The 288,358-nt window shown below is 41.0% G+C and overlaps 3 protein-coding genes across 10 annotated transcripts; 2 read left to right on the forward strand and 1 right to left on the reverse strand.

Moving 5' to 3' along the window:
* The first annotated feature begins 2,931 nt into the window (after nt 1-2,931).
* HIPK3 (homeodomain interacting protein kinase 3) lies at nt 2,932-72,245 on the forward strand. 4 transcript variants are annotated; one of them, XM_077179541.1, is made up of 16 exons: nt 2,932-3,068; nt 18,259-19,345; nt 49,799-49,922; nt 52,884-53,003; nt 54,767-54,853; nt 55,723-55,907; nt 56,674-56,833; nt 57,237-57,360; nt 59,713-59,834; nt 59,966-60,093; nt 60,193-60,354; nt 61,844-62,122; nt 64,323-64,463; nt 65,911-66,146; nt 66,415-66,542; nt 68,190-72,245. In XM_077179541.1, the coding sequence occupies exons 2-16, from the start codon at nt 18,261-18,263 to the stop codon at nt 68,661-68,663; spliced, it is 3,555 nt and encodes a 1,184-aa protein (XP_077035656.1). In that variant the 5' UTR covers nt 2,932-3,068; nt 18,259-18,260; the 3' UTR covers nt 68,664-72,245. The 4 variants fall into 4 exon arrangements, with proteins under 4 accessions (XP_077035656.1, XP_077035657.1, XP_054491039.2 ...); XM_077179542.1 differs by having other exon boundaries at nt 59,969-60,093; XM_054635064.2 differs by lacking the exon at nt 2,932-3,068 and adding an exon at nt 3,143-3,687.
* Nucleotides 72,246-75,663: 3,418 nt separating this feature from the next.
* KIAA1549L (KIAA1549 like) lies at nt 75,664-207,331 on the forward strand. Of its 5 annotated transcripts, none has more exons than XM_077179547.1 (21): nt 75,664-76,612; nt 134,507-134,854; nt 138,147-138,293; nt 139,593-139,705; nt 142,373-142,592; nt 143,971-144,104; nt 146,330-146,492; nt 149,392-149,451; nt 150,927-151,078; nt 152,479-152,650; nt 155,874-156,037; nt 162,039-162,229; nt 165,925-166,061; nt 175,018-175,196; nt 177,117-177,334; nt 181,879-182,008; nt 187,969-188,316; nt 195,189-195,286; nt 196,102-196,247; nt 200,007-200,155; nt 203,670-207,331. In XM_077179547.1, exons 1-21 carry the CDS (start codon nt 76,453-76,455, stop codon nt 203,949-203,951), a joined length of 3,711 nt encoding a protein of 1,236 aa, XP_077035662.1. In that variant the 5' UTR covers nt 75,664-76,452; the 3' UTR covers nt 203,952-207,331. The 5 variants fall into 5 exon arrangements, with proteins under 5 accessions (XP_077035662.1, XP_077035659.1, XP_077035660.1 ...); XM_077179544.1 differs by having other exon boundaries at nt 134,507-134,839; nt 137,679-138,293; XM_077179545.1 differs by having other exon boundaries at nt 134,507-134,839; nt 137,679-138,293; nt 165,925-166,052.
* Nucleotides 207,332-214,307: 6,976 nt separating this feature from the next.
* On the reverse strand, nt 214,308-216,895 carry C6H11orf91 (chromosome 6 C11orf91 homolog). Its single transcript, XM_054634059.2, has 2 exons — nt 216,541-216,895; nt 214,308-214,567 (listed from the first exon to the last, which is right to left on the reverse strand). The coding sequence occupies exons 1-2, from the start codon at nt 216,893-216,895 to the stop codon at nt 214,500-214,502; spliced, it is 423 nt and encodes a 140-aa protein (XP_054490034.1). The 3' UTR covers nt 214,308-214,499.
* Nucleotides 216,896-288,358: the final 71,463 nt, after the last annotated feature.

The following is a 288,358-nucleotide window of genomic DNA, read 5'->3' on the forward strand; positions in this document are numbered from 1 at the left end:
ACCAAAAAATAGTCATGTGAGGGCATCTCAGACACAGTCACAGATTTAACCTCTGATAGAAATGGTGATCAGAGCGTTTAAAGCTTGCTGATACATCTAATGTTGTTTTATTGTGCTTTGTGGGCACTTCAAAACTTTTGTGGCCAAAGTCATCCCCAGGAGTCACTGACAGAGGAGGTTCATCACTCCAGCTCACACTGGCTCTGGCCAGCCCTCAGCCCCAAGGCTGGGGAAAGCTTTAATTGAAACAGCTGCCAAAGAAGGCAGCTCCTTGAGGGGGCTTGAAAGGAAATAAGGACAAACAATGGATCTGCAGAGGGGTGCTGTGCTCCACAAAAGCAACTGAAGCAGTTTCAACGAGATTTGGGAGTTTGATTACACGCTGGTGATACTCCTGTTGCAAGGTGAGTGGGAGTCTAGCTTGATCTAATTAGCAAAAACTGGAACATGAGGAGAGAACTGACAGTGCTGGGATGTTTCAGGAGCTGCTGTCATTTAGCAAACGTGACCCACCCAAAACTCCAGTGAGAGAACAGCATGATAAGAGAGGTTAATGAGCCCAAAGTCACCCCTTCTTTTCTAAATCTAAATTCAAATCTGTTTCTCAAAGTTGGTTAAAATTGTGCAGATGTATCCGTGGAGCACTGGATTCATCATTTTGCCTGTTAGTAGAGGATTGGTAACATTCAAATTTACAACTGTATTTGGATTGTTTTGGTTATCAAATTGTAGAGAAGGTGCATGGTGAAACGTGAGAAATTTGCTAGAAATAGATCCTAAAAAACAGCTGGAAAAATTATGTTGAGATTCACAATTTGGGGTGATATACAATTTATACAATTGGAGTGATACACCAATTTAAGTTTGCAGATCAAGTATGGATTGAATCAGCATATATTTAATGTGCTTTTTGTTTTTGTTAAGCCATTTTAGAGTTTGTATGGTTAAGTAATCAACAAGAATGTTTATCAACATTTACTGTCTATTTATATGTTAATAAAATGTGTAGAAATAACTCTGTAGGATGTTATTTTTTAGGAGCTTGATTAATATTTCTAAAATTAGTAAGCAATAGATGTTATGAGCAGCTCTTGAGTGCTATAATTTACTACCATTGACACCCACCTATTTCTTCCCCAGCCCTAAATTATATGGCTCATTACTTACAAGACTGAAAATTGGTGGTGTTGTGGTAGTAAAACCAATGTTAGGTTTTAGCACTTCCGTACAATAAGTCTGGCTTCTCCAATTAATTAATTCAAATTCTGACTTCACATCCTAACAATCTTTATTACAAGGATTGGTGCTAAATAAAGGTTAAAATCAAGCAGACACGTGTTGAAAATACTGGAACAAGTAGTGAGAAAAAATAGCAGAGTACGTGTAGTTGTGCAAGTAAATAAAGAAATTCTTTGTTATTTTTGGCAAGAGGTGGAGAAGCATGTGATGTCCAGTTGTAGCTGTAGCCAAGGATTTATCTTGGGGCTAAATACTTTATAGGCAAACAGTAATTCCTTTTTTGCCCCACATCAGCTGAACACTATTTCGGGTCAAGAATGCTGTTTGCAGAAGCTGACCAGTCGTACAAACCACTAATATTTAAGTGATGTATAATATTAGGGACATGTTGTTACTGGGGGTGTATCCTGTTATTTTGTGAAGAGTTGAGCAAGGCAAAATGCTGTACTGTAATGCAGGATGCAAACTGGTCAATACATTTGCTCTGCCCTGCTACCTCTAAAGCTGGTGGTGTGCCTGATGGGCTCGGGCTAGCGTGGCAAGGACTGCGAGCCAGGGAAGGATGTCAGACCAGATCTGGAAGGTTGGTGCTTCACAGTTGCTTTCAGGTCTGGCTAGGGAAATCTCTTTGTCTTACGAGGCCAGAGCACTCATTTAAATGAGTTAGGAGTTGGTACGTTTATTCTCACCTTGTCATCTTCTAAGCGCCAGGTCCTGAGACTCAGGCCTTTGTCCTGGCAGCAGTTTGCTCATCGTTATGCACGTTGTGTGTGTGTGTGTGAAGGAGTGTTATGGGAGTTGGCAGCTAATTGAGAGCTGGGAGGGAGAGCTCACCGATTCGGGGTGTGGTGATTGGGATGACCAGCACCGGAGGATTATTGGGGGTTTTACAGGTACTCCTGGCAGAGCCCCCACAAAGCACCAGGTTGCCAGGTAGTGACAGACCGGGGCGGGCACAGAGACGAATTCGCGGTAGGAGCATCTCGAGTTGTCCTCCCAGGGGTGACTTCCCGGAGGGAGTTCGGGGTAGGAGCATCTCGAGTTGTCCTCCCAGGGGTGACCTCCCAGGGGGACCGTCACGGGAGTTCGCGATAGGAGCATCTCAAGTTGTCCTCGCAGGGGGGACTTCCCGGGAGGACCGTCAGCTGGCGCTGAGGAGGCTCCGCCGCCGAGTTGCTGCCAGGGGCGGTGATGGCCGCACAGCAGCCTCGGCCGGTCGGTGCGGGAGGGCGGGAGAAGCGAGCGCGGAGCGGGGCCGGGCGCGGATGGCGCTACGAGCGCCGCGGGCGGGCCGGGGCGGCGGCGGTGGCTGCGTTGCGCGGCGGGGCCGGGCGGGGGCGCTGCCGGCGGGCCAGGCCGGGCCGGGCGGAGCGGGCGGGCGGCGGGAGCGCCCCGCAGGCTGCGCCCCGCGGGCTGGGCGGGGGCCGGGGAGCGCCGGAGCGGGGTTGGCCGGCGCCCCCTCCGCAGCGCTCGGCGGGGCCGCGGCCCGCCGCTCCGGGGCGATGGGCGGCGGCGGGCGCCGCTAGGCCGCCGCGGGCAGGGCGGAGGCGGGAGGAGGCGGAGGCGGAGGAGGCGGCGGCCGGGGGCGGGTTGGGTCCCTCCCCGGGAAGATGAGGCGGAGGCCCGGTCTGTCGAGCGGGCTGAGCCGGGGCTCTTCCCTCGCAGCCGCCAGGACAAGATGGCAGCGGCCGAGGCGGCGGCGGCAGCAGCAGCGGCGGGGCTGAGCGGCTGAGCCCGGCCGGAGCGGCGCTTCCCGGAGCGCTCCCGGACATGCCCAGGGCGGCGGCGGCAGCTCCAGCGCGGACGCCAGCGCGGCCCGACCCGTGAAGGTGAGCGGCCGGCGGCGAGCGGGGCCGGCCCCGCGGGCGGAGAGAGGCGCTGCCTCTGCCTCCGCCGGTGGCGATCGCGCTCTGCCCGCGGGGTGCTCCGCCGCACACCCGACCCCCCTGCCCGGGGCAGCGCTGCCGGCCTGGCCGAGCGCGGCGGCGGCGAGCGGGCAGCGCCGCTTCCCCTTCCCGCTGCCCTCGACGGCGCTCGCCCCGCTGCGTCCCTGAAGTTTCCCGTTCCGCGGCGCGGCCCGGCGCCCTCCCGGAGCCGCCCCGGGTGCCGAGCGAGGCCGCCGCCGCCCGGCGGGGAGGTGTGGCCGCCCCTCGCCCGCTCCCGGCGCTGCCCCGCTCCCCTCCGGGCGCGCCGCCTCCCCCCGTGCCTTGTATGGAGCGCCGGGGGCGGCCGGGCTGCGGGGGGTCCCGGGGCGCGGCCGCGGCTCCTCCCGCTCCGGGTGCTGCTCGGCCGCCGGCGCGGCCGCTCCTGGCAGTCCCGGCGGGACGCGACCCTCGGCCCTGAGCCCCGAGGAGAGACCCGCGCTGGGGGGAAGCTGGGGCGGCAAATGGTGCCTGGGGCCGGGATCACTAACAGCAACTGGAAAGGAAGTGGACGCTTTAAAATTTGGTCAGTTCCCAAGAACGAGCTCTGTAAAAACAGAGGGGTTTGTGTGCCGGAGGCTTTGCCGTAATGGTTGCGGCAGGGATTGTGCGGGGTTTGTTCTGGATTCGTCGTGGTATCAATTGTAAAGCTGGCAGGTGCGTTTGCATGTGTTTAGCGCTGTAGGAAATTGTGATGAGTGTGTAAAAATTATTTTTATTTAGATCGAGCCCTCGATCGTCAATGCTATGTGCTTACACGTATATAATAAAGAGCTTTCTTTTGAGGCTATACTTTTGTTACTAACTGTTGCATCTGACTTAAAATGTCAGAAACTGCGATTGTTTGTTTCTTTGTTAACTTAGTTTTTGGCACTCCAGGGCTTGACTTGCCAGAAATTATGTGGCGCTCTGATGTTTTTGCATCTTCCTGCTTGTGTATTTCGCATCTCCCTACTTGTGTATTGCCTTGTTTATTTCAGTGTCTTGAAATTGTGGGGAAAGTATGTTACTGTGAGCGACGATTACATTAGGTGAAGCTGTAGCTGTCGATAACAATGCATGTTTGTGTGATTATTCATTTTCTACCCAGTATTACCTCCCCGTGACATCGCTTGCAAAAAGTTTAGGCTCTGATGATGTCGCACCGAGTAGGAAAGCTGGGATGGACTGCGAGGACTGACATAATAATTCCGTAACAGACTTAATTTGCTAGAGCTTTCTATAAACTAAAGTTTAAAATACACACCAGTAACTGCCTAACAAGCGTGGCAGCCAGCAGAGAGATTAATTAAGCACCTGGAAAATAGGTCAATACTGTATTACGAAGCGGCATGGTGAGATGGCAAATAAATAGAGCAAAGTGTTAACGCGGACTTACCGGGGGAAAACTGATCCCGCTGGAGCCGTGGGGCGGCTTTATCTGCGGACCTTTTATGGTAGCACATGCTGAGAGCCCTCGGACTTTTCACTCCCTCCACTTCTTCCTGGGGGCTTCTCTGCTCGGAGCTCACTCAGGGTGTGGCACCGCTCGTGCTTGTTAATTAATTAATTTTTTTTATAGATAAATTTGGCTGGGTGTTCCAGTTCCGACTGCGGTGGTGGTGCGTGGTTCTCCGGGCTCGGGGGCGGTGTGGAATTGGATGGGTTCCATGAGCTGGAATAAAGTTTCATTGAAAAATTGCTCGGGAAGCTGCCCCTGCCCTGGGGTCTCTGCGGCGCTTGTGATTTTTCTTTGTTTCGGGTTTTTTTTTGTTGTGTTTGCGCGTTTCCTCCCTCGTCTCTTTCAAACAACTACCTATGGAAACAGGGAAATGAGACAGGCTCCTGCATAACAAGATAGCAGAGACAAAGACAGGGTGTGGGGAGGGAGACTGAGCTTGCAACTCATCTTTCAGAACTAACTGATAAAAACCCACTAGAATTTATTTGCATGTGCTGCTTTTCTCCTTGTGTCCTCCAGTTTGCAGCAGTTGCTTCAAAACAAATCGGTGATTTTTTTTCCAAAAGCATCTGTGGGATTGATGGCATCTGTGCAAGGGGATGGGAGGCTGAGCAGCACTTTCAGAGGCAAAGGGTTGGTTAGCTCACCAGCCCCTGGGTGGAACAGAATTCACTGTACTAAATTCCTGTGGAAACACCAATCCAGAGGTGTAGCAACGTCAGGCTGTGTTTTCCCAAGCTCACGTGTTTAGGTGTGTGTAGCCCTCTCTGAAGGGATTGCACACTTCCTGTTTTTAGAGCAGTTTTCTTTTTACCTCTCTATAGGATCTCTTTCTTGTATTTTCCCTTTTGCAGTGTGCTGATCACTGCAACAAAGGCCCTTTTGACGAAGCGGTGCCTTTTGGAACGGGAATTTTGTGGTTGCCTTTCTTCTGTGTGAGGGGGGAGAAAAGCAGCGTTGGTAATGGGAACAGCACTGTCATTTGAGGCTGGACATGTATTTTGGAGGAATGTTAAATACAGAAGGACAAACTGCTTTTAGTGGAGCTAAATTTCGCTGTTGCAGTGTGGGGTGTCGTGGCACTTACAGAGCAGTTCCTGCAGACAGTGCTGCTTTCTGCACAGAACTTTGGGGAGTAAAGCAGAGGACAGAGAGGCCTTCCTACATTTTTCTTTATTAGATCAGCCTTGACTTTTCTGAATATATGAAATGATTTTATCTGATCTGATTCGCTAGGAGGCAGAAGGCTTATCCTTCTGTGAGAGAGAATGGATTTCTAGTGCACTGATATTTACCTGTAGGAAATACTGCTTCTCTATATCCTTAGAAAGCTGAAAGAAGGGGTAAACACCTTTTCCCTCTATTTTTTTTTTTTTTTACTGTGCTGCTTTCTGCACAGAACTTTGGGGAGTAAAGCAGAGGACAGAGAGGCCTTCCTACATTTTTTTATTAGATCAGCCTTGACTTTTCTGAATATATGAAATAATTTCATCTGATCTGTAGAAGCATTAGAGCCGAATTAAACTGCTCTGACTGACAGAAGTACAGGTTGGGTAGAGCAGGCCTGATAATCACCTGGTGATCCTTGGTTGAGGGAAGAAGAAATGTGGAAGTGTCATGATGGTGCTACCAACATTCCTCTGTCATGAGTTTGCTGTTGAATTTTGTGAAATAGCATCCACATTTCAGACTTCAGAAAAGCTTGTTTGTACCATTTTGTGTTTTCCAAGTTCCTAAGTCATTGAAATATTCTATTTCTTGAGATCCCTTCACTGACAATCAGAGGTGGAGTGGAAAATAATGAATTACTTTTAATAGATCTTGAAAGAAAAGGTCTCCTCTTTCCTTTTAATACCAACTTATTTTGTAATTTGCAGAATTAGTTGGTATTTACAAGATCTTGGAAAACAATGGATTACTTTTAATAGGTCTTGAAAGAAAATAATGAATTACTTTTAATAGATCTTGAGTATAGGATGGGACTTCAGGTGTCTGAAACTGTGCTTCAGAACCGTGGCTGGGCTGAGCACAACGTCAGACATGGGGAAAGGAGCCAGGATGAGCACTGAGCATGTTCCAGACCATGCTGTGAGTGCAGTGCACCTGAAATGACCATGTAACTCCATTTAAAGCAGCCTAAAATAACTGATGCTATGATATGGGTTAGTAATGGGTTACCTTTTCTGACTTCTACAGGCACTGAGCACCCTCTGTTTAACCTGAAATAACCTATAATGAAGGATAAAGCCTGGAAAATCCTGTTACCTGGTCTTGGCTTCCCCCACCCCCCCTTTAGACAGTTTTAATTTAGAGCCTCTACCTCTTCTACAGAATTTTAGAGAAATTGTAGCTTTTTCTTCAGAGTTACTGTGCTTTGAGTGACAGGTGAGCAGGGGAACAACATGTAACTGTGAAAGTGGATTTTAGTTGGTGACTTTATTTGATAATGTATTTCCTACAGGCTAGGTTCTTCCCCCCAGCTCTTCAGTTGTCTTATTTCAATATAGTGAATATTGAAAAAGATGGCAGGAGTTGGTGTGAGTCTTGGTTCCCCCCAGTTCTTCAGTTGTTTTATTTCAATATAGTGAATATTGAAAAAGATGACAGGAGTTGATGTGAGTCTTGGTTTTCGATGCAGTTTGGGGATAATCTTTGTAAAGCTTTGTAGTATTTTTTTCATTGTATATCACTTTTTTTTCCATATAGCATTTTAATACTGCCTTTTGGTTAGTGGGTAACTTTCTAACAATCTCTGGTTTAGCAATTGGGCTTGGAAAAGAAAGAAGAGCCAAATAACAACTGTTTTTTAAACAAGTAGACTCAAGTAGTTTAGTTCTGTTTTTTTTTCCTTATGCTGAGACTTGGAGTCAGTGTAATTTCAAAATACCTCTCTGAATATTAACTGTACATATTTATTAATTCCAGCATTATGTAAACCTTTTTGTTTAGTATGTTGTACAGTATTTTATGTTTTTAGAAAAAGATTAGGAAATTATTCCTTTTTGTAAGTAAGGAATATAATCCTTTTTTCCCCTTTTATCCAGCTCTCTTATGCTCTACAGTATTTGGGTATAACAGGAAAATGCAAAGTTCAAGTTCCAAAACAGAGCAATAAAAGAAGATGCAGTCAAACAGCCAAAGAGAAAATAGACATAAGAAATATTTTCCTATCTTTTAGGATGATCAAAGCTACAGCAACTCCCAACATTAAAAAGGTAATTGGATTCTTACATGCAGAGAACTCTTTTTGCATGTTAGGAGGGGCACTCCCATCAAAAAAGCTATCTTTAACATCAGTAATCTTAAACTCATGCTTTCCATTCTTGCTGAAATAATGTAACAGCTCTAGAAGACTTTTTAGTGCTTTTTAAAGCACATTACAAATGAAGTACCCATAAGGTTTTTAATGTAAAAAGTCAGCTTTTATTTGTATGATCACTTGCTGGATACATGTGGTGGTCCCATAAACACCCTGAAAAGAGGAGGTTTTGGAGATGATTGGAGATGCCCATGGCCACTTCTCCAGGCCTGTTGGATTTCATAATCCATTGGTCTGTGTGTGTCTTGTGCTCTCCTGTGTTCTGGAGGCTGCTCTGGGTCACCACACTCCACTGTCCTGCAGCTGTTCTTTGTGTCACCAGGACACCAAACCTCCAAGGAACTTAAATTACTGGGTGAGGCAAGATTTTTATCACCAAGCTTGGCTTGGCTGTTCGCTTGCCTTGGGGCAAGCAGCCACCAGTACCTGAGAAAACCTGCTTTGGGTTATTTTAGGGGTTTTCTCTAGTTTTACTTGGCTCTGAACTGTGAGATGGAAGTGGATCTCTTTGCCTTGTGCTGACCTCATCTTGAGATGGCAAAACTGGTCCCTGGGCAGGAGAAGGTGCCAGGAGAGCAACTTCAGCTGGGGCTGCAGTGAGTGGTGCAGCTGTGCTTTGTGTGGGGCTGGAGTGTCCTCATTGCAGAGATGTTTGCTGCTTTTATTAGCGTGACCAGATCCCTGCAGGCCTGCTCCCTGCCTCTCTGGCTGTCAGCTGACACCTGAACCTCTCCCTGCTCCTGCTGGAATAGACTGAAACAATCTGATGCCTGCCTGCATCAGATGGGACCCCTAATGCATGCCCCCCTCAAGGGCTGCATGAGGAAGCTCACCTGTCAAGGCAAAATGCAGAGAGAAAAGGACCTCAATACCAATAATCATTAGAAAGTTTTATAAGGGAGGAAAAAAAGTTTTTCTTACTGGTGATCTAAGCTCCCTTTGGAAGACATGAGTAACCACTAGTATCAGGTATCCATAAAAAGTGTTTATATACACGTTTTTTCCTAAAGCTTTATTAATTCACTTTTGCAAAAGTAATTTACTTTTTCATATGTAGATTGAATAAATGTTTCTTCTCTTGTGTTTCCACAGTCTCAACATGTTTACTGCTTTGTTTTGGTCCTTTGTCAGCATTAAAAAAAAAAAAGCTATGTTAACTTTTACCAAATTCCACTAGTTTGAATAAAATATATTAATTTTTCCCCTCTTTCCTATGGTGCAGGTTTTCTTCTGTGTTGGCACAATTGGTGGAACTTACACAATTTCCAGGAGGATTTGTAGTTGTTTCTTGTAAGATGCCTTTCTGCCTTTTTGACTGAAGCTGTTGATGTCCATCATTGTCTTATCAACATCTTCCTTCTTGAGTTTTTCTTAGAAACTTTGGTCATCTGATACTTCTTACCCCTTTCCTTTCAATTCTTCTCTTTTTTTTCTTTTTAACTGTTAGACTTGGTTGCTTGTCTGTAGTCTGTATGTTCCAGTTGAGAAGTTTTTTCCACAGCTTCTCTTTGAATATTATTAGGGATTGTATGTGGGTAGAAGAGGCATTCAGATAATCTTTATTTTTCAGCATTTCAATCTGTTAGCTATGGGAATTTTGGTGTGTGAGATCTTGTGAAGCCCTTCAGAAGGAACCAGATTTGTTCCTAAGAGGAGACCAAGAGCTTTTTTCCTTTTCATACCAACTTATTTTGTGATTTGCAGAGTTAGTTGGTATTCAGCCTAATAGGAGCAGATTACTTTCATGAGATTGCTTTTCATAAAGATTGCTTTTCTCTATGGTTTTTGTAATGATGCTGTGGGCTGGCTTCTTCCTTTGCACTGTGTCAGCTCTGAGCCCAGCAAGAGGCCATGGTGGGAAGTGTTCCCAAGAAATGCTCTGGGAGCTCTTTGTGACAAATGCTGCTTGAGACTACATGTGTTTTTAAAACTCTGTCACAGAGGTGTCTAAACATTCTTGTGAAGATTAAAACAAGAGTGGCTGTTAAAGGTTTATTTATGCTACAAGTGGAAAGATTATTAAACATGGAAGGGAATACAACAGAGAAAAAAATGTATGCACATTTAGCAGTATTATTATGTCCCCAGGTAGTGGGTTGTATGCTGCATATAATATTTCTTTTCACATGGTTTCTGTGTAGTGAAATCAGGAAGTTTCTTTGTACAGGGGAGGGGGAGACATTTCTTGCCCTGGTGGCTTTGGGAAGCATTATAATATGTGTTATAACAGTTACTGATTCATTAGGAGGCAGAAGGCCGATCCTTCTGTGAGAGAGAATGGATTTCTAGTGCACTGATATTTACCTGTAGGAAATACTGCTTCTCTACGTCCTTAGAAAGCTGAAAGAAGGTATAAACACATTTTCCCTCTCTTCTCTTTTTTTTTTTTACTGTTCGACAGTAGATGCCATGTCCACTTTATACAGCTATTTTCTGCAAGCAACCAGTGCTATTTTCATGATGGTGTTGCTTACAAGGAAAGAAAAACACCTGTTATATAAAAGCAGAATATTCAAACCACTTTTAAATAACAACTTTTTTATTATGGGAAGAATACTGGGACTTCACAGAGGTTTTTATTTTGTTTGTGTGTGTATAAAAATACCTTCCTGCTTAATGTGTGTGTCTGTATATGTTTGAGAGTTGTTACTAGATGTAGCTGGGGCAACTGACCTGAAAAATAATCAAGGCATCTAATCCCACACACTTATCTTGATTGATCTTTTTCTGCTGCAGTTAAGTCAGTTTTAAAACAAATAAATGCTAACGTTCTATTTACTCTGACATTTTTGTTGCAGAGGAAGCTGAATGTGCTCTAGGTGTGTTTGGTTTCACAACTCAGTAACCACTTGATAGTGACATTCTTGTTGGTCTTCTTGGAAGAGGGACTGATTTTTCCATGTATTTGGGCAAAGTTGTAACTCAAATATTGCTTACTACCAGGTGGTTCTCAATGTGTAGGAAAGTTTTATTCACCCCCTTGGTACAGGAGAGCCTGATTTGCACATTTTTGCATTGCATGTCATACTCAATGAGCTCGACAGGTTTTTTTTGTGTGTGCTGCTCTAGACTTAATGTGCAGGTCCTGTGGGGAGAACAGGAATTTTGTGTTGTTGTTGTTTGGGCTTTTTTGTTTGCTTTGGTTTTTGTTGCTTGTTTGTTTTTGACCAGGTGAAAATCTTTTTTCCTGAGAGGGAGAAAGGTAATTTTGGATGAGTTTCCTCCTCATTGAGTAGTTGAGAGGACTTGATGAACTCTATGTAAGTAGGACCCCTTCCTGGGCATGCAGATGTGGTGCCTTACTTTCTGTGAAGTGGCAACAAACATTTAAATGAATATTCTTAGAGGAGCTGTTTTTGGTATTGTCTAGAGCTATTTTAAAATGAAATTTCAAAATCAATTGCTTAAATGGGTTGATCCATTTCTAGTTCTAGCAAACACCCAGCATTCTAAAAAATGCAAAAATTGAGCAATTGCACAAAAATAAAATGACTGAAAATAAGAAAGGACTAAGAAGGAAATTTTTTTTAAGTACAGTGGCATTTGAACATGTGATATACCAACATGCAGTTTGGGCTAATCCTCTCTATCAAATTTTATTTCTGCTTTAGGCAAGGTGGCAAAATCTTTTGGAAATACTGAGGGCAATGGAAGAAGTGCCCTGCCTCTCTGCTTGCCTTGGCCCTCCTGCTGCATCGAACAGTGGCAGACAGTGGTGGTTGGGATGGATCCTCCAGCACTTCTGTCCTGCAGAAAGTGTGGGCTCTCCTAATCCCCACTGCTAGAGACTTTTATTTGAGTGTGCCTGCTGTTTCCAGGTTCAAAAAGAATTAGTCTTCTAAAAGAAGAGATTAGGCTGGTGAAGCCCTGGCTGGTTGAAATGTGCTGTTTATGTTGATGGTGGCACATTCTGATTTGGAGGGCATGTTCTCCCTGGGGCCGGTGGCCAAGGCACTGCTTGTGCCTGCTTTCCAGCTTGCCCAGGAGAAAAAGAAATGCTTCCACTACTGTTTCATTTATCTTTTTAGCTATGATTGCAGTCATATTGGTATCACAAGATTTAGCTTTTGATATTGGTGGAAAATATGAATAAAGCAATTGTGTTCTTGAGTGCTGGTGCTATGGCAGCGTTGAGTCACAGCAGTTCACTCTGATATTTTATGTAAAATATGTTTGTGCTCAGTGTATGGTGTTAGTTCTGTTTCCAAGGATGGAGACAATGCTGCAATTGAGACTGGTTTCTATCACACTTAAACCAACTGATATTTTCAATTTCTGCTATCAGTTGAACATTGGTGGTGTCTGATTAAAAATATCTCTGCTGTTGCACAGACAGCCTGTACCATTTTTTTTGAGTGGTTAGTAACTAAGTTCTACAAGGGCAGAATTGGATCATTGTATCCTTTGCTTCCCACTAAAACTTGGAGCCAACCTTTGGCCTTTCAGCCTGGACCTGTGCAGGACTGAGGTTTCATGTGGGGCAAAGGCTGTGTTGGCTCAGCTGAATGCTCCTGGTGAATGATGGGCCAACATCCCTGAGCTTTGGAATACATTTTTTAGTCAAGAATGGTAATGATTTCTTTTGTCATGAAATTGCATCTCTGGTTGCTGCCCCAGAGCTGGGTGTTGGTTTCTTTGGTGAGATATCATCATCAGCTGCTCCTGCATCTCCTGGTTCTCTGTAGGGCAGTGTGTGTGCCTGTGCAGTTTGTGTCCAGAATTGCCTCTGTCATTGAGGAAACCATTTATAGGGCACAAGTTACCTGGAACACCTCAGTGCTTTCTGCTTTGCTCTGCTCTCCCTTCTGTGGGTCACAGAGCTGGTTTTGAGGTGGCTGGAGGGTTGGGACTCCCTGGGCTTGTATTTCTGGACACTTTGCACTCTCTGTGGATATGTTTTCCTTTATAAATTACATGAAACCTCAATTGCCAGTGCTTTGTTATTAATTGTCCAGCTGGAGTGAGGGAATTCCTCAGGGTGAACAGGTCATGGGGTATGAAAGAACTTGCATCAGTACAGCTTGTTCAGCTACATATCCAAAATAAACAATAACGTAGAGGTGCTGCTACTACTGGTAATGAACTTTCATCTGTGCTGAAAGAGAGGGCAACTATTTCAGCTTTGTACTTGCTGAATAACTTGAGAATTTGGGTGGCACCTAATATGAAAAGAACAATTGTTTTACCTGGAAAAAATGACAGTTAGTATCCTTCCAGTGTTTCCAAAGTGATGCATGATGTAAACAAAACATTTCGTAAGTGCCACTGCTCCAATTGTGCATTTGCTGGAAGATACTGAGTGTTTAGAAAGCCTCCCTCGATGCCCAGCTGCACTGTGAAGAGGATGTGAGAGTTTTGGAGCTGCTTTTTGCCCATGGAGGCCTGAAAGAAGTTGGAAAACAAGTTTTCTTGGGTTACAGTTTAACTCTGTTATTAGGTGGCTGCCTCTGGCTGCTGGGAATTTACTACACCAGGAGCAGCAGGGTGATTGCAGTGCTGGGGGAAGGAGCTGTGCATTTCACAGACAAATGAAGAGAGCACTGTGGCAATTTCTCCCGAGCTCCCCTGCCGTGGCCTTATTAACCAGTTACTTTGCCACACTTCCCCCCAACTCAGCCATGTGGAAATGTCACTGTACAGTTAATTATTAATGGTGCTCAGGCCTGGAACAGCCTGTGCTGCTCCAGGTTGTCACAGTGTGCCAAGTGGGTTGTGCTGCTGAGTTTGCCTAGCCCCAGAAGGCTGCAGATGTAATTTTGAGAAGTAGAGAGCATTGTTACACCTAGGTGAACATTAGCAAGGTGTTAACCAGAGGTGCCTCGTTTTGCTGAGATGCATCTGCCTGGTTCCCTGCTCAGTTTCTGTACAGAGAAGTTTGGTTGTGGGGGGACAAACTCAAGTGCCTCCTGTCCACTGACATTACTTTGTGAAAATACACTTGTTAATTTATTTAAAGGAAAACAATGAATTTACTGAGGTGAAATATGTTTGCTTTGTTACTTTTGTTCATACTTTTTTCAGAAGCCCAGAATTCACAGCCTCAACTCTGGTCAGAAGTCACATGTTTTGTATAGTTTCATGTTTAACAAGCCAAATTTTCCTGGTTCTCTCTGCTTCCAACCAAGAGGACTGGTTCCTTTGAAGGAAGCCTTTCTAGAGGTGCTAGCAGTTGGTAGGCTGTACCAAAACTCCTTTCTTGTGCACATTCCCTGCACTATTCCCCAGCAGTGAGGTGGGATGCAGCAGCCTCCAGCTGGAGAACACAAGCTGCAGAGCTCCAGAGCCAAATTCAGCTTGTGTGTACCACTGCCCCGGGGCAGGCACTGTGCTGAAGTGGTTACACTTGCTTTGCACTCAATGAAGGAGAAGAGGACTTTAAAAATGTGTGGAGCAATGGACTAAAACTGAAAGTCAAGTGGGAGGTTACTCTGAGGCTGCCTGTGGTACTGTCACCTGGAAATTGCACTTTTCAGACCTTTTGATGCTTTGGTTTGCATCCTGGGGGGCTCTTGTAGTGTACAGTTTGGTTTTTATTTTAAATTAAATTTAACTGGAAGATGTGCACCAGCTCCTTATGTGTGTTCAGACTTGAGTAACCTGAAATGAGCACAGATGATTTTTTCTTTCTTTTAGCACTGGTTGTTTGGCTTTACACTCCCCTCTCTTTTTCTCTTTTTCTGCAGCTGGGCTTGTTAATGTAGGTGCAGTCTGACCAACTTCAGTTTGTATGAGGAAGCAGGAACAGTCTTATTAACAAGTATGCAGAAGGATGTATGAGCTCAGTGAAATGTTTTGTGATGGGGGAAAAGAAAGATCCACTCTCTGCTAGGTGAAAATGTGCTGTGTATTTTTTTCTTTTGCTGGGAGTCCTGGTTTAAAAAAAAAAAAAGGCAACAAAAAACCTGCAACACAGTAAGTCTATTCTTACAGGTGTAACTATCCATAGGATTGTATTGTAATCCAAATACCTCAAAATAGTTTAAAAAAAAAGCTTCTGAACCCCACAAACAAATCAACCCAGTAAGAAAAACAGAACCAAAAAACCAAACCATCACCAACCGCAAAAAAAACCCATAACCCCAAACCAACAAAAAACCCCTTAAAACACAGCAGTGGTGTTACAGTAGAGGTGTTGTGGTATTTTCCTTTTCTCTTCAAGGTTTGTTGTGCAGCTTTGCTGTCTGTGGGGGTTTGTTTTCCTCTGGGTGGGGGGAAATCAGTTCTGTTTATCAACTTAGCTTCTCAAAGGCCTCCAACAGCTGCTTGTATTGGATAGGTCCATGCTGTTCTGGTGGGTTTCATTGCATGTAGGTTGGTTAGAGTGTGCTTCTGTCTGAAATGCCTTCTGAACACTGTGAGTGTGTGGCAGAGGTCTTTAAGCAGTCTCAGGTCTAGGATGCTGCAGGGTTTTATGTGCCTGTTTCACAGGATTCGCTGGTTATGTGAAGATACTGTAGCTTCTCCAAATGACATTGGCATCTAGAAGTGTGTTTAGAAAAAGACAAGCATAATTATGGGAGTTGTGAAAGAAGTGTTTAGGGGAAGAAATAAGATGATTGTACAAGTCTGTTTTTATTTGTGTGGAGTAAAATCTTATTTTATTAGTTCAGTCTGTGATGATTGTATCAAAGGCTGTTGCAGTTCAGTCTGTAATGATTGTATCAAAGGCTGTTCCAGGATATGTTATCTGTTCCATTTAATGGTCAATTTTCTTTTTTTTAGTGGGTTTTTTTTTTGAGTTGCTAAAAATGTTCTTGCAATAACTCAGTAAACACTTCTTATCTGTGAACAGAGCTGTTTCTGTGGTTGGAGTTCAGGGTCGTGGAGTTAGTCCTGTAAGAAACACACTAACCCCAAAAGATGATAGTCTAGTTTTTCTTATCCAACTGAAATTAGTATTGAAGAGAAAGCTGGGACTGTGTTCCTCCAGACCTTCTGGACTGGTTTGAACAGCATGAGCTCTAGAAAATTTACACATTTTTAAATGCCAGTGGTGCTCACAGGCTCAGGTGGGGATTTGAGTGAGCCTCTGGTCCCTCTGGTTCTCCTTGTGCTGGACTGTCTTGTCTTCCAAAGCCCTCCTTAATTTCAGTGTAGCTTTTTCAAAGTACTTATAATCATCATCTAGTGCCCTCAGCTTTGGTGACATGCTTACACAGGAAAATACCTTCTCCAGAAGTTCAGTGGAGCAGGATTTTTGCTGTTAGGTAGATCCAGGGCAGACTGACCTTCTGGGACTGCTGCAGCTTGGCCAGATTGTCACCTGTGGGCCAGGTGTCCTCAGTCCCTCCTGCCTGGAGGTGCATGGGACCTGTTCCTGCCCTGGGGCTTCGTGGTGTGGCTGTGCCTGCCCAGCATTTGGGTTTGTCTGTGAGTCAGGAAAGTGATTCTGGTCATCTGAACCCCCCTGTCAGCAAACTGGGATAGCACACTAGTGTGTCCTTGAGAAGTTTCTTTGCTTTGAAGTGTAGATGTTTTTTGAGTTTGAATATCTTACTTGTTTCAAGCACACGTGTGTAAAAAAGTAAGAGGATTGTGATGAACAAGCAAGCAGATAATTTTGTTGTGGGAATCTCTGAAAGGTTTTAAGAAGAAAACCCCCAAGGCTTATTTTGATAATTTAGTGTCTTTGGCAGATGTGATATTTGAGTCATCCCAGAACTGGAGGAGTAGTAAGGTGCTGATAGAAGGTTTGGCTTGGCCTGAGCTGTGCAGGTGCCACTGGAAGCTCCAGAGGGGCCTTGGATGTATGTGTTTTCTGGGGCAGGCACTGAGGCCTGAATTTTGGATATCGAAATAATATGATCAGGGTAAGTGATTTATTTAAATATAATTGTGTTAGAAAAGGCAGTAAGATCTCCTAGTCAACAGTAATGCTTATGCACCTTGTAATGGGGCATGTTATTTAGGAGAGAAGTCAAGAGCTTGAGGAGTTTTTTCCTGTGTTTTGAGGTTAATAGTTAGTGTTAAGTCCTTGGTGTGGAGCAGGAGGCCAGTGGCAGTTTCATCATGTTTGGTGGCAGAAGAGCCCAGCTGTTTCCTGGCTGTCTCCAGCTTTCTACATCATCTGGCTCTGAGAAAACAACTTTGGGAAGGAGAGAGCTTTGAAGTTTTCTTGTGCAGCTGGGACAAAACGCATTAGAGGATTCTAAACTGAGGTGTTGGTATGATTATTTTAATTGCTCTTAAGATATCTAAATGTTCATTTGCATAAATGAAATCACAGCTTCAGAATAATTATGCTGTGCTTTTGGTTAGTTTTCATTTGATCAGAGTCACTGCAGTGTCTAGCTCAAGTTTTATGTGACTCATCTGCAATTTAAATACCTATTACCAGAATTTTCATGTGCTTGGTATGATTAAGTGATCTAATTAAGGTATTATTGTATTGAATTTGTCTCTGGGAGCTGATCAGACTGGTATAAACCATAACTTCCCTGACACCTTGTAGCTCCACTGGGGTCCATCCAGAGCCTTTTTCTTAGTATTTAGCTTAACTACGTGACAGTTCAAGGCTGGTGTTTGACAGGTCTGGAAGGGGACACTGGGTCAGTGCATAGAGGACACCTGGAAGGTAAATCCCTGCCTCTAGCCCCGTGACTCTGTCACTGATACACGAATTTCTGCAGCGGGGTGGAGCAGAGCTCAAGGAAAGCACCTGCCTTTGGTGAATGGATTAGGTTACTGTACATGTAAGTTACTGGAACCTTGTTGTTGTTTATGTGTACATACCCATGCCCCCTGAGTTATTTTGGGCCCCATCACATGGCTTGATCACTTTCATTTTCATCCCAGTGAAATTCTTTGGTCTGTGGCTGTTATGACATTAGCCTGTTGTCAGAAGGTTGCTGGTGTTTACAGTGAATAGGTTGGAATCCTTGTGTAACGGGTAGCATTGACTCACAATTATCAACTCCTGAGTTATTTTTTGTCATCGTTGCTAAATATTTGAATTGGTTTTTCAGTTGTGTTACTGAGCACTGTGCTACTTTTGTGTGTAGAAATGGTGGGAGGTTTTAAATGAAAGTTGAGTTTAACAGCGCAAAGGTAGGACCCTTGTTTGAAAAATGCCATGTGCTGCAGCCTGTCTCAGTCCTGTGCAACCAGCTCAAGCACTTAACTGCAGTAACCTGCTGCTGCTAAAGTCCTTCTGTGGGCACTTGTGAAGCGTGAGGGCCTTGTTCTGCCACAAGAAACTAAATATAAAACAACTTTAGACCTGCTCATTTGGAGAACATAATTGCATCCTGATTTTTCTTTTAGAAGTTGCAGCGGCTGGAAAGCTTGGGAATGCGCACAATTTTCACTTGTTTTTTTCTTTTCCTCTCCCCCTGTAGGTATGGCCTCACAAGTCTTGGTCTATCCACCATATGTTTATCAAACCCAGTCAAGTGCCTTTTGTAGTGTGAAGAAACTCAAACTAGAACCAAGCAGTTGCGTGTACCACGAAAGAACCTACCCGCAAATCTATGTGAATGGTAAAAACTTTGGAATTTCTCCCCACAGGGTTAGTACTTTCTTTCAGACTAAAAACCCATTTGATAGACCTCGAGGACAGAGCTTTTGGTTGCAGTCAAATGCTGTTGCTTTAAAAAATACTGCAGGTGCTACAAAAGCGTTGGCAGCGTGGGCGCAGCAACCTCAGCCGGAGGGGGCCGGGACGCAGGGAAGCCGCTCGGATCTCCTGGAGGGAGCCCAGCGATGTGGATTGAAGCGTAAGAGTGAGGAGCTGGAGAACCAGAGCAGCACGATGCAGATCGTTGACGAGCTGTCCATCCTGCCTGCCATGCTGCAGAGCGGCGTGGCCAACCCGGTGACGGTGGTGGCCACGGCCGCCTCCAAGCAGGGCGGCACCGGCGGGGATGGGGATTACCAGCTGGTGCAGCACGAGGTGCTGTGCTCGGTGAAAAACACCTACGAGGTTCTCGATTTCCTGGGACGAGGGACCTTCGGACAAGTAGTCAAGTGCTGGAAAAGGGGGACGAACGAGATCGTGGCAATCAAAATCTTGAAGAATCATCCTTCGTACGTGCGCCAAGGGCAGATAGAAGTGAGCATCTTAGCGAGGCTGAGCACTGAAAATGCTGATGAATTTAACTTTGTGAGAGCTTACGAATGCTTTCAGCATCGTAACCACACCTGTCTGGTTTTTGAAATGTTGGAACAGAACTTGTATGACTTCCTGAAACAAAACAAATTCAGCCCTCTGCAACTGAAAGTAATAAGGCCTATTCTGCAACAGGTGGCCACTGCACTTAAAAAACTCAAAAGTCTGGGTTTAATCCATGCTGACCTCAAACCAGAGAACATTATGTTGGTGGATCCTGTTCGGCAGCCTTACCGGGTCAAAGTCATAGACTTTGGGTCTGCCAGCCATGTATCAAAGACTATTTGTTCAACTTATTTACAATCTCGGTATTACAGGTAGGTGTCTCCTACTTTGGTTTTTTTACCTGTTATGGAACGAGGTTTTAGCATTTCTTAAAGTTAGTGGCTTAAATAATTGCTCCTCCAGGTAACTAGTAAGAATGATTTGAAACGGTAAAACCATCTAGGAATGTGAGAGTTCTGTAGTTGGTTGCCATGTTGAATGTGAATACTTGCTTTGAATGTTTTGATAGTCTTGTCTTTTTCCTGGAAGTATGTTTTGTGTTGTTCTCTGAAGCCATCACTTACTGCTATTTTGAGACCTCTGAGACTGTTCAAAAGGAAAAGAAAAAAATTATCTTTCACTTGCTTGTTTAGGATGTCTTTCCAGCCTTCCTAACATGGTGGATTTTTTTTCCTGTAAGCAGCTGGACAGTGTCCTAGAAGTGCCATGTTTCTATATCCTGTTGCCAAAGATTATGTAAATGCCTCTGTTTTTCTCTAGCACTTGTAAATATTTTCCCTAGTTCTTAGAAACTCCATTCTGTCTGAGTGCTTTCAGCAGCTGTGGAGTTCAGTAACCTTCTGGAGTTAGGGAGTGATAGGATGCTTAAATGTTGAGGGTGATAGCAAAAGGGTGTTTAAAGTGATTTTGGTATGTGGTTGCATTCTACTTTTGCCTGAAAATGGGTGTATGTTTTCGATAGTTTTGTTTGGTTATTTTTTTAAAGCTTTCTTTGAATAGTTACCCAATCTGCCTGGCATTTAAAAATTATCAATATTTAGTCCTTTTGTTTTCCTTATGAGCTAAACTTGTGTTGATTGAAGATCTTCCAGTTCTGCTTTGCATCACTGGCAGTAGTATGTGCTGTGTATTGCCCATCTGCTGGTTGAGTAAGAAGCTAGTAAACTAGGACAATGAGTACTTGGAAGAAAATTTTAAATATTTTACAGCTATTCATGCTGGAAAGGAAAACTTGTGCACTGCAATTCTAGGCTTGATGAAATTAGTGATTGGAGTTCATGCCAGAGGAATCTATTTTTTCACTGTAGCTTATAAACAAGAACGCTTCATGTACAGCGCTCACATAAAATATTCTAATTCATCACCTGCACTCTCTATTACTTAATTGCAAACTGCAGCAGAGGATTTTAAAACTTCATGAAGTTCATCAACAGAAAACTAAATAGGGAAATGTTATGGATTGATGCATGTTCACATTATACAAAAATATACATGAGAGGGAATAAAAAGTTAAATAACTTGGGAGTTCATTTTGGTGTAAAAGCTGTGATAAATTTTTATGTAAAATCAAAAGATACTGTGGTTTTGGGCCTCTCAGGACAAATCAGGCCAGGTTTGCAAAGATGGCAGGAGTTCTGAGAGGCTCTGGACAAGTGCAAAGGTCTTACCTTGAGCTGGTCTGTGCAGAATCAGAATCCAGCAGATACTCAAGATGCATGGTCTGAGAATGTTTCCCTACCTATTTTGGCTTTTTTATTTATTGAAGCAATTACAGATTATTGTGATCTATTGCCATTTTTCACTCCTTTCTCCCCAAGAACAGAGGGGAGACTGTGGACAGCCAGGCTGGGTGGTCCTATTGGAGTACTTCAGCCTCAACTAACTACTTTCAGCAGTTTTTTTTTTCTGGTTCAGATGGCTCAATAGACAAGACGTTGTTTTTTAGTTGCCTACATAAAAATGCAGTAGCTGTAGTTGTGTTTTACTTGGCTTGATGTTGCTTTGCAGCTCTCAATAGAATTCTGGCACACTTATGGGTTTGGGCAGGTCCATTGCTGGCAGGATCAGTATGCAACTCCTTGGCATGTTGGATGCTTGCATTACACTCAAATGTGACTTAGTGGGGTTCCCTGTGGGTGTTAATTCAAATATATCATCCCCCAAGAATAAGATAAGATTTGTGGGTGCATATACTTGTCTTGCCTCAATGCTGTTGTTGAATGATATGGACTCATATGGTGTGTGCACCTAAAATTTCCTAGTTATTAAGTTATGCTTAAGTGCTTTGTAAATATTCAGGTTTCAGTAGATCATATTCTTTGTTTGTTTTGTATAGTCTTATTACCCTTCTATAAAGTAGCATCTAAGTCAGAAATGTTTGAAAATAAAAAGAAGAAAAAAGGTTAGGGTCCATCTACTTGAATTTTTTTTTAATATCTAAATATTGGTTGAGATAATTTTGAAAAAAAAAACAAACCACCAAACAACTATACTTCAAAATTACTTTCAACAGAAGTTTTTACTTCTGAACAGGTTTTCAACATGCTGGATTTCATCATGGATGTGTAGCTCTCTACCAGTTGTGTGATTCAAACTAACTTTGTGTAGACTGGCAGTTCTTCAAAATTTCTTTTTGTTCTATTGGAAGCACCAGACGAGTGCAAATAATAGCAGAAAATAGGGATTTGATTCAAAAGCTTTAAAAATAGATGATGCTGGGGAAATTTGAAGTGAAAAGTCTTACAGAAGAATGTGAAGGGCCTTCAGAGAATATCTTGTGTTGAGATGGCATTTGTTTTAAGAGAGGTTGTGCTTTTGGTCAATCAAATAAGGAGAAGTTATATATAAAATATAACTGTACTTAAATGCTTTTTGTATTAGAAGAACCTGGGAGTGATAGTGCAGGTTTCACCTGTTTGACTGTGACATGTCAAAACAAGTTTTACAAAACTGAGTAAAGAGAAAAAGTTGTTTGTTGGTGGTGCTTTTTGGTTTTGTTTTGTTGGGTTTTTTTCTCCCTTGGTCTGATCATTGCTTCTGTTTTTTTGTTCCTGGGACCAGAGTGAACTAATGATTGTGAGAATGGAGAATGCTCCAATGTCCAGAATTGAATAAATAATCCTATTTTATTTATATACAGCCTATATAGAGCCTATTTATATACAGCCTATACAGACTGTTTATTTTGAATTCTAGTGTCACAATTTTGCATCTGTAAGAGGAAGTGAGTAATGAGTTGGAAAAATGAGTAATAAGAGGATTAGGACTTAAGGAGGGGAACATTATGTAGCCAGATGAATGGATAATGGGCTGGCTTACCTTGCCTATAGCAGCAGGAGAGGTGACCTAATGATAATTGGAAATATTAGGGTACTTCTGTATGAGAAGAGGTCCTAAACATGTGAGACTAACTGAATTTTAAAAAGGTATAAGCAAACACAAAAATGGAGACAAGACTGCATGGACTGATAATGACTTGATGTTTTCCTGTTTCTGTTTCAGCTTTGACAAGCAAAGAGAAAATAAGAAAATGGTTAAAAGAAGTATGAAAAATAGATTTGAGATTTTGTTACCTTTTGGAAGCTCCTGTTTGTTGTATTGCTAGAAATTGTTGAGTATGGGTATGAATAAGTACTAGATACGATTCGCTGTCTGAAGTCAGAGATGATTTTTTATTTGTTTTAAAGATCTGATGTTATTCTCAATGCTCTTTCCCTGAAAGGCAGTGTCTGTGCTTACATGCTCTTTTTATGCTGGTCTGGATTTTAATAGCTGTGGACTAGAGAGATCTGGTATTTGAAGCCCTTTTCTGCTTCTGGCCTCACACATTAAGACTGCTGACCTTTTATGAGTGATCTAAGGAGGTAAATAACTAAGCAGTGTGTACATTTTCAAAAGAAAATACCCTTACGTACAGCGTAGGTGATCAAGCTTTTGTCATTTATGGAAATGGTATGAGGAGTGTGTTGCTGTCCTTTTGGTCAACTGTGCCCCAAATCATGAGAAGGGGAGTGTTGCATCCCAAATGGAAAGCAGTGCAGGCTGTGGAGGAGGAGAATCAAAGCATCTGTTTCTAAGTCTGGTCTCTTGTGCTCATCTGGCAAGGCAGAAAGTTCTCGCGGGACATGGTGTTTCTCTCTGGAAGTAATTTTCCTTTGTTTTGCCTCTTTCCTGAGGTGAGATGCATTTGGGAAAGCAGGTATGAGAAGAGAGGCTTCAGAATGGCTGTCTGCAATTAGCGGTAGCCTCCAAGAGGAGTGGAGTGAAATGGTCAAGGTGGTGCTGCCCATCTGCTTCAGGGAGCCAGGTTACCTTCCTTTCTGCTGCCATGGGAAGCAGTGGCCCTCTCAGTGTATGGCACTCAGAGGTAGCTCTTCAGGGAATTACTGCTCAGTTTTTTTTTCAAGAGGAATCACCTTCATATTGATTTAATTTGGGTTCCCTTCCTAAGGGGATTTTAAAATTGAGTCTTCAGTAAACCTTACCAAATTCATCATTCATAAAATCCCTGTCACACTGTGGATCTGATAGTAGCCATTGAGTGTGCTACTTCATTGCAGGATCCTGCAGCACAGTCCCCAAAAGGAGTTCAACAGTGGCTCATCACCAGCCCCTGTGGCTGCCTCCATGCTTATTTCACCTCCTGTCTCCAAGGAAAACATCATCACCTTTGTGCTGAGTCAGATCATATTGCTGGTAGAGTGCCGCTGGAAGCTTGACTGAAAATGGGTTTTGAGGATTAATGATGCCTTGTTCAGGCTGCCCTAGAGCAGAGACTGGAGGGAGCTAAAGAATCAAGCAGGGATTGATTCAAAGCATCTCCTCCATGGATCCACCTTGGGCAGCACCAGAGCCCAGCCAGGGCTGCACCCAAGATGAACCAAAATGGCCCCAAAATGCACCAGCGCTCCCGGGCTCTCTCCCTTGGATCAGTTCTGCTCCATTTGCATCTTGCAGTTCATTGTCCCATTCCAGCTTTAGCCCCTGCAGTCCCACCCTGCTTGTTTTTCTCTCTGCAGCCCACGGTGTTTGTGCTCTTGGGGCTGAGATTGGGATCATTTGTCCTTGGTGCCCAGCTGGAGCAGGAATTGTTTTGTCTCCCTGCTCTGTGCACAGAGCTCAGCATCCCCTCATGTGAAGCTCAGACCCACACACTAAAGCAGCACATAATGTGAAAAATATAAAAGCTAAAACCTGAGGGATCATAAGCCCTTGGTTTCCCATCCAAAGGATGTTCCTTTTGGCATCAAGGGATCTGCAGGCAAACTGGTATTGCCAAATTCATTGGGAAAACAAAGTGAGTGGGAAGCAATATAAGTGATCTCCAGATTAAACTGGGCACCAGCTGGACCCCATAGGCTGCTGGGCAGCTGCAGTGGTGTGGCAGAATGGAAGGTGTCTGGTTAGTAAGAGATGCTCATAGCTCAGAAATGTTTCTCTGTTCCACTGGTGACAGCAGTAAAATACGATCCTGGGTATTCAGCTGTGCACTCATAAGGAAAAGCAAGTGATGTGAGTAGATGCACTCAGTGCAGTCACCCCATTCCAGAGCTGGACAGTGATATTCTCCCTCCAGCCTTCCAACTAAGGGTAGTGCCTAATCAACAGACTCGTTCCAGACAAAATGCCAAATGTCAATAGTGTTGCAACGGAGCTCAGAGAGATGGAAAAATCACTGTTGGATGTGTTCCTGGTGGCTGAGAGCAGGCTTTTCCCCCTCTCCTCTTGCCCTCCTCTCCCATGAAGATCAGAGAGGACAGAGGAAAAGTGATAATAATTGTGTTCTGTGGTCACGACACTGTTTTCACTTGCCCAGTCAGTTCTGCTGCAGCTCAAAGAGTGATTTGGTCTGATATGGGCCCTTCTGTTTTAAAGAGTTTTGGAAGGAGAAGAAAGTAGTTGAGCTGTGGAGTTTAATTACTACCCCTGAGCTGGGCTCAGTGAGGGTTCTGTGCGTGCTCTGAGGCCGTTGCAGCAGGACAGCTTTTTATTTATGACTTTTGCAGCTTCATGCTAAGTTTCAGAATAAACCACCCTCAGCTTAGGCTGGTTTTTTCTTCCCTCAACTTTATGTAATATACTTGACTTCTTGTTCTCCTTTCTTACATGCATTCCTTCAAAATTAGAAAAAAATATTCTCATGGCCATAAATTCCCAGAGAGGCTTATTTTCTCCCTGGCCTTTGTAACTTGGTCCTTGTCACTCCAGGGACTCCTGAGAACACAGAGTGACAGTGACTCTCCCTTGAGTGGGATTTGGAAATGGAATGTTTTCTTTCTGTAGGTTGGGCTTGTCAGCAGGATGGGTTGTTATGGCTCAGTGACACAACTGTTACATCCCTGCAGACGATTATCTTCCCCTAATGTCAGATCAGCATGCAACTTCTCTATGTTTCAAATAGCAGTTAAAAACCTATATACAAATAAACATATCTCTTAATACAGCTTTTCTTTAAAGCAGTGAGCAAGGGGAGAAGCTGTGCAAAACTGACATCTTGGGAAGCAACTGCCTTTTCAAGTTCACCCATTGCTGTTGCATACTTGAAGCTTTTAAATGAGCTTTTTCTAGAGTGGGGTGTCTGAGGGTTTTTTTCTCCTTTTACAATGCCTAAAATTCTTGCTCAGTGTTTATTAAATTTTGGGGTTGATATGTTTAAATTAGAAGCAAAGCTCTGTTAATCAATTGATTTTTCTGTCAGTTTGGGAAGCGCAGTGCGAGAACAAGCTAAAAATGCCTCTGTAAACAACTTCCACCTCAACATGCTAGCAGATGTTATTCTATCACTTTGAACTGTGCATCACTGAAGTGTATTGGGATATCTTAAAATAGTCAGGGGTGGTGGCCAGGAACGGTAGACTTCTATAGATGGTGAGGCTGTTTCGCTGCTGCAGTGAAATAAGCCAGAAGTACATGCTGCTGAGGTCGTTGGCTTGCTCAAGGTCAGCCTGTTCAAAGTCAGCTGCTCTGCTGTGAGCATGCTTTCAGGCAGGGGTATATATAAGAGAGTCCTGATAATGTAAGGAATTGCTGTTACAAGTGAATTGGGACACTTCACAGTTTTTTATCCCCCCTCTTTAAAGTCGCAGAGCTGCGGCTGCTGGTTTCTTTCCTTATCGGAGCAAACGGAACTTAATGTCAAGATAAACCTTTGTGGCTTGTGTCTGTGAACAAATTGTTTTATTGATTTGGCAAGACTTTGTTTGTACTTTTTGCATACTGTTCATTAATTGTTTTATTGAATTCCCCTTTTAAACTTCATGATTAATAGGGCCGAACAAAAACCATTAAGAGTATCATCCAGGAGTGGCAATCTTAGCTCATCATGACTTCATGTTTATGTAGCTATTTGATAACAAATGTATTTTCAATTCTCTCATTATTTTCTAGTCAACATAACGTGCTCTCTAATACCTTATTATTCTCTGTTCATAGACGCAGAAAACAAAAGTAGATTTTTTTTGTAATGGTGTGGTTCTTTGGTTTTATGTTTGGGATTTTTTTTTTTTTAATTCTGTAGAAATGAGTGTCAGGGTTACTGTTATTTTGCAAGTTTTTTTTTTAATCCTCTCTGAAGATCCATAGGAGACTCATGAGGATGGGAGTGGATGAAATGCCATCCAGCCTTCATGTTGGGTTTTTTCCTGAGCAAGAGATTCTCTGAGTAACATAACCTGGGATAACACATGGAGCATTTGAATGTACCATGTACCTGTTGGAGATTCTAGTAATGTCAGCCCAGATTTCAAGTTAATCATGATGGCTGGAGCAGCAATGTGAATCAGAGTTCAGATGAGGGTTCTCTTAGTCCATAGGTTGCTTCAGTTTAACAGAATGGAAATTCTTTCATGGTTTTCAAGGCAGAAGAGCTCTTGGTTCTTGCTATATTTAATTTTTGCTGAGCTTGAATGATAGACCTGTTTGCCCTGGCTAAAGTTTTGGGAAGCAGCTTTTATTTTTCACATATGAAAATAGATCTACTGAAATGTGATCCTTTTTTTTTTTCACTGCACTGATATTTAAGTCCCAAAGATCTGTTCCTCGTATGTGAGCATGGCTATATCAGATATCTCACTTGCAGAAAATATCGGTGGTAGCTGCAGTGCTACCATTTGTAAATGCTAATATTTGTAAATATTGTGACAAATTGGTCCCACTGTGGGGCTCCTGTGAGAATATGGCTTTCCTGGTGTAGCAGCAGGTAGTACTAGATGTGAATCAAGGTGGTGGAAAGCCAAGCCTCTGCTCCAGCCCATCTTCTCCACCTGACATCCTTGGCTTCAGGGGAGAGGTGTCCTGTGGGTGGAGGCTCCTTCTGCATCCATGGCTTCCTCCAGGAGTGAAGAGGATGGAGCAGATGTGTTGGAAGTCTGTTGACTGGAAAATCAAGCAGCTTGAGCAAGTGCAGATGGATATGTGAGCATGTTTTACGCTCACGTGGAGTCAGACCAAAACCAGCAATAAAATACCAGGGAATTAAAAACCAAAACACTGACAAGAGAAGAAACCTCTTGTGAATTCAGGCACTGATTGGAAAGTAGTATTGGTGTCTGGGATAAAAAGAATTGTTTGGGATGTTATTAAGTAGAATTCAAGTTTGTATGAATATAAATGGCCTGAAATGTCTGGACTGTTAAATTTTACACTGTATATTTGAAAATTCTTGGTCCTACAGTGCTAGGTAATGTTTTCAAGGGTTTTTTTTTCTTTTTGTTAGAAGCTGTTAAAACAGCTTCTGTCAACTGAAATGGGATTAGAGGGCTGGGAGAAACAAGCCAAAAGCATTTCACAGATAAGATTTTCAAGCAGTTGCATTTTGAGACTATGATGTTACCTTAAGAACATTTCCCCCTTTGTAAATACCAAGGATGTTTCAGTTGTCCCAGGACAGTGCAGCAGTTTCTCACAAAATATCATCTCTTTATGTGATTATTACCTTTTTTCAGAATTGCACTGTTGAATTTTCATTAGTATTTGAATGCTTTCTTGGAAGTTTTTGAGAATGATAGGGCCTTACCCTTGTAGTGAATCTTTGGTATTCAAAATGTTAAAACCACCTAATACTTCACAATGAAATCTTTCACAAGAGTACACTTTGTTTTGAGTGTAGTGCGCAAAACCTTTTTAAATGTTGAAGATTCAAAATTCATGTGAATTTCAAATGTATTTTAATTGTCCCATATTGATTCCAGGAATTGAAGTGAAACAGATTTTACCATTATTTTTGTTACTTTCTCTCAATAAAACTTAATTCTCTGATAACTTTCAAACATGCGCATTTCATGGCTTCTTTGAAAAACTGCAGGCACCACCTCACTTATGTAGAAGGCTTTTGTTTAAATATAACACTATATGAAGCTTTTAAACTGCATATTACTGTTGTTTTATCAACTGAAAAACTGTTAGGGTGTGCTGTAGGTCATAGATCAGTACTGGCACTTGATACTTGCTAAAAAGATATGCTGGCAAAACCCAGCAAATTTACACTAATAGTATTTGGATGTTGTTCTTTGTGCCTTTTTTTGAACCCCAGTTAATGTTTAAATTTTTGAGCTGCTGATTTTCTCACTCTTTCACTGCTTGCCATCCAGCCAAGATCTAGTTGTTTTTTAAAATATAAATTATGCTTTATTTACACATATTTTGTTGAAATATCTCGAAGTATTCTTCAAGAATACAAAGAATACAATGCTTCCCCTGCACTCTTCTCCAGACTAAACATCCCCAGCTCTCTCAGCTGCTCCTCATAGGACTTATGTTCCAGGTCCTTCACCAGCTTTGTTGCTTTTCTCTGGACCAGCACTGTGTGGAGATGCAGCTGATTTTGGACATTTCACCTCCCCGGGAAAGTAGCTAGGAGTAGAGCAAAGGGCCTCAGCATTTTTGGTAACAAGAGCTGTAAAGCAGAACAGGAGGATGTAATTTGTAAATTATATGGTATGGCTGCTGACTGCTTTGGTTTTCATATAGCCTTGAATTATTTCAACAATTTCCAGTAAGAAAGTATTGTTAAATGGAAAGCTTTCCTGTGCACACAGAGGAGCTGGGACAGCTCTAGAGTTGATGTCTGACTATGCTGGGAGAGACACTAAAAAACGTGGAGTGCTGCACTGGTTCTCAGCTTTATTTCTGCTGGTTTTTAACTGATCTCTTGGCCCTGCCATGAACTGGGAATCTTCTCTCACTGAGTTGACAGTGACCTGTTTTTTTCTGACCAACACCATTCACATCCCTAGTGTTTTCTTGCTTTATGTAATTTTCCTATTTGATGTAGTGTTTAATATAGACAGCAGTTGTTAAGCTGCTAAAAGCCTACCAAAAAAAAAAATAAGGTTAGGAAACTAACTGATATTTAACAAGGGAAAAACCCTGCAACCCTGCAGGGTATTACATAGCAGGATAATTAGGAATTAGCTTGTGTCATTAGTGCCCCAGTACTCCACCCTGTCTGCAGAATGACTGTCTCACAGGGCTGGTTGCTTGTGGAATGCTGCCATGTGTCATTTGGGATATTCAATTTGTAGCCATGTAGTTGCCTTCCTGAAAGAACAACTTCAGGATTGCCAAAGACAAATTAGCACTAATTTTGTTCCACTTAATCTCTCTACACACCACTTCTTCTCAGGTTATGGTTATTAAGTATCTAGATATATATAAATATATATTTTTTTATATATCTAGATATATAAAAACATCTATATCTAGATATTTTCTTCATGTGTCTGTCCCTAGAATCATTAGACTGTGTACAAAAATCATCAAATGACTCTCCACTGACTCTGGTCTAACATAGAGCTATCTGATATAAAATTAAAAGAGAAATATTGGAACCTGAAATACAAGGAATTCTTAGAACTCTGGGCTTGTAAGCCAAAGCTTAGAATTAAACACAGGATTTGATTTGAGATCTTGGAAAAGGCTTCCAAACTTAGGTGTTAGAAGTGAGAATGTGAATATATAGTTTGAAGTAGAGATATATTAAGTGGAGGAAAGTTTAGAGTTTTCGAGTTTAAAATAAAAGTAGTTACAGAGGTGAACAAGGTGTTTAAAATGCAGCACTGTAGGTTTGTGTGTCATAACATGATTGGTTAAGAAATCTTACGCTGTAGTATGGGTCTGTAAGATGAAATATTGAAGGATTGGGTCAAAACCATAAATATCCTTGTTGGCAGTGTTTTATTGGTCCATAACTCCTTAAATGTCTTGTAACTGAGGGTCTTGTGACCTTCTGAGCCATGCAGTGAAGATGTGAGCTGAACTCACCCTTCCTGCCTATGCAGAAGATAAGAAAATAAACTTCATCATCAAAAACTCAAAAGTCCTGTTTCTAACTCATTCAAAACTCCTTCAAAAATCCCCATAGAGAAAGCCCCAAACTTAGTGTAATATTTAATTTACTAAATTGGGTGGAGATCATGCCCATACGTGGTTTCCTGTTCTGCTGGTATTTTTTAACACTTCAGCATTTTCATTCTCTGTGTATCCAGAGGATTGAGGTTATGTGAGACCTCTCCTGCAGGCCTGTATGAAATAATGCCAGTGAAATACCCCTTCTATCAGTTGTTAACCAATGTACATAGGTCACGTTTCCCCAAGATACAGAATCTGCATCAATGTCACCATTTCAAAGAAGGTGGTGTCATATGGATGTGGAATGTCAAATTCATAACAGCAACCTCAGCCCTTCCCTCTCCTTTACTGACACAACAAAAAGTCTAATAGAAGCTAATCACTTTATAATTAGTGCTGTTCTCTCTCCAGACACAGGAGAGCTGCAATTTCCTAGTTTTGGCATGGCCTTTGTTTTGGGTTTCCATGTGTGTCTGATGGTGGGGGCCAGGCTGAGGGTGCTGAGGGGAGTCAGAGACTGTGTGACAAAATGTGCACCTCTTGGAAAGCTGCTGTGTTCATTGGTGGTTGCTGAAGTGTGGCAGAAAGCTGCTTTACATGGTGGTGAGTTTATTTGTACATCCCACTGCTGAGTATTGCACACATGCATGCTCTCAGTCCTTCTTGGTCATGAGTTGCGTGGCTTTTGTATTTTAAATATGTATGAAATTGGATGTAACAACTCCTTTCTCCGTGCTGTTGTGCTTTGATTTTAGCTTTGCTTTCTAAGGTTAGAAAGATATTTTCAAATATTTTTCCCTTTTTTTTTCCTTGTGGCTGTGCCTTAAGCTCTTCCCTTTCTGAGACAAACCTAACATTTTGCCAAGCATGTGATTTACATGCTTTGAGGTGAAGGGCAGTACACAGGTCAGTGTGTTTTAGCAAATCAAAAAGTATGAGTGATTTAATGGCAGTCATTGGAGTGGATTCATTCTGCAGTTTTTAAGTTACAGTGATGTAGGTGAATTTTTCTTCTGCGTGAGACAATGTCCATTTAGCTCCTCTTAAAGATTCTTCAAATGTTTTGAGTTTTTCATGAGAGAATAGTTACAGATAAATTTCTGAAATGTCTCTGTTTATGTTGCACCTCTAACTTTCTAGTGGTTGAGCTGTGAAGACAAGCAAGGGCCCCTTTTGTGAAAATAGACTGTGATCAGCTTGTTGGAGGTGGCACTTGGTGCCCTGCACTTGCCCTTCTGAAATGGGTACTACAAGAAACTCCTGCAGTAAGAAATACTGTGTTTTCTGGGTGGGTGTAATCTAGTGGGGATTTTTGGAAAAACTTGAGAGCTGACCTCTGAGCTTTTTTTGTCTGATTAATGTGCATAAAGTGTGCCTTTGTCCCAGTACCACTGAACCTTTGAGTACTTCAACCCAAATCTGACAGGAGATGAAAATCCCCAAGGTGCCAGTGCCAGAGGTACAAACAGCAGCTGCAGAGTAGAGAGAGGATTCAAAGTGACTCCTGCAGGGTGAAAAGGAAGAAGTTGGTAGTTGTCCTTGCTGTTTTGCAGTAGCTATTTGGCAGGTCACTGTGTGCATAGCTCTGGACTAACTCAGTAACACGTGTGGTGCCTTTGTGTGCTATAGAAAACAAAACAGAGATTGAGGGTTGGTTGTTCATTGCTGTCTGGGGAGAGCAGTAGTGCAAATTTGAAGAAACAGCAACAGAGAAGTATAATTAAGTGCAGTGGTTGTTGATAGGTTTGTTTACATTTGTGTGGCATGACAGCAGATTCTCTTCTTCAGCAGAATGCGGCACAAGTGCGAGAGGCTTCCTGACTTCTGAAGTGGAAATAGTTTCCTGATGTTGACTAAGAGCCTGGGTTCTTAGTTCTCTCTCCAGCTCATTGCTCAACTCCTGCTTCTCATGGCACTGCCACTGCAAGAGGAACAAAAACTCTGCAGATAGAGCAGGAAACTTTATTTTAAAAAACAAAAAAATACAAGATAAAGCAGCCATACCCCCATACATACAAACAAAAAACCCTCCACCCAGCAACCAAACCAACCAAACAAAAAGCCACAAACCCCCAAAAGCAAAGGACATCCCCACCCAAAAAATGTATTGGGGAATGGGAAGGGGAGTGCATGCTCAGAGATAACTGTAGTGTATGCACCTGTACTTCAAGGATTGCCTCCTCAGAGCAGTGTACTGCTGTATCTAATTTTTCTTCCCTTAGGTCCTTTGGTTGGGTTTTTAACCATCCTGTGAAGAAACAAATACTTTATAATGTCTTTCTTGCTTGAACTAGTATGTAGTATCTTGTGCCAAACTTCTGTAGGTCTGAGCCTCTGAGTGAATAGCTGAAAAATTAAAATTAGCCCAGATTGTTCTAAAATACACTTCGATTCTTGACATCTGAAATATTGTAATGTGGAATTCCTCACATATTTCTCCTAAGCACTGTCCTGTAACTCTGCAGCAGCTTGAGCAGGAAGGAAAAGTACTTTGTGCCTGTAAATTACCTTCAGTGGGAGTCACATTGACCTTGTTGATAGAGCACAATTAGTTCTGTGCTTGGGGAATTCTTCCATCACTTGGAATGGTGTGGGTCTAGCAGAAGTGGAGGCCAGTCCTGTTCTGCCTCCTGTTAAACGCCCAGGGGTCAGCATCTCCCAGCTCAGTCCCTGGGCACAGAATGCACCTGGAGAGGCTGTGCAGGAGCAGCTCCCTGCTGCTCCAGGTCGGCAGCACTGTGCCTGGCTAATCTGTGTAATTATTTAGAGTATTTAAGTATCTGCAGTTAAGCAGGCAGGCTTTGCTGCCTTAATAACATCTTACGCAATGGGACCCTTCCCACGCTCCTGGCGGCTCCAGGCTGGAATTTCAGAGTGCACCAGGGCTGGGAGTCACTGGAAATGGACTGTGTGCAATTAACAATATTTTCTTTTGCAAGTCAAAATATCTTTTTTTTTTCTCTAAAATCTCTTGTAAACAGTTATTCAATTTTTTTTTTTTTACATTGAATGAACTGTTACATTTTACTAGAGAACTGGTAGCTGAAAGGGATTAATACCCTAGGTGTTAATTTATGATGTGGTTTAATTTAACACAGCCTTTTTTATTTTTTGTCAAACTTAGCTTTTAATTTAAACTGGATTTTAAAGACAATATTTCAATTTTTGTGCTTTCCATTTATAATCAGACTAAGTTTCCTATTTTTCTTTTTCATTAGCTATGGTTTTTTGCTTTATTGGACTCAGGTGTGGCTTGTCTAAGAAAAATTCAAAACACTTGTTGTGCTTTGAAACCTGATTTGTATAATTTGCATAATTGACAACTGCATGCTTAGGGGTAATGTTTTTGATATATTTTAAAATAATAAAAATAAGTACTTGACACATGTCTGGGATCAACAAATGTATCTCAAGTAGACCTGTATGTCATTACAATATAATTTCCCCTGTAAAGGGGGAATCTTCCTATGCTCAGTCTCATTATTTTTCCTGTGTCAAACACAGCTCATTCTGTAAAAGATGGGATGAGGCAGAGGGCTGTCTCTAATAACTTAGTGAAGAATGTAAACTCAAAGATGCAATCAGTGTCCAGCCTCTGTAGCACATTAAAGGTAGATTTTGCTGCTTCTTTTATCTTCTTTTTTTTTTTTTTAATTAATTAATGACATACTACACTTCTGGCCAATCCAGTTCTGTTTTATGAAATAGGTTCTGTATTTGTTGTGTGAAAAGGTCCTGATGAGGAGCTGCTGTGTGGTGCAACAGGCAATTTTATTGCATGAGTGACCAGTGCTTTGAAGTGTGATCAGTGGCTGCTGATGTTGCTGAGCCAGACAAGAGCCCAGGAAAACAGGGAGAATTGTGCTGGAAGGATGGGTGACATTTTCCAAGCAGCCCTGTGTCAGTACTGTGGGGTAGCACTTTTTGCCAGTGCAGAATGAGGAAACTGTAACTTGCTTTCCCAGGCCTTTGTGCAGCCAGCACATCGGCCTGTCCATGTAACAAACATGTTTTCTTTGGATTGTGTTCCCTGTGCACTTTAACCTTTTTGGTTATTCCCCTTTGGCCCTTCTGGGGGGTTTTGGGACCCTTCATTAGGAAGGCCTGTGCTCTGTCTCCCACCCAGCGTTATCAACATCAGGAAACACAGAGTGGTGTTGGGGGATGAGGAAGGAAGGAAGTTAGACTTCAAAATTCCCCAGTTTGGAACCAGTTAGGTTTTTTTATTGTTTTTGTTCCTGTTGCTGAGCCTAACAACTTTAAAATAAATTCCCTTTATTTGAAGTACAGTAGTAACAAATGATGACACCACTTGGAGGGTTTTTTTTTTCAGTTTCTTTCTGATTTTAGTTAGATGCTGCAAATGGAAATGAGATCTGAAAAAATGAGGGTTCTGCTTGTATTGACATTGTTGTTGATGATTCCATGAAAGCAGAGAGGTCAGAAGTTCCTTTTCCTTGTTTACCTCTGTGTTAGCATCCCACAGAAATGTGAGGGTGAGGGCTCTGCAGAGGTGAATGGAAAATGTTCCCCATTCTGTGCCAGTGGCATTACCCTGAATGCAACTTCATGCAGGAAAAGTTATCTTGGAGAAGGTTATTTCTGTTCTTTCCTATCTCACATCTCTGTGTAAAACCTGTGTATTGTGTGTGCTAAGAAATGGGTGGAGAAGTGAGTGTACATATCTGTGGGTTGCTTTTGATAAGGAAAAAAATGTAAACATTTTCATGAGAAGTATTTGCTGAGAATGCAGAGCTGGATTTGCTTTCCCTTGAAAACATCTGAGAGTTGATTTTCAGGCAGTAGTCAATTTTCACAGCATCAAAATTGAATCATCTTTAAACTAAAAAAAAAATCACCAATGTTAAAATTCAGATGTTAGGTCTTTGGTTGGCTGCTAAATGTATTTAGCCTTCCAACCTGTGACTGATGTATGGTCTAATTTCATTAGAACAGGTAATCCTGTGTCATGCATCTCTTGAATGTTCTTTGCAGCAGTTTTTTTTAGAGCACTTTGGGAACAAATTCATGATGAGCTTGGTGTAATAGTTGCACACAGGATAAAGAAAATAGCTTATAGGTTTGTTCTGGAAATGATGACTTGACAGTAGCCTCTGGCAGTGGAATTTAGCTATCAATAGTGTGTTAATCCAGTTAAGTAGAGAGCCTTTCATAGGGAAATAAGAGTCATGTGTTCTAGCTAAATAATTACCTTTAAAGTAATCATGCAACTTGTAAACATTGCCTCGATATTTTTATGATTTCTTTTTTTGACACAGTTATGACACAGCAATAACTTCTTATTGAAGCAGTTGCACATGCAGAAGCTTTGGATGCTATTTATTTCAGAACATTCTTATCTAAAGCTGTGTTGATACGTGTAGGCACTGACTTCATCAGCTAGCTTTTGCCTGTTCCTGTTTACTGTTTAGAAAATACCAAATGTATGACAATTGTAATGACAACAGCTCTAAATCATAGCAAGCTTGTATTGAGACACACTGCTGATTTGGAGTTTATGAAGCCTGCTTTGTCTGGTTAGTAGGTGTTCCCAGGGGTCAGTTTTCACCCCAGAGATCCCCCTGGATCCTCTTCCCCCTCTGGAGGTTGGGTGATGAAATCCCCTAGGAGGAAGAAGAGCCAGTTAAATGCATGATGGGTTCCTGCAGTTAACCCCTGCAGTGGAATTTTAATCACTCAATTAGTAGATTTTTAACATAGTTTTGTTTTCTGTGCTGAACAGTGAAACAAAAACCACTATGATTTCACTTGTCTCTCATTTCAGTGGGTATAACTGGCACCAGTGGGGCATAAGAAATACACAACACAGTGAGGTATGTGCTTATTCTCTAGAACAAAGCCTATTTTTGGTAGTCCGCTTCAATTTGGTAGGCTTGATTTTTTTTTTTTTTTTCTTTTCTGCTGATGAAACTATAATCACTGAAAATTGAACACCCTCTCCCCCTGACCTTGGCAGATAAAGTCTGATGATGCTTGTTAGGTTGGTTTGTTGGTGTTCCTGGTAGTTCCATGCTGCTTTAAGGTTGAAAAGTTGATGGAATCTAGTGAGTGGAAGCCTGTCATCTGCATCCTGTCATCCACAGTTCGTATGAACGTAAAATGATATCAGGGATATGCATTTGAGTCTGTTTTTGTCAGGTTTAAAATCATAAAATTGATTTAGGAACAGGTCTGGCATCTTTGAGAAACCTTCACACCTGTAGATTTATAAATCAGTTGACCTGTTTACATCAGGTTTAACTGCTGCAGCTCCATAAATATGTTGTGTAGTTACACTTTTAAATTGCAAAAATGATCACTTCTTACTCTACGGAGCTGTAACCACCTTGGGGAAAGCACTTAGTAATCATAATGCACTCTATTGCTACATGATAGTTAATAAGCCTTGAAGTGGATGCTGTAACATTCCATTGGCCATCCTTAGAGGACCTGAAAAGGCAGCAGAATGTAATGTTCTCTGTTTTGTAACAAGGCCATCTTGCCTTTTATTTCCAGGGACACTTGGTTGAGGTCACTGAGGTAAAGGCCTGTTTCCTTGCTACCTCACCAAAGCAGCTTTCTGTCTTTAGGTACTTACAGTACCCTACAAGGCTTGATAAGTCAGTGACATACTTTTTGTAAACTCCAGTGATTTTCACCTTCAGATGAAAATTTATTTCAAAAATGCATCTTTGGGGATTTTTTTTGGATGTCTGACGCATTTCATGTCTTTCTCAGTTGGTTATTTCTGTTTATGTTTGTAAAAATATGTAATCTTAAATCATAGCATAAGCTGATTTGCCCTAAGGCCATTTCCAGTGTCAGAGACAGAAAATAATAATAAGAATACAGAGTTTGTCTAGTTCTGAAATGACTAATGAAAATACCTGATTATCATTATGCTCTAATGGACTCTTCCTCATAAGGTTATGTTACCAGGCTCTAATTCTCTTCTATTTTGATTTTGATGTAGATCTGATACTGTTCTTGTTTCCAGCTATTTATTCTCAAGGGTCTATTTCTGTAGAAGGCTTCAAGTATTCCAGCTTCTCAGCAATTGTCTGATAATGGATAATTTTGCTGCTCCTTTCCCAGCAGCATCATTAATGTATATGTTGTTTACAGAGCCATGACTAGGCTGGTTGACAGCACCTCTTCCTGGGTAATTGTAAACAAATTTGTAAGCCTGTCTTGGCAGTGGGATTACTGCCAAGGATTTATTTAGTATATTGGCCTGCTTGTGGTGGTTTATGCTACCCTATTCATGGATAATATAAATTCTTATTCTTGTATAGTCAATACTGTTTACTGATGTCATTTTTAAAATTGCCATTTTGTGAGGAATTTGCCATTTTCCATTCAGGAAAACTGATTATGGGGAAAATTATGTTACATAGGAGTCCCACTGAGCTGATGATTTCACCTATAAACTTTGTAAGTGTCAGGGACCCAAAAGAACTATAGCACCTTGATGAATCTAGAAGAAAATCACCAAGATTTCCCCCACTAATTGAGGTGTGTGTGTGTGTGTAGGGACTGCTCAGCCTGCAGGCAGCAAAGTAGGACATTGCTGAAATGGAGCTGGGGGTGGCTGCTTTTGGGAGGTGTTTTTTTCTTTCAATAAGACTTTTTTTCCCCAACCCTCCCAATTTTAGCATATGCAGGTTACACTTATTTTTGTAGCTTGACTTCTTCCTAAAAGTGAAAAGCCCAATGTAAAACTGCCAGAAAACGAAATGAGCTTGACTCAAAAGGAAATATTAACTCTGTTAGCAAAGACACAGCAAGGCCAGTGCTAGGAGCTTTACTAAAAAGCAATGACATAATGCAGGGCTGGCCTTTGAAAGTTTGTCCTATCAATTTGTGGTGTGACAACATAACCTAAAAATAGTTCCTGGCACTAAGAAAAGGTAGTGCTTTGATTTGAGGATTTGTTTTTTCCCCCCATGGAAAATTCATATATGCTGGAAACAAACCAATGTGGAATTATACAGATATCCAAGGAAATCACAGATACCTTTTTAGTAGAGATTTGTCAACTGGACTTCAGTTTTCACCTTTTCAAGGAGCAGGAGCTCCTGGTAAATACTCCCACTGTGCAGACTCTCATAGTCCCATAGCCTTTAAGGCAGTGTTCAAGGTTTGGCTATCACGCACAAAATAATCCAACTTCACAATTATTTTATTATTGCAATTTTTGTTAGTTGTTGATGCTTTGAATAAATTTTTAGGTGGCATTGTCTTGGTTTTGTGTTTTGTCAAAGTCATTTGAAAGCTGAACCCAGAATATCTCCCTGGCCTAGTATGGGACTTAAATGGATTGTGGGCTTTATGTAGTGTATATTTCTATTCTCTGTTGAGGACATATTTGAGATATATGGCATAGTGATTTTATATTAATGCATGTTTAATAGTTCAAATGAAATGACAGTTGTGTTCTTGAAATAACTATTGCTGTTATTTTTTAAAGTCCAGGAAATGTTTATTGCCCCTCACATTTTTCCAGCAGAACCTTGTGGGGGCCTTGTGAAATTCTGTGTAATTCTTTCTCAGCACTCTGAGAAGAGCAGGCAGTGAAGAAAACTTCCCTTTCATTTTCCTCTCGGAGACAAAAGTTCTTCAGCCCCAGCTCAGGGCACTGAGCAGTCCTTGTGCTTCAGCCCAATTTGAGCAGTAGCTCCTCTGTAAATGAGGGGAATGTTCCTTGTCTGTTTGATCCTTGTTGCTTCTGTTATTATTGTCAACAAGTGTGCCTTTTCCTAACATGAGTGTCTGCTATATTGGGAACAGAATGAAGTTTTTAGCCATAACTAATGAGCTACTTGTAATTATTAGTGTCCTGGACCAGACTCAAAGGGTTCACTCAGATGAAAGGCTCCCATTATTATCCATTTATTATCTAGATCTCAATTTTATCTTTTTTTTTTCTTTAAACTGCATTACCTGTTTTTAACTTCCATTTGCTCACAGCAACATTTTAACATTCAGCACGATTAAAAAGAATTCTCAGTATAATCTGGTTACCCTGATTTCTTCCTCTAGTGTGGTGGTAGAGGGTCTGGGGTTTAATATTAGATATCAGGCAAGAACTGCTTTAAAAATATCACGTTTATGAGAAGAAGAAATGGAAAAAAATCCCTACCCAATGTTTTGATGTTTGGGTAGATCCATTTTTGAATGTAAATTTATTTCAAAAATCTTTGCAAAGCAGGGCTTGCAGGAATGCTGGGGCCCTTTGCTGTGGTCACATTCCTGTTGTAGCACGCTGGCAGGTCTGATGTGACATCAATTCTGAATGTAATAGATACATAGTTAAGCAGTTTATTTTGGGATCCAAAACTCTTCTAAGAATAGCCAGGCTCTCCTTTCAACGGGAAAGGACAAATAAACTAAAATGGAATAATAGGGAAGGAAAAATAGGGGAAACAAGCATTTAGGAGAACAATTAAAGAGGGTTTTTATAGGGTTCAAGGCTGGGGTGAAACATTTGGAGGGACCATTGCAGCTGAATTCTTTCAGCAGGCTGTGGAGTAATGGGATGGGCTGGAAGGCTGAACAGTCTAGCCTACCAAAATAGACTTGTGTAGTTTTCCTATTAGCACTCCATAGGTTAAATTCATCAGGGAGGGGAAAAAATAACATCTACAGGATTTTTTTAGCTCTGTCAGGACATTACCAGGTGATTTTTTGTCGTGCCCCAAAGCTGAGTTGCTGCTGTGTTTCCCCATGGATGTGTCAGTGGGATTGCTAAGCCATGGGTAGGGATGAGACTTGTTCTGATGGTGTCATGTTTACACCACAGGTCTAATCATAGAAATTTGTATGGGAAAAACTCAGCCAGTCAGCCACTGAGTTCACTTGCCAGAGCATAAATAACTGCAGCAGAATTCCAATTAAAATTAAGGTTGTTAAGTGCTGGTGTGTACTGTGTGTTGGGTGTGCTTTTCTGCAGTGTTCTGTGGAAGTTACAGATTCCCACAGGACATTGAGCCAGACATGTATGGGTATTAATACAACAGAACATTTAGTGACTAGAAACATTTAAAAATATTTTTATTCACCAAAAGGTCTCTACCAGTGTAACCTTGAGAAAACAGATTTAATTTCACGTGTGTGTTAATTCATCTGCCCCAGTTGTTGCTCTGTAGGTTTTCTGTAATAACTTTATTTTTTCTTACTATTCTTTTTAATTTTTTGTGTTTCATTTTGCAGCTGGCATAGGTACTAAGTGTCTAGATAACATTTTATATAGGGGAGTATCCACAGGGAAATGGATTCTGGTGTTCCATTTATGTAGTGAACAGGACATGAACTTCCAATGTGAAGCTGTGGCATCAATACATGACATTTTGCAAGACACTACTGATTAAATTGTATGTACTTAGAATATTTGAATTCTAAATGATCACATTGCTTTTAATTGTTAATAGATATTTTTTAACAAATGCTAGCTTCTCCTACAAGTCTGTTGCTTGTCTTTCAAAATTAAACAGTTTTAACAAGCCTACCATATCTGTTTATTCTGATGTCATGTTGTCAGTGTTGAATCTTGATTTGACAATGTATTTATAATCTAGTGTCACTACATAAATTATCTGTAATGAAAATATAGATTTTTTTCTAAGATGACAATTTTTTTAAAACTTTTTTTCACTTTTTTGGTAAGCTTTCTATAACTTAAAATTTGAAGTCAGAATTTATCAGTCTGAGTTGCAAAATTTCACCAGAACACAACTTTGCATCACCAAGATGGGCAGGTATCAGCAGTTTAAAAAATCCTTTTCACAATGGACAAGGATGTGGGCAGATTTTCTTAACTCTCTGCAGTATTTTTGGGATGTGTTCATCTCCAGTGCAGAATTGCTGTGCAACAGCTTTGTGCTGGAAAATGATTTCAAATAGTTCAGTGGTTTCATGGAGAGTTCATGGTTTCATTTCAAGCTCAGAGCCCATGAGCTCTTGGGCTGAGCTTGTTGCCCTGTGTTGGAGAGCAAATTCTGTTACAAGGTTTGCTCAAGAATCAAAGAAATTTTCCTTTGTGTTTTCAGGTTAGACTTTTCTTTTTCTTTGGTGTTGGGGATATTTTTGTGTGAGTTATTTTGGGGGTTTTTTTTGGGGGGGGGGGGGTGGTTTGGTTGGTTTTTTTATGTTTTATTTTGGCTTTTTGGTTTGTATTTTTAATAGCTGCCTAAAATAAAGTAATATGTTATGATACAGTTGATTTCTTGATACGAGAGCAACATCCTTGTGTTTTTTGTGTTTTCTTTTTTTTTTTTTTTTTTTTTTTTTACATGAACTATGCCAGTAACAGAGATGCTCATGCTAATCAGTCATATTAGAAAATAATTCCTCTTTCTACTGCTGGGTTTTTTTACAGCAGGCTCTGTCTGCTTGCTTCTTTAGCACCACCATACCTTTGTACCCTGAGCCCAGTTGTAGGACTGTTGTCATCAAGGGCTAAAACACAAAAAGCCTTTGCAGAAAACTGATTTACAAGGCCTTGGCATTCTTGACAAGGATGCTTAAAGCAAATATTGCTGTGCTTTTTACTCTTTTATAGGAACTCTCAACCTGTTCTTCAGCTGATGTGTTTGAGCACTGCAAGTCCATAGGGTTAAGAAATTGTAATTCCCACAGAATCAACAATAACAAAGTAAAGTAGGGAGGGAATTAAACTCTGACATGTCTGAGCTATGAGGCCTTGAAACATCCCACGCTGTGCTCTTCTCTTGTCCTCCTCCAGAGCTGGAAATGTGTGTTTGATCCTCTCCTTGGGTGGAGGTCAGCTCCTGGCTGCCAGCAGCCCCACAGCCCCTTGAGCTTGCCTTGACTGCAATCTCTGTTCCAGACAAGATCATTTCAAGTCTGGTTTTCTTCAGAAATAATCTGGACAATTGAGCAGCTCATCTCAGAGCTTTGATTTGTACAAAAGCTCTGTGTGAGATTTTGGGTGTTCTCCTCTTCTGGGCAGAGGCAATGTCTGTGTGACCATCTCAGGGAAGGATAAAGCGCTTGCAGGGTGGTCCCACAGTTAGGAGTAAATCCTCCATCCACACAAACAGTATTGTCCAAATTCAGTTCTTGGTAAGTAACCTCATTTGACACTTAAAATATTGGCACTGCTATCTAAAATGTATTAAATAGCAGGCTTTATTTATCAATAAAGCATCTGAAGAGTTTATATCTACACCATTTTGTTCATTCTGTTGCTGCATCAGTATCTACTTTGCTTAATTTTCATGTAATTCAAAAACTGCTTAACCTATCAAGTGTATAAATAAACCACTCGGTAAGTCTTTTCTAGGAAAATCAAAATCATGAAAAGGCAGAAGCATAAACATCTGGTTTTAATAAAATCAACTCCTCCTTTCACAAGAGATAGTGGATAATTAGAAAAGAGCCTGCTGAAATCACTTGTTTTATTCTTATCTGAATAAATCAGAGGAATAACTAAATTATTATCTTCAGTATTTTTGGTACGTGGTTCGAGAAAGTATATTAGCTTGTGCTTGCTCTTTCAAAACAAAATTTTTTTCAGTATCAGGAAAAAGATCAGGATAATTTATGTTTTTTTTTATTATTTGAGGAAATTTCCTAGGATTTAATTTTTTGTCTCATTTAATTTCTTGATGAATTTTCTTTTCCCTGTTCAGTTATGAGCCTTAAGTTGCCTTAAGGCTCATAACTGAAACTAAAATGAGCCTTAATTCTTAACAAAGATTTTTTTTGCAGCGATTGCTTCTTTTTTTAAGTAGTCACATACATAGGCTGCTTTCTATATAAGAGTTTTAAATCCTTCTCTAGGGCAGATCAGGGTTCAAAGTTAAACTGGCAGCTGCATGTCAGTCTTGTATGTTATATATCTCTCTCTCTATATATATATAGATAGATAGAGATCTCACTGGGAGGCTCTGAGGGGAATTAGGTCTTTTCTAGCTGTTGAGCATGCATAGTCCCATGAAAATGTTTTATTAGGCAAAAATGAGGTTTTTCTGTAGAAAAACTAATCCTGTGGCCATAGGATTTTACGGGAGGTACAGAGACTGATTTGCCTTTGTCTTCACTACCACTTCCCATGCACCAAACCTTTTAAGAGGAGGAATGATTCTAGGAATGAGGGGGTAACTTCCCATATCAGCTTGAACGTAATTATTCTCACTGTATTTTAAAGTATATGCCTTGAATTGCAGAGGGTGGTGGAATTGAGCCTTTGCTGCTACCTCAAAGACAAAGATACCCCTATCCAGCTTAGCTAACATTTCCTGAGTCTGTCTGAGCACTTATAGTTTTGATTTCCAAGTCCTCTTACATTTTTAGAATTTAAAAAATACCCCCCATCAGAGTCTGCTGCTTATGTACTTCCTAATGCCTAATCATGGAAGAGTTAAAAGAAGCCTACAAAATTATAGATTTATATTCACACTACTACAAAAGCCAGGAGTGTGAATATAAATCTATAATTCAGTTTTTGATTTTTGATTTGCAGCAGTTTTCCTTCCAAAGAATGGGGAGGAAGGCTCGTTGTCTGGCATGGTGTACCATACTTGCACTTCTAAGATCAAATATATGTCAGCACATGACACTGCCAATCTGCCTCTGACATCTCAGTGCACTTAAAAGCAAGAGACAATAAATTCAACCATAAAAGTGTTCATAGGAAGTGCAGTTGAGTGGGTTTTTAAAATGTGTAGCACAACTATTTTAAAGACACCTATAAATAATGTTGATAAAATTCTTATTTTAACAAAATGACATTACAAGTAACAATTATTCTGACCCTGAGGAAGATTGTCAAGACTACAAGGTTGTACAGAAGCTTGTAGTTTGTGTCAAGGGATTTGCTTGGATAACTCATATATTTGTGCAAGAATAGTGATTTTAATATGTAGGAAATGTACGTTCTCAGATCAGCAGTCTATGTATCCTAGTCTTTTGTTGCTGCAGAAAATTTACTGTAGCACGAGGTTGCACTTCAGTGTCTTCTGATGCAATTTTCTTACAGCTCTACACAGTTGATGGCTGTTCTTGTTCTATGTGGATTCAACCTTTACTTGTGGATATTTTCCTGTCTATCCATTCTTAAATACTCCTAATATTTTTTATCTCAACAGTGACCTGTGATTTCGAGAGTAATTGCAATTCTGGCTTTAAAAATCCACTTCTATGTTTACATCAGCCTTTGTCTCAGAGTGGGTGGGGGATTCCTTGGTCTTCTAGAGTGAGGCAGGGCATTAGAAACACCTGTCTGCTTCTCTTCCCTTATTTATTATATAATTTGAGTAATGCTACTGATCATTCATTCTTCCTTGAAGCTTTATAGTTCTAACCAGGGTTTCTTCTTGTACCCAAATCTCTTCAAGTCTTTAATTTGTATTGTTCTTTTCTGCGTCTTTTCTATTTGATGTATCCTTTTTCAGATGGGGGTGACCAAAACTGAACCCAGAATTCAAAAGTGAACACACACTATTCAAGGTGAGGGAATATCACTAGTTTTATATAAGGCATAATATTTTTTATATGTCTTTGTCCTTTAAAAATAAATACTGATATCCTGATTATTTTTGCTCCCAATTGTAAAATATTCTTCTTGAGTAATCTGTAAAGTTGTCTAGACTTTTCATTGAGAAATTGGTTAATTTATAACATAATTTCTTCTGGATAATTAGTTAATGAATATGGTACATTAATTTTCACTGTGGTTTACTATACACCATGTATGCTCTACTTCCTGTTGTTGTGTTGATGTAATTGCATATTTGAAATTCCTTCTGAAGACCATCACGAATCCACTGTAGAGCCAACTGATCTTTGTATCCTTCATCATTTCCAGGTTTTGTCATTACATGGTTCCTTCCCATTTCATCCTTCAGATTACTGAACTGTACTTGCCTAGGAGTTTTTTCTGGGTGTTGCCACCTTGATTTTGATCCCTCCAGCCAAGAGTCTTTCCTGTGTTCTTGCAGATCTTGAAGAAAGGTTTGCATTCCTTCATGTACGTGGTAAAGACTGGTAGTTGAAGAGAGTGAATTGTACATAAGAAAACTCATCAGAATGCCCACTGCCATCTCTCATTAACTTACTCACTGCATCTGCTCCTTCTCCTAGGCCTCCTTTCTTTAGGAGAAGAATTGTGCATCTCACAACCCATGTGTGGTTATTCCTTTCAGGAGGGATATGTTTGCGTTGTGCTCACGATGGCAGCAGGGGCAAAGACTGCTTTTACTCAGGCTGGTAATCTGGTTTGACTTTAATTCTTGCAAACTGGATTCATTTACATGAGTGGTCCGTACCAGGGCTTTCAACAGGTCATTAATAAAAAAGAAAATTATAAACATCCCAGCCTTTTGATGGCTTCCTTGTATTACTATTTCTTATCATTGTGTTGTGACCAGAGTAGGTAATTAATAGGCATTGTCAGCACAGTGGTAAATAGAGGTAGTAAAGTTTGGTAGTAAAGTTTGAGGGGAGGAAGGCTATTTCTAAACTGCCCACTCTGGAGAGCAGCAGGTAAATAAGGCAGTGCTGCAATCAACAGTTGATACATTGACCCTCCCACACTGCCAAAGAAATAGAAATAAAAATTACTCAATCTTTAGTCTCACTTCCTTGATCTCTGAGGGGGTATGTGTAGTGTGACTGTGTTATAGGACCTTCAGTGGGAACATAGTTGAGAAATTATTCCTGATTCAACTGAATTTTTCATGAAAGTGAAAAAGGGAAGCTGCTGTTGTTATTGTCTTGTGCTGTTCTTCAGTTGTTACTTTGTACAACGTCTGGTGGGTTTTAGCTTTTCCATGTAACTTCTGTTCTAAATTGGATTTCTAACCAACCACTTCTAGGTGATGATCATCTGAAATGGTTTGACTTCTTACAGATTTTTTTTATGACTTATTGTTGTAGTATGGGTAATTCTTGCTCTTCATTCTTTGTTCCCCCAGTGTAAGGGTTGGAAGAAATTTTTTGTTACTATGCTGCAGTTTTGATTTTTTTAGCAAGTTTTTGCTTGGGGTTTGTTTTTATTTTTAAAAATTTTTTTAATCCTCCATCAAGGAACTATCTCATTTTCCTTCAAATTTGTTCATTTTGTTGCTTTATTCCAAGCTGGCTAACATGCTGAAGCTAAACTATTTTATGAAATATTCTGGTCTTTGAACAAGTTAATGGAACAAATTGTGTGATTTCTTTTCTCATAAGCTTGCAAAAAGTTATAGGATAGTATATGTATTTACGGTCTGTGATGTAATAAATGGAAATGTGACTATCCAAACAAGCAGCTGAAACAGGTATTCATTTGTCTTTCATCTTTTTAGATCTTTCTAATTGTAAAGTCTAAGCTGTGCTGTTTTATGATAACGTTTTAAATTAATGTTTAATTAACACTGGCAAGAAGGAAATAGGTGCTTTCTCTCTAAAATCTTGCTTTTAATTTAAGTACATTTAAGTAAGATTCAGTGTCCTTAAGAAGTTTAGAAAATTCTGGTGTTCTCCTTGATGTCTTGGTATGGGATAACAGGTGCTGTTTGCTCAGGTGGAGACTGTGGTGTCTTCTGGTGCTTTGAACATCTTGTGATCTGCAGTAAAAACCAAGCAGGAGTGTGTGTGTGTGTGTGTGTGGTGCTGTGTTGAGAGAGAGAAATACTCTAGTTACACTGTTTTTTGAGTAACCTGATATTAAAGGGACTGTTGGGACATCTGCAGTTCCTACCACTCTCATATCTATGCTTGTAGTTAGGAAAGGGAGTATCTTCCTTTTCAGGTGCATGGTGAAATATTCCTTATAGGAGAAAACAGCTGTGGGTCATCTTAAAAACAAAAATTGAAGAACAATTCTCTCCACTTTAACACTTTTCTCTCCAGCTCTCCAGACAGATTTTAACAAAAACTTTAAAAGAAGGAGAAACAGAAACTTTAAAAGAAGGAGAAGCAGGTGTTTTTGAGCATGACATTAACAAACTTTTGTTTAACAAAAATATTTGAGCTGGTTAAGACCACTCCAAACATAATCAAACTCAGTTACAGTTTTGCTGCAGCTTAATTTGCTGTGAGAGAGTTGCTCCATTTTAAGGATTAGCATGGTAGGTGCCATTGGCCCTGACAGAGCAGCAGCTCTTGATCTTCCTCTCTTCAAGCTGGCCTGAAAATATTTTTTTGTGGAAGGGTGCAGGTAGCTGTGCTCAGGAGCACATTTATTTCCTCTTCTTTCTGGATGGCAGGTCTGGTGTTGGCAAGTGAGGAGCGCTTCTCCTCTCCTGAAATACCTCCCTTTTCCTTTGACTTACTTATTACTGCTTTTCTTTGTGGAAAAACTACCAGATTACTGTATTTTGAAACACAGCAAGTATTCTGTCTTTTTTTTTTTTTTTTGGCATTGTATCTCCCCTCACAGTATCCCTCCTTTGGGATCCTGTCTCTCCACAGGGACAGCCAGACCGACGGACTGCGGCTATTTTTGCACGGCGCACATATTAACCATTGAGTAAACCTAAGAGGTTTTACAGAGCTTATTTTAGCAGAAGCATTTGTTAAAGCCCCTGTATCCATAGGCTGTGTGTATATTCATTAACTATTCAGGGCTGTAACATAATACAACAAAAGGAAGTGTATTTTAGCAGAGATCTGTAACAACCATAGGCAGCCTGGCACCCAGCCAGGGGGAAAGGCAGACTCTTCTCGCTGCTATTTCTGTCTTGTGGCATCCAGAGATGTTGAATTGATTTCTTGGATAATGAAACTAGCTAAGACTTACTGCAGTGTCAGGATCCTGCATTGCAAAAATACATATGTTTGATCCCCAGAAGTTTATTGTAGTCAAATCTTTGGAGGCTGTGGAAAACTGAGCCTCTCCAGTTTCACTGCCAGCATGACAAGATTTAGCCTTCATATAATCACATCCAAAATGGTTTGTGGCAAGGATAGGGAGAACTGAAGTGCCAGCATGAATGGAAAGTATGTAATTATTTAAAAGAATATCCTGTCCTATAGATTCTCTCATCTAAAAAGTGTTGGATTTTCCCTGTGGCAGAAGCCCAAATGGTTTCACTGGTCAGAGATGGGACAGAGCATTGGGAGTCCTTTCCCTGGTGGTGAACATTCACCCTTGGAGCTTGAAGTATGTATGTGTACAGCTTCTACCAACTACCCCTTGTGAAAGGGGATGGAGATGCTTCAGTTCTTGGTCTGCTCTACAGCTACAAGATAGCTTCTCTGTCCCAACATAGCATAAAACCAGGAATTTGTTCCCAATCCAGTACCTGTCATTGATTTAAAGAATATTTTGATAAAGGTAAATGTCAGAGGAGAATGAGATGTGTAGGTATTTACTATGATCAGAGTCTGTTTTGTATGTAGAATGTCAGTAGACTATGTCAGGATGTGCTGAAGCATAAGATATGTGAGCTTTTCCCCAGGTGAGAAATCCCACATTTCCTGGTCAGTTGGATGCTCCTGTTCTGCCCAGCTGCATTGGGAATTACCCTCTTGGTTTTAACCACCTTCCTGCTCTTCTGTGACATGCTGAGCAAACAACAGCTTGTCTACTTTAAAAGTGGATCCCTTCATAGTGTGATGCTTGAAATAATATTTTACATCTCCAGGCGTCTTTCCATGTTAGAATGCAGATATAAATCCATTCTTTTTCCTTTTGTTAATAGCTTGAATGAGCTGGGAGGGAAGGTTTTAAAAGGACAAATACAATGAAAATGGATATTTGTGAAATACTTGAGTTCCATTCCACATGAACAGAGATGTTAAAAGCCCCTTTAGCAGCTGTGTCAATACCAATTTTTCTGGTTCTTGAGTGGAGACATAAATTCAGATAGTGTTGGTTAAATAATTCACATTTGTTTTAGGTGAAAAATAACACCTGCTCTGTTTAGCAAATGCAGTGCTTTCATTTAAATGATTTAAAAATTGATCACATTCAACTGATTTGAGTTCATTAAGGGATTTGCAGTTAGATAATTGAATTGATATTTTAAATAGCTTCAACTGTACTGTACAGTTGAGAAGTATGCAAGTGGATTTTCAGATAAAACTTCTAGTTGGGTTTTTTTTTGAGATGAAAGACTGATGTGTTTGGAATATAGTTACATATAAGACATTGAGTGGACAACTAATTTGAGACATACTGGAGGAATGGGAAAAGTTCTCAATCAGGGATATTCTGTTTTCTAGGCATATCAGTTATTTTCATGTATATAACAAACTGGTATTTGTAGGGAAAAAAACATCTCAGAGCTGCTAAATACTAGCACAGGTTACTTAGATAAATAAAAACGCAATTTCTGATGCTGTGATTTTACTGAAATAATTATCAAGAAACATTGTTTTCTTTAAATTTTTTTGTTTGTCATGTTGGATGTTGAATGAATTGTTCCTTCCCCAAGGAAAAAGTTTCAGTAACCATGTTTGATTTGCAGAGCACCAGAGATCATACTGGGATTGCCGTTTTGTGAAGCCATAGACATGTGGTCGTTAGGGTGTGTGATTGCAGAGCTCTTTCTTGGATGGCCACTGTACCCAGGAGCACTGGAATATGACCAGGTAGTAGAATAAATTTCACAAGCATATGTGCACTTTCTGCAGCTTAAGACTTTCAGATCATTAAATACAGAATTTTTAATGCTAATATCCCCTATTATGTAGCATTTCTTCTAGTCTGTTCAGTGCTTTTAGTTTAGCCTTATTGATTGTCCTAGAAACATAAATCCTGATTCTGATCCAGACTGTATATTGTGCTGCTTTTTTGAATTAAGTTTCCATTTGTCCTCTCCCCTCCATCTTATGAAATAGATGATGATGGAAACCAAAGTTTGCAGCTACCATCACTGCATTATAATCTCTCTTTCATTTGCCATGAACAGGGTTGACTCTGGAATGTCTATTCAGATGTCAGGATTAATTGTGCTCTGAATACTTTCTGATGCTTTCTGGAAATCCAGCAAAGCTCAAGGATTTGAGAGCCTGTACTTCACGAGGAACAAGAATGAACTGTCACAATCATACTGTATCTAGGCAGGGGTAAAGCTTGGAGCTCTTAAAGCTCTGCCCTTGCTTTGTTGGAGTTTTCAGTACTGACACCATGAGCATTAGTGAGCAAACTTAATAAAACTCCATATTGTTTCTCATGAAAGATGTAGAACATTTTTATTTTAAACACTTAGAAGATTATGTGGAATTTGGGAGGAATGTAATCAGCATCCTGAGCATGCCCACCTGGTTTTGAACTTTGCAAGTGAAGCAATCTCTTGAAAACCCCAGAAGGAGCAGCACTGGCTTCTTGCTAAGTTCTAGTCTTTGATTCAGCATTTAGTTCAGAGGATGTTGTTTAGGTTATTCAAGTCCTGCTCATGGAGTGGGCTTTTGGCTTCCTGATAGATCAGACCTACTTTTCTGAAAATCTGTTGGTTAGAACCATTTTCAGGGGATATATTAATTTTGTGTTGATGTTGGTAATGTTTCTATTTCAGTTTCCTTCATTTACACGAATCTCAGCATTTCACATGGGGAAGTGAGCTATGAATGGAATGTGGGTTGATGCGTTGATGCATTTAGAAGACCTTTTTGTAGACTATTGCTGTTAAAATGGAAAATAAAAGAGGAAACATCTAACAACCCATATAATTCACTGTTCTTTTTAAGGATAAAGTGAAGGCATTTTGTTTTTTGGAAAGAATCTATAACATTCTCTCAAAAATTTCCAAAAACACGGCAAGTTTATTTACCTCTTACATATCATTCAAGTTTGCTGGAAGCCTCATCTAGCAACTTGCCTGATCCTCATGTTGGAGAAGTTGTGGTGGAAAAGGGGCTGCAACCTCCTCTGCACCATCAGGAATTGCCTTGTTGTAACTGTGCTCCAGCAGCCCTGCAAAACTTGCTTGGAGAAAATGGATTCAAGGTTTTTCTCAGTATCCATGAGTACAGCAGGAGCAGGAGATGGCTTCCAAGGGAATTCCTGTCCTCCTGCTACGTGGTGTGTGTCACTGAGTAAACAAACAGGCTTTGTGCTGCATTTCCCCCCAGCCAACACACTGGCCCTTGAAAGGGGGCTCTTAGTTCTTCCATTCATTTGTGGTTAGAAGCAGTAACAGCTGTGTTTCTCAGTGGAAAACAGCCCTGTCTTCTGAGCTTTAATGCTCATTAGAAACAGGCACAGGCCCTTAACTGCTGAATTGTTGGATTAATGCACTGGCTTTTCCCCTCTACTTTTTAAGACTCTTTGTTTTCTGAGGACATTATAAATGATCTAGAAACATCTCTGGTCAGATGTTACTCCTTTCTCCCTGAGGATGGGAATTATGGAGGATACTAAACCCCAGAAGCTGTGTTTAGTTCCTCCCCACTTGGGTGTCTCACTTTTCAGCAGAAGCCTCTCAGGTTCCTTTTACTCTTTACTGCCCATCAGTTTTTTTCTCCTCTCAGGTGCTCCCAGCTCTCAAGTCCTCTCTCTTCCATTGACTTTATCTTCTCATCTCTCAATTTCTGATTTGGTGCATTTGGCCACTCTCTCCTTTTGATTTTTTTTCCCTTTCTTCTCTCTTATTTCCTGGCTGCTGCTCCTTTTCCAGGGCCTGGCTTACCCCAGCAGCCCCTGCCCTTCAGAAATTCAGTACCCTCTCCATCCCGACCTGCAGCAAGCTTGGTTTTCAATTATTGCCAATTCTACTTACAATTCCAAGGTGGTTTTTAATTTTGGAAGCAATGCTGCCTCTGGGATAACTCCCCCCTTGTAGAGTGAGTTAACATTGCATGCACAGTAGTTAAAACAAATCATGTTTCAACAGATTTCTGTTGAAGCCTTGAAACTTAATTTTCTAGGCAATCAAATGATCACCAACTATGATAGATAATGCAAAATGCATAGTAAATAATCTAAAATAAATGCATTTTGATAATTTCAGACCAAGGTTTCTTTCAGGCATAAAGCCAGTCCATTCAGTAGCAGATTTTCTTGGACAACAACACTACCTTTTGCTGCCTGGAGCTTGTACAGACACTCCCTTTCCACATGGAATGTTTCCTTGAAATGCAGGTGTGTCAGATGTGTAAAAGACTGATACACTGGAAACAGCAAATGGGAAGGATTTTTATCTAGTTACATAATGAGAACAGGCCAAAAAAAAAATGGAAATTCTGTAAGCAAACAAAGCACTCCTACTGATTTTCCTGTTTAGAATTAAAAAAATACATTTAAGGATTTGAGTGGGTTGAGGAGGTAATGACAGCCACTCTCCCCAGCTCCTCATTGCTGTGAACCAACCTCAAAAGCTTGCTTATGTAGGTCACCTGAGAGGTTTGTTTGTGTGTGGATTTCTCTAGAGATGGAGAGAGCAGTGCCAAGTGCTCAGGGTTAGGCTTCTCCCCTCTGTAAGATGTAGCTATGGATCTCTGAGCGTGGTTCATTGTCATTTCTCAAATGAAATTACAAGTTTTTAACTGTATGGGGATCACATTTTGAAAACAAGAGGTAAATGCTTTTCCCTGTTCTGTTTTTTTCCTCAGATTCGTTACATTTCACAGACTCAAGGTTTGCCAGGAGAGCAGTTGTTAAGCATGGGAACGAAAACTGCAAGATTTTTCTGTAGAGAAACAGATGCACCATATTCTAGTTGGAGATTAAAGGTAAACAGTGTAATGTAGCAAAAACCAGCACAATATTCTGTGAGAAGAGAAAGGAGAGAAGCCAAGATTCACTACAAGACCATTACATCCCTGGTGCATCTCCTGGGGTTTTTAGTAGCTCCTGCTCTTTATCCCTTCCATTCTTTCTGTCCCCCAAGGTGCAGCTGCCAGGCTGTGCTGTGGCCAGTTGGGGAATTCAAATTAAGCCTTTTATCTCCAGAGGTGCTAAATGAATGGTTTGTTTTCTTCTCTTTTTTGCTCTGTTACTGCTTTTCACTTCATGTAAGGAATTTGTCTCTGAGGCTCGCACTGCTCTCACAACATTTGTCCAGAACTGGCTTCAGGATCAGAAGTTCCTAGGAGAAAAAGGAAATTAAGAAATAACATGGCTGTGTACAGCTCATTTCTTTGAGATCTTCTGCTAAAACAGCCTTTGTTGGCTGAAAGCTGCAATACAGTGAGCACAGACAAAGTTAAAATAAAATGTACTTTTGTGTTCTGCACACCTTGCTTCTCTCTAAGCAACATTATTGCACTGCGGCCATAAGCAGAGCCTTTGCTTCCCACGCAAATAATTTACTTTTGTTAAAACTTGTGTTTCTCCATGGCCCAGCTTCCCTGGGTTTCCAGAGGGCTCAGGCAGCAGTTGGGGCTGACAGGGATCTCTGCAGTAACAAACAGCTGCCAGCTGCCAGCTCCCAGCACCAGTTGCATAAGATCCCCCCAGCAAGTTGGTAAATCCCCAGCAGCTCTGGGGTTATGTAACATTTCTGCAATTACACCCACACCTGGTTAATCCCTCCCTCTGCTTTCTCAAGCACTTGGGCTTTAGGTGACACTTTACATCTGCCTTCTCCATGTCAGAGCAAGTCCTTGGTGCAAACAGCCCTCCCCAGTTCCTGGAGCTCTTTGTTACCTTGCAGAGGTTAGTTAGGGGTTTTGATATGGGCACTTGCTCATTACTTGCAGTTTTTGTCAAAGTTCATTTGGAAGCTTTTCTGTAATCTGTGTGTTAAAAGCTTTTTCCCTGAAGTCCCACCTTGGCTCTAGGAGCACCAGCCTACAGGTGCTGTCTGTGTTGAGGAAGGAAAATTGTAACAGAAGGTACTATACCAACTCAAAAACCACTCATTCTCTAGGGTGTTTTTGTTTCATACTGAAGTATTTAAAGTATTTACACTATTTGTTGTGTATGTGGAGGAAAAAAATAATAAAAATAAATCTAATATAAAAATGAACACAATAATATTAATAATAATATAATAATAAAAATAGGAATAAGTATAATAAAAAAAAAGAAAAGAAGAAACCAAGAAGTTGAATGGATACTGCCTGGTTTTTGGTTTATTTCTTTCACAGTGATGTGATATTGCTGCTGCTCGAGGTTTAAGGTCTGAGTTTGAGAAAATTACAATAATTATAATAATAAATTACAATAATAGAAAAGCTGTGATATATAAAAATACAGGAGTTTCATTAAACTGCTCTATGCTAGGCTTTCAGCACTTCCTGTGTGATTCATAAGCTATCTGTTGTAATCCAGTACTGTGATTTGTCAGATGTAAAACATTGTAGTTATTGTCTTTTGATTTAGAGAATGAAAGTAGCCAGTAAAGCAGCATACAAATATATAACTGATATACTAATAATTTTGGAAAAAATTAGTGGGTTTTAGGTCAATGAGTACATAAAGTCATTTTGTAGTTATAGGTGAACCTTTTTTGACAGTTTCTAAACTAAGCTTTCCTTTTGTTTTTGTTGAGACATTGGAAGAACACGAGGCAGAAACAGGTATGAAGTCTAAAGAGGCCAGAAAGTATATTTTCAACAGTTTGGATGATATAGTGCACGTGAGTATTAAAGCCTCCTTCCTCTGCAGAAGGAATGTGTGGGAATGACTGGTGATTTTAAAGCATTTTACTGGTTTGGAAAGAAATGCCTTTTAGAATATTATTTATTGTGCCTCAGTCATATTCACTCTTCTCTGCTGCTCTGAGAAAAATGTCTGGCTCTGCCAGCCCTTTGAGCTTTTAGTAAAGATCTTCCTTTTCCATTGCTTGTGTTAAACAGTGAAACTTGTCCTTGTGGTGGGGAACCCTTGAATTTTGTGTAAAATGTATACTTTCTCTTCTACCTTATCTGCCACTGTGGCAAAGAATAAACAAAGAATGCATATGGAACCTGCTTTGTTTATTGTTTGATTTCCAGTATAATTCTGTTATCTTAACAATATAATTCTAAGTGTACTTTTTAAAATTTTGTTTTTAAAAACATAACTGTTTCCTCACATTTCTTTAGCTTTATGCCTCTCTAGTCAATAAAACAATTTTTTGTTGTCTTTCACATCTTAAAAAAAGGATCAAATCTTGTTGCAAAGTTGGCATTAATATGTACTTGAAATTGTTTTTTGAAGATCAACTCTGTAGTTCGAGTTAGACCATAAAAAATCTTTATTTGAAATCTTACTTCTTAAATTCCAAGTCCCAGACTGGAATAAAGCCTTCAGCAGTTTTTAACTGGGGAGGTGGCAAGGGGGGAGTAGTGTGCATGCTTAAAAAAAGTCACCAATTCCAAGCCAGCTGTTTTGGGTTAAGACAAATCCACCATACCCCGCGTGATAAAAATGCTCACTTTATCAGTAGTTTATAGCAGAAAACAGTACCAGAAAGAGTTAAATTAATATGCATATCTTCTATCTGACTGTTTTGTTCTGTGCCAGGTGAACATGGTGATGGATTTGGAAGGAAGTGACCTGTTGGCAGAGAAGGCAGATAGGAGGGAATTTGTCAGTCTGTTGAAGAAAATGTTGCTTATCGATGCTGATTTAAGAATCACTCCAGCTGAGACCCTGAACCATTCTTTTGTTACCATGAAGCACCTCCTTGATTTTCCTCATAGCAACCAGTATGTAACGTAAAATCTCTGTTGTTGCAATTCATTTGTATAAAAGTGTTGTTTTTTCTGCTATCAGAGAGAAAAAAACATCTTTCATCATTTCTGCAGTGTCTTAGAAAATTCTTTAAAGTGCTTGCAGTATTAGATACATCTATTGGGTCAAGGAAACTGCTTGAATAACTGTGTTTTCCTCTGAAAGTAACAGTTAGGGCAATAGATTCCTAAGCTGGTTTTAGGTATGGTTGTTAAAACTCCAGCACTGCAGAAACTTGGGTGTGATTTTTGGAAGTATGAGGAGCCCTAATTCCTGTCAGTCATTGAGGGCTAGAGTAGGCATTTCCTCTTGAAGTTAGCATCTCAGATACTTCCTTTCATGTATTGATTAATGTGGAATATATTGAAACTTTTCTTGCAGTTCTGGAGTTGTATATTTCACCGTGGATTTCCTAAAGTTGCAAGCATTTCACTGAAAGAGCAAGCTTTTCCCATCTATTTAATTTCCTATCTTTCCTGTTTGTAAACAGCTGTTAGAAAATGGTGTTAGATGGAAAGAGAAAGAAACAGCAGTATTTTTCTTGAATATGCATCAGAGAGGCTTGATGTGACCATAGTAACAACAGTGTTTCTGGTTTTCTACCTGTGTGGATGATCCCATTCTGTGAAACTGGGAAATGGGGGTTTGAACTAATTTTTTTCCCCTTATTTTGGGGAATTGTTTTTTACCTTCAACGACATGCAATGGTGATTAAAGCAATTTATTTTCTGGTTCTGATAGAGTGAAGTCCTGCTTTCATATCATGGATATTTGCAAATGCCGATCAAACCTGTATGACTTAAGCAATTGCAATAAAACATCACTCATGAGATCAGTTGCCTCAGGCAGTGCAGCCAACCTGACTGCAAGCTTTACCAAGATTGGTCCTGTAAGAAGTCAGGTAAAATCAATGGTTCATGTTTTTCTTGCTTTGGTTTTGTTTTATTTTGATTTGTTTTTATTGTAAGTTCAATTAATGTAGTTTTTCTAATTAATTTAATAATTGAAAAAATTACATCTGTTAGGTGGTAAAATCTTCTGTCTTTTACTGTTTTTTCCCTAATGTTTTTTTAGACAAATAATTTAGAATATGTTCCAAATTAAGTTACAAGCTGGGGTTGCTAGTGCTGTGTTCTGGTGCCCTCCAGTGGCCCAGTGTGATGGCTTCCTGTGAAATGGATTTGAAACGTTCATTTTTATTAGTTTGTTTTAGTTATTTACTGTAAAAAGTAGTGGGACAAGTGTGTGAGAGATGTAGTTTCACAGTTATAATAACCTTGCCTGTGTTGAATCTGTTCCCATAGGCATTAACTGCATCTGCCCACTCAGTTCTGCACCAAGGGATTCCACTGCAGGCAGGAACTGCTCAGTTTGGTTGCAGTGATGTTTTCCAGCAAGCATTGATTATATGTCCTCCAGCTATTCAAGGTATATTTATCTATAATTGTCACAGTTCCTAAAATATGACTGTTACTGCCTGGCTGTCAGCAATATTTGAGTTTTCTGTTATATCCACTTAAGGTTTATATTTAAACCAACTTAATTATGCCATTAAAATCAGTGTGTGTCAGATACAGATTCATTGCACCTTTCTGAAAAAAAACCAGCAAATCAGCACCTGCAAAAAATGATTTAAACAATCCAGAGGCCACCTTCATATACTACACACATGCAGAGATAAATTTATATCTTGGATAAAATAGGAGAAAAAAGTGTGAAAGGGGAAGCAATAAAAGGAGGGTGTTCTGAAGTAAAATTGGAGAGGAAACAGCAAAGATGGAGTGAGTATCAGTGTCTTATCCTAGTAATAGTCATTTATGGAAATGGGAAGGCAGTTTATATTGTTTGCTTATTATAGTTTTTCTTCCAAAGATGTAATTTATTTATCTTGGTGATGTTCAGCATTGTGTTGAGCTCAGGTCTTGAAGTTATGGAATTTATAGGGAGTAGTTTTGTTTTAAGAATGACCTTAGTTTCCCTTCTGCATTTTAAAGCTTCGGAAACCACCCTAGCTGCACTCTGAAATGAAACAAACCAGAAATATTCAACCTAAACTTAAAGCCCAGGAAGTCTTAATCTCTCTATAGATAAAGACAGATGCAGCAGATTTTATCAATAATATTTTTTGTGGCAGCTGCATTTGCCTTGGGTTCCAGAAACTCAAGAAAGGTCTGACTATTCACAGGCTGCTTCACACAGATTTCCTTCTGAGCAGTTAATTGTTTAAATTGTGTATGTTCTTCACACAATGACATACTCCATAATAAAAACAAACCACTATTGTTTTCATTATTCCCAGATGAATAAAGTGATTTATAGAAAAGGAAACAGCACAGGCAGACACTTTATCTGTGATTTGTATACTGTATTCTTAATATGATGATAACTTTCCAAATTTAATTTCTGCTACAGCTGAAGTGGAGGGGATATATTGTTTTCATCACATAGGTGACGAGTTGCTGGCACAGATGAAAAGGGATATTAATGGTATCTGGCACTGCTTCAAAGTTTCCCAGCCTGGCTGCTCTGTGGAGTATCTGAAGTGCTAAAACTCTCTACTTCTGTCAGAGTTAAGATGCTTCTCTTCTAGATGGCTGTGGGGAAAAAAATCAGTCAAGTGCATTTCAAAATGAAAAGCTTTGAAGTGCGTGGTTTTAACCGAGTATTGTGTTATGACATGAGAGAATTACATCAGATGAAAACTTTCTTTCATCCTCTACTGTAAAGTTTAAAAAAAACCCAGCCAAAGCACTTACAAACTTCAGTGTAGTAATTCTTTAGTAGTTACCTGTGAACACCAGTGCTTAATCTTTGAGTAAAGCACAAGGCATGAAGTGCAGTTAGAAGATGAGATCAGGGATATCTTTTCCTATTTCCTAGCCAGTATTTTCTTCAAGCATGGCTGTTCTGTTGCAATGTCTGTTAAGAAAAATTCCTCTTTCATTATAGTTTGGCATTATTGTGTAAAAAAATGTTATTGTAGTAAACATTGCAGCATTGCTATTATTTTAGCATTGTTAGCATTGCTAACACATTACTTGTGTTAGTTTCCTGTAACAATAATGAAATCTATACAAGACATGAGATGCACCTGTTTTGTATTATGCTCTGGTTTGCATATTGTATATTGTATATTATATACAATATTATTATTTATTATATAATATATTATAGTTTACTATAGTTTGCATTATTTTGATGAAGAGAGGAATAGGAGTATGGATTCTACTGCAAATATTTGATGAGGTAGACAGAAGATTTTACATTGTTTCCCACCAAAGAGATGGTAGCAAAGAGGGACATTATACCTGTGACATTGCCAGCTATAAAAGCTGAGAAGAATGTGTTTCAGCCTGCTGGAAATACAGAGCATGAGGTGTGCAGGAGTCCATTCTGAGAAGCTTTGAAATTCAGTTCTGCTTACTTTTGCCTGTTTCCTTTCAAATTCTTTTAATGTAGTTTGTGATAAGGAGTAAATGCTTAGCTCTGCAGAACTTTCTGCCAAAGTCATTCCTCTTTCTAGTAGTCTGTTTCCAACTAGTAGCTATTGGCAGTTTTTTCTGGAAACTACAGCTCAAATATTTGTGCAGATAAGTTATGGCACAAAAATCTTTTAGGTGTTAATTTGTTTGGCTTGGAAGTCTAAATTATGGAATCAGATCATAAACACATTTTAAAAAATGGTAAAAATGTTTAAAATTGTCATCTATGTTTGCTCACAAAATACATGCAAGACTGCTGTTTGCCTAAAGCTTGTGTATGTGTTTTTCTCCCTGCCAGGAATTCCTACAAGCCACAGCAAACCCACCAGTTTCTCCCTGAGGGTGGATAATGCAGTCCCACTGGTGACCCAAGCCCACGCAATTCAGCCACTACAGATTCGAGCAGGAATCCTTTCTCAGGTTGGCCTACTTTAAAGCAAAACTCTTACTTATTGAGTTAGGGAATGTTTTGAACTGGTCTGTGCTGAGCTCCAAGCAGCAAGTGTAGCTTCAGGGAATTACCTGTGCCATAAAAGTTCTGTGCTCCCCAGCAGGCGTGGTCCAACCAGACGCAGCAGATCCTGGTTCCTGCATGGCAGCAGGTAGCACCAGTAGCAGCTCCACCAACATCTCTGCCCTCTGATCCTGTGGCTGGCCCACAGAGGCTTGGAGAATGGGGGTAAGTCCTACTTTTGTGCCAAGTGGCTGGGATTTAAGAAGGAATGGGGGTGCTGGTGAGAAAGACCTGCAGTATAAACCTGCCTTTCCTTTTCCTCAGGAAGATGATTACCCAGGGCACCCACTACAGCTCAATGATACCACAGCCTCTCTTAACACATCAGATAACCTTGTCTGCCCCTCAGCCAATTAGTGTGGGCATTGCACACGTTGTCTGGCCTCAGCCTGCAGCTACCAAGAGGAACAAACTGTGCCAGAACAGGTCAGTAGAATATTTCTAAGACAGAACATTCAAAGACAGTGTATCACCGTCAGGGTTCTGTGTACAAATCACAAACAGGATGGGACTGCTGGGAACGTGCCTTGGGCTGGTTTATTTTCAGCATCAGCCTCATTACATGGTTATGGCAATGGGAAGATGCCAGCAGCTCACATCCCAGGCAGCAGACCAAGAACTTACAAAGTTTAAAAGTTTATAAGTTTTTTGACCAATCACACAAAGCAAAAGCATATTCCCAGTAGTTCCATCCAACCACTGTAAGCAGACGTATCTTTGGTTAAAACAATGCTTGCTTTTTGCAAACACATTACCTGCATGTAAGCCTTGAAACACAATGCACAGAGCTCCATTATTAAGCCTAGAACTTCCTAATATCTCACTAGATAAACTTTTCTGTAGCTTAGGGAGTTATTCTAGACCAGCGTTAATACACAGACCATTGTTCTATTTGTCTTTACTTTTCTACTTCTTACATAATTTTTCTGCTGACCAGTCTTATAGCTACTGCTTAGCTCTAATCACAGTTCTGCTGTCTCTGAGGCCTGCCTTTTGCAGCTTTCCCACACAGGTGGGATTCCCACAGCTGTTATTGCTGTTTTGTGGGCAACGGAACAACTTGTAGAAGTGATATCTTTGTTGGACACAATTCCTCTTAGTCTTTTGGGAAAATGTGTCCTTTCTCTTGAAGTTATTTTGGTGGTAGACTAGATGGAACAATACTTGCAATGCTAATTAGTTTTAATTATTTTTGATTAGTATGTGCCTATCATGGTAGAATGTTGTCTTTGCAGGCTTTGGGAAAGTGTAAGAATGTCCTGAAGTAGCTCTAATGAGATATTCCTAAGTTTACATGAAGGAGGATATATGAGGTTTAGACAACTAAAAATAAAGAGAGGCTGTGTAACAGGGTTGCTGTGTGCCTTGCAGTCACCTTTCACTGATAGCCAAAAATACTTCAGCTGCTTGCTGAAGAAAATATGCCCCAGTGCCATGCAAAAGATGCTCCATAAGGGGGAAAGTGTGTGGGTTATGTGGGCAGTGTCAGCAGTCTTGTATTAAGCAAGGGGTTCATCTGGAGGCTACCAGCTTTTGTTTTCAAGGAGAATCCTTGCAGGAAATCCAGCTGGATTTTATTTGCTTGTTTTTCACCCACATGGGTTTTTCATTTGTTTTTACCTTTATAAGAACGTGGCATTTTCAGTATACTGTATTCAATGTTGATGTCTTTGATATTACATACTTGGTATCTTTTTTGTCTGAAACTGTCCATGCCAAGTATTTTTGTTCTGTGTTTTTCTAAATTGGTGGTTTAGCCTACATTGTCTGCTTTTTTAAAAATTGGTGGCTTAGCCTACGTTGCCTGCTTTTTTTAAAAATAGGTGACTGAGCCTACATTCCCTACTTTGGTTTCATTGAAAACAGCCCAGGCTGAGATTCACTAAATGCCAAATTGTTGTTTTTTCCTCCTCAGGAGCAACATGCTACAAAACACCAATATCCACAACTCAGCCTTTATCTCTCCAAAGATCCTCAACCTGAAGGCTGTCAAGAGGATAAGTTGTATAGAAGCACAGGACAATCTCAACTCGGAGGGGCAGGAGGCCTCTCTCAGGCTGGCCCCCGAGCCCCCTGTCCCCAGCAGCCCCCGCCAGGCGCTGTTCCTGGGCAGCTCCCCCAGCCCCGTCAGCGTCATCACCATCAGCAGTGACACCGACGAGGACGACGTGGCACGGACGCACTCGCTGAGGGAGTGAGCATCTGCCTTGGGTTTTGTTAGGCTTGACTTAGATGCAGCTGTCCCAGCCATTTAGCTTTTCTGTTTTTCACATTCTGTGCTGCTTTAGTGGGTGGGTCTGAGCTTCACATGAGGGGATGCTGAGCTCTGTGCACAGAGCAGGGAGACAAAACAATTCCTGCTCCAGCTGGGCACCAAGGACAAATGATCCCAATCTCAGCCCAAGAGCACAAACCCCGTGGGCTGCAGAGAGAAAAACAAGCAGGGTGGGACTGCAGGGGCTAAAGCTGGAATGGGACAATGAACTGCAAGATGCAAATGGAGCAGAACTGATCCAAGGGAGAGAGCCCGGGAGCGCTGGTGCATTTTGGGGCCATTTTGGTTCATCTTGGGTGCAGGCCTGGCTGGGCTCTGGTGCTGCCCAAGGTGGATCCATGGAGGAGATGCTTTGAATCAATCCCTGCTTGATTCTTTAGCCCTGTCCAGTCTCTGCTCTAGGCCAGCCTTCTCAAGGCATCATTAGCACTGATGCCTTCAGGTTTAGATTTCATATTTTAGATTTTCATTAAATCTAAACCTGAAGGCATCAGTGCTAATGATGCTTTGTATTGCTTTAGTATGTAATTCTGAACTTCAATTCAGATTTTGTATTGCTTTAGTATGTGATTCTGAACTTCATATAAAGTGTTAGCAAGTTCTCTTCACAGTCTAGTTAGACAAAACAATCCTTTTCCAGCCTAAGGACACCATTGCAGCTTCAGGCCCAAAAAGTGTAAAACAGCAGTGAATTGAGGAGGGGAAACTGGGAGGATGGGACTTCGTAACCTGAAGCTGTAATTGGACAATTAACCCCAATATGTAAATGGACCAGAACTTATAAAAAGTGTGAAAACTTGGGGTGACTTGGGGTCCATCTTGGGTGTAGCCCTGGCCAGGCTCTTGTACTTCCCAAGGTGTATCCCTTGAAGGCCTAATAATAAATCCCTGCTTTATTCTTTAACTCTATCTAGCCTCTGTCCCAGGTAGCCTCTCTAGGCATCAGCGCAGCTAATGAATCTGAGTTCAAAAAGGACAAGCATTTTGCTCCTAATCAAGTTTCAGCAGGCACTGTGTGCACTGTAGCACTCTGTTACTGAAGCACTCTGTTACTGAAAGGGAACAACACTGTCAAAAATCTACCACATTAATCTGTGTGTGTTATGCCTTTTCAAACCATAGTTTTTTTAGGCCTTTTTTCGTAATGCCATGCCCTATTTATTTGTTAAAGAACAGTATTCTTGCTGTATATACTCAACATTACCATTCTAGTAGTAGCACCCACTAGATACTATTACATACCTGTGGGTAGAAAGTACTTCTCTAACAGTGTGAAAAGGTGAACCTTTGGGTGCAAAAGCAGGCGCTGGGTATTGTCCTCCAGTGGAGTTTTCTTTCACAGAGCCATCACAGAAGCATGCAAGGCTTAAAAGTCTAATGTTTGTTTGACTTCCTCTTTACTTGTAATAATTCTGAGCTGGAGGAACATGCATTTTAAATCTGAGCTTTGTCAAAAGTTTCAAGGCTCTGAACTCCTGTAGTAGACCATTTTAATCTACTTGTTTTAGTATTGATTCAGTTAAAAAAATTACCCATTTAGTAGGTTTCAAAAAAGAATACTGTAAAGGTTTAAAGCCTGGTTTGGATGTAACAGAAGGAAGGAATTGGATACTAGTTTACATTTAAGGGGTCTTTTGTAATGATGAGCTGTGACGGTGTTCGCAGGGGTCTCTGGTTGAGGAAAGAGACTAGGATCTGACTCTATGTTTCAGAAGGCTTGGTTTATTATTTTATAATATATATTACATTAAAACTATACTAAAAGAATAGAAGAAAAAGTTTCATTAGAAGGCTAGCTAAGCTAAGAACAAAATAAGAAAAAATGATAACAAAGGCAGCTGTCTCGGACTCTCTCTGTCCGAGCCAGCTGTGCTGTGATTGGCCATTAATTACAAACAAGCACATGAGACCAATCACAGATCTACTTGTTGCATTCTACAGCAGCAAATAACCATTGTTTACATTTTGTTCCTGAGGCTTCTCAGCTTCTCAGGAGGAAAAATCCTAAGGAAAGGATTTTTCATAAAAAGATGTCTGCGACAATGGGCCCTTTTTTATTGCACAGTTTTACCTAGGTGAGTGGTGAATGTGTGTTTGCTGACTGTGTTTTTGTGTGCAGGTGTAAGGGGAGCCTGGAGTGTGAAGCCTGCCAGAACACCCTGAACATGGACCGCGTGTGCTCCCTGAGCAGCCCCGACAGCACGCTCAGCACCAGCTCCTCGGAGCACTCCAGCCCCTCTCCTTGCAAGAGATCCAACAGGTGAAAACTCAGCCTCCTTGCAGAAAAAGGAAGATCTTGGTATACAGCAGGCCCAGTTGATACTAAAAAATGCACAGGTTTTGTTATGTTGCCAGCTGGTGAGGGTAAATGATCTGTTTAAAAGTTGATTTGCTGGCCTGCAGTTGCACAGCACAGACTGCTCTGTTCTTGTTCCTAACAGATCTGTCTTGCTGCAGTGGAAGCTTTCAGAATACTGAATGAATGGTGCTCACACAGAAAATATAAACATGTTGCATGCAGCTTCCTTTGGAATAAAAATCTTCTAGAGTTGCAGGATTAAATAAGCCTAAATAGTATGTGACAGATTTGGTCACCATGTATTTTTTAATTTTTGCAGTCTCTGATTTTTCCATTGTGTATCTTGTAATCTTTCATGAAATTGATGCCTTTTTTCTTCTATAAAAGTAAGGCTCACTTAGGGTGAACACTATTGCTGTGAACAGCTTTGAAATGTTTTTATCTTCACTGCCTCATGTCTAGCTTGAGCCTTCAGCAGTTTCATGCTGAAAAATAAATTCTAATTAAGGTCCTAATGATAAAAGTTTGTTTAGAATAATTAAAGCTTCTGTCAGAGCATGTATTGACAAGGAGGTGGAACTCTGAGTCTGCATCAGGTAGTCTTACTGGTTGGTAGTTAACACTGTCAGTCTTTTGATATTCTTTAATATCAAAACATTCAAAAATTCAGCTAAGTTTTTATAAAGACCTACTTGATTTTAGGGTATTTTCTTTGAATTGTAAGGAGCTGACCTGTAATTTACTTCCCCTTGCGAATTCAACTTTGTCAATAGCAGAGGAGTGTGTTGGATTCTGGTTTCAGTAGCATTCTACAAAGTCATGTAATTAACAACTCTAATCAAAAGTTAATGATATAGAAGTACAATTAATTGCTAAGTAGTTGTCACATTATTACTGTTTGTTACATGAAAAAACTACTCAGAATTACCTGATTCTGTTGGTTAAATCTTCAGACTTTTGTGGTGGCCCTCGTAGTGTCAAAGTACTTTTCACAAAAAGTAATTTTCATAAGTGGTTTTATTTGTGATGTCCTATTTTAAACAGCATGCAATAAGGACATGTTGCATGAGCTGTAAAATCACTAAAGGACTTGACCATGCATTTAGGCATTAGTGAATTCACTGCTGTTTCTTGTATGCTTAAAGTTAATAATGTATTCCATCAATTTTTAATATAAAGGAGTTATCTCTTTTCTTTGAGCCTTGCAATATATGGGTAGGATGAGTTTGAATATATGTGCCTGTGTAATTACAATGCATCATTTTTATCCACCTTTGAGCAATTTCTATATATAATTTAACTTTAAATTATAGTAATTTCACTAGAAATTAAATGTGTTAATTTAAGAAAATGTACCTCTATCATGAAAATCTCTCTGCTTCATTGCAATACTTTTATTTTTTGACAGTATGTCAGATGATGAACAGGAGAGTGGATGTGATACAGTGGATGGTTCCCCAAGCTCAGACTCCTCAGGACATGACAGCCCCTTTGTGGAAAATGGCTTTGTAGACAATAACAATAAAAATAAGGAAGCAAGAGCCTCAGTTAACCCTGAAACCAAATCAACTGTTTGCACAGTAGTGGTACCACCCATGAGACTTGAAAACAGGTTACATCTTGAGGAACAGATGGTGAATACAGGTAAGTTAGTTCAGGTGTTTTTATATGCCAGTAGATAAGAATAGATGTTTCAGTATTTATTTATTCAATATACATGAAGATTTTGATCTACTCATACAACTGCTAATCTGTAGTAACCACTCCTAAACAGTGCTAGGGTTTGACAAATAATTGGTGTATTGTATTATTATTTTCCCTGCATGCTTAAGCAAATGAAGCCTTGTCTAACTTTTGCCAGAAGAGAATAGTGACAACAAAAGCATGACATTGTTTATTTCTTCCTTGGAAGACGCTCCGTGCCAGCCACTGAGGAAGGGTCGGTCTGTCCTGGGGAGAATAAACCAGTCTTGTGTGGTGGGGAGCCGTCAGCAGAAACTGACATCAGCATTCCATCAGCACCATGGGAACTTCAGTCAGGTATGTGTGCTCACGCCCAGCAAGCCCCAGACACTCAAGAAGTTGAGCTCCAAACTGAACGCTCACCGTTTCAGTCGCTGTCTGTGGCAGCTGCAGGTTTTCAGCAGCTTGATTAAAGAAGTGTTCAAATCTTGAAAAGTGGATTTCAACTTACTGGGCAAGTCATAAGGATTTTTATTTTGAGTAATTTTCTTAACATAGCTGACTTTATTAAAAATAAAAACAAACCAGAAAAGCCACGCTGGGAAAATTGTCAATGCTTGCACTATATCAAAACACCAGACGAAAATAAAAATATGTTAGCATTTATTTTTCCTACATCCTAAAATACTCATAATGTGCAGTTAAAATCTGCAGCTGTATCTCTGTGTTGTTCTGTCAGTAGTGTGCATGAAAATCTTTTAGTTTGAGTGTCCAGAGGTGAGATATAGCTCAGCAAACCCAACTATTTCTTGCCTTTGCTGCCAGGTAGTGAAGCTGGAGGGGAGATGAGACTCTGATTGTAGTTCCATCCAATGTTAGAAGATACCTAAAGCTAATTTAAAAGTTACTTTTATCATTGCCCAACAACACAGCAAATGTGTCTGCTGTGGCTGGGGACTGAACTTGACACGTGACATCTACCTTAAGCCCCTTTTAATTAATTATCTTGGAGCTGTAGCTGCATTGAGCTTTTGGTTAGATAGCTGGAGGTGCATTAATGTTAGAGCAGTACCTGTTTGTGTAAGTCTTGCAGAGAAACTGTGAATATTGTCAGTTAAATGCTAAATGAAAGCATGCTATGTGTAGATAAGAGGATTTAGCAATAATGAGTTGAATAGTTTAGATTGAAAGAAACATTTGGGTGGGTGACACAGTCTCCCCTTCTGCATGATTATGCAAAAGGATTGGTTTAATTAATTCTAAGCAAACCTTAATATGATCAGCATGGTATTAATTTTTAATCTCTTCAGTGTCTGCAGCTCCTCAGCCTCTTGGCAGAAAGCATAGAACGTTATTTTCATTACAAAAATTTATGCTGATCCTTCCTTCCTTCTTTGGTAGATGCCCTGTGTAGTTTGAAGTCTGCATCATTTAATGGGAGTAATTGATTTTTAGTCTTTTCTCTTTATAACTGTTAATGATTGCCACATCCTCCTGTGATCATAGACCTAGACTTCTGTTTGCCTAGTTGTCTCAGATATTTTTCAATCCGTTTATTATTTTTCCTGCTCTCCTCTAAAATTTCTCTCCTATTTGTCCTCTTTGTGCCTCATTATGGTGCCCAAACTGAATGCAGCACTTCCAATTGATGCCAAGCCAGTGCTGAGTAGAGTGGAATAAGCACCTTGCTCATGTGATACATGGTATTTCTGTTAAAACAGCCCAGCATGGCATTTTATCCTTTTTTTTTTTTCCCTTTGCAAGAGCATTAAAATAACTTGTGTTCCGTTTTCCATCTCTTATTGTCTGTGCTGCTGCCTAAATAGCTAATGTATCTTTTTTTTGTTCTGTCGAAGCATTGATAATCCCCGTCTCTATATTCCTCCTGATTTTAAGTTGACTAGTTTTAGTGCATTCTCCTCCATTTTTCCCCTCTCTGTGCTCTGTGGATCTCTAAGCCCTGCCTGTTTCTCTCTCTCTCTCTGTGTGTGTGTGTGTGGCCAGGTCCAGCACTTCTCCTCGGGGCCGCAGGAGTGGAACAACAGCAACTTTGCCCCGCGCCGCCCGCAGCAGCCCCAGCAGCAGCAGCAGCAGCCTTTCCTGGTGGGCACCGTGGCCAGCCACGCCTTCTCCCTGCCCCAGGGCAGCCCCAGCCACCTGCCAGGCAGCTCCCACCTGGGTGGGCAGCCCACCTTGCTGCCCTACGCCTCTCCAGCCCCCGTGGCGCACCTGCTGGCCTCGCCCTGTGCCTCCCGCGCGCTGCTGCAGCACCCGCCCTACGGGCTGAGCCACCCCGGCAACGGCATCGTGCACCAGGTGCCCGTGGGCATCAACCCCCGCCTGCTGCCCTCCCCCAGCCTGCAGCAGACTCAGTACAAAGCCCTCTTCCCACCCCACTCCTACGTGGCCGCCTCGCCCGCCGCCTACGCCGCCTTCCCGCTGAGCCCCAGCAAGCTCGGCCAGTACCCCTTCATGTGAGAGCTCACCCCGTGCTCAGGAGGGCTGGCTGGAGAAGAAACATGGTGTTTGTTACGTATTTAGCCATGGCACAACAGGAAAATTATTTTTTTGAATCATGTAGACTTGGGTGCAATTTAAACAACTCTGAGCTTTAAAAAAAAAAAAAAAAAAATACAAACTCACTTTTAATGTGTTTTGCACATTTGGTATAACTTGTCTTTGGTCATGTTATCTTCTTATATAGTAACTTTAGACAGGTGACTTATGGGAGCAGAAATCTGGTTTTGCTCCTGCTATTTTTTATAAAATTGCCTTCTAACTAGTGCAAGACACGTCTACATTTGGGAAGCCATTCAGTGTACAGAACTAGAGCAACAGATGCACATGTGTCAGCAGTACAGGTGTAGAAGTAAACTCGTTTGTGTTGCGTATCTTGGTGTTTAAATGTTGAGTCACTTATCTAAAAGTTGAGCTGTTGTTCTTCACATTGCATGTGTCTTTTGCATGGGCAAAGAAAAAGGCCTAAACATTGCTCTTAAATGTTGTTGTCCTAATAATCTCAGCTGCATTGTAAACTGTTCCCACACATAGTGCCTTAAATATTTGAGGTTGTTAATGTTATTACTTATATATAAATGTTGAGGACTGCAGCACTTAAAAATTCAGATCTGCTGATTTTTTGATAGCGTAATGCTCATTTTGGGTTTTGTGTGGTATTATTTTAGTATTGGGTGTATTTTCCTGATTGAGAAGGCAGCATGTTTTGCTGTAGCTGAATTTTGCTGTCTTTTTTTTCCCCCCCAGAATGATCTAGCTTCAAGACAGGACTTTAGTAGTGCTTAAGGAAAGTTGATTCAGTAGCTATTGGGTAGAAACATGCAAGACAGTATTTCATACTGGTAAATGGAACTGCAATACGACCTAAGTAGTTTATTTTAAAAGTATTTGTCTAATTGGATATAATAAAATGTTTAGAGGTGAGGTAGGCATGACTGACTAGCTAATGAAAGGAGAAGCCAAGTGCTCGTTGATCCATGATGTGGTTTCATCTTAGCTTGAGCAAACCATGCAGTATTTAATAACTAGTAGCAGAATATTTACTGTTGAAGCTTGAAAAAGATGTGAGTTCTTTGTGTGCAATCTTTCATTTATGCATGGGAGAGATTTTAGTCTTTTTACATGAATAGTATTTGTTTTAGCCTGTTGTGGGTGTTTGCTTATTTAATACATTCCGTCAGGGACGTAAATTACATGCTTTTTGCATTATTATTATTATTATTATTTTTTTTTCTCTCCTTAGGAAGTGTGTCTTTTTGTTTTTTGTTTTGTTCAAATGAAGTTGCTTTTGCAGCACCAAAGACTTAATCATCCATTTCCTATAAAAGGTAGCTACTTTTTCATAGACCTCAAGTATACTGTAGTGTAGAGATGGGATTTATGGAAGGTATTAAGCTGAGGCTGTGTTTTAGCTTATGGGCAAGTAATAAATTGTATCATTTATCTTGAATGTATCATAGATAAGCTGCTATATAATGATTGCCACTTCAGATAGCTGTGAAATTAGGTGATTAACTAGTTCTTTCTTAGCCTTCTAATTTCTGTACAAGTCTAATTACATGAAATAGAAGCTGGGGTTTGGGTTTGGTTTATTTTATTTTTTTTTTTAATTTTTATTTTGTTTTCATGTTTGAAGTGTCGTAACTACTATACTGTAAATGATGGAAGATGATTGCATATGTTTTTTTGGGGTGTGTTATTTGCATCAGTATTTTATCTCCATTAACTTTGAGCTCATCACTGCATATAAGTGGATGTATTAATGTAACTTAATTTTTTTTATGTTTTCATATTGGCATTGTGTAGACACTTAAGAAGCTGCATCTTGCAGGCTTGACTTAACTTTTTTTAAAACAAAATCTGGAATACAATCCTTGCAATGTTGACTGGAATAAGAGTGCAAAGCATTTGAGTTTAACTCTGTCAATAAGCTAATAACTGGTAATCTTTTTCTTTACTCCACTAACACAAGCAGTGTTTTATTTAATGAATGTCTGAATGAAATAAATGTGCCTACATTTGATTTAGTTTTTAAGTAATTAAAATACAACAGTATTAGAACAAAAAAAAAAAAATAGAGAAAATACCAGCAGTACATTTTTAATCACACTGAAAATTAAGAAATGTAATTTTTCCCAAAACTTTCAATGTTTGTAGTAATCAACTCTATGCATTTTGTACAAGTGTGTGTGTATATAAAGTATACATTAGCAACTAGGAGTATCCTGATGAATTTGAAATCTTACCAACACGTATGTAAAGCCTAAACATGGGGAGTCAAATTGGATGTCCACCTTTACCACTCAAACTTGTGCTGTTTTTCTGTTCACTCCCTTTTTTTGGTGCTCACTCCATTGCAGGCAATGGACACACCAAGAACCACCAATGCAAGCAGAGCACATTGATTTTTGTATCGTGGTAACAAAAAAAAAATCAACAAAGAAACAACAAAAAAAAAACCTGCTTTTTTTTTTTTTTTTTTTTTTCCTGGGGCCACGGGGATCATCATGGGTCTGATGTGATTTCTGTACTTTCTTTTTACCGTGCTTAAGGTTTGGAGCTGATGTGCTTGTTGAATTGACACCGTTCTCTGTGTGTCACCACCACAGTGTCCTGCCCTGTGCAGGGAAGGGTTGCTGGAAACGCTCCCCCAGATTAGATCTGCTGCTCTTTCTTTGTATTATAATCTTAGAAACGTCTGCATTTTAAAGAATGAAATATTTGGGATCCTATCACAAATTCAACACCCCAGGTGACTTTCCCCCCTCCTCCCGCAATGTACTCTGAGAGAACAGACTCTTGTCACTGCAAGTGTCTGGGGCCCATCTGCAGAAAAAAAAAAAGCTTTCAGGGTGAGGGCCTTTTCTGTGAAAAAAGTCATCCTCTGAGAAGCATTTTTACACAATACCGTTTTAATGCCTTTTTTAAATAAAACACTGCATGACTATGGAATTGCATATCTGCATATTACTTTTAATTTGCAAGGTTTTATATGATGAATTTCTTGTGTTCAGTTTTTAACTTCAGGGTGTTTTATTGGTCAAATATGCTACTGTATTAACTCCTCTTTTTTTGTTTTGTTTTAATTTTTAAATTTTCTGTTTTTACTGCTAATTAACGTGGTTTGTGTTAAGTAAAAGTTAAATCACACTGCAAGCTGTAGGAAGACTTGTTCTAGAAACACCCAGTGATAGAGACTTGATTAATGAGGTTGAACTGTTACTGTTTAACAATTTGTAGACTTGTGGCTTTTTTTTTTTTTGCTTTGGATTTCTCTGCTACACTAGTTGGCCATGTAGCAATTGCACTGTGCAATATTACAATATGAGGACTGGGAAAATTTTTTATGGATGTAATGTCTCTTACAGTTTGCGATAGTATTTCTTTCTAGTTCTCAGTGATTTAAATGTGACCAAGCCTTCTGTACTTTGTCACAAAAAGCGGGTTTTCCAGGTGACTATTTTGGTGAGTGTCAAAATAAGAATTTATGGTGTATTACTGTCAAGATTCACTTTGAATTAAAATATATATTGCAGCAGATGACTTCTGGTGGCTTTTATTTTGTTGCTGTATTACATGAAAGCAAATGATGAAAATTCACAGAGAGGGCTCTAAAATTCTGATGTGATCATTCAACTGAACTTCTTTTTGAAGTTTTAAATTTGATTAGCTTGCTTCAGAGGGTCTTGAGAAGCCCTCTTCAGTGCAGCCACACCTCGAAGGCTCTTTGTTCTGGATGTCCCACTTTTACAGCCTCAGTGGAAGGTGATCTGGCCCAGATAGCAGCAGACACCTCAGTGCTGCTGAGCTTTGTGCCAAGCTGGTGGCAGCTGCTGCTGGGCCAGCAGGACGGTGCTCCTGCTGCCACAGATGGCCCCACATGGCCAGTGCCTCCAGATGGCCACCTGCTATGGACCAGACGTCCATGGAAGGCACATTTGGCCGTGCTGTTGTCAGCCAAATGTGCTCACTGTGCCCTGGGGCTGCAGTGCTTCCTAAAGCTGGTGGTTGGGTGGGGGTTTCTGTGCCTAGCACTGTGTTTCAGGGTCAGTCAGAAATGAAATGTAAAAGGCTGAAATGACAGTATAGTGTATTTTTGATGCCAGAATAGTTCAGAGCTGACAGAAAGCTTTAAAGTGCTAAATGCAAGGATCAGGTGAGATCTGGTAAGATCTGATGAGGATCAGATCCTGCTGATGTGGATCTGTCACTGTGCTTCAGTGCAGTTGGTCAGTGTCTGCAAAGCTTTTCCTGCAGCTCTGTGCCTCAGGTGATGTGTAAACACCTCTGTCCAAATTCTGCAGACACCTGTGGCTTCAAAAGCTGCTTCCTTTCCCTTCTTTACAGCCAGCCTTGTGTATTGTTGACTTTTAAATGCATATTGGTGTCTAGATCCCACTTTTCCCATAGCAAACAGGGCCCCTGGCTCAGTGCATTTCACACTCTCACTTCTGGCAACATCTAACAAAGAAGGAAAGGCAGCCTGAGCCTTTCAAAGTGAATTCTCTGCCTGTGAAGTCCTTTCTGTTAGTAATGATGCCCAGTTGTCCCCTGTGTTCTTTCCCATCCTGTGGACAGGCAGTTATGTGTAAGTCATCTTCCTCTTTAACTTTCTTTAGGATGACAAACACTGCTTTAAAATTGGGTATTTTCCCTGTCACTAAATGCAAAGTACACATTTGTACTGCAGTTAAGATGGGAAATTCATTCAAGGAAAACCTTCCAGAGTCAATGGGGCTGTCACATGCAGGACAAAGGGGTTCAGTGAATGAGCCTGGCTTTTCAGCTGGGCAGGTGATCAGTGTCTGGGAGGCAAGAGAGAAGCTCTGTTTGCTACAGCTCACAAAGCAGTGCTGGTGCCTGTGGTGGAGTCACACTCAGCCCTGCAGCTCATGCACACTGTGAAGCTCCTGCAGAGGACTGAGGCAGCACAGGTGGAAGTTTTGGGAGGGCTGTGGGCAGTGCTGCTCCCCACTAGAGAGGGAAAGGTTCAGCAGGTGCTGTCTGAGCAGGGCAGAGCTCTGGGAGCACCAGGGGAAGGCTGCAGCCCCTCCTGCCTCTCCCCACCCTGACTGTGCCTGCCCTGCTGTGCAGGAAGGCTCATTAAGTCATGGGTAAGGTTTGAGGGTGATTAATGTTAATTATATCTTCCTGCCTCCCACCTGTAGGAAGGAAGTTGCATTTTGTCTCTCAGGAGGGGTGGATTTGTGCTCTAAGCAGGTTCAGATAATTCTACCTGCCCTTGTCCTGGGGAACAGCACTGAGTATGCTTTGTTAGAATAATAAAGCTTTATGCTGAGAGGATGAAGTACACATTTGGAAGGATTCTTCTCAGACTCTGAAATGGCAGGTTGGGAGCATCTACAGCCTGTTGGCAGAGGTGTCTGGAGGCTGCACTCCATTCTGTGCTTGTTTTGGGGAGTGAGATTTTCATGAAAATGAAAAATGCCAACGGTTCTGCTGCAAAGAGATACCATGGCCTGCCACCAGCTTCACAGACAAGTCACTGTCTGGCCACAGTCACTTCTCATCCATGAATGAAATCCTCATCTTATGGGTTCCCTCATCAAAAGAAGCAAGACTTGGGATGCTTGCAGTAGGTCTAGTGCAAGCAAGGCAATTTTGGATCTGGAAGAAAAAACCCAACCCAAACAGGATTAGAAAAGTTAAATTTAGGAAGTAGTTAACTACAGTTGTTTGGTAAAACCCCAGAGATTTTTCACTAGCTGTAAAAGATCCATTCATCATTCTGGAAAATACACATTTTTAAAAGCATTTGAAAAAACAAATCAATCTGCTACTTGTATTTTCTACATAATACATGCACACACACACTGTAATGGAAAATTAGGAGAAAACCATAATGCTTGAGAGCTAGACTGAAAAAAGTACTGTGAAAATTAGCTTATTGATGGCTCTATTACAAAGTCGAGTTCTGTCAAAACCTAGAAAAATGGGAAAACGACGAAATGAGGTTTGTGCGGGGCTCCCTGAAGGTGCCAGCAGAGGGCCCCGCACTAAACGTGCTGGCCTGGATTGAGCAGAGTGATGAGCAAGCTCCATTTCACTATAATAATCATAAACTGCCATCTTTGCTCTGGATAATCGCTGGCACTCATCAAGGGGAAGCTAATTTTGCACGGAATGAATTAGTGATTTGGGGGGGGGGGGAAGCAAAGCGGTGGAAATGGGACAGCATAATTGCGTTGGTGACACGGGGAGCGTGCTGAAGCAGTCAGATAAATGTGTAATTATGGGTTGTCAGGGCTTTGGATGCTGCCAGCGGCTGGGTACCGGGGTGTCAAGCCGTGGCTGGCCCATGCTGAGGTTTGCTCCACCTCAAACCTGACTTCTAAGAATTTCTCAGCACGACAGCTTCCAGCAGAGCAGAGTTTCTGGGAGGCTGGGGCAGCTTTCCTGCGTGTAAACAATGCTGCAGCCTTTCAGGACCAGCTCTCAGAGTCCTGGAGCATGTTGTGCCCCAAAGCCACCTTTGCACTGCTCCTCCTCCCACCATCACTGCCTGTTGCCAGCAGGCATGGGCTGGGACTGAAAGAATTCATGGATGCAGTTCAGGGAAAGAGACGATGCCAGGATAAAGATTTCCCGCTGCTTCTGCTGCAAACAGGACTTGGTGAAGACGCTAAATGGACTGCCCAGTACTGAGTGTGACCGTGTCCGAAGCAGCAGCTGGGGCTGACCCCTTTGCTGTCCAGAACACATCCCGTGCGCTTCGTGTTGTACCCTAAAGCAAAACAGAGAGGATCCTCTCTGTCCTGGATCTCCCCTTCGAGTCAGGGTGTCTGAGCCCCATCCCAGTTCGGGAGGGAGTGATGGAGCGAGCACACGAGAGGGGCGACCAGAGAAGACCAGAGAAGCCCTCTCCTGTGTTTTTTGCTCAGCAAAAAACGCCTGAGGACGTAGCTGCCGCTTTGGTCGCCTCCTGCGGTACCCTCGAGCTCCTCTATCCTCAGAGCTGCTTCTGCACTGGCAGAAATGCTGCCAGGGGTGCTCGGGCTGCTTTGCCGGGAGGAGGTACTGGCTGCTGCCTGGGATAACGAGGGACATCTTCGGAGATGTCCCGGCCCGGCCACTCCCAGCTCGGGACATCAGTGAGCAGAGAGGCACTTTCAGCCTGCCCGTGTCGCAGCATCGCTGCGGGCGGGCGCACCTCCGTTCGCACCCAAAGGCGGTGCGGGGCACAATCGCTTCAGCACGCGGGGAGGTGACACATCCCCGGGAGCCGCTGTCGCCGGGCACGGGCAGGGACCCAGTGACACATCGCCGGGACCGAGTGACACATCGCCGGGACCCAGTGACACATCGCCGGGACCCGGTGACCCATCCCCGGGAGCCGCTGTCGCCAGGCACGGGCCAGGACCCAGTGACCCATCCCCGGGACCCGGTGACCCATCCCTGGGAGCCGCTCCCCGTTCCTGGCCCGGGGGGCTGCGGAGGGGTCCCCGTGGCCCCGGCAGCGCCGCCCCCTCTCCCGCCTCCCCGCTCTCGGAGGGCGGGGAGCGGAGCCGGCGCTGGCGGCGCCCAGAGCCCTTTGTGGGTGGGTGCAGCTCGGTTCCGCCGGAGCCCGAGCAGCCGGGCCGGGCGGCGCTCAGCGGGCAGAGCCCCCGGGCGGCATGCGGGGCCCCCGCTCCGCCCCCTCGGCCGCCGCCCGCCTGCGGAGCCGCCGCTCCAGAGCCCGGCCGGCCATGGGCAGCGCTGCCCGCTGAGCGGGGCCGTGCCAGGCGCGGGGATGCGGCGGGCGGCAGCGCCCGGCCCAGCGCCCCCGCGCAGCGCCCGGCCCGCGGGCCGAGGAGGAGGAGGAGGAGGAGGAGGAGGAGGAGCGGGCCCGGCCGTGCTGCTGCTCCTGGCCCTGAGCGCGGCCGGACCGCCGAGCGCCCGCGCCCAGCCCGGTAAGCAGCAGCAGCAGCAGCAGCAGCAGCGCGGGAGATGCGCGGGGCCGCCGAGCAGCATCACCCGCCCCGGTGAGGGATGCGGGAGAAGGCGAAGCGTGCCCGGTGCCCGGCACCGCCGGGAGCAGCGGGGAGCGCCGGGCGCTGCTCTTTGTCTGCCGCATCCCGTTTGTAGCGAGGCTCTCTGTGCGCCGGGGATGCTCGGGGTTTGTGCCTTTCCCCGAGACAGCCAGCGCTGCCTGGCGCATTTCCGATGGGACGGGATCCTCGGGTTAGGGCTCGTTCCTTGAACGGGCAGGGGCTTTTGTTAAATCGATTCTGGTGATTCTCTCTGTTGTGTGTGTGTGGTGCGGAGGAGGGGAAGATAAGGAGGGGTTAGCAGAGGGCAAGCTGTGCTGAGATCTGAGCTAAAATCTAAAATGCAGCTGAAAGAAAGCTCCGACAATTTCTGGGTTATTTTTTTTTTCCCCATTTCCCTGGACTTTTTGAGCCGGGCAGCGTCCTGTGCTCTCCAGACTTCTCACAGCTGTGGAGGTACTCGGTGACCTCAATGCAGAAATGGTTACTGTTGCTGGCAGTTATTGTGTGTGCCAGGTAGAGATGCCAAATATAATTCCGAGGCTATGTAAAAGAGGCTAAAATTGATATAGGGCTCGATTATTTCTATGGATTTAAGAAAGGACTAGGTGTGTGAGTCCACATTTTGAAGCTGTTAACAGGAATGCTCAGTAATTGTATACAATTGGTGTCAGTTTTATAGCCATAACATAATAAGGTTTGTCATCTGCAGGTTGTAGGTTGGTGGAGCAGTACTGCATTACTTGTGCTGGGCATGTAAATGCCACAGTCTGATTTACCTCTGTGACACAATGTCCAGAGGAATGGCTGATTTTTTACCTTTGCTTGTCAAATCAGTCTGGATTTCACAGGATCTCTCGCACCACACCTGAGTTATGAGATGTGCTCCTTCCCTTGGAGGCAGCCAGGCTCTCAGAGCTCAGCTGCCAGAGCTGAGGTATTTCTGACAATGCAACAAGACACATCTCCACGCTCCAGGATGAGATTCAAGAGCAGGATGAAAAGTGTTAATAATATTCTGTTTCTTCCTTTGTGGTGTGCATGTATTTATGGCACAGCCATGATCTCATTTGTAAGTGAAGAAATCCAATAGAGTTGAAAAACTCTGTATTTGTCGGTATCTCATAGCCAACAGCTTGGAAAAGAGAAAAAGGGGTGAGAAGCAACAACAGCACCAAGCCAAAGTGCATCATCACAGTGTACACAGCACACACAGTGGAAAATACTGTCATTGATAGGCTTTACCCGGGAATTTCAGATTATTGGGTAGTTACACTAAGATACTAAACATAATTTGTTGTACTTGATAGCTTTGAGCTGTACAGCTGAAATTGCAAATAAAACTTTACTACTCCTGTGCCGTGTTGATCACTAGATATGATTGCTGAGGTGCATTAATTGGATGTCATTAACCTTGAAAGCTCTGCCTTCCAGAGCACATGCAAGGAGAAAAACGTGGTAGAGCCAAATTTTCAGTCAAGAACATAATTTTTGTCTAAGAATGTTTATAGAGAGCAGCCCGGGCCTGGATTTCTTTTAAGCAAATGTGCTTTTACTCATTTTGGTGATGACTACAGGAATGTGTGTGATTAATAGAGCTGATCTACTGCCATGGAGTCCAAGGGGTGATACAGGATGCAGTAAACACTGGGAGCAGCACTTGTCATGCACCATTTCTACTACAGCTTCCTCCAGTGGGCAATGTTTGCCTCTCTGGGTAAATTCTGTCTGTACAGATGCACACACTCGTGGGTAAATGCTCCAGTCTTCTTTTGGGTTTGTGTGCAGCATTGCAGTGTGTGGAGACAAAGCAGGGAACCAGGAGCATGGAGGGGAAAACCTGTTTCACTCTGGTGCTGCTGCTTCAGAAGACAACTCAACATTTTCCTCATCTCTGAGATCAACCATATTTCCTTAGACTTCAACAAAAATTGAACACAAAGAGAGACCCTGGCAGGATGAGCATTCAGTTTCCAGGTGTTGGGCTCAGAGGGATTGGTTATCTCTGTGTCAGGGGCTCAGTGCTGGTCAGTGCCCTGGGACTCTTTCACCGTGGACTACAGAGTGATTAGGTTTCAAACATCAGATGAGAAGTTTTATTTGTAGTTTTACAGGTATTTTATGCTCCTTTAGCTGGGTGCATGCCATACTGCCCAGTGACATGCAGAGTTAATAATTAATTTCCACAGTGTCACCCCAAGGACCACTGCTTGAGTTCAGGTTGAAAACAAGGTTACATTGCCCACCATAAATCAGGATTACAGAATGGCCAGGGCAAAAATGAGGTCAAACTGAACATAATCTGTCAAGAAAGAAAAAAGTAATGCACCAGAAATGGAAGGAGGGAATCTGAGGGTTCGGGTTGACTCCTACCATGCTCCAACCAGGTAGAACTCCCTCATGACCCAGAAGTGTGAGCTGTGGGCAACCATTTTCCCTGGGAGAAGAAGAAGAAGGACACAGGTTGGAATGGCAGCTGTTGAAAGGTGATCTGGTGTTGCTGGAGCATCTCTCAGCCAGTGCCACCATGGTTTGGGTAAAGCAGAGGGAAAGGCACATTGTTCATGCTTGTGCTGCTCATGAGATTGATCAGCTAATCAGAGGGACTGCAGTGGGGGGCCTGTGGAAATAAAGTTTTTAGAAACAATAAAACAAACCTTTTACATTTTGAATCACCCTTTATGCTTGCTCGTGGAGGCTGTTTGAACGATAAACTTGTCAGGGAAAGGTCCATTTCCCCCTGTGCTGGCTGAGCACCAGCACAGTGAGATCTCACCTTAATTAACAATGATTTCACAAACAATAAGGACACCTCCAGCGCCAGGGCTGCTTCTCCCAGCTGGAGCTTTGATTGAACAACTCACAGAGTGCTCTGTGCCAGCTGCTAAACTGCCAGAGCCACCTCCCACAGGCCACAGCTCCCGATGGATGGCAGCTCCTGAAACTCCCCAAAAAGCACCAGAATTGGTGCATCTGGGAGTGCTGTCCTCACTGCCCAAGGGGCCCAAGGGGTGAGGGCTGTGAGCACATGGGGCACCCGTCCTTCCCTAGATCCAGCACTGTGGAAAGGGATAAGGACACAGGAAAAGGATGAGGACATAGGAGAAGGTTAAGGACGCAGGAAAAGGATAAGGACATAAGAGAAGGATGAGGACATAGGAAAAGGATGAACACATAGGAAAAGGATGAGGACATAGGAAAATGCACCCTCCATCTCCTGTGGTCGCTCTCCACAATTCCCAGTAGTCCAGCATTTTGGAAGGTCAATAGTCTCAGACTGGTCATGTTGCTCTTTCAATGTTCTGATCACCCCAAGAGAGCAAAATGCATGCAGACACCTCGGGTGCCCTGTGAAAGAGCAGTGAAAAGCCCCAGTTCTGCCTCATTTTAATCAAATCATCACTACAGCAAGGGCTGAAAATGGGCTGCCAGGGGCACTCAAGAAGGTGCTGCTTTGGCAGGATTTGAGGTTTTCATGTATGTGCTTGGCACAGACCCTCCAGCCATGAGTTACCCTCTCCCACTGCATTCCTGGATCTAAGCTGATAATAAATAATTAGCTGACAGTAAATAACTCTATCCATATAGCCAGAGAATGCTCTAAATTCATATATACTGCAACCATTCTGATGAAGCTCCATAGATGTTTTCTGATGTTCTCCATAGGTGAAGACAAGCAAGTAGCTCAGAGTAGATGGAGGGGTGTCCATGTTTTTCCTGGGAAATGCTGACTGGCTGTTTATGGTAAAGGGACTTTTAAATCTTATTTTCTGACATGTTCACTCACCCAGGAGTGTATTGCATCCTCCTAGTCTTCACTGGGCTGAACTTTTAAAGTATTTCATACTTGCTTGAGGTCAGGCTGATGAACAAGAGGAAAGGGACTGTAATTTTCTGTTTATGGTATTTTCTTCGTCATGTGGTTGTTTCTGCTGCTGGTAAATACTGGGAATGTTTGCAGATGAATTTCATTCAATGTCCAAACATGTCAACATTTCATTAAAAAAGAAATAAGCATTTTGGTGGCTATCAGAAGAAATACTTTTATGCATTCTGAGAGCAGGAAGAAAGAAGGAAAAATAAAAGAACATTCAAAGAGGAAAACAATAAAACCTCAGACTCATAAGACAGTGCCCTTTCCATGTTTTCTCCACTGTGCATTGCTGTAGAATAAGAAAATATCTACAACACCTTGTCTGTCATTTTATCACCTGTTAGCAACCTTTTTAGGGAACTGCTCCAGCTGATTCCTACTGACCTTGAATGGGAGGAGCAGGTGGGAGAAATGACAGCAAACTCAGTGTAAGGCTGTAAACACCCAGCCTCAGTCTGGGCCTCCAATTTTCAGGTGTTATCATCAGGTTTGGTGCATCAGCAGGGGAGCGGCTGCAGCTCTTCTTCTGAAATTTCTCCTGAATTGCCCTCATATGCCTGCATTTTCCTTGTTATGGCTGGAAAGCCTCTGTGTGGGCTGTGGTTTGCTCTCTGGGAAAGCCTTTGTGCTGAGACACCCACTGGGGTGTGCTTTCCTCAGTGCTCCTGCAGATGGGTAGGGATGAAAACCTTCCTGGAGGGAGCTGCTGTGAGTTGCCATCCATCTGTAATCCCAGGTAATCATAAAAAAAGCAGCAGAAGTATCCTGCACCACTCTGCTGCCCAGGGATGTGCTGATCTCACTGCAGTGTCTTCAGCTGGAAAAATGTGAGGAGGCTTTAAGGAAATTGGTGCCCTGTGTTTGAGAGGTATGGATTCTGTAAATTAAACCTGGTGTCATTCCTAGCTGGGCCAACACAAGATTGGTACATAAATGCACATTATTCACAAGGTTAAGAGACTGATTTTTAAATGTTCCCAAGACAAGAAAAAGGCCAAGCGTTTAAATGCATGGAAATTAAAATGTCAAAAAACCCCAAACCCCAGATTCCAAAGAAATGGGAAACAAAGATGTGTTGGTTTTCTGTGCTGTTTGTTAAACAATGAAATAACTGACACCAGCATGATATTTTGGCAACTGATGTAAAAATGTTAAGAAAAGAGTTGGAATATGGAAGTTTGTCTGAGGAAGCAATTTCTTACCAGATACATGTTCTTTGTTTTGAAAATAATGAAAATGATTTCACTTGTGTGATGTTCTTTGTCACTCAAGTTCTGAAAAACTGATTTAAAAGAAACTGTTACAGACTTGATGAGTTCTTCCTTTGTGTAGCTTTCTTTTAATCTGATGAGTAACTTTGGCAGATGAATGTGTCAGTAGTGAAAAATGGGATTTTTGTAGGGGTCGTGGCTAATCAGGACAGTTTTCTGTCATTGTCTTTGATGAGAAGCCTTGAAGCTGAAATTTTTAGGGGTAGTTTTTCAAAAATTCTTGAAACTGATGTTTTTGGTATTATTTAGCATATTCTGGTTTGGCCTTCCACAATACTGTAACTTTAAAGTACTTCTGTGATCTTGTGGTCTTGGCTGTTTTTAAGACTGCTACAGGTTTGATTGCTGTAGCTGTCCAGTATTCTCTGACAGGTTTGTCTGAATTTCCTGGTGCTCACCAGTTCTGAAAGTCTCAAACCCTGATGTGTGGTTTTCTTTGTTTATTTGGTTGGTTTCATTGGGTTTTTTTTTGTTTGTTTGGTTTTTTTTTTTTTTTTCCTGAGTGTAGCTGCTGAATTAAATACACATAAAATTAGACTTGAAAAACACCTGTGTGCTGTTGGCTGTCAGTCCAGAAACAGACAAGAGCTCTTATAGTGGATACTACAGGGATGTTTTCAAAGCTGCAGCCTCCTGAATTTATCAGTGTGTTTCCCTGTGCAAGATTTGGTATCTAAAATGTGTTTGTTGCTGTTCAAAAACAAATGTTTGACTTTATTGGACTAATAGAGCTTGACCTCTAAATTGTCTACAGGCAGTGATCTCTTGCTAAGTAAATAAGTGTGAGTGTTGATTAGACATTTTATGAGGTGTTCTTTGTGGCTCTCCTGCTGTTAAAAAAAATCCATTATTTTCTATATGCACCTTTCTTTAGGCCATTGAAACACCATAAAAAGATCATGAACTCCTGTCACGTAATTAACATGAAGTTAGTGAGTTATTTTCAAAAGGAATTTCACCAGATTATCACCTACCAAGATCTCTTTGTGTTGTACTGAGGGAAGTAAAACCTTTATGTTTTACTGAGAGTACAAAAATGCTGTTGACCAGCTGGGGTTACTCCTGAGCACACGGAGATTTTCCTCCAGTAATCCCATACCCAAGAGAATAAAGAAGGGCTGGAGAAGGAGTACAGAACACAGGAAAATGTTTTCTGGTGAAACATTCCCAGGCATTTTGGTCACAAAGGAGCCACTGGTGCCAGATTTGCCTTCTGAATAACGTGAGCCACAAGTTTTCTCCTTGTTTTAGTGACTGATGTGGTCAAGCCATGCCTGTTGCTTTGAGCTCCCAGAGGGTTCCATCAAAGGTGTATTTTCCACACCTTTCTTCATCCTGGTGACTCTGAGGTGTTTCCAGCCTGGGGTCCCTCTGGAGCTGCAGCCTCCAAGGTCTGGTGTCCCTGGTCAGGTGTAATGGAAATTTTTGTTGTAGTTCTGATCTCCCCACATATAAAAGTTGAATTAAGGCTACTTCTGTAGTGCTGCCCATTGATCTGATTATTCATCTCTGCTTCCAAGACTTACTTTTTTTTTTTTTTTTTTTTTTTGGAGCAAGCCTACTCTGCAGACTTTGTAATTGAGAGAAGCAAGATAAATGACCCTGCAGCCCGAGGGCTTCTCCTCATGGAGGCTGCTCAGCAGCCACAGCCCTCCATCACTGCTGCCCCCTAGGACTCTCCCACCATGGAAAATTGCTCTCCAGCCCTTATTTCCAGATGTGTGGTCTGGTCCTTGGCTGCATCTGCTGGACCTCATTGTTCCTCACCTCCCCACTTGTCATCTGGGAGCTTTTATCAGATAGTTTTGACTTCCCCCTGACAGGAATGTTGGCTGCAAGGCTGTGAATCAGTCCCCACGTGAGTCTATTAAAAGCACTGCTGCTCAATTTAATCATTTAGAGTCTATTGCATAGACACTGTATCAATTTTATGTTTTATTAATCAAAATGTGAGATATAAAGTCAAATGCTTGCCTGAAATTTAAGAATACTAGATCAAAAATTTAGTCTGATAGAAATGTAAAATGAATTTAAAGTGGCTCATTGTCCATAAAAAATCAATCCTGGGCATTAATTATTCCATCTTCTTTTTGTTCCATCATCAATCAAATCCTTTCTCTGCTAATCCAGTCCATCATTGTCATCAATACCAAAATCTCTGACAGTTTGCATTTACCCTGTTTAAATGTCACAATATTAGAGAACAAAGGTAAATACTGTTCTTTGTTTGCTTTGTCTCCTGGCACTAGCAATAAGGAGACAATCAACAATTGAGGAAAAAACCCAACAAACCCTTTTTCCAAACCAGTCAGTGATGCTTCACTCTCCCTCTGGCTGTAGGACTCTTCCTTTTGTGATAGTTTATTTTTTTTTCTTTTTTTGTGAAAGGTTTTTTCTCTGTTTTGCAGCCTGGGCCTTGGTGCCCTGGGTAGGAGACCAATGGCATCTTGATATTAATCTCCTTTTTGTCCTCCAAAAGGCCCCAGGTCAGCCTCTGCAATTAATGAAAGCCTTGGAATGCTGGAAGGGGAAGCACATTTAATGCTTATCTGAAATTACACTCCAGCCCTCCAACATGCTGCAGAACACTCATCCCTGCTGCATGGGCTCTGTGGGTTCTCTAAAAAAATCAGAATTAAAAGTAATAGATAATGGGAGCAGGACTGAGATAATAGTGTGTGCAGTATTCAAGGTTTATCAGATATTTTAATAGAGCTAATATTTTCAGTTTAATGCAGATAATTAAAGTCACCCCAAAGAGATAGTCTTAGAGGAGCTTCTGTTCTCAGAATTCAGTGTGTTTTCAACAATATTAACTTTAGGCTACAATAATGTAGCACATTTTGCAGAGTGTGTGTAAGGACAGATTTCTGCAGCTATTATTGCAACTGTCCAATCAAAGAAGTCCCTTTGTATAATTCCTACAATTATTTAGCTGCTAATTTGGTTCTAAAATTGTCTTTCTAGGCAATTATTGCTGAAATCAGTGCCATCTACTTGTGCACACAGAGCGAAATTCTTAACACTGTAGCCAGCCTAGATTCCCTGAATTGGTGGTGAATTAAAGTGTTGGGTACTTAATGACGAATTAGGTCTAACCAGGGGTGTCTCTGCTGGCCAGGGAAGGGATGGGAGGAATCCTGGGGACATCAGAGGGTGAGGAACTGAGTCTCTGAGCAGTGGGCTGGGTCTGAATTATGGGCTAAGTTTGTAGGGATCCAGCTAGGAGAGGTTTTCAGAAGGTTTTCAGGATTTTTCTTGTTTGTTCTGCAATAATGACCAAGGAAAAAGGTGAGACTAGTATGGAGAGCATCAAATGTAGAAGATGCTCCCCTGAAGTGCAGGCTTGAACAAATTGAAGTTGCCATTTTAAGGTGCCCAGCAAGTTGTACTGCTCATTTCTCGAGCCCTTCAGTGACTGGCACAATGGAAATAAACACAGTAAAGATTTATCTGGAAGAGGAATAGCTGCGGTGTGGTATTTGAGTTTGTCTGTGCCTTCCTAAAACTGCTTTTCCCCCTCAATAAATGGCAGGTCTTTTCAGCAGATATAATTGTTAGCCAGACAGCAGAGTGTGAAGTAACCTGCATTAGTTAAACTGTAATGCTGAGACATCTGCCTCTGCTCTGTGTGAGCTTTATTTCATTTTCAGGAATGTTGTGAGCTTTATTCCAGTTCAGAGTGGTGCACAGTTGCTGTTGGATACTGTTGATTTCTCTTTCCAGAAAGAAATGCAGTGATATGTGTATAAATCTTCTCACTCATTATTTTTTGTTGTTGTTGTTTTTAAATCCAAATACATTTTGGTTGAGAGTCAAGACAAGTATATTGATTCATCCTTCTCTTTTTCAAAAAAGTTTGGTCCCTCTGTGATCCCTCTTGTTTCCTTTGCTTTTGTAGAAATCTAGTTTGGGAGTAATTAACTTGAAAAGTCCATAGATGTTACCTCACATCACCCACCACTAAGCTACCAGTTAAAGAGCAGGTTAAATTGTGTGCCTGAAAGCTGCTGTGAGCAGCAAATTCCACCTTTTCAGTATCTTTGTGTATATCTGGGTGTTTCAGCACATCTTGATAGAAATAACGTGGTTTTGCCTCTTAAGCACTCAATGTGTGCCTCTGCAAACAAAGATTTGTTAGCTACAGAGCACCTTCCTCTTTTTATGGACTTTTTAATATCAGAATAATGTCATTGTTTCTCTTCAATACTATTTAAACATGGGAAATGTTTAAAAAAAATGATAGCAATTACATAATGAGAAGTGATGTCTTTCATGTCTCTGTGAAGTAAGCCCCATCTGAGTAACACTTAGAATTCTTTTGCTATATCAGTACTTTTCCCTGTGATAATATTGGCATTTGTTCTTGTAAATAACTGAAGGATTGCTATTCTAGCTGATGCCACAGTTTCCTTAGGGAAACAACTTTTGATGGCTATTAACACTGCACCTTTGGTTTTCATGTCTAAAAGGGGAACATAATCTCAATTTGGATCACAAAAAGGCTTTATATTTAATACATGTGGATTCTTATGAATGAGGTGGCAATATGATTTGGGAAACTTTAGAATAAATGGAGTTTTATGCAAGAATTCAGATTTTTATTCCTAAAATGAGTACTGACAGTGTTGATACAGTGGCATTTAGATGAGGTTTCTGGTGTGTATTTTTGCCAGTGAGGTGCCATAGGGATTCTTTTGAAATACTTGCCAACCTGTACAAATCCCATTGTGTGCTAAAAATTGTTCTTAGGACTATTTTTAGGCTCACTGGGTAAGCTGTCTTTGCTGGATGTAGCATTCAAGAGGAGAGAGATAGTGAGATCACTTAAGGAAATGTCTCCTGTGGGTGCCGCAGCATTTGCAAGGAGTTTGTGTTCCTGTTTTGTGTTCCCTCAGCTGGAAAACCAGGGGAAGTTCTTCATCTGCTCAAGGAAACAGAGGGTTCACATCCTGCAGTCACACTGAGCCTGGCCCCAGCAGGGAGGGTGTGGTGCAGGGATCTTTGGGTTCATCTGGAGATTTTCAGCTCTTCTGGGGTTTCCATACTGGAAATTGTGCTGTGTGTGCCGTGCTCTTGTTTCTGTGGGGCTTCTGGTGATGCCCTGTGCAGGCTGCTCTAGAGCAGGGGCTGGACAGAGCTAAAGAATCAAGCAGGGATTGATTCAAAGCATCTCCTCCATGGATCCACCTTGGGCAGCACCAGAGCCCAGCCAGGGCTGCACCCAAGATGAACCAAAATGGCCCCAAAATGCACCAGCGCTCCCGGGCTCTCTCCCTGGGATCAGTTCTGCTCCATTTGCATCTTGCAGTTCATTGTCCCATTCCAGCTTTAGCCCCTGCAGTCCCACCCTGCTTGTTTTTCTCTCTGCAGCCCACGGGGTTTGTGCTCTTGGGGCTGAGATTGGGATCATTTGTCCTTGGTGCCCAGCTGGAGCAGGAATTGTTTTGTCTCCCCGCTCTGTGCACAGAGCTCACCATCCCCTCATAATGTGTGGGTCCCCCCCAGACCCACCCACTAAAGCAGCACAGAATGTGAAAAGCTCAGACCAACACACTAAAACAGCACAGAATGTGCCGAAATATAAAAGTTTATATTTTATAAAAATATAAACCTGAGGCATCACTGGTGGCAGGTGCTTCCTGCATTGGCTCCAAGCTCTCTGTTCCTCAAGTCCAGCATGAGTCAAACCTTTCTGGTCCTCCCTGGGGTGTGCAGGAGTCTGAAAGGCTTTGGTTAAGCTCTGCCTGGGCCTGGCTGCTTGGCTCTTTGTGGCAGAGATGACATTATGCACCCTTGTTCATACCATCAGCTCTGGAGGATTTGTGCACCCTAATGAGTGTCTGTGCTCACCACACCAACAGCAGTATTTACATCCAGTCAGCTCAGGCTTCTGCAATCCACACTATTGCACAGTTTGCTTCCAAAATGTCCCAAATTGCAGGAGCATCACCAATGCAGAGTCAGTAATACACTCAGGTGTGGTATTTTCTGAGACCCCCGTTGTTGGGAGGAAATGATGAATCTGACTCCATGTTCTCAGAAGGCTAATTTATTATTTTATGCTACTGTATTATATTAAAGAATACTATACTAAACTATACTAAAGAATACAGAAAAGATACTGACAGAAGGCTAAGAGATGCTAATGAAAACTCATGACTCTCTTTTCAGAGTCTGACACAGGTTGGCCCCAATTGGCCAATAAGTAAAAAACAATTCACATGTTGGATAAACAATCTCCAAGCACATTCCAAAGCAGCAAAACACAGCAGAAGCAAATGAGATAATATTTTTTTCCTTTTTCTCTGAGGCTTCTCAGCTTCCCAGGAGAGAAATCCTGGGCAAAGGGATTTTTCAGAAAATATGATGGTGACACTCATGGTTCTTGCTGTGTTAACCCCTGTTTCTTTATGTGTTTCTTGGGAAACAGTGGTCATGGCCAATAGTTCCTCTCTCTAAATCCAGAGGAGAGGGGAGGGCCCCAATCCATTTTACTGGGACTTATTTCCTTACCTGTGGTTGGTTTTGCTGAGTTAATCTCGGCATCAAACATCAAATTTTCATCTTCACTTTTTTCTGTTAGCTTGGCTTGACTCAGATCTGACAATCTGCGTGGTCCCAGTGCTACATCCCTGCTCCAAGCTTACAGTGTTTGCCATCCCAGTGTGGCAGCAGTCTTTGGGGAGGATTTTGTTTCTCCCCAGAGCCACCTGCCAGCCCTGATGCTCTCTGGAGGCAGCAGGCCACCAGCCTGGTGGTGTCAAACACCTCCAGAACACCCCGAGAGGCTGCTCCTTTCCTGGCATCACAGGGCTCCATCTTGGCTTTGTGTTTGTTCTTTGACTCAGGCACAAACCTGCTGTGCATTTCTGGATTGATGTTTTTATCTAATTGTTTTTAATAGCTGTTTCTTTCAGGCCAGCTGATTCGTGCACTCTCCCGAGCACTTAATTTGGTTTCTGCATTAATTCCATATCAGGGAGTAATTAGAATAGACAAAGAAAGAATAAGTAGGACTGAAGTTATGAAACAAAACTGCCATGTGAATTTATTGCCCGTGGTTCTTCGGGACCCAGTCATCTGCTACAACTTCTTTTAATAGCTCCTTCTGACTTTAATGTGATCAAAACAAATGTAGCATTTTGTTCTTGAGTTCCATTTGGATTCTGCTGCTTAGTGGTTGGCACAGAACCCTCGGAAAGGGTGGGAGCACTGACCCTGAATCCAGCCTGGAATCCCCAAAGCACAGGGGATGCAGTGCAGAGCTGCCTGGAGCCCTGGGGTGAACACTTCTCTTCCCTCAGGCAGCTCCCTGCCTGATGCTGCTGGCAGAAATCTTTCACAAAAACCTTTCAGACTTCTCTGGGGTTTTGCAAATACGTTGACTTTTGATACAGTTTGATAGTGCAATAAGCAAAAGGTAACATTTAGAAATATTTTGGTTGCTTTCCTAGGGAAACAAAACCAAAGCATGGATTTTGCCTTTCTCTCCCCAGCCCATTTGAAAGACTGACAAAGTACAACCTTTCTCAGGAACTTTTGAATCCTTTGGCCGCTTTCCATCACGTTTGTCAGAGATAGAGCTGTCTGCTGTCTCAATTTCTTCCTGCTTTCACACGATTCAGTGCCTGCAGAGATGGAGGGGAGCTGATAACAAGTGCTGGGCTGTTATCTGCCATTTCCTGATGCTCCCGGGCAGCACAGGCTGTGATGGAGCAGCTGGGAGCCTGGTCTGGGAGCTCTGGGGTGCAGTGGGGGATGCTGGCATGGGGAGGGACAGGCAGGAGGAGGGGAAGGGGCTTTGGAGGGTGTGGGTGAGCTGGATTCCTCTGCTGGGCATGACTTCCCCATCAATCCCTGTTTTATTGTGGCAGAGGGGCACTGCCTGTGCCTGACCCTGGCAGACAAACTTGAATTTGGCCACGATGCTGGGTGCAGGGACAGAGAGGGGTGACAAACATTGAAATGTTACCTTCTCCTTCTTGCACCATCAAATTGCATCAAAAATCAATGTATTTGCAAAGCCCCAGAGAAGTCAGAAACGTTTTTGTGAAATGTTTCTGTGTCCCCAATTCCTAGGAACCAACTAACCACGAGTGCAGCTGCAGACACATTACTGGCACAGTTGTTCCATTCCTTCAGCACACAGCACCAAGAAAATACAAATTATCTCTTAAAAGGTCTGACCTGTTTCCCCAGGCTTTTCTCATTTAAAACAAAACTCTTGTCAGCACTTGGTCTTGTTTACAAACACATGTACACGTGCAATAATCCTCTTTTATTCCATGAGCATCATCCTGCTGAGTGCTCTCTTGCAGCTCTGGGTCCTGCATTTATCACTGGGGCAGAAATTTCAACTTTTCAGCAGTTTTTCATGGTGTAATTGTCAGAAAACCGCCAAAAACCAACCAACCACCCCAAACTCCCTCAGTGCATGTCTCAAAGATACAAAATTATATTTTGTCTTCCAAGATATCTTGCATTTAAGCTATCAAGTGTCAAACACTCAACAACTTTCTCAAAATAGGCTTTTCTTTTTCTCTGAGAGATTATTCAGGCATTGTTAACTAACTGGCATCAAGTTTTTGGGTAATCCCATGAAGAGGTGATGCAAATCACTGGTGCTCAGCCATTTCTGTGGGGAGAGGGAAAAAAAGAGGACACACTGCAGTGGGGAGTTTTCAGATCAGTGATTTACATTATCACAAAGTGTGATTTAAGCTTTTATGGTAAAACAAGATGAAATTAACATAAACTTTGGTGCAAAAATAGCAATATGTTCCAGTTGGAGCTTTCAGAAAATGCTTGGAAGTAAATAGCAAGTTGGGCTCTGGGAAGCTTCTCTTTCCTGCTCATGCCTGGAAGGAAACAAACCTGCTCATCACTCCTGGGTCGCTGGGTCAGGGCTTGTGAAGGTGCTCCCATGGTTACAGGGGTGAAAAGGGAGGATGCCAGCAGGAAGTCATCCCTATTTTGAGTTTGCTGAACTCTGCCCATAGTTGTCTGGATGTGACAACCTAAAGCAGCATCCTGTATGGCTCCTCCCTGGCTCCTGATATTTGGTGTTTTAGCTGCTGGAGTGCTACTCCTCATTAGTGCCTGTAATATCATAGCCAAGATTTTCATCATTTAGTGAGCCACAAGCTGAGATTTTACAATAACCTATTTCTTGTCATTTTTGCCCTTTTGTCAAAGGGAAATAAAAAAACCCCATTCTAAGTACTCAGGTGTTTCTAAAGGCTCAGTTTTAAGCACCATGGGTAGTTCAGGCAGCAGGGCTCAGTGATTTTCAGTGAGTCAGTGGTACCAGAGCTGCTGAGAGTTACAGAGGCGTTTGGGTGCCTGCACTTGCAGATCACTGGAGGAATTGAGGAACTGCACAGGAACTGCACTGCCTCTTCAAGGGGCTGCTGGCTCCTCAAGCGAGTAGGTGTTAGCTGGCAGCTCCTCCAAGTCCTACGAGGCACTTACATGCCTCATTTGTAAATCTACCCCTGAGGCACTTGTGATGAATTGTTCCAAGCTCTGTATTGGTGTTTGTTTTGCCATCCGTGCAGGCTCTGGTTTGTTTGCAAGGTTATGCATTGCAGGTCATTCTCTCAGCAGCTTTCACTCAGCTCCAAGTCTCTTTACTTGCCTTTAGTGTGAAACATGAAACACCAGCCCTTCGTGTTGCTGGTACTTAAGGAATTAAAAATAGCTGGCACACACCAGTGTTAATTTTGCAGTAGTTAAGCAGAGTTGATGCAAGGTGCTCGGGCTGTTCAGCTATCTGTGAGCAAAAACTGCTGCTTATTTCTGACTTATGGCTCTCAAGAGGCACAAATGCCCTTTTAAAGGTGAAAGAATCTTTGTCCTGTGCATGTGTCCATGTGTGTTTCATGCTCTTTTATATGGCAAGGAGTGTTTTGGTAGCTGGCTAGACTGGAATGTATTTTTATGTGAATGTATGGCTTGTATGCAAGTGGATGTGGTGAATCCCTGAATCCCTGCTTTCCCCCCATGTTTCTGTAAGGCCAGCATCTGTTTATCTGAAGGTGATATCTTTAGAGCTGCTGTTTTCATGAATATTTGATCTGATATAGGGTGCCCAGCTCTGTGATTTATGTTAATGAACCAACAATCGCTGCAATTTCAGAATATATGAAAGAAATGGAAACTAATTCTCTCCCTATATTTATTTCCTCAAATTTGTATTCACTCCTGATTTGCATTTGACTCGAGAGCCACCCACACTGCTTCACACAGGTTGGTGTAGCTGGGGAGGCTCTGCAGCAGAGCAGAGCAGTCTCCTCCTCACTTCCCCCTGCACTGGGGGCAAGGCTGCCTGCCCAGCTGGGCCAGGCCATGCCACAAGGGTCACACCCAACAGGCTGCAGGATTTATTCATGATTTCAGGTCATTTAACCTCACACTTTGCAGGCTTTGTCCTCCTTGCAATCTCCCCTTCATCTCCTCCAGGTGCAGCTGCATCAGGCACCTGCCCAGTGAGGAGTGGGCAGGATGCTGGGAATTATCACACCAGAGAGCCCTTTCACAAAATTGGCATTAAAAATGGGGAGAATTGAGCAAGGCTTCCAGTCTCTGCTCCCTGCAGCACACAGAGCTGGTGGAATAAGCAGCAGCGCTGCAGCTGCTGCAGCATTTCCCACCAAAGCACCAAAGCTGTGCCTGGCCACAGGAGGGATGTGCACATTTTCAGGGGGGTTCCTGTGCCTCCTATCACTGCTCTCCCTGGTGCTCAGCAGGGGAATCAGTGTGACAGGAACATGGGAAGGGTGACATGTTTGTTTGAGGAGATGGAAGACCATTTCTGTTTATCCTGTCTGCCCAGCTCTCTGTGTGCCTCCATCACTGCCATCCCTGGCCTGTGCTTCATGAGGATGGAGCAGGTGAAAATGCTTTAGCCTGAAAAAGATGAATGTTAATCTTGAATTACCATTCATGGAGGTGATCAAGGTAGTGAATAGAGACTCACTACTGGCTCTTTTCATTTATTTGTATTTATTTGCTACATATCTCTGTAAACCTGGGCTTCTTACCACTAACTGCTGTACAAAAGCCAGGCTCAAGGGTCACCTTTCCCCAGCAGCTCCTCATGCTTCTGTGTCCTGCTCAGCCCACTGCTGGTGGGCAAAGCCTTCTGTACTGCTCTGCAGTAGTTTTCCTCTTCCATTCAACTTCCCAAATTACTCTGTGTGTGTTTTGTCCCATCCAGGCAACACAGTTCCTAGATCAGGTGCTCAGGAATGAAATGTGAGCATCTTCCAGCACCAAAAAAACTGGATTTTGCTCCCTTTCCCCAGACATGCATTCTTTGCTGATGAAAGCATTTGCAAGTGAGAAAACGTGTCTTCCCCTTTTCCTAGCTGAAAGTACAGCCAATTTACTTCAGGGAGCTACACGGGGCATTTTTTAATTAATCCTTTCCCTAAATGTTGACATTGCATTACATGATTGGGATAATGGGTACTAAACTCAGTGGCTCAGGGTTGTTTTGCAATTATCATTTTGCAAAGATAAAGGTGAGGGAGTGCAGTCAGGTTCTCCAAAAATGCCTTCTCTTATGCCAAGGTAATATTATTCAATCAAACCTCTTCCATAAACTTTCTTCCATTCCCTTATTTTCTGGCCTTTCTAATTTTTTGGGAAACTACTGATTTCTACTGATTTTAATGTAAAATATGACATTAAGGTAGGCTGCTACTTATCCTCAAATCTGCTGGATTAGGGCTTGCAGTGTTGTCAAATGGTATGAACACAGTTTAAATTTTGATAGTGAACAAGGTACCCTGAGCAGAGTCTGTCTGTCTGTCTGTCAGCAGTGAAATGGAGTCAGCATTTTATTACTTAGAGCACTGAAAGCAGTTCAATGAAATTAACAGAAAAACCTAATTATATCAAATTGCTACAGCAGATACTTGGACTGAAATTGCAGTGTAATAAACTCACATTCATATCAAAATGGAAAATCACATGTAGTGTGGGGCTAATCATTAATTTTTTGCATTTTTGATGAGCTTGTTTCTAAATGAACGCTGTGATTTCATGGCAGGGTTGATTTTCCTCACCTGCAGTGCACTCACTGTGTTACTAATGTCATTTATGAGCAGGATTGCACTAATGCCTCAAGGTGTGCATTGGCAGGGCTCCTGTTATTCATGGTTTAGTGCATCAGGAAGTCTGGCATTGATACACACAGGGTAATTTTTTGTCATAACACAGGATATCTGTGTTTGTGCTCTGTTCTTTAAACCTCTCAGCTCGTTTCTTCTCCAAAGAGAGTAGAAGGAGGATGTGGCACCTGAAGCATCTTCCAAGAAACTTCTCTCCAGCCAAAGAGTGCTGCTCATGATGGGGAGTTTCTGCATTGCAAGCAGAATTCATTTGCTATTAAGTTATTGAGAATGGCTGAATATTGCTGATCAGGGTAGGAGAAGCCTCCATGTGGCTGTTTTTGTTGAATTGCTGTTGCCAGCACTCCAGTTAGGTCCTAGCACTCCAGTGGTGCACCATGATTTGCTAACTATTACCTTTACATATTTAATTGCTGCAACAGAGAATTCTGCTAAATAAGTGTACTATTATTGAGCCCCATATGTTGATAATTAAGTGATGAGGTGACTGAATTTCAAGTTGCAAGTGTAACCAGTACAATTACAGCTCACACTAAACCTCTCTAGTTAGATCCAAGGTAAGGAGTTTTTAATAGTTGCTTGGATAAATCATCTTTTTTCTTGCTTTGGCAATATTACCAGACAGCATTTCAGATTGTGGAGTAAAATGATTTCATGACCTGCCCCTTTATGGTGATATACTTGGAAAGGCTCTCACCTTAATGAGCAGTAGCCAGACCTGGGAACCATCTGGGGCTGAGGGGAAGCTGTTGTTGCTGTTGGTTTTTATTGGTGTACAACCAGAGTAAATGCACTGACACAGCAATGATGCTGCAAGGAGTCTGGAAACAGGGAAACCTTGCTTTAGAATACTTACAGAATGGTCTTGAATTTCACAGTCTCTTTTCTTATTTATTTTTTAAGCCCTTGAAAGTTTTTATCTATTTCAGTAAATAATGGATCAAAACCTAGGAGTGAACCAGGGCTGTTATCAGTGACAGCTCTGTCTCAGCTGTAGGATTTGGAAGATGATTTTTGCTGTGGAGAACAAATGCAGAAAGGGAAAGGGCTCTTGGGACAAGGCAGCAGCCATGGGCTTGGTGCTTTTGAATGCAAAGAGTGAGCACAAGAGGGTTTGTTCACAATGCTAATGCAAAATGTTTCAAATCAAATTTGAGTTCACCCTTTCCCTGAGTGTCTAGTTTGAGAAATCTAAGGCATGATTTAGAATGTATGTTGAGAAGAGGGAGTTTTGACAATGCTGCCAAATTCTAACAGGTCTTTAGAATGAGTGAATTGTCATTTTTCAGAGCCTTGTAATGAGTAGATTTGGCTGGATAATCATAGGGACAGTGAATGACACATTTCTGTATTTCACACTCCTGCTCAGAAGAATTTTGTATGCTTGTATTTCTCAAAGAAAGAGCTGCAGGAATTTCTGTGAGGACAGAACAGCAAATTTCATCCTGAATTTTCTTTTCTAAAAAAAAATCAACAAAGTCCCGTAATCCATTTTATTGAAAACCCACATCCCTTTATCTCCAGGTCTGATTTAACCATTATCTCTGTACCAAACCCCCTGTTGAATATTGCAGTTTGGGAAACAGGAGGAGGTGAAAATAGGGCCTTAGGGAGGGATTTCAGCAGGCTGAGCTGCAGGGATGCCTCCCTGTCAGATGGAGAGTGCAACAACTAAAGCTGCAGGTGAGATCTGGGAGCTGAGCTCACACCCACCAGCCCAGCACAGCAGCACTGGGGGATTTCTTGCCTTCCCTTCTTTTGAAGTCTTCAGTAGGGTGTGATTCAAGATGCTTTATGAAGAGGGTTTCACAGCATTAGCTCTGGTTTCAGAGGGAAATGCTCATTCCCCTCTGAAGGAGCTGCCAAGACAGGTACCTGGTGGGATTCAGCCTGGAAATTGTAATAAATATTTACAGCTATTCCTCCAGAGCTCTTTAGTATTGATAAAATGGGCAAGTCTAATTAAGGAGTGTTTGTTGAGGCTGTGGTGACTCAGCCACTGGTGCAATAAGAGGAGGAACAGGCACATTTTCCTTCCCTGCTTGGAAGGTGCTCCTGCTGTGGTTTTGTGGCATGAGTGACTGGAGTTCTCAGTCACTCATAGGCTGCCCCTCACCTATGGACCTCCTGTTGAATCAAAAGCTTTGCTCAGCCCTTTTTGAATGTCCATTAACCTGCAGCCAGGGTAAAGCAGCAATTTCTTTTGTGACTGTTTTGAAAATGTCTCGCTCGTAGTGAACAATTCTCCAGTGGCAGTTTGCTGTGCTCAGATTGGATCATTTTGGTTCATTATTGGAAGAAAAATGAGACTATCACCTGCAGGGCTTGCAGGGGTAGCCCTGGGGCTGATCAAGGCATTCTGTGCAGTCCCAGCCCCTGTTGGTCTGAGTTTTGGAGTGAGTGGTAGCTGAACATTGCTCTTGACCTGGATTTCTGGGATAACAAACCCCAGGAGAACAGGCCTATAGAATTTTGGATGGGTGTAATTGGTAGGTTTTATAGAAATGAGACTTCCTGTAAAAATCTCTACAGCTCAGCAGAGAGCATTCTGTGAATTCCTCTAGGCTCATTCATGAGTTCCACAGAAATTTGTTAAATTTTGTAGTGTTTCACCATAAAAAATAGTTTATAACCTCAGCTTACTCATTGTGCCATTCTCATTGCAGAAAAACCTCTTTTTTACTGTGAGGGTGGATAAATATATACAATATAAATATACACAACAACATAAACATATACAAATATATTACAAACATATACAACAATATAAATATATACAAATGTTTACAACAGTCAAATATATACAACAATATAAATATACACATCAATATAAGCATATACACATATATACAACAATATAAATATAGACAAGTATTTACAACAGTATAAAACTCTGTGCTGCAGCATTGCACAGAGGCCGAGGTGATGGTTTACAAAACCCCTTCAGGAAGGAGACATTTTCTCATGCAGACAGGGGTGGTCTCAGCCATGAACACCCTGCATGGTGCCAGGATCTCAGCCACAGCAATGTGGCTTCTGCTGCCTTGCTTGGAAGAAGGCAATAATGAAGAAACAGCTCCAAAATGATTAAGGAGAGGGAGTGCAGTCAGGTTCTCAAAAAATGCCTTCTGTTATGCCAAGGTAATATTTTCCAATCCAACATCTTCCTTAAACCTTCTTCCATTTTACCTTCTTTTCTGGCATTTCTTGGGAAATGACTGAATGCTACATGGTTATTGTAAAACATGACATTTAGGCAGGCTGCTACTTTTCCTAAGGAAACAACCTCAAATCTGCTGGATTAGGGCTTGCAGGGTTGTCAAACTGTATGAACATAGTTTAAATTTTGATAGTGAACAAGGTACCCTGAGCAGAGTCTGTCTGTCAGCAGGGAAATGGAGTCAGTGTTTTATTACTTAGAGCACTGAAAGCAGTTCAATGAAATTAACAGAAAAACCTAATTATATCAAATTGCTACAGCAGACATTTGGACTGAAAGTGCAGGAAAACAGTAGGGAGCAGAAGGTAGGGGTAGGAGAAGTAGTTAACACATGGATAACACAAGTTTTTGTCTAAAATGGTGTCCTCTACAGAAGATTGCATCTGCCAGCAAGGGAGAATTGAGCTAATTGTTCAGAGACTTGGACCAGCTACTCATTTTTCCTTGCCCTGGCAGGAGATTTTCCTTCTCCATTGTGGACATTGTGCCTTCTCCAGCTGGTGCACTGGCTACCACAGGTGCTGCTCTGCAGCAGAACCAAGTCCACCTTTCTGTGAAGACCTGAGACTACCAAATAGATTTTTTTCCCCCAAAAGCTGGGGGAGAGGCACTAAAGATTTTCCAGGAAGGTACGAGTCAAATACAAAAAGCAAGGTTTCCACTAAATGGATACACCCTTGGGAAATAGGCTTTGAAGGTGTGACCAGATTGTGCAGAATTTTTTATAAACAGCATTATAAATTACAATTTGAGTTTAGATGTCTCTGTTGTAGCTGTGAGAAATCAGGAGTCTTTGGCACAAAAAATCCTGAAGCACTAGATTGTTCCATTAAACTCTATGGGCATCCTAAATTAAGCAGGTCAGCTCATTTCAGACTTAAATTTGTAACAACACACCTGAAAACCTTTGCAGATTTGGAGGTCACCCACAAAACAAAATGACACAGAGTGTGGAACTTAAAAATCACAGAATCAGTACAGGAGCTAAGCTTGAAAACCAGGGTACCATGAAAGGGATTTTGAATGTGGAGCAGGTTGGAGGTGCATTTTTAGAACTGCTAGAGTGAAACAGAGATCTGAAACTGGGCATATCTGATTTTATTATTATGGGCTCAGCTTTTATCTGTGATTAGACCAAAGAAATGTAGAGTTTTATAGTACAGCTCCAAACATGATCAGGGTTTGCACTGAAATTCATCCCTTCAACACCCCTCCTAATGGTTTAATTCAGCTCACCTTGCATCCTGTGCAGTTCCATGGAGGAAAAATTTGGTCTTGCAGCTTCATTTTCACCATCCACACACATATGGGAATTATTCCACAGGGTTTCTAATTTACACTGGAAATATCCCTGTGTGGTTTGGCTGAGACCATTAGAAAGAAAGGTAGTGAAAAATTAAGTCTGAAACGAGCTGACCTGCTTAACTCCAAAGCATTATATTTATAAGCTCTGACAATAGAACAGTTAAATAAGACATAGTTTATTGTGCCAATCATTAATGAACTGTTTCCTAATGATTTCAACATGGGTCATTACATAGAGTGATCCAGTGGCACATGAAAACTATCATCAGCAAAACTGAGCAGGGAGGGAAGTGGATCTCACTGCTGCCTTGCAGCAAAATGCTTTGCAGCACATGGGCTCTGCTCAGCACAGGCATTTTGTGATGCTGCTCGCAGGATTCTGCCCACAGCTCCTTCCAGCCTGCTCTGAAAGGGCTCCAAAGGTTCAGTTGAAGGTCCAGTGCAGAAATGTGACATATTTATTGGCAGATGAAGCACCTGTGTTTAGAGGTTTTTAGTTGTTTTGTGGTTTCCTGAAGTCACTATTTCCAGTGGCAAGCTTGCATGGTTTGTGCCACAGACTCTGTCCTGCTCTGGGTGCTCTCCTCCACACACCAATTTAATCAAAATCTAATCTTTACTTGCTGGAGCCCTGGTTACTGAGAATTTCAGACTTTCTGTGCTGACAGGCACTGACCCCCAAGAGAACACTGCATTTGACCTGAGGCTGTGGAGAAGGATTCCAAAATGGAATGACAGAACTGGGATTGTGGGTGTGGAGTTTGGATAGAAGGGTGTAATATCACAGGGTGGAAAACTTAGAGTTTAAGGGTTTAGAATATAGTAATATATATAAAGCAAGATGGAGGCTTTAGGATGGAGGCTGGTCCTTCTCCTTCACCTTCTTCTCCTTGGGTTTGGGTGGTTTTGTGTAATTGGATAAAAAAAGGCCATGTTGCATCGTTGGTTATTGGGTTAAAAGTAAGAATAATTTAGGTGTCATTTCTTAATTGGACAGTTTATCCTTAAAAGGCCTTGTAGAGAGAGAGATGGGGCTGCATTTTGTAGCTTGGTAAAGTACTGTAGAACTCATAGTTAGTCAGACTGTAACTTAGATAAGAATAAACATCTGAGTCCCAACAAGAAATACCACCTCGCACATTTAATCCTGACCTTGGCAGAAAAGAAGCAAGGAATGGACATTCACTGATCCTGCACACTTGGCCTGGTGGAAGGTTTGCATTTTTATTGTCCTTTTCCATGGCTTCCATTTCTCTTTCTGTCCTGCTGTTGTCCTTTGGACGTCAAGTGGTATCAAGGGTTTTGCAGCCTGCAGGTCTCCCAGCTCCAGGGGCAGAAGGGAGCAGGATACCTCCCTCTGGTATCTTGCTTCCTGGTTTGACTTGCCTCAAGAGCCAAATGCTTTTTGACAAGATAAAATATGTCAGCTGTAATTCTTAAATCAACTGAAACATTGAATCAGTTGGTATTCAGGAGCAAAATTACACCAATGGGCAGAAGAACTCCAGCAGATGACAGGGAAAACATGAGATAATGTTGACCATCACATGCAATCCTGCAGCCTGATCAGGATGCCCTTTTCAAGCTGCACCAAGAACTTATCCAGCTAGACTTATTTTGAAAAGGCCTCATAATTTTGTGGTGGATAAGGCAACATAATACCCAAGATTCATTGGAGTTTTTCCTTGCGTATGTCTGAAAGGTTGCAATTTATTAGAAATAAAATTCAGCTATTTGCCAGTGAGAGGTAATGGCATTATTTCTGGCCAGGACTGCTTACCCTGCAGCCAGTCACAGTGTGGATGTGTTGCCACAGCCTTGTCACTCTCCATCTCTCACAAACACATTCCTCTGCTGCCACAGCCCTGCTGTGAGTGAGACCTGGCTGAGACCATCACCATAACTCTCCTTTCTCCCATTTTCCCCTCCTCAATCTGTCAATAGCTACTGTGCTGCTTCAGTTTCAGTCTGAGCTGGCTGAGTCACACCTGTCACTTGTTATTTACTTGTTCCAAACCCCAGTGCTCTCAGGTGAACTGTGAGCAGCAGGAAAACTCCACTGGCAGGGCTGTGGGAAGGAGCATTGGAACTTTCAGTACACTCAACTAAATGTTCTCTGGGAATACTGGTCTAACTTGTTAACTGTTTCATGCAGCCTAAAATTACATTTTCCCCAGGTGGTTCACATGTTATTTCACAGTATTTGCTGACTTGAGGATGGGGATGAGGGGCAATCAATTTATAGCTTCTGTAGAGCCTGAGAAATCCTTGACTGTACCTGTCTTCACCACAGTTGCATTTGGGTTGATATCTTCTGGGAGGGAATCAGTACAGGACCTCAAATCTCCTTCTCCAAGGTATGTGGAAGTGATGATTGTTTCTCACTTGGTTTTTGTGAAATGGCCTATAGACACTGCAGTCTGATTCAGTCTCAGTTACTCTGAGAGCTTTGCAGAGGATGTAGTAGTTACTCCTTACTGACAAAGGAAATCCTGATTTAATAATTTGATATTACTCATAACATCCCTACCCATTAGTAGATAGGTTTATACATTGATGTCAACTGTTTTTAGATTTTATTATTAGTAAAATAAGTTCCAGGGAAATCTGCTGCATTTAAATGAGAAATGGAAAAATATGGCACATAAATTATAGTGCTGGAAGAGGAAGGATCTCCTAAGAAATTCTGTACTGCAAATGCTTTCTATAAACTTGAAAAAAGCAGTGCTGGAAGTGGAACGGGAAAAATGGATAAAACTTGGGCCTGAAGCTGAGCTGTGCTTAGTAATCCCACAAAACCAGACTGTAAAAACAGTGTGTCATAATCTTAGCTTAGGTTATTGCTTCTATTTAAATACTTGTTGCAGCTGTTATGTTTCCTGGCCTTATTTTGTGTTTTATTTTATACATTTGTTTTCAGTGTGGTCTTGCTGAGTGTGTCCCAGTCCTTGGAGAGACACTCAGTGCATCCATTCAGAGCATTTCCTGAGTCCTAAGCTTTGTCTAGGTAGGAAAAATATTGCTATGTCCTGTCTCCTGCTTTTTTTGGGGGGATTAGCTTTAGTAAAAAATCCTTTGCCATCAGAAGAACCATCTCCAGCACTTGCTGTTCTCATAGCTCATGAGCTGACAGGAGCAGTGCATCTTCTGGAGGTTAACTCAGAAGTTATCAGGAAACAGCATTTGGGATAGGCAAAGCCTGTTAAATCAGCCCTGCAGATACTCCACAGCTTGAAAAAAATTACAAGATAGTGTGTGTGAAGAAAAGAAAAAGAAATAAATTTGAATGTAATAGAGAGGGAGCCAACAGGGCTGCTGTAAGATCTGGGCTGTGAAGAAAACCATGAAGCTGCAGATATGTTTCTGTTTGGATAGCATGACAAATTCACTGGATTCTCTGGACAAAACCCCCAGAGCTTCTCCTGCTGCCAACATATGATGAGAAAGGTGCATTATTATTATTATTATGTCTGAGAGGGTATTGCCTAATGCTGCTTCTGCACTTGTTGCCTGTACTAGTAATTTTGATAATGTAGAGAGGCTGGGAGAATGAATCAGTGTTTGTAACAGAACAAGCATTTTATTTATTGCTCCTGACTCCTGAGCCCTTCCTCAGCTCACTTTCATCTTACAGATGCATCTTCTGTGCTGTGGCTAACAGGTTTCTCCATCCCACTGTGGGTAGGTGCCAGTGCACCACAGAATGCAGATTTCTGACTGGATGGTGATTATGTTCTAGCCTGGGGACACAAGCAGAGCTCCAAGTCCTTTGGGGAAGGCTGACAAAATGTAACCAATATCTAATCTTTGCATTACACAGCTGCTGATGGAGCTCTAGTGGCACATCTACCAGCTCACTTGCTGTTGCCTGCTAGGCAGCTTCCCCCTCACCAGCCACCCTAGCTGTTAATCTGTGCTCCTGGGAAGCACAAAAGTCTCTGTTAGCACAACTTTTTCCCTTCAAAGCCTTCTCTTGCTGCAGATTTTTTTTTTTCCCTGCACTGAATAGATAAATACAAATTTGTTCTACCTATTACCATGGTTTTGTTTAGTGATGTACATACAGTTGGTAATTTTCAGACAATATTTGCCAGTAGGGAGGCTTTATGAGTAGAAGGGCAGCCAAAACCAGCTCAGTGGTGTCATAAAACTTCCATTAATCCATGGACTAGGATTCACTGGCTTTGCTTCCTTACCTACCACATTGAAACAATGCCTGTGTTGTGGCAGAATGGCTGAGAGTACAGGTGAGTTATGGCTCCTTCTCTGTCTGAACAGGAGAATCCTGCTGCACAGCTCATCTTAGGGTTGGTGGGGCCCAGACTCATTTCTTTTCATTGTCATCTGCAAGGCTGGCTTGTGCTGAAAGGGCTGAAAACTCAAAGCTCTTCCCCCAGAATGGCTTACTCTATAAAAATATTTCCTTAGCCATGGGACAAAGGCATGAAACTGCATCTTCTTGACAGGGATGTTGACTCCATCTCTTGGTAGCAGCAATTCAGCAAAATGTAACAATTCAGTAAAAATGACATTACAACAAAGCCCCCAAAATAGCCATTTCAGAGTTGCTTTGGAAATGAAATCTAAAAAGGTTTTATTTTCTTTACTTATTCAGTATTTATTTGTTTAAGGCCATAAAATAAATCATTGCAATGCTGGTTGGATGTGGCATGCTGCAAAATGAATCCTTTTGTGTCTTCCAATACTAAATAATTACTCCCTTTCATCCAGAGCATGGAATATTGTTGCCTCAATCACAGCATCAAGAGTTCAACTAAAAACTGATTTCTAAAATTTCTGTGTTGCAGTTTCTATACCCTTTGGTTAAAAACCAGTGAGGTTCATTATAGGAAGACCACTTCAAAGACCAAATTTACATTTTTTGACGATAGAAATGTTCTGAGCACAGACCTAGGCTGTTAATCCCATCAGGATAGACCTCCTGTAACCTCCTGCAAATTTGAGATGCTTTGGGCAGATTCTTTTTTGGCTGATGGGAGCTTTGACTGTTTGCAGTGGATTTATACCAGCAGCTCTAAAGCTGTGTGTGATGAGAGTGAATTTCCTGTAAGATCTGTTTACTTTGTGCCTTATTCAGCACCATGAGCTGTTTTCCAGGGAGCTGCATGGAGATGTTTGCTGTGCTAACTGATCATCTGGGTCACTCTGCTAAACAGAAACCTTCTGGAATCAACAGATCACTGTCTGAGTTTTGTGCTGCTGAATTTTTATGCATCAGTGTTTCTACAGCAACTTTGAAAACTAATTATTTTACAGATTTAGGATTTTCTTTTTTTTGCCTCTTTTTCTCGTTTGGTGTGTCTCCCTGTCACAGCCCTGGCTGGAGGGGTCTCCAACCCACCAGGCAGTTAGCCTAGCTGGCAGAGCCCTCTCCCAGTAAACCCCAGTCCTCAGAAATACCTCACTCTCCCACCTTAGGTACAATTTACCCTGAGGATGTATGCCAAACCCCTTTATTCAAGAATTTCACTGCACTTCTGTAAATATGAAAATCATTCAAATGAGACCACTGCCTCTCACGTGATCACTCTTTACACCTACTGCAAGTGGGGCACAAAAACATGAGGAGATTAAACACTGTGCAGAGGCTCACACAAGGAATTATTGTCCAAAGCTGAGCCCTGGAGTCCAAAATCCATTTCAGATTTGCAGGAATCTCTCACGCAATTCCCTTGGGTGCTGAGAACACAGGATGCACAAAATGAAAGTACCTTTGATCTCTTGATTCAACTACTACACACTTAATTAAAGCCTGTTTGTATTTCATAGAAAAGGTATCAGAGTTTTGATTTATGAGCCTCAGATTTGTAGGAGCTGATGTAACAGGGCAGGGTTTTATATTTGCAGAGGCTGTTGCAGTACTGAAGCCTTCTGTGACTTTGATGCAGGAAAGTGAATTTCTAAGACAGTTAAAAAACACCTTTTGAAGTGGAATATAATTGCAGCATGTGCACTTTTAGCTGGCAACATGCAGGTGAATATCTGCTTGGTCTGACTAGGAAAATGAAAATGCAAGCCAAGCTGCTGCTCTGAAAATCTTCATCTCACAGCCTGAGAGGAAAATCTGAGTCTCTTCACATTCTGATTTAGCTTGTATTTCTCTAATGAATATTTTAATAGGGTTTTTTTTTGTATTATGTCTGTGCATTTTGTGAAAATGTCTACTTCCCTCTAGAAAGACTTGGAGTTTTTTAAAGGCTTTCTCACGTGCTCTCTCACCTGCTTTTCTAAGGTGCATTCAATTCAATGCTTTCCATTAATAACAAATCCATCACCTGGTGATGAGAGCACTCTAATTGTTTTTCAGCTTGCCAGTTTAAGTCTAAATCTTCCTTCTTTTATCACTGTTGTCCACCCAGTGAGGTTGGTTTTAGGGCTTTAGTGGCATGGTGCATGCAGGAGGGGTTACTCCAGCTTGTGCTCCGAAATGATTTGGATAAAATGTGTGGATGTGTAATTTCTGACCCTACTGCACCAGTTCTTTTTCTCACACTTTCCCTGCCTGCACACAGCACCCATGTGCTCCTTCTGGCCTGCCTGTCCCACCTGCTTTCCCCCTGCCCTGGGTAAAGCCTCCTTCCCTTCCCTGGGAATAGAAGAGGGACCATATTGTTGGCCGGGGGCTATTTACAGATCACAAACAGGACGGGACTGCTGGGAACGTGCCTTGAGCTGTTTGATTTTCCAGCATCAGTCTCAGTCCATGATTATGACAGTGGGAAGATGCCAGCAGCTCACATCCCAGGCAGCAGACCAAGAACTTATGTTACAACTCACGTTATAAGTTTTTTGGCCAATCACACAAAGCAAAAATACATTGACAGTAGTTCTATCCAATTACTGTAAGCACACATACCTTTAGTTAAAAAAAGGCTTGCTTATTTTGAATACAATACCTGCTTGTAAGCCTTAAAGCACAATGCACAGAGCTCCATTATTAAGCTTTAACCTTCCTAATATCTCACTAGATGAACTTTTCTGTAGCTTAGGCAGTTATTCTAGACAAGCGTTAATACACAGACCATTGTTCTATTTGTCCTTGCTTTTCTACAGTTTAAATAATTTTTCTGCTGACCAATCTCATGGCTGCTGCTTAGCTCTAATCACAGTTCTGCTGTCTCTGAGGCCTGTCTTTTGCAGCTTTCCCAAAACCCTCTGATTTTGTGAATTCCCACAGGACCACAACCTCACTGGCCATGGCATCAGTGCTGCTCAAAGTCCTACAGTCAGGACTGGCTCCAAAGGAATCCCTCTTTGCTCTTTTTTAAAACAACTTAAATAAATTCCAAAGAGAAACCACAAATTCTTCTCTTAATATTTTCCAAGCAAGGTGATCACAAGTGACAGCACCATTAAAGTGCTGGATAATTGCAGCAGAACATGATGCCTTTGCTTCCGTGAGGAATATGTACTTCTTTAAGTGATTATGAAACAATATTGAAGGGGAATGGTCTTTTCTTGGCATGCTTTGACCATCAGTGGATTTTGCACTGATTTATGACAGATAAAATCTGTCCAGTGTTACCTAGAGGGAGTGATTAATACAGCAGCACTGATCCTACCTCCCTTGATCTCAGTGTGTGGAGTAGAGGTAGCTCTATATTCAATATAAAAAAAATTAAAACGCATCTGATGGCTTCAAGACAATTATAAACAAATAAAATGAGTACATTGATTAAAATGAAATTAATGGAAATATAAAGTATTAGTAAGTGTGAATAGCTTCTCACATTCTCACATATTCCAAATGTGCTGTTGGAATTTTACTTGTTTACTTCATAAACACTTTGTGGTGATCCTGAAGTGAAAGAATTACTTGCACATGTGAAAGTCTTTTGAAGGGAAGGACAGCAATCACACCTCCTGGTTTAAGGCTGAGTATGGGTATGAAAAATGAAGCACACACATCAAGTCAAACCGCTCCAGGAAAGCACTGATTGCTGTAACTGTGGGCAAGCCAGAAATATGGCTATTCAGAGGCACATCAAAACCCACTCTGGAAATTAATAGCCTTTCCTAAAAATATGCCATTTGTCTCACTTTCTTCTGCAAAGAAATCATCTCTTACCCATGAATATTTCTGCTAAATGAGATATTTGTTGCATTCAACAGGGACAAAGGAAATACAAACACTAATGGTTTTTTAATCACTTAGCTATTTTTAACCCCTTGCAATCAATAGCTGACTTTTCCCTAATTCAGCAGAAATGTTTACAATCTTCCCATGTAGCACCAGCTTCACTGGAAATAGCTGTGCAGCATATTGCTCTCCATATTTACAATTTTAAGCCTTTTTTTTTTCCAAAGGATGCAAATCCTAAGATAATTTTCAATAAGACTTTGGTGTTTTATAATTCACAGACCAAGAGTGAAACATTTTTTCTTTGCTGTCTGTACAGATCTGGATAAGTGGGAGTTTGTAGATCCCTTCCCCATGCCTTTTTCTTATTAGGGTTTAGGGTTTGTACATGTTCTGCTGGTGCTTTTGTCCATAAAATGTATGCAAAAAAATGTATGCAAAGCCTCTGGTGGAGATAAAAGGATGGAGGAAAAAAGATCATCTCACAAACTCTTTTTTTCTATGTCATGACCTTTGTGCTTTTTAAACTCCCCTCGTTGGTGGCACCACTGCAATGAGGCTGGTGTAGGGTTATTGGCAAGACCGATAAAGGTTTATAGATGAGGTGTTTTATTGGGAACAACTTGCAGAGCTGACAGAATTCCTGTTTCAGGTGCACAACCCTTTCTGCATCTTTTAGATGTGAAAGAAGAGCAGCAGCTTGCAAAGCTAAATGCATGAATAGAGGTGCTCAGAGTATAGTTAGACAGGTATGAATTAGAACATCTTTCAGGACTTACAAGAGAGAGAAAGAGGTGGATTGGTCTTTAAGACATGAAAAATGTACAGGGTTTGAGTCCTTTCAGTTTCCTCATACCGTGTACTTAACAGATAAGTCAATTACATTTCTATTTATGTTTTCCTGTCTTGTTTTTATTTAAAAGACAATATAGAGAATGAATATTTAGTATCTGTTTTGGACTCTGACACCCCAAGAGCAATAGACTTGGAAAAATTAGTTTCTTGGGATTCCAACTTTATATCCAAAAGCAGCGAGGAGAGGATTAATTTTGGCATTCATTTTCCTGTGCCTCAGATTCTTGCTGTGAAAACTCCGTTTTTTTTTTTTTTTTCTTTCATTTAGGGAATGGCTGAGACAATTTTGTCAGGGACAGCATCCTCAGTGATAAACAGGAAACAGGAACTCATGACTGAAACATGGTGCAGGCAGCAAATATGGCAAATGTATGGTGTGAAGGGGATGATTAAAAAAAACATGAACTGACATCTTAATTCTTGATTGCTATCCAGTTCCTCTGCTGAATGAGGCAAGGATTTGGAGGAAAGGGTCTGCAATCAAAGGCTGTTGTAAGAGGAACATTTTCTAATTTTGGAACACTTGACTTTCCAATTTGAGTGACATTTATAACATCAGATTTTTGATTAAATGAGATATTCAGCACTGTTGTACAAAATCTTTGTCATGTCAGTAGAAATAGCAGAAAGGGAGAACAAGGCATTGAGCTGCTCAGACCCAGGGCTCTGAGTGAAGCCTCAGCCTTTGGTGTTGTCCTCTGACTTGTTGTGAGAAGTCACCCTGCCAGCTGTATCAGATCTTGCATCACCAAATAACAGAACTTTGTAATGGTAGCTCATACTTGGAAATGTCACCTTATGGAAGGGTCAGCTTGGTGTTGCATATAGAGGAATATGTTACTGGATTAACCTCTGCTTCATTTTGCACACAACATGGTTATTGAGTTCACCACTTCATGATTTTCTTTGTGAATTATCGTTACAGGGTGTGTAAAAAAGAAAGGAACGTCTCTGTATGAAAGAAAGGAACATTTCTGTATGAATTATGGAACCATTTCTATTAGGATGCTGAAGTTTCACTCATTTTTTTACGTACCTTAAATGTCACTGGTTTTGTTGTTTATGAGGATCACAATGTATTTTTGCTGTATTTATCAGTTATTTTTTTTTAATGTTGAAACTGAATCTGTTGCTGCTGTGTTCTAAAGTTGGGATTACAAGTTCAGCGTTTGACTGGAGAGGTTCCTTTGCCATGGAGTGATTTGCTCTCCTTCAGGCTTCCTATATATTAAAATTATGGCCAGATAACATCAGATGTATTGTTGTGAGAAGCTATTCAGACTTACTAATACTTTATATTTCCATTAATTTCATTTTAATCAATGTACCCATTTTATTTGTTTATAATTGTCTTGAAGCCACCAGATGAGATTTCAAATCCAGTTTTTATCAGTGAGGGGAAGGCTGTTGTTAGCAGCCTGCTGTGTTTCAGAGTCTCAGGTTTTCCACAGAAAACCTGTCTTTGTGTGGCCTCTGAGTCTGGCAGACCATTACATAAGTAGTAATCAATGAAAATCCCTAAAGTTCATCTTGTTTTGACCTAATTGGCAGCCCATTTATCAGATAATTGGGGAAGGATGATGTGATAATAAATGACTCACTTGAGTTGCTCATTCACCATCACTCTTCCTTCATGCTGATCTCGCTGACTTTTATAGGTGAGACACTCTGGGTGATGATGAGAGAGAGGGGGAGACTGTGAGATGGCCAAAAGAATCCAAATTTATTGTGGAATACCTGTACTTATAGACTATTTTAGGAAGGCTAGTAATGTTTTACTACAATGATTGGGTTAATCATCACATCAACAAACTTATGCATTATACAACATCTCTTGCTTGCTGAGTTTGATTTCATTTTCTTTTTCTGGTAAATCAGTCTGATTTAATCTTCTTGCAATCTTAATTTAATCCTCAAAGTTCTGGTTGCTCTTGCCAAGGCATCTTGGTTATCAAATCTCTTATGCTAACCAGGTCCAAAGTCCATCATCTGTCTTGTGTGTCCCAATAAAACACCTCCCAGAAAGCTCCCACTTGTTTGGCATTTCCTTCCCTTTTCAGGACTTGTGTTGGAAAAAAGCATCAAGCGAGCTCAAGGGAAATGTGTTAACGAATATTGTGTAATGGATATCACAGTGCAAGCTGTAAATCTGGAGATTTTCCTGGTGCTCTGTTACAGGGAGGGCTGGTGAGGTTGGTGTGAGCATGGGGGTGTCTGGGGGCAGAAGGGATGGCAGAAGAAAGGGGCTGGAATGAAACACATCTCAGGACATGCCAGTGAGGAGGGATTTACCCAGACTGAAACAAAGGACATGCTGCAAACAGGGAGTCACTGAGCTCTTTGTCAAAAGGACTTCATCACACTCCTCTGGGCACATGTGGGTGTTGAGTTTTTTCTCCTTCTTCCGCCTTGGTCAGGGTTGGGATTAAATCACAAGACAATTTTTTGTGTTCAGACTCAGATGTTTATTAGCCCTTATCTATATCACAGTCTCACACACTGTGAGTTCTACAGCATTTCACTCACAAACTACAAAATGGCCCTGTATCTCTCTCTCTACCAGTTCTTTTAAGGATAAATGGTCCAGTTAAGAAATGACACCTAAATTATTTCTACTTTTGACCCAATAACCAACCACCTGTGCCCACAATGGGGACTTTTTATCCAATTACACAAAACCACCAAAACCCAAGGAGAAGAAGGTGAAGAAGAAGGACCAGCCTCCACCCTAAAACCTCCATCTTGCTTTATATATATTACTATATTCTAAACCCTTAAACTCTGTGTGATATTACACACTTCTAACGTATTAGAAACTCTGTGTGATATTACACACACTAAACCTAACTCTGTGATATTACAGACTTCTGTTCAAACTCCACACCCACATTCCCAGCTCTGTCATTCCATTTTGGAAGCCTTCTCCATGGCCTCAGGTCAAATGCAGTGTTCTCTTGGGGGTTGTTCAGAGAAAGTCTGAAATTCTCAGCATCCAGGGTTCCAGCAACACGTGGCAATGTGGGTTGGAGGGTGTGAGGGAGTGAAAGGAGTTTTGGTTTAAGATAAAACCACCTTGCAGTGGGGCTGCGTGCCAGGCTGTGGTGGCTGAGCCTGGTCCCTGAATTTGTGGTGTCCCCAAGGTGCTGGCATGGCACAGCTGGTAGAGCAGAGCATTTGTCACATCTGGGGCTGTGTCCTGGAGAAAGAGTTATTGGGAGTGGGTCAGATGTGTGAGGGAGTGTTCCAAAGGTTTGACAGGGGTTCAGCAGTCGGTGTGAGTCACGTTCCAGTATTTTGTAAGTATTTTTAGCATTTGCTCCTTATCTTCTCTCATTCTACGACAAAGAAATGCACTCAGCACCAGTTGTCCCTTTTGCCTTCTGCAGAGCTGCTGTGGAGAGGTGGGGTCTTGGGAATGGGACCTGTCTGGTCTCTGTGCTTGGGAGAGGAGGGCAGTGACCACTCCCCAGCCCCACAGTCCTTCAGTTCCTTTGTCCTGCTCAGAAAATCCTTTGAGATCTTTCCCACCTCTCTCCAACCATCTCATGGAAACATGAGGTGCAGCTGCTGAAGGACCAAGCTGTAGTTCCTCCAGAATTCCTGGGAGTCAGGCTGGAGGAATGAGCTGAAGTGCCTGAAAAGAGCTGGTGTGGTCCATGTATGGTTCTTTTGAAGGATGGAGAATCAGGGCAAACTCCAGCATCACAGAGATTTAAGAATTTTCATCCTCTCCTCTCTGGAGGTGAGAAGACCTGCTCTGTTGAAGTGCAGCCCAGGAATAAAAGGGTTATAATAATGACCCAGGGTTATCCTGAAGTCAAATCACCATTCCACCTCACCTTACTCCTGAAGTTTTTATATCTTGCTATAACTACAAATTAAAAATGTCAAAAAATAATATTTAAAAGAGTGAGCCACATTTTTGTATATTCAGCTCAATCAAGCATGAAGCAGACCATCCCTGCACCACAAGGTGTGTTTGATGCCATCACTGAGAGACTGCCTGCCTGAAAAGTGGCTGCTACACTTTAAACTCTCAGTGGCATTTGAGCACTTCAGGGGTCATTGGTCTAAGCACAGAAAATAGTTGAATTTCCTATTTTTGTTTGGATTGCTACAGTGAAAACTCTTCCTGGCATTGTAAAGAAGCACCTGTGCCCTGCTGCGGAGTTGCTCTAGAGGCAAAAGGCAGAGGGGCTGCTCTTGAAATGTTGACAGTTCAGATTTTTACAACCCCTTCACCCCAGGGTTTTGTGGGTTAGTTTGGCCTAAAGTTGCTGAGAAAAACGTAAACCATGGCCAAGATGTGTTTCTGCTTCAGAGAGAAATGTTCTTAGGCCTTTGAGTGTGCACAACAGTCACTCACTGTGTCCAAAATTAAACTGCTTCTCTCCAGGAAAGCAGTTTCTGAAGTATTTCCTACATTCTTGTGTTTTGCCAATACAAGTGGCAGGTGATTTTTAAATTGCTTTTAATTTGCTAAGGAATCATGAACATGTATTCATGATGGTAGGAAAACAATCTTACTTCTGCCTCATGAGTTGGTGGGCTTTATGCCTGGTAAACTGAAAAGAAAGAACCAAATTTTAACAGTTTTCTTTTTAATTTTGATATGCTTTACTTATTTTCTTGATTTTTTTTGGAGGAATTTGAGGTGTTTTTCTCAGGATGTGTCAATCTGCAGTTGTCTGTGGATCCACAGTAAGGTGTGCAAGAAATATGTGAATTACATTTGCTTTTGAATAAGTTACAAAAAATTGTATTGCCATTTAGGAGAAAATACAGTATTGTAGTTGGTATCACTTTGCTCTTTGATACTAGCTTTGGATGAGCAAACAAAGAAGGGCAGGTGATAAATATAGGAGTATTTTACCTTCTCAGTACCTAGAGGTTAGACCTGTGAATTTTCTTTGTCTTGAATCAGAGGAAAATTTGGCTTCTGGCTCTTACAGATCCTTTTGATGTCATTTTGGTGTGCTTGTTCTGTGGCACTCTGCTGTGGGGAGCTCTGTAGAACCAGGTGTGTGAGCATAAATGACTCATTTAATGCAGATTTTTATTGTCCTGTGGCTACTTAGGTGGCTTGAAAAATAAAATAATGGTTATTAACTAATTGGAAAAGTGTGTTTTCTCTGTGCCCTGGGACTTTGGATTATAAAGAAAATCCCTCACACAGAAAATCTTTTTAATAATAACCTACTAAACCTATTAGTGAGCTTCATTGAGGCAAGAAGGTGAGTTTCCCCCTGAGGAGGATTCACCTCCAGCTCGTCCTCTCCCATATTTAGCTGCCTTGTTGTAAATGTTTGCCATGGAATTGTTGAGGGCAGGGCTGTAAATCAGGAGAGGCAGGAGCTGGGGCTGCTTTTCCAAGGTGACAGCAGCACTGCTCTGAGCTGCTGGGCTGGGAATGGCTGGGATCAAACTCCTCCCTGGGCCACAGTCTCCTCCCCTCAAATAAATGGCCTGGTTTTAATAAAGGCTGGATTTTCTGCTAGGTTGAAGAGATCAGGTTGTGTGGACCAGAGCTGAAGTAAAGGCAAGGTTTTATTGGTGTGACCTGATTTTCCTGACTGTTTTTTCTCCAGGTTTCTGGCTGATTGACTTCTGCTGGGGGTGTGGGACCCCAGGTTTTGGCCAACCTGACAGCTCACTGGAGGGCTTCTGTGGCTGCTTCAGGAGCATATGTAGCATTTCAGACTGGAAAAGTGCCTGTCCTGGAGGAGAAATTTGTTTTGCAGCATGAATGAGCAGGGGAAAAAAATGGCCATTGCAGGGTGAAGCAGATGCTGTGACAAGGCTGGGCTGCATAGGGGAAAAGAGCTCCAAAGTGTTTCTCTCTAGAGCCATGTGAGTTGTCCAGCTGTGACTTCACTCGGGGCACAGTATTGGTTGTAAAGTTAATCAAAACCTGCACTGGAGAGCAGCCAGAAGAGAGCACAGCACAGCAAAGGAGCAGAAAGCCTCTTAAAGCTGGCAGAACGAGCAGAGCTGATTGCTGCAGGGGTGCAGTGCTCTGTAAAGGTGTGTTTGGGCTCCTGCAGGGAAACACTCCAGAGGGCTGGATCTGCATGCAGGGCTCTCTCCTTGGCAGCTAAAGAACACAATGGTTTTTTTTGCCCCCACGTGGTCCTGGGTAAAATAATTATCTTAAGTTACGAAAAAAAAATCAGTGTTTGGATAGGTAGGCAGGGGAATTGTCCCCCTTCCCCTGCTGAATCCTCAGCAAGCTTGGCCATGGCCACTGAAACCAGCTCAGGACTGGCACAGGCTCCAAATATCAAGGCTGGATCCAAATATCAAGGCTGGATCCAAATTCAAGCCAAGGATCCAGGATGATGCAAGGTCATGTGGGGTCAGCAGAGTGGAAACAAATCCTCTCCTGTTTGCGTTCCAGCTGTAGCTCCATTTTCTCTTGAGTGAGATCCTGAGAGGCATTTCTTCATCTTGCTGGCATTTGAAGAATTTAGGAAAATGTGTATTTTATGCCCTCTCTATTAGTGCTGTGATATTTTAATGAGCAGCCCCTGGGAGTTGGTACTGTGACATTAGTTCTGGGTGAATGCCTGGTAAGATCTTGCCCCTCTGTGTGTGGAAAAGGTTGTTCTTGGTCTCATTGGAAATGCAGCAAATTTGTTACATTACTGACAGAAATAAAAATATTTGTTTTCTCTCAGCTTTTTGAAGAATGATCTGCTTTTATTTCTGGTGTACAAATGCATTTGTTTTCATGGTTTGTGGTTTTTTAGTAAATTGTATCTGGAATGAGCATCCCAGTCAGAGAGTTTAGATATAGAAATAAGTGTTTGCCCTTCTGTGAAGGAAGGAAGGAAGGGTGAAGGGAAGGAGTTTTTTAAAAGATTTTTTTACTTCTCATTATCTTGCTCAGCTTTTGTCAGTAATAAATTCAGTTAATACCTCTAATTGGAGCCTGCTTTGCCTGGGATGATATTTTGGGGCTATCTCCCCCAGACCTTATCTCAACCCTTTATTGGAGTTTCTCTCCCCTGTTCAGCTGTGGAGGGGAGTGGTAGAAAGTTTTCAGTGGGTGCCTGGCCACATTCCTTGGCAGTTCCACAGCGAGAGGGTTGTCACCTCTCTGGGTGACATTCATTATTAACATTAAGATTACTTATTCTATAAGCAGGTCTAAAAAAAGAATGTTTTATTTGAAAATGAAAATTTGAAATACCCTATTTTCAGGAATATTTTTTGTAAGTAGTTTTCTTTATTTTTAATAATTTTTTTTAAGTCAAAACGCTCTAAGGGCTTAGGTAATTTACCTGCCTTTTATTTAATTTTAAATTGTTCCATTAAAAATTCTTTCCTATTTTCTTCATCTGGATTGGAGTAATTCTCTGAGGTTTTTTCCTGCCCTTATTTTAATTCTAGTAGCAAATGCTTGGAAATCAGGTGCATTTATTTCCAAAAAGTGGCACTCAGTGTTAAATTTCACCTTTCTTAAAAATACTCAGTTATCTACCCAAAGTAGTAATGTCTCCAAGACTTTTTTTTAGGTTAAAAACCCCCATAAAATCACCTTGAAAAGAAGAGGTGATTTTAAATCATAAATTTTTATACCTAAAATTTTTATAAAATTTTATACCTAAATTTTTAGGTATATAAATTTTTACACCTAAAATTTATTTTGAATTTACTTTTAATTTTAGAGAGTGCAGATCACAGAGGGCAGATGTCCAGACTCTGCATGAAAATGTTGATTGCTGTGTGCCTGGCAGCTTGTAAATGCCAAGTGCTTATTAGATGTTTATGAAATTATTTTCAGGCACTTCAGCTGATGAGAAGCTTGCAAACTGAGCCTCTTTTTGAGGAAAAAAAAAAGAGTATGTGTGTGTATGTGTCTGTATGTGCATGTACATAAACCCCAAAAAGAACTTCCAAAGTCCCTGTAACTGTGACAGATCTCTGGGGATCCTTCATATTGTGTTAAAGTGTTTATGAATTTCAGAAGACCAAGCTACCATGTAAATCTTTAATGCATAGAATTTTAAATTACTGTTTAGTGAACTCATTGTAGAGGGAGGTGAGAAGAAACCCCACAGGAACGCAATATTGTTAATTTTAGCTTCCTCTCCTTATATTTTCATTTTCTTAGAAGTTAATGTGTCTCTGCTCAGCAGCAAATATACTTTAGGCCAAATAGCTGAAATGCATGCATTTGGGTGTCATGTTTGGGGACAGGAATCACAAATTTAGCTGTCTTTGTAAATGATTCTTGAAATCTTTGGTGCCTGGGTAATGAGCAGATGCGCAGCTCGGGAAAAGAGGTTGCTCTGGAATTTAGTCCACCAAGTTTGCAAATGTTGCTATAAATAAATAAAACTGCAGAAAGAAGGGGCAGGCTTTGGGCAGTTTCCCTCTGACATGTCACACAGCACTGTCACTCTGTGCCCCAGCTTGGTCCCTACAAGCTTTGGGAATATGGAGGGAAGGAAGGGAGGCTGGTTGGGCACAGAATTCAGTGATGCTTCTGTACAACCTCCTCCTTCCCACAGAGAGAATAAATATCTTCATGGAGAGCACTGCACAGACCTACACATCCTTTCTAAGGGAACGTGTCCATGAGTCAGGAATTGTGGGTGAATGTGGAGATGGGATTTGCCCCAGCAGGGAAAGGATTGCAGCAAGAGTGGGTTTGGTACAAGTGTCAAACCACTGCTCCAAACTTGTGCCTTGGTGGGGTTTGTGGTTCAGAGCTGCTTTCCTTGGAGGCCTGGCAGGCAAAGCTGGGTCTGAGACCCTTCCAGAGAGAACAGGGAAGGTAAAAAGGGAAAATCAGAGGCCACAGGAAAATAATGTTTGGGTGCTTATTTAAAGAAGATACTTGATATTTTGGGTAGAAACTTCTTGGTGATTCTTTGACTCACCTGCATGTTGATGAGCTTGCATTGCAGTTTACCTAAGCAACTCTGTCTGTATTATTCAATATATAATAGAAAAATCAAAAGAAATGTTATTAATTATCTACCTAAAACTGCAATGCTGGTTTTTTTTTCTCATTTTTTAAAAAAGAAATGGCTTGTCTGCAGAGAATCCTGCTTGCTAAATTGTGAAGTAGTTTGTAGCCTTGCTGCCAAGCAGCAGGTCATTGATTACTGAACACAGATTCTTCCCCTGCCTGTTTTTCCAAGGGAGTGGTATTATCTTAAGGATATTTGTCTAAATGGTGTGCTTTTGTTTCTGGCATTATTTCTTGCAAGCAGGGAGCAACAATATTCTCAGCATTGGTGCAAACCTCACTGTGATGGTGTTTGCAGGGGTCTTAGGATGAGGGAAGAGGTGAGAATCTGACTCCATGTTTCAGAAGGCTTGATTTATTATTTTATAATATATATTATATTAAAGCTATAGTAAAAGAATAGAAGGAAGGATTTCATCAGAAGGCTAGCTAAGAATAGAAGAATGATAACAAAGGTTTGTGATTGACCAGGGAGTCCGAGACAGCTGGGCTGTGATTGGCTATTAATTAGAAACACCCACATGAGACCAATCACAGATGCACCTGTTGCATTCCACAGCAGCAGATAACCATTGTTTACATGTTGTTCCTGAGGCCTCTCAGCTTCTCAGGAGAAAAAAATCCCAAGGAAAGGATTTTTCAGAAAACATGTCTGTGATACCTTGCCCCATGATTTATCTGTCTGTGCTTAAAGAGACCACATTTTCCTGGAGAAACAGTGGGCCAGCAAGGAGTGATCTTGTAATCAAATCACTGGTGGCTCCTCCTCCAAACCCCTCAGCAAACGTGGCTCAGGTCAGCTCACAGGCTGAATCAGTGCAGAATGCCTGAGCTCTTACAGAAGACTAAATATACCAATATATTTTTAACCTTGGAGCCCTTTGCCACACTCAGGGGAACCACTGGAAGATATTTTTCACCTCCCAAATGTTGTTTTCACTTAGCTGGCTGTGGTAGCTCTTGGATAACTGGAATGCAATACCTCCAGGCACATTGTGTGGTACCAAGTGCAGTGTGACAGTGTGACTAATGTGCATCCACAATTAAATAAAGTTCCTGGAGATTTATTTTTTCATGTGATAGTGCCAAGAGATTTCAAAGACTTTGATGCTGACAGTTGCAGGAATTGTACTGCATCCATTCTGAATTTGCCTCAGCAGAGGTGCAGTCTCCCATTTTAACCTGTTGCCTGTAATCTACTCAATTTTGATCTACTGAGTATCAGATTTAAATTGGAAATTGTTTTTTCTGACTAGATTACTTGCAGGTGTATAATACATTTCATTACTGATTCTTCACCTATCTCATTTCATGCCTACCTGAGAATGAAAGTGATTAACAGAATAGCTTACAAAAAGGCTTGTAAAAAAGTAGGGGAAAAGCTACAGACAGGAATTTAAATGAAAATTAATTTATTTCTCGTTGGAATTCAGAAAGTAAGACTTGCCTGTAGGATTATCAATTTCCTTTGCTTTTGCACCTCTTCTGACTGGGTGTGCTGCTGGGTGATTTCCCAGAAATCTCATTTCTACTTGCCTTTCCTCAACAGCCTTGGGTCCCTTGAAAAGCTGGGGACCAAAACTAAGGAGAAAAAAATGAAAGAAAAAGGGTAAAAATAATAACAAGATAGAAACAATTGCTGATTTCTGGCATATTTTTATGCCAAATTTTCCAGAGCTGTCTGGATCTGAGTGCTGAAGCAGCAGGTGTGATTCATCCCTGCCCTGCTGCTCTTGCAGCTGTTTGCAGCTGTGAATAGCAAGATCAAAATGCTGCCAGATCAACAGATGGGCCTTTATTCTTAGAAGGGATAGCTTTTAAAAACAGGAGCCAAGATATTTTAGCACTTCCAGTCCCTGCCTTGGATGAGATGGGATTAAGTGACTGCAGTTAAGATGAGCTTTACTAAAACTCAAGTGGTTCAGTAGGTTCAGGGAAATGGGGATTAGATTTGCCATGTGTGCAGTAGGTTGGAATGTGTTTATGTAAATAACTAAAAAAAAAAAGAAAAAAAAAGTCGACTGAGGAGAAAGCTGGCTGTATTTCCATTTAAAGAGTTCTCTCCTAAAGAAATGGAACTGATGTTTGTGCAAATGCTGCTGTGCAAGGCGTTGCTGAGAAGATAAGAGAATTGTGCCTTCATGGTAGAACACAACAAGTCACACACAGGGAACCAGAGTTTAATCCCATCCTGGCTCACCCTGCAGTGTGGGCTCCCTTTCTAATCCATTGTTTCTTTGTGATGGGGATAAATGAGTGGCATTAATGTTTTAGCTTCTAGCTAAATTTTGCACTGCCAATGAACCATCTTATTTCATAACAGTGCAGGCTCGTGATAGCTGCCAACTGAGGTCCTGTGATTGATGCTATTAAGTCATGTAAAATACTGCCTTCTGTTGTCAAAATGTATTTTTGTTATTGTCAGCATTTTAATGTTTCTAGGCAGAGTTTTAAATAACTGATGCAATAAAAGAAGCTTTTGGTTGAGAAATATGGTGCCCTGTGGTTGGCAGGAAGGGGATGTGACTGAAACATATTTCTGACTTTGAAATAGCAACTTCTGAGATGACAAATCTTTGTGGGAAATAGCTGTTATTCAGTTTTTTAATTGGAATTCTGGGAACATTCCTTGTACTCTTTTAGGCACCACCTGCTAATGAAAAAGCAGTAGCCAGTGAAGAATGAAATGAATTGTTAGTCTTTTCTTAAGATTCAAATCGCTTTTGGTAAAACCATGAAAAAGAAATTATTGGGAAAGCCAACAAGACAAATCTGTGGACTATGACCAGAATTTACAATCTCATTTCTGCCCTTTCCTGCAAATAAAGGATTTGGCTCCAGTTTAAGGTAATTCAGAATAGCACCTGTCTTTGAGCCCAGATGTTGAGGTAGGGACATGGTGTGTCCCTCTCCTTGTGGGGCCACAGGAGTCTCCAGCAGGGTGAGCTGGAAAAGTGATGTTCACCATGTTACAGAGCTGCAAAGGAGCATTTTGGGCTTTCCTTCTGCTGCTCAGCTCAGATCTGGGCACAGCTAATTGTGAAACCAGAAGCTGTCTTGATTTTTCAGCTTTTTGCCCCCACACCCCTCAGCTAACTTTGCCCCAGGGATCTCCAATTCTTTGTAAACTCCTGCCTGGGACCCTTGGAGAGTGACAGGAGGACAGGAAAGCTGCAATAGGTGTGGTGTGAGAGTTGCTGGGGAGCAGGGCAGGTCCCACAGCTCATGTTCCTCTTGGGGCTTGCAGGGAAGGAGAGGACCCTGGAGGAAAAGGTGACAAAGAAGCACCCTTCATTGGGAGAATTTTGAAAATCATCAGGTAGATGCACCTGAGGCAAATAAATATTTGAAAAAAAAAAAAATTTAGATACTTTTTTTTTCCTGCTGGTGAAATTGTAATGGGCATCTTCTGATCTTTTCATGTCCTGCATCCACACTGTAACTCTTTACTCACAGCTTTAGTTCATGGCTCACCCATGAAGTCACCAGTGTCCTTATTGATGACAGAAAGGCAGCAACCTTTGGATGGAAATTTCTTCCCATGAGTGTGGTGTGTCACCTCTGTGTTTGCACTCACCATTCCTGAGATGTTTTCTGACATCCAGGCCAGTAAATCTTGACAGGGAGGAAGAGCATGTGTTGAAAGACTACCTGAAGTGCCATAAATCTGACTTGAGAAATGTGCTGATGCTCTGCCCTGGTTTGTGCAATATGTCACATGTCAGGAAGGTTGTGGGAAGAAGCTTTCACCTTCACCTTCTGGAGCAAAGCCTTGGATGGTCAGGGTTGCTTTTTTGTAGCATCAGGTACTTGGATCTTAATGCCGATCCTTTGACTGATTAAACTCTTAATTGAGTAAAATGAGTAATAAATGGCTGCATGACCTGAAAGTTTTAGCACCTTCTTCCTTCATGTCTTTTCCCTTCATATGTCTATTTAATTTTTAAGAAATAACCTGTATTCTTTAGTTCCCCTGGTTATCCCTATCTCATTTGAATGAGCTCATTTCAATAACAATACCAGCATAGAGCAGATTAATGGAAAACCATCTCAAATACTATATAGTGCATGTGTTTGACAGTGTAGCAGTAAAGCTCCTAAAATCCTGGTTAGGCTGAGGGCTTTAAAATCCAGATATTCAGTTATACTGACATGAATGCAAAATGTTTCCACAGTGTGTGTACAAAGGAAAAGCCTGTCTGAGTATGGCATCGTCTTTCTCTTTTTGTTAGAAGTGACTGTGCATGTCCCTAAAGATTAACTGAGTGGCTGGGAAGAAATTAGGGTCTGCTTTTGTTGGAGGCTGTTTTTAGAAATAGCTCCCAGAAATTTTTGGAGAACAGAATCTTCTGAAACTTTAGCAGAAAAGAGCAGCAATCAAGTGACAAGAAATATTGTGGCAGTACCCAAAGTGGGTCACAGAGATGGGATTTTTGGGGGTTTAGTTCTGAGTTAAGCTAGAAGTCAAAAAGATGGGGTTCAGCTGGGGATGCAAGGGGAAGATTTTTGATTTCTGCCCTACCAGAGCCATGTTTGCCATTCAGTGTGATGGAGCATGTGAGTTCCATGAGCAAGCACAGCAGAAGGCAGCCAGGAAACTCATATTACTGTGGAGGGAAAAACGCATATTATTTAGTTTTGTTTTGAACTTTTCAGAGGGAATCTTTTACTTACTCTCCATTCAAAAGCCTCAAATCTTTCTCCTGTACCTTGGAGAGTTGAATCAGGAGACCCAGCAACTTGTGCAGTGCTTTTCACCATCTGGAAATGGCATCATCTTTTCTTTCTAATAATGCCCTTTCTTCCAGGCAGTGTCTGATTTTTGAGAAACCAGCTGGATAATGGTTAACCATTTACAATTAAAAGTGACTTCAGCTATTAGTGGACTTTGTTGGCCCTGTAGCAGTGATCCTGCTTTTTTAAATGGTTTTTTTAGGGCTCCTGTCATTTCACAGGGAAGATGTTGTCTAATGATCTGACAGAAAATGCTAATGCCTTTATCTCAGAGAGAAGAATCAACTTCTTCACACCACAACACCCATTAGTTGTGACATTTTTTGTGCTTAGGCAGCCAATGCAAGCACAGAGCTGCGGCCTTTGGGTGCATCCACCTGCTTTATCCCTGTGTTTGGCTCTTACTGAATTTTGGGTTTGCTGCTTGGATACCTGGGAATTAAAATCCCAAATGATTCAGATAGATCCATCATTTTTGCAGGAAATAGGTGAGGAGCAGGTGCAGACACCTTGTCCTGGTGGTGATTTGAGTGTTCATTGCTCCCAGGGGAGCTCCCTGCAGCTGGGCTGGGAGCTAATGTAATTCTGCAGCGATTTTGCGAACCCCAGTTTGCCAAGGTTCCTATTGATTTTTCAGATTCAAAAGCAATTCTCAAATATTTGCATCTGTGTGATGCTTCTTCTGGATTTTGGACTGAAAAGTGAGATTTGACTGGGCAGTTTTTTAACATTTTTGCCATCAGTGACTGGGCTCTCCCTTGCTGCTTTTAGCCTCTTGTCCTCTTTCCATGAGTGTGGCTGACTTTTTTGTTCTGGACAGTAGAGATAAATATTTGCATTTGTTTCCAAGAGGTGATAAAAGAGAATCAGGCAACATATTGTTAGAAACCTGAGCTATTGACACTTTTATGCAGCAAAGACCCTGAAAATAAAGACTAATGGGCTGTGCACAGTGAAAGTCATAGAAAATAGAAATAACTTTTAAACAGCTTCACGATAGTTTCTAGCCTGAGCCAAGTCTTTGTTTACTGTAGAACAGACAAGGAGCTTAAGAATTAATTAGCTAGTTGATATGCACAGTTCATGAATGTGTAAAGGATATTGCACTTTGTGTTGAATACCCATAGCAGGTCATAGCAAAGTTGCAGGCTGATTTGTTGTTCAGGAGAATTTTATTGCTGCCTGTCATCATGACTTGACCTCAGGATGTTCTCTGACTGCTTCCTGGAAGCTGAAAGTTTGCTCCACATGAGAGTGTTTTTCCCTTTTTGAGACTGGGCCTTTGCTACATTTGTAAAAGGTAGGAATCAAATGGCAATATTAAACTAAAAAACAAAAATCAGATTTTTTTTAAAAAAGTGATTGCTTTAAAATGAATAATTTTTGAAAAGTCTATATGTAAGGAAGAACAAGGTGTTGTATTTTTCTTTTGTGTTGTATTATTGACTTTTTCCCAAGTTTCTGTCCTTTTAAAGTGGGGAGAGAGGAAGATCCCAAAGCCTTATAAAGCAGCTTTCAGTGCTGTCCCTTACCTTCAGTGCTGTCTATCCTGCTCCAGAATGGAGTTTTTCTAATCTAAGAAAAAACATGCATTTTATGTCGACTCTTTTCCAGCAAGACCTTAGTTTGTAGTGCCATCCATGGTCATAAGGAGGATTCCCCTCCAAAGAAGAACAGCCCAAAATTTCAAGTCAATATTTGTCTATTGGATCATTCATATATTCAGTATTTTAACCTTTCTCCCTTTTGGGGCTGTGCAATAGACTGCACTTTTTTGGGTTCAGTAATCACATTGTATGCCAGGATGGGTAAACACTGGTTTTTTGGTGCAGATCTTGAAGAGAAAATGGAATTTGGATTTGATTATTTTGTTTCATTTTTTAAAAAATGGTATGTCATTTGCTCTTTTCTCACCCTCTCTTCAGTGTGACCTGAAAGCTTTCTAATCTAAAAATCAATATAATATTTAATATTTTTTTTAAGGGCAGAGACTTCTGTACTTTGAAAGCATTATCAGTGAGGCAGTATTGAACCCTGTGCAGACAGAGAAAGCAGGATACTTCTGTGTGTGACCTACATTTCTTTCCTGGTCTTCACCTCTTTATCCTTCATCACAGGCAGTGGAAAGAGCTGGAAAAGCAGCAAAAGGCATGGTGGGAGCCTGGGTCCTTGTGTTGATGCTGCGAGCTTGGCACCTCTGAGATTGCATCTCTCCTAAGGCAGGAATAACTTCTCTCCTGGTTATCTGCTGGAACAGAGCCCAAACAGGATCTGCCCCCAGGGGAAGCACAGGGCTGCCCAGGGCACAGCCTCCCAGCCTGCCCTCCACATCTCGGCCTGAAATAGGCACTGAAAAGCTCACAGAGCTTGTGTGTGTGTGTATGAGTGTTACCTCCACAAACTGGGACTCCAAAGCTCTGGAATAAGTTGAAATTAATAAGAATGAGGGTGCTAACCCCTGAGCTCAGTTAACAGCAGCAGTGGCTGAAGGTGCTGGTGCTGCCAGCCTGTTTGTCACCTCCTCTCTGCTGAGCTGTGGCCCCTCTGGCACCCCAGGCACGTCAGGAGCCATGTGAATGTATGAATATACCTGCACATCCTTGTTTTGGTGTCCTGGTTTAGCCTCCTGCTGCTGCAGCCCCAGGTTGGGTCTCACTTCTGCGGGGAGGTGTTGGCTGAGCTGCTCCTGGTCCAGAGGGTCTTCTCTGCTCCTGGGCTGTGGCCTCAAATGTTCCCTTGAAGATGTTCCTGGGTTGGTGAGCAGAAAGCTTTTTGGCTCAAGGGGACATTCACAATTGCTCAACAAGCATGTCAGAATATATTGTATTATGTAATTTGGCCCACAGTTCAACCTTTTGGAAGCACTGTCGTTTCTTTAGGAAAGTTCTGCAAACAATAGTTTTATTTTTTTCATTTGGAGAATAATCTAAAGGGCTTTTAGCAGGAGCTCTCTTCTGTCTCCTTTTGTACTGACTTTGGTGGGGAGTTTAAATTCTGAAAGCTTTATTAAAAGTAGCTTCTAGTTAAGAAAATACTTATTTTTGTTGCATATAATAATAAAGCTGTACTACTATTACTATTATTGGCTTCTTTGGCTCTGCCTAACTCCAGAGCCTAAGAAGATCAGAGTTTGCAACCCAAACTCTTCTCATGCTTTTTGAGAATTTGATGCTATCCTTTTAGTCTCTCCTAGCTCTGAAAATTTAAAATAAGTAAATAACTTTAACCAGTCCTGTGAAAATGTCATATGCTTAAAAATCATGTCATTTAAAAACAATTTAGCTTTCTTTTTTCCCCCACAATTTCAAGAATTCAGAATTTCCATGTGAAGAATGAAAAATCAACTACTAATATAGTGTGTTTTACTTAATATTTTTTGGGGTGTGTTTCTTTTGTTTTTCCCATGAAAAGCCTCTCAAATATTGTAAAACTCAAGGTAAAATAGCAGGAGAACTGGTAGCTTTGCTGTTGGTATGCTCCCAGATGACCTTGAATTTTTTTGCTACATTGTTCATTAAGTCATTAATGCTGATGCCAGCAGTGTCTACAGCAACTTTCCTGAATAAACACAATTCCTTTGCAAAGGTTTGTGCAAATGTCTGTTTACAAATAAAGAGGTAAGCAGCATGCTAAAGCAGGCTGTCAGGCTCACAAAGGTATTGATCCTGAAAGTGTTGCTGAAAAAGCACTGAAAATTAATTAAAATAATAACAAATACATGAAATAATAACAAATACATAAATGTATACATAATTTATTCACTTCAATCATTTGAAGATCAGCTCAGGCAGAAATGGTCATGGGGAGGTTCAGCAGGCTCAAGGGCAGAGCCCTCAGAGCAGCTTCTTGCAGGGAATCAGGACTCCTGGACAACTAGCCAATATGATTAAGCAGAAGCCATTTATTGTTTACATGATGCACAATTGATACATTCTAGAACTGCTGCACACGCATTTCCTGATTGGTGCCTCTGTCTTGTCCACAGGTTCTGCATGCACTTCTCAGAGTATGGGACTGGTTACAGTCCAGGTGCTTCACCACCCTCTTTTATCCAGTTCTTGTGGTCTTGGCATTCTGTTTCTCAGCCTTTTCTTTCTTAATTTTGCACAATTTATGTCTTGGTAACCTTGATGCATTGCAGAGGGCTCTGATAGGAATAACTACAAGCAGTTTGGCTGGGGCACAACGTGGCCTGAGTTGTTCAAACACATTGCTGCAGGTTGTGGTTTCTGTGTGATTTTGTGCAGTTATCCCGTGGCATGGTGTGGTGATGAACCCTCCTCCCTTGCACTCTCATTTCCTAAGGATCCAGCTGAGCATCTGCTCTGAATCCAGCGTGCAGATGATTATTGTATTTGGGTTGCTCCCAGATGAAGGAAGGAATGAATCTGACTCCATGTTCTCAGAAGGCTAATTTATTATTTTATTATACTATATTATATTAAAGAGTACTATACTAAACTATACTAAAGAATACAGAAAGGATACTTACAGAAGGCTAAAAGGATAACAATGAAAACTTGTGAATCTTTCTAGAGTCTCGACACTGATTGGCCACTGAGTGAAAACAACTCACAGCAGAATCCAATGAAACAATCTCCAAACACATTCCAAAGCAGCAAAACACAGGAGAAGCAAATCAGATAATTATTTTTTTTCCTTTTTCTCTGAGACTTCTCAGTTTCCCAGGAGAAAAATCCTGGATGAAGGGATTTTTCCAGTAAATGTGAATGCCACAGATGATGCTGCTGGGATCACTGCTGGCAGAGTTGTCCCCACTGCCACCAGAGCATGGTTTTCTCACCCTGGCTGATCCATTGCACTGCTCAAAACCTCCCTCTTGCTGCTGGAGCAGATTAAAGCCTCCCAGCAGAGCCTCCTGGGTGGCAGAGGAGACACTTTGGAGCCCCAGGCCAGGCTGGCACTCGGGACAAGACACAGCCGCCTGTGGCTTCCCAGAGCAGGGCTGGTGACGGTTGTGGAGCTCCCAAATCCCTGCAGCTGACGTTTGGGCTGGGCAAGCCAGCAAGACAGGCCATGCCAAAAGCTTCTTTGGCAAAAAGTGCATTTTCCTTGCAGCCCTGTATTTTAATTGATAGCCAAGAGGTTGTCCCTGATGTGGTGCTGGAGCATTGGGACCCAAAGGGAACTTACACTGTGAGGGCAAGGAAAGTTCACCACCATCTCAAAGAGAAAATTTCTGCTTTGGTTTTCATGTGTAAAAAGACATGGCAGTGCAATTGAAATGACCAAATATTGTGCCCTAATGTTTTTCTATTATTTGTTATGAAGTCCAAACTTTGTTTGTTGAGAAGGAAACCTTGTGCAATGTCTCAATCTCCTCACAGAGATTTTCCCTCACAGTAAAATTGTTTCATTTCAACAGAATTCTGATGGTATCAGGAAAAATATTTTTCCTGATTGTCAAAAATAAATTAATAATAGTTTTCAGTTATAATTGTCTAAGATCACTGGAAAAAGGGCTTTTTTTTTTTTTGATGTAATGGTTCTTTTTTATTGTCTGGCTCTTGTAGACATTGATAAAAACCTCCATTGACCCTAAAACCTCCATCTCAGCTATATATATTACTATATTCTAAAACCTTAAACTCTAAGTTTCCCACCATGTGATATTACACACTTCTATTCAAACTCCACACCCACAATCCCAGTTCTATAATTCCATTTTGGAAGCCTTCTCCACAGCCTCAGGTCAAATGCAGTGTTCTCTTGAGGGTCTGTGCCTTTCAGCACAGAAAGTCTGAAATTCTTAGCATCCAGGGTTCCAGCAGCTAGCATGTAAACAATCTCAGCTGTTGGTAAAATAATCTGGTTTTACATCCATCAGGACAGAATTTTGGGTTTGGAAGGTCAAGATCTAATCTGGGAAAAGTTACAGCTGAAACAAATGTGAGAACGTGTCTGTTGAAACACTTAATTTTTTCTAGAATCTGCCTGAAAAAAATGGATATTATTGAGATACCTGTGAAGAACAGGATTTAGTTTTCTGGTTTCTTAACCTTCCCTCTTTTGCAGTTTTCTCTGGCTCTCCACCATCCTTTCCTGCTGTAGTAGCTGTGGGTTTGGCAGCTGCCAAAACCACCTTTGTTCTCCCTTCCAGTGTGATCCTGGTGGTCCCTCCAGGCAGATTTCCTGGAGGATGAGCACAAAGCACACTGACCAGAGGAGCAGGCGTGCTTGGCCTCTGGGAACCAGGACTCAGGACAGGTGTCTTGTAGGTTGGCTTGTTGTCAGGGCTAGAAAACACTTGTTAATTGTTTTGCAAAACGTGTGCAATTAAGCTGCAAAGGCCTGTGGAATGATGAGATGTACGGGATACATAGGCTGTGATGTAATGATCTCATCAATGTATAATTGGGATAACATATGATGAAGGCATAGTTTTTGCCATTCTGTACAGTGAGCAAGATTTTGATATGCTACATAGCTATTTTTATAAATGCTTTGCTGAGCATTTGTATTTTTGTTCTTAGTGTATTTCACATCCTTTGGCTCATGAAATCTGTATTTTTGTGCCATTTTTCCAATTGTAAATTCTTAATGAAAAATGAAAAAAAATGACAGCATTAGGAAAACTCTGAAGTGGTGCTATCATCATACAGTGTAGGCTTAATGCTCTTCAATGGAAGTAAATTGCAGAACCCTGTGATTAGGGTGTACATTTTTTCACTGGTGTAAAAGAGATTACTGTTAATTTCTGTTAATTCTGTTAATTTTCTTATCGTATCCTCTACCAGTCATATCTGACCTTTGGGCACTCAATCTCTTGTGGTAAAACAATAATAAGTGGGAAGCATTGTACTTTTGAGAAGGAAAAAAAATGCTTTTTTTGGTATGTTAGTGGCATTGTTTTAAAGAAAAAGAGGAGGTGTAGCCCTGGGAGAGCCCTATCTGGTACTGGATAGAGTGGGGTAAAGTGCTGAAGGGTCTCTCAGCAATACTTGTAGGTGGCTTGTTGTTCCTCTTGAATCCTAGAATCATGAAGGTTGGAAAAGACTCCCGAGATCATTGGGTCCAACCTTTGGCCGAACCATCACCATGCCAACTAAACCACAGCACTAAGTGCCTCATCAAGCCATTTCTTAAACACTCCCAGGGATGGGGACTCCACCACCTCCCTGGGCAGCCCCTTCCAATGCTGGACAGTTCTTTCTGTGAAGCAATTCCTGCTGTGTCCAACCTGGACCTCTCCTGGTGCAGCTTGAGGCCATGTCAGTTTAGGAAGGGCCCCTCAGGTTGGGAAGCACTGACAGAACCAGAGGACACAGGCTCCAGCTATGTCAGGGAAGGTATAGGATATTAGGAAAAAAATTTTCACCAAAAGAATCGTAAAGTGCTGGAATGCTCTTCCCAGAGAGGTGGTAGGCCATGTCAGTTTAGGAAGGGCCCCTCAGGTTGGGAAGGATGTTGAGGTGCTCGAGCACATCCAGAGGAGGGCAACGAGGCCGGTGAGGGGCTTGGAACACAGGTTCTATGAGGAATGTTTGAAGGAACTGGGGTTGTTTAGCCTGGAGAAGAGGAGGCTTAGAGGTGACCTCATTGCTCTCTACACCTTCCTGAATGGAGGTTGTAGACAGGTGGGATTGGTTGTGGGATCTCAGCACATCGTTCCCGATGTCCAGAGATGCCAGGAGAACCCTTGGGGGTCTCGAAAATCCTGGAATGTTGCCAAGAGTGTTTGGTGGCTTGATTTTGATCCATCCACAGAAGTAACAAGAGTTTGAGGACAAGAGAATCACTTTAGAGTAAAAGGTGTAAAAGAGACACATTTAGAGGGTGAGATATAGACTTTAAGGTTTTTGGTACAGGGGGGTTATGGAGACAAGATGGAGGGATCAGGGCGTGTCTTGTCCTTCTTCTTTCTTCTTCTTGTCCTCCATCTCCTGTGATGATGTTGGCACTTCGAGATTGGTTTATGGTGAAGGTGCACTTGCTAACATGGGCGAAAAGCATTGGGAAATAAAGGTAAATATTGTATACGTAGGTTTTAGTATAAAAAGACATGACCGCCCCGTGGGTGGTCAGAGAGTGCCTGTGACTGCTTGCAGATCAGACCTCTGTTGGGCAGACAGAAAATTTTGTAGATAAGAAATAATAAACAACCTGAAGACCGAAAAGCTGAAGAGTCCAGACTCGTCCTTTGAATCGCGTGCCACCCAAGAACCACCCTACCCGTGTCGGGGCAGAGACAGACAGCCGGACCAGACAATTGGTCTCTTCCACCAGGCAGCACTGACAGAACCAGAGGACACAGGCTCCAGCTATGTCAGGGAAGGTATAGGATATTAGGAAAAAATTTTTCACCAAAAGAATCATAAAGTGCTGGAATGCTCTTCCCAGAGAGGTGGTAGAATCACCATCTCTGGAAGTGTTTAAAAAAAGATTGGCCATGGCACTTGGTGCTATAGTCTAGTTGAGATGTTAGGGCATAGGTTGGACTCCATGATCTTAGAGGTCTCTTCCAACCTCATCATTCTGTGATTCTGTGTGATTCTATGTCCTCTCATCCTGTCACCGGTTGCCTTGGAGGAGAGGTCGATCCCCACCTGTCTCCACCCTCCTGTCAGGCAGTTGTAGAGAGTGATAAGGTCACCTCAAGCCTCCTTTTCTCCAGGCTGAACACTCTCAGTTTACTCAGCTGCTCCTTCAGACCCTTTACAAGTTTTATTGCCCTTCTCTGGACTCATTCCTGAGGGGCCCAGAACTGGACACAGTGCCCAGTACAGGGGGACAGCCACTGCCCTGCTCCTGCTGGATATTTCTGATCCACACCAGGTGCCATTGGTCTCCTTGCCCACCTGGGCACACCCTGGCTTGTATTCAGCTGCTGTTGACCAGCACCCCCATCTCCTTTTCCCTTTCCAGTCACTCCTCCCCCAGCCTGGATCACTCCATGGGGTTGTTGTGACTCAAGCACAGGACCTCGTACTTCACCTTTCTGAACCTCATCCTGCTGGCCTCATCTCATGCTTCCAGTGTGTCCAGATCCCTCTGCAGGGGCCTCCTACCCTCCAGCAGTTCAACACTCCAGCCCAACTTAATGCTGCCTGTGAACTTCCCAAGGATACCCTTGATCTCCTCACCCAGACCATCAATAAAGATAATAAACAGGTTGGTTTATTATCTTTAAATATTTTTTATTTAAAGATAATAAACACTGATCCCTAATGACTGTCCCCAGCTGGATGTGGCACCATCCCCACCGCTCTCTGGGCCAGTTCTCAACCTTGCACATGTCCAAGGCATGGCCTGCCAGCTTTCCCAGGAGAATGTTTGGGAGACATTCTCAAAGGCTTAGCTGAAGTGTTTGTTTGCAAGTAATTGTATTTCTCACTGTCTGATTTTTTATAGGGTATCTTTGGAGGTACTGTCCCTGAGGGCTGATTGATTTAGGGCTGTATAAAATCCAGATTGTTTATGTTTGGATTTCTGCTGTGCTTTATATGGCTACAACTAGTCTTATATAGGTATTATTTTATTCCTAAAATTTAGCCTTTACAGTACTTAATAGCAGTTGGGGACTTTTTTGTCATTTTTTTGGGTGTTTTTTTCTTTTGGTCTTTTTTTTTTGTCTCAAAAATGAATAATTTAAGCAACTTGATTGGAAAATTGAAATTCTGTCCTCTGTATGCTGAAGGTTATGAAAAGATACATACCTGACATATAATGGGGAAGATGTCTTTGTCAGTCATGCAATAAAATTTCTGAGAGTGCTCTTTATCAGCTTCGCTTTTAAATGTTATCAATCCAGGTGATCTGTAAGTAATGCAACCAAAGTTGAGACAACAACAATCTTCTGTTGTTGAAGATGCCTTTGAGCTGATATTTTGTATTGACTCAGAAGTGGCAGAAGGACATTGTTAGAGTGATGAAGGGTGATGAAGGTGATGAAAGACCTTGAAGGCAAGATGTGAAGGAAGCGACTGAAGTCCCTTGGCTTGCTCAGCCTAGAGAAGAGAAGGTGAGGGGTGCCCTCATGGCATCCTACACCTCCCTCATGGGGACCCTCACTTTATTTAAGGGGAGAGGTGAGGGTCCTTATCACGCCTTTAGGTGTGCACAGAAGTGCTCAGAAATGTAGAAAACATGGTTTTCTCCAAATTGGACTGATTTTTAACTTCCTGCTCTGGCATATTGGAAATGTTCCTCATTATTGTTAATGAAAAGGTGCCTCATCAGTGATGGCTGTTGTAATGAGGTTACTGCTAGATGGATTTTGGGATGGTTGCAGGTGGTGGTTCATCAGTAGGCTGAGATATGAAAGAATAACAGGTAATCTAGAGGCAGGAGGAGCAGCTACTGGTGTGTACCAGCAGTGGCTCAGTGCACAGTGCATGCTGTGGGGAGCTCTCATTGTGGCTTTCCTGTTGATTTGAATTGGTTGTCTCCTCCTTCATCAAGTGTGCTCAGCTGTTGATAGATTTAGAAGTGCAACATTTTCCTGCCTGCCCTTTTTTCCATGATGCAGTCCTGGTTTGCACAGTTTTTGATAGGGAGCTGTAGTGCTTGGGGCTATCCTAACAATTCTCAAGCACAGAGTACATCCTTCAGTTTCAACTCCTTGTGTTGTGTCTGTCTGGTTCCTACCAGGATGCTGAATTTATGGCAGTTTGAAACAGATGCTGGCAATCAATATCTTTCCATAGGCATAGAATGAAAGAAAATCTGCTGCAGTGGAATGCAGCATCACACATAGGTTGCAGCAAATTGTGTAATTTTCTTAATGCTTCAGTAACTCGGGAGCTTGACTTCATTAATGGGCATGAACAGAGAAGCTGGCAGTTGGTAGGGAATGGAGGGAATAAGAACTGAAGGACTGGAATAAAGAAGTGGCTAGAGGATATTTTTATTTGGTGTTTTATCTTCTTTGCAATATTTGAACTTTTCTTCACTTCTTGTCAATATGAGGTAACATCAATGCTTTTTTGAGGTTTATGTTGTCTCTTTGCTTGTAATCATTCTCATTAAACCAATGTGTGAAGAAATGTGTGAAGAATGGTGCAGTCTGTGAGAGGATTGATGCTGACAGGTTTTGCTGTTTTGGAAAAGTAGAAAACATTGACTTGCTCAAGTCCCCTTTAGGACTTGTGCTAGATTAGTTCTAGGACTAAGTGCTAAAAGAAATCCCACATGAAGGCTTTGCAGTCATTTTTCAGTTCTGGTGAAACAAGACAGTCAGAGGTGCAACAGGTTGGGTAATGATGACTTCACCAGCAGAGATATTTAAGCTGCAGGTTGCCTAAATTCTGGTTTTGCAAAGCACATCAGCTACTTCTTAATTTCAGGCACGTGTTTGAATCCAGTCTAGCTGAGCAAAATTCATCTCATCTTCTTTCCTACCTTCTGTTAAAATCTGCCAGACTCACAAGGAAGGAAAAGCCACCAAAACACAGTCTAGAACACAATGTGCCTTCCAACACAGGGTGGAGCATGGAGAGTATCAGAAACCAGGCCACACCAGTCTCCAGTCCCCCTGAGGACACATCAGCACCCAAGGCCCAAGTACAAAAATGTCCCTTCGGTGCTGCAAACCTCTCCTCATGGGTCAAGTTCCCTGGTGGACTCTGCAGCCTCCTGTCCAGCCTGCTGACCTTCTGGAGCAGCTCCATAAAAGTGGATTGGGCTCCCTGTTCCCCTGCTTGTCCCTCCTTGCTATATGTAGCCCTGTGTCTCCCTCCCTTTGCTTTTCTCAAGATCAGCTGTGTACAAGTTAACCTGTGTTAAGTGGAAGGTCTGGGGACTTTGGTTGCTTGGAGGGCAGAGCTCCATCCTGGAGCTGCTTCTCTAAACCAAATTGTTTCTGGAGACTATAAGTATTCTTGCATCTCAGTGAAGGAGATAGTAATGGCTGTTTTTCACCATGGCTTAATAAAATTCTTAAATACAGGGATAAAATGGGAGATCTCGCATTGTTTTGGGTTTTCTTTTTTTTTTTAGAGAGAGAAAATGCTGAACATAATTCCAGCACATTCCTGTGGAATGCACACGGGAACCTGAAGGAGCTCTAATCATCTACTGTGGCCTGTACATATGGAGGATGGTGGTGTAAAAACTTAGGAGGAAAGAAAACTCCAGAAAGAAAGAAACTTAGCTTTAAATATGTGCAGCATGACCCATTCTCCTCCCTTGTGCTATAAGGTCTCTTGCTGCTGGCTCCTGTCCATGTGGGCTAATCCCAGTTGGTGCTGTTGGGTCTGCTGACCCTTGGGTTCGTGGGTGGCTGGAGCCAGTGTCCAGCCCATTTTATGTGTCTCAAGATCTGCTCTGCTTGCTTTTCCACACCATTATGTTGAGTTATTCATGGGGCCGTGGAAGAGGTTGGCATCCCCTGTGTCTGATCCAGATGTGCTGCAGCTGGAGGGAAGGATTTAGCTCCATGTTTTCCCTCTGCTTGGCTATACAAGGGGACACAGATTGGCATGGTACCAAGTGCCAGGACTGAGGTTTGATCTATTGTTTTGATGTGGGGGAAGGGAAAAAGAAACCCCACCACCTTAAATTTTACCCTTGAGTGAATCTTAATCTTTGAATTAGTACAAATGTGAGTGTTCCCATTCTGTGATTTTAGGATAACTGTAATCATTTCAAGAAAACAAAGCCTAGGAACATTATGGTGTGGAATGCTGAGTAAACTGGTACTTGAAATGATATGTTGAGCATCTGCACATGTCAAAAAAAAAAAGTGTTTAATGTCCTATTTTGTTTTGGATCTTGCCCCCCTCTCCTCTTGTTCATCCCTGTTTTATTTTCTTCCTTTTGTGCCTGTAATTGCGCGCGTTATTAGAGCTGGCAGGATGAGCACCTCCAGATGCATCCTGCAGGAACACAGCCAGTGCTGACTCTATTCCCATGTCAGACTGCATGCCAAGGCAGTGAAGCTTGCTTGTCAAAACCCATTCCCTTTCTGCACTGCTTCTAACCTCATCTTCTCACACAGTGTTTTGACACAGGGTGACTCATGATAACCTCAAGAATTGTCCCAAGCTTAAGGATGTGTCTTTTAGTATGTTGAGACATCGCTGGTAAAAGTAGGATTTTGGAATAGCATGGCCAAGGCAGCTTTCCTTATTCTTCTGTCAGATGAAACAAGTTGAGGGGTTTAAAATCTGTTGTGTTGAACCTTTCACTGGGTTTCATGTTTGTGTTGGTTTTTTTTTTTTTTGTAAATCTTCTCTGAACTTTTATGCACTCTGAAAAAAAATAACAAAAAATTCATTTGTTTTACCAAACTTAATGCATTTTGTGTTGGGATTTGTAGCAACAAGATAACAACTCTTCATTTGGGGGAATGCTCATTTTAGTTATTATTTTACAGGTGTCAGGCAACAGCATGTCAATGATGCTCCTTCTGCAGGATCTTTTCCTAACTGGAGATCTATACTATCACCAACACGGCCTTCCACAGAAACCAAGACTCCCTCAGTAGCTGATCTTTCCCTGGGACAGACTTTGGAGAACGCAGACTTGCTTCAGATGATCAGAACAACGCTGACTGGCGCCCGTGCCAGGACTTTGGATCAGATGCACCTGTCACCTTCCCTGTACCAGGGCAGTGGGAGCAGTGCACCCCAGGAACCCGCTGAGGTCTCAGCCGAGTCGCCTCTGAGGCCGTCGTCTCACGATGCAGATGACACAGCTGCTCTAACAGGTTTGCCTCAGCTTGGTATGTTTGCCACACTGCCCACCACACCACCAGTGACACATTTGGGTACAGCTGTGCCATCCCAGCCAGTGCCATTAGAAACCACCTCCATTTCCAGAGAAAGCACATCAGGATCAGACATGCTTGCCGCTGTTCCATCACCATCATTCTCCTCATTGGTAATCCAGTCACCTCATGCCATTAACTTTTCTAAACCAGCTGTACTGCCCATCCAAGTGCCTTTGTCTGCAGATCCTGAAGGTTTCCTCAGCACAGATTCAGCTAGCTCACAGGTTAGTGAAAGCAGGAATAGTGCTCTAAGCATGGTGCATTCCAGTGTGGTGAATCACAGAAGGGTCCCAACTTGTTTATGGGGGCCATGCTTTTCATTGGATCAACAACAGTGCATTTCACAGAGTTAGTGGGAAGGGACCTCTTTGTCATCTGTATATTCTGATACTCCTGGGTAAAAATGCATCAGTCGTCCCTGACAGTAATTTTCAAAAGTTTGTCATGATTCCTTGATGAGAGTATGTAAAATGTCTAATTTCCAAAAGTTTGTCATGGTTCCTTGATGAGAGTATGTAAGATATCTCTTCTACTGGGGCCATTTAGGGCAGCACTGACTGGCAGAATTAGTGGTACCACTCTTCTGTCATCATCAGTTTTTCAGGATAAAGCAGCTGTTCCCACATCAGTCTTCCATGCTGCGGGTACTCCACATCTAACACCGCCAATGAATCACCCTCAGTCTTTCACGGCACTGACTAATTCCACTACAGCCTCTCACCCTGCACCTTTCATGTCAACAGCCTCCAAGAGCTCAGCTGAGGTCTCCAGCTCAGCACAGAGCACAGAGTCCTCCCTTTCGCTGCCAATATCACTTTTTCCAGATGCAAAGCACGCTCGCAGTGCAGTGCTGCCAGTAGGAGAATTTAGAAGCAAAACAGATTTTCTCTTTAGAAATGCAGCACACTCCTCTCCAACAAGCCCAAGGTCTCCCTTGCTAATGGAGACAAACGAGGTGTTTACTGGGGCAGCACGCACAGCCAGTCCCAGGGTGGCAGCAGCCAACCAGGACAGGCTGCAGATCCCTCCCTCTGCTGCCTCTGAATCAGAATTTTGCAGAAATTGGACTGATGGAACTTAACAGGCAAATAGCATGAGACTCCCAGCTGCTTCAGCCCTGATCTCCCAAATCCTGGTGGCTTTCCTGTGGCAAGGACAGCTCAAGAGCCTTTCACAAGAGGAGTGACAGCAAAGGTGTCCGTGAACTTTAATGCTAATAATGTTCTGCATTATGGAACTCAGCTTCACAAAGTTTCTCCAGGTATCCAAACTTGTGCACTCGTCACAGGATCAAGGATACTAGACACTGTTTTGGAGATGGCCATGATGACTCTTGATCTAGCTGCAGTGCCATTAATTACTTCCCCTGTATGCCTTTCCAAACCTGAACCTGCTACCACAAATACTTCTGCCACTACTGCTTTTGTGACTACCCATCTTCCACCTGGAGATGCAGAAAGTTCAGATGTAACTGCAAATGAAGACAGAAGGATGAGAGTACCCACTCATGTGACCCCACGTGCAGAATATTAATCTTCAAGAGCTTTAAATCATTTAACCTCTGGTCAGGCTTTGCATTCAGTTGATAAAAAGCCACTCGCCTCTGTCATGCCTCCAGCGTGGGGTATGCTGCCATCACTTGTTTCCATGACAACAGTGATGGGCAGCCACAGTTCTGGCTCTTCCAGGATTTTGAATGCAGACTCTGAAAGCAATTTAGATCCTGTCAGCCTTCCCAAAGTTGTAACTTCAGTTTCTACGTGGACCAATAAAGCATTGCTGTCTGCAGCTGGCATTAGTATTCCTTCGGTAAAAACTTCAGTCCAAATGGAATAAAGGGAAGTTACTCCAAGTACTTTTCCATTGGAAGATGAGTGCTGTGCACCATACTCAGTAGTGTCAAGTCTGCAAAACAAAATTAATACAAATCACCAGCCTCTCTTCTCCACCTCTTCAGCAAACTATACATATACATCCTATAGTCAAAACATTTCAGATTTACCCTTTCCTGAAAAGAATAACTTTTCAGAATTTGATGTAGATGCTCTTGCACTGAAAACATCTCCCGTTCAGTATTCATCCATTGCTACTGCATTGACAATGCCTGACACTCTGCAAAAAAAAGCAAGGAAACATGGCTGAAAACATTGCTGATTTCTTCTGTGTTGGAGATGTTCCTATCAGTATACCTGAGAAAGTACCTCTCCATTTCCATGTGCCTCCTGTTAATGCTGCAGGTGCTCTCCCTAGCTCTCTAGAATCCCAAACAAGTGATGCTGGAAAGATTACTGATGGAAACATTAGGCACAGCACCGGTGTTGGTTTTTCAGCCCACTGACAGCTTGACTACTTCAGCCCCAAACAGAAGCAGTGTCACCCTCAGCACACTGCCAGCCCAGTCCCCCTTCCCTCTCACCAAGCCTTCTGGTTAAGAAGGCTGAACTCTCTCTCAACTCTCTTGAATGTTTTATCTGAGAAGACACTGGTTCTGGGAATTTTCTAGAATTTGCAGACAACCAGTTGAGTCCCCTGGTTATTTGTTTATGGCTGATAAATATCCAGCCACATTCAGTGAGGAGGAGTGGGACACAAGTGCTACAAGTCATAGTCTAGCTCCCAGTAACATATCTAATAAAGCTACCAAGGGCATCCCATTGCAAACCCCTACCACCAGTGCTCTGCAGTCAAGTCATCATAACTTCTGTCCATGCATCACCAACACAGATAGAGTCTCCTTTTTTGTCAACAACCAACTTTACCCATTCTGTTCTTGCAGTGTTATCTGGAGTATCTTCTGGTGCAATACCTACAGTAGAAACTTCAGAAGCAAAACCACTAACAAGAAAATCATCTCCAGCTTCACCAGTGCCAGCTTCTTCCTTCTTTTCTCTAGGCACTGAAAACACCCCTCTGCCATCCGTGATGGCTTTAAGCACACCGATCCTGACACTAACAAAAAATAACACTGCCACAAAACTGGCACCGGATCTGAGCTCAGTAGGAACACAGGCAGATTTTCCTTTTGCAACAAGAAACGTGACTGCCTCACCTCTGGACACGCCAGCTCTGCTCATAACCCCCAAGAGCAGCACAGCCACAGCTTCCACACTCGCACCCACAGCCCACGTACCAAGGCAGATAGAAACAACAGTAACTGACACCCAGAAGTTCCCGAGCTCAGACATCACCAAAAGGCCAACCCCATCCCCACTGACAATGACGGCAGCTTTGACATCTATTACAGCATCAGCGAAAACAACTAGGCTCCCCCCTCCTGCCGTGGAACTCAGCCCTGCTCCTCCCGGCACCACGGCAGCCGCCGCTTTCGCTAACATGACGGCAGCTCCCTCCCTGGATTGCCGGCTCTCTGCCAACATGATGGTGAAAACAGGTACGTGCAGCCTCTGCTGAAGGGCTCCCCTGTGTCTGTGAGGTGTGAGACACACACCCCAGTGTCCAGGAACGTGGGGCAGTAGTGATTGATCTGCTGTGCTGACGAATCAGATGGGTATGGACAAGGTTGTTAGTTGGAAATGGTGTTGGCTTTGCTTGGGTTTTGACATGAATGTGTCAAATGAAGTGGTGAGATCAGGGGTCACTGCAGGACCACCTGCAGTGGAGGGACAGCCCTGTAAGCTGGGATGGTTTGGTGCCAGCTTCACAGTGAGGAGTCTGTGCTGCTGGAGAGGACAGTGCAGTGACCTGCCTTGGTCCTCAGCCCTGCTTATGCACAAAAATCTAATTCTGTTCCAATATGAACTCCTTATTCTATCAGTACAGATCCATGTGAAATTATGTTTAGCATTTAGAGTTGCACACTTCAAAATGGGAGGATTTTGAGTTTTCCATGGCTCTGGCTTTTTTTCATGGGCAGCTTCTCCTTAGCTGAAAGAACTCTGAACTAAAGGGGCCTGGAGAGGTACCTTGCACAGGCTTCTCATGGACTCCTTGTGGCAGCACAGCACCAGAAGATGTGTGTGTCTGGGAGATCTCAGTAAGGAATAGGTGCAGAAAAGAGTTTGGGACCTTGCATGATGCAGGCTACAGTGAAATAAGCAGCTTTTGGACCTAATGTGTGTTTGTTAGCTGCTAAATATCCCCATTTAGTATGATGAGTACAACAGCTCTTTCTAAAGATAAAGGTAGCTTGTGTACAGTATATGATTGAAAGTACTCAAGCACAGCTAAAAAACTCTTCCTGAAAATGATAAGAGAAAAATAAGATAGTGATAGGTTTATTAAAGAAAGCATAGAGATGCTTTCTAAATAGAAAATAATTGCAGCAGTGGAGCAGCAGATTTCTTTTATGTAACTGTGGCCATGAAGACGTGAAGCCTGCCTGTGCAGCTCTGGCTCAGTCCCCTGGGAATGCTGTGCCAGTCTGTCCTCAGGCAGTGAGTGGCCTCATGCCTCCTTGGAGAGGCAGCATGGCAAAGACTTGTTGTTGCTGCTAATGAAATTGCATTTGTTAGACCTTGCTCTGGAAACGTGGAAACAATGGGCTATTGCCATGGGATGAATAGGGAACTCAGGAGCTGCTGAGCCCCTGCAGTTCTTGTCTTTGGAGCTGCTGCTAATCCCGGCTGCTTTGATGATCCCTGCACAGCCAGCCCAATGAAAAACAATTAAAGAAAGCAAACAAGACTGTGGTGATGTCTCAAACCACCCTGTGGCTTTTGTTGCTCCACAGTTCTGTTTCTGAACACAAGGAGGATGATGATCAGCAATGCCTTCAGGGACAGTGTGAGAAAAGGCCTCAACCAAGTGCTGAGACAAGCTTTTAACCAGAATGTCAGTGCTCAGGTAAGCGTGCTTGGCTTTCCCTGCTTGATTTCACCAAAACAGCTCTCCCACCAAAGAACCACAGCTGCCTGCAGCCCCAGTGGTGTCCCTGGATGCAGGAAGCCTCTTGGAGGGGAGCTCTGATATTTTCCTATGGAGAGCAGGCAGAGGTGGCACCCACTCTGGTCTCTAAAAATATGAGAAATACTCCAAAGCTTTTAGCAGTTTATTTGATGAAGAAGAAGAGAGAAATGCAAACTTCTTTTTAGTGTGCTCTGGGAAATGACTACTGACAGCAGTTTCCTCTTCCCCCTGCAGCTCAGAAGTGACTTCTGCTCAGGGGCAGCCAGGTGCTGCTGTGCTCAGCCTGGATCAATGGCAAGAGCATGGCTGGTAAATGGGATGTCAGTGCTGTCAGTCCACTCCCTGCTCTGCAAACCCAGTACCTGACAGGTGCAATTTCACAGGAAGAAGAATCCCAAGCAGGGAGAAAGCATGTTTTATTGAAAATAAATGGAGGTGATGTGTTCATCACTTTGCAGCTAAATTGCATGAACCTCTGCACTGCTGTGTGTGGGAGCAGCATTGGGTGGGCTGCCAGGGCCCTTTTCCTTGGGACACAGCTTCCTGTGCACTCAGGCTGGGCTTTGTGTGGGGTCCAAGCCTCTGGGAAGGAAAAAAGTAATTTTTCTCAAAACCGAGGTTATCAAGTTGGCTTTGTTCCTCACGCTTTATTGCTGCAAGTGTGGAGGATGTCATTGCTTTGGGCATTGTGGGCTCCTTGGCAGCAGCAATAAACACTGCCAGGTTTAGTCCCCTACCTTTTTACAAGTTGAGAGAAGCTGCCACCTTCTAACAGAGGAAACCATCTAAAACTTAGTGAGGAGGACCAGTTCCAGGGCTAAAGCTTTTTGGAAAATACTGAATTTTGAAGTAAAACTCAGCTCATGTTTTGGGTTTTGACACACAGTGTGTCCATTCTTGTGGTTTGGCATTTCCACTCATATAGGTCTGCTCATAGACTTAACCATCTGGGACAGTACAGGAGAACAGGAGATAAGAGACAACCCAACCAAATATTGGAAACTTTTGTCTTTCAAAAAGTCAGTGAACAGAGTAGGAGCTGAAAGCTCTCTGTGTTTTTCCATGTATATGTAAAATGTCCCTGTATCTGTGCATGGATGAAGGGCCAGCCTAACCTGGAGCTTTGCAGCTGTGGTAGCAGTTCTGCACTCCTTTAATTCGGAGCCCATGCTGCGTGGGCTGAGCCTAAAACTCTCTGAGCAGCTCTGCTATTATTGTGTCTGTCGCTATTGTATTGAGGATGGATGAATAAGGTGACACATGGACTCCAAAATCTCAGAAGGCAAAAAGCTATTTTATTAAAAACCACACACTTTTTGTAGACAGCTACAATACAGGTGGACCTGATTGGTCCTCAATCAATATCCCTCATACCATTGGCTAATGAGGCACACCACCCTCTTGTAAATATCTTACGAGAAAACAACACCAGCTACAAAATTAAGAATTGTTTTAATTCCTTCTCTGGACTTTCCCAAAACTTCAAAGAGCAATTCCTGGGTAAGTTTATCTGACTTTCTTCTCTGACCGGTTCTCAGCATCCATACCGTGTCTGATATGACACTAACTGATCCCACAGGGTTTATAGGGGATTGCAGGATAAAAACTCTGCAAGGGACACATATTCAGGGTGAGAAACCCCATCAAACAGCTGTCACTGTTTAGTAAGAAATGACATAGAGTCATCAGAAAGCTGAGTGGCATAAAGCACTCATCTTTACTTCTTTTATATGCTCTTTTATACACTGTTCTGATACAGGTGGACCTGCTTGGTCATTCAATCAATGCATTTCACTTGATTGGCTAATTAACAAGACACCCATTTATATAGACAATCTTATGAGAATAACAAGAAAACAGACGTTAGGAAAACAACACCTGCAGGTTGTTTTTAATACCTGGATATCATTGTTTATTTTCGACTCCCTAAAGTCTCCCTGGCTGATTCTGGGAAAACTTATCTAGTTTTCTTGCTCTCTACCAGGCTGTCACATCCACAAACACCATCTGAACTGCTGTTGGTTTCTCTGGGTCTGGATTGAAGGCACTTGAGACTATAGTTCATGTTTGGACTCAGGTGTTTATTATTTCTTATCAGTAAAACAGTCTCATTAGAAGGCACAAAATGGGCAACAAACTCTTGTTACAAGGTCTTTTAAGATTAACTATCCAGTTAAGAAAGGACACCTAGATTATTTTCCCTTTTAACCCAATAACTGATCCCAAAGAGATCATGTTCCTGCCCATTTACAGAATGCCACCCAAACCCATGAAGAAGAAGAAGCATGAAGAAGAAACCCAAGATGACACCCTGTGCCCTTCATCTTGCTTCCATCCACAACATACTAAAAATACCAAAACCTAAACTTCTCACCAAGTGATACACCTACACTACTCTCTATAATCTATTTCACACTTTTGTGGATTCCAGTCTATCTTGAAGTCTGGGAAGCTTTCTCCATGAATGAGGGTCAAAGTCAGTGCTGCCCTGGGGGTCAGGCCACCTCAGAAATATTCCTGGTGCCCTGGGTTTCCGCAAACAGCGAGCAAAATAATAATAATAATAAAAAAAATAAAAACAACATGCTGCCCTGTGTGTTTTAGGTTGAAATCCTGGAGCAGTCGAGTAACCTGACCGTGGGTTACTACGTCACGCGGGGCAGGCTGGTTTACACGCCGGCTGCCGTCGCCGAGAAGCTGCTGGCCTACGGCCTGGGCAACGCCACGGCTGACATGAAGCAGCACGTGCCACACCTGCAGGCCCTGGTGGCCCTGGCCCTGCCCTGGCAGCCCCTGCCTGCCTACCACTTCCAGCTGAAGACAGGTGAGTGAGGGAAACCTGCCTGGGCTGGGTGTGTGCCCATGGTGCCCTTTCTGGGCAGTGGGGTGGCAGCAGGACAGGCTCTGCTGTGGGGTCAGGCGTCCTGTGGGCACCCCTGGGCTCGGCTCTGCTGCCAGGGCATTGCTGTGAGGGTGATGCCTTAGGGTAATAGCTTTTTTATATTTTTCATATATGTGTAACCCTGCAATTCATTAGTGTGTAACTCTAAACTCCATATAAAGTGTTAGCTACTATTCTCCCAGTTGGGTCAGGCAGAGCAATTCCTCTCCAGGCCTGGGAATTAAGGATACCCCTGTGGGCACCCCTGTGCTCTGCTGTCAGGGCACTGCTGTGAGGGTGATGCCTTGGGGTTTTAGCTTTTAAATTTTTCATATATTTGTAACCCTACAAGTCTTTAGTGTGTAACTCCAAACTCCATATAGAGTGTTAGCTATTGTTCTCCCAGTTTGGTGAGGCAGATCAATTCCTCTCCAGGCCTGGGAATCAAGGACATCTCACTGTCTCAGACCCCAGGAGTGAGTTGGGGGCAGCAAACTGGGGGGAAATGACTTCATTACCTGAAGCTGTAATTGGAAGATTAACCCCCAATATGCAAATGGACTTATAAAAGTATAAACTTTTATAAGTTTATAAAAGTTTATAAAACTATAAAGCTTATAAAAGTATAAAACCCAAGACCTGTCATCCATTTTTTTGGGTGTAGCCCCTGAGGGGGGCTTTGTCTGCCTGAAATGTACCTGAAGGCCCTTCAATAAATACAACTGCATTTTTTTCTTTAATTTTGTCTGGCCTCTGTTTTTAGGTAGTCCCAAAAAGGCATCAAGGGGATGTGGCAGTGCAGAGTAATTATGGGGCACTGTAAGATTAGAAGAGGGCAGAATGCTCTGAAATGATATATTAAATGATAAAAAAATATTTCCTACATGTGTGCTTACAATGTTTGTATACACATACTTACAGCAGTTACAAGTACATTTTTCCTAGAGTGAAAATAAAACAGAATGAGAATCAATATTATGATTTATTATATTTTGCAGGACCAGATGACCTGCAAGATTTAAGATTATAACTTGTTTTTTAGAATGACTTTGCTTATTGCCTGGCTCTGAGCAAGTATATGCACGGTGAACAGGCCTTACTATCTTCTATATCATTGCAGAAGCAATCTCCATTTGTTTGTGGAGAGTGTCAGCTCTAATAATGCAATTTAATTCTTACATTTTGTCTTAATTAAGGCAAATTTAGTGCAGTTCCTGAAGTGGCATTATCTTCACCTGCTTAATGTGTAAATTAATCATTTTGTTCTTGGTGCTGCAACAAGAATACTTTGTCCACGTGCTAATGCCTTCTTTTTTTCCAGAGCTGCAGTTTGTGGGTCAAACAGACAACATTCAGTCATGCAAATTTGTTCAGACCATGGAACAGCGGCTCCAGAGAGCATTCCAGGATGCTGAAAGAAAGGTCCTAAACACCAGCAACAACTTAACTGTTCAGGTACAGTGTTGTGTACTTTGCCTGTTGCCAATCTCTTCTGGTTATTCTTTGCCAGGTGTATGTTTTTATTCCAGCACAGTGCCTTTGCTAGCCACTGTGGAAGGAAATTTATGTTTTCATCTGCAATAAGATCGTTTATGCATTGCAGGAAAACTTACAAGTGCATGATTTATGGAAGGCTTTTCATGAATTGGAGTTTTACCGCTTGCACTTCAGTCATATAAATGAAATTCCAAGTATAAAAACACAGTCTTCCAAATTTATGTTTTTACTGAACATGTTATTCTGACACATTAGTTGCTTTCAGTGAAGCTATTCAGGTATAAAGGCACAGTTGTTTTTGAGATCTGAAATAATGGAATAGATTTCTTTCTCTTGGTATGCATTTCAGTTTCATACTCACGGAGCACAAATTCACCACAAATTTTTACACACCTTTATATGTATAGTGGGCCAACACTCTTACATTCTATGCCACACTTCAGGACTAAAGAAATTATCTTCTGGGCAATATTATGATATGTTTTTGATTTTTGATAAAACTCTGTGTATGGATTGTGCTCCTCAGAAGGAGAAAATTTTGCCATTAGTGCTCTGCTAATTATTTTGGTGCTGTTTCTTGTGAGCTTGAGCTCAAAGTGGTGGAGCTCAGAGAGGCAGCAAAGCACAGGGCAAGAGAGGGCCTACCACAATAGGTACAGGGATTATCAAGTTTTTCAACAGCTGGACCTGTGGCATTGAGGTGAACTTCATGGTGCTTGATTTGCTTGTGGTGGAAGTGGCAGATCTCACAAAGCACCTTAGCAATTTTGGAGAGTCCTAGGAGAAGGTGGTGGCTGTTTTTGTGGATATTGCCAATTTAAGGAGAGATAGGATGGAGTCCTGGTGGCAACATATAGGCTGGGAAGTAAGAGGCTCGAGGGTGTGAGTGATCTTCATGATAATTTTTTTTTAAAGTTATTCCAGTATCATGCAAAAGACTAAGTCCATGCAACAAAACACTGCATGAGAGTTTTAGATTAATTGAAAACTAGGGAACAGTTCTGGAGCAGACAGAGCCAGTTCAGAAAAGGTATTGCTGCCCTAGGAGAGTAGAGGGAAGGTGGGTAAAAGGCATGAAGCATCTTCCATGCAAGAAGAAATGAAAGTGGCCATGGCTCTCCAGGGAATCAGGAGTTGCCACTTGGAGTTTCCCATAACAGAACTACTCAAATTTAAATAAAAAGAAGCATCCTTTCACACACTGTGTATAAAGATGTCCAGATGTAACTGGAGAAAAAAATATGGAAATTACAAAAACCATTTGGCCAAAGATATAGAATAAAAAGTTATCAACCCTTTTTAAACCCAGGCATATGATTTATGGCTCTGACACAGCTGTGGGACAATCTTACACTGTTGAGAGCCATTTGTTCCTCTTGTCCTGTGCTAATTCTCCAACCCTCTGCTCCAGCCATTTGTAGGTGGACATTGGCTAGGCAGACTTTCGGTCTGACCTTGGACTCTTCTGATGCTTCTTTTTTGTATCATGGTTTTTCTTTTAACTTGGTGATCCAAACCATAAAAATGGGGTATTTAAATAACATTCATGAATGCTGTCAGGCCTACCTATCAGTAGCCAAATAACCCCATCCCTCTTGCCCTTGGGCATAAGTTTTTCAAGAAAAGATGTGGGTTTTGTTCCTGATGTTTGAGAATCTTATCCAGTACTTGCTGAATAGAATTGGTCCTCAAAATGTAGTAATCAGATTTGGGCTCAGCAGGAGACTGGCACTGAGCTAGAGTGGGGAAGAGTACAGAGATTCATATGATATTAGGAACACAAAGACATGGTATCCCTTAATTTCATATGGAAAATGTGTGGGTCTATAAACCAGCAGTAGGAAGGCAGGAAAGACAGCAAGATAAACAGCACAATTTGTCTGCATCAAGCACTGGATGGTTTTTCTGATAAGCATCCTCTCCCTCATCCCACATTCCCTGGTAAAAACACAGGAAAACATTTTCAGTCCTGGTTGCACCTTTTCTGCCTGCTGCTGTCCTCCAGGAACCCTTCAAGTGCTAAAGCAAGGATTAAAGTATCACACAGGTAAAGTTGGATGAGATGTAGCTAATCCATTCTTCAGGTTAACATTTCCCCAGTTTCTTTGCATTGCCTTGGTGGTTTGTTTTTTTTTGTAATGAGCTGAACCACAGCAACACATTATTTTTTGCCTCTGTTTCAGATTTTGAACACCTCCAATGTCTCCCAAGCTGTCACTCTGTTTTATGTAGTGAAAAATCAAAGCACAACTCTAAATGGCACTATTTCCAGCAACCTTCTTAATCAGCTGTCAGCTGAGCTGGTGGGTTTCTACCTCACCTACCCACCTCTCACCATTGCTGAATGTAAGTATGTGCTTCCCACCATCAAGATTAGCCAGCACCAGAATTTGGCCTTGTTGTCAAGCTCAGGGATTGTAGGCAGCTTTCCTGCTAACTTTTTAAACTGTATTTTGTTACAAAAAAAAAGCGGGGGGGGGGGGGGGGGGAAGAATTAGATTTTTTTTTTTCCCCTGGGTTCAGTGTTTATTTTGGCTGCTAGAACACTGGCAAAAAACTAAGGAAAAAACATATATACTCTGTCATTAACAAAACAAATTCCTGTGCGAGGTTACAAACAAAATAAAATTGCAGTTTTGTGAAAAGCAAAGCACAAAAGGTCCCAAAGCCTTCATTTCAGGAGTGCTTAGCACAGCACTGATTGAGATTTTTAGCTTCAGCAAAGTGCTTTGCTTCAGGAGAATCCTCAGCCCTGGTGGTTGCTCCAGGGGCTGGGCTGGGATCTGGCTGGGACTGTCTGTTTTGGTAGTGGGATGAGCTCCACCTGTGCTTCTATTTTAAAAAGCTCTTGGTGCATTTGCTGAGAACTGCATCCTCAGTTTACACGTGGTCTGAGCACTTTGGCATCAATGGTTTTCTTGAGTTCCAGTTGCTATGAAGGCTCTGAGGTACAAAGAGCTGGAGACAATTGTGTGGGCAGCCCGTGTGGTGCATGTGCTCTCTGACTGCCTGCTGATTTCTTTAAAATGATTAAAGGGACAAGACACTTGATTATGGGGATTTCTGTTTAATCTGCTTGTTAATGTGATGTGTGAAATTAACCTTGCTGCAGACTGGAGTTCTCTGTTTGCTGGGAGTGAGAAGAGACATGCTGAGTACATGCAGAAGCAGACTGTTGGAAAGTGAGCACTGAGGAAAACACAAATTACTTTTTCTTTTTTTGTCAGTCCATTTTGTTTGCAAACAGCCCAACAGCTGAGAAATTACATGGTGCAGTTCACCAGTGACTTGCAGGATGAGCTTTCTGTGGGATAAGTGGTTTCTCTCTGCTGTGAGGCAGTGAGGAATCACAGCTAACTTAGGTGGGAAAGGAGGTTTGTATGTCCTTCTTGGGGCATTACCTATCATATTACAATGTTTGCAAACAAATAGGTGAAACTGCCCTATAAGTTCTTACACTGTGTTGGTACACTTTTGAATCTGAGTTTGCATCAGGGGGTAAGAGACACATACCATCTTCTAAAACCTTAAACTCTAAGTTTTTCACCACATGATATTACACGCTTCCAATCAATCTACACACCCATAATCCCAGTTCTGTCATTCCATTTTGGAAGCCTTCTCCACAGCCTCAGGTCAAATACAGTGCTCTCTGAGGGTCAGAGTCTGTCAGCACAGAAAGTCTGAAATTCTCAGCATCCAGTGTTCCAACAGTGGGCTTGTGTTTTCATAAAGCCTTTCCACAGGCAAGGGGAGGCAGAGGGAGGGAGCCTGTTGGTAGAGGGTGTGGTCATGGACCTAGAAGGGATGTCCCCCATTCCTCAATAGACAGGCTCTTTTTTGATGGCTGGTGTTCAGGATGTGTCTTTATGGGCCATCCAGGAGCTCAAGGAGACAGCTGGAGGAAGTTTTGGTGCTGGCTGTGCTCAGTTCAAGTGTTTGGCCTCCAGAATAGGCCTGTTGCATAGGAGGGGGATTGTGGTGCTTCTCACAAAGGCAATACAAGCACATGCTTGGTAGTCCGGAGCTGTGCAAGCCATTCGTCACACAGCAAGTCTTGTGTGGTACTGCAGTTGTCTGCTGATCCCCACACATGATGAACAGACCTGATAAAGTCTTTAGCTAGTGTTTCTTTAACAACTAATGGCTTATATTTCATTTTGGAGTTCTTGGTTTTATTCCCAGTGCAGCAGCTGTACTGCAAACTCATGAACTTAATGCACGTGCAGTGTTTACAGCTCCAGACTGAGAGTGTGTCTGGAAAATGTTTCCTTTGAAGAGTGTTTGATGCTTATTCATGTGGCAGTGTAGTTGTCTCAGTTTATCAAACAAAAATTGAGGTTGTTCTCTGAGCATGTTATTTCCCAGTAGGCTCCAGCGGCTCCTCCAGAGCCTTTGCAGTCTGTCCTGGAAATGCACAGCTCAGGGCATGCTGTGAAATCCTCCTCAAAAGCAGCTACTGTGTGTAATCAAATCCTTTACAATGTTTACTATTCTGAGCCACTTTGGGGTTTAAAAATCAAGGTGACTCAGTAGCAACCTATCAATGTGCAGAGCATGGATGTTTTCTGAATTAAGTTCCTGGTATTCATCAATTGAACAAACGCTGAACTGTGGAATGAATTAGCAGCATATTGAGCTTTACAGCCTAGTGCACTTTGGAGATGGAGGAGCTAACAAAAGGCATCACAACAGCAAATATCAGTTTCTCACAGATGCAGACACATATGGTAGTAATGCCTTAAGTGGTGCACAGTGAGGGAGCACCACACTCCAAGGTGTGCTCACAGTTTTGTTAGTCTTGTTTGCAGTCAGTGTGGAGTCTGATCCTGGTATATTTTCATGTTATTTTAGGCTGAAACTATATTCTGGGCTACATAAGGATTAATCACAGAATCATCATGGAATCTCATCTGGTTTTCTGCAGGGGAGAAAGCAGCAGAGATGAATACAACACCTATTACCTATCCTTCTTGGTTCCTGGGCTTCATCCCAGACTCTGTCCCAGCCAGTATTTTGGCAACAGGAGATATATGTTCTACTTTGTATGGCAGTGCTTCTTCTGTTTACACTTGGTGTTCTTTCTCAGACAGAAAAGAAATTGTAACCCTGAAAATTATGTTCTAGATCTCCTCTTAGGCCATAGTTCAATTTTATTTATTGTTGTCAGGGTAGCCAGTTTTGGGATGCATAATGTGTATGATGTTGGAATATTATGACATAATTTCATCTTCTGTTTTTAAAGCTTTGGAGTATCCAAACCTTGATGTCTCGGAATCAACTAGAGACTACTGGGTGATAACAGGTACTTTCTAATGTCCTTCCCTCCTCCAGGCACTCCAGGTAATAATTTGTAGTGCTCATTTATATCAACACAGAAGTGCAGTAATTTTACACAGAATAAATGGCTGCCCACTGAACCTGCCTTCAGCTGGGCAAATGCACTTACAGTCACTCTGTGGCATAAGTGATAGATCATCTTCGACAGTGACATCTCCAGCAAGCAACACCCACCTCAGGATTTATAGCACTTTGGTTGAAACAATTCTGGGAGCAGCACTATGTTCTGAGAGTTTTGAGACACAAACAGACCATTTATTTATTTATTTATTTATTATACCCTGGGACATGGATTTAAATCTGAAATCAAAAGAGGCACATATTCATAACCTAGCAGCAGAGGTGAGGCTGTAACACCAAGGAACTTTGTTATGATTTGCTGACTATCTGGGTGCAGGGATTTTTTGCATCTTTCACTTGAAGCTCTTAGGCTTCAAAACACTTCTTTTATCAAGTCATTTCACAGGTGCCACCTTCTCACGCACAATCATTTTGACTTCAGAAATGATAATTGGGCAAGAAAGAGACCCTTTCCCTCAGACATCTTTGAGTGATACCAAAGCCTTTCTAGTTGGTGTGTCTGTACCTGGAATTGTTTAAGGCTCAGGAGAGCAAGAGCAAAGGGCTCTGACATGAAATAGACTTGGTACCAGTTCCATCTTTTCATAAATTTGAAATAAAACATAAGTTTATGCAGAGATGATAATCTTCTGAAGGGAGTGGTGCAGCGCTTCCCAGTATGGACCCTGTGAACCTGATACTCCATTTCTTGCCTGTGTACACTTGCTGTGATGGATTATTATTGATATTACAATGGAAACTCTGTTTTCAAAAAGATCCTGTTGGTCTCAGAAGACTTTTTTGAAATAATGCTAAAAACCCCATACATATGTATGAATTGAATCTGCATGTCATATCACTTTTTTTGAACTTTAGAATCCAGTGTCTTTTAAATCTTGCATTGATTTATACTTCAGATGCCCTCATTTATACTTCAGAAATGTTTATTCAGGTTTCAGTGCTCTCAGACAGGATATTTTGTTTGAGACTGTACACAATCCAAACTTCAGACCTCAAATCTTCAGGATAGAAACTGGTTAACAGGAGCATCTGGAAATAAGCATAAACCCAGCAGCTCTCAAATAGGCTTGAACCTAATTTTTACATTGAAGATCACAGAGTAGTAAACTGAAGGCCTAGAAATGGTATTTTGAGATTTTATGAAGCATGACTGATATTCTCTGAGATAAGCTGTGCAGGGACTGAAAAAGAAGTGTGTTATATCCTCACAGGGAATTGCTGAGAGGGGATAACAGTGTCCAGGTGTTTAATTTCCAAGTTAGTCTGCACCTCCCTGTCCCAAACTGTCCCACAAACCATGTGTTACTTCACCTGTGGGTGCATGAAGTGCTGATCTGTGTTTTTTCTATGTTCCCACAGTGATCCAAGGGGTGGATATTGCTTTGCTGGGGCTGAACAACCAGAGCTTTGCCAGGCTGATGGAGCAGCGCTTGGCCCCGCTGTTCATGATGTCCCACCAGCAGGGAAGGCGCTTCAGACGTGCCACCACCGTGGGCAGCTACACTGTGCAGGTGCTCAGTGTGTGAAAAAAAGTCCTTGGCTTGCATCTGTCCTGCTTCAGTTCCTGTAAAAGACATGCCTAGCTGAATTTCTAGGCTGAGATTTCCTGTATTTCTCATGGGTATCAAAGCAGCGAGGGCAGAATGCCTGGCACTGCTGATGGTGCCTTTTTTTGCAGCCAGCCATGTTGGCATGCCTGTCATCCTCGAGAAATCATCATTAGTTAATCAGTGTTCATAAATATTTTCTCTCTGGTTGCTATGAGGATTGGTACAAAGTACATATTTTAGCATATTCAGCATAATGAAGAGTTCCAAATTTTTTCTTCTTGATAAAAGTTTCCTAGGTAACTCAAAGCCAGAACTTCTTTTTTTTCCTCTTTTTGTTGGAAAAAAAAATGTACGAAGCAGCCTTTATTTATACAGGGTTAGTCATCAAATCATGTGGCCCCAGATCATGTTATGAAGACTTGAGACCTGAGTAATTTATTAATCATCTTTCTCTTATTTACAGCATTTTTCATTCAGTATTTTGAACTGATCATGTTTTGTTTTCTCACCAATTAAGCCAAATTATCCTGTGGGCAATTAAAAGATTTCTTCTTCAATCTTCAAAAATTAGTTATTTTAAAAAGTAATTAAATTGTTTTTCAGGAATTGTTTATTGTAAGGTATAAACCTAAGTAATTGCATTTCCCATTTGCTCACACAATTCTTTATATTGTTCCACTGGAAAGATTTAAAAGAAGGAACACATTTTACTTGCCAAAAGTGAGAACCTTTGTAAAATTTTAGTCCATAACATAATGGAGAAGAATCATAAAACTCCTTTTTCTTCTCATCATTAGAAATATTTGACATTTTCTCCACTCTCAGGAAAGGTAGAGATACAATGGAAAAATTCTGCCAGTATTCTACAGAATAAAATGGGAAAAGCATGATTCCTTTGTTATCAACCTGGGACAAAAAAATAATAAGTATGGAAGGAAAATGGGAGGCTGTTTTTCAACTGCAATATGCCAGCAAAGTAGAGTTTTCAGTATTAGAACAGATTATAAGAATTTCCCCTTTACAGAGGACTGTAATATCTAAAAATTTGATCCTTCCTCTTTGCTGCATGCTTTTCTTAGTGTAGGGTTTTACTTTAGGATTATGTTTAATTTTTTTTTCAAGAAGAATTTTAGTTATTTTTCTGATTGACTGATTTAATAGCCTGGGCTCTGAAGGGGAGAAGCTCTGTTTCTATGAGGATATTTGCATGGAGCTTATGCTTGTAGGTGGTCTTGAGGGAGCTCCCTGTGGACACTGCCTCCAAATAGCTCCTGGCAAGTTTTGAAGTGATATTACACAAACACAGTTTATTTCTCTTCCTCTCCTCATTTATTCATTTATTTATTTTGTTTCCCTTAAAGATGGTCAAAATTCAACGTATTCCAGGACCCAAGGAGCCAGCTGAACTGACATATTACACTTTATACAATGGGAAGCCTTTGCTGGGCACTGCAGCTGCCAAAATTCTCAGTACAGTTGACTCGCAGAGGATGGCCTTGACCCTGGGCTATGTCATCCAAGTTCAAGCTGATCGTAAGAGTCCTTTCAAAAATTCCATACTTAACCATTGCTTTATTCCATTATCTGAACACTATGGAAAGTCACAATTAATTCTGATGCTGACAAAACCATGACACCACACACTAATGATGACTGGGGCAAAGTTGTTGTTCATATAACTTGGCCAAAAAACATAAAATGTTGTGGCTGTTAAGATGTCCCTTATTTTTGACTTCATCAAAATAGTATCGATTCTTTCTATCTCAAAGGGATTATTATTTTTTTAAATAACAATTTTCACCAAGAAAACTACATAGTTGTTAAAGATATTATTCAGACACAAATCAGAAAACTGAAGTTGAAAAGAGCTACTTGTGCACATGGGCAGCTTTCAGATTCAAGATATGATAGTATCATTCAGAATAACGTGGCCAAAAATACTCCATTCTTGAAAAGTAAAATATTTTCAAATTTCTCTTTCAAGAGCTTCATCAGTTACTGAGTGATTGTGAACACAGGTTTCTTTAAATGTTTTTTTTTAGATATTCCTATATACTTGGCCCATAGTCATAAACCTATGGTGAAGCCTGGAGTGTTTTTTCATGCAGTTAAGATAATGTATAATTATGCTTCATGCAGTGTACAAACCCATGCCTTTTGCTAACTGGACTTCTCCAACTTGCCAAAGTATTTCTTTAGAAGGAATCAAAGTTATGTAGTGGACTCCTGCACTGGATCTCCTTACTGGTGAAAGAGCACATAAAATTGTCCATGGTGCAATTATATCTGCCTGGAGGAGTGGTGGTACTGAAATAATTACGTAAAATGGTGACAGGAAAAGAAGAGACCACTATAATAAGTAGTTTGTGTATCATCCATAAACATAGGATTGAGTAAGAAGACTGAAATATGATACAATTTCCAGAGAATGCACCATGTACTGTATCTGAGCCTTGATTTGATCATGGTCTGCTTCTGGCTTTAATTCAGCTGAACCCAAGGATCTCCATTCCATAAATTCCAGCATTTAAATTCCAAGTAATTTTGTTTTCCATGAGAATATTTCTTTAATGTATTTTTTTACTATAGAAGATATAGATATAGCAGTTTCCTGGCTCTTTGTGCAATGATGTGATTTATATTTATGTGGGTATTTAGGCAATTATGGAAGCTACTGCTCATCATCTAACTTTGTATTTCCATGGTCTGATGAGGCAGCCTCATTCATCTGTAGATTTTCATACCAGCCACATATGCACAGAACACTGTAAAAATAGAAAAGACAGGAACTGAAATTGTGACCTGAGGTACCTGAGATTCTGAAGGTAGAGTATTTGAAATGTAGGAAGCAATTCCATCTTTATACCTTATTATGGAAAAAAAAACCATTTCTTTCCTTTTGGGCATGGTTATTTGTAGTCTGTATCGCCACAGAAAATACTTTGTGTGGATTTCATTTTTGCTCATTATAATTTCTGTTCTAGCAGAATGAAAATTCTGTCCCAAAATACTGTGAGAAAAGACGTGTACCCTCGGGAGCTCAGAGCTGCGTTAGATGAGACAGACAAATAATAACACAAAAAAATGGATGTTCCTGTGTTATGAGCCAGAGACTGAGTTACAACAGAATGAAAGGCTTGTTTCAAATTCCACTGAAGTCTTACTGAGTTGAATGAACCATGGGTTGACTTTAGGTCACATTGGAGTCTGGTAACTGAATTAAAGATGTAAATTAGGACTCCTAAATGTCTATGCTATTAGCCATAAGGTCATCATTTCCTCTGCATCCCTTAGAAGGCATAAATATAATTTTTCAACCATTGTTTGCTGCTTCCACAGCAGCAGTCTATAATTAAAGTTTCTGTTATTTGTTAAAATTCAGATTCCGTTTCCTTCCCCAAAGCCCTTTCATCCCCAAACTAAATGTCAAAGTCAATAACTAAGAATTCTGCAAGTCTGTTGAAAAGTGAAAGTCTCCAACCTGGCCTTTTTGCAGTCTTATGCTCAAGCTCTGAGCCTAATGGGGTTCCTACATCACCCAACAAACTTCACCAGCTTTGCAAAACGCTGCAAATCTACAAAGAGAACAGGGTCAGGCTCCAGCCAGGCTTTCAGCTGGAGAACTATAAAGTTCCCAATGCCTGCTGCAGAAAAAGCTGGTTTGCATTTATGTCTGATCCTGAGAGATGCTGAGTGCCTCTGACAGCTCATAAGCTCAATGACATTTGAAAGCGCTGGTCCCCCAGGAAAGGGGAACGGCTGCTTTGTGCTGGTGTTCTCACAATTGCCTGCCCACGCCAGCAACCAGTGCCACAGCAAAATAAACAGGGATAGCATGGGGAAGTCCACTAAATATTTCACTACAACTAAGTTCAGCACTATAAAGAGGTTGTCTGATCATTTTTCCAGAAAGAAATGAAATGAGAGAACTGGGAATGTGTCACAGGAGGACCTTGTATGTGTGAACAAGTTGAAGGTTCATAACTAAGAGAGATTATTCTGATGAAATGGAGTATAAAATGTTTTTGCATTGCTGCATTTCTGAAATGTACCCTTTTCCTGGTGCCATCATTAATATATCTGCAAGTAGCTCTTTTCAGCCTCATTATTTCTACTCCTTCAGAAATAATGAATTCTTTTTGACCTTAACTATGATAAATTATCTCTAGAGCACAAGAGAAGCATCTTCTTATTGCCTTATTGATATTGATAGTAACTATTCCAGCTAGTTTCATTGTTTTTTAAAAAGCTCTGCCAGTTTGCTCCTGCTGAGCCAGTCAGTCTTTGACACCATGTATGGACTCCATGTGTGTTCTTTTAACACACATGATATGCTACTTTGCTGTAAGCTGGGCTTGTGTTTGAAAAATAGTTGAGGATGCATTATTTGCACCTTTTATTTGTTTGTTTATTGTGTGAATGAACCATTGGAGTGATATCTCATATGGTATCTCTCCTGACTTTGGAGTGGACGTCTGCTTTTGCATATAACCAGGTAACATAAAACTAAGAAAAGAGAGCCCAGGAGTCTGTGAATTCAACAAATCAAATAAAATTCAAATTCAACAAAAAGTGTTGCTGATTTTCCCCTTTTTATTCCTACTTAAGTAATACAAGAGGTATTCCCTTGTACAGAAAGCTAGATTACTTAACAATACTTTTTATACTAATTTCTACATGGAGGCAATTGAAGGCTGGAAGCAGCAGGAGCCTTGCCCAGTGAAGCTCACCACTGCTGGTTTGCCTTTTTCTGCAGCTGTGGTGAAGAACCCCCCAAACAACCTGTGGATCATTGCAGCCGTGCTGGCTCCCATCGCGGTGGTCACCGTCATCATCATCATCATCACCGCGGTGCTGTGCAGGAAGAACAAGAACGACTTCAAGCCAGACACCATGATGAACCTGCCTCAGAGAGCCAAGGTCAGTGACCCAGCCCCAGATCCAAAGGTCCATTTGCCTGCTGAGGTTGTGGCTCTTGGATAGATGCAGTTGAAGAATGTCTGGAACTGAAAGGATTGGTACTCACAGCTTGGATTGGCACATCTCCTGTAGGACCTCAAACCCCGTGACCTGACCTGTTCCTGCCTGCTGAAGGGAGGAATGTCTGAAGTTTGGTAGTAGTTCAGACCTGGCCCTAACCAAAGTTCTCCTCCCACATTGCTAGAAGGTTCCCTTCCAGAGTACATTTCCCCTTTCCGGTTTATTTTGGGACTCTATAAAATCCAGAATAGACATTCTTTGATTTTTTTTTTTTTTCTCCTACTGCTATTTTTCTTTTAGGTGTTTTGGACTTTATAATATATGTATATTGCTGGTCAGGTTCAAGCAATTATGACTTTCTTAAAGTTACTAATCCATATAAATTACAATATTTTTTTTCCCAAATCAAATGCACTTCCAGTTTGATCCTCTGACAGGAAAAAAAAAGTCACACAATACTGTTTTATCTCCATAGTGAAAAAGTCTGCCCTCTAATGTTGCTATTCAATGGCTCTTGATCAGGTCCACCCAAAGATAGGAGTTTTTAGCCTATGGAGGCTGTATGTAAATCAGGCTGTTCCTTTGCCCTTTTAGCTGGCTTTGTTCTTCTCTGCTGGCATGGGATTGAGATGATGAATTTTTTCCTTGGTTTCTTAATGCTACAGACAGCAGGATTATTGAGATTTCAGCTCTGTTGCTTCTGCTGAAAAATGTAGATTGAAAGAAGAGTTGAAGGAAGGCATGAGGCATTTGACAGCTCTTTTCTCCTTATCTTAGGTTCGTTGCAGATGGGTGCAGCTGGTGCCAGTTGGAAACCAGACATTTGTATCAAAAATGATTCAGAAAAGACATTTCCATTTTGGTTCCAGTGTGCTCATCTATTTATCCACTATTATCCATCCAGTGTTAAGACTAGATCTGCAAAAGTGCAACATACAATATCACAAACACAGACAGGAATTAATATCACTGCAGTGCTATTTGATGCCCCATTGAAGCCCCTAAAAATGCAAATTATGCTTTATTAGGGGTTGTTGCCAATGCTATGCACCATTTGATTGCTTTTATGTGTAATCTTGGTCCCAGCTAAAGGAAAAAAAAATGAGCTAAACCTTGTACATTGTTTTGAACTGCCCATCAGTATGGGATGCTTACCAGCTGAAGAAAGTTGCTATGTAAAAAAAAAATCAAAACAACCTACTGCTGGTTGAAATTATAGCACAGGAAAAACTTGAAAGTATTTTCATATTTTAATCCATTGTTTTCATTCCAAAAAGAAATACAAAATTGGATTTTTACTGTTCCTGAGAAATCAGATTTAATCAGGCTGTAAGATATGCACTCAGGTTAAAGCCTGTTCAGCCAGGTTACATTTGCATCAGCCTTCAATGCATCAGATGGGAGCTGGATCTGCAATTGCTGGAATGAAACAATTGGTGCTGAGCTCCCAGCACCCACACCACAGCCCTTTTTCCTGCAGGTTTGTTTTCCAGCTTTTCCTGCAGGTTTGTTCTCATTGCAGCTGGCATGCAGAAGGTCCCCTTCCAGAGTGCATTTCCCCTTTCCGGTTTATTTTGAGACTCCATAAAATTTAATTTAATTAATTATCTGAAAAGTGGTGCATTTCTAAATGAAAGCTAAATTGCTTTCCATTTAGTTTCACAATGATGGCTCCATCAGAAAGGTTCTGCCAGGTCTAGTTTCAAGTTTATGCTGCTATATGGACTGTGGAAGATAAATCCTGCAGTGGGACTGGGAATGGACTGGTTTGGTCATTCCTGATTTCAGCATCTTTAATTAAAATAAGGCTAAGAAACATATTTTGAGAAGATAAGGAAAGAAGGTAATTTTGAAAAGAAGAGGTTTTTTTCTAATTCCAGTGTTAGGTCTAGTGGTAATTGCTTGAACTGTAATTGCCATATTTCATGCAGTTTGGGAGTACAAATGAGCACATATCCGTGTCACATTTAAAATGAGTCTGTTGTATTTCATGGCTGAGGAAAGTGCCCGAGACTGCTGATTAATGCTGACTCTGCTCGAAGTGGAGTCACAGTGGAGTGATTTGTAGTTTAAGCAGCCGTTTTGGTATTTTGCCTCCGTGCATCCGAGATGGGCTGTAGAATCACCGGAGCACTTTTGTGACCCCTTTTGAGCAGCCAGCAAGCCGCGTAGGGAGCAGAGGAGGATCCGATGTGCCACCTGCCTGCTGGGATGCCAGGTGCGTGTGCTGGCTCCAGCAGCCCTGCTCCAAGGGGACCGGCAGGGCAGAGCTGCTCGGTGCTGCAGTCCTGCGGGAGGGAGGGATGGAGGGAGGGATGGAGGCTGCGGGTCCTGCCGGAGCGCAGCTGCCACATCCCCGCATCCTGCGGCGGGACAGCGCCCAGGGTAACGACACATTTACCGTCAAATACCCGTGTGCGGCAGCGGGAGGGGATCAGGGCACGGAGCAGAGCAGCGGGGCTGCTGCCGGAGCCTGGGAGTGAAGGCGTGACTTCTGTGTTGTGGCAGACTGAAGGGTAAATAAATGAAATTTGCAGAATGACCTCTCGTACGCAGCGTAGTTTGTAGGAGCTCTCCTGGGAATTGTGGTGCTGTTCTGAATTGCCTCAGCAGTCAGGGACATCTGGATGCAGTTGCAGGGAAAAGGAAGATTGAAAAATACCATTTTTTCCAATTTTCTTTCTAGCTGTAAGATGAAAGAAGTATAAATTCAAATTGGTGAAATTCTGATGGGATTTTATTTTAATGTCTTTGTTTCAATGCTGTTTTTATCTTAAGCAACTGTTTTTGCTTTGCGGTTCTGGATGAATGTTAACTTTTGCCTTCCTTGCTTTCTAATTCACAGCATGCTTTTTTAAAGTCTAGAATCTCATTTGTCCCCTCATTTTTTTTTTAGACCATGAAAGAATAAGTTTGCAGGTAAAGTGAGATAAGGTCTGTAGTCTAAGACCCACAAGCACAAGCAAGTGCTGCATGCCGTGGGAAAACAAGCCTTATCAGTTTGATAAAGGGCACAGAAAAAAAAGTCAGTCAGATTGTACCTTGGTATACCAATAGAGGGAAGGGGCTGATTCTCTTCTCCTCTTCTCTTTTCTCTTCTCTCTCTTTCTCTTCTCTTCTCTTCTCTTCTCTTCTCTTCTCTTCTCTTCTCTTCTCTTCTCTTCTCTTCTCTTCTCTTCTCTTCTCTTCTCTTCTCTTCTCTTCTCTTCTCTTCTCTTCTCTTCTCTTCTCTTCTCTTCTCTTCTCTTCTCTTCTCTTCTCTTCTCTTCTCTTCTCTTCTCTTCTCTTCTCTTCTCTTCTCTTCTCTTCTCTTCTCTTCCCTTCCCTTCCCTTCCCTTCCCTTCCCTTCCCTTCCCTTCCCTTCCCTTCCCTTCCCTTCCCTTCCCTTCCCTTCCCTTCCCTTCCCTTCCCTTCCCTTCCCTTCCCTTCCCTTCCCTTCCCTTCCCTTCCCTTCCCTTCCCTTCCCTTCCCTCCTCTCCTTCCTCTCTCTTTCTTTCTTTTCTTTCTCTCTTTCTTCTTTCTCTTCCTTCTTCCGTCCTCCCTCTCTCTCTTTCTCTCTCTTTCTCTCCCTCCCTCACTTCCTTCCTTCCTCCTTTCCTTCCCTTTTTTGACATCCTTCCTTCCTCCTTTCCTTCCCTTTTTTGACATATTTTTTTAAACATCTTTAGTGTCTTTTTCACAATCATTACAAGGAAAAAGAGTCCCAGAAACAACTGTATTCAGTCTGCCCTTTGCCAGGCAGTGTAATCTAGTGGTCTCTCTCTATCCATTTATTATTTCAAAAGCAATATTAGAATCTCAGTCCTTCAGTCCTTGTCAGTACTTTGGATGTATTGGACATCTACATTTGCAGTGCTTCAGCTTTGCCTGGTCGTGATTTAGCCTTGCCAGTTCCCTCCAGGGGTGGCAGAACCATCTGCTCCTGTGGGCTTTTACAGAGCAGGGATCCAAGAACAAATTTTATTTAATGCAATATGTCTGCTGATGAGGATGACTTTCTCAGCTCTCCTTTTATTGCAGTTTGTTACTGGACATGGTGGTAAGTAGAACTCTGATGATTAAAATAATCCTTCATTTTCTTCCTGTGGCAGATCTGAGCTGGGACACTGCAGAATTCTTTAGTAATTCTCATGTCCCACAGTTTCTGGTTTGGTTTGGTTTTTTGTTTGGAGAGGTGGGGTTTTTTGTGTGTTTTTTTTTTTTTTTTTTTTTTTTTTTACTAAGAGATGAAGTTGAAATTATTTGACTCTTTCAATTTTTTTCAGAATATCTAGGGGTGTCTTAACTGGCACTTAATATTTATAATGAGGTTGAAAAGCAATATTTTAATTAACAATATTATTATTATGTAGGATGTTGTGCAGAATTTCTTCCTAACTGTCCTTCACACAGCTTCTGCTTCCCTTCCTTCATTTGCTGGTGGCTGTTTTGTGATACCCTGCTTGCCATGGAGGGGTGATGGTGAATTAGCATTTCTCTGATATATTGCAAGTTCCATGGGGGTGATTTGTGGAGTTGTCTGCTCTCCCTTATCAGCATTAGCCCGCTCCTTAATGCGCTGAAGCTTCTTATCAGAGGAATGCTGAAGGATGGGATCATATTAGGAACCATTACCCTCAGTCTGAGCAGGAGTTTGGGAATGCCATGCAGGTCCACACAAAGACAAAGCATTTTTTATGTTTCAAAAAGTGAAAAACAGCCCCATTCTTTTCAGACTGAGATCACCTGCAAAATGTATCAGAATTTAGAGCTGCAGCCCAGATTTAGTAAGGGACACAACAAGAGAAAATGCTTTTCAGTGCTTGTCCTTTTTCTGTGCCAATAACAATTCTTTTCTCATGCTGATTTTCTTTTGGAACTACAATATTCAATGATGACATGACAGGAACCTGGAGTAATCAGTCATGAACTAATTCCAAAGTGTGTGTGAGGTTTAAAACCTCCACTTTCTCAGCTTTGAAGTGTTTTGTGGTCCTTTCTTAGCATTTTGTCAATACTCTTTTTAATTCAGGAAGACCAACCTTCCCATTTTTGGTAAGTTAGTTTTTATTAGTGTAACAAGAACACATTTTCTAGAGGTGGTCATGAATTTCTTTGAGTGATTTATTTTTCATATTTTTTTTTTCACAACAGATAATGCAGGTTGGTTTAGTTGTTGTTGCTGGGGTTTTTTTCTTTTTCTTTTTTTTTTTTTCCCATTCTCTTTTCCTTCCAACTGAAAATGAAGTTTGGAAAGTCAAGTTTTGTCTAAATGTTTAATTTTTCCATTGAGAGAATCCACCTTTCCTTGGCTGCTTTGCCCAGAAGGCATATGTTAGTTCTGCTGGGCAGGAGCTGCCTTGCTGCAAGGCTCTGGTGAAATGCCACTTCCCAAGAGAAACAAGTGAAGTCAGTAATATCCTTCCCAGTAGGCAACTGGCAAGCCAGGGGAAATCTAATTTCACTGATCTGAAAAAGATTATTTTCTGGAAAATGTTGCCCATGAAACTTTCTGATGTGTGGCTTTTTTACTTTGGCTTGACTGAGAATAAATTACTCCCACCCTCTTTGGAAGCACAAGGGTTTTGTCAAAGAAAGTTTTCTGTAGGTTTTTATTTTTTTTACTCCTAATTTTTTCTTCCACATCCTCGTTCTCCCACTGTCTGTCAAAGTAATTTCTGGGGGTGTTACAGCAGGGTAAGAAAGGTTAGCCAAGGTCAATTTTATACTAACTATTCATGTTTAAAATGTGTGGAATAGAGATCTCATGAAGAAATTGGTTTCCTGTTGGGTATGCACATTGTAATCTATGTATTTTTACCTGTCACTTATGTAATTAAAAAAGTTAAGGAGTAGTAAAAAATTTTACATGGAATTTGAAATAATTTATATTTATAATAAATCTAATACATGCTGGAAATTTCTTTTATTTCCCCTGTTTTTTTTTTTTTTTTTTTTGCAGCCAGTACAAGGCTTTGACTATGCCAAGCAACACTTGGGCCAGCAGGGAGCAGAGGACGAGGTTTTACCTGTGACTCAGGAGACTGTCATCCTTCCACTTCCAGTCAGAGATGCTCCTGCCTCCCAGGAGAGGGAGACGACTCAGGATGGGAGCACCATCAAAACTGCCAAATCCAATGAAACAAGGAAAAGGTATGGGCTGGCAGCTGGTGCCTGTCCACACAGGAGTTAAATAGGATATGTGCTGCTGGTTGCTGAGAGGTTTGGCACTGTGTGTGGCAGGTGGCTCCTCTCCATGACGCATCCTTGGCATGACACTGCTCTGTGCTGGGTGTGTAAGGTTGCTGTAAAATTTGAGATAAAACCAAGTGCACTGTTACCGAGGAGGTGAAAGGGCTTTTGTGTGCATGTAGGTGCTCCACAGAGATGAGCCCAAATGACACATGTAACATGAGCACTGGTAATTTCTCAAGGAACCACAAGACAGGCCCTCAGCCACTGTAAATTGCTGTCACTCCACTGGCAGGCTCTGCCACTTCAAAATTGGACCCAATGCCTTCACCAGCAGAAGGGGAAACCCCAAATGCCCACTAAATTATGGAAGACCTCTAGATCCAAAGCATCTACAGCAGGACAAAACTTCAGAAGTGTAAAAATAGCCTAGATAATGTCAGTGTCTATGGTGAAGTGTCCCAGGTTTGCACTGTCTTCATATGAATTCTCTAGACTTGTAGGATCATGGATTCAAGATTCCCAGGGAGCTATATGGCTCTTCTTCTCTGCTGCAGGGTCCAACACCCCCCAACTCAACTTTATCTACCTTATTTTAAAGTCTTCCACTGGTGGGATGATCACAACCTCCTCCAGCAATCTGTTCTCTCCTGCCTTTCCTGTTAGGAAGTTTTACCTCATGTCTGCCCTCACCCATCAACAGAATAGCTGAATATTCCTTGTCTTGGTCCTTGCAGGCAAGGAAAACAGATTATCCCTTTATCCCAGCTGTTTTGCATGCTTTGAAGCCAGTTTTTCCTTGATCCACTCTCCTTGGCATTAAATGAGACTGGAGCTGGGGATGGATACTGAAGGGAAGAGAGGAAAACAAACCTGTTAGGCAAACAGCCTCAATAGAGGTAACTGTTGTTGTGTGGCTCACAGGCATTCCACGGGCCTGGCCTCTTGAAGGGATTTGATAACATACAAGAAAAGCAACTGACTAATGCAGAGAAATTCTAGAGAAAACCAAGCCTTCCTAGCTGAGTCACCTCATCTTGGCCAATATTTCCCCCTTTGGAATAGTGGGAAAGCTTGGAATACTCAGTGCAGTGTTGCTGCACACTGTGACAGGAACATGCTGAAAGGGGAAGGTGTCAGCCAGCATGGTGTGGGGCTGGGAGATAGCAGGGGTGGGTAGATAATCCCCAGTGGTCATCAGCTGAGGTTTCCCTGCAGAAAAACAGACAGAAGGATCCTGGTTTATCTTGTTCCTTTGGCTGTGCAGTAAATCACCTGGAATTGTGAGAAGGGCTGTCTGTAGGGTGTACCAGCAGAGAGGAGCTAGCCAGCTGCAATTGGATGTAAACTGTTGTTCTGTCATTTAATGCCAGTGAGGTGTTGTTCAGGCTCCAAGTTATTGCAATATGAGGGTTAGGTCTATGTGGACCAAACAGCACCTGCCCTTTTCAAAGCCTTCCATCCTTTGAAGAAATGACAACTGGAAGATGACCGTGACACCCACAGTGGTTGCTGGTGCTGGGCAGGTCAAGTCTTTGCAGGAATTGTGCTTTAAAATGTTTTGAAGCCTCTCCAAAGCCATGTGTAAATTCACACACAAAAAAAAGTAAACTAGCCCTGTTAATTAATCCTCTAACCAAAGTGATTAAACACTTCACTCAGTCCTTTGAGTGAGTGCAGAAATCCCCCACTTAATCTGCACCATTTTAAACAAATGCTGATAAGCAAACTTGATCCAAGAAAGTTATTCTCATTATAAAATGTGCTGAACCTTGGTGCCCTTCTAAGCAAATAACTAAGAGTTAGTTTTCCCTCCTTCAGGGTGATTACTTGAGTAAGTAAGAACATGTAGAATTTCAGTATTTTTGATTCCCAGGAGCTGTATCTGGAAATTGAATTTAATGGTTGTTGAAGATGAAGAAATATTTCTTGCCCTTTATGTATTTGCTCTTTCATTCAGGGTACTTTACAGCCTGGAAAGGTCAATTCAAACCAGACAGCCATGAAGTGGCTGGTAACTGATCAAAGTATCTCTGCTATCACCACTGACAGAAACTTCTCAGTTAATAATCTGAGGACCACTTAAAAAGGATGAATATTTGGATTAGTGTAACCACAGAAATCATTGTGTAAGCTATCCATGCTCACTTTTTTTCTGTGTTCCCAAGTTGAGCAGATTTTCTTCAGGTGTTGGTCTGTCCCTGGATGGATCTTTTTTACTGGGCTGGGATTATCCATTTAGCAGTGACAGACAGGTGTATAGGGAGGAATCCTGCTTCTCAAGAATTTTTATTTTCAATAGAATTTCCAAAGGAAACCCTCAGGCTGGACTGAGTGGGGTTGCATGCTGAATTCTCCTAGAGTCCTGTAGCTGGAAAAAGCCTGTCTCAAATTATACATATTTCCACTTAGGCTATCTTCAAAAGGGAATCCCCAAGAATTGCTTTTTTCATATTTGTCCCTTGCTCTTCTGACCACAGTCAATGCTTTCTACTTACACCAGGCAGGGTGGCCAGACCTGGAGGTAAATGAATGTTTCAAGCTGATGATACAGTATTGGCAATGATTTACAGGATGGTTTTGACATTTGTTTTGTTTTAGTACCGTTTTCTGGTTATAAAACCATTGTGACAGCAATAGAATTTGATTTTATTCTTTTCCTCTGTAAATGGAAGCCTCTGTGCCTAGGCCCATTTTTTTCCTCTAATGTAACCTCTTTACATCACCCTGTCACTGCCCATGACATCTCAGTGGTAGATTGCAGATAGATTTGTGAACAACTACACAGGTCCTGTGGAGAGTTTTCATTCCCTTTGTGGCAGTTGCACATGTGAAATCCAAAGTGACTGTGTCTGGGTGCTGACCAGCACCAAATGTGCTTTTATTTACTGGTGGCCTGCTTTTGCCAACTTGTGCGTTAGGATTTGAGCGACTTGTCCACCCCAAAAAGCAGAGGAGCTGTGATGGGAGCTCACTCCCAGCACAGCCCAGAGCCTGCTGCTCATTTCTGTCTCTGCTCCTCACTGGGACTGAATGCACAGCGGTTCTGCCCTGCCCTCCCTCCTCATCCTGGGCAGGGAGCAGTTTCAGGACAAGGATGTGCAATTGCTGATTAAAACAAGCATTTTCTTAGGGGTTTAAGCCAATGAGGGTGCTGGTTAAACCAGGGTGTGTGCCAAAAGGAGAAAAGGAGAAATTTCTTATCACATTGTGTGTGCCTATGTACAAAGTGAGTGAGTGTACTTTGCATTGTGGCTGACAACAGCTGACTGTAAATGCAGGCTGAATAATAAAGGAATCGATTTAGCCATGCATCCTAAAACAAAGGTCTACTTTATTTTGTCTGGGTTAACGACCCTGAATTGACAACGGGACTTTTTGTCCTCGGTGGTGCCGCTTTTATCATTGTGGGGCTTATGCATGAGGAGCAGTTGCATTCCAAGCCACCAAGATGCCCATCAGCCCTGAACTAATTGGGAAAGTCGTGCTCACCCCTACCTTTACCGTGTTGCTGTGTGCTGTTTCTATTCTGTCTCCTTTTGGTACCAAATCAGAGCTGAAAACTCAGTGATGCAAACCGCGCGAATGAAATAACCTTGAAACGAGGTTGAGGAGGGAGAACTCACGTCCTGCCTTGTTGCTATGGTTACTTGCAGCCGCTCCCCGAGCCAGAACGGCTCCATCCTCAGCAATGGGTCGGGAAAGCCCAGCTCCGGCCGGAGCTCCCTGCAGAAAGTGATGGCACCGCAGAAAGCGGCAAAAGACGAGGGGAGGAAAAGGAACGGTGAGAAGGGTTCGTTGTGCTCACTCCCTCTGCCACACCCACGCAGGCACCACTTGAAACCAGTTTCTTGTACCCTCAGCAGTCCCTGGGCATTCTGTGTGTGGCTCGTTTGTTGGGTTTTCTCCTTTCCCTTCACTGCTTTAACTGTTTCTCCAGATCCCATGAAACATCGTGGTGCTTGCTCTTTGCAAGTTTTCTAGCTTTTTTTTTTATTATTGGAATACCAGTAAGCTAATGAAGACATGATGCTTCCTAGTAGGGTTTACAGATTTTTTTTTTGTAGTTCCCTAAGATATTAATTTTCTCTGCTACTGCTGCTAAGCTGGCCCAGATCTGATGAATTAATTAGATAAAAATTAATTTGAGAAAGTGTGAAACATCCGGAGCTTTGTCTTTCCTCACATCCATGGCACACCTGTTTGTCATTAACATTTACTGTCAGCTTTTCCTGAATGCACCTGGGATGTCACACTGGATGTTTCTTACAAGATCTTAGTTGATGGTGGTGACCTTGTGCCTCCAGATGGATCAGTGATGATCCATGATGGATGAGAGAAGTACCCAATCCCATTTCTTTCTTGCTTTTCTTCTCTTTGCTTATTTTTCTCGAGTTATAGCTTTATTCCCATAGCTATGTTTTCCTTATGAATAGAAAACTGGCTAACAGGTTCTAAGTTTCAAAGGGGTTAATTATTTTGTCACTGTATGAAATGTAGCTCATTTTACAAGACAACAACATTTGTGTTTCCCACAGTTAAAAGCTGTAATTTATGATGTCTTTTTTCTTACCCACCCAGGAAAGCCAATATTCAAACCAATGCTAAGTGCTGTTTACATGGGTAGACAAAATATTTTAGTGTAGGTATTTTGTGTTTTGTTAGGTTTTACATCTTCAAAGAAAATTGGTAAGAACTCAGTTTTGTTTGTTTGTTTGTTTTTAAGAATTGACCAGCACCTAACATACTTTCTTCTGATCTGGGCTGTAGTGCATTTCTAGAACATACACATGCTACCTAAATAAACCTCTGAATGTAATGGAAGGAAATAGTGACCCCTTAAGATTTTAAATCTTAATTTCCTTAAAATTTAGGAGAAACCTGTGCATGAGACACCTCATCTGCCCTCCTGGTAGAGACTTCAGCTCCTTCTGGTAGAACTCTCTTCACTTGACTGCCATGGCACTAAAAAGGGTCACCTGGCAGAGATATGAAAGGGAATAAATACCTTGCTCCCTGGTAAAGAGAGAACTTTTTAGCTATAGGCATATCCTTTAATGTATGTTTAGGAGAGCTTCCTTAACTCTTTCAAAACAGCTTCTGAGAAGGAGGATGTGGTCATGGCAGATGAAATGACCTCCCCTTGTCAGAATTAATGGAGTTTAGTTTGGAGCTGTGTGATCCCAAATGCCTACTGAAATTGAAATTAAAATCCAAAGCCTCAAGGCACCCATTAGTTCTCATCACAGAGCCTGCCCTTGGTTCCCCTGTGCTGTGATTATGAACATCATCGTCAGCTTGGACAGTTTGTGCTTTCTGTGGGGTTTTACCTTGACCCAGAGTGTTTGGCATCCACAGAAGGTGGTGTCTGTTCTTCCTTCCAGTTTCAGAAAGAAGCTGCTTTTCTCCCAGTTGTTTGTCTGAGCCTGCTCCAGCTCTCCAGCCTGGCTGGTGGCTCTCACACAAATGTTGGCACAAGCAGCAGCAGATTTTCTTCTCTGAGAAGCAGCATCTTCAAACTGGAATGAATCCCTTGATGGTCACATGTTGGATTTGGGGACTCCAAGTCAGAATGGCTCATTAGTTGCCATAGTTACAGACCAATTTTAGATTCTATTTCTTGCTGACATTTAGTTGCAGGGAGGAATGACAGCACTGGATGTTACCTCAGTATTTAAATTCTATATGGCTTGTATCAAAATTGACTCCACATGGAGTGTGTCAGAGCTGTGAGTGAACAATGTGAAACCAGCACGGACTGACAGGCTTTGCTTCAGGACTTGATGCTTTGGAGGATCAGGAGAACTCTTCAGCTGAGCATTATTTCTACAGAAAACACAAAATAACTACTTGAATCAAGCAGTGATAAGATTTTGTAAGATAATGGCATGTTTTTTTCTTGAATAACACTTATTATTATATTAATAGGAAGTTTTCTTTCTAAAAGTTAATGAGTTCTACATTCATTTACTTTAGGTAATTAAAAAAAAACCCAAACATTTTTTTAAAGTGCCTAGTTATGTATGTTAGAGGACTGTAATACAGATGAATCAGCCAACAGAGGTACTGGCAGTTTCTGAGGTGGGTTTGTGAGAGAATGTGGAAGAGAAGAACAGGATATTAGCAGTTCTGCCCATCATTTATCAGGCCAAACACCATCCAGGGAGAAGCAAATGGCTGAACCCACTCAGACCTAGAGAGCTAAAGCAGCCCACCTTGCAACCTTTCCTTTCAGCAGCTCCTCACTAAATGAAGCCAATTAAATTGATGTAGGTTGTTTTTCAACCTTTAAGTGCTTGATCTTGCAACCTTCCCATTAACACCTTTGGAAGAGTGTGAGTGTTTGTTTCTTTTTTTAGAGAAAAGCAAAAGTTTTGATTTGCTATCAATTCTTAATGAAGCATGTGACTCCCCAACTTGTGGGGAACTTGTGAAGTTGAGTTAAGAACTTGTGTAGTTGAGCTCAGGTTTATACTTAAACATCACCACCACAGGCATTCCTCAAGAGTCAAACTTCTTTGTGTAAGAAACCTTCCCCAGCTGGACCAATTTCTCATTTTCCAATGATTTGGACAATGTCTTTGAAAACAGAACATTTCAGAAGTCATTCAGTCAAGGGCCTCACTCCTTTTTAAAATATCAGTCTCTAAGACTATAATTCCTTTTGTCAAGGCAAGAGCTGTCTACAGGAGCAAAGTAGCAGGGGGAAAAAAATTGTGTTATTGGTTTAGCTAAAATCAAAGGGATTTTTGGATGTAACTCAGCCAAGCTATGATACATTGCCTCCTTTATTCTACAGAAGCGTAGGCCACTAGTTTTCACTCTGTCTGATGTGGCAGCTCAGCATCAGAGCCTGTTTTTCTGAATTTCTGAGCAGTTGTCTATGGTGATTCAAAATAAAGGGAAATATGGCAACAGCAATGTTGTCTGGTGGCAGCTTGGACACAGAGTTAGCTGGGGGAGCTGGTGGATCCTAACAAACACCCACCACCCTTCTTCTGCCTTTTTTGTGCTGAGTGAAGTACAAATCAGAATGGAAGGGGCTGCTGCCAGAGGGTCATGGCCAACTGGGACAGATCACTGGAGGTAAGATCCAGTCAGAAAGGAGCCCTGCATTGGAGCAGCTGTGCAGATTTGGAGGGAGATGATTCCTCTCCATGATGCCTGTGTCTTTGAAAGGCTGAAAAATCAGAGTGCTGGGAAGAATTTGTGGTGTGGAGAAAGGAACCTACTCTTTTCATCCTACATTCCCCCATCCTGAAGCATTATTTTCATTTGCCCCCAGATGGGTTTTAATTTGGGGATTTCATCCTACTCTTCACCTCCTCACGGGAAACTCCTAGGCTTTTTGGAGTAATTTACTACATTTAACCAGAAAGGGGAAAAAACCTCAAAGAATAAACAAAATCCACCTGTTCAGCTGTAATCCTGTGTGTTGGCACCAGTTGCTATTGAACCTCCCAGAAGCTTTACACATTGATTCCCTTTTCTCCCAAGATTTCAGCTTGTGTGACACAGACTAATTCTTCCCCTTACCATTTCCATTTCTTCCACTGCCCTTGGTTTTGTTGTTTATTTGCTTTAAATAGTGAGAGCACTGTGACTCTGCTAGCATCCTGCTGGTGACTGTCAACCCTTTTTTTTCTTCAGACTTACTCAATGTAATTTCTTTTTTTTTTTTTTTGACCCTTTTTGGTTGCTGTTTTCATGGCAAGAAAATACTGCATGCTGTGTTGCTAAGGTGCCTGTTGCAGCAGATCTCTGAGGGATCTGGGATCTGCAAGTGGTCACACAGTTAAATATTTCTTCATTCACGTTTGCTTTCCCCTCTAGATGACTTTGGCTCTGCCACTAATGGAGTCTGACAGGAGTTTTCGTCCAAGCAGCAGTGTAAAGAGCATGTAGATGCTCATGCCATCAGGCCCACTGGCAGTCTGGATGGCTGGGATTTTTCACTTATATGTCAGCAGTGAAGAAGACAAATGTACAGTTTTATTGTGCAAACAGAAAATTATTGTTGCAAAGGTTTTTAAAACTTCTGCAGCACCATTTCCTTGAAGAAGCTTCTGTTGTAGGCTCTCATGTCTTCCCTGTCCTTGTGTGTTCACCATCCTTGTCAGTTAAATAATTTTCTTTTAATTAGTGAACATACCTACTTATTACAGAAGTGTCAGCCAAGAAAAGGGGCTGGTGGATTCACTGGAAGCATTATGAAATATGTGGTCTTTTTTGGAAAGACTTTGATGTTTAGAAAGATGAGGCAGATGTGGTTGGAGAAGACATAATCAAAGAGAGAGAGAGAGAGATCCCTCCTTATAAGAACAGTAAACCTTCACAAAAAGGGAACCAAACAAGCAGCTAAGGGACAAATACTCACCCTGTGTACACAGTTTCATTGGAAACCTGCAAATACCACTTTGGAGATCTCCAATGACCTGCTCAGGTGCCTCCTGCTTCAGGATCCCAGGCAAAGCCATGACTGCAACACTTCAGGCACATCACCAAGCATTTAGGAGAATTTACACCCAAGGAAATACTGTCCAGGAGGAATCATGAGCTGCTTCCATTAGTCTGTAAGCTGTCTGCTTCTGAAAATACAATATTTGTGCTGTTTCTGGGAGGTTTAGCATTGCAGTGTCTCAGAGCTGGGTGTAATTGTGGAAGGGTGTGTGTGTACACAAGTGTGTTTTCTGTTACACTGATATATCTTACAGATGGGTATTTCTGTCCATATAGGTTCAGATGCTAATGTTGGCAAAGTTGTATTTTACTTATAGGCCTATAAACTCCTTCAGAAACAGATTTTTTTAATTGCTTAAGCTTCTCTTTGTGTCTTTCTGGAGATATTTATCTGACCAATGGAATAACTTGGATGATATAGGAAAAAAGTCTATTTTTTTTCCTTTATATAGAGATTTTCTCTAAAATGAAAACTAGTTCCCCATTATTAAATCATATTCAGGAGTCAGCATTTCTGTTTGAAATACTGATACCTGGGCTTTTTCCTAGGGAGCTTTTTTAGATAGGTGACACTGCTTGCTCTTTGTCAAACTGCAGATAGATACTGTAGTTATGGTTACAATGTTTGCCTTCCCTTCATCTAAAATAAATCTTCAAAAGTACTTCATTGAGTGATGTAAGAAAAGGCAGAGCATGTGCATCTTCTTGCAGGTGTTTCCCAAGTTATGGCTTTATGTGTTTTTCTCTATTGATGTCATTCTTTTTCTGAGGGTTTCCAAAATCTTTCTGAGCAGGACAGCACAAACCTTTGTTTCATGTGTTCGGCTGGAAGGTTACCTGATTCACAGGTAATTTAAATGTCCTTATTTTTATTTATTTTTTTGAAGTGCAAGTATTTCAGTCCTTTTTTTTCTGCATTCCAGCATATTTTGATGAGGGAGAGGGGAGGAAAGATAAGGTAGAGGGAAAGAGAGAGGAGACAAGGAATCTTCCATGGCCTCATTGAAATCTTTGGCTGATGAAAGCATAACTTTCTTTTTTTTTAACTCTAAATTATTAACTAGATAAAACCAGAATACTTCACCTGCCTAATTGTTTTTTAACTGCTCAGAGCTGCAGTCCCAGAGCCCCTTTTCCATGGGACCAGCTGGTCACGAGTGGGCAGCACCACCTGCTGGCACTGCTGGCTGGAATAGCTCCGAGCTGCCTGGAAATGGGAGGACAGCATCCCTGGGGCAGACCTCGTGTTCTGATGGCTGCAGAGGTGTGGAGACAGAGCTTCAGGGATGCTGCTGCTCCTCAGGTGTCACTGTGATATTTTCTGAAAAATCCCTTCACTAGGATTTCTTCTCCTGGGAAGATGAGAAGCTTCAGCTTTTCCATGTTTTGCTGCCCTGGAATGTGGTCTGGAGATTGTTTAGCCAAACATGTGAGTTGTTTTTAATTAATGGCCAATCACAGCCAGCTGTGTTGGACTCTGAGGAGGCAATCATGAGCTTTAATTATCATTCTTTTCTAGCCTTCTGATGTATCCTTTCTCTTTCTTTGGTATAGTTTTAGTATAGCATTTTTTTAATATAATATCATATCATAAAATAATAAATCAGCCTTCTGAGAGCATGGAGTCAAATTCTCATCTCTCGCCTTGTCCTGGGGACCTCACAACCCCACACTCAAGGACCCAGTGCCACCCTGCTCCTCACTGCACCTGGCACTTGACCCTTGACCTGCATCAATGATTGCTCTGGGTAGCATGTGCTTTCAACATGTGCTGCAGCCACAGAAAGATTAGGAGGAGTAATTCCATCTCAGTGGATCATGTGGCATGAGATATCTGGCACGAGGTATTTCAGAGGTGGGAAAGTGCTGTTAAGTAGTGATTAAGTTGGGTTTTACCCTTTTCTGCTGCTGAGCTTCTGAGTCTCTGTGCTCACACAGTGCAGGCAGGAGTAGAACTCCACAGTAGTGCTGGAATGCATCTGTTTGGAAACAGAAATGTAAAAGATCACTCTTAAACCATGTTGCCAGCTATAACAAGCTAGGGTGATTATTGTGAGTGACTATAAAGAATGTGTGGGCAGTTTCCTGAAGTTTCCCGTGCTGGCCACTTGCTCACCCATGGATGGACTGGCCCAGGGCAGGGATACACAGCAAAACCAAACATTCCAGGACTTCCCCAACATTTCTCTGGACTTCCTTTGGTTTGTTTTTCAAAGTTTGGAGGTTGTTATGGTTCAGTCATGTCATAAATGGTTGCTGTAAATTCCTTTCGGAGGATGGATAGGAGCAAAGGATGAATTTCCCAGTGCTTGCTACAGTTCCCTGCCCTGTTACAGCAGTGTGCCAGTGGCTGCAGATCACAGGCTATCTTTATCACCTACCAGTGAAAAAGGGGCAGTGGGGAAAAAACCTGAAAATACTTTTACACTATAAACAAGCAAATGCTAAGGTAGGGTGGAATAAAATTCCAGTCTCTAGCCCCATTTGGCTTTCATTTCCATGCCAGTAAAACTGCAGTAGGTGCAGGAGTTGTGCTTACCTTTGAGAGAGCTGATACTGAGAGTGCTCCCCACCAGAATTTGCTGTCATCTGTGGTTTCTGATTCTTTTCACCCTTAATTTTCCTTTCCTTTAATGAGTCCTAGAGGAATTCTCTTTCATTAAGAAAAACTCTTGGTTTCTGCTCCTGAAACGAGGCCTGAGGGGACACTCCATGCATCTGCAGGTAGCTGAGCTCTCTGTGGCTACCAGGTTTCAAAATGCCCCCAGGGAAGAGCATCCATGCTTCACCTTTATAGTCACTGTAATGTGTAACATGTGGTCAGTGCCAGGAGAGGATCCTCTTGTTCCCTGCTCCTGCTGCTGTGGTGTCCTGGTGGTCCCTTGCAGTCTGGGTCACTGTCACTGAGCTGGGCTTGTGAGCTGCTCATTCCACTGAGCACACACATCTGGAGTGTTTGAGCAACCTCAGGTATAGGGCACACACATCTGGAATGTTTGAGCAACCCCAGGAGGGACAGGGCCATTCAAGACCCTCTGAAGCCTCGATGGTGTTTGGACACTTCTGTGGAGCTGCAGGGACAGTATTTAATGACACAGTGATTTAACCCATCTATTGCTCAAAAGCTCAAGTGGTGCCAACTGCAGTCACACTGAGCACAGACAGAGATAATGAGCTTACTCAGTGGGTTCATGTTTTATGTTACTGCTGTCAAATATTTTCTTACCAAAATCATTGGCTGTCTAAACTGCTGAGTTTATACAAGTCCATTGTAATTCGTGCAGTGATTAAATATTAAACTAGAGTTTATTTTCAGAGGAAATAAATTTAGAGCAGACCACTTTGTTCTTTAGCAGAGGATCTCTGCTTCTGTCAGCTAGGAGATGGAGCAAGCATTCTTCCCTCTAATAGCATAATTATTCAAAAATGTTCGCAAGGATGTCTTTGTAGAATTTGTGCTCATGCTTTACTGTCATTCTTTTATTTCAAAATGTGGGTAAGATTTTTCAGATTCAACAGCTGACAAAGTGATGCAGGTTTGCAAAGAAAATTTGGAGGAGAAAGGGCCCAATTGCATGTGGGAGAGTTATTAATTTATATAGAAATCTAAAACTAAAGATGCTTTGCCATGCCATTTAATTTTAAAGACTTACAGAAGCCTTTTTCTGGTTCTTAAGAAATTGTAACAGTTCAACTTCACAGACACCTGAGGTACTGCTTGCAAAGCAAAAAATTAACATAAGATTAGATACCCTCAGTTTCTTAAGCATTTTTAACACACAGCAGAAAATGCTTTTATTTTAATAAATGGTGGTTTTAGCATTAATAAGTTTTGATAAAGAAACCTATTAATTTTAGCAAATTTTGAGGATGCCCTTGCAGCATAAGACAGAAAAAAAGCTGCACTCTTGGGTTTGATCAGGTGTAGCTACTGATGCCTTGGCACGTGGGCACCTGTGTGTGTATGTTTCCATGTGCAACCTAGAAAAACATCTACCTTAACTTTCACTGTCATTTTCATACCATTTCCTGTGTCGTTCTTCTCCTTTTTCCCATCTTATTAGCACAGATTGAAACCTTCTTTGGGGAAGGGACAGACAATCCTTTGAATCCATTATATTTCCTGTGCTCTAATGGGATGTTTTCCCCTGGTGTAAAGGTCTCCCAGGCCTGCACCTTGAGTGCACTGAGCACATCATTAACCCAAAGCGTGTGCTTGCTGAATTTCCCCTCGAGCAGGCAGCAGAAATGTCTGTGCCTTTGTGCTGAGTGAGTTTGATGTGCTCTAGTGGCCGTGAGTGATGAAGAGGAAGGAGGGATTCTCTTTGATAATGTTGCCAAATCTGCCGTGGACCCCTTTGACACCTCCTCGGGCTCGGTGCAGCTCATCGCCATCAAACCCGTGGCCCTCCCTGCTGTCCATGCTGCTTCAGAGAGGAGCCAGGAGTCTGCCATCACCAATGGGGAGGTAAGGACTGCCTGAGAAGTGTCTCCAGGTGTTTCCTTGGCTACAGCCACAAGTGGAAGGATCTTAAGCCTGTTAGAGTTGAGGGCTGCTAGGAGCTTCTCACCTTTACGCTACATAAAGTTCCATTAGCACTGTGAGTGCACAGACCTGAGAATTTAAGATCTGTTCTTTCACAATGCACCTGTGAATGCCTGCGACCTTGGAAGAGGTGATTTTCTATATTCCTACCCTCCCAGTGTCCCTCTCTCCTATTTAAAAAAATGAGTAATGAAGGCAGCAGAATAACATCTTTTCCTATGTGAATTCTGTAGTTGGGTATGAAAATATGCATAGATCATCTGGGTGCCAGGCTGATCTTTCTGTCTGAGCACTACATCTCAATCAGAGTGAGAAGGGGGGCAGTGGGACCCTCCTTGCTCTGCACTCCAGCCTGTGCACAGAGGGTGCAGTTGTTTGAAGGAAAAAAATGGGATGGCACAACTGTCTGCTCCAGATGCTGGCCAAAAACATGCTTTGACTGCAATACTTATACTCATGTTTTGATGTAGATTTAATCAAGACCAGTCCATTTACAAAGGACTGAGGCTTTTATGAAGTTGTTGAACATGATGGGAACAAGCCACAGAGGCGCCTTGTTTACAAAGTCGCATTGCAACAGCCATTTAAACAGCTAAAAACAGTTTAAAAGCAGCAGGAAGGGCTGCTGCCAGGGACACTGTAAAAGACAGTGGTCCCATGTGGGCCTGGATTATTGCAGCCTGTTGTGCTCTATTTCATACTTGCATTTTAAGTCCTGATGTGCCATGTGGCTTCCAAACTTGGAGAAAGGCTTATTTAGCATTCAGCATCTCTTTTCTGTAAGGCAGCAGGATGACACTGCTGGTGCTGTGTGCCCCCTTACACACACACTTCCTGTAGTTTGAGGAGACTGTGGAATTTGACTCTGGAAGATGAAGTAAATCCCTGATTTCCAAGTAACTTGCAGTTTGAAGCAGGAGGGAAGTTCTTTTGATACTTAAGAGAAACCATGGGACTAAGCTGTACGAGGATGGACCAAACACCCCTTTTTTAAAAGTTCCTCTCTGACACGAGTGTCACAGACGTTTTATGAAAAATCTTTTCTTTAAGATTTTTTCTCTTAAGAAGCTGAGAAGCCTCAAGAACAAAATGCAATAATTATCTGCTGCTGTGGAATACAACAGGTTGATCTGTGATTGGTTTATGTTAGTCGTTTCTAATTAATGGCCAATCACAGTCCAGCTGTCTGGACTGTCTCAGTCAGTCACAAACCTTTGTTATCATTCCTTTTCTATTCTTAGCTAGCCTTCTGATGAAATCCTTTCTTCTATTCTTTTAGTATAGTTTCAATATAATATATATAATAAAATAATAAATCAAGCCTTCTGAAACATGGAGTCAACATTCTCATCTCTTCCCTCATCCTAAGACCCCTGTGAACACCACCACACAGGAGCCTGTCAGAAAGTGTATAAACAAAATAGACATTTGATGACATTTCACTGGAGTCCTTCCCCGGCCATCAGTGGTGACTTATTTCAGGTTTTGTGTAGTCAGGGGGGATGTCTGTACCCCAGCAGAGTTTACACAGGTGAGCTGTGCCCCGAAGCATGTGCAGCGCTGGGTCACGGTGGTTGGCTGACACCACTCGTGTTTTTCCTCAGTGGGTGTCTCTGAGTCACTGTTGTAATGGTACACAGTTTTTTTAGGCTAAAATTATTTAACCATCTGCCAAGCCATAAAAATGCAGCGACTCTGTTCACTTGCAGTTCCTCGCTGCTTGCAGATGGCACGGTGTGCTACAGAGGGATGACACACGCGGCGCATCAAACACGCGCTGACGAGATCCTTTGGAGGTAGCCAGCCCACCAGCAGCCCCTGAAACATCTTCTTGCCTTTTAGGTGAACAAGGCTTTGAAGCAGAAGTCTGATATAGAGCACTACCGCAACAAGCTGCGCCTGAAAGCCAAGAGGAAAGGGTACTATGATTTCCCACAGGTTGATAATAGCAAGGCGCTGACAGACAGAAAAAGGATGTATGAGAAAAACCAGAAAGAACTTGACCACATTTTAGATCCAGATGCAGATGTCTCGTCTCCATTTGCTGAGCCTAAGAACAGGTGAGACTTTTTATTTGCAGTTCTTCATTGGGGAGGAGAGTTGATGTCCTGGGAGTCAAGGGGGCCATTTTAATGAGCCAGGTGTTGTATCTGGTCACTGGCCCCTTCTGCTTTATGAAGAAAATTCATACAGCCCATGGAAAACATGTTCTCTGGTAAAACTGCAGTGTGGATAAAAACAAACGAATGGAAAGAAAAAATAAGGTAAGGGACTGTTGCAAGTTCTTGTGAGTCATTCTCAAAAGTAAACAGAAAAAGTGGTAGTAATGTTATTGGTGGTACTCAGAGCAGACTTTAGGCAGGAAGTTAGCATCTGAATTGGTTCTTTTTCAAAATACAGTGGTGTTACTATTTTGTCATTACTTTAATCTGAATATAACTATTGCAGAGGGCATGAGATAGCTGAACCAGTGCATTGTCCCTGTAAGTCCTGCAGTGATAGTATCTGTGTGCCTGTTATTGGTGATCTTCCTGTGCCTTTAACAGAGAAATTCATAATTTGCTCATCTGTCACGTGAAGCTGGCATGTTGTATAACATTGCCAATGTTTGATTAACACTTGACTGTCTCCTGAGGATGGCATAGCAGTAGCATTCAAAAGCCCATTTTAGAAATGAGGGGGGAGCGCAGGTGCTGCTTGTGCCTGAGCTGCTGCCGTGAGTGGGTGCTCTGTTGCTGGTGCTCTCTGAAACACAAACTGGCACGTTGGAAAGAGGAGATCACACCAGTCCTACCCCAGGAATGGCACAGTGTGCAGATTCCTCTTGCTTTTAAGTTCTGGAGGCGTGAGGGATGGTAAGAAGGTGTGTTTGCCATTACACCTTGCACAGGAGGGCTCTGGCTCTTTCTGTAATCAGGGACTAAGATCAGTTGATCCATGAGAGAAAAAGAGATACTGAAGCACCTTTCCCCTAGAAATGGCCCTCACGCCTGGAGGTGCAATCTTGCATCCCATCTCCTGGAAAGCTCGGACCAGAATTTTCCTATGAGCATGAATGGACTGCAATCAGAGCATTACTGGTGACACAGGCATTGCACACAGTGCAGCTGCAGCAATTACCCTCGAGGCACAGGCATGAAAAAGACTGTAGTGGGAATTACAAAACCACTGTTGCCTCAGATTATGGGCAAAAGCTGAGATCAGATGTGTTTCTGTAGGTCTAGAGTTCAGTGGCTGAGGGATACTGCCCTGGAAGAGCTGTTTGCCAGGGCTGCAGAGGTCACTGAGGAGAAAAGGCTGACTCAGCTGTATGTTATATTGGATGTCCTGGGGCACCATTCCTTGTGCAGCTTTCCAATTTATTGTGCACTGAGAGGGTAAAAAATGGAGCTTGTCCTTACATGGGAGCCCTGCTCTGCACACTCTGTCCAGGAGGTACAGACAGAGCACTGGGAACCTCTGTTGAAGAATGCATTTAGTCCAGGAAGCTGGAAAGTCTCCTCAGCACATTGGTGTAGCTGTGACTGATTGAGGCATTAATTTGGATGCTAATCATGTGTCACATGGCTCACAGGAGTGTTTAGAACTTTAAAGTGAAGCTTTAAAGTTTTTTGTTAAATACACGTGCTTTTTGTTAAATACACTGATGTTTGTTCACGTGCCAGTGTGTGGGAAGATCCCATACATTTTTTCCTGTGTGTTGTGTAAATTTGCCACAGCTTATTTCAGCCAGGGATCCCTGGAATGACAGAAACTGCTGAGAGGGGGTAAACTCCTGTAGAGGAATGATTCCAATGATTCCAGCTACACCATGAAACTGGCTGCTGGACTGGTTAAATATATGACCTGTATCCCCACATGAGGAGAGAGAATCACTTCTGATGCACTTTCTGTGAAGATACAGAACACTTAATGAACTTTACAGATGCTGCAGATGTTTACAAACACACCAGTTCTGAATTCTGTGCTAAAATTTCCACACTAAGACTTGGAACTGAATTTGGTATGAAAATTATTGTCCTTAGTTTTCTAACAAAAATAAGATGGCTAAAATATCACACTGCTGGAGGAAAACCTTGAAAAATACCACAAGGTGGTGTGGGGTTTGGTTATTGATAAATGAATCAATACAATTGCATTTCTGTAATGAGATAAAATTGCTTTAAAAGCAATCTGGGTAAGCATATAATTGAAAAAAATTATTTCTATCCTTTTCTGGTTTGAATCATTGTTACAGCAATTAAAACTTGAAAAAATTGTAATTTTTAAAATGATATCACTAAAAACTAAGGTAAAGATTTCAAAGTTTCTAGGGGAAAGGTCTATTCTACTCTTTTCTGTTTTATATATATTCCTCTAACTTAAGTCACATTGTTACAGCACTTCCAAAACATATCAGAAAATAGGGACACAGTTGATTACTTAAGATTACCTTTATATTTTGAATTAATTTTAAATTGTATTAAAAATTGATTTACAAAGCATTGCTGCTAAATGATTTGATTTTTTTTCCAGAACAGAGCTTTGTGCTCTAGGTACCTTTCAGTCATCAGTACCATAATCCTCATGTTTTAAAACATTCCAGCTGTGTTCCCAGAAGGCACTTCCTAACCCATTTGAATGCCAGTTGTTCCTGTTCATACCTCCTTTCTCATTAGTAAAACTCTCTTAAATGAGATAATTGGCAATCTCAAGGTAATTTTTAAGAGCCTACTGATGAAATGCACTATTCTTGGATTTTTTTTTAATAGTTTGCAATCAGGTCAAGAATCTGCACATTTTACAGAGCTGTATATTTGAATCCCTTAGAAAATATATCACAATTGCCTCAACTAAGTATTTATGGACCTATTGTAAAACATATGAAATTTTGGAGACCTTTGATGTAAGAAGATGGAGATTGTCAGATCTGATTACCCTGTGCATAACCCTGTATTCTGTTAATTCCAATGGTATAGTCAGAGAAAGACTATATAGGAAGAAAGAATTTACTCAATATTATTTTTCTAGGGGAAACCTATTCCAAAAGCTCTGCTTGCCTTCTGCTTTGGCAGTGCATTTTGGACTTTGAAACAGGAGCATGGTGATTTGTGATCAAGGGTCACACAGAAGTTTTGGAAAGTTGTCATAGAACTAAGTACACGCCTGAGTAATTTATTTAATCAGAAGCGTGAAATTGGGTTTTTTTGTCCTACCTTTTATCCTGTCTGATCATGTAAATGTCCTACTTTTTGGATTTCTGCAAACCAGTTTCTGCTGCTCTAATCTGTCAAGGCAAAAAGTGCTGTTAACAAGATCTGGAATAACTGAAGAATTATTTATCAGTGAATTAATTTGGACTGTCTTGTCTGTTCATTTCATTGATGGTTCTTGAGATGTTAAACCATGGAGTGACTTGAAAGTCTGACTTCAGACATAATAGTGCAACTTGTCTTACTTCACTATGAGCATTGGCAGGTCCTCTGTGCGAAATAAGCAGCACAGAAACATGTTAGATGACCTGATCTAATTTTAATATTCTGAATGGAGTAATTGCACAAGGCAGAAAAATAGCATGGCTAGGCAAAGATAACTTTGTATCAGGCTCTAGCAGTGTAATTACTGTGTTAATAAATGAAGCTGGCATGCCATTATTTCATGTGTTACTGATCTACTTCAGGAGCAGTGCTCCTCTGGAGTGTGCAGCAAAATGAGTAATGGCCAGACACAGCATGAGAACAACTCACAAACTTGGCTGGTGTAGAAGTAGCCTTCTTAAAAGATACAGCTTGATGAAGCATAAAGTTCCTGTACCATTTGGCAAACCCTCCTGCAGATATGTACAGATATGCTCTGTATTTCACAGAGGGATGCTGCATTTGTTTTTGTATAACCAGCAACAAGGGCAGAAATGGTTTTGTTGGAGAGATTACTGGGTATTTTGGATATTTAGTTTTATTCTCCCTTTCTATTGCATTTGCTTCCCCTTGGCTTGGAGCACCCAGGAGTGGAAGCTCAGTGCCCAGAGATGAGCAGCATTTTGTCCCAGTGAAGCAGCTGAATGTCAGGAAGGACAGCTCTCTGAGAAAGCTGTGGCCAGTTACCAAACTGGCTATTTAAAACCAGCATCTTGCAACAGTTTCCTCCCACTGCTGTGTCTCTTCCCCTTCCCTGTGCTGGGGGTTTGTTTCAGTGGAGCTTTTTCCTGCTTCTCTCTCAGTGCTCAGGATCAGCAACCAAAATCTCTGCTCCCCATCTGTGTGTGTGGGAGAGCTTGTTATTTTTTAATATGTTTTTTTTTTTTTTAATGAGTTTGAATCTTATCAGCTGAAGTTAAAAGGGTCCTGATATCTTCTTGGGACATATTTCATCTGACAAGCTCCCACATACAATGTCCATGTCTTTAACATAACTTTTATTTTCCTTAAACTGTAAAAAGCAATTAATCATCTCTTAAAAAGGTTACTGATTTCTAGCACTTCATGTATATAGAAAGAATATCCTGTAACAAAGTGATATTTTTATGGACGTCATCATTTTAGAATAAAGGTGAGTATTGTCAATCACTGTCTGTTGTTATTTTTTCTTTTTTCATTTTACCATTTTCTTGTTTGGTGTTTTCTAGGCAGCCCCTGAAGAACTCGGTGTACAGAAGCAGGCAGTCCCTGAACAGTCCCAGCCCAGGGGAAACGGAGATGGATCTGCTGGTGACTCGAGAAAGGCCGAGGCGTGGCATCCGGAACAGTGGATATGATGTAAGTTTATTTGGTATAGGCAGAGAAATCTGCTCAGCAAAGCCTTGACTTGCTCCAGGCAACAAGTGATAAGCCACAAGACAGATCCTCATGAAATATTTAGTGTTACAGGAGTTTATGTGCACTCAGCATCCTGAAGAAAGCTCAGACTCTTTTGTGTACTTTATCACTCTACATCATTTTACAGTTTGAAATGCAAACAAAACCTTTGCCCAAACCCCATTATTTGCCAAAGTATTAAATCTTGAATTTAGATAGTTCTTCTAAGTGTGTGGCTACTTGACAGTGAGCTTTCTTCATTGCAATTAAAATCCTCTGTTTGTTCTGAAGAGCAGCCTGGAGTTGCTCTCTTGGTTCAGAAGAATGAACAGCCATCTTCTGGGATTTTCATCTAAGTCCCAATGGCAGTGTTTGGTGGAAATCCCCTAGGGACAGGGATTGTTCTCTTGCTCCCATCAGAACTGGGAGAGTTTTTTGTAGGTAAACGTCAAACCCAGCTAGAGGTGATGTTGCTTTATGGTCCAAGGAGCTCATGCAGCCAGCACAAGGCAGAGGAGTTGCCTTGTGCAATCTGAACAAAGACTGGGTGCAAGTTGATGCTGTGTGAACCCAGAAGGAGGATTAAAAATATCCCCTACTCTAGGGAAATGTTGAGTTTTTCAATTCTTTGTCACATGTCCAAACTACTGTTGCTCAGCCAGCCCTGAAGATCAGTCCTAGAGAGGGTCTAAACCATTCTGGAAAACTAGGAAGTTCACCTGTGGTTGCTCATCCTCTAAACATTTTCTGTGTGGGGGTGTTTCATTGTCAACCTTTTCTCTGCCAGGAATGTGATTTTAGCAAGGAGAAAGAAAGTACCAAAGTTGGGGGGATGTGTTCAGGAAAGTTTAAACCTTTTAAAAAATTCTTCAGGGCAGGTTGTAGTTGTCAGATTTCTGAAATGATTCCCTGCATTTGGGCACTTCCCATCAGACTGCAGGAGTCATATGGAACTGTGTGAGTGGGCTGACTGGTACACTGCTTTCTGAGGAATTAGGATGCCAATACAATGCTAATAAAAGCTAGCTTTTCACAGGGAAATCAGTGTTGAAAACATTCTGGGAGCAGGCACGGCAGTAGATTTTAAAAATATATTTCAATATATTGTGTATGCTATATATAAACTATCTTTTAAAGAAAATTTATTAAAAACCTTGGAAGTAGATTAATGAGCTTATGCAGATTCTGAAGTGTCCTCAGAGTAATTGTAAGCTATGAGATGTGTGCACATGACAGAAAAAATTGCCTTTGCCTTGCCTTTGGTGCTGCAGTTGGGCAACCTGTCCCTGGCACGGTGCTTCACTGATAAGTTACATAAAATCCCTCAGCTCGATGCACTGCAGATTCACTGCAGTGCACCTCTTCCAGCTCTGAATGCATTTCCCATCTGAAAGCACAGAAATGCTGCTGGGAAATGGGACAGGATATTGAAATTTAGCTGCCAAGCCTGAGCCTGCAGCGTGGGCTGGTCCTCCTCTCCTGTTTGAGGCTCCTCGGAGCTGTGTCTGACAGGCTTCATCTCCCAGGATACCCACTGATGGCTGCATCCATGGAATTCATGGATCTCACCAGCTAAACACCTCTGGAAATCTGACCTCTGAAAATGGGTGAGAAAGGGCTGCTTTGAGTGCTGACTTGTGTGCCCTTTCTGTTTCATACAGCAACACCTGGCACCTATTTTTGACATCCGATTTGTCATATTAAATGTTCCAGCCTTCTCAGAGTGCTGCTAAACTCTTCCTCTCAGCATGTTATTTAGCAGCAGGTCCTGCCAAAGAATAGTGAAATCTGCATTTTATAAGCAGTGCCAAAAAATTTAATTTATGAATCAAATAGTTGGTATTGCCTGAAAAAGTCGGGAGACTTTTTTACAGCATAAAAATTTGTGGAGGGAATTTGAACTGTTACCAGTACACCCAGGTTATGTGTTGAGCATTTTCTTCCCAACAACAATAATGCTTTTATATTTAAAGAAAAGAGATTGAGATCTCCCAGATTCTTTAAGAAAACTGCTTAAGAATTCACCATTCATTGGCACAACCACAAGGTTTCCTTTCAATAACAAATTTCTAAATGGTTTTCTAAAATACTTCATTCATACTTTTCTAGAAATACTTAATTCTCTATAATTAATTTTTGTGATATTTCTCTGAATTGTGGTTCTGTTTCTCAGAGCTAAAAACTGCTGAAGATACGAGGATAAAGATACAATATTTTACATTTGTCCTTATGGAATATGTAGCTTTTAATATTAATTTGGAGTATATGTTCTACTGTTTGATGTTCTCAGTATATTACTTGCCTTCATAGTGTCTTTTATAAATGAATTATTATTGAACAGTATCTAGCTTTCCATTTTAAAGAATCCCAACAGGTTTTACTATCATCACCTTCAATTAGGAATTAGACTCAGAAGACTTTATTAACATGTTTATTATTTTCAACAAGTTCATGAACAACTCTGTGTAGAGTAAATGCCATAACAAAAGACTCTAGAACATCTAAACTGCTCTAATGAGATTGATACCATAGCAGAAAATATTTAGGCTGTTTTTGCTATCAAAGGAAGAAAATTACCTTATTATACATGTCTAAGAGATCAGTATACAAAAGAATTCATGGGCAGAATTTAGTTGATATAGCTAAATTAATGCAATGCATCCCAAAGGTTATAGATTAATGTTCACATAAAGAATTTTACTGATAATGTTGCAGCAGCAGAATTATTCAAGAGGTACAGAAAGTCTGTCTCTCACTGCAGGGTTTTGTTTGCTTTCTTCATGTACCTCTAGTCCCTTCTATTATACAGTACCTGTGTATGATTTTGTGTAATGGTGGCCTCTATTTAGGATAGCTACGTGTTTCAGTTGAAAGGATAACAAACAAAATAACAAATAACACTCAGAAAGTGATAGGATGAATTGAAATAGATTTTAAAATATGAGGAAAAGAAATTATTATTATTTTTCTCCAAAATCTACATGTCAGCTTTTATATTGATGATTCAAAGCTGCCTTAATGTTGGCTGCTAATATGAATCTTGTATACATGTGATTCTGTGGGGGTCTAATGGCTTCAGCAGTGAGTTGTAGTAAAAAAACTGATTTATTTCAGCATTGGGTACTAATAGGTCTGTGTGGGATTCCACTCACATTTTTGCAGGCATGAGCAAATAGAAGAACCATGGCTGTTAATCATCCTGTCAGGATATTATGATTTCAGAGGCTCTCTGGCTGCACTTACACAAACTACATTGCATTTTATAGTCAGCTTTCTAAAATGGGTCTGATTTTTATTTATTGTAGCAACACAAACACCAATGGAATCAAAATGAAGGAATGAAATTAAGGAAGAGTTTTTAGTTGAAGATTTCCTATGAAGTTTTTCCATTTAAGATAATTTGGTGTACTTGCATTCCCCTTCCCCCAATCTGATGTGTGTACCACTTGGGAAGCCTGAATTTGAGTTTGTGGTTTTGAATTTAGATAATATACTGTGTAACCATGACTATGTAAATTATGGTTAAATTCTAATGTGCAAATGTTTAATTTTTATCCTAATTTTTCTTTCTTTTTTACTGCCATACTTTCCTTTGATACAAAACACAGCTATGCTTAAAACAGAGAAAGTAAATTAGTATTTTACTTAGATTTGTTATCAGTTTTCATTACCAGTGTAACTCTTTTATGAGTGGCTGATAACAGAAAAAACACCAGTTTGGTATTTCCCTCTGAAAAGGAATAAATATATTTTATGATTTTCCTACAAGCTTACAAAATCTTGGGGGCACAGTCACTTATCTGTTCAGGTGTAGAAAATCACTATTACAGATATAAAAAAGATATGCCTCACTAGGAGCTACAGAACACTGAAATGATCAGGATAGTGCTGGAATTTTGAACAAGAACATCCTGTTGTATTCTTTTATTTAGGGCTATTTTAAACGCTAGCACAGTTTCTAAGCACATGCTATATATAGGAGGCACAGGTCCTATTGCTCATCCCAGTTATCCTTCACAGTCAATGCATTTTACAGGTATTTAAAGAATTATAAATTATAATTATATATTTATTGTTATATATTTATATATTATATAATTATAGTTGTTGGTTAAAAACATATGTTTTTAAAACTCTGGGCTGTAAAATTGATCTTACAAAATACAGATGAAGTGTGGTATTCCACTTTCAACTTCTTGCAATTTTTTTTGTCACAGAGTTTTCTGTCACAGAGTTACAGGAAAAAAAAAAAAAAAAGGAGGGAGGTAATTTCTGTTTGTACTTATCTGTACAGAAGGAATCACCCTAGGAGTAGCACTTCAAGCTAAGCTGCCCAAGCACTGTCTGCTCGTGGGAGAATGTGCTTCATTCCCTGTACCCAGGTTAACTTTGCATAAATACCTGTGACTCCTGTTTGGGGGCTGGGTTAGACCCTTGAGCTGGGCCATGGTGTTTTCTGCAAGGGCAGGGCTGAATTTGTGGTGTCATTGTGGAAGTTCAGAAAAACTCCTAAACTTTAGCTCTTCAGAAATCTTAATGTGAGAGCCTTAACAAAGGAATTTCAATGTCTCTAGCTGTAATAATCTGTCCCTTGTAAGGGGTCCTTCACAGTAATGGCACTATTTGGGGAACCGTACTCTTCCTGGCACAGTTGCTCTGCCATTGATGCCACAACTAAGACAAGAATTCAAACATTAATTCTAATTGTTTTTAAGCGAGTCATTGACAGTTTAATCTGCTACAGAGTGTCCCTGCTACTTTTCCCAGCAAAGAATGTAGAATATAAAGGGCTTTTATACTCCCCTGCATCGTATAATTTCTTTCCAGTATTTGTTGTGGGTCTATATTATTATTGCTGCTTTAAGTAAAGGGATGGGACCACAGTTGGGCTAAAAAGTATTTATTGCTCAGATAAACATCATTATTAGAGGCTGTGAGATTTAAGAGAGCAAGCAGTTGGCCATAGCACAAAGTAGTCACAGGTTCTTTGTTGCAAGACAATATATAACTTTTTAATCCAATGGACAGTTGCCATAGGGTTTATTTTGCTTTTCTAACCTATCACCTTTACTTCTACTGCTATGCAGATACTTTTATCCAATGGGCTACTATTACACATACACACATATGCTTCTATTAGAACACCTAAACTCTTAGCTTACTCTATACAATTACACTCCTGCATTATAAAGCCTTCACCATCTTATCAATACCATTTTTTACTTACTTAAGGCATATTCTTACTCACAACTACAGAAACATATGTTTATGATTTTTCTGCTTAATGTCTGTGTATTTTATTTTTACATCAACCCAAGCTTCTCCCAAGGCTTCACATCAAACCCTCCTGTGTCTGTGGAAATTTCTATTTTTCCATTTCCCACATGTCTACATTGTTACAATTCCTTATTGTGTGTGCGTTACGCCTGTGTGTGTTATGTCTGTGTTACATCTGTGTGCGTTACGACTGTGTGCGTTACGTCCTGTGCGTTACGACCGTGCGTGTTACGTCTGTGTGCGTTACGACCGTGTGCGTTATGACCATGTGTTAATGTCCGTGTGCGTTACGTCCGTGTGTGTTACATCCGTGTGCGTTACGACTGTGTGCGTTACGACTGTGTGTTAACGTCCATCTGCATTACGACCGTGTGCGTTACGTCCATGTGCGTTACGTCCGTGTGCGTTACGTCCATGTGTTAATGTCCGTGTGCGTTACGACCTTATGTTAATGTCCATGTGTGTTACGTCCGTGTGCGTTACGACCGTGTGTGTTACGACCGTGTGTTAACGTCCATGTGCATTACGACCGTGTGCATTACGTCCGTGTTTGAGCATGTCGAAGTGGCACAAATGCTATTTGTAAATGCTATCAAAGCATAAGTAAGGCCTGTGACATCCACTTTTATTCCCCCCCCCACCAGACCGAGCCTGAAATTATAGAAGAAACCAACATTGACCGCGTCAACGAGCCGCGGAATTACGGCAGGGCCCGTCAGGCCAAGGGCCACTCGGAGACGTCGACACTGAGCTCGCAGCCGTCCATCGATGAGGTGCGGCAGCAGATGCACATGCTGCTGGAGGAGGCCTTCAGCCTGGCCTCTGCTGGCCACGGGGGCCAGCCCCGGCAGGACGCCTACGGCTCAGCCCCACACCTGCCCTACTCCGAGGTGGTGACCAGTGCGCCCGGCACCATGAGCCGGCCACGGGCGGGCGTGCAGTGGGTGCCCACCTACAGGCCGGAAATGTACCAGTACAGCTTGCCAAGGCCCGTAAGTGGAGCTTCTCTTTGCCACACTGTAATGTCAGAAGGGTGCTTCTGTTCTGAGCCACGTTTTTTTTTTTAAAGTAGTCCCATTTAGGTGCTTAAAACCAGAAAATAAGTATGTGTAGGTGATGTGTATATATACATCTACATGTGTGCTTGCCTAGACACCAACCTTTGCAGTTTGGCAACACACACACACATCATGAAAGACTCAGTATCTATTTCAGCAGCAAAGTTGTCTTGTCTAAGTTGTACTAAGATTTAAAAGAATAGGCTGCAAAATAGGCTGAAGATTTAAAATAGGCTGTTCAACAGATCCCAAACTTTAGGAACCCTGGCTGCTGAGAATTTTAGACTTTCTGTGCTGATAGGCACTGATCCCCAAGAGAACACTGTGTTTCACCTGAAGCTGTAGAGAAAGCTTCCAAAATTAAATGATAGCGCTAAGGTTATAAGTGTATTGTTTGAATAGAAGTGTGTAATATCACATAGTAGAAAACTGAGAGTTTTAGAATGTAGAAATGTATTTAAAACAAGATAGATGTTTTAAGGCTAGTCCTTAAGACTAGATAGACATTTAGAAGCTAGTCCTTCTTCTTCACCTTCTTCTTCATGGGTTTATGTAGTATTACGTAATTAGATAAAGAAGTCCACATTATGAACCACAGGTACTTAGTTATAAAGTTAAAAGTAAAAATATTTTAGGTATCATTTCTTAATCAAACAGTTTATCCTTAAAAAGCCCTGTAGAGAGAGAAATATGACTCCATTTTTAGTTGTTAGAGTGAAGTGCTGTACAACTCACTCCAAACTTGTTTGCACATCTCCTTCTGCTCAGGTAATGGATATTAGGAAGCAATGTGGTTTTATGGATTAATTATGGTGACATCTGGGTAGGGAACACCAACTCTTCTGCATCGCTGGAAAGGTTCAGCACTGAAGAGCAACATGAAATGTGGGCTGTAATTAGTAATCTTGCACTTACAGCTATTGGCTTGGGTCTCTAGAGAAGAAATCTAGAGAAGATTTCATTCCACAGGTCTCTTAGCTGACCTTATAACTGACTTTATCCTTTATCCTATTTTCTACCCTCAAGCAGCAGCTAACACGTCCTCACCTTGCAGAAGTAATACATGAATTAGGAACTTAAACCCAAGGGTGGAAGTTGTTAATGGAATTTTGTAGGGGTCTAGACAGCAGTGACACTAGCACTGTGCACACCCTCACGTGAGAAACTGCCCCTGAATTCCCACATATGGTAATGTGAAACTCAACAATACATTTTCTTTTGTGTCAGATACAAATCTAAACCAGAGGTGATTGCTTTCAGATAAGAAATAGCCCATCTAACAATACCAATGTGATAAATTGTTCATTTTAAGGCCTTTTTTTGGTCAGAATATTTTTTTAAAGAATATATTTCAAATTGAGTCCCGAACTCTGGCTAGAATAAGAGGATAATGCAGAAAAATGTCCTCAGTTAAAAATCACCCTTACCATGACTTCCTTGACAATAAAAAATACATTAAGGGATGCTGCTTCTGAACTATTCTGAACACAGCTGAAAGCCAGTGGCATTGCCTGCAAAGGTTCAGGTTGGTGCTATTTAAATCATGCTAAGGTTATTTCTGGCACTTTGAAATTGGTCCGATGAAATTCGTACAGCATATAATAATTTTTTATGGTTAGAATTCAATTGAAAGCTTAAGAGACAGCTAATAGGGAGTCAAATTACCTTGACACTTCAAAGAATCCTTCTAAAATGAAATTAAAAATATTATATGGTGAGAGGTTTTTAAAAAAATATAATAGCCACTCTTCTCATGGTGAACGATTCACTGTTGTCTTTCTAAGACTTATTAATCTCCTAAATCATCTGCATGTTTGGGACCTTTTGCTTATCTTTCTGGCATTCTGAAGACAGAGTTAAATAGCTAAATTCCCTGAAGATAGTTGATTGCCAGAGAGGAGGATAGGCACAGACTGCTGGGCTTTGGATAAGGGCTGGTAATTCATAGTGTTCTGCATATCAGTTTCATGAATATGCACTGTGCTTCAACCACCCCATTTCCTGGTTTGTTCTCATGGGCATGGAGGGCTGGAATTGAAAATATCCCCAGCTTTGGGGATGAGAGGTACCTGTGCACTGGGATGTTTGTTACCTCTGTAAACCAAGAATTAGTCATTTTTTCCCTTTCTTAAAATTCAGTTCTGAGTGGCAATTAGAAGTCAACATCAACAATGCTGTTACAATTGAAAACACTGAGCATTTTGAAAATGAAAATTTCATCTTTGAAAATTCAAGGGCATTTTGTCTGCTTAGATAGAGCAAGTGCAGAGGGGTCCAGAGCCACTCTTTAATTCTGTGTTGCTTCTGGTGTCCTCCAATTTGTGGATCTTTATTTTTTTGTAATCAACTTCTTGGCTAGTCCCACCATCAATCATTTGTGTATCTCTCCAGAGTGTGCACACATTTTTTTTTCCTTTTCCATTTTCTTCTCCCTTTTGAGGCCTTCTGCATGTTTTTTATTTGTTTGCTTAGGTTTTTCTGTACATGCTGCCATTAATACTGAAATTATCTGTAGCTCTTGTGAGGGAATGCCTGTTTGCCAACCTGCCTGTTGAGTGACCTGTGAAAAGAGGATTCCTCCACACGGGGCTCATGCCTTCTCCTGGCAGAGGAAAGCCAGTGGAATACAAACTCTCCCTGTTGTTCTGGAGCTTCCAAAACAACACTTGGCTGAGTCCTTGGCACCCAGCTGGTGTGCTGTGACTGGAGGATGGAGTTAAAGGGTTGAACGTGTGACACCAGCCCAACCGCCAGCTCCGTGCCTTGGTTGATCTTGTTTGGAAATTTGCTTTGGAAATGTGCTCAGCTGAGTCAAGTGAGAGCTAAGAACAGAGAAGAAAGCCTTCTCCCATCACGAGGCTGGAGCAGTTTCCATCTCTCCTCTTTAGTGCTCTGGAAAGAGGAGTGAGAGTCACAGAGCTCTGGGTCCCAAGGTGAGAGCCAGCACCACAAACAGGCACTGATGACCAGCACTTACAGTCTGAGTGACTGGTAAAGCATTCCTGTCCTCAGAGCTCCCCTTCATTTAACAGGGGTAAAGTGGGAGTATTTTACCAAAATTCAGCCACTTTCAATAACAGCTGCTTAGTATGAAACAGGACAGCTATAAAGGCAAAGCCAAATCAATAAATTTGCATTATTCCTGGACTGCAATTTAATAAACAAATAAGTTAAATCATTCCATGAGTTAACAAGGACACTGGCCTTTTAATTCCTATGGTGAGTTGTAAGGAGATGGATATTTCTGTAATTAGAAGGCAACATAGAATACTTTCACCCAGGACCAATCTGTAAGTGGAAGGTGGTAAAAATATTTAAATATTTGAACTAGGGAAATATAGCCTTAAAACTAACTGCAAAGTTTCTGCTTTGGACATTAGTTATTTTGTGCTGGCCTGTGAACACAGGCTTGGATTTGTTCAGCCTGGAGAAGAGACAGCTCGAGGGAAACTTTAGAGCACCTTCCAGTACCTAAAGGAACTGCAAGAGAGCTGGAGAGGGGCTTTTTACAAGGGCAAGTAAAGTGGGAATGCCTTTGAACTGAGAGAGGGCAGGGTTAGATTTGATATGGGCAAGGAATTCTGTACTGTGAGGGTGGTGAGGCACTGGAGTAGGCTGCCCAAAAATTTGTGTATGGCCCATCCATGGCCAGGCAGGATGGGGCTTTGAACAACCTGGTCTAATGGAAGGAGTCTCTGTCTGTTGCAAGAGGCTTGGGCCTAGATAATCTTTAAGGTGCCTTCCAAACCAGTCTGTGATTTACTTTTCTACATCCTGACAGGTGTTACCTTGGGCTCTCGTGGTTTGTCGGAGACAATGGTGTCTGCTGGTGGCTGGACTTTATCCTCCAGAGGATTTATTGCCCTTGGCCCAATGGCTGCTAAACTGCACTTCCTACTTTTAAAAATTATTTATTGGTTTGCTTTTTAAATTGTCAGTGTTCTAGCCCCAGCAGACTCCTTCACTGGCATTTCTTACTGAAAGGGAGGCACGGGGCCTGCTCTCTGCTACCTGTGCAGTCTGTCTTGGGTCTCAAGTGGGATTGCTTCTGCCTGATTTATAGCCTTTGTGTTACAGACTCTCTCATTTTTCATAAAATAGAGTTTGGAACCCATGCAGAATGTTTTCCTTAAGATTTTTATCTTTTGTTCTTTTTTTGGTTTTTGGTTTGTTTTTTTTTTTTGTCCGGTTGGATTTTTCGTTTGCTAAAAACCAAGAGATCATTTAAAAAAGATAAATATTTGAAGAGTAAAATTAGGCAAATCTGTGAAATCAGCTGGGTTATGTTTTCTGTTTGTTGTTTTCCTCTCTGACTCATTTCACAGTGGTGAAGTGACTTTAATTCTACAATCAGGCCCATTGGCCAAGAGCCTAAGGGCTCATAAAAATCTTTAACAGGCATCTGTGGTAAAACTTTGGCTTCATTTACACACTTCTTTCCCATTTATATGTTGCCTGCAGGAAAACACTGATGCCCCAACCCATTAGAGAAACTCTAGAAATTTCACTGGAATTCCCTCCCACAACGAGGTTGGTGTGTGGCAGCTCAGGGCAACAAGGACTGACTCCTGTCCCTGCTGGACAAACAGTTCCTCAGCATGGTGGAGCAGATCTTTTTACAGGATTTTTCACTTTAACAGGATTCTCTCTGCCCAGCCATTAGCAAAATATTGCCACTCACTCAAAATTGCTCATCTCCCGTGTAAGCAGCAAAATAAAGGCTTAGATTTTCTATTTTACTTTTTTCCCCAAAATTTCCAGTGCAAGTCACAGCATATTTGTGAACTGTGATCCCTTAAAATACCTAATACCTCCTTTGATGTCCATATTCCAAAGCACAACACACAAGAGAAACCCCAAATCTACCTCTGAGTCTCTGCCTACCCTGCTAAACCGTGTCTGGAGTCGCTTTCCACTCCCAAACATTATCCCATGTGCTGTTCCTTTAAAACAGGGGGAATAAAAAGGATTTCATGCTTGGCACAAATGCATGCTGAGAGCAAGATGTGGGATGAAAGGCTGGTGGAGCCAGAAGGGAGAGTTCAGGCAGCCTGTGAGGGCACTGCCAGCCTTTGAGATGCAGAAGAGGCACTGCAGACCATTCCACATCCAGCACTATCAGGAGAAATATAATTGAGGTTTTCTTTGATGCAAATAACATTTGTTTTTTCCTTACAGTTCTTTCATTAAAAATCAGAATTTCTGACCCCTGGCTAAGAAATGTAGCAGTGTCTTTTTAGACTTTTTTTTTCCTCCCACTTAAATGTAGAAATGCTTTAAATATCATGGTAGCATGGTGAAAGTAAATATTAGGAGATTTTGTAGGTGGCATGCAAGAAAAAATTATTTTCAAAGACATGCCTTTGAGGGTTTCTAACCTGCTTTAAAAGGGGTAGCAGTGAGAGGACAGAGAAAGATGCTGGGTCTGTACTGCTTTTCCCTTGGAGACACATCAAAAATCAATTTGATAAGTTACCTTTCCTTTTTGTTGACCTAGTTTTGTAGGTATTTGAGAATGAAGGCATTTGGAATACGGTCTAAATGTGTAATTTTACAAGATGATTACAGAAAGACAGCGTTTTCTGATATATAGTGTGGGATTTATATTGCCAAATTCCAATCTAAATGTAGGTGGTAAGTCTGAAATAATCATGTAAATCCTGTAGGCTCTTTCTCTGGGCAGAAGACAGAGTGTGACTCATCCCATGTGTTTTAATTTGCTTTTAACTTTCACTGCTGTTTGGGAAGGAGTTTCTCTGGGTAAACCAGATTCCTCTTGTTTAGAGGACCAAAGTCCCACCACTGGACCCCTTTTTTATTTTTCAAAATGCCAGTGTCTTAACAGTGTTCAGCCTTCCCCAATTTTTTTATTTGTAATTCCTCTGATTTTATCTTTATTCCCATGCATTGCTTTGAAGCATCGTCATGCAAACCACAACTGAAAAAAAGTCACAACTAAATAATAAAACAAAAAGCAATAGGAAAACAAAACCCTCACCCACGATGTAGTGAAGCATCTAGTGAGATATCATTCCTCTATGTGTATTTGAAAAATTATGGCCTCTAATCTATAGCAGTGCAAAGGATTTAGGAGGAAAATTTTGTCCTTCATGTCATTTCTTGGGTGCCCTGAGTTTCATGCGCATAATTACTCCTCCTTCACGTGTATTGGTGATGAAATTCAGAATTACTGCAGGCAAGCTGCTTAATTTTGTGATTTTGTGGGTGGGCCTGTGGTTCCTCTGGATCAGTCTGCCTTTTCAGAACTGTTTGAGGTCCTTGTTGCTGTTTTGGAAAGTTACAGAATTTGGGGGTTTTTGGGGAAAATTTTCTTTTCATCTCTTGAAGGCTGAAAGGAAGAGGTTGAAATATGGGTTGCTCACAGGAGGCTTCACTGCACTGCTCTGAGGGTTCTTTCTGAATTTTTGAAATGCTTTTTTCCTTGAGAAAGTGAAAATACTCAGGTCTTTTCCCCATGATCCAGAGCAGTTGTTGAGTCTCACATAATCACAACAGATCTGCTTTGCCAGCAGGTTACAAATGTCACAGAGACAGTGTTTAATATGTTTTATTTTAATTAGACTTCATCTTGTCTCAGAGCTAATTTTCAGACTTTCTTCCACATTCAAAAATCACCAAAGTACTGTAAATTCCCAAATAAATGCAATTATTGTTGATGCCACAAAAAATTAGCTTCCAGTTGACTGGCATACAGAGCAAGTATTTAATTTCTGATTTTGTTTTGTTTTTCAATTTGACTGAGATCTACTGCTGTTTCAGAAAATATGTATTTTTCTCTGTTACAGGCTTATAGATTTTCTCAGCTTCCTGAGATGGTAATGGGTTCTCCTCCCCCTCCTGTCCCTCCCAGAACAGGTCCTGTGGCTGTTGCCTCTCTCAGGAGGTATTTATCTGTTATTTTATTTTAGGCATGGTCTCTAAAACCCACTGTCATAATAAGAACTGGGGCAAACCCTGAAATGGCACTTAAAAAGATACATTCCTGAAATTAGAAACATGTTGGTTTTGTTTCATTTTAATGCAAAATGAAATAACAATGAGTTTTCTGTTAGCCAGTCTGTGTTAATAAATTTAGGAACTGCAGTCTCTTGTTTGTTTTAAAGCATTCTTTGCCTCAGTTCTCATAATGGTGTGCTGGATTGAGGCAGATAATTCACACCATCATTCTCCTGCTTTCCTGGACTTGCAACATTTCCAAAGACCTCAGCACTTCCCAAGTGCAGTAATGTTATTTACCACAGTGGCCTCCTACTTTATGATACCATGTCATGTACACTGTTGTGACTGTCTGTAGACTGTGGTGGTGAATTAATTATGGTAAAGCTCTGGTGAATTACGGTAAAGCTCTGGTGAATTTATGGTAAATCCCTGGTGAATTTATGGTAAAGCTCTGGTTTTAGTGTTGAGTTTCACAGGCATTTGTTTGAAGCAGCAAGCAGAGGCCCTATACGATGCTTTGGTAAAAAGAGCAACCAGGCTAGAAGACTTGCTAGAAGGGTTGCAAACTTCTCCAGACTTCTCCAAACTTCTGTTGTGCAGTTGTTCTCCAGGCTTCTGTCATGCCAGAGCAAAGTTGGGCAGATTGCTCCTCGCTGGCTTGTCCTGCTGGAGCTGATATAGGTGTGTGTGTGGCTACAAATCACATCTGTAGTTCAGAATGACAAAAATTTGTATTTTTCTTTCTTTCTTAACACACAGGTCTACATCAGATATTGGCAGCAAAGTGAGAATCCCTGAGTCCAGTGGAGCAGATCAAGCCCAGCACCATGATCAGACACCTTTTGCACCGGGTTCGAGAGCTCCCATGTCTGTCGGTCCACTCGATCAATCTGCTTTTCACTCAGGTGGCAAAATTGGGCAGGTTCAACTTTGAGAGCCTTACAAGTTATTTTGGATAGAAATTAAAGTATGGGATATAGCAAATAAGGATGATTATTTGGAGAAAGACTGTATTAGGTGGGGTTTTTCCTGGTGCAGCTGAAGGAGCACCCCAGAGGATGGCCTGTCCCTTTGTAAGTGCAGCACCAGCTGCATCCTGAAATACTCATCCTGCAGCACCACCAGGAAATGGCCTTTTCTGAAGGTAGGATGCAGCTGTATGTCCCAGATGCTCTGTGTTCAAGAACTCTGAATTGATAAAACCCAGTAAAACTGTTCGTCTGTACAGCACAACACAGTAGAATTTTTAGGGAGGATATAGAAGGTGTTGGTAGCAAAATAAGTTGCAGTATTGGGACAGCTGTGTGACTTTGTGTTCCACTTTGTACCAAGCAAGCAAAGTGGGAGAGACAGGCAATGGGGGAGAAATGAGTTAGATCCTTGCAATATTTTGTCAGTCAAGAATACTGATCCAAGTGCTTGAAAACTTTTTTAAGGCTCCCTATTTGCTCTTGAGAAACTTTACCCCTACTCTTGTCACAACAGTGGGCTACTGAGGAAGGCAAATTGAAGGTACATGGCCCCTTCCCTTCAAAACACAAGGCAGTGGTGCTTTTGCACAGTCAAAGGTAATCTGTTAGCTCTTCACCCTTCCTGTTGTGAAGAATAAAGTTTCTGCCCAGAATTTGTTTTGGGTCTAAAAGTCCCAGTTTTACTAGTCAGTTCCTGGTCCTTTTGATATGAGTTGTATTTATAAATTAGTTGATTTAACCATAAGATGATATTGATATAATGTTTTGATGGTGTCTGGACAATATTTAGCTGGAAAAAAATACTTCAAATGGCTTTTATTGACAAAATGTGTTTTCTTGAAGAGTTATGGAAAAGAGCTTCCAATATTCAAAAGAATTTTCCATTAGTTCAAACCTTTGAAATTACTAGTTTGTTAGATATTGCTCTGTTAATCTCCCAGAAAAAATTCTTTCTTAGCTTCTTCAGAAGAAATAGAGAATTATCTGCATTGTCTTTGATATTACTGACTAAAAATCATAATGTGGCTAAGCAAATGAGTTGTCAATTAATTAAATAGAGTAGGTTTGCAGGATCCATTCTGCTCTCACTTATTTTCACATCTTCTGCACATGGTGCAGTACCTGAAAGGAGCAGATGCTCACCCTCCCATTTTAAAACATTTCAAGCTGTGAAATGTGCCACACTACCTAGACCTGTTCTTTATGTATGCAGTAATGGGATCTCTGGGATACACTTTTTGATTGGATCCAGAGATGGGGAGATTTTATAACTGTGTGTTGCTGAAGGGTGGCTGCAGTTCAGAAGAAACAAAATGATGTTGTGGAGTTTGTCAGAATAATTCTGGGAGTATTTGAAGGAAGCTTTCATATGTCAGGTGATACAAAAGGCTGTAATACAGGCAAGTAAAGACATTTGTGAGAAATGGGCAATTACAAGGTTTCTAATGTTCTGATATGAAAATAAGTTTTAATAGCCTCAATACATGAAGAAACATTGCTGCAGGTGCTGGTTTGGAATGTTAATGCCCAATCTCACCCTCATGTGGCCCAGCATCAGCTCTAAGATAAGGATGTTGCAATAATAATTTAGGATAAGGTATAATATCAGCCAATTGAATATTCATTTTGAGTAGTAGCTCCTTTTGCTGTGGTTAAATAAAAAGTGTTTTGGTGTAGAAGCCATCTGCCATGTACAGGAGCAGCACTTTCTTCTCTGTAAATGTATGTAGAATGCTCATTTTCAGCCTTGCTAACTCATTTAAAATTGTGCTGTTTATCACCTGGAAGGACAAATGATTGACCACACCTCTTCTCTTAGCCCACCCTCTTCCAAGCCATGGGGCTGGAGGAATTGGGATAGAGGTGGTGTGTTTCTGCTCTGGAGAAAAAAGTGCTACAAACCATATTTTACTCCTCTTCTTTTACCCCTGATTGCATCCATAGCAATTCTGGTCCGGGACTGCATGGGAGGTCATTGAGAAACTGTAAATATCTGGGTTTATGGAGACTGCTTTGGGGATGGATGTCACTGGTGGATTCTTTCTATCTCTGTGCACCTGCCCATGTAATGTCCCAGCATCTGTCAGAATAGGCAGCAGAACCTTCTTGTAGATTGTTCAGGAACAAAAAATGTGCCAGGGCTGTAAATGAGATTCTGGGGGATGGAAATTTGAAGCAGCCAGTAATTGATGCTAATTCAATTATACTCCATATGAATTTCATGGGCCTTCCCATGTCTTTGTGATTTTGTCAGCATAGTGGTATCATAGCTACTGAGAGCAATTAGTAGCAATATTCAAATGATGTGCAGTTGGAAGGGGGAGAAATTTTATTTTCTCTGCATTAATTCTACTACAGAGAATCTGCCCAGCTGTGTAATGCTACTGTGCTTCCATTCCTCAGTGAAAATGCTGAAGTTGTACTTTGTTGTGTTTTTAAAGGGTTTACTGCCCTTCTGCTTTCATGTAAATGGTCTTATTTTTGCTACCTGAAAAGTAAAATACATGTCCATGTAATATACCTGAATAAACTGAAAATCTAATAACTGATGAAGAGGATATGCAGCTGTCCCATCCAGGATTTAGGGATGAGGATTTCATGCCCTCAGTGTGATGTTGGTGATTCACTGCTGGAGTCTCTCTTTGCATGTAAATAGACACTAGAGGAAGGAAGACTTAACTGGGCAAGAAAGTTGTTTGTAGTCTATTTTTGACTAGGCAAATACATGGAGTTATGATAGCAAAGGGAATATATCAAGGATATCTCAAGGGAAATATGCACATTAGGATGCTGGTCTTCCAGACAGCCCAGTGGATAATCTCTGTACCAAACTGTTCTCTGCATCTCTGTGGGCCACAGGAATCAACCTTCCCTGAAAGCAGATGTGACCCTACCCAGAGATTTGGCTGAAACTGTGGCTCCTTCCACACAAATTGGAATGTGAAAGTGGGATTTTAATCCAGGAGGCTTCCTGGATATTCCTATGGCATGCATCTTAATCAAGAGGTGATAGGCCAGATTTGGAAATAATCAAGAAATATTTCTTTGCATTGTAGCTGTGTCATTTATGGCAGCCATAGACTGTTCTTGGCAAAGGAACTGAACAGGTAGAACCTTGGTATTTTTACAGAAGCATTGAAGTTTTGTGATGGAATTGTTGAGAGTACAGCCTGTTAAACATATCAGTCACTCATTTTTGTAGGTTTTTTACCTGCATATAATACAATAATACAATATAGGTATTAATAATAATATTAATAATATAGATATTAAGAAAGACTGGGTAAACACTGAAAAGAGAGGTGCATTACACTGAAACCCATGGTAACAACAGCTGAAAATTGAATACAAGGAGGCAAACTTAAGAAAAAAAATCCTTTTCTCTAATGAATCAAAGTTTTGACTAAGATCATTTGTTACAAGGATCAAATCCTAGGGAGTCTTTACCTGAAGGCTGTACCTGGTTATGAGGACAACTGCAAATCTTCCCTTCTCCAGTATTTCCCATCATTATGAAGTTGCTCTAGTCACATGGTAGGACAAAAAAAAAACCAAAAAACAAACCAAACCCAAAGCCCCAGACAAAAAACCTCAACAAACAAACAAGAAGTCCATATTTCATAAACACTATCATCTGATTTACAACTGAAAATCTCAGCTATTAATGATGCCTACTCTTTTTTCCTTTGTCAGGAAATACGGTACCAGCAGTGTTTGCCATTCCAGCAAACCGACCTGGCTTCACCGGCTACTTCATCCCAACTCCTCCCACTGCCTACAGGAACCAAGCCTGGATGCCCTATGCTGGAGAGAATGAGTTGCCAGGGCAGTGGGCAGACTCTGTAAGCATCCTTGCTTTTCTAACCACCTGTTTTTTTCTGTGTTTTCAACAGGAGGGATTTTCAGCAATTCTTCACTGGTCGACAAAAGAGCAGAAAAGGATAATTTTTCCTTGAAAGGGAATAATCTCTAGCAGTGAAAAGCCATAAGAGATGGCTTAGACATAGATACTTCAGTTGTTCATGGCATGAACTGTGAGCAAGATCTTCAGAGGGTGGAATCATTCACTAGGTTAGGGCCTGGCACCTGTTTAAAGTTGGTGGGTTAGATGTCATTCTTCTTTCCTGAAAAAGGTTAAATTTTTTAGATAGACACGTGTCAGGAGAAGGTGATGCTGCCTCTCAAGGCAGTCCTGAGCTGTTTGAAAGTTGGGGAAGCATCTTACCTTCCTGGAGGTTTCTCTCAAGACAGCCTGGCTCCCAAATCTTATCTCCCAGCATTGCTGCAGCCCTGCTGTGCAGTGTTTCAAATCCTCCCAAAGGCTGCAGTGACAGATCATAAATTAAATAATTAATTGCACGATCTCAGACTGGAACAGATGTAATTTTTAGCCCAAAGTAAACCTACGTTTCAAAGAATTGAAGTTGAAACATCCTAAAATGAATTGCAGTAGTTTATCACGTTTGAAACAGTTTCTCAAATGTAGGGCTTTTTTTACATAAGGGAAAAAAAGATAAATTCTTCTGCTTGAGCTCACATCTGGTATCTATGCGGAACCACTCTGGCTAAAAAACCTGGAAGACAGATTCAATTTCCTTGTGCAAATCGTCAACAGAACATTTTAATGAATTGCAGTTGAAATCTAAGTTGGCTTTGAGCAGATAAGCAGGAGACAACACAGTCATATAAATGTTCCTGGGGGCAGCTTTTTTTGTTGTTCACTCTTTATTACTGCTCCCAATGCCTGTGAGGAAAACAATTCAGTATGACTTTGAGGAGCAAGCCTGAATTTGAAGGCTGAACTGTAAAAAAAAAAAAAAAAAAAGGCTGCTCATTTGTAAGCTGAGCACACCTGCTGATGTGCCCCTGACACCTGGAGGCTTGTGATGCTCTGGTATAAATTTCCTTCTTAGAGCTACCTTTTAAAGCATGAAAAGCTTTATTTTCCTTTGTTGTTTTGGTGGTTTTTGTTTTTGTTTATTTATTTATGTGTGTTTTTAACCCTTCTTACATCTTAAGTAAGATGTAAGATCTTAAGTCCAGGAGGCCCATTGTATCTTAGCAATGATTTTAAACTTTTTCTCTAAGGAGGAAAAAAGCCATGAAACAAATAAGGAAATTTTACTTATCTCCCATTCATTCTTCCTTCTGTATCCCTACTCTTGATTGTAGTCCTGTGGAAAAAGAGTCAGGTATCACTTGTCAAAAGTGGAGACTGAAACAAACAGGTGAAAACTGCAAACCAAGTCTCCAGCCCCCAGCTCCTTCCTCTGGAAAGTGAAGAGTATAACCTTGTTGTGGCTTTCCCTGTCTTCAGGGAAAGAGGAATGGAGAGGGATGTAAAAAACTGTCTGAAAAATAACCATGGCAATATAGAATTCAGAGGAAACAAATGTACCTTTTCACTTACCCATGGCAGAGCTTTAACAATTCCTTGCTAGTCAAATATTCAACCCTCCAGTGGCCTTGCAGAAGGGTTAAAAATGTAGAAACTACTGTAGTTTCTACAATGAATTTGCAAATCTGCAAAGAAATTGTCTTTATTTGAAAATCATTACTAGATGAGCTAGTAATAGCATTAGCAATATAGCACAGCCAGAAAGCCTGAATAAAAGTGAATAGCATAATAATCTGAAGTAATACTCAGATTTTCTCACTAATACTCAGGGCTTGAATTTCTGGACATGTCTTAGTTTTTGAGCCTTAAGATTATAGCTTGATCACACTTCCAAGATTTTCTTAAAATTACTGAGAACAGAGGTTTAATATCTATAAGACTCTTCATTTTTCACACATTTCTGCTAGCCTCCAGTGTAAACAAGGGAGGAAATGGGAAATTTGACAAGAAGGAACTATTTTATAAGCCCAATTACTGTAATATATTAATCTCTGAGACAAATGGTAAGTATTAAAACACTAAGTTTTGTGGGACAAGGAAACTATCCACAAAGCACTTATTTTCCCAGCTGGTGGATAATGCTTAGTGAAAACAGTAACTTGGTGGCCTCTAGTGGTGTGATCACATGTTGTTTTAGTACAATCACCTTTTGAAGAGCCTGTTGTAAACTAAACAGAGGTGCCTACATCTAATGATCACTTTCATTCCATACCTGCTTCCTACACTTGTCTCATTACACCATAGTGAATATGTTTGACATTCTCTTCAGCATTTGATGGATACCCAAGGCTGTGCAGAGGTCAAGCTTCAGGCATAAAGCCTTCTTCAAAATTAAGGCCTGTAGATTCCAGTTTTATAGACTTTTGGAAATTACAAATACTGTCTTTTATTTGATGCATTACAATCTTCTGAGTGCCAAAAAGATTGGCAAAAGAAATTTAATCTCTCACCGTGACTTAAGGGCCTATGTTATTGTTTTAGTTTTAGCTAACACGGGGCTGAAATCTGGAGTTACAAAAATTATGAATCCTTCATGTAATTCTGTTAGACATGGCCAGAAATCCTGACACTTCTGAGCAGTCAAACATCCTTTTGAGCCTTGAATTTCCAACCTGGCACACCTGAGCTTATCCCTGGTGTCTGGATCCAGTGAGTTTCTGTTAGGACCAGTGAGGCCAGACACTTGGCGGGCTTGGATTAGACAGAAATCAGAAATCTGCTTTTCTGTTACAGGTTTTTGGTGTACTAAAATTATGCTGTTTGTTAAAAACCAAACTGCTAAGCAGAGAGCTCACTTCCAGAAAAACCTTTTCCCTTGGACTTTTGGAGGTGATGATAAATGAGGACAAGCAGATGTTTGTGCTGTCACAGCTGGGACGTGCATAAATGGCACATGCCAGGACAGGCATTTGTAGGCAGAAGCTTGTGGCATTCACATTCTCTGAACAGAGAGAGACATAACTCTCTCTCCCAGAATTTTTTTCTGGAGAAGCACAGAGAGAAGAAGAGAAAACAATTCTTATCTCTATTTGCTGCTCCTGTTGTTTTTGCACATATGGAATGTGTTATGGAGATTGCTTACTGAGAGTGAGCTCTTAATTGGATTCTGGTGATGGTTCTTTATATTAATTGGCCTATTAGGTCCAAGCTGTGTCCCGACTGTCTGGAGACAGTCATGGGGTTTTCTTTAGTATTTCTTTAGTATGGTATGGTATAATGTGATATAATACAATTTTAATAAAGCAGTTGCTCAGCCTTCTGAATCACGGAGTCAGATGCCAGTCATTCCCAGATGCTGGGGTGACCCTGTGTTCAATAGAAGCTGCGAATTCATTCTGAGGTTTGCATTCCCTTCCTTTGGTGCTCTCTGTCACCTCTGGCAGTGCCCCAGGGAGGTTTGCGGTCACTGGCAGGATTGATCGTTCCGCGTAACCCTCTGCAATTCCAATTCCCTGCAGGTGCCTCTGCCTGGCTACATCGAGGCTTACCCGAGGCCCCGTTACCAGCACAACTCCCCCTCCAGGCTCCCCAGGCAGTACAGCCAGCAGGGCAGCCTGCACCCCAGCCTGGAGCAGGCCCCGCTGGCCTCCGCCGCCGCCTCCCAGCACAGCCTGGCTGACACCGACCCCTCCGACGCGCCGCTCACCAACATCTCCACGGCCGCCCTCGTCAAGGCAATAAGGGAAGAAGTGGCCAAGCTGGCCAAGAAGCAGACAGATATGTTTGAGTTCCAGGTCTAATGTATCTTCTGTGCACGGTGTTTGTGTCTTGTGACCTGGGGAAGCCAAGAAAGCAGCTCCTTTAGTTTTTGGCTACAAACTTTCTGCAAATTGTGCCAAAGCGATGGCGTTTTAATCTGTCTGAAAAGTCAGCACTATGAAATGACTTAGAGCAGAGCAATAGGGCTCTGAAGACATGAAATTCCGCTTTCCAGCTAAGGAAAAGCTGCCAGGAAAGTCTTTCATACTGATGAGATCAACCATATGCAATTGTTTGTCACTTTGCTCTCGTATTATGACCCATCCTCACTAAAGATGCTGCTGAACATGTCTGTGCCACAAGAAGTTTCATTTACACGCCCAGAGGCAGAGCTGCTGAAAATAACTTCTGCATGCCACAACTTTGATTAGAGAAGAAAAAACCTGCAGAACAGGGTTTGCTGAAGGCCACGGCTGGCGTGGCAGTGGCCGTGCTAATTGTTTGCTGTGGGACATTGCATAAGGGGTGCTGATTTCAGCAATGCAGAGTCATTTCAGCCTTTTCATCCCAGACACTGTATTCAAACCAAAAGAATTCAACACAATTAAGTAATATGAATAAAAGTCCTGTAAATAGCTCAGAGTCTCTTCATCCTATTAACAGTGCAAAGAAGTGAAAGAAGAGAGGACTGTGGAGAAGGTGAATGACATTTCCGTGATTGGTGGCTACCTTGTCATTCAGTGTCACTGATGAATTATGGAGGAGATGGTTTTTTTCAGCGTGAAAGAATACAATGCATGAAGAGCCAGCAAAGGATATTGGTGCTAAAAGCTTCCCAGAGAAATGAAAAAAGGTTTTTCCTCTTTGCTCTTTAATCGGGCTTTTCACTCTGAATGCATGTGAAGCTGGTAAACCTGAGACCTTTAAATCCTTCTAACCTGGAAAAATGAATACACCTGCTTGGACAAGGAAACCTCTGTTCAACACAGTGCTTTTTTCCCTCTTTCGTTAACAATGCTATCTACTATAGTGATGCCAGAAAGTGCTACCTGAAGCTGCAGTTGATTTTGATTGCGCTGGCACAGTGAATGCGCACCCAGGAAGTTCTGAATGTAGAGGACCTAATTACTATATTAATATGTAAATAACTTAACAGCTACATGGATTAACAAAAATATGAATGTTCTGTGAAACAGAGAGCATTGCCAGAAATGATGTTGACTTAATATTGTGCAAGATAAAGGTCACTGATTGTTACACTGCGTTGTGGTAGGAATCCGATCCCAAAAGAAAATCAAACCACTTGGGATGGGACAGTAGTTAATATTTTGCAGTTGTACAAACTAGTTGGAGATCATGAGCAGTTGTTTTCAGTTCCTTCAGCAATTAGCTTCAGGAACTGAAGTTGTTGCAAAATTTGTTGTGTTGGGCGTGTTTGATGTCAACTGGAGTTAAAGGTAATGTCCTTCATTTCAGTGGGTTATTTAGTTATCCTCAATTACTATTTTGTCTGATCATTTCATTTCTCTGAGTTTCTTTGGTCTTAACTGATGTGAGAAAGGGAACTTGGTTTAGCTTTTTTGGCCATCAATAAATTGAGAGAAGGAGAGAGAGGACTAGAATAGGGGATAGAAGAAGAAATTGATGAAGCACAAACTTTTAAAGCAGAGCTATTTCCCCCCCTAATAATTGCATTATAAACCCTGAGACTGTGATGCGTAATTACCCTAGAAATACAGACATCCTCTACTCCAATACCTTGAATATTGCAGAAGCATTTGGAATGCTAGCTAATCTTTCAATAAATGTGAAATTTCATTTTTATTATTTAAAATCAGATATAAATAAAATGTATTTTTGTAATTTCTATGTATATATGTGCTGTATATTTATATAAGTGACTAGTCTGCTATAGTCAGAAAATTTCCATAAACTAAGTGGAAAAAGAAAAAAAAGAAAGTAAGAATAAACCCCTGATAATTTTACTGATTAGTATAAATATCCTATGTCTGGAGTACACAAATATACAATTGGGTGACTTGGATACCAAACAACCAAAGAAACTCAATTTTTCATATAAATACAAGTCTAGTAAAGGCTGAGTGCTGTCTCAGTTACCTGTCAGCCAGGTAATACTGATATTATCAGTGTAATACAACACAGCCAAATTGGGTTAAATGAATAGCTGGCTAAGAGCATCACACTTTAGAATAACAACTGAAAAATACTGGGCCAAACTCAGTGTACCACAGAAAGACAGGTTCTGGTTGCCTTCAGTGGGAATTTCACTCACTGAGAGCAGGGTTTAGTTTCTCTACTGGGCTTTGTCTATAAAAGCAAATTTCACTAGATCCCTCACACAGAGTTCTGTTTATTTTTCAGTCAGTTGGATCACTGTAACATGAGTGCAGACATAATGGAAGAGCAGCTGATTTTATTTGGCCTAAGCTAGTTCACAGCTGGCTTGAGCTAACCTGGGAAGTGAAACCTACACCAGGTCGTGCCAGCCACATTCTGCATCAGCTTTATTATCTCAGTTTTTAAATGATTTTTCTATGTAGCCCAGTGAAATTTTGCAAGTAAATGAGCCCTTCTAAGCAATGGGGGTGAAATGTGCTGTGTAATAAATTTCTCTGGCTTAGACTCCAGTTTTGCAGAGTTCTCCTGAGTGTGCAAGCAGCCACGATCCCATGGGTGAGCACGCTGAAGCCATAGAAGTGGGAAGGGTAATGTAACAATGTATTCCCAAAAAAGTCACAGGAAGCAGGGCATTCCAGTTTTAAACAGCATCTTTTGGACACTTAATTCTGTTTGTAAGTCTGTTCCCATTCTTAAATTGTGGCAATTTAATAGTTCTATTAAAAATGTGTGAGGGTAAAGTCTCATACATCTTACACAATGAATCTTGTATCTTGCCATACTGGAAACTAAAAATTTTGGAAAATTTAGAGATGTCCAGGGTTTGGATGTCTGTAGAAAATGGAAAACCGCCGAACAAAAGCATTTAAATGGCCTTCTAGAAAGAAAAAACATTTCAGTATAGTTAAACAAAGTACTCTTCATACTTCTGATGAAGACCTGTTAGAGATTCAAAATTTATTTTGTTTGGTATTATTATGGATGATGTGCAGTCTACTGAATATTTCCTGAACCATCACTCTGAAACCATTGTGGTGCACTTTATTCAGAAAACCATCTTACATTCTTCATTCATGATGCCTTTTTATCCTGTTTGTAATATGTTTCTGTATTTTTTTTTTTTAAGTATCAAGTAAGATTATATCAAGACACTTAGGACATTGCTGGGAAAGAAAAATCATGCTGTAATATTTATACTGTCTGAGCACAAAGCAATGATAAAGTGAAAATATAGTGTACAAATAATTTGTAATATAATAAACATTTTGTATGGCTACAAGTACTATATAGTTTTTCAATACTGATTTCAAAGAAGAAAGTATTTGTGTTCAAAGTTATAACCTTGTCCAGATATATCCATACCATTTTTACTGAGAAAAAAGTAGTAATTTAGCTTTTTCTACTCAATGCCCCAATTTTCTTTAAAGATATGTTAAATGTTTAGGTGAAAGTACTGTTTACTGCGTACACAAAATGTTGATGTTCTGACCACTGTCTGTCTTCAGATTTGTAAATCATCAGTAGAAACAGTTGCAAGTGAAACAACAAAAAAAATTCCTTCTTGGTATGTGTGTCCTGACCACTTTCACTTGGAAAACCCCTTGTGACATTTATTAGTATCAGTAGAACAGTAACTTTAAACAAAGGATAAAAGAGAACTTGTTGGCAGTCATTTCTTGACATATAATCTGTGTTGGAGAGAAGCTCTAGCACTCAGTCTGGAAATATGAGTAACATTTGTATGTCATAATACTGTGAGTAGAACTTGATAGAAGTGCATGCAAGCCTGCATATAGAAATGAGGATATTATATTAAACTGTGATCATTACTTTTTCAGACTCTCTTTGAAAGAGACACATAAGAAGTGTGAGGTAAAAATGAGAGGCAGGTAGAAAATGCAACATTGGGTTGAATAGCAGAATTGTTTTCTTTAAGGGCTGATATGTATCAAGCTGACCACAGTTTCCATTACATTTGAAGATGTCTGACTGTTAAAGAATTAATCACATTTTAATGTGGGGTTTTTTACCCCTGCATTGCCAGTATAAGAGCTGACTGCCAGCTTCTAGAAGTCAGAGGGAGCTTGAAAGCAGCAAGTTTTCTGAGCTCACTGCATTTTGCGCCCCTGTTCATCCTGTGCACATCCCAGCAGTTCCAAACTCTATGTCCAACCAGTTATTATCCTGCTCTTGAATTTCTTATACATTAACAAATCCCAGTGGCTTCCCAGCCCACACTGACATGAAATGGCAGAGGGAGAGGGATCATGCATGTTGCTCATACCTACGAGAAAATTCAGCTTTCCCTTCATGGGTTAATTTTTAACTCCAGGAATGAGCAGCAGATTTCTTTTTTGTTTATCAAAATAATTCAAAGTTGTTGGTCTTTTCCCCCCCCCGTCATTTTTTAAGGAGAAGAGTACTCTTTGAGAATGCTTTTTTTGAACTTTTGCCTTTCTCTCAGAAATAAATAATGCAAAACTCAACATGTGGAAATGAAATTTATATATAGATGAGTAAAGAAATTGCATACTGACTTGCTCTTTAAAAATCTTTCAAGATGGCCAAGTCATAAAGGCAAAGCTGGTCAATACTGCAGAATCTCTCCAGAGAATAACTGCATTGTACAAAGTGGTTTAGGTGCTGATTTTAAAAATAGTTGAAATGCCCCCAAATCATATAATATTTCATGCTTTTAAAATCACTTTAAGACTATATTCTTATGAATATTGTATCATATTCGTGTGTATCTATATATCTGTGTGTCAAAAATATTTAAATATTTTTTCAAAACTGGTTCTATTTGTCCATCAATTTGTCCCCATCCATTTCAGGTTCCTAAAGGGGTGGAGAGGCAGTAATGAAGAGATAAATCTCAGAGTTGTTCTGTTATGAAGCTCATGGAAGATGAGAAATGGGCTTTAAATAGTGAGGTGGTCAAATGTATCATAGATGTGTTGAAAATAATTACAAGTATCATGAAGAGGTGTTTCAGGAGTTTGATTTTCTTTTTCTTTTTTTGAATTTGTTAAAAACAATTCTTGTTTTAGGAAGTTTGACTTCATGAATTTTCTGCACTCAATTCATACCCAAGGAGTAAGTTGTTACTATATTGCAGTCTGTAAATAATTTTGTAACTTTAGAAACTCACACTTACCCACTGGGCAATGAATAATGGGTGCAAAGGACTGTAAATCACAAAGAAAGGTGATTCCACTGAGTACAATATTTAGAGAGCAGGTGAATTTCTCTTCCAGAGTATTCCCTCTTCACTGGAGCCCAGAGCATTTCTGTGCTGTGTAAACCAGTCCAAACACCATAACCAAACTGTGGCATCAGTTAAGGTCTTGTGTACCTGGCAAGGAGATCTGGATGTAAGTAAAATTGAAGTTTATTCTTTATCCCTGTCTTTATCTCATACTCTCCATGCTGCAGTGAGGAAAAAAAACCTGAATACTTTATTTTGCAACGAACAAATTTTAATATTTCCTTCTGGGAAGGCTTTTGCATTTCATCTTGCTGCTGACTTCTGCAAGCTGCATTCAATGTCATACTTGATAGAAGAAAAATGAGAGTGAAGCCAAGGATTTTGGAAAATATGATAGAACCCATCTTTGCTGAGGCTTAAATTTTGATGCAGGATTTAGCAACCCAACAGCTCAGGCCTAACAAAAAGGCAGTTCTTTGGATTCATCAGAAATCATATTTGTCCAGCACAGATATTCTTATGCTTTTTGACTTTTTATTTTCATTTGAAGTCTTCCCTGCCATCGCTGTACATTCTGAATTTGAGTTTGACATGGTGTGCACAAAGAAGTGCACTCTTTACCTCGCTGATAGCTGGTGTGGCAGCAGCTGTAACCAACAGGACAGAATTTTTAAACAGCCCTGGCACTGCATGGCTTCAGCCCACAGTGTGCTTTGTGTGTTCTCCTTTTAATGTTGAGGCAAACCACAGCTGCAGGTAACATTTTCTGCTGCAATGTTTTGTTTACTGGCAATTTTTTTGTTTTGTTCTGTTTACTGGCAAAACACCTGCTCCCTTCAAGGAGAACAGGGCTGAGCCAGTAGCCCCCAATAAATTAGCTATCACAAGTGTCTTAAAACTGTGCCAGGAGAGGAAGGATGCTGTCTGGTTATGGGTGGCTGGAAATTGGGAGTTGGAAGGTCAGTTTGCTGCTCTTCAGGATTTTGGATTGGTCCAAAATGTGACTGTGCCTCAGTGTGTTGGGGAGGGTGAAGGAACTGCCTCTCCTCACTGCTCTGCTGAAACTCAAACCTGGACTGCAGTGACTACTTTGATAAGAAGCACCATTTATTACTTCATGGAGCTTTGGGAATTGTTCAGGACTATAAAGTACCTATTCCTATGGTAGCATTTCAATAAATGTGAATTTACAAGGGAAAAAAACCCCACCTCTTGAAAATATTTCAGTATGTTCTAGGAAGCCTTTCCAATAACAACCTCTACACTTTTTTACAGAGATTTACAGAATTTATATCAATAAACTGTCTCACTTCCCAGGCAACAGATCTCACTTTCCAAGGAAATGAACTTTTCTTACATCTTTGAATTATGGAAAGGACTAGCTCTGCATGATTACAAAAATCCATGTTATCTTTGGTGTTCACAGCTTGATTCAACTGAATTGTAATGGCTGTGTCTGTGAAACTTGCTCAAAATTTATGAGTGTTTCAGCTGTAAGTGGGAAAATTAATTTTCTGAAGCTGCAACATTGAGAGCAAATTTAAAGCCAAGTCTAGGGATTAAATCGAGAGAATAAGAAATAATTAAAATTTTATACTATGCAAACAGAAGGAAAATCTCCAAGACCTGTTACTTAGAAGTACATGCTGATGGTAGAATTTTACATACGACTGAAAAGGGGGGATTTAAAACGTTCTGGGTCATTACCAAATTCCTATGTTTTTACTCTAAGCCATAGGGTGATTCTAGAAATAAAGCTTCTGAGTACATAGAATAGTTCCTTTCATGTTAGTGGCTATAGCTTAGCTGAAGTTGTACACGTGTTTTCCTTGGCAACTTTGCACATGAAATAAAATATGTCTTAAAATCTGTGTTGCTACTCGTTGGTTGTTCCTGCTGTCTCCTCCTCTTTAGATCCAGTTTTTGTGGTTTTTAATATCATTTACGCAGGCCTAAGTTTCATGCTGTCAGTCTGAAGTAGAAGGAAGAGGAAAATGCAGCTTTTGACAGGGCTGCTTTTGTATAATTTGTGATGCAAGAAATTTGGAATAAAAAATTCCTTTACTACTACTTTGTAGTTTCAGAGGAAGAAAGAGGCTGGAAAGGATCTTCCAAAAGTAGATGATAAATGAAATTCCTAGTATAAGTATCACTAATAAGGGTCTAGACAGATGGCCTAATTAAGATACAATTTTTTAAATGCACATATGTATTTATATGTTTTATATACATGCTGTGACTGTACTTATGCCTCCTCAAGGGATTGTTCTGGCTTTTCTCAAGATATACCAAAATCCGAGACTGTTTCACAAATGTTGACAAGTTTTCAAAAATGAGGACAAGTTTCCCAGAGTTAGATGCTTCTCAATTTCCCTACCTCCCCTTGAGATATTAGCTCTGAATTTTCAGGGCAGGTGAATCCAAAATGCAGCAGACGCTGCTGAAAGCAGAAAAATCATTTCATGATGGCTTACTGCTTTTGGATTTCCTTTCTAATCTGTCCCTGAACTAATTAAGGCAGCTTGACTTGAAGATTAATTTAAATTCTAATGATCCATTGTAATAAGGCTGAATATCTGTTTGGAGAATTTTAATGTGGCAAACTCAAACACAGCAGTGTGAAATTTAATGGACCCAACCGTTTGGTATAAAATAATTTAAAGTTGAAATGCATTCTGGTTTTTGAATAGCTTTGTATCTCATTTTGCCCACCATAAAGCAGCCAAGGCCATTTGAGGTTTCAGAAGTGAGACCTGAGGCTCTCCTTGGGGAGCACCTGGGTGTCACTGCAGGTGCAGGCTCAGGCTGGCTGGGAAGGTGTGAAACTCTGCTTTTTGAGAGGTTTGCCTCGTTTGGAATTGGAAATGGGAGCAGCCTACTGATCTTTGGAGATCTCTGCCTATGAATAAAATTTGTAGCCTAAAATTTCTGTCTTGAATGCAACAGGGATAGATTTGTTGAGTCACAAGGCAGCTACATGAGAGAGATCTGAATTGTTCCTGCATCTGAATGCCAGGTTTAGCCTCTCTTGAGCAATCTAAGAGAACAGAAGCAATTAAAAAATGAATGACACATTCTTTGTGAATAAAAGAAAATGCAGTAAGAATGCTGTTCTATTTTGTCTAAAACATGGCTTAATTTTTACAAAAGGAATAATAAACAGACCAGCTTTGAGATGAAACCATACGCCCTCAGATGAGAGCAAATTACTGGATTTAAGATCAGGTGGAAACAGAGCAGAAAAGTAAAGGTAAGTAAAATGTTTAGGGGCAATTGGAAATCAGCCTATGTGCCATTATGTACCAATAGCTTTTTTTTTTTCCCAAAGGAAAGGTTTTGACCAAAGCATCCTGATGGAGGAGTGCTGTGGGTGACACTGGCCAAGGGTGACCATTCTGCGAAGTGCCATGATCCAGATGATTTTTTCAGGAGATGTGTGATCCCAGGCATCTCTAACTGAGATTACACATTAACTGTTTCCTTGTGTTATCACCCAGTAATTAAACCCAAAGTGTTGTTTCAAGATAAAGGCCATATGAAAAACAGAAAAACAGATGGAAAATATTTCCACTGTGTGCCATGGGAAGCAGCTCTGTTTAAGCCAAGAAAACAAAGCAATAAAGAAAAAAAGTGAATAATGGCTGATGAGAGCTGGATGTAAGGTGAAAGACTTGGTAAAAGCTGAGAAGTAATTGTAAGAAAGCAGCAATTCCATGTAATGGAAACCTCTGTTGGCTCTTGCAATAACCTTGGAAAATTTAGTGTGGTTTAGGAACTAAACTGATCTGGAGACTGGGAAAATGAAGATAGTTCCTCTGTCACCTAACTTGACTTTAAAGCCCTCACTTGCCCACAAAGCCTCTGGAGGCCTCTGTGTAATGGCCCTTTTTATCCAATCCAAATTTGTTTTCTGATATTTAATTTGGATACTAACACAGTTCTCATTTTCATAGTAACCAACAATTTCAGCTTCACATTTTCACAGCAACTGACCATTTCTGCTTAAGCCTCAAAACCCTTTGAGAGACTTTTTACCCTCTTTCTGCAGAGGGAGCAGTGAAACCCTGCAGCCCAGATTTCTGATGTTCATTTGTAATCACATTAAAATGTGATTCCTGTAGTCTGATGATTGACAAATGGGAGTTATAGATTTTTTTTTTTAAATATAAACTCTGTGTACAGTAGATCAAAATGTGGCTAGAAAGATTGAGGCAGTATAAGGATGAATGCTGCAATAAACAGTAAGAGGAAATAAAATTTTGATATTGTATTGTATTAAAACATTTCACAGCTGAGTAATTTGAACACAGTTTAAATAAACAGAGGTTAAAATATTCCTCTGAAAAATAAAGCTCTTTGCCAAAATATTGCAGCTTCAGGGTCAGTAACTTTATTATTTCATGCTGCCACCTACTGCTTCGGAAATGGAATAGAAAAAAGTAATCAGTATTTTTTTATCAGTCTGATGAACCTATTTGCTGCTTTGTGGTGTTCTTAAGGGGTGACATTATTTTTGAATGCTGAATGCTGTCCAGATCTTAGTCTGCCATCCCTGCCTCTGTCCATTTTTACTCATGAAAGGATGTGCCTTCCAAACTTAAGGATGTTGTCACTTCAAAAACTGCCACGGGCTTTAGCCTAAGCACTGTTACTCCTAAAATAATGGTAAAATATCAGTAAACACTCAATGTCATGTGCCTGCTCTGTTAAAAACCAACTCAAGCCACAGCTTCTGTAATTTTATGGTTATAAAGGAATACACTGTGATTATAAAAAGTTTTTTATGCTAATGTGAAAGTAGTTCTTTAAGCTGGTTTAGAGACTTAGGACTTTTGGCCATACCTTTTTATTCAAAATTGCACTTAATATACTTAGAATTAAAACAAAACAAAACCCAACCATATTTTATATTGCCATTTCTGCGTTTCCCAGCTGCAGATATGGACTGCTTGGAATCCTGACAAAAATAGTGTTAAGTTCTCAGTGTTTTTGAAGAAAATATTATATGCTTCCTACATAAAATAATTGGATAAAAAGAAAAAGGTTCAAAGACACAGTAGTGTTATCAGTAACTAGTACCAGGCAAATAATACACAAAAGAAATCAACAATATGCTATATTTTTAAGAGGAGGAGATCAACATATAGTGAGTAGAAACCCAATATTAAAGACCCATTAAAACAATACACAGTGATAGTGGCAAAATATCCAGCTGAAATAATCCTCAGTGTGTTGGTGGACATTACTTCATGTTCTGCATTGCTTTCATGCTTTGTATCTTCTTTTCTTCCAGTGCCTTCAGGATTTTATCTAAACAGGAATGAAACACAATTTGTCATTAATGATGTCATTAATAATTTGCAATACTTTTAAGTAAATCCAATAATGTATTAAGCAAACTAATAATCCTTACAATGCCTTGGCTAGCAAATACCTGAGAATTAGAGTTTCTCAAAATAGTAGGTATTAAAAATGGAAAGTGGTGTGTATTGCTATAATGAAGGGGAAAATACATGCAAACTACCAAGTGGAATTTCTTTTGAGATCTTCCTTTGAATGCATATATCTGATGGGCATTTTCCCCTGTGTTCCTGTAACTCTTGCACTCCTGAAAGTTTCCTGTGACCTTGAAAGAAAAAATGAGCATGAAATCCTTACAGTTGTTGGCCTCACCACCTGAGCTCTCAGTACCACTATCATCTGCTGAACTATTTTATTCCCTGCATTTTCTTCATGGCCAGCAGGCTGCAAAATTAAAATGCCAAACTCACTTATAATTTAACGGGACAGTTTCTGTTCGGTTGGTGGTTTCTTTTGGTGTGGGTTGCTTTGAGTTTTTTTGGGTGGGAGGGTGTGTTTTGGTTTGGGGATTTTTTTATGTCTCCAACTATCCCTGGCCTTTATTTTACATCAAAGCTGATGCACAAGTGCAGGGTCTCATTGCTACTCGATACATTTTGCATGTACCAACTCCCTCTCTCTTGACTGATGCCTGCGTTGGTTTGTTTGACCTTGGAGGAAAAAATGAGCATGAAATCCTTACAGTTGTTGGTCTCCCCACCTGAGATGTCAGTACTACCATCATCTGCTGAGCTATTTTATTCCCTGCATTTTCTTCATGGCTAGCAGATTGCAAAATTGAAATGCCAAGTTCACAGGAGGATTTCTGTTCAGTTGGTGGTTTCTTTTGGTGTGGGTTGTTTTGAGGTTTTTCAGGGAGCCGGGTGTGTTTTGGTTTGGGGATTTTTTTGTGTCTCCAACTATCCCTGGCCTTTATTTTACATCAAAGCTGATGCACAACTGTAGGGTCTCATTGCTACTCGATACATTTTGCATGTACCAACTCCCTCTCTCTTGAGTGATGCCTGCAGTAGTTTGTTTGCTGTCATTTAACGACTTTGGGGGTTTTGCAACTATGACAGTGACTACACCTGTACTTCATCTGACTCCTTAGGTAATCCTGAATTTCTTAGACGATGGTAAGGATTATAGGGGAGATAGGAAGGAGGATGAGGGGCATGGTGGTTAAGATGGCATTTATAATGCTGGTTGGCTTGTTAGTGCGTCATTGTTTTATGTGGTTTGTGGTGTGCGGGGGGAGTGCCCTCAGCCGGCTCCCCTGAGCGCTGACCGGGCTGACCCGGGACAATCAATGCCATTTGTCCCCGCGGTGCTGCCCCGCAGTGTCCCCGGGCTGGCTCTAGGGCTGCTGCGGGGCGGAGATACCCAGACCCGCCCCACACTCATTCTGCCCTACTTAGGGCTCCCTGCCGGGGGGACCCGGGCCGGCCTGCTCGGGCGGGTCCGGTGCCGGTGCACAACCGCAGGGTCTCATTGCTACTCGATACATTTTGCATGTGCCAACTCCCTCTGGCTTGACCGGCGTCTGCGTTGGTTTGTTTGCTGTCATTTAACGACTTTGGGGGTTTTGTGACTACGACAGTGACTACACCTGTAGTTCGCGTGACTCCTCTAAGCGTGCCCTCAGCCGGCTCCCCTGAGCGGTGACCGGGCTGACCCGGGACAATCAATGCCATTTGTCCCCGCAGTGCCGCCGTGCTCCCGCACGCATCTGCGCTGCCCCGGGCTGGCTCTAGGGCGCTGCGGGGCGGAGATACCCCAAACCCGCCCCACACTCATCCTGCTTTAGGGCTCCCTGCCGGGGGGACCCGCGGCCGGGCTGTGCGGGGCGGTGCCGGTGCCAGTGCCGGTGCCGGTGCCGGTGCCCGCAGCTCCGCCCGCACCGCCCCGCGCAGCCCGGGCGCGGCGGCCGGCGCACGCACACTGCCTGGCGTCGAAGCCGTCGCCGATGAGCGCCGCCAGCTCCAGCTCCTTGAGGCGGATGCCCAGCTCGCACATCTCCTCCTGCAGCTGCAGCTGCGCCAGCTCCGGGGGCCGCCGCGCCGCCTCCCCGGTCCGCGGCGCTGCGGGCGGGCAGCAGAGGCGCGGCGGCTCCGGCACCACGGGCGCGGGCAGCGCGGCGTAGCGAGGCGGCCCGGCCGCGGCCGGCAGCGGCTGCCACGGCCAGCACAGCGCGGCCAGCGGGGCCCAGGCGCCGCCCGCCGGCCGCGGCACCGGCTCCGTGCCGTGGAAGTGCGGGAAGTACAGCGGCGGCCACGACGGGCGCTGCACGGTCATGGCACAGCCGAGGCGCCGCCGCTGCCGCCGGCCGTTGTCCCCGCGGCGCCCGGCACCGCCCGGCGAGACCGGCGGTTGTCCCCGAGGGTCCCCGGGACAGCCCCGCGGTGTCCCCGGGACAGTACCCGCCGTTATCCCCGGCACAGCCCCGCGGTGTCCCCGAGGCTCCCCGGGACAGTACCCGCCGTTATCCCCGGCACAGCCCCGCGGTGTCCCCGGGACAGTACCCGCCGTTATCCCCGGGACAGCCCCGCCGTTATCCCCGCGGCTCCCCGGTGTGAAATACAAAGCTGTACAAAGGTACATACAGGCAATGTGTGTATTTGTGATTGCGATATGTGTGGAGACCGCCCATGGGACAGTTATAAAGACGAATTCTAATAATATCTGAGGAAAGAAAAGCATGGAAGAAGGCCTTTGAACCTATCTTTTGTTCGCAATTAACCGTAGTTGATTTATGTGAAAAACGCCAATCACTTGTTTTTAAAATTTGAAAAGTTTAATAGTAATAAAATGGTTATAAAAAATAGTAATACAATTAGAGTAGTAACAATTTGGACAAATTGAATTAGGACAGTATGAGACAATAAATACAAAGAGTTACGGACGTCCGGGTACCTTTTTCTGGGCAGCACGAGCCCAAAAAAGGACCCACGTTAACAAAGGATTAATCATTAAAAGCAATAACCTGTTGCATATTCATACATCTCATACATGATGCATAAATTCCATTCAAATACAGGATTCTGTCTGGTCAGTGTCAACTTCTTCCTCCCAATCCTAACAATCCTAACAGCGCCTTCGAGGCGGGAAGAAGTTCGTTTCTTTTGATAAGAGGGCAATAAATTCTCTTTCTCTGAAGGATTTAGGTGTCCCGTGGCTGCTATCTCAGTGCGAGTCCTTTCTTTAAAAAAGTATCCTACATAGCATAGTTTCTATTTTAACATTTTTTATAACCTAAAACTATATTTAACACAGTACTTAAGAGAATTAATACAGCATTACTTTCTAACACAACACATATAATATTCATTTTAATATTTGCGAAAAGCCAATCATAAAATACATGCATTTTTCAATTTAGGAGCATTAAATCATTAAGGATGTTGCTCTTTGCTTGTAGTTAAGCCTTAAAGAGCTCTGCAATAATAACCTTTTGAAGTATAATTTTAGAATACTGCTTGCATCCTTGAAACTATAGCCTTGGAATATATATAAAGGAAACACGCTTATCTCACACCTTAACAAAACAGAGAAAAGCAGCTTGAGAAAGGAAGATGAACATCAACTCAAGGATTTATAGTTTCGACCAAGGCAAGCTGGATATCACTGTTATGAGATTTATAATCTTTGCAATTAAAAGGTGGACCCACATCTGGAGAGCTGGACTCCACCAGATGGGATTTGTCTTTCTTTCGGAAACTGGATGCCCACAACCTGGGATACTCCTTTTGGGATACATCCTGAGAAAAACTAAATCACAATAGTAAAAATTGGGACTAGAAGCTGCTGATGAGTAAAAATTGGGAATAGAAACTGCTGAGAAAGCTGATGAGTCCCCCTATAAATACCTGAAAGCCTCAACTATGGGTGTGCAGTTGGAGGGAAAACTTCCCCCACTGTACCCAGCGCTGTATGGCTCATGCTTTACCATATTAATTAATAAATTGATTGCTGCTTGAATATTGGCCTAGTCAAGCTTCTTATTTATAGCACCAGCATCTTCCCAGTTTTCCCATGGAAGGGCAGGAGTGGAGCTGTGTTAGAGGAGTCACATGAAGAACGGGTGTAGTCACTTCTGCACAAAGGAACAAATCCCCCAAAGTCATGAAGTGACAGCAAAAAACCCAAGGCAGACACGGGTCAAGTGAGAGGGAGTTGGTACATGCAAAATGTATCGAGTAGCAATGAGTAAAATAAAGGCCAGGGATAGCTGGAGGGTTAAAAATATCCCCAAACCAAAACACACCCGCCCTCCCAAAAACCTCAACCCACTGGTTTTATTTCTGGGTCGGGAATGGGTGATTGAAAGTGTGCAGTAAACTCTGGAAATGGCATTGGTTAAAGGAAGTGAGGAAACTGTCCTAAAAGTTTTCAACTTTTAGTTGAAAAGTTTTCAACTGTCCTAAAAGTTTTTAACTTTTTGAGGTTTTTCTTCAAGGCTTTATGTGAAATAAGCCAGATACTGATGAGGGAAGGGCTTTGGTGATGAAATGAAGGAAAAATTCATCTTCGGGTGGTTGTGCATGGGTGGCTGATGCTCTGCATGTCTGCTGTTGAGGATTCTGGGGGTTTTGGTGGGTGGGGGATGGCTGTTCACCTCCTCCCCAGAATTTTCCATTTTGCTTGTTTTTCTTTGAGGATGAGACCTGCCATTAATAGTGGTTGGTGATTATTTCTTCAGCCTGGCTTCTTTCCATTAAATACGACACCCCTCCTCTAGCCCTAGGCAACAAATGAGGGCACTGCTGATTGCTTTTGTGGGGCTCAGAGCAGGCCAGAAAGATCCTCTCAGGCTTCCAGCAGGAGGACTTTTGGCATAGATTTAAGCTGATTTGAGGTATTCTGGACAGCCCTAGTAATAGAGGTGCTGTACCAGTACTGTTGATAAAGTATTGGTGACTGCAGGGGCTGTGGAGGTTATTCAAGATCAATAAATTCACTTAAAAAGGGGTGAAAATCCCACTGCACTACTAATGCAGCCCTGAGCAGACTTCAACAGTACCCGAAGGGATTGCTGTGTACTCTGGAGTAAATTCCATTTTTCAAGCCTTCCCTTGAATGAACCAAAAAAATTTTCTAGAAACAGAACTTCTGTGCACTTTTAAGTGCAGTGCTCTGAGCCAATGCTGATGTGAATGTTTTGGAACTTGTCAGATCTACAGGTGCTGGCTGTCACCAGAGTGACAGTCAGTGCCCTGAAAAGGGGTGGGGACAGAAAAGTAGTGGCAGGAGTCACTCAGTATTTTATTTTAAAGCACAGTGTTAAGGGTTCGAGTTCTAAGTTAGAGTTTATGCATGTTGTGATGCATGCAATGTGCCTAAATAATTAAAACTCCAGTACCAGTGCAATCCCAGTACAGGTTGCATATTTTGTAAATGGAACACAGGTATTTGAAATAAACACTGATCAGAGCAGAAGTCTGATAACAAGATTCTCTCTGGGCATCCTGTTCCAGTGCTCAGTCACCTGCACAGTAAAGAAGTTTTTCCTCATGCTCAGGGGCAGGATCACCTCCCTGATGTGCTGGCAATGTTTGGGGGTGGAGGGAGGGAAAATGCCCCACAGGGTGCCATTGGCCTTCTTGGCTTGCAGGACACACTGCTGGCTCAGGGATGGAGTTTTTTGTCCACCAAGACCCCCAGGTCCTTCTCCACAGAGCTGCTTTCCAGCAGGTTGGCCCCCAGCCTGGGCTGGTGCAGGGGGTTATTCCTCCCCCAGGTGCAGGACCTTTTGGCCCTTGATGAATTTCAGACAGCTCTTTTCTGCCCATCAAGACTGCCATGCTCTGAGAGGTGAGAAAATTCTGCTTTCTGCAAAGATCCATGTGCCTTATTTATAGTGTCACACACAGCTCACACACCTGCCTTCACCTTTGGCATTGAAAATTTGGTACCAAAACTGGGAACATTTAACCCTGGGCTCTGCATGTAGACAGACATAAATGACTCAAAGAGCAGAATTTTGAGACAAAAGTCTATGTGTGTTTTTTTTGGGTGCAGTTGCAGTTGCTCTGCATGTAGACAGACATAAATGACACAAAGAGCAGAGTTTTGAGACAAAAGTTGCCTGTGTGTGTTTTTTGGCCAGCATTTGCCAATGCTGGGGCCATCACAGCTACACAGCTGAGCTCCGGCAGAGGGAGGCAGACACTCACTTGTGGGTGTGTCACAGTTTGTCACATTTGGCACCTTCATTCCTCTGTGTTTAGGTGCTGATAGCTGAAATGCTTATGAGAGTGTTTGCTCTGGAAAAACAAATCTTTTGCTTATCTAGCCAGCAAAGTCTGCAGTGACAGCATTGCCTCCACTACTTCTCTGAATACAAACATAACAGCTCTTTGAGAGGCTTTGTTGAGATCAGTGAATTGAAATTATGAAGTCTGAAGGCAGCTAAAATATTCTCATATTATTGGCAGTTGTAGTTGGACTGAAGTGTTAATGACAATAACCACTGATACTCAGAAATACTGAGAGTGTGCGTGTGGGAATTCATTTCAATTCAACCTGTTTTCACACAGGTTGCTCCAAATATCTGTAAAAGCCACTAAAGCTACAGGTCTTCCCCTTTTACAACAAATTTTCATGTCAGATAAAAAAACCCAGATTTTCATCGCTGATGTATGGTGAAAGGTTATAGCAAAATGTTGGATTTAACATCCAATGTGTTGTTTAAAATGTATACCAATAAATCACATTGTTGCACATGGTTGAGAATTGTGTTGGTGTTCAAGCATGAATATTCTGCCATTTCTTCTTTTAGTTTAGTTTTATTTTAGCTGAGTTGTCTTTTTTCCTGCCTTTTATAGTCGATTTCACTGCATTGGAGTTCCTTGTTGGTCAAATTTCCATGTTTCATACCAACTTCCCACTTTCAGCTCCCAAATTCCCAGCCTTTTTTCCTGTCATTCAAATTCTCCAGCAAAAATTGCTGTATTTTCTCCTTGCCACAGGAAAAGCTTCTCAGAACCTCTCCAGGAGCTGCTGTGCTGTGCTCCCAAAGCCTGTGTCTGCTGCTGTGACCCTCCTGCTGCCCTCCCTCCTTTCTGCTCCCAGTGCCCCTTGGCTCTCACATTTGTGACATTTTCTTGGGTGCTGTTTCTTGATGAGAAGCAGGAGAGCCCCACTCTGTGTGTGAGCAATGGTCCTGCCTCTGTTTTGTCCCTTGTTTCTCTTTGAAGAGGTGTTGGTGCTGTTCCACCCAGTCCTGATTTAGACATGTGACCTCCACCACAGTGTATAACAGAAAACAGAATAATTTTATTAATTATTAATTACTAATCATTCATCACAAACAAATTTCATTTGCTGTTAAAAACATGTAATTGTTTTTCCCCATGTAATTGTTTTCCCCCAAGCTCCTCCTGGTTTCACTTTATGACCTGCAGGATTTTTCAGTGGAGTTGGTTCCAGAAGGATGCCACACCCTACTTAAAATTACCAGAGAGCAACTAATTAACAATGAAACATTTTGAAAGAAGAGCTAATTGAAAAGTTTTTTAAAGAGGTGAATTTTCAATTGAAATACAGAATTAACCAGAGACGTAGTGCCTGAAATAGAAATTTGGACTGATTAACAAAAATGAAAAAAAAAAAAAAAGTGCTAGATGTGTAAGAAATGAATTTTTAATTTTCTCTTCACTGACATGTTTAGGATCTGAAGGAGATGTGCAGTTTTGGCTAGAAGGTATAAATCAAACTATTTTTCAGTAGTGTTGTTTTAGTCTTAGAGTGTTTATGGTCGTGTTCAATCACAAAAATTGGAGATTTTGGCAGAGAAGCCGTGACTCTGCCTCTCTCTCTGATGATTTCTATGCCACTGAGTTCAAAATGCCTGCCTTATTTGAAGACCACAACAGGAGGTAAGAAACAAGAAGTTTTCTGGAAGACAGGAGTTGCTTAAACGCATTCAAGTCTGGTAATTTTTATGTTCTGGGGTTTTTATGTTCTGGGGTTTTTTCTCCTCTTTGCCATTCTGCCCTGTTCTGGGAAATGGGAATCTGGTTGCTCCAGGAGTAGATGAGATGTTTCATTTTTATCAAAGTGGAGCAGGGTGCATAAATGGAGTAAAAGCAGCATTAAAAAGTGATCTACCTGCAGGCTCTGAAAATTTCTCTTGAAATTCTTTGCGTTGATGCATTTTATCTTCAGCATGAATAGGTGTAGGGTGATGGAGAAGAAATGAGGTTATTTTGATAGAGCAGAGTAATGTCTGCATATTAACTGAGCAGGTAAATGCTTTGATTATCAGTGTTTGCATCTGAGTTAATGATGGGTGCTTTCTCTTGAAACATGAATCTTTATCAAACCCTGATGGTTCTTTCCAAATTTATCTCTAGAATGGCCTCGTTTCTGAAATGTAATTTTTCACAGTCTGTCTCTTTTCAGGAGACTACATTGTTTTAGCTGTGTATTTGGCAATTTAAAGGAAATAATGAGACCTCCTGTGAAATGGGAAAGCTGAGTTCCACTGAGCTTTAGACAAGAGATCTGGGTTCAGTGCTACTGAAATGAGTCATCACAGCAGGTGAGGTTGCTCAAAAAAGCCACAGTTCAGCGCATAAAAAATTAAAGAGATCCCAATCCATGCCAGCTTTGAAATAATAGAAGTCATGAATAGTCCTGGAGGCAGACTCACATCTTGCCCCTGGCTGCTATTATGCCACACTCCCAGCACCTTCTGAAATTCCCATTGCAGAATGATTTAATCTTGGCTCAATAAGCACTACCAGCCTTGGCAATAATAGAGTTTACTCAGCAGTGTTCAAATGGGTTGCGTATTTTGCTTTTTCTTGTTTTGAATTGAGAGGTGTTGGCAGACACTCTACATGTCAGCCAAATAGTTTTCTTTGTGTGTTGGGAATTGCCACTGTCACAGATTTGTGCATTTTTGGATGGTGGTGTGACCTACAGGTCTCTACATTCATTTGGGAGGCTTGATGCATCTAAAAGTCAAATAGATTTCACTGTGAATATGCATATGCTCATAACTTAATTCAAATAGGCATTAACAAAAGAGCCTGTTCGTGGTCTGTGATATTTGTTTTATAATAGTTTACACTATAATCAGAGACTAAGCATTGTGCTAAAAGCTTACCACATCTTTAAGGGTCAGTAATGTTTTTTCAGAACTGTGTGAGTGTCACTGGCACGTGAGGAGGGGTTTTGCCCCCACTTTGCAGTAGTTTCCATGAAAGAAACAGGATTAGAATTAGATTAGATTTATCCTCAGGATTGGAAGTGCTGCAGTTTGGAGATGTAGATGGCTTCTAATTATAGGATCAGAGGAATGTGAGTGGTCTCCGATTCACTCTCCAGAGCTGCAGCCTGTCCTACCAAGGAATGTGAAATCCTCCCAAGCAAGTGCAATCTTTGCCACTTAACATTAACCAAGAATAGTGGAAACTGCCTTGTGCCAAAGATAAAAGCACAGTGATTGCAGCTGAAACTGGATCATAATGGTACAAGGGGTTTCATTAAGAGTCATTTTCATCACACAGCATGGCTGATTGAGAGCAGAAATGGAGAAATCCAGTATTTCAGTGCAATATGCCTTGGCTCACTCTTACTGGTGCCATGCACTGATGAAGAGCAATGATGAGAAAAATAGCATTTGCTTGAAGCCTGTTAAGGCTACTTTATTAAAGTGTCCAAACAAGATGTGTGGCTCATAAACAGGAATAGCAACTGGTGTCTGTTGGCTGAATGTTTAACTTTCCTCTGTTGTTAGCTTAACTTTGCTTAAAATATATTTTCCCTGAAGCATTAGTATTTCTAGGGCTTTTTACTGTTTAGGCAAGTGTGCTACTGTAAATTTTCTGCTGCCTCTTGTAAAATTGTTTTCCTGTCCCTGCAATTGACTCATTTGGACAACAATTCAATGGCCTGATCCAATTTTCAATTAATCCTGAGCCACCTCTGCTATTTTCTTACTTTCAGTACTAAATTATAGCAAAAATGTGAACAGGTCATTTCACTTAGGCACATTTGGGGGGTAGAGGGAAGGAAAATACAGTGAATATTGCCACACACTCACAAAAATATTGAAGGAGGCAATTGTGAAAATGACCTAGAGGGAGAAATAAGAGCAGGGAGGACATAGGGAGGACCTTGTGAAGAGGAGTTCTGTCAGGAGCATGAGGTGCCCCTCCAGAGGGCTGCTGCCTGATATATTCCAAAAGAAAGTGGAAATTCTGGTCACAAGAGTTTGCCTAAGACCTGAGGGTAAATCCTGGAGAGGGCACAGCAGCTGTGGCTTGTGGATGCCATTGTCCCACCTTGGAACTCCCTGGGCAGGGCTGAAAGGCATTGCTTGATAATGGGGAAAAGAAGGCTGGAGAATTTAAAAAGTGGGTGGAATTGGGTGTGAGGAGCTGCAGCAGCAGCCTTGGCCTGGCAGTGAGTTATTTTGTGCCCTGATGTTTGTTTGAAATGTCCTGCTGGACACCTGAGGCACATTTTCCTCCATGGCTCCTGGTAAAGTTCAAAATATGAATATGAAGCCACAAGCCAGCCCAAACCAAGCTGGCAAGGCTGTGGCTAAGTGTCACTTTAAGGCACTGGCTGAGAAGGGTTTCTCCTCTATAGCTCACGTGAATGAAAATTGGCTAAAAACAATCTTGGTCCCAATTTTAGGGGAGTAGCTCCAGCACTGGAGGCTGGCTGGATTCTTATGCCCCTAGAGCTGTGCCAGTGATGAGACCTCCTTTTGTCCCAGTGCATTGATGTTAGTTAAGGGATCATCAAAGCTGGATCCTTTACATTAATTACTGTGTAATCATTAGTTAATGGTTGGCACACTCTAATTCATTTGATGAAATTACAGGACTCATCTTTATCGAATACCTTGCACTCAGAGCACATATTCCAGCTTGGAACTAGATTTGTGATCCTTTTAGTAAACAACTGCGTCCATCCCATTGACCACATTTGTGGAGTAAAGCAGCAAACCACTCCCAACAAAACCAGAGGAAATGCATCACAAATGGAACTGGGTGCACCTGGGAGAGGGTGGCATCATGTAGGTCCAGCAGATTGGGTGTTTCCAATTAGCCCTGAATGGTTAATTGTCATGGCTGGGTGTGTGTGCGCACAGGTAAATGTGTGGTTCTTGGTTCTCTGTTGTTGTTATTGCCAGTAGAGGTCTCTCTTGGTCATTGCACAGCCCTGAACTGAAATCTGATTTTCTGCTGGTGGGCAGCAGGGAAATGCCTGATCCAGCCCTCCCCAAGGAGCTGCAATGCTGCCCTGGGCAGGAATGCATCCAGGTAAGATACCCAAGGGTGAACATGCACAAATGTCACCCACACCTCGAAAAATTAATAATAATTCAATGATGCTCTCCAGGAAAGAGAATCTGAGAAATACCTTGTTTGGTTTGTCTGCTGAAGATTATTACAGAAAGCAGTGAGGGCTCACACAAAGCTTGGATAATCTAGATGAAGGAAAAATCTCTTACCTAAAGCTGAGAGAAAACATCTCTGGTATAATAATGGAATTACTCAAGTGCCATTTTAGATCATTTTCCTCATTTCATATTCTGAACTGAAATAATGAAGCAATCTAAGTAGAGGTGGCAAATGGGTATTGTAACCTTTTAGATTTCTGACCTTTGCTAATACTGAAATGAGTTCCTGAAGGAGAAAGTGGAATTTGAGGAGAAGTTTGAGCCAAGTGGAATTCTTCTGAGGCTGGTGCACAGTGGGGAAAGCCTGTCAGGGGTGGCTGCTGAAGTGCTGAGGAGATGAAGGCAAGGCTGAAGTTGTGCTTTATCAGTAGAGGGACGGGTCAAAGATGTGATGTGTTTGAAATTCCAGCTGCCCTGATGGGTGACAGCAATTCTGAGGTGCTGGAAAGGATGTCAGAGAGAAAGGGAGAGGCTGGAGAAAGGAAGAGAAGGCACAGTGGAGGTTCACTCGTTACAGAATAGAGTTTGGCAAGTAAATGTGGAAAGTAATTAATTAGTGTGTGTTGCAGAAGAAGTGGTCTGAAAATAAAGATTAAACCTGACAAGGATTCACTAGGGACTTTCTCCTTGTTAGCAGAGCCTGGTGCTTCAGGCTGCTGCTGAGATAAAGGTTCACAGGAGGGATAAGGAGCTTTGGAAATAGGAGGGATTATTGAGGTGGGAAAACAGGGCAATGGAAAGGGCCCAATTTTACAATGACAATTGAAAACGGGGGTGGTGTGTCCAAGCAAGGGTGTGCAGGCTCTTAAAAATGCACCTTACTGAAATGCAAATGCACTTTGCACCCAGCTCCCTCAATAATGGTCGAGGTGGGGTGTGGTGAGGGCAGAGATTTATTTCTCTAGAGGTGGAGGCAAGGAATTCTCCCCAGTGATTCCTCTTCAGGCACAACATGAGCACATTGCTGGAGTGCAGGATCTCATCTGCCCCCAACACCAGTGTTTACTGTAACAGGATGATTTTTTTCTGGAAAATCAGTTAGAAATGAAGCCTGATAGAATCCCTAAAGAAACCTGCTGTGTGTTTTTAAAGATTTTTTTTTATTATTTTTTATTTTTTTATTTAATACAAACCCTTTAGGAAACTCTGACACATCTCCAAAAGGATAGCTACTTCAGAAAAGCTCTGCTAGAAATAAATTCTTTTATTGTGTTTTGTATTACTTTTCAAGTTCTTTTAGTTTCCTTTATGAAAAGCTATTTCTCTTTCATTGTGAGAGTGTTTCTGAGGGAAATAAGTGTCTGATATCAACAGATCCCACACAGGGTTGTTTCAGGGATATTTGTAGTTTCTGAAGGCACAACTTCCATTATAGGGAAAATGAAAGTTCTCCTTTTTTAAAGAACCACACAGCATAGGAACAAAGAGGCCCTTGATAACTTTGCAACAAAGAGGGAAGAGAGTCTTATTTCCAAGCCTGTAAGCAGAGATTTTTTTGAGTGTAGAATCCCAGATATGCACAAGAAAAAGGAATCCTGGATTTTTAGGCAGATTACCTTTAAGATGAAGGCAAGATTGGTGTCCATTTTCCCAGCTGGCTTTGAAAATCTCATTTGTGGGGTTTTCCTTGCAAATCTAAGCTGCTGCATCCTGTTGCTGTGGATAGCCCAGGAAACAGTGGAACATCTCTTTCCAAACACAGATTGATTTGTTGGAATACTCAGATTTTATTCCACTTGTGTGCATGGCTGTGTAGAGTGAATTCTGCATAAAATGGCAACTCTGGTGATAGGAAAAAGATAAATAATTGCTGAGAAATAATTGGGTTAAATTGGTTTTTAACATTGGTTTACTGAATTGCCATGGTTTGCTGGGGAGGGAGGAACTTTTTGCTTTCTGTGGGAATCCAGGTGATTTGGCTTTAAGCGGCAATCTCCCTCTGGAATTAGGAGAAGAGAATAAGGACACTGCAGTCATAACATTCCTGTTTTGTCAGTTTTGCCTGGATATAATATTGTTTCACCCTCTCAGAACAGCAGGAGTACGGATCAGCCCATGTTCATTGCTGCTATGGATTTTGTGACATGGGAAGTGGTGTCTGGGCTTTAAAAAATGGCTGGCCAATTAATTTATGGCTGTTAACAGTGCTGCAGTTTGCAGAGGTAGGGAAAATATTGCTCAAGTAAAGCTCAGAATCTCTGCTGGTTGCATCTAATTGGAAAAATTAGAATTATTTCTGCTTTTCTCTAGTGCTGCACAGCAGGTATCACACACAAATCTTCTGTTTCACCTTGTGATGCCCTCAGTGTTGAAAGGTCTGATCTGCACTGGTCCCTCCATGCACCCTGCCCTGAGCAGGCAGGAGGATGAGGTGGCCTCAGCCCACCTAAATAATCCCACTAAATAGAGTTCTGTGAGCATTTTCTATCATAAGGAACAACTTTATGTCCCATTTCTGGTGATGACAACGATGCAAACAGGTTGTGCAACATTGGTGGTCCTCTGCTGCTTTGTTTGTTGGTAAATTGGAATTTGAAACCAATTTAGTCTCAATGTTATATTGCATTTGAAGTGAGTGGGAATACTCAAAAGGCAAAAAAGTTTAGGTCAGACTTTCTAATCTTATGGTAAACATAATAAAAACCTCAAATTTTATGTAATTGCATTTAAAAAGATCTCCTTTACTAAAATTGCCTTTTTCTAGTGGAGAGAAACCCTGCTGGAAAACAGTATAAAACCCCACATTTCATGTGAAATGTCTAATAAAATCAGCTTTAAGAGCTACTTAGATGGTTTAAGTAATTTATGCTGATTGACATTAGAAATCCATATGTTTTTCACCATCTGAGATTTTGTTTATGTTTTATATTTCATTTATGAAGTTAAAGTAGATATGCATCTGGATATAGATGCTTTCATTTATGTTATTTTAAGACCCCAATTTAGTTTTTGATTGCAGTGCTGCACAAAAGTATCAAGTTAAAATAAGCCTTGTGGTATTACTTATACTGTGTCCTTAGAAAGATAATTTCTGTAATATTTTGTCAAATCTCTAATGGAGCATCTAAAATTTACTTTTGAATTATTTGATGATATGATTCCTAAATGGTACCAGAAGTGTGATACAAAGCAAGACATGAGAAATGCTAAATTAAGGATGTCATTGTTCAAGGTTTCATTCACATTAAGATGTATCTAAGTAAATATTATTTCTTTGACCTTCATAATTGTGTTCTATGCTCATATATTATTTTTATTTGATTTTTATCACTGTATAAGAAATATGTGATACTATATTGCAGTAACTTTTGCCTGAATAGTTCTGGAAAATTTAATAAATATATGCTGCAGTCAAAACTAATAATTCTATAATATTATAATTTATTTCTAATATTATTTATAATTATAATTTGTTATAATTCATCTGAATTTTCTTTGTCATTTTAGGCTAAAGCACCCAAAGCTCCTTGTTATAAAGCTTTTTTTTTTAACTGATTATGAAAATTGGTGGGTATTTGCAAAAAGATTGAAATACACACAATTGCACAGGGTGCCTGCCTACACAATTGATGCAGTATTTAGAATTTACAGCTGTTATGAAGATCAAAGCAAACACACTGGTTATTTCTGTGGTTGTAACTACAGGGAAATGTATTTTAAGGTTGCTGCTTCTCATAGGAAAGAATATAGCACTTGTAATGAAGTCTTTCCAGGAAAAAAAAAAAATGAAATCTGCATAGTTAATGTGGTGTTTTCCTTTTGGGGAATACCCTGATGCCTCAGGTTTTAGCTTTTCTATGTTTCCCATTCTGTGCTGCTTTAGTGTGTGGGTCTGAGCCTCACATCAGGGGATGGTGAGCTCTGTGCACAGAGCAGGGAGACAAAACAATTCCTGCTCCAGCTGGGCACCAAGGACAAATGATCCCAATCTCAGCCCCAAGAGCACAAACCCCGTGGGCTGCAGAGAGAAAAACAAGCAGGGTGGGACTGCAGGGGCTAAAGCTGGAATGGGACAATGAACTGCAAGATGCAAATGGAGCAGAACTGATCCAAGGCAGAGAGCCCGGGAGCGCTGGTGCATTTTGGGGCCATTTTGGTTCATCTTGGGTGCAGCCCTGGCTGGGCTCTGGTACTGCCCAAGGTGGATCCATGGAGGAGATGCTTTGAATCAATCCCTGCTTTATTCTTTAGCTCTGTCCAGTTTCTGTCCTAGGGCAGAATTCCCAAGGCATCACTCAGTCCACAGCAAGCCATGGATGTGCTTGAGAACATCCAAGGAAAGCTGAGGAGGCAGTGGGAGCTGTGTGGTTTGAAGGTATGAGGATGGCAGAGGGCCCTGTCTGCTCCTGCAGGCAGGGGCTGGATGAGAAAGACCTGACCAGGATTAGAAAGAAGTCACCTTGCTTTTTAAACTAGCCAAAAAACAACAATAAAACCCCATTTTTTTAATGATAGGAATGGTACCTTGGTTTTTAAGCTTTTCTGCTCTGTTTTGGTGTGCAGCTTTTAGCTTTTTATTAAGTGTTACTGGGATCTTTTCACAAAAAAATCCTATTCTGTGGTATTTGTGGGGTCCCCAGGATGAATGAGGAATTGATGAATCTGACTCCATGTTCTTAGAAGGCTGATTTATTATTTTAGGTACTTATATTATATTGAAGAATTCTATACTTAACTATACTAAAGAATAGAGAAAGGATCCTTACAGAAGGCTTAACAAGATACTAATTAAAAACCCATGACTGCTTCCAGAGTCCTGACACAGCTGGCCCATGACTCGTCATTAAGTCAAAACAATTCACCAGTTGGATAAACAATCTCCAGACCACATTCCAAAGCAGCAAAACACAGGAGAAGCAATCAGATAATTCTCTGAAGCTTCTCAGCTTCCCAGAAGAAAAGATCCTGGCCAAGGGATTTTTCAGAAAATATGACAGTGACACTATTCCAGCTGGAAACTCAAGGACAATCTCTTCAAACTTCAGGCTCAAAGCTTAAACAATTTGAGAAGAGGAGGGCGGGCAAGCAAGCAAGGAGGATGGAACTTCATCATTTGAAGCTATTAATTGGATAATTAACTCCAATATGTAAATGGATTAAAACTTATAAAAATGTGAGATCTTGTGACCAAGCCCTCTTTTGCTTCCATCTTGGAGCCATCTGGGCAATGCCAGGGTGTGGCCTTTGAAGGCACTGCAATAAATATGCACTTTATTCCTCTGAACTCCTTCTAGCCTCTGTTCCAGCTGCTTAAGGCATCAGGAATAGCCTTGGAATATGGGAATTTTGATTCAGATTTGGGGCATGTTGCTGAGCTTTATTCTAAAATGCTCCTGGACATCCAGAGATGTGCAGGGCTCTGTTTTCTCCTGTGCCATTTTTGGGCTGTTTGAGGCTGCTTGGAGCAGTTCTGCTGCAGTTCCCCTTTGTCATGGCAAACTTTCATTTCTGTTGTGCTTGGGAATATGACATTTAGGGATGGCTTGGAACCTGCAGGTATGATCAGTATGAGTTTCTGGGTTTTGTATTGCTTCATACAGACTCCAAGTACTTTGTAGTACCTGTGCTGATTCCCAGATTGTTGCTAGATGCATTTTAAGCAGTTACCCTTTATTTCTTCTGAGTATTTTTAAAGTGAGAAGCCAATTGTCTTTTTAAAATTTATCTTAACTGCAGTTAGGATCAAATGAGGTGGCTGAATTCAGCAGCACCAAGAACCTAATGCTGCTCTGTTTTGATGTGACATAGGCATGTTTAATTTGAAAATCAATTGTTAAAATGTGTTAAATTTTTCAAGAGCAGAGCCAGGGCCCATCCCTCTCACAATGCAGCTACCTTGGCTCCTTGCCTGGCTAGAGCTGGAATCTGTAGTCATTTCACAGTATGCCAAGTTACTAAATCTGAATTTAGTATTAATCAGAATCAGAAGGAATTTACAAGAATCAAAAGCAAAGGGTGGGATAGTATCTGAAAGACACAATCTGTAAAACTGTAGAAAAAGATGAGAAATAGAAAAGAGACAAAATTCCTGCCCTGAGCTTCACATTTCAATCTGCTGCAGCCTTTGCACACACAGCTTCTGCTGTTGTTGCAGCTGAATGGGAATAACGCCTGTGAAAATACAGAATACAGCCTTTGTCATCCCCCTTTCCTGCCAGCACTGCTCCCTTCTTCCTGAGGAGAACTGAGGTCTGCCTGACATCCTGAGCAGCATTTTACCCTTTATCCTTTGTGGGCCACAGATGCCTTTTGTGAGAGCTCCTGGGCTGTGACCCCTGTGTGCTCTGTCTGCAGCACTGGGGGCTGAAATGCTGGGGATCATCCACAACTTTCCCTTTCCCTTTCCCTTTCCCTTCCCTTCCTGTGTTTGGAGACTCACTGGGACCTGAGGATCACCTTGGATTAAAGGAGGATACACTCCTTTATTTCCCATTAAATTATCAGGAGGGTTGCTGTGATGGGAAACCACTTTTGCATTTCCAGCCTGCTCTGCAGCTGGCTGGGGCTCAGGGCAGTGAGGTTTGTGGAACACGTGGAGTTGTGCACCTTCCTGAATTTCTGTTCCAATTTTCCATGCATGATACACCCACAGCAGTGTCCTGTGTCTTTGGGAATAGACAGCCCAGCACACAAACTGGTTTCCAGTTGGGAACTGGGCTTTGCCTCCCAGTCCAGTGCCCCCCCAGTCATGGCCCAGTTTTTTGTGTAGATGCCCCCCAAGTGGTGGAATTGCGTGTTCAAATGTTTAATTGCTGGTTCTAATGTTTAATTTTCTCTGGTTTTGAGAAGGTTTTTTTCCCCTGGTCTTTTTTTAAAATCTATGTTTCCTTGAATTATTTCTAGATTACACTCCTGTGCTGTGAGAGGTTTCCACAAGTTTATGTATTAATTTATGAACTACCTCCCACTGAGAGTGTTTCCTGCAGAGTTAGAACTCTTTTTTTTTTTTTTTTAATACAAGAGAGACTGAAAACTGTAAATGAACCTTTGATAAAAGGAGAACTATAAAATAAGTATAATTTTTAAAGAGAAGAATTGTTTCCCCTGTCTTCTGCTATCAGAATGTTCAATGCCTGATTTCTAAAACACAGGGAGTTTGCAATCTCTAGCACTCCATAACAACTGCAGGTCCCAAAAGATCAATAATAAACAAACATTTATAGTCAAATCTGACAGTTTCATTTTTAGAAGGAACTCTTTGTGTGTAGAGAATGAATCTCCACTGTTTAATTTAATATTTATTGTCTGGCTGCCTGTCTGCCTTTGCTTTAGCGATGCCAAGAGCAGTGAGGTTTACTGATATTTGTGTCTTTTCCTCTGCTTCCTGATGCTTTAAAAATAACTAAATAATAAACTAAATATTGAAGGTTGGGCACTGGGCTGTGTTACAGGTGTGTTGCTTGTTACTGTCAGGTTTATTTTCAGTAGTTTGTGTTCAGTAGCCTAAACACAAATGACCTTGCATTCCACCAGATCAAGGAAGGTACAGCTTTTGATACTGATGTTAATATTTATTATTATTTGCAATAATAACAATAATAAAAAGAAAATTAAAATAATAATAGTAGTAGTAGTAGTATAGGGGAGAAACCACCCTCTCCTTCTCCATGTGCTAATTTCCCTATTCACAGTGGCAGCTCCTGCAGTCTCTGTGTTTGTGCAGTGTCTGGAACACCTTGACTTTGAGTATCTCAGTATTTATTATTGATAACTGCAATACAATGTTCAGGAATGTAGAATGTGTAAGGAACAAATTTTTAGCTCCTCTTTAAAGATCCTGTTTTGTTTCCTCTCTGATCTGCAAACATTTCAAGGCACTTCATATTATGTGGAGTTACCGTCTTCCATTCTAGATTTATCTAAAAATAAGAGAATTCTAGAGAAAAAAAAAAAAGATATATTTGTTGAATCATAAATTTAGTAAAGAATGAACCTTTGCAATACTTATGATGTAGCTTTAGATGTAGAATTGTTAGGATTTTATTAAAATGCACTATTTATGTGGATTCTTTCTGTTCAATGGAGATAATGAATTAATAGTTTTTCAGCATGTCTCTGCTGAATTAAAACATGAAACAGCAATTTTGTTTGGTGACAAAATTAGTTATTAAACCAGTCCTGAGCATGTTTCCATGACTTCAACAGCTCCAAGCCATTGCTAGCAGTGCTCTTCATGTTAAAGTCCCAGGAGAGTAATGGCTTTCCTGGGTGGGTGCTGTGCTCATGCATATTAAGAGCTACATTTGAATATTTTTGCATACTCTAAAGGCTGTATGACAAATGTTGCCCTGTGTATAAATAACCCAGAGGAATAAGGCTTGTCTGTGAAGACTTCCCATTTTAAATCCAGCCTCCTGACTGTTACTACAGTGAATGATGCTGGAGAAATGCTTAAAAATAGAGTTGAGAGCTAAAAATGATTTTCTTTCCAGTTGTCTCTGTGAAATGAGAGTCACCCTTGCTGCCATGAGATCACAGACACTGAGGCCCCAGTCATCAGTAATTATTGCTCCTGTTCTAGCAGGTGCCACCCAGAAAACCCAAGGGTGAAGGGGTTTATACCCTTTCATTACCTCGAGTTTCTTGCTTATTTCTCAAGCATACTGATGGAGCTGTACCAAAAAGTAGGATGAAATGCCTTGTTCTGCCATTTGCTTTACTGGAGGCAGGATCTGAACCTTTTAAGGGTTATTATAGATTAATAATATATAATATATAATATTAATATACATAATATAATAAGTTATATTAATACATATCAATATATATAAAATAAATATACATATTATGTATATATATTTATAGATATATATTTATTTGATATATATTATACACATTTAAGTGTATATTTATTTGTATGTATTATATTATGAATATAGTAAATATATTTTTATATTTAAATATGTATTTATTTTTATATATATGAGAGATATATTATACATTTAATGTATATATTTTATATATAATTGCACATATAATAATTATATATATTGTATATAATTAGATATAATAACTGGTTGTTGTATATCGTAATCAGCGCTTACATAAATAACATAAATATATGTTATTTATGTAAGCACTAGTTTTGTTCAGCTTCTGCCATCAAATCCTCTTTGTTCTCCTTAATTTGTTATCCATACTCATGTCTGATAACATTAAGCATAGAAAATATTAAGAGATATTTCCAGAGCAGAGGACAATCAAACAATTAACAGACAGCTGGTGGCAGGAGCAATGCAGAAAGTGGAATAGTCACCCCAGGAATCTTTAAAAAGATCAGAGACTCCTCTCATCCTTTCAGGCTGATATTTATAGACTTTGCCTCTTGACTTAGGACACAGGTTACTCTGGGGTTTTGCTTCCTTTTTCTAGTTCATCTGAAAGCTTTTTTTTTTTTTTAGCATAGAATAAAGTTCAAGTAAAACATGACTTTCTACTTGACCTTTTCACTGCGGAGAATTGTACCAGGTTTGGTGGATCCCTGGTATTCTCCCTGAGAGATAAGCCTGGGTCACACAGAGATTTTTTTTTTATTTTGAGTGAGCTTTTATATCTGCTGGACAAAGAGGTCGATGAAATTTTAGAATTGAAAGAATGGCTGAGGCCAGGACAATACCTTCGAAACCCTTTTTTATTGTCCCAGTCACATTCACATTGATGCTTGCAATTAGATTTTATAGGGGAGCATAAAAGTGCCTGGAACAGAATGCCAAATCCAAAAATGCATTGCATGGAAAACAGAGTTAATTAATTTTTATTGAATATTGACTCAGAAATGTTTTTTTCTGATTACTTAGTTAGTATTTTTTCAGTCAAGATGGTCAGAAAAGAAGAAGAGGTGTAGATGCAGCAAACCTTTTCCCCTGCTGTATGAATAGTGCTCACCTTTTTGTCTCTCTGTATTGGAGAAAAGATATTTATATGCCCCAGATTTTTGCATTTATGTCCTCTTTATTTTCTTTTTTTCTAAAATTTATTTGGACCATAATCACATGCAGCAGGCTGGATTATGGATAGTGCTAAATCCTGTAGAAATATTCATGAAAAAGCCAGTTCTTTCCCCAAAACCCCTTTGTCCTTGTGATTATCACTTGTGTGACAATTATCACTTTACTACTTGTACTCTGCCAGAAGTTATTTTATCTGTTGTGTTAGAACTCACTGCTCTGCACCAGAATAATTCTGTGTATTACACATAATTTATTCCTAGCCAGGCACATTATTAATAATTAGCATAATCTGCATCACAGTAATGCCAAGAATTATCAGTTGTAGGCCAGAGAGCTGTTACGCTCAGTGCTGTTAAAACACATCACAACAGCAGTCCCAGGCAGGACAAGGTTTGCATGGAAAATCTTCATGGCTGAATGGATAATAGGTAGGATTGGAAGCCAGTAATTCTTGTTTTCTAGTTCTGCTTCTGCCACTGATTCACTCTGGGGCTGGTGCCATCAGAGCTGCTGCAGATGTCTCTGTGTGTCTGTTTCCCTGGACATAAAATGGGATTAATTCCCTGCCACGTTTGGGTGGAGGAGAAGAGCTGATATATGATATATCATATATATTATAAGATACCAAATATAATTTTGTATAGAATATATAATATATCATATAACATATAATATAAAATATCATATAAAATATACAATATAATATACAATATAATGTAATATATGATAAAATATATTTTATATAATATGTGTTATGTGTTGTGTTTTATGTTTTGTGTTATTTTATAATATTATATAATATATAATTGTATATTATATATAATATATACACAATATATAATTTTATATATAGTATATTATATATTTATAATATACTATTACTATATTAAAATTTTTAATTATGTATTATAATTTATTATATATTATTTTTATTTTTATTATATTTTATTATATATATTATATATATTATATTTATTATCTATATTATATATTATATTATATATATTTATTTTATTATATTATATATTATATTATTATATTTATTTTATATTTTATATTATGTTATATTTATGTTAGTTATGTTATGTTCTAGAATTATACTAAAGAAAGAGAGAGAAAACATCAGAAGGCTAGCAAAGAAATGATAATAAAAACCCCGTAACTGACCAGAGCCCTGCCACAGCTGGACTGGGATTGGTCATTAATTAAAAACAATTCACATGCTGGGTAAACAATTCTCCACATCACATTTGAGCGGAGCAAAACATGTAGAGGCTGAAGCTTCCCAGGAGAAGACATTTTGGCTTGGCAAAGGGATTTTTCAGAAAATATGCCAGTGACATGCTGGAGACCTGTGGGTGTGCAAGCCCAGCTCCTCTCCAGCGTGGGTGAGGCTCTTTCCCAGCAGCTGCACAAACACTCTTCTCCAAACCCTCAGAAATCAGGAAAAAAATTATTTGGACCATAATCACAAAAAAAAAAACCCCAAAAAAACCAAAACAAAACAAAAAAAAAAAACCAAAAAACTGATTAAAAAAAAACCTGATAAAAACTCTCTGCACATTTGTCCAGATTCCACATGGGCATTGGTTTTATCCCAGCATTTGGGAGCTGGCAGGTCTGATTGAAGGATGGGAGGCAGCCCAAGCCTTCAGGTTTGGACTGGAGCTGGGCTGCAGCATTTGTGTTTGGGCATCCAGTCTGTTCAAAGCTGACAGGGCTCTGAGACAGCCCAGGTGACAGCAGGTAACAGGGACTTGAAGGGTACAAAGTGGCCCCACAGGACAAATTTCATGTGAGAAATGCAGCTACCAGCAGAGCCCTGGGGGATGCCCGTGGTGTGCATGGCCACAGGCTGGTGGAACTTGTGTCTGCAAGAGGGGAAGGATTTTTATATTTTAGATTTTTTTTTTTATTTTATTTTAGAGAGGGGGGCAGTTCCTTCACCTTGCTAACAGCCTGCCCACACCAGTCCAAAGGTGATTTATCCAGGCTTGCAGAGTGAGAGGCATCAGAACTCTCAGTGGTAGCACTTTGCTCTAAGTGTTAGCCATGCTAAAATGAAGTAAAATTTGATTGTACCAACAAAAGCAAAGGAAATGCACAATCATATATAAAGTCTGATTCTCCCTCCCTCCTTTGTGCTCAAATGTGATTTTTTTTTTTTTTAATAAGTGTTTGAGGTGAAGAAGGTTTCCATTGTGAAGGCTCCTGTCTGCACACACAATGGGGAGATTTAGAAATCAGGTTGCTGCCTTAACTCTGCCAGTTTAAGCCAAAGCCACAGGGATATTATTTTTGACACTGCACAGTGGATTATAACTTCAGCTCCCATTACCTCTAATGGGATCTTTGCTTGCAGTCTGCCACTGCTACAGCAATGAAAATTTGTCCCTTAATGCTATTTTGCTATTCCAGGTTTTTGTGTTTAATTATATTATATAATAATTTGTTGCAGCATCTACATGATTCCTTTAGGAGTGCACTTGAAATGCTTATGAATTTTTATAAACACAAGCTGTGTATCACTTCAGGTCTCTCACTGCTTTTGTAAACTCTTCTGCCTTAATACAGCAACATTTTTCCTCCCTTGCAGGATAAGCATCATTTTTTACAGTGTGGCCATTTTGAAAAGCACAAATGCTGAGAAGCCCAAGCCTCTTGTTATTCCATTTATGACTTGTAAGAAAAAACACTGAGCTGTTACAGCTGGCTCCCACTTGAGTCAAGTGCAGGGAAAAAAAAGGCAAGACATAGTAGTTAGAAGATTTACTTTTAGTGTTGAAATGCATTATAATTGTTATAAAATTACTGACATGAAAAAATAGATATATAACACCACATACGTTTTTTCATGGATGTCCTTTCAAACTTTTACATAAACTGGTTTGCATTTTGCTACTTTTTTCTCAGACATGGAAGTACACTTAACTGATCTGCACAATGCCAAAATGGTGAGATATAACTAAAAACTACTGTGTCTGAATTACTCACCAAACTGTGCAGGCTGTCATCAGCTCTACAGCCCTGCAAAGCTAATTTCTCAGAGAGATAAAAAATGAACATGATGGCTCTTGCAACTTTATCTTTTTTGTCTTCTCTTTCTCTCTACAAATGGATATATTGGGTGTAGAGAGAGATCTGTATGACTGAAGGAAAAAACCCAAAGATTTATTGCTCTCCTCTCAATTTGCTTGGGAGGCAATGCTTTCTGGGGACACACTCTGTACTGAACACAGCGTTCTAATTAAGCAGCAGAAGGCAAATCAGCCCAGTTACTTGAGACTTTGCCACAGATGCATTAATTGTTTACACATCACTTTTTTTCTCCCACCTCCCCTTCATTTTTGAACCATCTAGCCACTGGTGAGCCCAGCTAAGACCTCCCAAAAGAGGGTGGGTGATGTGCTTAACTGTTCCCCCCAGCCTTGAGCAAAGCACACAGAGGTGTGTGCTTTTCCATTCACATGGAAATATTATGTGTGTATTAAATATAAAATACAAAATACACATAATATAAATATTACCATATAAAAGGCATATATAATATTATAATATATAATATTAATATAATATTACTATAATATTAGTTCTGGTTTGAGGATTAGAAGCATTATGGGAATTATATGTAGGGCTATGAGAAGATGTTCTCGTGTGGAGGAATTTTGGACTGATGTGATGTGGGATGGGAGTGTAAATATGATTTATATAATAATATAATATATAAAAAGCATCATTTGGTTTCTTCTAGGTCATATAGGAGGCTGGGCTGTGGCATTTCTATGTTAATATACACATAATATTTTATATTATAATTATATAATAATATATCATATGTTATATATTATATAAATATATAAATATAAATCTATATTCTATATATGTGTTTATATTTATAATATATATAATTTAATATATTGTATATAATAGTACATAATAATATTATATTTTATATAATAATATTCCATTTAAATATACACATAATGTTTTATATTGTTATTATATAATAATATATGGTATATAATATATATAATAAAATAAAATTTATGCTTATAAATTAATTTATATATTTATAATATATAGAATTGTTTATATATAATATTATAATATTTTCTATTATGTGTATATTAAATATATATATACTAACATGGAAATGCCACAGGCCAGCCAATGTGACCTGGAATAAACCAAATGATGTTTTTTCATGATTTGAGTTGCTTTTTTAACTCACTCAGCTCAACATTTACAGCAGGTTTAAAAGAGCTATTGAAATATTGGATAAAAAGGTCTTCTAAAAGCAGTGCCTCTGGCAAGCAGAAAGGAGCAAATTTCTCATGAAAGAATCTGTATTTGGTGTGATTTCTATCCCAGATGGGCAGGATGGAGAGGTTTAGGGAGGATGGCTCTGTGTGATTTCACTTAGTCCATCCTTGCTATGTTTAAAGTAGAAATTAATTTGTTTTCATTTCTAATTATTGGTGGATCACTGACTCAACAGGGCACTACCTCCAATGAGCTGGTATTCTCAAAATAAATAATTCAACTCAACAGGGCACTACCTCCAATGAGCTGGTATTCTCAAAATAAACAAAAAGCTTAACTGGTGCCTGGTGCCAAGGAGTTAATTTCTTCCAGGCAAAGAAACAAAGTAATAACCCACCATACCATGTAAGTGTGGTATGATTTCCTCTTAGATTTTAAAGTTTGATAGAATTTTTTTCATATGTCTCCCTTCAATGGGGAAGGTAATTGTATTTATATAACTGAGGTAGAAATGGTCACAGCAGGTTTTGAGAGAAGTTAAGAAAGAACACGCTGTTATTCTTGCCTTAAATTTATTACTTGCAACTTAATAAAAACAACAGTATTTTCCTGGAGTTGATTTTATGTATTTGTGTACAACAAAACCCACTGTCTGTCCACAGTTAAATAACCATTAAAGGAATTCTGTAAAATAGTGTTTTAACACATAATGAGAACTGATTTCAACCATAGTCTCCTCTAAAATGCTAATAACTGAAGTGCATTTACACAGTGTGTATGTATCTGCTGTTGCACAGGCAGATGTCTGCACTATGTAAAAACCTCTTTGCTTTGCTTTTTTAACTTTTCTCCTTTTTTTTAGAAATCAAAATTTCTGTGCATTACTTACATATCTAATTTTTAAGATTTGCTTTGAAAGTTGTATGTAACATTAATAAATCTCTGTCTTCAGAGGGCTGGTATTTTCTTAGTGGCACTCCTTTTCAATAGCTTCTCTGATATCAATCTCAAATTGCAAATTAAAGATTAAAGATATTTCAGGAATTGGCCAGAATTCTGAACCATATTTTATTGAGTGTGACATGATTTGACTTGATCACAGGCCCTGATATTTTCCATGCACTAAGGAATAGATAAATTATTGAAAGAAAACAAAGCACAAGGAAATTCGAGCCATTAAAACTCAGGAAGATAAGCAAATTCATGAGTAGCACAGCTCAGGGAAAGCATTTTAATTCCCTTACAGGTGACTGAAGAACTGATTTTTTTGGTCCTGCCTCATGACTGTGGCTGCAGTAATGACAACAAACTACTCAGGGTGTCTGTTAAAATAATTATTTGTTATTCAGGGCTGGAATTATTGAAGCTTTGGGGAGCTAAAAGGCAAGATTTTTACTGACTGAATCCACACATTTAGAATTCCACCAGTCTCAAGAATAAGAGTAGTTGTAGTCAAGCACTGGAGAATAAAAGATTGTTAAATTGAAATAAGAGAGAAAAATACCATTAATAATTTAAATAGTTGTTTTTTACAAGTGAGAAAATAGGAGCAAGCACTTTTCCAGTAGAATAAAGTTTCTGGGCTGCAGGAGGTGAAATGTCAACCTTGAGTTCCTCTTCAGCACTAACAAACTCATGTCTGAAGATCTGCAAGATGTTTATTTCACAAAAAGTGCAGCATGAGGAGAAGCATTGTTAAAAAACCCCAAACCAACAGGTAAGGGAAGTATGTGGAGGGATAGAATGTAAGAAAATGAAGATAGTGCAGAAGGCAATCTCAGCCCTGAGGAGTTGCAGCTGTACTGATCACCAAAGATTAGGAACAGGCCTGCCCTTAACAGGCCACAGTTGTGTCCAGTGAGGATGAGTGCTATAAAGGAGTGGGTTAGCTGGGTGAGGAGGGAGCTGGAGTTTGTTGGCTGTGCTGTGAAGAAGGAGTCAGTGCTGTGACGAGTTGCCCATGAGAAATCATTGAAAAGGTATGAAACTTTTGCAATAAGATGACAACACAAGTATATTTCAACCCAACTGTTTCTTAACAATGAAGGAATTGGGCAGCATGATAGATTATTTATTAGCTCTATTCCAACTCACATGTCCCTGACTGTAGTTTCACTGTGTTAGAGCAAAACAAGAAGCGGATGAATTAATCTGAATTTGATTTTTAGTCTTTTGGATGATTTCTGTTCTATTTTCTCCAATTAAGACATCTAAAGAAAGAAAAAGAAACAAAATTTGAGGAATGGCCAACTTCTTTGAAGGGAAGTTGGAACAATAATTCATGCAAAGTTCTTTTAAAGGACTTAATGATTCCGTCCACTGTCTGTGAGCTTAATGCATCTATGCCCTGCATCATAAGACATTCTTATTGGTAACAATGCATGGTAATTGCTTATTAGTCATAGAGAAATATTTTATGTGGAAGCTTCTCAGATAACAATCAGCTCTTCAAGCAGATTAAAGACTTCTGTACTGTAGACCTTTCTTTTGCAGTTAATGGTTTTGATTTTCCTGTCTATTGTCAAAAAACTGACCTTAGGGAATCTCAACAATGGAGTTGGATTTAACATTTGCAAATTTTCTTTTCTCAGATGTTTTTCAAATGTTGTGGTCTGCAGTTTTTTTCGACCACTTTATTGCTCCTTAAATTGATAGCTCTGAACCCATGGGGGATGCAGATACAAGGAATCAAACCAAGATGGAGTAATTTTGAGTGTCTGGGTGGGAGACACAGATCACACCTCCTTTGGGACTTCAGTCCCTGGTGGAGCTCCAATTATGCAAATAGCATAATAGATGTAGCTGTGACTGACATTAATGGCAATTGCAGCAGACTCCTGTGGGCTGGCTGGAATTGTTCCATGCAGCTGGAGCACTGTCAGGGATTCCTGAGTGATGGGATTTGCTGGCTTGGCTTTGGAGCACAGCTAGGGAGGTGCCATGGATGAGAGACACTGAGGGGCAGTGGGGACAAAATGCCACTTTTCAACCCTGGGATTATATTTTGGCTGTGGAGAGAGTATTGAAAATGCTCTCCCCTTGAAGACAAGTGCCTTGTCTTCTCTGTAAATGGGAACCATGCATGTTTTGGCTGCTGAGTGGGGAAAACCAAGATGTGAGGTAGTGTGGGATTTTCAGGGTCCCCTGTCCTGGGGAGGAAAGATGAATCTGACTCCATGTTCTTAGAAGGCTAATTTATTATTTTATTATAGGATATTATTTTTATTATATTATAGAATGCTATACTAAACTATACTAAAGAACACAGAAAGGATACTTACAAAAGGCTTAACAAGATGCTAATTAAAAACTCGTGACCTTTTCCAGAGTCCTGACACAGCCTGACTGTGATTGGTCATTAAGTAAAAACAATTCACATGAAACCAATCAAACAATTCACATGTTGGATAAACAATCTCCAGCCATATTCCAAAGCAGCAAAACACAGCAGAAGCAAATGAGATGATATTGTTTTCCTTTTTCTCTGAGCCTTTTCAGCGTCCCAGGAGAAGAAATCCTGGCAAAGGGATTTTTTACAGAAAATATGACAGTGACAAGGTAGCTGTGGCTCCCAGAGGATGCATCCCGTGCTGGATGGGGAGCACACACCCAGCATCCTGCTGGAAGAGCCAGAGCAGGAGTGCCCCTAGCTCCTCCCTGCCTGGTTATCACAAATTGACTCACAGGGGTTGAGCAGAACAGGCAATTTGAAAGGCACATCCATCGTGGGATAAAGCAGCATTTCTGAAACACCAGGAATTGTTTAAATTGCTGTTTCTGAGAAGGATAGCAGATTTTTTTTCCTAGCAGTGAAAATGTGATTTAAACATTTTCTATCCAGATAAGGAAACATCATTAATTGTGAGTAAAACCAGGATGTGCAAGGTATCCATTCCTGCTTTTTTGTGTGCTAATGACATCTTTGAATAATGGCTTCTGCTGAAAATCTTCTTCTTAACAGTGTTTGTTCACACTGTATGCCCAGGCTTAGCTGATATTTCTCACCACTTCCCAGACTTGCTGTATGTGTAGTTGTATTCGGTATCATGAAGTGAGAATTTAGGAACTATATTTTTTCCCCTATTAATTCCAATTCAAAATTGGGACAGCCTTAAAGGAGAAAGACTTTGTTTCTTTAATGGGCAGAAATGCAGGTTGCAGTCGGAGTCTGCAAGTCAAGCTGAGTTTTTAGCATCCCTAATAACAGAGATCTGGCAGGTCAGATTCTACCCTGATTTGCACATCTGTTGAACTCAATTATCATCAGATTTAATGTGATGGCAGGTACAGATAAGTGGGTGGTGTCTGGCTCTGGGATTGGAACTTGGTTGACAATTCTGTGTATTCAGTGGAGAGCTCCTCTGCTGTTTCCCAGAGCTGTTTGTGACTCTGCAGAGCTGAGAACAGCAAGATTTGTGAGAAATAGTTTTCATTAGAGAACACTAGTCAGACCAGGCTGGGACTGTGAGAGAGGAGCAGCCTGCAGAGAACAGAATTTCCTTCTTTTGCCTGGCCCTCAGCTCCTGAGGAATTTATGTATCTGTTCAGAACTTCTGAACCTCTGATTCCCAGCGAGGCTGTGGCCTGTTTTTGCCAATCTGTTGTAGGGCAGAATCTAATTCTATTGTAAGAATATAATCTAAAGAATCTAAATCTATTGTAAGACACAATCTACTGTGTCTTTGTACCATGGGACTGGCTTATTTTGAGTGGCAACTACCTATTATCTGTCCTGGGGATCATGTTGGCATCAAACTGTGAGAATCCAGGGGGTACAGAAGTTATTTTTGCTTTTGTTTGGCCCATCTGTGGTGGGTTTAGTGGTGGCTACTTATTTGTGTACTTATTAGAATGTGCTTACTTGTTTCTTGTTGTGATACAGGAGTAGGAGAAAGGCAAAGCAGGCTTAAAACTTTAAAAGGGTATAAAGAAAAATTTATTGACAGTAACTAAAAGGAAGAGTAATAAGAATTAGAATAAAACCTTTAGGATGCTTCTCCTCTCCTTACAACTTTGAGACATTTTAAGTATGTCTCAAAGCTCTGGGTTCATCCCACTGAAGCCTTACAAACCTCACTGTCTGTGCCTGTTAACTTTTCAACAAGGATAAAAAGCATCTGGCTGAAGGTTTTTGGCACCTGAAGTTAGACAAAATGGATTTGGTGGTACATTATGACAACTGGACTTTGAACATTTGGTATTCTTCACGAACATGTACATAAGCAGTTTTTTGGCACATAAAGAAGAGGCAAAGTCATTGGTTTTCAAAAGTAGAGAAGGCTGGCACTGCTGGATAAACAGGATGCTGTAAAAACCTTGGAAACCAAAATCACCATGAGAGTCATCTCACCAAACCTTTTGTATCCAATAGTCATAAAAAAATGAGTTTGGAGCTGGTGCTCCAAGTGGCTCATCCATTAAGGCCACCTTAGATGCCAGTGTGAATTTTATGTGCTTGATTGGCTCAAAAAGGTGGGACCTGCTGCCCTGTTTGAGCTGTGTCTCTGTTACTGCTGCTGAGTCCACCCTGGTTCCTGCAGGCAGGGAAGGGTTCAGCACCCCCACAAGGTTCCAAGTACAGGTGGAGGCTAAATTGCCCCAAAAAGAACATTTTCAGACAGTAACTTGGTAGTATTGACCACCACTAGAGCCCTTCCTTGTATCCTCACCTGCCTGGGTTATCAGGACATAAGGCTCTGAATGAGGTGAATGTGCTGTTTGAGTCACCAATAACACTTTGAGTTTTCAAATTAGCACCAGGTGTTGTAAAAGGGTGTTTGGCTCTATCAACTGTCATGCCTTGAGGTGAAAGTAGCTATCACCAGAGAGCACCACTGAATTTGCTGAAGGTTCAGAAAGAAGTTCAAATGGGAAATGAAAAGGTTGAATGGCTCCTTGTGCCACTGATGAAGAGGTGGCTAAGCAGGATCAAGTGTTTCTCTCCTGCTGAGGTGTTGGACTTGTTTTGACCTCTGTGAAAATTTGGAATGGAATCAAGACCACTCCAGTCTTCGTGTGTGCCATTCTTGTACTGTGTAAATATATCTTTGCACTGTTACAAAGAGCAAGTTAAAGTTCATGTGCTTTTTTCTGCACTTCAGAGATGATTCTGTGTGCAAAAGAAAAGAGGGAAAAATGAGAAAGAAATGCTGCAGAACCCTGCTTCTCACCCCTGTCCTGCAGAATGTTATGGTGTGGGAGAATCAGCAGTGCTTGGATGGAGCTCACGGGACTTGCTGAGCCTCAGAGCTGGGGGCTGGAATAATGCTGTGAGCAGAGATGTCCTCTTGCTGGTTTGTCACCCCTGCACTGCAGTGACCACAAAGTGATTTGGGCTAATTTTTAAATTATCTGTTTCTGTCACGGACAAATGAGAGACAAAAATGGTTGGACTTTATCATCTTAAAGGTCTTTTCCAACCCAAATTATTCTGTGGTTCTATAAAAAGACTCCATTTGTGAAAATGATCACACAGAGGCCTAAAAAAGAAATGTGGAAGGTAGGAAGTGGGGTGTGAGAAGGCAAAGTGATGGACTAGCATTCTTCACCTGATCAAATTGGAAATTACATGGAAATTCCCATCCTATTCAAATAAAACCCCATACCCCATCAAGTTCCAGAGCCTAAAAAGCAGCCATTGTTCAGGACAATCATCTCCAACTTTCAAATGGATAGAGCATCTGAAATCTATTAATTTCTGTAGCTTTTCTATGAAAGATGCTTTTTCAGAAAAACAAAGTTTTATCCTCCATTTTCAGCTCTTTTATCAAATCCAGCTGACTGGGAAAAAAAGATTAAAAAGGGCTACCAGTGAGAAACTTTTTTCCAAGCACAAAAGGGCTTTATTTTTAAATTTGCTTCCCTGCCTGTGAAAGAGATGTAGACAAAGGAAACTATGGATAAAAGTGAAAAGAATGGTAATATTGACAATAATGTATGTATTCACCTTCAGGCCATGTGTGGGATAAGCTATCCATTTTTTTGGTTATTTTTCTGAGGGTGAGAGGTTTATGTTTGTGCCATGTGCCTTCCAGTGTCCTCTTTATAATACTAAATTAAAGAGGGCTAGAGGACAGGTTGAGAAGTGGCACATGACCAGCTGGAACATTTAAATGCTGTGTGCTGCATGGCAGGGTTGGGACCCTGCAACTCCCACTCAATGTAAATGGAGGATTTGGGGAACTGTGAATTCTGAGGGACAGTGATGCCTTGTGCAGGCTGCCCTAGAGCAGAGACTAGACAGAGACAAAGAATAAAGCAGGGATTTATTAAGAGGCCTCCATGGATCCACCTTGGGCAGCACCAGAGCCCAGCCAGGCCTGCACCCAAGATGGTGCAACCAAAATGGCCCCAAAATGCACCAGCGCTCCCGGGCTCTCTCCCTTGGATCAGTTCTGCTCCATTTGCATCTTGCAGTTCATTGTCCCATTCCAGCTTTAGCCCCTGCAGTCCCACCCTGCTTGTTTTTCTCTCTGCAGCCCACGGGGTTTGTGCTCTTGGGGCTGAGATTGGGATCATTTGTCCTTGGTGCCCAGCTGGAGCAGGAATTGTTTTGTCTCCCTGCTCTGTGCACAGAGCTCACCATCCCCTGATGTGAAGCTCAGACCCACACACTAAAGCAGCACAGAATGTGAAAAATACAAAAGCTAAAACCTGAGGAGTCATTTCACAAGGCATCAACAGCTGCCCACAGCAGGATGGATAAGAACTAGGCTAAGCCGGAGAAAGGGAAAAGGCCTGTTTAATGTAGTGCCATAGACATAATTTTTACATTTGTCTCTGTGTGGCATGATTTGAGTGAGAAAGGAAGATCCTATTCTAGCACAGTCTGACCTAATTCCCCAGGTTATTAGAAAATGGAGGCACCAGATTAGCAGGAGTTTTCTGCAGCACAGAAATGGATGTGAGGGACCACACCTGTGCCTGGGGCTGGCCAGGTGCTGTTCTGAGCTGCCTGTCACCCTGACTTCCTCCTGCAATCCATAGCTGGTGGCCACCTCCCTGTCCCCAGCCTTCTGCCCCAAAACTACCCTACAGCTGCCAGGATTTGCATGTACATTTTTATTTCTTCAGGGGAAAATGTGGGGGGTGGGGGGGGGGAAGAATTTCACAGCTAGACTGTGTCTCTGTGTGAATAGCCCTGCTTTTTGCTTCAAACATAAACCAGGAGGAATACAAATAAAGTTGCAGAATGCAGTGAATGCTGCTTTCTGGCTGATCTTCTGGGGGGAGCCCAGTGCATGAGGATGGCTGGCTTTCCCCTTAGCTCATTAAGATTCCTCATTTCCCTCATCACACTGGCACATTCTCTAGCAGAGGTCAGGCTCGTTGTGGGGGTCATGATCGCTCTCTGTTACAGCGTTATTTTCTTTTCCATCATGGAATCTTCCAGCGTGGAAAAGGCAGGGTAAAAATAGACCTTTCTTTGCCCTGCAAAAGCGTGTTTGCATCCTTCTGTCCTTGCTCAAAATGTCTAATGCTTTATCTCATCTCTCTGTCAGTTCCTGAGTTGTCCCCTCTGCCTCCAGAGCATCCTACTGACAATCTGCCTCTGTCCTGGCTGCATTTTTTGGTCTCTCTTCCTACCACCCTTCCCTTCCTGAAGACAAAAAAGTCTGTGTCCTTTAAACCCAGCCATCTCCTGTAAGGATTATTTAAACACTGAAAATGGTCATCGTTGGAATGGTCTTTTTAGGAACTCTGTATTATGATTCATTGATAAGTGTGCTGCAAAATTTTAGCTGAAGTAGCTGCTTGCCTTGATAAAGGAGCATTTTAAATGTATAACAAGGATATACATTGTAATCTGCTGAAAATATTATTATGACCTGCTGTTCCAAGATTATAAATGAATTATTTCTGCAGAATCTGTTCCTTCATTGTTTGGTTTTCTACCCACCACTGCACTTTTGGTGCCTTGTAAAGAAGGTCTAAAACAAAATAAAATAAAATTCATTGCATTACTGACCTGAACAGCACCTTTTGTTCAATTGAATATGTTACATAGGTCCTTCACAGGTGATTTTTGGTATTTCTGAGTTCACTTAAGTGAAAAGTTGCAAAGAGTAATAGCAACAAACAACAAACCACAATCCTTAGTGTAGGAGGCTTGGAAATTATGTTATTACTCTGTTCATACCCAGGGGTTCAGACCCTGTGCTCACCAAAGCAAATGGGAGCACTGGGAGCAGAGACCATCAGGGGCTTTGTTTCAAGTGCCTGTTCCTCGCCCAAATTAAATATTAGTGCAGATCCACCCTCTCATTCCAGGTTGTGCCATGTTCATCTTTCTAAGGGGCTTTAGTCTGTGCAAAATCAGTTCTGCAGGACATGAAGGTGTTTCACAGATCAATATCTGGATTGCAGGGAAGAGTAAGTGCTGGGGAAATGTGCCCTGCTCAGTGGTGTCCAGGCTGTAGATAGCACATCTGTAGGCAGCAAATCTTTCAGCCTCTGTGGAAAGCGATGAAACGGAGGCCTCTGTGTCACACACAACATTTTTGACCAAGATTCTCACCAGAGATATGGAAAAAGAGCTTAACGCTGTTTATTGACCCTGTGCAGCCAGGCTGGGCAGACCCTGCCCTGCCAGACTGGTGATTTGGCTGGGGATTTGCTTCCCTTTCAATTTATGCAAACATTCCTCATGGGACAGTATTTTATCCTTGTCATACCAGCTTGGATGCAAAGTGACTTCCCATTTCTGGTCCCCCCCTACCTGCTGAGCTCTGCGAGGTGCCAGCTGGGACAATGCCATCGTGGGCACCCCTGTGAGATCAATTTGGCTCACAGCTCTAATTGTCAACTGTAATTATTGGGGTTAATGGGATTAGTTTCACTTGTGGGCTTGGGAAGTGCCTATTGTTGTTGCCTCTGGCAATAAATTCCCCTGTGTAAATTCTTTGCTGGGCTGGTTTATGGCACTAATTGCAATCACGGCAGGTAAGGGAGCAGCTATGTGAGGAAAGTTGGAAATAAAGGCAGAGGGGAGCAGGTGGGTGAAACCTCTTTTAAACCAACTAAAATGCATAGAGCCTGCTTGCTGTAAGAATAGAAAGAACCCCCACAGAGGAGATTTCTACCTTCAGATATTTTTTTTCTGAAAATTGTAGAAAAATAAGGTTTATTTCACTACTGACTAGTGGTATCGAGTGGGTAATACCAAAACTCAGGTAAGAATGGGTTTCCTGTTGATAATTTCCATCTCATTCAGGTTCTGGTGGCAAAAGCAAGCTCTTCTTGGTATGGTATTTCAAAATGCCTTTATCATTTGTCATTTTAAAAGGAATAAGAGGTGGTAGGTGAAATGTCTCTTTCCTTCTTGCTTTTATGAACTGAACAGGAAAGTGAGATGAATTGTAGTCAAATGTGAGCAATCTTCCCACCCTTAATTTGCCATCTGAGAATCATAAGGTTGAAGCACAAAAAGTAATGTGAGGGAACATGAGTCAGTAAAGGAGAGAATCAGCAATATAAATTTGTTTATTCATGCAAAATTAAAAAGACTCAGTTTTTTCTTCTGTTGTAGCTTAGTAGGGATGTGTGGAGTCTCTCAGATGCCAGAGATTTTAGGGATTAGCACTGCTCCTGGAAAAGGGATTTGTGCCATTGAATGCCACTTATCATATTTTCTTTTAGCAGAAAATAGCCCAGAGTTTATTATCTATAGCATGTTTTTTATCTTTACCTGAGTTGTGCGTGCAATGTAGGCACACCTCTGTCCCTTTTTCTTTCTGATTTCAGCCTCCTTCCTTTTCCTCCCTCTCTCCAGGTATTTGGCTGGCTCCAGCATGTTTTTTCAGCCTTTTGCCAAGCCTTCATCTTTGTACCAAGTATCCACATTTCTCTCAAGCTGCTAAAATTGATTTAAAGCTGAAAAGATAAAAAAACAGACAAGAAATATTTTCAAATTGCAATTGAAGATAAGAAGGGAAACCCCCTTCCTAAGATAATGGGGGTTTTGGAGCACTAAAATGGAAATATGTTCTGGAAATATGTACTTAGCTCTTGATATGGACATTCTGAAGACAGGGCATGTATGAAAAATGGATTTGGTGTTTACTGGTACAAAGAAATCTTTTAACATAAAGAAGAGAGAAATCCAGTCTATAAAACGTAGTCTTTTATCCATTTGGGTGCATGTAATTCTGATGAAAAAGAATTTGATTTGGCATGGAAATGAGATGCACGTTAGGCTTTTGTGCAGGTTTTGAATTAAACTCAAGCACAGAGATTTGGTTTTAATGCACGTGTGCTTGTGCAGAAGTAGCCACAGTGTCTTAGGCACTTTGAAATTCCCATCCCCAATCAGAGTTTTTGTTGGAATGCTTATAAAGAAAAACTTTGTGAGAAGGACAAAAGGACAATGTCCCCACTCTTTTACCCAATCTTACTTTTCAAATTTTGTGATTTATTTTCTGTTAAGCTGTCACAGAATTATTACATGCAATTTGGTGTGCTCAAGCTCCTCTCACAGCCATCCTGGTGCACACAAATTGCCATCAATGGCTTCTTTTTCATTTCCAAGCTAAGCAAGTGGTGCAGAGTGTTGTTGTTCTATTTCTAGAGTCCCATGCTGTTGTTATCAGATTTCTAAAGTCCATACCTCCTTGGCGTGTTCTTACGGCTGCAGATTTTCACAGCACAGACTCCTCCTGCATGCTGTTCTCTCTCAGTTCAGGGCTCCTCAAGGCTTTTCCTGACTGGCTAACCCACCCCCTTTTATCCCAGTTATCTTCATTGGTCACAGCTGCAGCCCATCAAGGACAACCGGGACCTCCAGGGGCAAAGCCTATATACAGATATTTAAGTACAATACATTTCTTCTGCTATACAGAGGAAAGGATCTCGTGGGTGCTTCAGCTTGAGAGCCAATTTCTGCTCTCTCAGGAACGTGGAGTGAGGTGGTGGAATCATGTCACCATGATATTTTATGAAAAAACCCTTCACCAGGATTTCTTCTCTTGGGAAGCTTCAGCTTCTCCCTGTTTTGCTGCTTTGGAATGTGATTTGGAGAATTGTTTACCCAGCATGTGAATTGTTTTTAATTAGTAACCAGTCACAGCCAGCTGTGTCAGACTCTCTGAGTCTGTCAAGGGTTTTTATTATTCATTCTTTTCCAGCCTTCTGTCTGTATTCTTTCTCTATAGTTTAGTATAGTTTTAGTATATAATTTCTTATAATATAATACACAATACAATATATATAATATATAATATAGTAAAATATAATATAATAATAATATTAATATATCAGCTTTCTGTGAACTTGGAGTCAAAGCTCATCTCTCATCTCTCACCTCATCCTGGAGACCCAACAACAACACGATAGAATCATGACCAGATCCCTCCCTTACCAGCAGCTGGACTCTGCTCATCTCTTCTTTGGGCAGCTGGAGGAGCTGCCAAGGCAGGGACAGGATGCTGCAGGTTTCTCTTGGCAGGATGGAATTTGTTTATCTTTCAACTTCAGCTCACTTTCCTGGGAGCTGTGGTCCTTCCCCAGGAGCAGGAGGTGGAAAAGCAATGTTTGCAGTCCCAGCTTGGCTGTATTTTAAGAATTCTATAAAGGCAGGTTTGGGGGGGGAATTTTATAAAGGTAGGTTTGGTGGATGGAGATGAGAGCTCTCTGAAGCCAGGTCTTGAATTTGTGGTTTATTGCCAAGGGCCTGGGTGCAGGGCCCTGCTGGGAGCTGCCAGCCACAGCTGGAGCAGGCCCCAAAGAGGGAGAGAGGTAAAGAGAGTGAGAAAGAGGATGAGGTTCCCATTATAAGACCATAAATCTTCTTCTGTGTTGAATATTCTGATTCTCTCTAACCAATCTAGTACAAGATACAAATCCTATAGCATTTCCATACAGCCTATAAGAATCATTACATTACCATACTGTGTTACATTTTAAACCCTAAAAACTCCTCTTTGGGCCCCTTCTGCCAAGGGTCTGCTCTGACTGACCCTTGGGCCTGTCTGCAAGCAGAGGGAATTGTTCCATCAAAAGGGGATTACCTTCAGTCTGGCCATACCATTGTTTTCCAGTAGTTCAGTAACTAAGGTATCTCAAAGCTTGCTTTCATTTCAATCTTGCTTATAGTTTCCATATTCTCAAAATCTCTTGCCAGGCAATCATATTTATAAGGCTTTCCTGTTTCATCTTCCCCAACATCTTGGCAGAGTGGAGTTTGTTTATCTTTCAACTTCAGCTGGCTTTCCTGGGAGCTGTGGTGCTCCCTGAGGAGCAGGAGGTGGAAAAGCAATGTTTGCAGTCCCAGCCTGGCTGTATTTTAAGCATTTTATAAAGGCAGTTTTGGGGGTGGGATGGATGGAGATGAGAGATCTCTGAAGCCAGGTCTTGAACTTGTGGTTTATTGCCAAGGGCCTGGGTGCAGGGAGCTGCCAGCCACAGCTCAGAGCAGGCCCAAAAGAGAAAGAGGACGAGGTTCCCATTACAATACCATAAATCTTCTTCTGTGTTGAATATTCTGATTCTCACTAACCAATCTAGTACAAGATACAAATCCTATAGCGTTTCCATACAGCCTATAAGAATCATTACATTACCATACCAATGTTACATTTTAAACCCTAAAAACTCCTCTTTGGGCCCCTTCTGCCAAGCTGGTAGGGTCTGCTCTGACCCTTGGACCTGTCTGCAAGCAGAGGGAATTGTTCCATCAAAATGGGATTGCCTTCAGCTGGCCACACCATTGTTTTCCAGTTGTTCAGTAAACAAGTTCTCTCAAAGCTTGCTTTCATTTCAATCTCGCTTATAGTTTCTGTATTCTCAAAATCTTTTGCCAGGCAATCATATTTATAAGGCTTTCCTGTTTCATCTCCTCCAACATCTTGGCAGGATGGAATTTGTTTATCTTTCAACTTCAGCTGGCTTTCCTGGGAGCTGTAGTGCTTCCCCAGGAGCAGGAGGAGGAAAAGCAATGTTTGCAGTCCCAGCTTGGCTGTATTTTAAGCATTTTATAAAGGCAGGTTTTCCACAGCCTCGCAGGATGTGTCTCCCCTCCACCCCTATTTTATATTTTATTTTATATTTTATTTTATATTTTATTTTATATTTTATTTTATATTTTATTTTATATTTTATTTTATATTTTATTTTATATTTTATTTTATATTTTATTTTATATTTTATTTTATTTTTATTTTATTTTATTTTTTTTTCAGGAAAATACCACATCTTTTCAAAGGAACCACCTCCTGCCTGTGTGTCTGCAGCCAAAGCTTTGCAGTGAGGAGAAAATGTAGCACAGCCAGGAGTGTCCTGGGCTCCAGAAAGCATTTCAGCCTGTGGAGGTTTGATTTGGAAACTGGGTGCAAACACTAATTTTGTGTAGTGGTTTTGGTCAATGTACTAATGAGTGTGCTGGGTTTAGTGTTGGTTAATCACCAGTGCAGTTACCAGGATGTACTCACTTATTCCCTGTAGGATTAGGAGAAAGGCAAAGCAGGTTTAACATTTAAAAAGGGTAAAAAGAAAAGTTTATCAATACTAACTAAAAGAAAGAGTAATAAGAATCAGAATAAAACTTTTAGGACACTTCTCCTCCCCTACAACCTTTTATTTCTTATTGATAATGTAAAGAAACAAAATTTAAATTTTAAGTCACAGTCATAGCCAAATGAAAGGAGAAAATTATTCCTTCCCAGACTTCCTGCACTGCAACAAGAAAAAGGTGCTTTCTGCACTTCTTATTTTTTGTGCTGGGGCATTCTGGCCCAGTGGCTTCAGATATTGCTCTGTAGGCCCAAACACAGGGTGTAGGTGCCTAAAAACTCTAGAAACCTTGTTGGAAACCTTGGTTAAACTTCATGCTTCATCCTTTTTCCCCCCTGAGTAAAGGTTGTTCACAATGCACAGAATTTTTAAGATTCTATTTCCATTTCAGAGTTGTGCTGCTCTTTAGGAGATGCTGAGTTCTGTAGATTTGTGTGCATTTATTCACAGCCTTCAGTTTTGTCTTTTCATCACGTAACATTTTTTTCCTTAATTTTATTTACTTGGAATTTGTCCAACTGTATGCATGCAAATGGAAATTTAACTTAAATGTAGTTTCATAGTAAACTTGATTTAATTAAATAGAAGAATTTTTTTTTAAATGCCATTTATTTTTCACTATAGCTAGTGGATGAAATATTTCTTTAAGCTGTTTTTGCAGGTAGGTTCTCACTCAAATTCTGAAAAAAACAATAGGTGCTTTGACAGTTTTTATTTGAGGTGTGTAATTATCCTAAAATCTGACTGAAACTCCAAAGGAAAGATTTATTAAGAAGAGCCATTAGTTACCACCAACTGAAACAAAAGGGTGTCTTAACATTTGTTTCTTTATAGAGAATAAATTCAGTACATAAATGTATTAAGATATTAGGGAACACTGAAAAGTGTGGTTGTGTTGACATAAAACGAGAATTTGCCTTGTAGTTTTACCTGTAATTAGAAAGCATCCTTATTACTTTATAAATTGCTTTGTTAACAAATGTTTTAGTCTTGACTTTATGGCAACTGTTGGAAAGGCCTAATTGTGTTAAGTTTAATTTTTAAGAAGTTCTCTTTTTTATAAAATTTGACTGCAAATGTTTATGCTTCTATTTTTTTTTTTCCTCTATGCTTTTAATGAAGACAGAGGAAAAAATAGAGTCAACTCAGTGGTGTAAAGCTGCCACAGAGCCCTGGAATGAACAAGAGTATAAGAAATAAATAATGGACAGCCTATAAAGTTATTGGATTTTAGTGAGTTGTGCTCAGGGGACTCCTGGCAAAGCCACTTTTGCCATGGTTGCTACAGAATGAACTCGACAGCCCTCCAGAATGGGGGTGGCTAAATACCAAGAGACGTTTCAAGGATGGCTAATGCTATCAATATGGCCATGGAGTGATTAATGCAGCTTGTTGAGGTGTTTAAACTGAGAGATGCAGCAGGCTGAAATTTACAGTATTGATCCAATTTCAGTGCTGGTAAAAAGATCCCTGGAGGAAATATAATTGTATTATTACTGCTCATCCTAAAGCCATGTGCAAAGTGTGCAAGAAGACCTCTTAAACTTCAGTGTGGCATAAGCTATATAAAGCCAAGGTAAATTCATGCTGAAAAAGCAGGGCAGATGTTTTATAATGGAAGCAAATTCTACAGCACAAATAATTACATTGCAAGTCACAGTTGGGATTGTTTCCTTTATGCCATGCCTAAATGATTCCAAAGCTCCAAAGAAGACATAAACAGTAAAAAAAGGAGCTGCTTTCAATTACAAGTTGCAGGTGCAACCAGACACAATGGGACTCAAGAAGAAGTGTTGAATTAGAACCTTTTTCCCTACCCATCTGGCCTACAAAGGGCCCCATCAGCTGGCTGCCACCTGATGTAACATTTCCTCTCATCCTTTTCGAGGGATTGGCCTCACTGGAGCAGCTCTGGTGGCTGGAAAAGGTCAGTCCTTTTCTTTTTCTGGAACATTTTTCCCCTGTGGAGTGTTGCTGTCTGGGTTGTCTCAGGAAGCCCAGGTGGGATGTGCACTCTGGGGAGGTTTGGCTCCCTTCTGTGCAGCCAGGCAGCACCACAGAAATGCTCAAACTAATGAAACGTGGAGGGATTTCAATATTTCCAGATGGCTGGGTCCCTTGCAGTTTATACTGTTGTAACTGTACTGTATTTCAATTATTTCTCAGCCATTAGTATGCACAGCTTAGCATTTCTGGTTAAGATTTGATTTCCCAGTGAAGGGAGCAAAGGCAGCGCCTGCTACAAGGAAATCCTTCCAGTGGGGCCAAAAATATTGCCCATGAAAATTTTCTTGCTCAAAATACAGTATGTTTTTCTGGCACTTTCCAGTGATTATGAAGCTAATGAAAATGGAAGCTGTTGCATCCATCTGTCCTGAATATCACTTGCTTTGGAAATAAGAGCATTGAGAACTGTGTGTAACAGCCTTAGGGAGAATAGAGGTTGGGCTCACACCTTCACCTGTGTGATGGGGTGGCCAGAAGGACAAGAGGAAAAAGGGGAGATTTGTTTTCCTCTAGGTTTCTTTGTTTCAAACAGCAGGACACAGGAGTGGATACTGATGTCCTGGTTTGCCATATAGATTTAGATTTATTCTACAGATTCATAGATTTAACTGTGTTTGCCACGATTTGCTGGCTGCTATCAGTGTTCACAAACTGGGACTTGTAAAGGAGGATGTTCAGACTAATATATTCTGGATATTACCAGTGTCAGGGGCGAGCGCTGTGTTATATTGCTACAATTTGCCTTTTGTTGTAAAACTTCTCCCATGCCAAAGGAGAATTCTGTCTCTGTACCCAGTCCCTTCATGCCTCATGCCCTGACTTTGAGTGCTTTGTTGCCACAGCAACTGTTCACCATCCTTCTGTTGCATTTTACTGCTCCCATAACTAAGAGGTACATCAAACAAATTAAACTTGTCAGTCACATCTGAAAAAAAAATCTTGAAGATGTTTTCTGTCTGTTCCCAGTATCATAGCAGGTGCAAGCTCTGGACTGCAATCCCTGCCTTGTTTTCTAGGTCCTCATTACTTACAACAGATGCACTGAACCTAGTGGGAAATATTTGCTGGCTGAAAATAACAACTTCCTCTGGATACTAAAAATTTTATCACTATTGCACTCTTTACTGGAAAAAAAATGTCCCTTTTAATTTTTTGTTAATTTATTCCTGATCATAGAAGTAAATATATTAATAGGGTCTCAAATAGGAAATATATTAATAGGTTAATACAGTAAATATATTAATAAGTTCTCAATCATTAGTAAAAAGTAAATAACTCTTTGTGAAAAGAGTTATTCCTTATGTTTTTGACCCTTAAGTTGAAGACCAAATGTAGAACAAGACTTGTCAGTCACTTGCAAGTTGGGCTCTATCTGCTTCCTGCAAACATTGATTTTATTTTGTAAAGTGTCTATCAAAACATGTGAGTGCTATTCCAAACTGGAAGCACATAAAAAACAAAAAGAAAAATTTTTCTTCTGGGGAGCTGCCCAGAAAACACCTGGTCAGTGAATGCAGCTGACATATCATGCTTCAATATTGAGACATTTTCTTTATAGCTGGAAATACCAAAAATAGCAAAAGAATTATTTCTCTAAGACACTGATGAAGATAATTACTTGTCACCATTTTACAGATACGTGTTTTCTTCAGTGAAACATTTATTTGTCTTTTTTAAGGCTCTATAAAAGTAAGGAAAATGGAAAAAAAAAATTTCCATGCGTCACTCTTCAGGTAACAGTGATATAATTTTAGAAACAAGTAATCTAGTGCAAATTATATTTAGCATTATATGCCTGATGGCTGGAGACTGTTGTGTTGTTTGTAATCCCCAGTCTGAGGCTGTGCTGAACACGATGTAATTTGCTCCAAGGCTGTGTAACTCATGGGAGGAGATACACGGAATTCCAATACTCCCATCAGAAGTAAATTGGTCTGAAACCATATTATTTGTTTCCATTTTCTTCTGAGGAAGAATAACAACCCTTACACAGATTTTTCCCTCATGCAAGCTAAGTCTATTGGCTTCCAAAGTTGGATAAATGTGTTTCTGGTATGATTTCAAAAGAGAAAAAAAAAAGAAGAAAGATTTTATAATTCAATAAAAGTCAAAGCCCGTTTCTTTTTCAGAGTAACACTGGCTTTTGTTTGCAATGGTTATGAGGCACGGCTGCTTCTTGTGCATTTGAATGTTCAGGTGATGAAGTAGTGTGTTAATGATGCATTAAGTGAATAAATAAATGTATTATCAATTAGAAAAAATAAAAACATAAGAATTTTTTTTGGTCTGTGACGATTTTGCAACTGATTACATTTTTGAATTCAGCCAGTGGTTAAATTCATCCATCTCTTGCCTTATAGGTCATAAAACCTTTTCCAGGTCTGAAAATCCTGTTGTTAAGGAAGAGTGGAGATGCCTGCACTGGTAATTATTCCAATTTCTATTTTGCTAACTATTGCAAGAAGGCAAGTGGGTAGAATACCTTTTCTGGACATTTAAACATCCTGCCTTCTCCAGCAGGGGCAAATAAAACCATCACTATGCATCCCAAGAAATCTGTTTATAGAAGAAAATTACTCTTTAATAGGTAATGAGGATTTCTCTTTTATAGGCTGGGCAGAGCAGGGGAGGCAGCTCTGGCAGTGATTAAAGCAGCAGGAGTGCAGCAATCCTCACAGCTGTTAAATTTCTCCCCTGCAGAGAACTTTTCCTCCATTTCTTTCCTGCCACTGGGGCTGGGTTTTTGCACGTGGGCTGAGTTCTTGTTCCTGTGAGAACCAATCTCCATCCACAAGGAGACACCACCGAGCCTCTCCCATCCTTCAGGGTGGGTTTGTCAGTGAAGCTCAGCCCCAAATTTGAGCTCACATTTTAAGCTTGTGTGACTCCAGTGCTGCAGCAAAGTTTGTTCCCCTTGCACCACAAAGTGCAGCTTCAAGATTTTGATGTGCCTTTTCTGTTTGTGTTTTGTTTTTTGGCGATTTTTGGTCATTTTGCTGGCTCCTGTTCTGAGCAGTCCCAGGGAAGCTGTGAAGTGCTAAATGCAGGACACACACCAGCCTGCAGCCTTCCCCTCCTCGGGGAGATGACAAGTGTCTTTTGTCTTTTGGGAGTTGGAATTCTCAAATAAAATGCTGCATTAATAGCAACTGGTGACAATGACAAATATTCCTCTGATCTCCAGAGTCTCTCTGCCAACCCTGAAGCAGCAACCCCAATTCTATTCAATGCCACTAATGGTTTATTCTAAAATAAGCTCTTTTCTTTTATCAGAGGAGGTGATAAGAAGTACAATAAGCTGTGATCTAGCCACTGCTGTAATAAGGAATCACCCTTCTTTAAACCAAAGTGTTATAAAAATTTCTTTCCTCCAGACTGAACAAACAATTAAAGAATCCTGGGAAATAAGTGACAGCTCTTCAACCTCTCAGCTTTCTCCTGGGAGAAGGAATTTATGTTTCCTGTAGCTCAGAACACATTTCAAAATAATTCAAGGCAAGGTATGGAAAAGGATGGAAAGAAGTTTCAGGGGAAGTTATACAGAGCAACTCCTCTTTTCAGTGTCAGCAGAACATCAAGGACAGCAGGAGGGGGAAGTTCCCCAGCTCTGCATCACCAGCATGGCCAAATATATTGGGTGTAAACAAGAGTTTCTTCCTGTTAGCTCTCATTTCTGTCTGTATTGAAAAGGAAATGCTTTTTGGGGGGAATTTTGAGAAGGCTTATGAACTTTTGAATTTTGAGAAGGCTTCTGAGAAGACTCGTGTGGATTGACTGTGGGATATAATGGCATAAGGATGCTGAAGGTGACACCAGGGGTCTGTCAGACAGCACCAAGCAGGATTTAGCCCCCAGAATAGTCAGGGCTGTGTTGTGGAAGATATTTGTCCTACCCTAAGAGCTGTTTGAGAAGCTGAGTCACTCTCTGATATAAGAAATCAATTTAATCCATTGCAGCTTTGTCTTATTTGTGTAAATCTGTGGTTTTGAAGAAGTGCATTGGTTTCAGTTTTACCCAGCACTAAGGCTGAACCACAGAAATCTGTCAAGCTGTAAAATGCACCATTCCTATATGTGTGTGACCCAGTGAGCTGTGACACTGACCCATTCATGTGGCACTTCAAATAATTCAAAAAATGTACAAAAGCTGCCTGTGTGGCTTTAATTCAGTAAATTAAACAGTGGCAGTTTGCAGGCATGCAAACATAGTTGTTGAAAGGTACTGTTCAATGTTCTCTTGATCCCTAACCTGTCTTCCTGGAGAATTCCTGGCTCTATTTTGAGAGTTTTGTGGAGCAACCTCCACAGGCAGATGAGGCCTGGAGTGCTGGAGGTTTACTGATTTTTGTGTGGACAATTCCATGGGATTTGGCCCCAGGGACAGAGAACTGCTCAGAGTATTTATTATTTTTCTAAATTTAATTTTTTAATATTTTATATAAAAGATATTAAAATATGCAATATATATAATATATATAAAATATATTTTATACATTATATATATTTATATAAATATATATGTATATATGTATACATATATGTATCTATGTATATATATATGTATATATGTGTATATATATATATATTTATATATATATATAATTAAAAAAATTTATTTTATTTATTTATTGGTACAGATGTAACCAAAAAGCAACTGTAGTTCTGGAAGAAGCATCTTCCTGTGCTCAGGGCTGGTCAGGAAATTCTCTCACACACAACCAGCTCCTGGAGAAAAATCTCAGAGTCCAAAAAGGACTTGAGGGATTATTAAAAAGATGAGGTGATGAAAGCCGTGGTTTTACAACATTACTTTTACTGGTGTTCAAATCATGAGTTAGGCTGATGAACTCTTCACACCACAGATTAATCTGAATCAATTCATCTACATTGTGACCTAAAAGACCTCATGTTTCTGCATGGTTTTGTTCATTTTTAGAAACAAGTTGAAATAGAATTTTTTTTTTTAAGGTATTAGTTTTTGGGGGTTTTTTGTCCTTTACCATATGATTTAAACATATCTTTAGCTATTGTGTGCCTGTAAACTCCAATATAGTATGGCAGAAATTCTCTCTGTGTGTCACAGTTGTGACCCCTGCCCAATGAAATAAGGAAACCATTTTTCCCTGGAAGACTGTAATAAAGTTCTCAGTCTATTTATTTCTTTTTATATCACACATTGCCAGAACTGCTCAGGAATTATTATTTCTATGACATTTATTCTTTTCAGAAATGCTTGAATTATTGAAACCAGACATTTTCTTGGGGATATTCCACTTATGGGCGGGGAAAGAAGTTATCAAAAAAGGTGTATTTGGGCCAGATTTTGTGGGCAGAAGAGAAAAAGAAGCCCCTCCCCATGCAATCTGACACTTAAGGCATGTAATCTAGGAAAATGGCATGGTAAGGACATGAACCAGGTCACTGACATGTAAATATCCTTCTGCTTCTAAAGGAATAATATATTTTTTCCTCTGTTTGGGGTTTGGTTTTGTTTTTCCTGGGGTTTTTTTTTTTGGTGCAGGTAGTCTCAGTTTTAGGAAGGAATTTTAGGAAGTCTCAGTTTCATCTGAGTGATAATAGGAAAGTTTCTGTCTGTATTTTCAAGAGGTTTCTCAAAATGGCAAAGAAGTTTTGGAGTTTTTGGTTGTTTTTTTTTTTAAAGCTTTGATCATTACACAACCTGTTAAAGGCATTGTGGCTTAATGCTCGATATCTGCAGGGGCTGTAAAGTACTTTCAAAAATCAGATTTAGGATGGAAAATTGTTGCACTCTGTGCAAGCTCACGCTCTCCACGGCCAAGAAAGCAGCCTTGCTATTGAAATGACAACTAATTGCCACTTTTGTGTCACCTCCAGGTACTTGTGAGGTGTCTGACACCTGCCTCAGCTGGAGGGAGGCTGTGCTCTTTTGTGCTCATCCCCCCAGCATCATTAGCCCTGCTGGGTGCTGCAGAGATCTTTGTGCTTGGCTCAAACAGGGGCAGGTGATGAGCAGCTGCAGCAGCAGAGAGGAATATTTAGGCTGAGATATTTGGGGTGCCTCAGGAGTGTCTGCTAACTCAAAATATTGGGAGGATGCTGAAGAAATGGGAGCCAGTGGAGGTGGATAATTGTGTGACCTTGAGAGTTTCCAAAGGGGCTGTAACCATGACTGAAATAACTGGCAGAAACTGCTCATGCCTTGTACTCAGATATCCCCTTCAGGTAAACCTTAATCACACACTGATATTTATATGAATTTATAACTTATATTCTCTGTTTATATGAATTTGTAACTTCTATTCTCTATTTATATGAGAATAGAAGTTACAAATTTTATATTATTTAAATAGAAGTCTCTATTTATAAATTATATTCTCTAAACCGGCATAGGTGACCTTGTGTGAAAATACTGAGGAGAGGCTGCATAAAGACAAAATCCTTTTGTTTGGCTGACATTAGAGGAATTATTTTGTGTTTGCTGAGGCTGACTGTGCTCTGTGGCAGGCACTTTGTGTCTGCTGTGGTGAGGATTTGCTGTAAGGGTTTGGGGGGATGCAGTGGGAAGGAAGAAGAGCCTGATGCTCTGTGCAGGAGAGAATAACTAGGCTGTAACCCAAAATTAACCTGACAAGTGCTGTGTCAAAGCCAACAGGCTGAAAAAAAGCATTTGAGGAGTGAAGTGTGTGACCTTGTCCTTATCTGCAGCAAGGCAAGCTGAGAGAACAACTTCTTTCAGCAAGGGGTTTAATAAACACTGCTTTGGGCAATTTTCTAAAAGCTATTCTTACCTACAGGCAAAGAGTTTCCAAGGTAAAGCTCTGATTAAATCCTGCATTTAACAGGTTCTTAGCAGGCTAAAAAGGTGTGTACCCATGGAAGTACTATCCTGTCCATTTTCCCCGTCTTGATCCAGAGGGCAGCTCAGAGAAATTTGCCAAAGGTTCAAAGTCACTAAGGACTTGCCTTCCATTAGGTTTTATCAGATTTAGGCACCCAGATTATGTCACAGAAATTCAGAATTGTTCCACTTTCATGGACAGTAGAATTTTAAATTAGTTTAGTTAAACCAGTGGAAAACTCTTAGTTGGTTTTAAATGTGATTTATCATGAGTTAGGTGCACTCACTAACAACTAAAACAATTTTTAGGCAAAACTAAAATCAATGTTTTTGAAGTTGATTTATGATAAATGTGGCTGCCAACTAGAACTTAAAATTTAGATATGTGTGATGTTTTCAATTTTTACTAAAAAAATGATTCAAATGGTGTAATAATGAAAAGAGATTTTGGTTCTTAGAAGTGTTGGAGATTTTGTAATGCAGAGGTGTGCTTGAATAACTAGAGCTTTCCTTATTGTCAGAGCTTCCTTCTTCTAAAATTCTCATTACCCATTTACTCTCTGTTTTCCTTTATTTCCCTCCTGTCTTTTACTTTTTGGCAATTTTTTTTCTTTTTCAAAGAGAATAGCAGAAAACCACTTTGTTTCCAGCCAAAGTACTTTCCAAAATGTGCTGGCTGGGCCATTAATGAAGATGTTAAGAAGCATCATCCCCAGAATTAATCACATGGAGGACCCCATTTATGACTGGTTTCACAGAACTAAAAAATTGCTTTTCTCCTTCGCTCACTACATTTCAGATGTTTTTCTTTCTTTGAAAGAAGATCCTGCTATGACAAAAAAGCAGTTCAGGGTTTTAAACCCATGTTGTAGCATTGTCTTAGGACTGCAAAAAGTTAGATTATTGTCTGAATAATCTTAAACCTTGAGAGGATGTGCAAGAATGGATGTAAAAATGACATTAAAAAGGGGGATCCAAGAGCTTTTTAGGTGCTTGTCCCACAGAGTTGCTTTCTGCTCAATAAGTGCCAGAAGCTGTGAAGGAATTTAGCAGTCTTTAATAAAGGGGAGCCTGGAGCAGCCTGATAGCATGGCACAGGAGTTAGGGCTTCTTTTATGGAATATTTCTGTGCATCATTTACTGCTGCACCCCTGCAGAGGAGGGGGATGCTGTGCTGGTTTCAGCTAGAGTAGAGTTAATTTTCTTTGCAGTGGCTGGTGTGGGGCTGTGTTTGGATTTGTGCTGAACACAGGGTTGAGCACACAGAGATGTTTTTGTTGTTGTTGTTGCACAGAGCCAAGGCCTTCTCTGCTTTTTGTGAACCCCACTGCTGAGGGAGCTGGGAGTGCCTGGGAGGGTGGGAGGGGACACAGCCAGGACAGGGGACCCCACTGACCAAAGGGACATTCCAGACCATGTGGCATCGTGGGCAGTGTATAAAGTGGGGGGAAGAGTAAGGAAACAGGGGTATTTGGGGTGATGGTGTTCATCTTCCCAAGCCACCATTCCCTGTGATGGGGCCCTGCTCTCCTGGAGAAGGCTGAACTCCTGCCTGCCCTTGGGAAACAGGGAGTTAATTCCATTTTTTTCCTTTCCTTCTGTATGTGTGGCTTTTGCTTCCCCTATTAAACTCACCCACATTATCTCAACCCACAAGTTTTGCCACTTTTCCCCTTCACCTTCTCTCCCCTGATCCCACTGGAGCTGCCTGGGGCCTGGCTGCTGCCTGGGGTTAAACCATGACAGATTCAGGAAATCATTTAGATCCCATCAACCAAACAAGGCAAAGGTTTGTGGGGGGATAGAATGAAAGAAAATGAAGATAGTGCAGAAGGCAATCTCAGCCCTGAGGAGTTGCAGCTGTACTGATCACCAAAGATTAGGAACAGGCCTGCCCTTAACAGGCCACAGCTGTGTCCAGTGGGGATGAGTGCTATAAAGGAGTGGGTGAGAGGGGAGTTGGAGTTTGGTGGTTGTGTTGTGAGGAGGTGCCTATGAGAAATCACCAAGAAGGTATGGAACTTTTGCAATAAGATGGCAACCAAGGTTGATAAAAGAAACTCTTGAAACTTGGGGAGATATATTTCAAATTTAGGTGAGTGTTCTTCCCTCACCTGTGTGCCCACAGGCTGGCAGGATCAGAGGCTGTAGATTAGGAGAGTTTAACTTCTGTTGACTGCAGTTCCTTGATTTTCTATCCTTGCACCTGTTTTCCATGACAATATAAATTTAAATGAATGTTTCTGGTTTCAGTAGAGGAAGTTTCTATTCTGACTAGTAGAACATGCAGTTCTACTTCATGCATGTTATCTGTTGTGTGTGCAGCTTTATCTCAGGCTGCTTTTTTCAAAACCTGCTGTTATTTGATGCTCATCACAATATAATAATATTAATGGATTTCAGGTTGAGCTGAATGCTTTATTTTGAGCTTAATGCCATTGTCAGTTGAGTAAATTGTTGCCAAATGTTAATTGCTAGGACTGAATTTTTCTTCAGCAGGTGTGTTTATGTGCTGAGTGAATGATAATCTTTGGGGGGGAAATAACAGGTTGTGTATTTATAGCCTGCATCACAATGGATGGCTGAAAGGAGGGAACAAGTGGCAGATAAAATGCATGCTGACAATTGTGTAACTTTTTTTTTCCTTCTAATGTCCACTCAAAATTAGTGTTTTCACCGTGTAGGTCTTGAGGTGAGCTGTGGCAGCTTTATGTTTTACAGCTCGGTGTGTTTTATGCCTAAAGCACACTGAGGAGGGCCAGGGCTTCTGATGCTGAAGGGTCAACCAGGCTGAGGGGATTTCCCACTAAATATATTGTGATTCAAAGAATTCCCAATTACTCTCATTTCAAGTTCATCTCTTCCAAATGTGCCATCAAGGAATTGTGCCTACATTTGGCTCTACGTGAGGCTGAGTGAAAGGTGTTTTTTTTTTCTTAATTTAATTTCTATTTCTAATGACATTAAATGGATCAGAATCCAAGACAAGAGTTGTGGCACCATTTAGGGGATGTCTTCCATGCTTATGTTTACTTCCTGTGGTTCAAGTCTTCTAAATCTGTTATTACTCAGTGCCTAAGTGTTGTGATTGCACTGCACTGGTGCTGCAATGCTTAAATTTCTTGCTCCAGATGTCAGATAACACAGATTTATATATTTTTTTAAATTCTGTTTAATTTGGAACTCCTGTGTTCTTATCAACCCCCAGCTGCTTTAGGTATTAAACATCTATTGTAGTTTCTGTTGAGCACAGTTTTGGTTTTTTTTTTTTTTTTTTTTTGGCAGTGCTGTGTATTGCTGGAAATCTGTTAAATGTAAATGCAGTTTTTTGGGAGGTATCTTGGTTCTGCAGGACAGGAAGGCATTAAAATGCCTTCTGGATCATTTGCAAGAGCAGTGGGACACTGAGGCAGGAGCTCAGGGATAGGGGATGGAACAAGAAGGTTCCTTTTATAGCTAGTGATACCTAATGAGGTGGTACCCAGAAATTGGAAGCTTTATCTCTACAATATCCATCAGAATGATGAAGGAGAACAATTTTTCCCTTTGCTGGTCTGTCACATATGACCCAAAACATTCTCAGAGACTTCACCACACATTGAAACCTATTTTTCACACTCATCTTGTCAGTGCTGGACAGTTAGACATTCAAGAATTCACCTCATAATTGAAAATCAAAATAGTCATCTTCTATACACTTGACTGTACTTGCCAGACTCTTGCCAGAGAGTCTGCTGAGCCAGACTTTACTGTATTTACGGGGTGCCCCATGGCAGGAAGGAATGATGAATCTGACTCCATGTTCTCAGAAGGTTAATTTATTATTTTATGATACTATATTATATTGAAGAATAGTAAACTACACTAAAGAATACAGAAAGGGTACTTACAGAAAGCTAAAAAGATAATAATGAAGAGTCTCAGTGAACTCCTGTGTTTGGTGTAACTCTGTGAATGTAGTGTCTGAAATATGAAAAAAAATCAGCAAGAATGAATGAGCCTCAGTAGCTTCAAACAAAGATGTGACTGGGCAGGAGGGGCAGAATTGTGTCCTTGACTGAGCTTTTAGGAATTTTAGTCTAGACCACTAATCTGGTGGGATGAGACTGTTTGAAAACCCATGACAAGCCATGAGGACACCTCTTATTTTCAGTTTTTCTGGTGTCTGGCTGTAGCTTTGGAAATCTTCTCGTGGGATGTATCTATGAGACTGGAAAAACTGTCCTGGATATGCTGTAGAGACTGTCCTTGCACCTGCACAGGAAAAGTGAGTAAAGAAAACCTCCTGTGAGACTTTTAGCCTACAGAGGAGCAGAACAACAGGTGCAAAGTAATCATCATAAACATTTCTCATTTCCTCAGGCAGCACAGGGGTTTTGGCAGAGTGTGCAGGAGATCTCAGGGTAAAGCACCAGGTCATATCCTGCATGTGCCATTTGATCAGATATTCTGCAGCTCAGTGGTTGTGCTGCTGGAACAGATCCAGGACCAGGGTGTGATTTGGTGCTGCAGACACAGCTGGGCAGAAGTCAGGAGCTCCTGATGCTCTTTCCCTGTTGAGCCATTCAGTGTCTGCATGGCTGTATCTCCAGAGGCTCTGGCTCTTTGGCTTGGAGCTGGAGGATCAGAGTCTTAAATCATTTTTTGTACTTTGAAAACCTGAAAATCTTCCCCAGATGAGTTCTGTTGTGTGCTTTCTGAATTTTGGGATTTTGCTTTCCATTGAAACATACCCAGAACCTGCTTAGGACTTTTCTGAAGTGCACTCTGACCTGATGAATTCTTCAAGGTCTGAAATTTTTTGAATGAGCAAAGGCATGGACCCTCTTAGATCAGCAAAGAGATCATCTCAAAACTTCAGGGGCTCTCATTCTTTCCTAAAGCTAAGGGAAGGCTCACAAAGATGAGGCAAAAACAGCAGCAGGAGAAATTATTTTCCTGCTCTTTGGGGATTATAAATTTATCTCTATTTGACCTTTCTTCCTTGATATAATTTCTGCTGTCTCACTAATTGCACAAAAGAGGCAGAATATTTTCTTTTGCAAGTTCATCCTGAGGAAGTTGATTAGCATCATTGAAAATGAGTGCCTAATGTTCTCTCTCTTTCTATTTTATAGTTTGCTGTGAGATGCAAACACTGTGCCGAGGCACACTAAAATCAGACAGTTCACTTGAACTTTGTACCCAGAAGTCCTGTCACAGTCATATTTTCTGAAAAATCCCCTTGCCCAGGATTTTGCTCCTGGGAAGCTGAGAAGCCTCAGAGAAAAAGGAAAACAATAATTACCTCATTTGCTTCTCCTGTGTTGTGCTCATGTGGAATGTGGTTGGAGATTGTTTACCCACAGGTGATTGTTTCATTGGATTCTGCTGTGAGTTGTTTTCACTCATTGGCCAATCAGTGCCAAGCTGTGTCGGGACTCTGGAAAGAGTCACAAGTTTTCATTATTATCTTTTTAGCCTTCTGTAAGTATCCTTTCTGTATTCTTTAGTATAGTTTAGTATTCTTTAATATAATGTAGTATCATAAAATAATAAATTAGTCTTCTGAGAACATGTATTCACATTCATCATTCCTTCCTGCCACAGGGCACCACCCAAATACAATAAACTCTGGCTCAGCAGAATCTCTGCTTAATGTCCTTAAGGTTCCAGGTATTTCCTCCATAGGCTTCTCCAAATGGCTACATGAAAATTAATGTGGTGGGTTTTAAAACACTTTTAATTGAGAAATGAGTTGCCTACTACTTTAACACTGCTTAACTGTGTGTATTGATTTCTAACCTGCATGTCATTGGTTGGCTGAGTGTACCAAGGTTACAAAATGTGAAACCTTATTCATTTTTAATTTAAAAAAAAAGCATTCCTTCTCAACAGCAAAAAAAAGACATAAAGGAATCACCTCTCTTCTCCAATATTTAGAAGTTAAGGCCTTTAAAGTAAGATGTATGGTTATCAGAGGTGAAAACTGTTTGACTTTTTTTGCATAAGACATCTAAAATATTCATTCCGTGCCAGCTCCGCTATCCAGAGGAAACATCAAAGGGAGCTGGTCTCATTAGGAGAGCTCTCCTGACTTTGACACATGCCTCCAACATGCTGGGCAACTTTAAGAGCAGTGGGAAGGGATTTATCATCCTGACTCCCAGGAATGGCAGTGTGAGCTCAGCGGTGAAATGTCTGCTTTGAAATCCCCCTGCCTATTTGGGGAGGTTTAATTGGGATGGAAATGTGGTTGTAGTGAACGTGAGGATAACGCTTTTCTTCCATCACCTTGCCAGGCTCTGTGACAGGTTTCCTGCTTTTTTTTGACATCAGATATCTCTGATACCAGATATGTCAGGTGCCTCCATGGTAAAGGCAAATATGCTGGTATCCTTGGCATTCCAGTGGATTGGAATTCCTGTGTGCAGAGGTGTGCCTAAAGAATTGCTGTCCTATTGTATTTGTGGGGACCCTCATGGGAGGAAGGAATGAGGAATGTTACTCCATGTTCTCAGAAGGCTAATTTATTATTTTACGATATTATATTATATTAAAGAATGCCATACTAAACTATACTAAAGAATACAGAAAGGATACTTACACCATGCTAAAAAGCTAATATATAATAAATCTAATATAAGCTTTATAATATATAAGCTAATATAATAAAAAGCTAATATAAATAATGAAAACTCGTGACTCTCTCCAGAGTCTTGACACAGCTTGGCCCTGATTGGCCAAAGAGTCAAAACAATTCACATCAGCAACCAATCTCCAAACGCATTCCACATGAGCAAAACACAGGAGAAGCAAATGAGGTAATTATTGTTTTCCTTTTTTCTCCGAGGCTTCTCAGCTTCCCAGGAGAAAAAACCTGGGCAAAGGGATTTTTCTGAAAATGTGAATGCCACTCTGCCCATTACTACATCTGCCTCATTTTGAGCAGTTTTTCGAAGGATGCAGTGAAAATCATGTTCAGTTTGGGTAAATTAGCCCAATCCATGTTGTCTTCTTGAGGTCTGTACTGTGTTAAAGTTTGAGCACATCATTCTTTTTCATCATGCGCTTGTCAGGTAGGGGTGAGTGGTGGAGTCTCCATTTTAAAGAAAGGGATAAAAGGACTAAAGATTCTTGTTCATTTCGCTTTGTTGGTTTTTGTGTTTGGTGTTTAGGTTGTTTTTTGGTTATTTTTTTTTTAGAGACAGTCTTATTCACAGCTGCTTTAGTGGAGCTTGGTGATTAATATGCCAAAATCCCTGATTTTAAGACTAATGAAACTGGCAGTAGAGACAGCTCACTCTGAATGGGAAAGCAGATTTTCCTCATGCTCCCTGTGTGCTCCAAACCTCTATAGCTTTATTTTGACTCCCTGCATTGGGCTTGGAGAGGGGAGCTGAAGGAAAGATGCAGGTCAGGCTGAGCTTTCAGAGCTGTGTCTTAGAGAAGCAGAGGCAAACCAAATAGGAATCACTGAGTTGTAGAGAATGAAAACTCCATAAATACCTTTGTTTTTTTGACTAGCACTGTCATTCCCTGTGAATGTATTTTAGATTTTTTTTTTTTTTTTCTGACTATACTCAGCAGTGACTGGTGACAGGTAGAGAAGCAATGAGCACAAAAGGAAATGCAGGGAGTTCTGTTTAGAAATAAGACTAGAAAAATAGCCATATTTTCTTGTGAGGGTGTCCAGACACTGACCCAGGCTGTCTAGAGAGGGTGTGAAGTCTTTTTCCTTGAAGATATTCAAAAGCCAATTGATGTGGTCCTGAGAAACTGGTTGTAGGTGGCCCTACTTGAGCAGGGGTTGGCCAAGGTGACCTCCAGAGGTCACTTCCAGCCTCAACCATCCTGTGATGCTGTGAATAAATGTATGTACACCCTGTGCCTGAAGTGCCACGCTCTTTAATGACAGAGAAAATTGTGTGAGGTTTGCTCCTGGCAAGGTAGCTCATTATCTTCAGGAGTGCTAAGGTTACTGTAGGAACCTAAGTGTTTTAGTGGGACTAAATGTGCTAAATACACAGTGTGAGCAAAATAAAGCTGCATTTTTTTTATTTATGCATCAATATCAAAACTGGTCTGTGTTAATGCTTCTTCAAATCTTACTAAATTTCATCCTTTTAAATGAATTAGGCCTCTTTCTTTGCAAATCCTATTAAGGAGAGGGATAGGCCATGACAACAATTGTGTGAAGGAAATAGTTGAGAATGATCCACTCACCGTTTTCCCTGTGGTGGTGGGGCACTGTAGTGAAGCAATTCCTGTGCTTTGGGTATTCCACAAAACCAAATTTTTTTTCCTGCTTTTTTCCATCAAAAATTTCTCAGAAATTTTCTCATTCAGCTAGAGGTCTAGTCCTAGATTTCTGGTTAAAGACACCCAAAATTGTATCTGTGTTAAATCTACACAACCATGTTGTTAACTTGAGCTCTGTTGTGGGTGAAAGCTGCTATACATATGCAAAAGCATCATTGCTCTGAAAATTGCTTCTTTACCTGCAGGATGCAGACTTCCTGTGGGTTTTTCTATTTAAAACAGAAAACAACTGCTCTGCAAATTCTTGCAAGTATCAGCAGTTTCCATGCATTAAACTTTTCTCACTTCCTGGGAAGGTGATTGGATTCACTTTCTGGAAGCCAAAGAAAATGTAATCACCTTCCTGTATCCCAGGGCTGCTCTGGATCATCCAACTACAGCCACTGGAGACAGTGAAAATTCCCCTTTAGAGCAAGAGAGCTGCAAGACTTCCTTGAGTGAGTGGCTTTGAGAAATTGATATTTACTTTCTACCAGCCCTTTCACTACATATTAGCAACAGATATTTGAAATTCATTTGGTAGAAGGCAGTAACTGCTTGGAATGAATGTCCTGAACATACCCCATGAAATCCCTAATATTTCCAGGCATGGGGAAGGCTCTGTGGAGAGTGGCAGCACTGGTCATTTTCAGCTGAAAAACACTTTCCACAGCTGGATATTTCAGAACATGTTGCAACAGACAGAGAAAATTTTCCTAGGAACCTGGGGATGTGAATCCACACAGCTTTTGTGGCTTTCCAAGTGGTTGGTGTGAGTGGAGGTCTTGATATTGTTAAATATTCTCTGGGTTTAGTGCTGCTCCAGGCTGCCACACATGGAAAATGCACCCAGAGTTTCATCCCTGGCACTGTAACATCTCCTGCCTGTGTCACACCCTGCATGTTAGGGAAGTATTAAAACACACCTTTTTATGTGTGAAATTTGCAACTTAGCTCATCTCTTGAAAGGTTTTGAATTCTGGACAGCAAAATCAATTAAAAATTAAGGAAAATATTACAGGTGGAGTTTTTTTAATACTGAATTTTCACATAGGCACACACTATGTGCTTATGTACTATCAAAAGAGAGGATGTTTCTCTAGATTAATTCAAGTATCTATTAAGAAAAATTGCAATTCACCTCAGCTTTTCTGAGATATTGCTTATAACCTACCAGTTATTGAATATGGCCAGACTGTCTTCTGTTCTTAGGGAGATGTAGTTTAATTCCTTTGTGTTGCAGCTACTACTAGGACTCAAAATCAGCCATTAGATCATGCAAAGGGTCCTTTAATGCATAAGCAAAAGGAAGTGTTTATTATAATTTTGATGAAGTTTCCATGTTTTCTTCTCTTTTCAGTTGCTCATGCATACTGTAAATTGGTAATTTCTGAAATTTGCCTCTCATTGTGTTGCAGTTGCATCAGTTTGACCACAGGCAGTGCTGCAGGAAGTATTGAAGAGAGGGAAAATGTGAACAGCAGTAAAAAATTGTATTATCAGAGACATGTATGTGTAGGAAAAACTCTGTGTGTGCCAGTCTTATTGGTGCTTCTCCTTTTGTGCTTAGTCAAATGCTTTAGCTGGGCGAGGAAAACTACATCCAAAAATCATGGCATGACTTGTGCATTTAATGAGGAATCATAGTGACCCTGAGAATGTTTTCCACATGGATTTATCACTCACATGGTCACCTGGCAGCGCTGCACAGATACAAAGTGAAGGGATTGCATCTTCCCAGTAGTGGAAAAGAAAAAAAAAGCAAACTACAAGTTGTTTTGGGCAAAGTGCTTGTGGCCAAGTAAGTTTGGAAAGTGTGGAACTGCTCTGATTTGCCATCTTTTTAAAGGGATTTTAGCTTTTGTGGGATAAACATTGCATCCATCTTTTGAACTGGCAGTAATATTGTCCTGGTTTTGATGTGCTGCTGTGCACTGTGAGTGTTCCTAATTATCTCTTCTGGTGGGATTTCAACTTGATCTGCTTCATCTGGTAAAATGTGAGATAAAATAGAATTTTGAAGTCCAGAATCACTTTTCAAAAAAAAAACCAAAAAACCAACCAAAACCAAGAAAACATTGTCTATATTGCATGTTCAGATGCTGTAGTGATGGCTGGTGGAGCAATAGATGTTTAAACTTCAGCACACTAAGCTAAAACTGTGTCTTTTGTTAAAAACATTCTTCCTCTAAAATTGCCTTACACTGTGCATCCTAGGATGGAACAGAACAGAAAGTGGAGGAAAAGCTATTAAATCAATGCAGGCCATCATTCCAGGGGGGGCAGCATTGTTTGCTGCACTGAAGCTTTTAGCTCTAATTTGAGCTAAATTTCAATTTCCCATACAATGGGGATTCGGCTGCACCCTTTGGGAGATTATTTCACACTACAATAACTCTGCTGGGGATGTTTTGTTGATATCTGGCCTAAATCTTCCCCCTTAATTTCATCTCATTTTTTGCTGTTGTAGCCCCAGGTATCACACTAAATAATCCCCCTTTTTTCTAAGTGGTTGGCTCATCAAATATTTCTGGACAACTACTTTCTCCCTTTGTTCAGATGTTGCTTGGTTAGTGTCTAATCTTAACATTTCTGTGAAGATTTATGTTTAAGCTTTCTGTGGTTGGTTTGTCTTTTTCCTTTAAAAATTGATTTTCCTGCCATCCCTGGCACCCTTATTTGGGAACAGCCCATTTCTGAGACCTGCTGAACATTAGCATTAGCTGGCCATAGGTTCACCTGCTCTATTTTTGTTGCCTTGCCATGTTCCCAGTTGGGTTTCTTTTTCTCAGAATAACTGCTTTCCAAATTTTTCTTTATTATTTCAATCCTGATTTTTTTTTCTTATTAGGAAATTCAGGAAATGCACACAATTAAATGAACAAGTGTTTGTTGAATCTCATCCTCTTTGGTTTTTCTGCTGTCTAGCTATAACATGGATGAATAAATTAACATTTGCCACTTTACTGTTCTTCAGTGCTGCTGAAATACTGTTCGGGATTCTCACATCAGTTGAGACAGTAAAAATAAAACAGTCCTGGGATGTGCCACTAGATTGGTAAAATAGGGACTACGTGGTAGTGAAAAGTGCCTTGAAAACATCAGTGAGACTAATACTTTTTAATCTTGCCAAATAAGTCCCCTGTAGAAAACTGTGCCTTTTGGAAGAATGGGAATACAATTGAGTCTGTGAATATAATTAATAGAAGTCTCACATCCCTTGTGATTTCATATAAAATGACTCTTTAGGAATTTTTTTTGTGAGTCTAGCAATATTTCTTCTCTTGCTAGAGGCGCTTAATGATGTAAGAGTCTCAGCTTTAATTTTTAAAAGAATTTGTCTTTCAGGCTTAATTGACTGCTGAGGAAAGTAGAAAATATGACTCTGGAGTTTCCAAAAATGCAGATAAGATAAAGATAACTGAAGCCTTTTTTTCTCTTTTAATCAACTGCTGTTTAAGCAAGTTTCAAATAATTTAGATTGACCTAAATTCTTCCATATGACTTCACAATTACATGAGTATTTGGGTCAGAAGAGGCTTGGAAATAGGTACGTGGCTTCATGTCCTTGTAAGGTGTGACCCTATTTAGTCACAAATGATGACCAAATTTCTGTGCTGAAAGCAGAAGTAATCAAGCAGGAGACACTGTTTTGCCCCAGCACAACTTCCTGACTTATTTACCTGTAAGCAAACTTATAGACCAGGATGACCAAACTTATAGACCAACTTATTTACCAGGATGCATTCCTGCTCCTCACTCAAACTCATCAGGCTCCTTCCTTGTATTTCCCTGTTATTTCTCAACACAATTCCCTGAGTCAGATGGGGGTAGGAAGCATTTAAAATGGTCACCACGATGGGATGATAGCAGGGTGATTTTAGGCAGGTTTGTGGCTCAGTGTGTCCTACCTCTGATGCACTCTATCCTTTCTGTCCCATGAAAGAGTCTCACACATTTTCATTTGTTGGCTCAGTTTTCTTTCCTCTCTTTCACCTCTGGGATGGATCCTCTCCTTTGCCATGGCAAATTTTCCCTGGTGTTCAGACTAAGGGAATAACTAAACAGTTTACTAGGCTAGAAGAGTTAGTCTTTTCATCTTTATGTAACACATCTGAATATACACTGTATTTTTTACAAGATGTGTTATCCTGAGTGATTAAAAAAAAGGTATGAAAAATGATGAAAAAAAAGAGATGAAACTGAAATGAAATGTTTTGCACATGTCACAAGATTATAGCATATAGTGTTCCTATAATTCTATTTATATATATTATATAATATGTAATTCTATATATATATATAATCCTATTATAAACATTCTTTGGCACACTATAGTGTGTTTTACACACAAATTGCAGCTTGTTTAATTTTTTTTTTTTCAGAACTAACTGGGTGACATAATTGTTGCATTAGTAAAAAGCTGTGTTGTATTTCTAGAGAAAAGTTTTTAAGGACATCTACAGGAGCTTGTATCATGTATTGCAATTTTCTCAGCTCCCTGATGGACTTTCTGCAGCTTTTAAAGGACAACATGTCATGGTAGAGGAAATTCTCTCAGTCTGTGACTAGAAGATGACTGCGTACCCAGAGCATGAGCCACACTTAGGGCTGTCACCTTCCACTGGTGAAGCTACTGGAAAAAAAGACCTGGTGTAGTCACGATCCAGTTCAAACGGCACAATAAGCCACACATCAAAACTGTTGATTTTTATATCCGTAACATTTTTTTCTATATCAATCTTTTCTGTTATCAGATGTGCTCATGTTTCCCCAATTGCATTATTTGTTGTTTATTGAAACAGTTTGTTGCCCTGCCATATCCCCAGTTGGGTTTCTTTTTCTCAGAATAACTGCTTTCCAAATTTTTCTTTATTATTTCAGTCCTGAATTTTTTTCTTCTTAGAAAATTCAGGGAATTCACACAATTAAATGAACAAGTGTTTGCTGAATCTCATACTTTTTCTGATGTCTTGCTATAACATGGATGAATAAATTAACATTTGCCACTTTACTGTTCTTCAGTACTGCTGAAATACTGTTCAGGATTTTCACATCAGTTGAGATAGTATTTGGTGGCTGAGTAGAATTAAGGCTTTGTGCACCTATGAATTACAGAAGTCAGATAAGTGTTTTCAACCTGGATAGGTTTGGATAGATTTATTCTTGAAGAGTTGGCTTCTCCATCTATGTGGAGCAGGTGCTAATAGAATGGTAACAGTATGAAATGATGATCATAAATATTTGTATCAAAAAAGCCCAGGCTTTCAGAGAGGTTTTTGAAACAGAGATGGGTGGACAGCACTAAAGAAATTATAAGAATATCTCTAGAAAAGCCCCAGAAGACTAAGAAACTATAAACTCCTAAAGGTACTGGAAGAATAATCATTGTCAATAGCAAAGTTTATTAATAGGAAAAAAAATAAGGGAATGGCTCAGGAAGTGACCCAAAACCATAGGCCTGAATCTTGGAAATTAGCATTTATTAGCAGGTGAACTTGTTCCATTGAACAGTATTTGAAAATTAATAGTGAATGGTAACAAATTGAAATTTGAGGATTCTGTTAACAATACACGTGTCATAGAACACCAGTATCATGAAGAATTCTAGATTTGGGTCTCTGTTTTGGGTCCTCAGGTACCACTGGTGACAGTAAAACATACATGCATGGAAATAAGCTTCTACTGTCACAAGACAGTGTTGGAAATATTCCAGATTTATGCTGGTTTTTGTGTTTTGTACAATCACCACAGGATCTGGGGTCCTGCTCACCCCTGGAAAAGGTGATTGTCCATATCCAACATCGCTGTCTGGTGCATCCCTGCAGGGGCATTTTTGGCACACGTGCTTCAAACAGGCCAATCTGTTTTAGGGCTTTGATATTTGCATCAAAACTCCATGCAAACACTTCTTTTCATTATTGTAAAGTTACCTCAGTTACTGAGATGAGCAGAAACCGCTTTGTGTGAGAAGCCGTGGGGGCTGTAATTTGTGCTGGCACCTGCAGGAGATCACACAGGGGTAGAAACAAAGCAGATCTTCTGATTAAAACATGGATAGTCATGTGGTTGTGGCAATGGCATCCTTGCACAGATGGGCAAAGCAGGAACAGCACAAAATAAAGAGATTAAGCTGCAAATAGTGAGGGGGTGATGTATGAAATCCTAATGAATATTCATATAATAACTTAAGAGACTGCTGACACTGAGTGCTAATTCTTCTGCAAATAACAATTAGCACAGAGGTTGTGTAATGGATGCTGATTTGCACACAGTAGCAAGAGCTAAGAAATATCCTGGTTAAACAAAGGCTTTTGAATCTGCGGAGGAATCCTGCACTGTGAATCAGATTGTAAAATGATGAATGACATGGCAGTTTCTCACCAGGTGCAAATGTGAACAGTCCTGCTAAGTGTTATCTAAGACATGATCTATTATCTAAGTATTATCTGTTATCTAAATACCTGTACAGAAACCATCAGTAAGGACACACTGCTACATGATTCAACTCATTCACTGAATTCAGCTGTAATGGAAGTAGCATTATAGAAACAGCAATTCAATTTTCTTGCTTACCTCAGGAGGTGTTTGGGAATGAGAAATGTGGCTTTTTTGAACTAAATCTGGTGCACAAATGACAATTATTAATGTGCAGCGCATGGTTTGTGCAGGAGGCTGGGTATGTGTGGTGGTTTTACCCAGGCTACCCACCAGAGCCACTCAATCAGCCCTTGAATAAATAGAACCATCAATTAAAATTCCATAGATATTGCAGATTTTGATGCTTTTTTTCCTTTTTAAAAAAATCGAAAAGATCTATGCAGATCAGCTCCTAAACACTTTTGAGAAGTTATACTGATGATGTAAAGTAATTATTGTTTACTCACAGAGCTGATATGGAAAATGAAGATAAAGCCCAATGCAATGCGTTCCATTGTGAAGATATCCTTCTAGGCTGGCAGCTGTAGATGGAGCAGATCCTTTGGAACACGTCTAAATCTGAGAGAGATTGACCCAGAGGGCACTTGGTGTGTCCTATGTGGCACTGTTACCAAAAAAAGGAGATGAGGAGTGTAAGAAAGACAGAAAATGTCAAGTGCTGTACTTCCCTCTGAAGAATACATCAGTTTAGTGGCTCATCTGAATCATTATGTTAATAGCCATGGAGGGATGAGATCTCTTCTCCATAAACTTATCCAATCCTTTTTGGACCCCCTTCAATACAGTGTCTGCAGCTGGTATCTCAAGCACTTGAGCATGTTTGGTTTTAAGCATCTTATTTTAATTATTTTATTTATTTCCCCTGGCTTTTTTTTTTCTGGTGAGTGCACAGATGAGTTCAACCAGTTGTGCAATTTGTGCATCAATTGGTTAAAACACCAAGAAATCAACATATTCATTTATTTGAGTGATTCACTTGTGTCTATGTGTGCTGTAAGGAAAGAAAAAAACTTTGTTGTCTTTAGAGAGAGATCTGTACAAACAGACATTAATTCTGTCATCTTCCCTTCCTTTCCTTCTGCTCCCTGCCAGCTCCCAGTGCAGATCTGGTACCTCTCCTGCCCCTGTGAAATTAGTCCAATTATCAGTTAATGATTGAAACTGACAGTTCAATGCACGTGTTCTGACATGCTGCAGACTGCTAATTTTCAGCAGCATGGAATCAGTGCACAAGGAAAATTTGAGAACAAAATAGAAACATTCTGAGAAATTATTGGGCTGTGAGATGTGAAGTTTTGAGGCAAATGAAACTTCTTCCTTTGAAACTGGCTATGTCTCCCACAAAACCAGGGAAAGACAAAAGTGAAACTGCTCTTTTTAATCTATTTTTTTTCCTAATTAACAGGATGTATCATGAGGTAATTAGGTACTAATGAAAAAGAGAACAGAGATATAATATCATCATATCTGACATTGGGAAAGCTGCCTGATAGAAGAGAGCCGGGTTTGTACCTCCTACCCACAAAATTAGGGTCCCAGAGTAGCTTTTATAATCCCAGCTTGAGCTGTGAATTTAGAACTGTTGTCAGGCTATGATTCAATTTTAACTGCAACTTCTGGCATTAAATCAGCATAAAACATGGGCATTATGTGTTATTTTAGTTTGGACCGTTAGTAGTCCCATTACTTTACTTCCTGGATGAAAGAATTTTTGACAACTGATATGAAATTATGTTGTCTTCACCAATGGATTTTACAGAAATAAAAAGCCAGTGAAATTTTAAAAATCAACACATGACAAAATGGCTGGAAATTTTCATGTTCAGTCTAAAGTTGTCACTGTTTCAGATGGTTCCTGATAAATAGAAATGCAAGGCCTTAATTAGCTGGGCGCTATAGATGGATTTTTTACAAGCCACATTGTTTTAAAAATTAGAAAACAAGATTTCAGATCTGTGTTTGACGAATTTTATTTTAAATTTTATGATCATGTTTTTCTTAAATTTAATGGTTGAGGGGAAAAAAGGGTATGGAACCTCAGATTTTTCTTTAAAAATAAATGGAGTCATTGCTCTGTAAGCAAGTTAAATGCAATATTCATCCTCTGCAGATGCTGAAAAGACCTTGAGGTTTCATTTTGTGATCTGTGCAGAAAGTTGGGCACTTTGAAAATTCTTTAAAGAAATTCTCCAAGCAAAGGAGGATTCGGAGTAAGCCTCAAGTGTCACTTGCAAAGCCACAAGAAGGAACCTCAAGGGACAGCCTGTTTGCCAGCTTCATTTCCAGGTATTGTTGAACATGACTGCTTCTCCAGTAGTGCCTTGTATTAAATTGGATATCTCTGATCCAAATGAAATAAAATAGGAAACACCACTAGGTAATTTCTATGTAAGAAATAAAAGGCTGAAAACTTTTGGTATACCAGTACAAAAAAAAAAAAATAAAGGTGCCAATTTTTCAATCCTTCTGTTAGCCCAGAGCTTAAGCCAAGTTCCTTAAAAAAAAAAAAAAACCCACTTAAAAATGTGCATGTCACAAATATGGTTCAACATTAAAGTGAATTTTTTAAGAGGGTGTGGGTATGGAGTTATCTCAGAGGAAATTCAGTGCCTTAAATCTTGGCTGGGGAAAACATGCTGTGTTTTAATGCTACCTGTATAAATCAGAGCTGGGGGAAAATGTTTTGACTGACCTCTTGAAACAGAAGCTAAACTTCTGCTGTCTTTATGACATGAATTTATGGCAATTGGTGTTAAAGGCTTCAAATCAGCAATGATACAAATATCCCCATTTCAACTTACCCAGACAAAGAACAAAATTACCTAGATGTATTTAAAAAAAAAAGGCTGAAATTGCCTCAAGGAAGTTCATTTCAAGATAGGAGTAAAATGTTTGAGTCAAATTTGCTCTGTGCTATCAGTAGGGATGAAGTAATGCAGAGACATGAAGTAAAAAATTCAATATTTCAAGAACTAATAGCATAAGGAAAACAAAGCAGATATGAAAGTAATCTTTCAATCAGGAATTTTCTTGGCTGAGATGTATCACCTTATGCAGGCACACAGGAAGAGATTGCTCTTGCTAAAATATGATGATGTTTACAAAGTACTTACTGGACATGGCATAATATATCTGACAGCTTCCAGGCAGTGAGTAAATGTGAAATATGATGTTCAGGCAGGCACACACTCATGGAAAGGGCACTGCCCCTTTTCACTGCAGTGCCAAGAATGTGTTCAGCTGAGCTTTGTGATAAAGCCCAGGTAAAGCACTGTTACATTATTGCTTACAAGGGAATGGAAATTAATTAACAGAGTGAAAGGGGAAAAAAGCAGTTTTAAAAGATAATAATGATGAAGTGTGTTACTTCCCACAGTGGTTTCAGCATGGCTGGAAGTAGGCCAGCACGATGCTGTTTCTCATGGCCCTTCAAGGAAATGCATCTTCTCACTCTGCCTTTCTCACCTGGCTCTTTTGTTCCTCTAACAAACACTGGAGTAAGCACAGAGAGCAAATGAGAGCAGGACCAAACAGCAATTATCTCTTTAGGAGAAACTAAAAATTTGGGATGTGGGATGTGCTGTTGGACAACACCGGCTAAAAAGATAGGGGGCAGCTCAGACTGAGCCTTGGAAGGGAAAGTTGATGGTGTGCAGAGATCAGGGACATTTCCTCAGGGAATACCATGGATTTTTCCTCAGGAAATGCCATGGATGAGGCTCAGACTGAGCCTTGGAAGGGATGCCTGATGGTGTGCAGAGATCAAGGATATTTTCCCAGATAATGCCTTGGATTTTTCCTAGGGAATGCCATGGATGATGCTCAGACTGAGCCTTGCTGGTGGTGTGCAGAGATCAGGGACCTTTCCCCAGGGAATGCCACGGATGAGGTGCAGAGCATGGCACTAAATGGCTGAACCTGCTGATGAAATGGATGGGACAAAGAGCTCCAGCCAGGCTGCTGCTCTGTCTGGCAGCCCCAGTGGCTGCTGGGTTTATGTTTTATGTGTGCCCCAGTTATAAAACAGCTCCAGAACTTCCCTGGGGCTCCCCATGAGGAGCAGCTTGCTTTGCAGGAGCACTGAAGGAAGGGATGCTCTGTAGGTGGATGTGCTCACTTGTGCTGGCTGCACATGAGCATTTCAGATTCAGGTGGTGACATCTCATTTTTCAGCATTTTAGTGGGAAAAATCCATAAAGGTCAGACATATCTTGCCTGTTTTGCCCACGTTGGAGGTTCACTTACCTCACAGTGGTGGGAGCCTGTGGAAAGGTATCTGTTGCCAGGCCTATCCATAAAATATTTCAGTTCTGGAACATCATGTGGATACCTAACTGTTCTTTTTGAAGACTTGTGCAATGTGAGACTCCTGTTCACCTTGCCAAGATAAATTCTGGATCAGGATCTCCAAGTGTGTTTTCTCTCACCTCCCTTTTGATGTCTGTGTCTGATATCTCTGTCTGGGCCTGTTGCCTTGAGCTGCCTTCAAAGATAAGGAAAAGGAAAAAAAACCCATTCTTAAGATATGGTTAATTTAAGTGTTCCTTTTTTTTTGCCCTGGTGTCTCTTAATGGAACTTAAAAGGAAGAGCTGAGATGGAGACTTTTTTTTAAACTAGAACTTTTTTTTAACATTTTAGATATCCACATTTGGCCAGATGAATTTCATAGTGCAAGGCACCAGCAATGTCAATTCTTTCTTTACTTTTTTAATTTTTGAACTGGAAATTTTGACCTGCAGTAATGATAACACACATTAACCCAGCTGTTTGATATTCTTCATATCTGATGAATTATTAATTCAGTGGGTAAGTTCTTTCAGAGAATTCCACCACTGAATAAGCTATTGGAGAATTTCTTGTTGATATTACATCATGGCAACATTTTTTGCACAAATTAGTGAAAAGTAATAGACTATGCAGTGCTGATAATGCCTCTGGTAATATTTTGCTGTAAGTGATATGTTAACTTATGCACTAGAAATGTCTTGTTTGGAACTCATGTTAAATAAACAGACAAACAATATGAAATTCTTTAATTTAGTAGGTCCTAAACCACAATATTCCCACTGTTATGAAATGTAAGCATTGGTCTGTAAATATCTATGCTCAATAGCATGCCAAGTGATATAAATAAAGCTGGTTCTGACACAGAAAATGAACTTATGTAGCACCTGTCTGATCTGGCCAATGTACAGCTTTGAGCCACACAGTTTGATAAGGATCTATGACCAAAAGGTTGTGTGGGAAAGTGGGCTTAGAAAGGACATCTGCTGACCCAAAAATTAAAAGGGGGACACAGTTTCTTGTGTGTGTGAAAGTGCTGGCATTGTAGTAGGGCTGCTCTGTTTATATGGATTGCAAGCCAAACCTGATGTGACTTGGATTTATGTTTTGCAAAATACAAAGATAACTTGAAAAGCGGTTGGAGAATGTAATTAATTGTATTTCTTTCTATGGAGCAAGGAGCAAGTCACTCAGAGCAGGGCCTTGAACAACTTAATAGTAACCATCAAAATAGCAAGAAGAAAATGTAAATGCAAAGATTTTCCATGATGTGTCAGCCATACAGTTACCTACAGGTGCAGTCTGTAAAAATGCTGGAGCAAAAAGGATGACAGTGGAATGCAGATGTGGAGAGTGGTACCAAATCCAGAGCATTTCATCAGCAATGTGTGTTAAAGACGTAAGATTTCTTCTGAGCAAATACATGGAAATTAATTTTCTCTCTCTCTCATCTTTCTCTCTCCTTCCTCCCCTCCCTTCCCTCCTCTTTCTTTCTTTTTAAAAAAATCATTTCCCACAGTTATAATTTAGCATGTCTGTCATTTGACATTTTCAAAGCACTTGCTCAGAATGACAGGTATCATTAGGACTTAGGTCCACTAATTCTTAATTATGCTTGTGAATGAAAGATTTACTGGTGTATAAAGTGTTCTGAAGACTCCTACAGATACAGAAATATCTGTATAAATATAGAATTTAAGATATCCTTTGAAAAGAAATCAGTTTTATGGATGTCTTGCATTTCCCAAAGGATGCTCTGCTGTAATTTAAGGGTTCCAGAATTCGGTGTTTTTGGCTTGTAGGAATCTCTTTTATGTAGACCTTTGCATGCTTGCCTCTGGGCATGAAATAGGATCCATTTAGATCCATTTAGGATTTTCTTCCCAATTTTTTCACTCTGTGCTCCTTGCTCTGGCAGGACTTTTCAGAACCTCTGTAGCAACAGGTTAAGCATTTTCTTTTAGATTTATGGTTGAGTCATGGACCAGCTACCTGAAACAGCTCTGTGTTTGTCACTGAGTCTAGAAACAAGATTTCCACTCTTTTCCATCGTACTGATGACTTCTTCCCATATCATATTAGTTATTTTGTGTTTGGGACTGCCATATCCTGGTTAATTCTCCTTTCCAATCTGTTTGTTGACTACAGGTGTCAAAATTGCAGAGCTGTAAATTGGATTGAAAAAGGTTTCCTTGGGCTGGCTCAAAAGGGAAGCACAGACTTTTGAATGGATATAGTATGATGATAATGTTCCCCAGATGAAGGGAATTAATAAATTTTTTCCAATTTATCAGTTTTCCACAAGAGCCTGGAGGTTTCACAGAGATGTGCTGTCCAGCAGAGTGAATTGGGTGTGGCAGTGGAAAACTCCTTCACTGCACAAATTGCTGTGAGATATTTTATTGGCTGAGACAGACAAGGAATGCTGTTGTCTTAAAAATTGCCACACCTGAGTTAGTCCCTGCTGCTTCTTTCTCTCTGCAGTTCAGCTCTGAACCTCTTGGCATCCTTTGAACTCTTCCTGCAAAATGCCTTCTCCAGGGATTTCAAATTACTTCTCTGGGGTTTCATTCTAACCAAAGCTGGTATTCTGCTTTTGGGGCTGTGCTGTGTGCCTGCTATGCATATTGATTTTTAGATTCAGACCTCTGAGCTATACTGGGTTTGGGTCTCTCCCTTCTAAAGCCATCACAGAGTAAAACTGAGGCTGAAAACCTCAGGCAGGTCTAAGCCAGGGGAGCTTCTGGATGCTCTTAACACCACATCAAGGGTGGAAACTGATGGAGAATTCTCAGAGGAGACTTCAGTTAAGTTTTAAGTGAATGAAAGTCATCTGCTAAAGAAAAAGTGAAAGTTTCTTATCACACAAAATTACCAGAAAACAAACAATGATCTTTAAACTGTCAAAAAAGTAATTTAGAAAGTTTAGACATATAATTCCCTTAAATGCAACATTTTAAGGTCTGAATTTATTTTAATAGATTTGTTAGTAAAAAGGAACTGGAAACTGTTGGTAGTGTGAAATACCCCCTGAAATGTAATTTAGAATATTTCAACCATTTAAAGAGTAGAGTTTCATTTTTATCAGCCTGTGAATTGACAACAGAAAAGGGTTGACATCTTACGCTATTTCATCTTTTGGACATCTTTTAACTTCAACTTAATGCTGAATTGTTTGCATACCAAAATTTGGGCTTTTTTAAGGCAAGGATAGATTCTTAAACATATTGGATTGTTATGTTTACAGTACTTGTGATCAATTCTGTATTTTACTCAACTACCCTAGATACTTCTGCTTGCCCAGGGAGATTGTGCCAAGCCACACTGAGCTGAAAAAGACAGTTATAGTTAATATTTAAATTGCTACATAGAAACACTGAACCAGAGTTGAGGATTGTGCAAGAAGAGACAGAATTTTGTTTCCTCCACTTCTATCCTCACTTGGTACAGGTGATTTCCACCATTCTTTTTATTGTGAGGGCCTACATTTCCCCTGAGTAGAATTAAACATCTCTGCTGAGGAGAAGGAACATCAGATTGCAATTAATATAATAGCAATCTTCCAACTAAAACATTAATAACTTTTTCTTTTAGAGACTACATTTAATATTCCAGAACAGAAAGTCATACAACAAAGAGTGCAGAAGGCATAATTCTTATTATTGGCATCACATCATCACATGACAGTGACAGGTGGTGATCTACAAATGCCACCACACCCATCAGAAGCTCTCAGTGGGGAAATGAGAGACTTCAAAAAATGCAATTTTATGGCAGTGTAGAATAATTCAAATCTGTTATTGTTAGATAACTGTAAGATAAATTCCAATTTATGATGTTTAAAACCATGTTTTTTAGATTATTGGCTGCGTAGGATGCCGCACCCTGTATTTATATTGATCTACAAGAGCAGTGGTGCTGCATGCAGACCTAGCAGTCACATATTCTGGAGTTTCCTAAAATAACCCCGTGTCCTAATTTTTCAGGAGATGGGAAGAAAGAAATTTATATAAGAGGGTCTCAATTACAAAATGTAAAATTATGTTTAAATAGAATCCCTTTTGTAATTTCCCATTAATTTTATTATTTGGTTGAGCTGTAGTTAACTGTTTTAATTGACGCAATTTTCAAATTAAAAATGCCTATTGACTTAATTTTTGATCCGTGAAATGATACACTCATATTGTTTACTTCTAAAATCAAATATGATGTGAGAGTGGTGATAATAAACACAAAAACAAATTTTCAACTTCAATGTAGCATGCATAAGCAGCATCAGGAGATAGCATTTGCCAGTTATGAACTGCTAAGAAAGAGAGAGTTTTAGATTTATATGCCAGTCATTTTTTGAAATAATTTTTTGAGGAATATTTTTAAAATATTTTTTTTTTAATTTTAGAGGTGATTTATGCTAAAGAACATAAAATTAGGATTAAGGCAATGCTTTTATCCACCATGGTAGGTATGAATACATTGGGAAAAGAAGAAGCAAGACCAGAAGGTGCTCTGCCACCTCCTCCTCTGTCTTGGGGTCATTGTGCTGTGCTTGCTGTGGCATTTAGGGCTCAGCTCCATCACTTGGCTCCAGAGGTACATTAAATCCTGAAGTGAAAAAATATAGAGATAAAACTTCAATAATTAAGTATTTAAGATTGGTACTTACAGATCAACTAATACTTTGTCTGTCTTGGTTTGAAAAGACAGCAAGGCAGGAGCCTCCCTTGAAATAGAGATTGTAAACCCCCTCCCTCTGAATTAATATAATTTGGAAATCAAGGGGCACTCAGGCAAAGATATGGGAGTAGGAATAACAGTTCTTTATTAGGGGAAAAATAAAAATAAAATAACAATGCATTAATACAAAACAACCCTGCCAGAGTCAGACCATGCCCTGTCCCCCTGTGTGTCAGCGTGGTGGCACAGCCCCATCCCATGGGGGCTCAGCCCTCCTGCAGTGCCAGCTGTGGCTCTGCTGGAGCAGGGATCCTGCACAAGGGGGGAGTTTTCCTCTGCAGCCCCAGGGCTGCTGGAGATGGGCCTGGGCTCCCTCTGGCAATGCAGGGCAGCAGAAAGCTGCTCCTCTGGGAATGCACTGGGCAAAGGCTGCTGTGCTGTCCCAAACCTCAGATTGTATCCAGGTAGGAATGCTTGGCTCCCCTCCCCCTGGGTGGAGCATCTCCCAACAGGATGATGGAATTTGATCAGCCATGCAGGGACACTCACTGGCCCATTAACCAAAGATAATTAATAATGAATAGCCCATTAACAGCAGAGATCTCCTGGAGGGAGGATTGGCTGTGGAAGAGATAAAGAAAAAACTGGCCCATGTACAGCAGAGAACTGCCCCAGCTCTGACAGGTGGGGACAGAACAGACACCCCCAGCCACATCTGAGACATGTCTCTGGTTGTATTTGTTTGGTGAGGTTCTTTGAAGCTTCCTCTGATGTAAAGGGGAGTGAGTTTGGAGCCAGGCTCAGAGTTTCTGTTCCCCTTCAGAACGGTGAGAGCAGATTTACTGCTGGAGTATAAAAACTAACAAACCTTCTCAAGCCCTGCCATAAAACTTGGAATTTTTTCGTACCTAATTAGAGGGCCTGAAAAAGAGGAAATTGGACCAAAACCCTATAAAATTAGCTTCATCAGAACAAAGTGGAAACAGATGAACAACCCACAGTGACTGTAATAATAACACTGCAATCCTTACAGCACTGTCTTGGCTCATTTGGATTTCTTGCTCAAGACCCTGTTTGAGTCCCCCCCCCACTTATTTCATCTTTATATTAT

Source organism: Agelaius phoeniceus, chromosome 6 (assembly GCF_051311805.1).
Source record: "Agelaius phoeniceus isolate bAgePho1 chromosome 6, bAgePho1.hap1, whole genome shotgun sequence".
NCBI classification, from domain to species: Eukaryota; Metazoa; Chordata; class Aves; order Passeriformes; family Icteridae; genus Agelaius; species Agelaius phoeniceus.

Bases quoted from the DNA above. Each gene is read 5' to 3' on its own strand.
- HIPK3 (XM_077179541.1), top strand. From the start codon at position 18,261: ATGGCCTCACAAGTCTTGGTCTATCCACCATATGTTTATCAAACCCAG. The intron at 60,355-61,843 runs GTCAGTAGAATA...TTTCCTCCTCAG, and splicing joins AACAAACTGTGCCAGAACAG to GAGCAACATGCTACAAAACA. The intron at 66,147-66,414 runs GTAAGTTAGTTC...CTTCCTTGGAAG, and splicing joins GGAACAGATGGTGAATACAG to ACGCTCCGTGCCAGCCACTG.
- C6H11orf91 (XM_054634059.2), bottom strand. From the start codon at position 216,895: ATGACCGTGCAGCGCCCGTCGTGGCCGCCGCTGTACTTCCCGCACTTC. The intron at 214,568-216,540 runs GTGCGTGCGCCG...ATTCCTGTTTAG, and splicing joins CGGCTTCGACGCCAGGCAGT to ATAAAATCCTGAAGGCACTG.
- KIAA1549L (XM_077179544.1), top strand. From the start codon at position 76,453: ATGCGGCGGGCGGCAGCGCCCGGCCCAGCGCCCCCGCGCAGCGCCCGG. The intron at 152,651-155,873 runs GTAAGAGTCCTT...CTTTTTCTGCAG, and splicing joins CATCCAAGTTCAAGCTGATC to CTGTGGTGAAGAACCCCCCA. The intron at 195,287-196,101 runs GTATTTATCTGT...CTTAACACACAG, and splicing joins GCTGTTGCCTCTCTCAGGAG to GTCTACATCAGATATTGGCA.